The sequence below is a fragment of the Canis aureus genome, chromosome 31 (assembly GCF_053574225.1).
Source record: "Canis aureus isolate CA01 chromosome 31, VMU_Caureus_v.1.0, whole genome shotgun sequence".
Classification (NCBI taxonomy): domain Eukaryota; kingdom Metazoa; phylum Chordata; class Mammalia; order Carnivora; family Canidae; genus Canis; species Canis aureus.
This window is the reverse complement of record NC_135641.1, coordinates 23710673-23994976: the sequence shown is the minus strand read 5'-3', so window position 1 is coordinate 23994976 and position 284304 is coordinate 23710673. Positions and strand designations below refer to the sequence as shown.

Genomic DNA, 284304 nt, shown 5'->3' with positions numbered 1-284304 from the left:
GCCAGGAATGCCTCGAGGCTACTCTTTTTCCCAGGACGGAACTGTTACTACCTAGAGTGAAATAATCAAATAAATGTGATCATTTCCTCTAGGGTATGATGTCTGCAGTTCAATTTCCCATCAGCTTGTGAATTGGGATATTGAAACAACAGGGCACATGATTAAGTTTCCCATAAGTATGGCTAAATATTGCCATACATTTTTTGCTTAATTGTGATTTCTAAAACATAATCTTAATTGAAATAATAAAGCATCATTACTGTGTTTTGAAAAAGAATCCAGAATATTGGAGCATGACAGCAGAGTAAGCACACCCTGGAAACTTCTGCTCCATCCCCAAATCCCTAGAAATGGCAAGAAAGGGAAAAAAAATCTTGGCTATAAAAGGAAAAAGATTTGGCTATAACTGCACTTCACCTAAGGCAACCTCAGATACTAATTTAAGTATATGTTTTGCCACTCAGGCTGTGGACTAATAGTAATGCACTTCCATTGGCAAGGAGGCCACTTCCAATAAGCAACCCTAGATTCGTATCTTTGAGAACCTGTGTCCTGGGACCACACCCAATATCAGTCAAAGAATTTCCCACAATAATTTTGGAAATGCTGGAGAAGCAAAGGAAAGGAGATGCCCAGAGATCCAGAAGTGCCTCTGTCCATAGGACATAGCCTATTAGCCTACACTTAGTCTGTAGTGCTAGAGCCTCCATGACTGTACTGAATGGCAGCCAGGGCCACTGACACTGCCAGGGATATGGCCAGAAACACAATAGCTTCTCCCTTTTACTCCCTGTCAATCTTACACAACAGTCTTGCCTTTGCAGAATCTAATTGGAGCTCATCCCGCAAGGGAGACTAGAATATGTTATTTCAGACACACAGCTTCAGGAATAAAGGGGATTATTTAAAAGTGGATATGGGGCTAAGTACCAACAGACATAATCTGACATAGGCCACAATTTCAACAAACAGAAGAATTTACACCAAGAAATCAAAGCTAATTGCCTAAAAAAGGGGGCAAAACTTAAGAATAATTGTTATATTTAGGAATATATCTATTCCTATGCCATGGCATAGATAAAAATAATTTAAATGAATATCCTCCCACAATAGGAGATGAAAATAATTTTCTCTTCCTCAAGTCATCAAGTTTGTGGTGATTTGTTATGGCAATGCTAGGAAAATAATACAGGGAATAGAGCTAGGGAAAGATTTCTTACATATGACACCAAAGCCATGATCCATTAAAGAAAACAATGGAAATTGAGATGCCTCCAAAATTAAAACTTTTGCTCTGTTAAAGACCCTGTTCAGAGGATTAAAAAAGCAAGCTGCAAACTGGGATGAAATATTTGCAAACCATATATCTGAAAAAGGATTTGTATCTAGATTGTATAAAGAACTCTCAAAATAAACCAAAAAACCCAGTTAGAGGGCAGCCTGGGTGGCTCAGGGGTTTAGTGCTGCCTTCAGCCCAGGGCGTGATCCTGGAGACGTCGGATCGAGTCCTACGTCAGGCTCCCCGCATGGAGCCTGCTTCTCCCTCTGCCTGTGTCTCTGCCTCTCTCTCTCTCTCTCTCTCTCTGTGTCTCTCATGAATAAATAAATAAAATCTTTTTTTAAAAAATCCAATTAGAAAATGGACCCAACATATATGAAAAATATTTCATAAAATAAGATATATGGATGGCAAATAAGCACATGCAAAGACGTTCAACCTTATTAACCATTAAGAAAAAGCAAATTGAAACCACCAATGAGATACCACTACACACCAACTAGGATGGCTAAAATTAAAAATATTAAATATTATAATGGTGGATAGATATTATGCATTTATCAAAAACCATGAAAAAGTGGTTTCTCTTTGATCAAAAAACACAAGGAGTGAATTCTAATATAAGCTATGGACTTTGGATGATTTTTTAAAAAATATTTTATTTATTTATCTTACAGAGAGAGCACAAACAGGGAGAGTGTCAGGCAGAGGGAGAGGGAGAAGCTAAGCACGGAGCCTGATGCAGGCCTTGATCCCAGGACCCTGGGATCATGACCTGAGCCAAAGGCAGATGCTTAACCAACTGAGCCACCTAAGTATCACTGAATGATTTTTTTTTAAAGGTCGGAAAAATAAAGAGCACAAATTTTTTTAACATAAAAAAATAGTGAAATACTAAATTTGGAAAAGAACATGATAAAAATAGATCACTCATAATCTGCCAGTAGAAATGGAAAATGGTACAGCCACTCTGGAAAATAGTTAAGCAGTTTCTTAAGAAATTAAACAGCAGCCACACTCCCATGCATTCATCCCCCCAAAATACCTACACATAAAAACTTGAATATACTTGTACATATATATCTTTGCTCATTAGTGTAAGTAAATACTTATGATAAACACGTAGATGTGGAATTGCAGGATCAAGATGTACGCACATCTTAACTCTCTCTTTCTCTCTCCCTCCTTAAAAAAATAAAAAATAAATAAATATTTGACATTCTATTAGATTTTTAAGTATCTTATTTTAATTTGTATCTCTTGATTATGCATGAGGTTATATTTTTATATATTTATTAGTTATATGTATTTCCTTTACTGCGTATTGTGCTGTTCATTTTGTCCATTTTTTTTCTATTGAGTTATTTTTATTAACTTTTAAAAGTTTTTTGTATATCAAGGAGATTAGTCCTTCATTATATGTTTTGAAAATGTATCTTTTGCCTTTTAAAAAGTATGTTATACAAAAATTTTTCGCTACCTGTTTAACCTAATTTTTAACATGTTCCTTTTGTTTTCTGGACTTTGTGTTTTGCCTAAAGATTCCGCCCATTCCAAAATTATTCTTTAAAATATTTTTTTCTAGAATGTTTATGATTTCTTTTTCCTTTAATTCACTGACCAACTTATAATTATTTTGTCAAATGAACAAAGATCACTTACACAGTTAATCAGAGGCTGTTTAGCCAAAGCTTACTATTCTAAGGGAGTCATTACTGTCACCTTTTCATTCCAGTAGAGACTAGAAGAGGGTTGAAAGGACAGTGAACTTTTACATACTGAAAAGAAGAACTCTTAAGACAGTCCTTGGAAGAGTTTTTTTAGGTGGGATTTTCTGATTCTCATAGCGTGGGACTTTGGAAGTGAGAGAAGTGTTATGATTGACTTTCAGATACATTTGTCAGTCTTTGATTGGACCATTACCTACTGGTATGTAAGTGGAGGCTCTCCAGCCTGGGTAGGGTCATCTGGGCTTTCCTGCTTCAACTGGAAGAAAATATGCTCCTCAGCTTTAGAGTTTCACATAAGCAGTTCCTCATGTTTTAAAAAATGAAGTAAAATCCAGCTTCATTTTATATATATATATATATATATATATATATATATATATATATACACACACTTTTGGTGAACCCAACACACATCTTAATGCATATTTATTTTTTTCAATTCTAATTTTCATACATTCACTTTTCAAATGCTTTGGGGGGTATTTCAGGAATCTCTACTCTGCTGCTCACCGTATATGTTTATTCATCAGGAATATGTATCCTCTTGACAACCAAGTGCAGCATGATCCAAAGCTGTAAGACATGACTATTAAAGTCATACCTGAAAGTTTATTTATTTATAAAGCCTGATACTAAAGGAAATATGTAATTAGGAGACTGTGTTTCCTTTTTTTAAAGATTTTATTTATTTATTCATGAGACACACACACACACACACACACAGAGAAGCAGAGACCCAGACAGAGGGAGAAGCAGGCTCCTCGACATGGGACTCGATCCTGGGTCCCCAGGGTCACGCCCCAGGCCAAAGGCGGTGCTAAACCGCTGAGCCACCCAGGCTGCCCAAGACTGTGTTTTCTAAAACTTTCTATCCTTGTACTGTGACATGAAGCCTGACATACAAGAGGACTTCATATATGTGGGCTGAGTACAGAAATGCTGGTGTGGCAATGAGAACTGTGGATCAAGAGTTAGAAGACCTGGACTCTTGTCCCTGCTTCCCTGCAGGCTGGTTGGGGGACCATGGCACAAATTAACAGACTGTTAGCCAGGAAATGGCCTCCATTATCAGTAACTGTAATTCCTGCCCTTCCTTGAAGCAAGGAGTTACCACATGACAAAGTTTTCACCTATAGAATATGAGAGAAGGTGACGTGTGCTACCTCCAGGCTGTGTGTTAAAATATTGCACGTGTGATTCTCCAATTTCTTCTCTACCTAGGTACTGGAATGCAGATATGCCTGTGACTCAGTGTTTTGGGGGAAGGGTTTGGGGATTGGTTGTTTTTCATAGAACTACATATTTCTTTCTTATTCCAAGCTTATTGAGAAATGACTGACAAATATATATTTTTAAAGATTTATTTATTTATTGGGGGGAGAGAGAGAGAGAAAGAAAGAATAAGAGGGGTGAGGAGCAGAGGAAGAAGAGGACTCCCTGCTGAGCAGGGAGCCCAAAACTGGGTTTGACCCTAGGACCCTGAGATCATGACCTGACCCAAAGGCAGGTACTTAACCAACTGAGCCACCCAGGTGCTCCTATAATTGTGTATATTTAAAGTGCACAGTACTATGATTTGATATACATACACACTGTGAAATTATTACCAAGATGGAATTAATTAATACCTTCATTGCCTGACAAAATTTTTCTTTTGTGGGGGGGTGAGAATGCTTAAGATCTATTCTTAGCAACTTGCGAGTATACAATATGTATCATTAACTATGTGCCTGTGACCCAGTTTTGACCATACAGACAAAGATGATGTCGAGGGGGATGGTGTGAAACCCACATGGAAGAAGCCTGGGAATCCTGAATGTGCGGAGTAGGGCAGGCTTCCCAGCGATCCTGCACTATTCCGTGAGACAGAAATAAATGCATTGTTTGACTCACTGGACTGTTGCTCCGTGTTGCAGCAGCTTCTAACCCACAGGCCACGCGGTATTCCACAAAGACAAGAGTACTGCAGTCCAACAGTTGGGGACATGAAGGGGTTAATAAGAGTTTGCAGGTTTCCTTCCTGTAGGAATTCTGGCTACGTGCTTTCTTTTTTCCTATATTGCAAATTGAAGGAGAAAATTGCTGATTTCTTGCATTCTCTTCCTGGTTCTGAAAAACAAATCTGAAAAAAAAAATGCTGATCTCGACGATTTCTATTTTCTCTGAATATTGCATAATGCACAGCGAGGGTTTCATGTGCATTTGGGACACACCAAACTTTATAGAATCACGCAGCCTTCAGCCCAGTCACAGCAGTCACAGCAGGTTACCTCACGGGGACAACAGGCTGTATTATAAAACCATGGAGAATAATGGTCCCAAAAGGTTTAGGTCCTGTTTATCTCATTGTGCTGTATTCTTTCTCATCTAGACAAATGGAAAGATGACAAACGTTTGACCCAGAGAAGAGTCATTCTTTTTTTTTTTTTTTCTCCTTTTAAAAAGCTTTAAAAATGTTGGTCTATTTCTGTAGTGGGCACATGGCTAGTCAATGGTCAAAGTGTTTTTTTTTTCTTAAGATTTTATTTATTTATTCACGAGACAGAGAGAGAGGCAGAGACACAGGCAGAGGGAGAAGCAGGCTCCACGCAGGGAGCCCGATGCGGGACTCGATCCCAGGACCCCGGGATCACGCCCTGAGCCGAAGGCAGATGCTCCACCGCTGAGCCACCCAGGTGCCCCTAAAATTAATTTTAAAACTAAAAAACCTAAACGTAAATTTCTCATAGGTCAACACGGCCCCAACCCTCCCCGAAACGGAATAGCCTCGGCCCCACAGCGACGCCGCGGCGGGCTGCACCACAGCCAGCTCACCCGCCCGCGCCGTAGAGCCCGCCGGGGCGTGGCCTCCTCCGGCCTCCGTACGCAGGCCCGGCGCTCGCGCAGGCGCGTGAACAGTCCCGGGGTTCGCGGGCGTCCGCACTAGGTCCCGGCGCAGGCGCTGGTACTAGCGGAGCAGCCCCGGGGGTTTTCGGCGCTCGCGCAGGCGCGTGGGGAGCAGCCCGGGTCCCGGCGCTCGCGCAGGCGCGTGGGGAGCAGCCGCGGGTCCCGGAGCTCGCGCAGGCGCGCGAGGAGCAGCCCCCACCCCCCGCCCGGGTCCCGGCGCTCGCGCAGGCGCGTGGGGAGCAGCCCCGGAGCTGGCGGCCGTGTGTGCCCAGAGCCGGACGGGGAGCCGCTCCCCGCTCGTCCGCGGCGCGCAGGGGCGTGGGGGGCGGCGGCCCCGCGGGCAGGCCCCTGGGAGGCGGTCCCGGTGCTCCCCCCGGCCGGCCGGGGTGCAGGTCCGCAGGGCGCTCAGGGTGGGCCGGGCCGTCGGCGCCCCCGCGGCCTGCGCGGGGACGGAGGCGGCGCCGTGGTCCGGGGAGGGGCCCCGCGCGTCCTCAGGCGCCCGCACCGCGCCTGCGCGCGCACCTCGCGGCCGCCCCGGGACGCTGGCTCGGTCCGGGCGTCCAGAGGCTCCGGGGAGAGTCGGAGGAGCCGCGGCCGACGAGTCCTCTTACTGTTCTTTCCTCGTTCTTGTTTGTTTGTTTTGGGGGGTACAAAGAAGGTTATTTTATTATTATTTTTTAATTTAGTTTGCCAACGTCTCCCATCAAGTGGCACGCTCACATGCCCTCATCACGCCTGAACACAAGGGCTTCGTGGCCTCAGTGCCCCACGCAAGGCCGAGGGGTGGGCGTGGGGGTGGGCGTGGGCCGGGGACCCCAGGGCCACCCGCTGCAAAGCCAGGCGTGGGGCCGTCCCCCAGGCTGGGGGACGATGCTGCACCTGAGAGACCTGACAGCCGGTCCCAGCCACTCCACAGGTAAGTGGCACCTGGGGCAAAATGATGACCAGGCACTGGTGGCTGCTTTCCCCTCTCCTGTGGGCCCAGCGGGAGGGGACGGGGACCCTCAGCCAGGCACAGGGCTGGCGCAGAGGACCTCACACACTCGGCCACGGGTAGACTGCAGCATTTCGGGGTCATCTGGGCCATCCCCTGCCTTCAGGAAGGATCTGCCTAAGCCTGGAGAGAGATGATCCTCCCAGCGCTGACAGTCCCCGGATGCCACCTCCCTGCTGGCGACTGTCAAGTGCCTGTGGCCTTCCTGGCAATTCCACAGGTAAGAGAGGAGGCCTCCACTTTAGGGCAATGTTTTCCTAATGTCTTAAGATAGAAAGTTTACATCTTGACCCAGTGTATAGGCAAACACATATTAAAACAGGTTTTACACAGAACATTATCCTCAGAGATAGGAGTGAGCTTGTCTTGATTAGCGCTGAATAATGTCTACAGCTGTTGGATTACTGTATTGTACCCTTGAGACTAATAAAGCACTGTATGTTAACTACACTGGAATTAAAATTTTTTTAATTAAACTAAAAATGAAATTAAATTTAAAAAAGCATATTACCCTCCTTACGAGTGATGCCCTTAAGAGTTTGAATTGTGTAATTGCAATAAAAAAGTTTTCTTAAAGATTTTATTTCACAGAGAGAGAGAGCACAAGCAGGACATAGTGGCAGAGGGAGAAGGTGAAGCAGGCTCTCCACTGAGCAGGGAGCCTGATGCAGGGCTCCATCCCAGAACCCTGGGATCATGACCTGAGCCGAAGACCCACTTAACTGACTGAGCCACCCAAGTATCCCTAATTTCATTTTTTTCTAATGCTGTCCTATACATACTGAGTTGATTTTTTTGGCCTACTAATGGTTTAAAACCCATAGTTTAAAAAAAGCACCCTTCTAGGGTAGGGCAAAAGGAGAAAGAAAATAAAGAGAACCAGAAGGAAAATGGTAGGGACTCGGGAAAGGCAGAACAGAGAAAGAAGACAAGGACAGAGTGCAGAAGGTGTTTTGTGGGAGGTCCCATAGGTGCCTGCCACGATGTCCCTTCCAGGGCATGGGCTCTAGCATACAATACCATCCCACTCTGTGCCCTTGGGGTTATGTCTCCCATAAGACCCTGGGTCAGTCGGTGGCAAGACAAAATCTTTTTCACTCTGGAAGCCCCGCAGCTCCCAGGAAAGGAGCTCTTAAATCAGGCACAACCTTAGAGAATAGGCCTTAGTCAAAATTTTTCATTCTCTAGGGATGAAAATGCCTTGAAGGGGTCAACCAGTCAGTGATTATTTGGCACAGTCAGGATTTTGCCCAGTGGGTCACAAGCATCAGTTTTTCATCTATAGTGAAGATAACCATATCTATTTTAGAGAGTGAGAGGATTAACACTATGTGCATCAAGAACATTAACATGCCTGGCACATCATAGCAGTTCAATAAATAGCACCTGCTATTATTGTTAGTAGTAACAAGAATTTATTTATTTATTTTTTGAATTTAAAATATATATATTATATCTCAAAACAGCACTGGCCACTTCAGGTATTCTCCAGTCACTAACTTTTTGGGGAGATTTGGCTGCCAATGTCTTCACCCTAGACAAAACGGAAATCCTCATAGACACTTAAGGAAATGACCTTAGAAATAAAAAGAGAAAATATGTGCGTACATAAATCAGCAAAAAACGAATTCAAGCACTTAGACCTTAACAAATGTTCATATTGGCTACACCAGCATTTTAAGTTGGTGTACATTTTTGAAAAATTAATAGAATAATCTTACTTCCCCCAGTGATTTCGGTCAGTGTTTTGGGAAAGACATAATATGAACAAGCTCTAGCTACTCCTAGTCTATGTGCCAAAATAAATGCAGAGTACCAAATAAATAGAGATGGATAATATAAATGGGAATGGTGGACCAGAAAAACTCATGATGGTAAGAACTCAAGAGCATTCTCTCTTCAAACAATCTTCAAAACTCAAAATTTGTAAATATAAACATTTTAGGGAATTTAGTTTTAGTGCTTAATGTTTAGAATACTGGGTTGTTTTACTTTATAAAAGTTAAATGAATCTATTAGTAAGCAAATTCAGTAGGGAGTTTGAATTACATTGAACAGAAAATACTTTTCTGAAAACTACAGACATCCACGAAATCTTAAGATCAGTGATCTTGCTCTAAGTTTGTCCTTTCCCTTCTTGTCCACTAGATGGCGGATTGGAACCACTCTGGATCCTGCTAACATCTTGGCATCTCTTCCTGCACAGATTTTAAATGGTCAAACTTTTTTTTTTTTTGGTTCCTTCCAGATTTCGCTCTCATCTCAAGCAAAAGCAAGGTACATTTTGTGAAAATGTTAGGACACTATCTAGCATACAGACAGAGTTATTTTGACTGTGAGAGCTGGAGCTTCCTTAAAGAAGCTTCTTGTTCCTTGTCAGAGGGCCTGAGCTTTCTCTTGTCCCTTTGGGGGAACATTGGACGGTACGATTGTGCTAACATGAATGAAAGTACCTGAACTGCATCTCATTCAGTCTTCACAGAGAGACTATAAGGTGTCACCTCTATTTTGTGAAATACAAAATTAAGAACTTAAGTCACGTTGAAGGTAAATTATTTTGTCTAGAGGGACAGAACTGAGTTTGAGCCTGGAACTCTAGGACTTCAAGCACTTGTGCTCCTGTCACCTACGTTGTGCTGTTACCTGGTGGCTGTTAAACCACAGGGCTAATTTCTGTCTCCTCTGCCCCACTAGCAACCTAGATGTCAAAAGAAGAGGAGTCTCAGGATTAGTCTAGATTGTTAGGTTGAATCAGTGCCTTTTGCAAAGTTTTCCTCTGTGAACTAGAATTTAAATTTGTACAGATACACTTATATATCTCTGAAAATTTTTTTCCTTCTCAAACTAATCTAAGACCAAAAGGAATCACAGTTACTAATAAACATCAAGAGAGAACTGGTGTCTTTTTTATGTAAAAAAAAAAAAAAAAAAAGGTAAGAAAATCAATCAACATGAAGTCTCAAAATGTTTTCTGTTTCTTTTAAAGAAAATACAATATTTACCTGCACATGCAATTTTTGGATGCTTCACAAAAAAGCTTGTTGTGCTCAGTAGTTGAGTGTCTGCCTTCGGCTCAGGTCATGATCCTGGGATCTTGGGATCGAGCCCCACATTGGGCTCCCTGGTCAGCGAGGAGTCTGCTTCTTTCTCTCCCTTCTGCTCGTGCTGTCCCTCACAAATATATAAATGAAATCTAAACAAAAAACAAAAACAAAAAACAACTAATTTCAGGCTGAAAGGAAAAAAAAATCACTCAAAATGAAGCCAATTTTATTTTTTTTTTAAGATTTTATTTTTTCATTCATGAGAGACAGAGAAAGAGACATAGGCAGAGGGAGAAGCAGGCTCCAAGCAGGGAGCCCAATGTGGGACTTGACCCCGAGACCCCAGGATTGTGTCCTGAGCTGGAAGGCAGACACCCAACTGCTGAGCCACCCAGCCATCCCAAAATGAAGTGAATTTCAATTTATTTTACACACACACACACATTTAAGTAAATATTAAAGAAGTAAGGCCACCATACACATAAAACACTGTCTACTTAAATGTATGTTTTGATCTTTTTTTTCTCTCATATATTCAGAAGGTGTTTCTGTAGTCTTGGCTTATTTGGCCCTGGCATCCTCTCCCACTTACCCACCTACCATGCCTTGATTCTGAGTCTGTCCAAGTTGTGACAGCTAGTTCTGTTAATATGGACGGCAGCAGTATCAGTGAGCCTTCCATTCCCCATTCTTCCATGTGTGCACCAAGGAAATAGAAATGAGCCCAAACTCTATAAGTCAGTGGGGAAACACACATCTCCAGAACATTATTTGTTCAGGTGTTTTCCAGGCAATGAGAATAACACCAGGTCTCAAGCCCCAGTGGCTCTCTCCACTGCCTATACCAGCATAAAAACCAAACACTTCAGCCTGATATTTAAGGCTACCTTCCTCCTTCTCATTCTCATTTCCTTCCACTCCATCAATGAACCTCTCAGGCAAGGCTCCAAATCACCACTGAAAATGCTTAGAGGCAGGGAAGTAATTTTCAAAGGTTCCTGGGTCTACTCTTTTTTTCTTTTTTTTTTAAGATTTTATTTATTTATTCCTGAGAGACATAGAGAGAGAGAGAAGCAGAGACACAGGCAGAGGGTGAAGCAGGCTCCATGCAGGGAGCCTGATGTGGGACTCGATCCCGGGACTCCAGGATCACGCCCTGGGCCAAAGGCAGGCGCTAAACCACTGAGCCACGCAGGGATCCCCGTACTCTTAATTATCTGTGCAACTGGCACGAATTGTCTTGCTGCTACAATGGGCCTGCAGCCTTCATATCCCGGCCTCATGCTCTGATGTTTGCCCAAACTGGGTCTTTGCCTTGTATCCTGCACACCATGCAGCCCCTGCAAACCTGCCTGCTGCCAGAGCCCTTCCCTGGTGGGCCTGATCTTTCCCCCAGTCTCCGGAAACCTCCCAAATCATAGGTGGTCAGGCTGCAAACATAGTTGTCCCAAACCAGTGTCTGCCTCCCTCCTTGATTTATCATGCTGATGTGTTTCCCCCCATCAGGCTACACTCTTCCCTCCCCAAACCCATCTGCATCTGTAACTCCCTCTGGCACAAGACTCCTTCCACTTGGCTGTCTCCAGAAGCCCTGTCTCCACATCTCTTGGCGGCTGCCAGTATCCTTGTCACTGGGTTCCGTGTATACCTTGCCCAGAGTGTACAAGGTTATTAAACTCAGCAATCCCAAGGATTAAATGTGGAATAGGAATGAACTGGGGTGATAATCTGGTCCTTGTTAGAGCTTTGTAAAATGCTAGACATAAGGTCCTGATATTCCTGATCCTGAAACCTCCTTTCCCCATTGCTTGATGCTTTTGAGTCTACATTCTGTCCCAGAAGTCTCATCTCCTCTCAGGGACCAGCCCAAGGCCTTGCTACTACCCACTCACAGAGTGCACTGAGGGCCCCTGCGAATTCCTAGAGCCCTCGCTGTTGGCATTGGTCTTGGTGACTTTTCCAGATCCTCCTTGGTGAGCCAGACTCAGAGGAGACCTGGTTCTTATAAAAGAAGGGGCTGGACAGTGCTCTAGGCCTGTCTTTCAGGTCCAAAGTTTTATGTGTATTGACTTTTTCCTTCTTATTTAAACTTTATGTTTTGCTTTTATTTTTTTTTTAAAGGGAGGGAGAGGGAGAGAGACAATCTTAAGCAGGCACCATGCCCAGTGTGGAACCCGACACAGGGCTCTATCTCAACAACCCTGAGATCATGACCTGAGCCAAAATTAAGAGTCAGACATTTAACTGACTAAGCCACCTAGGTGCCCCCAGACTTTATGCTTTTAATTCCCATCACAACTTAGAGCATAGTGCCAGGCTCTCAGAGATCCTATAAATGTATTTCTGAATTGGTAACCGAATAACAGGTTTGTCTTACTGATAGGGTAAAGCGATTTTCCACTTTGTTGTTAAGTTTATTTTTGTTTTTTTTATTTTATTTTATTGTTTTCAGCATAAGTGTAGTCTTTAATTTCAGCTATTGTACCCATCTTGCCACCCACCTCCCCTCTGATAACCATAGGTTTGTACTCTATAGTTAAGAGTCAGTTCCTTGATTTGTCTTTTTTTCTTTGCTTGTTTTGTTTCCTAAGTTCCACATAAGAGTGCAATCATAGGGTATTTGTCTTCTGAGTTACTTCACTTGGCATTATACTCTAGTTCCATCCATGTTGTTGCAAATGGCAAGATTTCATTCTTTTTTATAGGTGAATAATATTGCATTGTATATACATATATCACATTTTCTTTATCCATTCATCTATTGATGGATACTTGGACTGCATCCAAATTTGGCTATTATAAATAATATTGCAGTAAACATAGAGATGCATGTATCCCTTTGAATTAGTGTTTTTGCATTTTTGGGGGTAAATACTGAGTAACAGTTACAGCGTAGTTCTATTTTTAACTTAAGGAACCTCCATCCTGTTTCCTACAGTGGCTGTACCAGTTTGCATTCCCACCAACAATGCACGAGGGCTCCTTTCTTTCCACATCCCTGCCAACACTTGTTTCTTGTGTTTTTTATTTTAGTCACTGTGACAGGTGTGAGGTGGTATTTTGTAGTTTTGATTTGCATTTCCCTAGCAATAAGTGATGTTAAGCATCTTTTCATGTGTCTGTTACCCATCTGTATGTCTTCTTTGGAGAAATGTCTGTTCATGTCTTCTGCCTATTTTCTTATTGGAGTATTTATTTTCGAGTGTTAAGTTGTATCAGTTCTTTATATATTTCACTTTGGAAACTCCTAGGTTGATATTTTCTTTCCCATCTCATAACAACTGTATTGTTTCCTGGAAGAAATTTAGTTAGAATATTAAAGTGTAGACAAAGGCCAGTAACCAAAACCTCTATGTTCTACAAATAAAGATTCCCAGGCACCAAACCTAGAGATTCTGAATCAGTAGGTTGGGTGGAAATCAGTGCTTGTGACAAGCCCCTCAAGTGATTCGGAAGCTATAGGTCTGAGTTACCCTTTTAAGAAACATCACTCTAAGAAGTAAGGATTTTTAGGACAATGCAGAGAGCAGAAATTTCTTTCTGGTGGCAGCAAGTGATGTTTTCTTTCATTGTGGGGAAGGTTGGGAATTCTCCTTGAGAGCTGGAGCCCTGAAGGCAGAGTGCCCAATGCTAGTTTCTGTGTGTTGGCAGGTTGAACTTTCAGCAGCACAGTAGCTAGAACAGCCCATGCTGTTGGACTCATATAGCCTCTGTAGCTACTCCATTCATGACCTTATTGTGCCAACACTAGGGTGACCAAAGGCAGAGACTGGCTGAGGATAACTGGAAGAGTCATTGGTTGATTAGTGCCTGTCCTACGGGTGATGCTTTCTTCTGAGTATTAACATAGGTTACAAAAATGTTCACATTCCACGCCCACTATCTTGGTCCACTAGCCACATGCCTCTTTCCCACAAACCTTCATCCTCAATCTTCCAGTGTTTTCTTTTTTCAAGTCCCTGACCAACTGGCCAACCTGTTCACCATTGCCCACAAGCCTCTGTGCATCCTTGCCTTGGCCCATTTCTCTTTCTTCAAGTAGATGACTTGATGTACTGCCGGATACCATCCTTAGGAGGATACTCTTCACAGTAATCCCTGAGGGACCCCTAACTGAGGCTGCACTACAGTAGCTATCCATTTTTGTCTCACACCCACATACCAACTGATCTAAGAACCACACAGCCTTTTTCCTCCTCTGTCAGCTAGTCATAGGAGCCCTCCATGTAGTCTATGAAGGGCTGTCTCTAGGGTGGCCCCATGATCCCTTCCTCCAGGTGTTCACTGTCATGGGTAATCCCCTTCCCTTCAGTGAGGCAAGTCCTGTGACTTGATTCTATGAGTGGAATATGGTGAAGATGAGGAGATGTACATGAGTAATAAGTGTACTTGATACACTATATAAGATTGTAACACCCGTCTTGCAAGGACACTCCCTTGTGCCTTAAACCGTTTGTTGTGAAGAACAAGTGGCCATGTTATGAGCTGCTACATGGAAAGGGACATGTGACAAGGAACTGAATCAGGGGTCTCTGGCTAAGAGCCAACAAGAAGATAAACCCCTCAGTGTGGCAGTCTGCAAGGAAGTTGATTCTGACAATAACCACACAAGGCTGGAAGTGAATCTCCCCAGCTGATGCTCAGATAATAATACCACAGTCCCAGTCAATGCCTTGATTACAGCTTTGTGAAAACACGAAGAAAAGGACCCAGTTAAGTTACATTCTAAGTGCTGACTCACAAAAACTGTGAAATAATAAATATGTGTTGTTTTAAGCTGCTAAGTTTATAGTAATACTTTTATGCAGCAATAGAAACCTACTACACAGCCAGAAATATGATCTGAGAGAGAGGCACTGGTACAGAATGATAGGGGACATGGGAGCCTGGGCCACTTGCTCGTGCAGGTTTCCTGTATTCTCTGTCCCTGTGCATTGCTGTCTCCAGAGTTACCACTTCTATCTTATGATGGAATGGTGCTAGTTCCTCCCAACCTTGGTAAATTTGACAGAACCCAGCTCCTGGTGAGTAAATTTCGACATGTCGTCACTTAAGGCCCCTTATTTAGGTGCTTAATCCATACCAGGGCTCTGTAGCACATGGGGATCTTTTCTCCAAATGATTCTCTGCTGCGGATCACATAGATTTGCATCAGAACCCCGGGGCTTTGTGTTGTACTTCCACTCTTCTCCATGTGACATCTTTTCTCACCACAGATAACTCTAATACCAAGGAGTACCTGGTTGTATAGCCCACTGATGGTACTGCCCAAGCAGCAGTGATACTTGCACGTCAGCCTGGATCTGCTGGCAATTCTCCTTGTCACCAAGTAAATAAGTAAGAGCAGTATTTCTAAATATGGAATGTGCTGCCTCCAGAAAACCAAAAGGATTTCCAGGCATTGTGTGAGAGTTCTTCTTCATTGTGTGAGACGTGAGTTAATAATCTGGCCTAATTTGGTAGTAATGGGAGCATATGTCCCAACTTGCACCAAACCACCGGATCCCAAATAACTTCCCTGATGTGGTGAGCCCCTGAAGTGTCATGTAGCCTTTTCTCTGTCCTCTCCCTTGCATGTCTTACCCAGTCCTCCAGTATATTTGCCACTTTTTGCTCATCTCATCATTAATATAATAGAGGAATGTGGTTTTTTTTTTGTTTTGTTTTTGTTTGTTTTTTTTTTTTGCATGATGTCCAGATGGTCCAGGTCCTTAAGACTATATTGTAGGAGAGGGCATATTTAACATAGCTCAAAGGCAACACTGTGAATGTATACTGTGCCCTAAGCCATGCAAATGTAAACTGCTCTGATCACCCTTCCTAATGAGATTTGATAAGAATATACTTATGAGATTGATATTGTATACTTTGTATCCAAGGCCATTTTAATGTGATCTAGCAAAGATACTTTATCTGGCTCATAACTGCAGTTGGGGGGCGACTACTTGGTTAGTGTATGGTAACCCACTGTTATCCTCCAGGATACACTTAGCATTTAACTTCATACTGATTAATGGAATGGGCCTATGATGAGGACCACCATTCCTGCCTACGTATTTAAGGGTAGCACTAGTATCTGCCCTATCTCTTCATATGATACTGTTGTTTATTTACTGTCTTCACTGAGAAGGGCAGAATGATTTCACAAGATCCTTCTTGGCATTCTCCACTATGACAGCCTGACTCCATAGGTCAAGGAACCAACGTGGCTTCTGCCAGTACCTAAGCTTGGCCATTCCATTATTCCTTTGGGAACCAGGGAAATTACCAGCAGAGGAGTGTGTGGAGGAGGGGGTCCTACCATAAACCACACCTGAGTCAGAACTCCATTTACTACCCTATCCCTTATGCACCCGCTCCTGAGAGAGAAGATATGAGGATGCTTTGGATCCCTGGATATCTCAACTCAGACCGTGTATCCAACAGTCCTTGAAAGGTTTTGTATTTCTCTTTCCTTCAGAGTACAGTTTTATGAGTAAAAGGCTTTGGAGAAGGACTAAGGAAATCACTACCTTATTTTTTTTTTTTTTTTTTTTTTGCCACGGTGTTTGCAGGGTTCTTTTTCATGAGCTTTTCTGTCAGTGGGATTTAGGTTGGAAAACTGGCACAGGTCTGAAAACTGAGAAAGTGACCAAGACTTTTTATTGTCAGGTCTGTGGTCAGTATCTTGGTCATCCATCTTGGATTTACTTTGGTTCTGTAGATTGAGCAATACTCTCATTTGCTGTTCATCTGTCATGTCTCTCAGGATGCCATGCTGTATTAACCACCTCCCTAGCTCTCTGTGAGTCCGACCTCTCTGACATTGCCACTCATGATAATAATTATACCTGCCTTGCTTTTGAGAGTTAAGTATTGCCATCTGGCTACTATTCTGGAATTCTGTTGTCCCCACAACTACTAGAAAACCCTTTTCCATCCTAACATCTCCTACCAGTGGCCTTGGCCTATAGATGACCACCCACCACTGAGTTTATTAAGAATATTGGAGCACCCCCATCAGCACATTCCTTGTCACTTTGGACAAGAACACTGTATCCTAAGAACAGAGGAGGTTAGTAGCTTTTTAGTCTTGCGCAGTATACTCTAATCGAGTGTCTTGCTTTCTTCCCTCAGTGCTTGTGACTGCGGGGCATTTCTACTTAGTGTGGGTCGTTGCTTTTCCCAAGTTTCTAAGGGACAACCAAATACTATCACCTGGACTCTGCCAAGATATTAAATCCCATGTCACAGGTTTTTCTCCCTTTTTCATCCAGTGCAGTCCCATATATGCTCCTGCTTGGTCAGTCAGGTTGTCACCCAGTCCTGTAGATCTCTCAGCAAGTAGTCCTTTTCTACGATTAGCCAGCCAGCCCAGCATTTCTTCATACTCGCTATAGCTCTGGTGGCCGGGAATGGAGAGAGGGGTAGACTGTTGTGGGGGTAAGGAGGGATATGTTAGAAGGCAGATCTACATCAAGTTCTAATTTAACAGGGAAGAAAAGCATCAGCCTAATTTAACAGGGAAGAATGGCCTACTTCTGTCATCAACAGCATTCAAGGAAACGTAGATTTAAGGTTTTCAAATGCATCAACCCAGATAACCCTATTTCAAGTCTCAATATCCCTTTTTTTTTTCTAATGAGGACCTTGACCTTGGTGTCACAAGCTTTAGTTAAAAGACAAAAAAGAAAAAAAAAGACAAATGAAAAAACATGTACAATTAACAAGAATATCATGTTGAGCTTGCACCAAACAAAATTTATAGTCAATCCTTTGGAGAAGACCCAGATCAACCTTATGGTTGGAAAAGCCCCACAGCAAAAGCAGCATTTCAAATGGGACAGATTTCAGTTAAGATGTAGGAAAATCTCAGAGCTTAAAAAAAAAAAAAAGGTAAACTTGAAAAGGGAGTCCTCAGACTTGCCTGGAGCCCCCGGGACGTGTATCATGGTGGGGTTAAACATTATTTCAATCTTTTATTTATCTTAAGATTTTTATTTTATTTATTGGAGACAGAGGGAGAAGCAGGCTCCATGCAGGACTCGATCCCGCGTCTCCAGGGTCACGCCCTGGGCTGAAGGCGGCCCTGAACCGCTGAGCCACCGGGGCTGCCCTTATTTCAATCTTTTAATTGTTATTGGGCGTGTGCTTCCCCGTATTTCTGGGCAGTGCTCTGGGATTAGATGACCGTTAGCTGCATGCCAAGGTGCTCCCTCTCACCAACGGGCAGAAGCAGTAATACAGGTCGTAAGCCATATGCGCGCTCAAAAGGGCGAAGGCCTCGTCTTCAGACGTGTCTCCCAGGAAAGCACCGAGCGGGCCGCGCGCCGACGAAGGGGGCGGAGAGGGCAGGACGGCAGAGCGCCCTCCGCAGCGAGGGGCCGACCGCAGCCTCCCCAAGCCTCATCCTCCTCCGGAGGCAGCAGGCGGCCGGCCGAGCGGTGTCGCCGCAGAGAAGTGTGCGAGAGGCCGCAGCACGCCCAGGGAGGCTCACGGCGCCGCACGGGGCGGGCAGACCCGCACGGCAGACACAGCGGGCTCCGAGGCCGGCCGCCAGCCGCGAACCGCGAACCGTGAACCGCGAACCGCGAACCGCGGGCCCCGCCCCCACCCCGCGGCGGCGCCGGCGAGACCCCTCCCCGCCCGCGTCCGCTAAGCTCGCCGGGCCCGCCGCCCTCAGCCTCCGCCGCGGCCTCCACTCGGAAGAACGCACGAGAACAGGTGGAGCTTTGTTTACGCCTCCTAAGCCATCCTCGCTCCACTCCGAGGCGGGGGGTCCCCTAAAAGCCGGCGTGGCACCTGCGCAAGCAGAACGGCGCACGACCCGGAGGCTCCGTGGAGGAGGAGCGCGCGTGCGCGCGGCGGGCCGGAAGTGACGCGCTGCGTGCCCGCGCAGTCCCGCCCCGCGTTCGGTGGCGGGAACCGGGGCCGCGGTGCTGAGGGCGGGGACGGCGAGTGCCGCTCCGTGTGGCGGCTCGGGGTTTCCCAGGCCTGATGCTCTCGCCCCGGCGGACGGAGCGAGGACTCTGCGACCGGAAGCCCCAGGGACGAGCCGGCCGCGTGCACCCTCCGGAGCCGAGCGGCTGAAGGGCCCAGGCCGTGCCGGGGACAACAGGTGACCGGCCCGGGGGGTTGTGAGGGTGGCCTTCCCCCGCCTTCCCCCGCCTTCCCCGCCTTCCCCCGCGCGCACCCGTTTGCGAAGCGGTGGCCGAGAGCCGCATCTTCCGGAGCCCTGCTTCGGGCTGTCGGAGCGTGCAGTAGTCACTGCCCCCGGGGGCCGGGACGGAGTGTCCGGTAGCGTCGAGAAGCTTGGCTGCTTACGGTGGTTAAACCGTCTGCCGACGGAGTACACCCAAGTGCCAGGAAAGGTGTGGATGCAGGAGGATGCTTTCCCTGGGGGCCCTTTCTTTTTTTTAAAAAAAAGTAAACTGAGGTCTAAGTCCAGTTGACATTCAGTGTTAGTTTCAGGGGCACAACAGTGATGAGACGTTTTGCACGCATTGCACACTTACCGACCGCATCTCCTACGCCGGGCGGTGCATCCCAGGACTCCCCGAGTAACTGTTAGTCTGTACGCCTTAATCGCCTCCCCTCTTTCGCCCCCTTCCCTTCTGATGCTCTGTGTATCTGAGTCTAGGTTTTCATTTGTTTTGTTTTCGTTTTTGTTTTTTTTTTTTTTTTTAGATTCCACACGTAAGTGAAATCATGCAGTATTTGTCTTTGTGACCGGCCTGTCTCAGTTAACATAATACTCGCAAGGTCCACCCACGTTGCCACAGTGGCAAGGTTTCATTCTTCCTTAGGGCTGAGTAACATTACATGTGCGTATCACATCTTTATCCATTCATCCACTGATGAACAAACTTAGATCTTTCCGTGTCTTGGCTGTTGTAAATAGTGCTGCATTGAGCATAGGGGTGCATATATCTTTTTGAGTTAGTGATCTTTTTCTTTTTCCGTATGGATACCCAGTAGTGGAATTGCTGGATCATATGGTAACTCTTGTTTCTAATATTTTGAGGAAATTCTTTCATAGTGTGTGCACCAATTTACATTCCCACCAACAGTACATGAGGGCTTTCAAAATTCTATTTCTTTTTTTTTTTTTTTTTTTTATTTATTTATTTTATTAACTACCTTATGGAATAGGCCTTAGCTCCTTTTACAGAAGGGGAAGCCAAGCCTCATAAATGGTAGTAATTCAGCCCCCAAATACTATGGAGCATCTGTCATGTACCCCCATGTACCCCTAGGCCCTGGGGAAAAGCAGTGAAGAAAGTAGTATTGCCAGTAATGCTGGGGAATTTCAGGCAAGCTACTGATGCTTTTCTTTTTTTTTCTTTTTTTTCTTTTTTTAAGATTTTATTTATTTATTCATGAGAGACACAGAGAGAGAGAGAGGCAGAGAGAGAAGCAGGCTCCATGCAGGGAGCCCCATGCAGGACTCGATCCCAGAACTCCAGGATCATGCCCCTGAGCCCAAGGCAGGCGCTAAACCGCTGAGCCACCCAGGGATACCCTGCTGATGGTTTTCTATCCCTAAAACAGCCTTCTACTGCCTGGAAGAAAGTTTGCCTGAATGTTAATAGTAGTTATTTTCTGGGTGAGATTTTTTAAAGGTTTTATTTATTTATTTATTCATTCATAAGAGACACAGAGAGAGAGAGAGAGAGAGGCAGAGACACAGGCAGAGGGAGAAGCAGGCTCCATGGGACTCGATCTGGGACTCGATCCTGGGACTCCAAGATCATGTCCTGGGCCAAAGGCAGGCGCTCAACCACTGAGCCACCCAGGCATCCCAAGCTGTTTCCATTTTAACAACATAGTCCTCACCCCAACCCTCCTACAAAACAGCTTCTGAAGGCAATCATTGGTTCTTCCAGCAAAAGCCCTTGAGTGGAGCTCTAGGCCCAAGAAAAGAAATAGAAGTTCTCATTGTGGTCCCAGCACTCCTCATCGCTAAGTGCATTTCAGGGCCTGAGCTAGAGCTAGGCCCATGACTGGACTGGATGAGACTGTAGAAGCCCATGCAGTTTGGCCATTAATGACAAATTCGTCAAAAACTCTTAAAAATGTTTCAGTCATTAGATTTAGCTTTGATCTGTAACTCTCACTATAGAGTCTAATAAGTTCCTTAAGCACTTTGGCCTCTTATATGGTCCCTCTAGTTCTCAGTAGAGTACATTTAGAGGATGCTAGGTTATGAGGTGATGTCCTTTATATGGTAGGTAATTGTTGGAATATTTTGCACGAGGTTAAATGTGCTTTCTTGCTGTTCTTTCTTGTAATGATTTCAGAAGAGCTTTTCCTTTTCTGTCTTACATCTGGTCAGGGTGCAGTAACCATGCAGGCTTTTCTAAAAGGCACATCTGTCAGTACTAAACCACCACTGAAGGATCGAGGAATAGCTGCCACAGCTGGAAGCAGTGGAGAGAACAAGAAAACCAAACCTGTTCCATGGGTGGAAAAATAGTAAGAATGCTTCTATTTTTCTTGACATAGTTAATAAATTACTTCTCTAACCAGTTTAGTCACTTTTTTGTTGTTGTTAACTGCTACTTAAGAAGGAGATGATTTGCTTGGTGTAGATGTGCTTGAAAATCATCCAAATATGTAAGTCCTAGAGCCTTGCAACTGAAAGTGCCATCAAATGATCTAGTTTAATTACTTTATAGATGAACTAAGGACTTTTTGTAACTCGGGACTGTGGTTTTAGAGATTGATACACAATAAGAGAAAACAATTGCTAGAAGGTAGTCATAAGCTCTTGGGTCAGGAGTTCTCCTTAAATCCAAATAATCTCTTCCCCCTTCCATTACGGACAGGGGGAAATAATTGAGTTTTTTGTTCATACATTTTGTCAAAAACAACACTTGAAGTGGCTCTTAAATTTCAATCAGCTAAGTCATATTATGACAATAGTTGTAACTCCTGGTGTAGCCTCAATTATTATTAAAAGCTTGCGGATTACTTATAGATCATGTAAGACCCTCATGTTTTGTTTGGCACAAACAGTGGTTTTTAAAGTGGGAAATTTCACATAAAAGCCTAGATTTTTAAATAAAAAATTATGCAGAGGGGGGAAAAAAGTCTAGAGATGTTCAGTTTTTCAAGAGATTAAGCAGAACTAGATAAAAATTATCATTTGACAGTGGTTAAATGGACCTGAGTGCTGCTTCTCATTCTGGAGAGGTCATATGTCCTTCTGTTTTCTCTTGCCTTACACTGTGCCTTATTTACTCTTGTTTTCTTCCTGGCCCCTACAGGTATTTGAACATGAAACCCTAGTTTATAATTTAATGTTGGTTTCCCTAGAAAACATTTTCTGTCATAAAATTCCTACTTGGCATTTACCTGATTAATTTGAAATGTATAAATCAAAGAAGAGCTTTCAGCTAGCTAATTAAGCACAATACCTAACCTTGGGGTTAGGAGTATAACTTTGTCCAGCTTCTTTTAAAATCATCAATTAATGATGCAGGATGAAAATTATATGTTGTTATACTTCATTTTGGTTAAATTTGTTATTTAGCCCTCAATCAAGTGACTAGCTAGGAATTTTTTGTGGAGTTAGGTGATGGAGGAAATTGGTATTAATTAGCTATATTAACCAAAATAATTTCCTCTCCTGAGGAAAGAGTTCTCTCTTTTCAGCTTAAGTGCATGATCTTATGATCTTGTCAAAATATATTACTTTCTAAGCAAGTGTTCACTTTAAATTTTTGAGTGGTGTAATAAAATCTTTTTGCTTAATTTTTCTAAGTATTATAGATACAAACAGTGCATCTATAAAGGGAAAAGTAACTTCACTCTTTCAGTTTGTATTTGCTTAAGGTAAATACAAATGGGGTTTCCACCTACTTCTAATAATGAAAGTTTCCTATTTTATTGCCAGGATATGAGAATTATCATTGGTATTTTAGCTAAAGGAACACTTAAGACATTTCTGTGGCTACTGTAATATACTAAATAATCTCTCTGGTTTGTTTTTTTTTTCCCCAGTCGCCCAAAATGTGTGGACGAAGTTGCTTTCCAGGAAGAAGTGGTTGCAGTGCTGAAAAAGTCTTTAGAGGGAGCTGATGTGAGTAGCAGATGATGTTTCATGTCATTGGGAGATTCAAGATTTCATTTATTCATCCTTTTCCTTCCTTTTATAATCACCTGCCCCCCTTAAATAGTAGCTGTATGTACAGTAGGCCCTTGATAATTATTTGTATAATGGATGATGAGTTCAACAAATATTTATTAAGCATCTCCTGTTCTATCTTGGCATTGTTACACGGTACGTACTTAAGTAGAGACCATTGAACAAGACATACTGGGTCCCTTTTCTCATGGCTTTTTTTTTTTTTTTTTTGTGGGGAGAGATGGAGAATAAATGTGTAAGCCAAATAAGCAAGATAATTATAGATAATATGTGCTGTAAAGAAGAGTCTGAGACTCTTTGAAAGTATAATTGCTTACCTAATGTTAGAATTTGGTTTGAACTACAATACAAAAAATGAGTATTTAATTCTGCCTATAGCATTGTGTCTCCTGCTGTCATATATGGGATAAAAGAAATTCTTGAATGACTTACACTTTAGATGATTCAGAGACAAGATAGCCCCATTAGAAGAATTAGCAGTTTAAAATTATATATGATGAAGTGTTGTAAGAGCTTAGTGAAAGAAGGAGAAAAGTTGCAGATAAAAGTGGGATGTGGTGTTTTCCTTTATTTCCAAGTAAGATTTGCCTCCTTCCTCTCAAACTGGTTACTTTGAATTAGAGGTTCTTTTGGCTTTTGCTGCCATTCTCTTCCCAGAATTACACTATAACAGTATATATTTTGAAAGAAGTTATATTTATCAAACTATTAAAAATCTTTGCCAGTTTTTGTTTTGATTTGATCCAAATACCTTTACCTTTTAATTTTACAGTATACAATTTTAATTGTATAGTAATAATTACACAGATTGTAGAACAAGATAAATTTTGATTGGTAGTATTCTCATTCCTTGAGGCAAATGTAGTGGGATTATGACCCAGTTCTTGACTTTCTGCCATTTATCTTAGAAGACTGAATTAAGAACTTACTTCTTTAAAACTCTTATTTAATATTTTGTTTCTTTTCAGACTAAGTTCTGTGAAACTTAAAGATGAAGTAATTTTAAATTCCACAGAGTAGAGAAAAAGAATTCATTCCTTCATTTACTTTAGTGTATGTGCTGCCAAAACTGAGCACTCACTCCATCATTTACATTAAAGTATTATAGATTTTACAATAGATGATCATCAGAAATCAATTTTAAGAACTAATATTTTACATGTAGTTGTTGAATACACTATATAGATATAGATATATAAAATTGTAAGGTATAGTAATTTTACCATGCTTTTAAAAATTCAAGTTACTTTATGTAATAGTTACATGGATTAATTGTTACAAATATTGAGGTATGTATGAATCAAAATAATAGTTAAAGATGAAGCCTAGGAATGTTTTTTATACTCAAACTGACAAGCCCATAGCTACTGGAGGGAAGGAAATAATAAAGATTAGAGTAGAAAAAGTGAAATAGAGACTAAGGGAAAAAAATATATATATATATAAAAGATCAGTGAAGCCAACACCTGGTTCTTTGAAAAGATAAAATTGATAGACCTTTACCCAGACTTCTCAAGAAAAAGAGAAGACTCAAAATTAGAAATGAAGGAGGAGAAATAGCAAATGACACTACAGAAAGACAAAGAATTGTAAGAGAATATTACAATGGAAAAATAAATACTAACAAATTGCACAACCTAGAAGAAATGGATAAATCCCTAGAAACATAGAATCTTCCAAAACTGAATTGGGAAGAAATAGAAAATTTGAATAGACTGATTACTAGTCATGAAATTGGTAATCAAAAATCTCCCAGCAGACAAAAGTCCAGGACCAGATGGCTTCATATGAATTTAACTAAACATTTAAAGACGTTAAACACCTATTCTTCTCAAACTATCCCAAAAATAGAAAGAGGAAGGAAAACTTCCAAATTCGTTCTGTGAGGCCAACATTACCTTGATACCAAAACCAGTCAAAAAGCTTAGGAGTTTTTTGGTGTTTGTTTTTAAGTAGTGAAACTCATAACTTGTATCTTAAGCTATGTGCTACCAATGTAATCATCTTCAATTAATATATTTCTACATTGTTTTATTTACTGGACATATGTTGAGCACTGTGCAGGATGCTGAGAATACAGATGTGAATAGAGCACCTAAGATTCTTGACCTTAAGCTTTCGGTATAGTGAAGTAGACAGGTATTTTACAATTAAACCAAATCACTAAATAAATAACAATAGTTGCAAATTACTGTATATATATAAATAAGTGCAAGTTGAAGTAAGTGCAACAAAGACTAACAGAGGAGTTCTGTTTTATTTATTATTTTTTTTAAGATTTTATTTATTTATTCATGAGAGACCTAGAGAGAGAGAGGCAGAGACACAGGCAGAGGGAGAAGCAGGCTCCATGTAGGGATCCTGACATGGGACTCGATCCCCGGACCCCAGGATCACGCCCTGGGCCAAAGGCAGGCGCTAAACTGCTGAGCCACCCAGGGATCCCCGAGGAGTTCTATTTTAGATTGGGTGGTTAGGGAAGGCTTCTGACTTGTGATGCAGTAGAAGTTGGCTAACCAGGAAAAAAGCAGTCAGACCCTAGCTCATGGGGGACAAGATAAGGTCATACAGTGCTTGGTTGTTAGGATTCATGGTAAATTGGAGCCTGGAAAGTGAGAGAGTTGGTGAGCAGATCATGGACATCCATGGACGTACAGGTTGGTTTTTGGTTTGGTTTTGTTTTTCTAGGTGGAGTATGAAGCCAGTGAATAGTTTCAAGTAGCAAGCAAGAGTGGCAGCTGATTTGGGTGAAGAATGGATAGGAAGGTCAAGGGTTAGGCGAGAATGGAAGCAAATAAACCGTGCTGCCTAGTTTCCTATGTACAGTGATTTCTGTACGTGAAAGGACATACTAAAGAGTGCAGTTTTATGACAGCTCATGGAATTTAGTACATTTATCAGTCTACCCCAGATTAGTTGTATGCTTGATAGGAGCCAAGCTAGTGAGATTTAAAATATAAAAGAAGAACTAGTGATTTAGCCTTACCCCTTCTTCTAATTAATTCTCCTGATGTATGTGGGCATCCCTACAGGGTATATAATCATGGCATATAGTATTGCCTGGCACCTAATAAATGCTCTTTTTTTCCCGCTGTTCTTGGAACATCAGCTCATCCAGAGTCTTGATAAGTATTTTTCTTTCTTTTTTTCCTCGGTATTAGCCAAATTAAAGTTCTTTGGTCTGTTTCCCCTTTGAAGCAATGGACATCTTTTTAAAATATCAAATCTTGCCTAATCTTGAGCAGAGAGGTGGGATAAGAATTCACAGAAGCCCGAGATTCCCTTCAAAAGAAAGGTTTTGAGGTGCCTAGCTGGCTTGGTCAATGGAGTGGTGCACTCTTGATCTCTGGGTTGTGATTTCAAGCCCCATGTTTGGTGTAGAGATTACATAAAAAATAAAATCTTTTAAAAGGAAGGTTTCTGATTCCTGCTTTGAAAACTTCACCTAAATATATTTTGTATAGAACAATCATAAATATTGATTCAACTTAGATATCAGAAAAGACATTTGGGGGGAGGGAGTATAGAATTATGTGAAAAAGCAGGATTTACAACTGCTAACAGTGTAATACTTGTTATATTAAGAAATATTGTATTCAGATATGTGCCCTGTTAGGGAAGCTGTTGCACTGTTCTATACACATTTTCCACCATCATTTCATATACCAGAATATAATTTTTAAAAAATAAACTTTAACTTCCACAGCTCCCTAATCTCTTGTTTTATGGGCCACCTGGAACTGGAAAAACATCTACTATTTTGGCAGCGGCTAGGGAACTCTTTGGGTAAGTTGAAACATCTCTCTTTTTTTTTTTTTTTTTTTTTTAAACTTGACACCAAAAATCTCTGCCTTTCTTTATCTAAAAATTTGTATTTGATCTCTGTAAGGTTATTGTTTCTGTATTTTTTATTTATTTAGTGGGCCCATTTCCAGTTCCTCCCCTCCAGTAAATAAGCTTGCTTACATCTTTTATAATCTTCATTCTGAACCTTATTCAAATGTTTGAATATACTACAACAATTAGGAAGCCTCAAGATTTTTTCATCACTTTAACTTTTCCATTTTGATTTTGGAGCCCAGAGGACCCATCCTATTTTTAGTCATGCCAATACTTTCATTGCTCTCTAAATGGTTGTGTTCCCATGTATGTCTTTGTGTGATAGGATCTGCTATGTCTCATGATACTGACCGATACCACCCCTTCTAAAGTTTTTTCTTGCTCTGGCCTTTCCAGACCCTGCCTCTGGAGTGGCTAGGCAAGCTGCTAGCCCTCAGGTATCTTGAGTGTGAGCAAAGTATGTAGTAGTTGCCCCAGTAGAACTCCAGGTACACCAGAAAATCTATGTGAGCCATTTTCTTAGTTTCTTCCCCCAGGATTGACTGTCTTGGCTTAGCCAACCATTGTAAAGGAGCCTTTTAACTAGAGTTAAAAGATACATATCAGCCTGGGTATGTATGATATCCCTAAAACATGCACTGACATAGAGAAGTCTGTCTAGTTCTTCTTGGCCTTTTTGCTAAGATCAAGTGTACCAAAGGCTATCTTGAATTTATCCAGAAATTTTATATCAGGCATATAGCAAAGGGTACATCTGAAATCCTACATTTGAAAATAGGTTCCTCTAAAACCATCAAATATGTACAGATAATTAGTTCTATTGAAATGTAAAGGAAGAAAAAGAGGGAAGGTGCTGTGAACCTAATATTTTATTTTATTTGACAGCAATTTTTATTTCTCAAAGAAATTATAAAAGAGGGTTTTTTTTAATTATTCCACAACTCAGATCCAATCTAAACCAGCCTTAGCAATGTAGTCATAATGAAACTTAGGTAGTTTGTTAGTTTTTTCAGAGTAGGTCAGTCCAAATTATATAATTTTTTAAATATCCTGTTAAAAATAACATTTGTTCTTATAGAACTAAAAGAACTTAATTATGAATTCCGCATTTCATAATATATGTCATTTTAAAATAGAAAATATATGCACAGAGCTTATGGATGTTTATGCCCATAAAAAATGCTTAGGATATCATGCTGTTTAGGAAAACTAAAGACAAAACTAAGTTCCAACTCTTGTTTTTTTAATCAAAAAATATATTTATGTATAGTAAAGTAGGAGGAAGTTTTCAAAACAGTGGCTTGGAAGGGCGTGCCAGTTGTTTTCATCTTCTTTTGATTTCTCAGTGACCCTATGGTGAGCTATTTTTAATAGTTTTTTTTTTTTAACTCAAAAAAAATTTTTTTGTTTGTTTATGTTTTGATCCGGTATTAGTCCCTAGCAAGCGACCTTATAGAAATAATTGAAAATATGCTGTATTGCAGCATTATTTAAAATTGTAATGTATTAAAACTATCTAAATACCTAACAATAGAAGAATATTAAATGAATGATGGTATGCTTATTGGATAGAATGTCATATAAGTTATTAAAATGTTATTTACAGTGGTTCTTATAACATGGCAAGATGTTTATGATATAATTCTAACTAAATTTAAAATTTTACGAATTATGTATCATTTGTTTTTTAAACTACATGAAAAAAACTGCATGTCTCTGCAATATAAAAAATATGAAAGTGATCGCATGCCTTCTATCTAGTGTTTACTAGGTGGATTTAGTACTACAGAATGTGTATGGTTAAAATGTGGTTTAGGGGATCCCTGGGTGCCGCAGTGGTTTAGCGCCTGCCTTTGGCCCAGGGCGCGATCCTGGAGACCCGGGATCGGATCCCACGTCAGGCTCCCGGTGCATGGAGCCTGCTTCTCCCTCTGCCTGTGTCTCTGCCTCTCTCTCTCTCACTCTGTGCCTATCATAAATAAATAAAATAAAATAAAAATTTTTTAAAAATGTGGTTTAAACTTAGTTATTACATGCTTTATGATGTTTCATATTTGTTTCATTTTGACATAGGCCTGAACTTTTTCGATTAAGAGTTCTTGAGTTAAATGCATCTGATGAACGTGGAATACAAGTAGTTAGAGAAAAAGTGAAGAATTTTGCTCAATTAACTGTGTCAGGAAGTCGCTCAGAGTAAGTAAAGCTCACTTTTCCTTCTTCATACCATGTCATTGCATTATTTAAAATACATGTTTCTGGGATCCCTGGGTGGCTCGGTGGTTTAGCGCCTGCCTTTGGCCCAGGGTGTAATCCTGGAGTCCCTGGATCGAGTCCCACGTCAGCCTCCCTGCATGGACCTGCTTCTCCCTCTGCCTATGTCTCTGCCTCTCTCTCTCTCTCTCTCTGTGTCTCTCATGAATAAATAAATAAAATCTTAAAAAACAAAAACAAAAACATATTTCTGCCAAATGTCCCAACTCCTTTTTCATGTTGGATCATATTTCTTTTTAAGATTTTATTTTTTTTGGGATCCCTGGGTGGCGCAGCGGTTTGGCGCCTGCCTTTGGCCCGGGGCACGATCTTGGAGACCCGGGATCGAATCCCACGTCGGGCTCCCGGTGCATGGAGCCTGCTTCTCCCTCTGCCTGTGTCTCTGCCTCTCTCTCTCTCTGTGACTATCATAAATAAATTAAAAAAAAAAAAAAAAAAAAAAGATTTTATTTTTTTTAATGTAATCTCACATAGGGCTCCCATTTACAACCTCAGGATTAAGAATTGCATGCTCTACTGACTGAGCCAGCCAGGTGCCCCTTTATCTAAATTATTTAAACCCAGAAATGACCTTCCCATTATAGTAACTAATTTTAAATTGTTGAGCTGTCAAGGGTTTTTAACTGATGTTATGTCTCAGGAGTATTTATTTAGTAATCAAATTTGGTAGTTTGGTTGGTATACTGCTAGTGAAAAATCCTGATATTTGTTAATTATGTTATTAAAAAAATCTTCTGTCAGCTTAAGCTTCAGTATATATTTCCTATATTTCCTAATACATATTTCCATTTAAGTTATTGTCTATACTGGGACACTTTTAGAATAAAAGATGAGGTATTATTAATAATTTAAATAGGACTGCCCTGAGTTAAACAGAGATGTTTAATCAGCTACTTATAATCTTTAGGTGACAGAGTTCTAACATTAAAGTTTTGGAACCTGGCATATATTTAATTCATATCAGAGCACACTTTTAAGAATTTATAGGAAGTGAATGATTTTTGATAATCTACCTCGGATTGACAATGCATATAAATCCTCTATTTGGGGACACCTGGGTGGCTCAGTGGTTGAGAGTCTCTGCCTTTGGCTCAGGTCATGATCCTGGGGTCCTGGGATCAAGTCCCACATCAGGCTCCCCGTAGGGAGCCTACTTCTCCCTCTGCCTATGTCTCTGCTTCTCTCTGTGTCTCTCATGAATAAATAAATAAAAAATCTAAAACAATAAAAAAATAAATCCTGTATTTGATAAGGGACTCAGATCAAGAATATATAAAAAACTCCTACTGGGACGCCTGGATGGCTCAGTGGTTGAGCATCTGCCTTTGGCTCAGGGTATGTTCCTGGAGTCTTGGGATCGAGTCCCACATCGGGCTCCCCACAGGGAGTCTGCTTCTCCCTCTGCCTATGTCTCTGCCTCTTCTTTGTGTCTCTCATAAATAAATAAATACAATCTTTTTTAAAAAATGAACTACATTTTAATAGTCAAGAGAAAACCCAATATAAAAGGAAAGGAACTGAGTAGACCTTACACCACAGAAGATAGTCACCCTTTATCCATGGTTTCAGTTTCCATAGTTTCAGTTGCCTGTACTCACCAGTTGCTCTGCTGAAGTCCAGAGCAAATGACCCACCTTCTGATGTTATCATCAGGAGGTCGTTAGTAGCCTAACGTCATAGTACCTATGTCATACCTCACTTCACCTCATCAAGCAGGCATCCTGGCATCTCACATCACAAGAAGAGGGAGTACAGTCCAATAAACTATTCTGAGACCACAGTCATGTAACTTGTATTACATATATCATTAAAATTGTTTATTACTGTTAATGATGCTATTGTTGTTAATCTCTTACTTACTGTGCTGGATTTATAAATTGAAATTTATAATAGGTATGTGTGTATAGGAGAAATATGTTATGTATATTTATATGCTGTTCGGTACTATCCAGGGTTTCAGACATCTCCTGGGGTCTTGGAATGCATTCCTTGTGGATAAGGGGGACTACTATACAAACGGCCTGCAAGGGCATGAAAACATGCTCATCAACATCATTAGCCATAGAGAAATGCAAATCAAAACCATGATGAGATACCACTTTACACATACTAGGATGGCTCTTAGCAAAAAGACAACATACTGGCAAGAATGTGGAGAAATTAGAACTCTTCTACTTTCTACAGACATTTTGAAAATAAATTGGCAGGACCTCTAAAAGTTAAACATAGAGAATTACTAGACAACCCAGCAATTCCAACCTTAAGTCCGAGGTATAACCACGAGAAATGAAAACATAGGTCTATTCAAAAGATGTTCAAAAAAATTTTTTTTCAAAAATGTTCTTAAGAATATTAGTCATAGGGGGATCCCTGGGTGGCGCAGCGGTTTGGCGCCTGCCTTTAGCCCAGGGCGCGATCCTGGAGACCCAGGATCGAATCCCACGTCAGGCTCCCGGTGCATGGAGCCTGCTTCTCCCTCTGCCTGTGTCTCTGCCTCTCTCTCTCTCTCTCTCTCTCTCTCTATCATAAATAAATAAAAAAAAAAAAAAAAAAGAATATTAGTCATAGTAGTCAAAACATGAAAACAACCCAAACAGCCATCAGCCTATGAATGAATGAATGAATGAATGAATGAATGAAAGAAATGTGGTATATCTCTTTGCCATATTTAGCAGTAAAAACAGAATGGAGTAGTGATGTCCTGCAACATGGATGAACCTTGAAAGGATGCTGAGTGAAAGAAGCCAATCACAAAAGACAGTGTATGACTGCATTTACATGAAATGTGCAGGGTAGGCAGCCCTGTGGAGACAGAAGGGAGAGATTCATGACTGCCTACAGCTGGGATACTCGGGAAGCGTTACTCCTAGAGGGCCTGGGATTTCTTTTTGGGACCATAAGAATGTTCTAAAATTAGACTTTGGTGGTGATACATGAATTATAAGTCCTGTTTCTCTGTATCAGTGGGAAGCCGTGTCCCCCTTTTAAGATTGTGATTTTGGATGAGGCAGATTCTATGACCTCAGCTGCTCAGGCAGCTTTGCGGCGTACCATGGAGAAGGAGTCTAAAACCACCCGTTTCTGTCTCATCTGCAACTACGTCAGCCGGTATGTACGTTACCCTGAAGGTGCATGTGGGGCAGCCTCATGTTGATGACCCCAGCTAGGGAGAGAAAAAAATGTCAATGTTTCAAGGCTATGGTAATTTCTTTTCCATCAGATCTTGATTTATTCTTGATAAAAAGGAGTTCTTTGGGGGAAAATCATCTTCAGACGCTGACTTTTTTCCCCAATATTTTACAGAATAATTGAACCTCTGACGTCTAGATGTTCTAAGTTCCGATTCAAACCACTGTCCGATAAAATTCAACAGCAGCGATTACTAGACATTGCCGATAAAGAACATGTCAAAGTTAGCAATGAGGTAATTACTAAGTATTACAAATATTGCAGTTACAAATGCCTTTGATGAACTCATAAGAAGTCCTAAAAACAAACATACTGCTTTAATTTCTTACACCTTCAGGCAAAGTTAAGCTAAAAGAGCAACAGTTGGAATATGTAGGATTTATAGGTTCAACCTTCTTGTTACTCTTAGAAGTTTATTATCAGTATTTCACAGAGCCAGAACTAGGACAGATTTCATACACGATACATACTCTGCAGTAACAAATCTCTGCATAATAAGATTTTTTAGTGTCCTAGCTAATATATCACTTGAACAAATTTGGTGGTGAAATTTTGGTATAGAAAGAGGATATATAGGCCTTATTCATTATAACAGAATTTAATCATAATTTAAATCTTTTTATATATTCAAGAAAATAGAACTATGGAACATTTTTCTCTGCAAATTTCTTCCAAAGGCAAGAGATCTCTAGCCTTCCCTTGTACTGATGCTGTGTGAATTTTTCCATTTTAGGACTAATAACATTTCCTTAAAACTGAAAATGAATTTTTTCTCCCACTAACTTTAGGCCAAAACATAGTGTTTTTTCACTTTTATTAAAATCAAGAAGTCTTCATTGGCCATCCATCACGGGTAAAAAAAAATTTTTTTTTCTTTTCAGGGAATAGCTTATCTTGTTAAAGTGTCAGAAGGAGATTTAAGAAAAGCCATTACATTTCTTCAAAGTGCTACTCGATTAACAGGTGGAAAGGAGATCACAGAGAAGGTGATCACAGACATTGCTGGGGTAAGGGCACTAAATATTCTAAAATTTTTAGTGGGCTTGTGGCTCTTAAAAAATTTTCATTGACAAGATGTATGCAGAATGTTTATTATGTGCTGGTTTAATCCATTCAGGCAGCTTTAACAAAGTACCATAGGCTTTAGTGGCTTATAAACAAATTTCAGAGTTCCAGAGGCTGGGCAGTCTAAGATCTGAATCTTGAGGGGCATATTTGGTCTATAGTATGTGCCAAGTAGTATGCTAGAAACAGTCTAATAAGGGAATAACCTGGAACCATCAAGAACACTTCAGGGATATGGGAGTTAAGAGAAATTTAATGTTGGGCTCTCTGCGTGGAACCTGCTTCTCCTTCTGCCTCTCTCTTTTGATAAATAAAATATTTTTTAAAAATTTAATATCCCTGTTCTTACAGATACATTCTGACAAAGGGTCATATATAGAGGGAGCAATATCCCACTTAGGGAAATAATGCCAGAGTTCATCTCTACTACTAGTAGGATCACTACTACTTTCAAAACCTTGTTTTTTAAGATTTTACTTATCCATGAGAGACACAGAGAGAGAGAGAGAGAGTCAGAGACACAGGCAGAGGGGAAAAAACAGGCTCCATGCAGGGGCCCGATGTGGGACTCTGATCTTGGGTCTTCAGGATCACGCCCTGGGCTGAAGGCAGGTGCTAAGACACTGAGCCACCCAGGCATCCCAATGAAATGGATGGGGGCACCTGACTGGCTACTAGTAGATCATGCGATTCCTTTTTTTTTTTTTTAAGATTTTATTTACTCATGAGAGACAGAGATGCAGGCAGAGGGAGAAGCAGGCTCCATGCAGGGAGCCCGACATGGGATTTGATCCTGGGGCTCCAGGATCACACCCTGGGCCAAAGGCAGGCGCTAAACCATGGAGCCACCCAGGGATTCCCAAAGATATTTTTCATACCATGATGAAATCTATAGCATTTGTCCCCTTTAATTTTGGGGGAATTATAGGCTTTCTAAAAGCAGTCTATTAGTGGTATGTTAGGAAAGGAGGCACCTTCCCTTAAATTCCCTCTTTAAACTTGACTGACTTTAGCTGCTGTAGAGGAATAGAACCACTTGGGTACCAGCCACCCAGAATTTTTAGCTGTTCTCCCACTGACCAGATCAGCTATTCTTGTTCCATCATGCACCCAAACCAGAAACTATTAGAAGCAAAGAAAAGACCACCCTGGTTACAGAATAGTGACTGATCTAATTTAAAGATGGTCCTAGGCAGGGATCCCTGGGTGGCGCAGCGGTTTAGCGCCTGCCTTTGGCCCAGGGCGTGATCCTGGAGACCCAGGATCGAATCCCACGTCGGGCTCCGGTGCATGGAGCCTGCTTCTCCCTCTGCCTATGTCTCTGCCTCTCTCTCTCTCTCTGTGTGACTATCATAAATACATAAAAATAAATTTAAAAAAAAAATAAAGATGGTCCTAGGCAGGGTAGAAGGTTAGCTTTCTTGAGCTCATGGTAGAGGAGTATAAGGCTCTTCCCCAAGTTCTCTTCCTTTGCCTTTCCAAGGGTGTCGATTTAGTGTTACAGAAACAGCTTTACACAGTGAACTCTACCCAGGCTGGAGATAAAGGCTTATCTTTAAACAACTTTCTAGGTAATACCAGCTGGGACTATTGATGGAATATTTGCTGCATGTCAGAGTGGCTCTTTTGACAAACTGGAAGCTGTGGTAAAGGTAAGTCCCTTTACTGCTCACTTCCAGGTAAGGGAAACTTAAATGATCATACCAAATGCAACTTTCTGTTACAGGACTTAATAGATGAGGGTCATGCAGCAACTCAGCTTGTAAGTCAATTTCATGATGTGGTTGTAGAGAACGATAATCTTTCTGATAAACAGAAATCCATCATCACAGAAAAACTTGCTGTAAGTAGGCATTTTTGCACATTTCAGCACAATGTTTAATAGAACTCCAAGGGCAAACTTTATTAACTTCTGGTTTTCTTGTAGGAAGCAGATAAATGCTTAGCAGATGGTGCCGATGAACATCTACAACTGATCAGCCTCTGTGCTACAGTGATGCAGCAATTAACACAGAATTGTTAAAATTTTGTAGGATACTTGGTTTTTTTTTTTTTAAATAAAAATCACCAAAGCACCTTTAAAGTGAATATACAATTTATTTAACATTCAAACTTCATTAAGACATGTGCAATATGGCAATTTTACTGGGGGTTTAACCCTATCTAAGATATGATTGCTTGCTGGGGCTTAGCAACAGGGTCCAGTTCACACTTAGCACTAATTAAATACTTTATTGAATAAATACAATACCAAACAAAATGCATTCAAATGCTTTCTAAAAAAAAAAAAAAATCAATTTTAAAGGCCTTTCTATTCAGGCTAATGACAAACACAATAAAGGCAGGTAAGCTAGTTTAACATAATTGGCTGATTTTATACAGCACTTATATCTTTTAGTCCACAAGTATATTATTAAATGATAGAGAACATCTAATACAACCATTTCTACAGAACTAGGAAATAAATTTCTAAGAAAGAAAGATTTTACAGACCCCATCTTTTACACCCAACCCCAACAGTCTAACTCTAAAGAGGATAAAGCCAATGCCTTTCCTCACAAGAGCTCACGACTAAAGTCGCTTTGCTATCAAAATCTGTATTTCTGATCCGTTATGAGCATTGAGACAAGATTCAAATATTCCCAAAGAAAGAAGCACAATGCACGTTGTGATCGCCTATTCAGCAACAGCGAGCACTGCATTCAAAACTATCTCATCCCAGGAATTAAATAAGGTCAGCCACATTCATTGGCATTTCCTCCACTGTAGTATTGTAGAAAGTCTCAATGTCACGAAGAATCCTCTTGTCTTCTTCAGTAACAAAGTTTATAGCCACACCTTTCCTCCCAAATCGACCCCCTCTGCCAATTCTGTGTAGAGAAAGAAACATAGCAATTAGAATGTTACTTCTCCAATGGGAACTACTGAACATGATGATCCACTTGTTAACCATCAGCTGCTGTTTACTTAATAAGGTTACAGTTCGTGCTTCTAACTGGAGCGCACTAGCTGCTAATCAATATCTAGAGAAAAAAATCTTCCTTTGCAGTTAGTGCCAAAAGGATTCAAGGCTTGTCTGGCTGCAAAATGAGATTTTATCCGGTGTCTTGAGCATTACTTTTAAAGCAGATGACAGTATTGTGTTTGGGGTAGTGAAATTAAAGCCCATACCAAAGTGGGCCAGCCAAGAGCAGAGGTCAGCCTGGGACAGATGTAAACACCAGGAATAAAACAAGAAGAACAGTTATGTAATACATTTCGACGCACATCTGGAACTGTAAACTGTAAATACAAATGCTGCAAGGTTAACTATTGTCTAAAACTTACAACTTTTTCCAGTGGGAAAACGAGTATTTGGTATGGTAACCCAAACTTATCACTGCTTTTTTGCTCAGTTTTACACGTTGTAACTCAAATTACTCAAACGTGTTTACCTCCAAAGCAGCTTTCTACCTTCCTCATGGAAACCAGACAACACAAACCACCTAATAAAACTAACATACAAAATGCCTTGGCTGGAGCAACTTAAAAATATCAAATAATCATGACAAAAGAAAAACAAATATAAATACCGACTCGCTCTTTATTCAAACAGTGTGCTGTTTCGCTTATGATTCCACGTCCTAAATTACGTCAACGCCGTTTCTGAGCGCCATCTCGTCATCAACTGCTGCTATCGACTCCTGTATTTTTTAAAAAGTCTTTTTTTACATCATATAACAAAGTACAGTTCAATTTACTTAGGGATAAAGCCACTATAACTAAACCAGGGACTGCTCAAATTGCTACCAGACAACACCAAGAAAATCCCAACTACAATCACCAAGAAAGCACATGGACACGAGATCACTAAAAACTCAAAAATAAGCTGAGACCAACAAATCTAAACAACCTGATCCACAGTTTGGGCAACATTTACGACTGTTTTCCCACTGCAGATGACCAATCTTCCCAAATACAAATTTAGTTGACATCTTAACCAAGTTACTACGTCTTTACTTCCCTGATAATGAAGTTGCCTTTCAAACAAATCAGTCTGTAGAAAAGTCACACATGAATTTATTTCACCGATATAGTAACAAGATGCCACCTACTCACCTGTGAATATAGTTTTCACGATTGGTAGGTAGATCATAGTTTATAACCAATGACACTTGTTGCACATCAATCCCACGAGCCTGCAATACAATGGTATATGTTCAAATTCTAATTTAAAACTGTACACAGATACATAATGTAGGCCACAAAATAGTAGTGAACTATACGTTAAGTGATATAGCCCACTGTGGAGTGTGGTCTTTTCTTTAATCTCCCAAACAGCCCAATCTGGTAAAGGTTATTAAAAAACCTTCCCCCCAAAACAAACTTTTGGTAGATTAAAAAGATCAGTAAGAGACTTACCAACAAGTCAGTAGTGATCAAAACACGGCTTGACCCTGATCGGAATTCCCTCATGATAACATCTCTTTCCTTCTGGTCCATGTCACCATGCTGCAAATCAACAAACCTTAATTCAAGAATCACCAGTCAAATCAATTATTTAATTTCACTGACATGTATGAGACCAAGCGTCCCTGGCTGCTACAGGGGTATAGCAGACAGGTATAGTTAAGAAACAGCTTTATTTTGAGCAGGGGGAACGACAACACAGCACTTAACAGCTATATTGTAGTCTAAATCCTGCTTTAATGGGGGGTCGGGGAGCATAATTATCACTACTAGGACACCTCTTACCAGGGCAGAAACTGTGAAGTCCCTGGCATGCATTTTCTCAGTGAGCCAGTCCACCTTGCGCCTTGTATTGAGAAAAATAACAGCCTGAGTAATCGTCAGTGTCTCGTACAAGTCACAAAGAGTATCCAACTTCCATTCCTACAATTTTTCAAAGTTAACAGTCATTAAAATCTAGTCTCCAATTCATGTTCATTATAATTCATTGTTAGGCCATTCTAAAACATATTGCACCAAATCTTAAGACAAAGGACACTGGACATTAAGAAAGAGGTCCACCCCAGTCTCTACAATCCAGTGCAGTTACTTTTCTTCTTGTGTGTACTCTGCTAGCATTATTACAAAAACTAAGGCAATCCTAGTTTCTGCAATTTTAGCACAGTGCTTATACAAGAAGGTTAAATAAAAAACCAAAATTTAATAGTAATTAGACAAATTACCTCTCTTTCAACATTAATATAAAACTGTTTGATTCCTTCAAGGGTCAATTCTTCCTTCTTCACCAGAATTCGAATTGGATCTCTCATGAATTTTTTGGTCACTTCCAACACATCAGTTGGCATTGTGGCAGAAAGCAACACAACCTTAAAAAGACAATGATTATCTTGTCACACAAATAGCCAACTTTCACAATAAAACTATAACCAAGTGTCATAGTTATGTGCCAATAGCTTTAAGAAGGGAGCGGGACAAAGACTTCAGTTGTACTTTAACTTCCATTAAACCTAAGCCCCCAGCTACTATATGAAAGAGTAAAAACGAAAGCTCACCTGAATACTTGTATTTAATTTTTGGAAAATCTCATAGATTTGATCCTTAAACCCTCGGCTCAACATTTCATCTGCTTCATCCAAAACAAACATTTTGATCCATTTTGGAGCTGACCAAGAAAGCCAAACATACTATCAGCTCTAAATCCACAGGGATACTATTCAAACTTTTAATTTAAAATAAACTATACTCCAGAGACAGCAATACTTACAAAGATATCTTCTGTTTAACATATCAAATACTCTCCCTGGTGTACCAACAACAATGTGTGGTGCTTCAGCCTGCAGTTTTTGCATTTCATTCCGAACATTGGTTCCACCAATGCAGGCATGACAAGTTGCTCCCATATAGTCTCCAAGTGCCAGAATTACCTTTTGGATCTAAAAGCCAAAACCCTTTATTATTACACAGCAGAATTACAGGCTGTGACTAAACTTCCAAAGCATAACAGCAAATAACTGGTCTGCAAATAGCTTCTATGCATGCACAGCACTTAACTACTTCCAAGCTTAAAATGCAGACTGATCTGTTTCATGACAAAAGTCCCTTAACGTGTCTTCCTTGTGCCTTGTCAAACTTGGGATCCTGTTACCCCAGATACCACCTAAGTTAATTAAATGATTTTAGTTACATCATTTCCTACATTGCTTTTCATTGTGTAGGAAGGTGTAAATAATGGAACAAACTCTGTAAGCACATCTAGGGACAACTTGTTGGTAACTTTAGTCTTTCCCAAAGTACTGGAGCTTACGTCCTTTCGACCTTAATAAAACCTAGTTTTATTAGCAAGGTCTTACTTCAAAGCCAATATAGCAGTGAGCTTTGAAAACATAGCATGCAACAGATGCATCACAAACTACTGAGACAGTCAAATAACATGTCACTGCAGTTTTCATGTTGCACAACTGCATTCAAACTTAAAAACGGGAACAGATGTAGTCCACCCTGAAAACACTTTGGTTTCTCAAATCTGTTACACAACCCTGCAAACCATACCTGCACACCCAGTTCCTATTTTTAACTCAACAAAAACTCCCTGCATGCATGGACAATTAGGAGGGCTCCTATCGATAGGACCAATTTATACTAAGTTTTAAATTCTTCACAGTTGTGAAACCTGAAACCTATGCAACACGCAAGCAGTTTTTTTGAACTACACTATCAATACCTGTTGAGCCAGTTCTCTGGTGGGGGCCAATACTAGTGCTTGGGTCTCCTTGAACTCAATCTCCAACTGTTGCAGGATGGAAATAGCAAATGTGGCTGTCTTGCCAGTACCTGACTGAGCTTGAGCAATCACATCATACCCTAAAAAAAGTAGGATACATATTTACCGATCCCACATCAAACCGCCACTTCTAGTTCACACCATGTATTCCGTTTGGAACATTAATTATGCCCAAATAATCAAGTGATCAGCAATGAGTATTCTCTTCATTTCAGGTCAGTCCCGAAAGATGATTGCCATCATTTCACTTTAAGGAATACAAACAGGTGCTATTCCCCCAGAAGTTACTTTCCCTTTTATGGTCCAGGTCAGTTATGTAGAACAGTTAATGCATGTTTCAAAAAGGGCTAGCTAGCTCGTTTACCTTTAATACAAGGAATAATAGCTCTCTGTTGAATAGCTGAAGGCTTCTCAAAACCGTAAGCATAGATGCCCCGAAGAAGAGACTCCTTTAAATTCATATCGTCAAAGTTATCAACAATCTCATTCCAGTTGCTCTGTAAATCACACACAAAAGGACGCCTGAGTCAGTCGGATGAACACCTCACCTTGCCCACGTTCCAGAATCCAACACAGAGGTCTTACCTCGATGACACCATCGGGGTCCATTCCCTCTGGGCCTCCATGTTCTCTGCCGACAAGAACACCGCAGTTAGAGAACGTCCCTCTCCCCAGCCCTCTTACCTGCACGGCCCGGGGACGGCCTAGGCTAGGCCGGCCACTCTCCCCACACGTGCGCACCACCCGCGCCTGCAGTCCCGGGAGCCGGCGGCGCAGCGCCCGTCACGTTCCGTGCGCGCCCGCCCCAAGGCCGACCACAGGGGACGCCCAGGAAAGGCCCACGGCCGCCGGCCCTTCCCCCAGCCCGAGCGCCAGGCGCTCCCGTCTCGGCGGCAGCCGGTCTCGCGAGAGCTCCACGCGCTGAGCTCCGCCCCTCACACTGCGCAAGCCGCGGTGATTGACGCGGGCCGCGGCCCGGCGAGAGCGGTGCCAACGGTTCGCGGGGACCCGGTTGCCGGCGCGGCCCCATCCGCCCGCAAGGCCGCGGCCGGCGAGCGGGCGGGCGCCGCCGTCCCCTCCCCCCGCCCAAAGCCGAGCCTGCAACTCGCGCCTTCCGCCGCCGGTAGAGCTCCCCCCCCGCTACACGGTGTCGACTGCGGACTGCGCCACCGCTCAACTAAAACGTGCGCCGGCGGGCGGGGGACGCGTCCGGGATGCCAGGGCGTCTTCGGGAGGGGACGGGGGAAAAAAAAGCCCCTCCAACCAGTCCGTTTTTGTACCCTCGTCTCCCCGCAGGCCAGGCCCTACCCATCATGGAAGCTTCTCGAAGGGCAGAGAGGCGCTGAGCCTCCAGGAAACGCCCGCGAACCCACAGCCCCCAGGCTGCTCGCCGACCGCCAGCACCTCCGCCGGCGTCGCACGACCCGCCACGACCCGCCGCGACCCCCGGCCCCGCGGCAGCGCCGTACCTGTTATAGTCCGCGGAGCCACCAGACATGATCCGAAGAGCCACTCAGCGCCCGACTGGAAAGACAGCGGCGCCGCGCCACCCGTTTTTTATAGGCTCGCGGCCGGAACCCGTTTTCTCGCGGAGGAATTTTCTCGTCGCTCTCCGGTCGCCCACCAAATTGTGATCCTGGGGTCCTTACCTCGGAGAATAGCCCAAGCAAGTGGGTGGGAAAATCCAAATTTGGTTATTTCTCGATATTACGGGGCCGCGGGACATGCCGGGGCCTTGGGGGCGGCTGGGACTCTTTGCCTCGCGGCGGAAGAATATTGCAGCAAGCGGTGGCCAAACCGCGCTCCCGGCCCGCCCCGCTCCTACGGGGTTTCCGCGGCCCCGAAGCAGAGGCGGCCGGGGGAGCGAGCGGCCGGGAGGCGGAAGCCCGGGGCGGCTGCGTGCGCGGCGGCCGGCCTCTCCCCGCGGGCGGCGGGGCGAGCTTGCGGTCCGGCGCCCGGGGGTGGGGGTGGGGGTGGGGGTGGGGGCGGCGGCGGCGGCGGGGACGGGGGCGCGGCCTCGCGCTGCACGGGGGCACCTGGGGCTGCCCCGCCGGCTCCCCCCGCGGCTTAATTCTCCGGGGAAGAGCCGCCTGGCCTTCGGCGGGGCGCTTAACACCCATCCAGAGCCTGAAAGTGTGAAAACTTCCTGCTCGGGAAAATGTCGGCCTCCGAGCAGGTCCCCGAAGCCCGGTGCCCCCGGCGCACCGCAGGGCACTGTGCCAAGCGAGGCAAAAGCGTGCAGTGCCCTTTGCAGGGGTCCCCGCGGCAGCCGACGCTGCTCTCAGGTTGCCCCCGGTCTCCTCTCGCTCGCTCGCTCTTAAAAAACAACGCTGACCGCCCTAACGCGTGGGGAATGAATGCGCGACAAAATCATCCTGAACTTTTGCAAATGGTTAACAGCTAAGGACTGGTTTTCCTTACAACGTAGGAATTTAAATGGACGCTTCCGGCAGATAGAGCTCCGTGCCCCCTTTGGGACTAGATAGATTTTTTTTTTTTTTTTTGATTCGGGTCTATGTTGCTCTTTTCTTTTTTCCCCCAAAAGGCTTTGAACTTTAATTGCTTCATACCGAATGCATGTTGATTTAGTGGAAATTGAGAGCAATACAACCCCTGCTGCTTAAATAAACTGCACGATTCTTGAAGCCGCGGAGGTTTCCGACTGTAGCCCTGACCCAGGCCTGGGGTAGGCCCAATGCATTTAGTCATTTCATTTTAAAAATACTACCCACACTGCGAGATATCATCAGGGAAACATTTTTCTCGTTAATTCAGAAGGCCACCGAAGATCTGCTACCTGGAAAAACTGACATAATTTTCTACGTCTGCGTATGATGGTTGATTCTAAATACATTTCTTTCAAAAAAAAAATTATTGTGCCAAGAACTCTGAGAAAAACTAATACCGAGATGACAAAGTAGGCGTAGGTCTCAGTTTAGGGATGCTGCTCCTAATTAATCCCCCTGTAATAATGTTCAAATTCAGATTTGAGATAATGCGGGATATGTTCTGCAAATGGAGGTCAAAGATCTTTATTGTCTCAATAAACCTACTAAAACTCTCCAGGGATCTGAGAAACCAAAGGAAATACTAAATCAGAAAAATGACCAACCATTTAGTCTCACTGGAGTCTTTAGGGTGAAACCAATCAATCACAAGGTGAAATCAGTCATCAATCAACACCTAAATTGTTGAGTTTTCTTTAGGTTTAGCACTACTGTTACATTTCCAGAATCTGTTAAAAGAAAATAAGGGCTAAATTCTGGTTTAGGTCACAGTTGAAGGGGTTTCCAGATAAAAAATCTTTCTAATCAAAAATCCAGGGACTCCTGGCTGGCTCAGCAGTTGAGCCTTTGGCCCAGGGTGTGATCCTGGAGTCCCAGGATCTAGTCCCACATCGGCCCCCTGCAGGGAGCCTGCTTCTCTCTCTGCCTGTGTCTCTGCCTCTCTCTCTCTCTCTGTCTTTCATGAAAAAAATAAATAAAATCTTTAAAAAAAATTCAGAGTCAAAATCCAGACTCACAGTGCCTGCAACCCTACAATGTATTTCTAATAAACGCTGTGTTTACCACATTTGCCTGTGCTTACTAAACACCATGAGGTAACAAAAGAATTGTAGATCCAAAATACACTTATTAACAAAGTGTGCATGTCAGAGAGCATATTCTTCTATGGTTAAAATAAACTTTCTACTTTCCTGAGATCTAAAGTTAGAGCTTTCTCAAAGTCAACTGCAAGTGCTTCTTTGCTAACCTGGATCACGTGAGGCCATTTATACTCTTGGAAAGCCTCAGCTGACAATCTAAACCCAGCTAGCAATTGTAAGCCATTGTTCACCAGAGGAACCAAGGAATTAGTACGAATATGTCAGTATGCAACAAAACCTTGAAAACAATATGCTTTATGTTGAAAGCGATGGCTTCTTAAAGAAAGTACATGTATTCTTTTGAGGTTCTTACATTATTTCAAGTCTATCAGATCTTAAGTGATAGTTACGCGTTTAAAGCAGGAGGCTATTGATATGCATGTTGGTTAAGGTTTGCGTTTTGGGGATGCCTGGGTGACTCAGTGATTGAGCATCTGCCTTTGGTTCAGGTCTTGATCCTGGGGTCCTGGGATCCGGCTCCCTGCAGGGAGCCTGCTTCTCCCTCTGCCTACATCTCTGCTGCTTTTTGTGTCTCTCGTGAATAAATAAATAATTTTTAAAAGGTATGTGTTTTGGATCTTCAACTCATTACTTATTAATGTCATTTATTCTTTAGTAAACACAATATAATACATGCTTGTCCCTACATCTGTTATTTAAGTGTTTAAGAATTACCTTGAGGGGGATCTCTGGGTGGTTCAGCGGTTTAGCACCTGCCTTTGGCCCAGGGCGCCGTCCTGGAGTCCCAGGATCGGCTCCTGGCATGGAGCCTGCTTCTGTCTCTGCCTCTCTCTCTTTCTCTTTCTCTCTATATCTATCCTGAATAAATAAAATCTTAAAAAAAAAAAAAAAGAATTGCCTTGAGCTGGATAGGGACAGTAGTGCTACTTAGCTCTTTATCATTCCTTTCCGTTGCTGGAGGAAATAAGAAGTTAGCTTCTGCCTAAACGTAGGCGGTATCCACTGAAGCAATTTGGAGGGCAGCCCTCACTGACACATTCTTCACAATAACTTTGAAAACTATGTGCATAAAGATAAGTAACGATTAAGAGAGTTGAAAAAAATGGAGAAAATTGAGGAGGACCACAGAAGGGACTGTGGAAACTGTAAGGACTGGGTTTAAACCTGTTAACCCAACGTTCTTACATTCTATTGTATAACCAAGATATGGAGGGTTGTTGGTTTTTTTTTTTTCCAGCTCTACCTTCGTAAAGACTAAAATAAAAATACATTATTGTACTTCAAATCAGTACATGCAAAACTGTACTATGCATAAAAATCAATGGGAAGATCTTGAAATGCAGATACAAGTATGCTCTGCCCTCCCACCAAGATTCAAGAGATCGGTTCTGAGGTGGGGCCCGCTTTTTATTTTGAAAAACTCAAAACCTAAGGAAGAGTTACAAGAATAAAATAATGAACATCAAATCTTTGTCACATTTATCAGTTGTTAACAGTTTATTACATTTGTTCTCTCTCATATTTCTGACTTTTTTTCTGACCTTTCTGAAATTCACAGACATGTAGTGACACTTAACTCCTAATACTTCAGCACTGCATCCTAAAATAAAGATATTCTCCTCCATGAAACCACAGAAATATCATTATATCCCCCCCAAGTTTACTATTAGAATAATATCTACAAAACTGTCGGTGTTCAGCATTTCTCAAATGTCCCAATAATGTACTTTATAGCCTTAAAAATAAAATCTAGGACCCAAACAAAGGTAACACATTATATTTAGTGAGCCTGTCTCTTTTAATTTAGGACAGTACCCCAATTAGGGAAGGGATTTTCTCATTAGAAATTCTTACACATATAAGTGTATAATGTAAATATGTGTGTGTGGTGTATGCTTGCATTTTCTGTGACCTCATTGATCTAGTTTGTTTTTCCTGTCTTCTAGGACATTCAAATTTTGAAAATTCCAGATCAGTTTGATTTTATTTCTTTGTTATAGAATGTTCCACGCTTTAAGTTTCTGTGATTGTTCCTGCATCATTAGATTCAATGCCAACATCTTTGGCAAGAATATTACATCTAGGTGGTGAAGCACCCTCTTTAAGCCATCATATTAGGAGGCACATAGTGTTAAATTTCCCATTACACCCAGTGATTCTGATTCCATTTAATTTACAGACATTTTGAAAAACACCTGCTTGTAAAACCTTTTGAACTTGCATGTTTTATTTGAAGTCATGAAACTTCGCCAGAATTCTGTATGACCAGCTCTAATCCTTTATTGGAAGTGCTAAAACTATCAGCGATAAACAGATAACTATTATGATATGTAGCATGGTGCTGGGGCCTTGCAGACATCAAAAAAAGAAAAAACAAAGAAAGAAAGAGGCACAATTCCCACTTTGGATCTAACAGAGAAAGGAAAATAAGTGCATAAAAACAAGAGAGTATTTCTCAATCAGGTGACCAAAGATCAGAAACTTTGATAATATTCAATGGAAAAACACATTCTTCTGTTGATGGAAGTTTAAATTCATGTCACATTTTTTGAGGATACTTTGACAATATGATGAATTAAAATGCACATGTCCTCTGACCCAACAATTCCAGCTGGGAATTTTATCCTATGCATATAAATAGCACCAGAACCCAGAACTCTGCCCAGCCCTGTCTTCCGCCTCTCTCCGCATTGCCTACTCCCACCCCCTCAAAGAAAAAGAACGCCCATTCCTTTTTTTTTTTTTTTTTTAAGATTTTATTTTTTTATTCAGGAGAGACATATAGAGAGGCAGAGACACAGAGGGAGAAGCAGGCTCCCTGCAGGGAGCCCGATGTGGGACTGGATCCCTGGACTCCAGGATCCTGCCCTAGGCTGAAGGCAGATGCTTAACCGCTGAGCCACCCAGGCGTCCCAGGTCCCAGAAGGCCCATTCCTTTTGTCATTATTCTAATAGCAAAAACAAAAAACAAAAAACAAAAAAAATAAAAACAAATAAAAAAACCCTTTTAGAAATGACCTAAATGTCTACCAAAAGGAGACTGGCGAAGAAATTCTATGTCTTGCCTATTAGCCATTAAGACCAATCGAGTCCACTTCCACTTGTAGGAAGATGGAGCAGACACACGCTTCGCCCTATTCGTCCTGCGAAGTACAGCTCGAGGCCTGGACACTGGGTACAAAGCGGACACAAGAGCCCGAGAGGAGGAGGCCTGGAGGCCGGGCCCGGCCGCCCTTCGTCGCGTGGGGGCTGGGCCGTCCCCGCAGCACCGCCCGGGCCTGGCCTCGCGGGTGCCCTGGGGTCCCTCCTGGGGCCCCCCACGTGCTCCCCCACGTGCTCCGGGGGTAGGCGAGCTCCGGGGGCCCGGCGCGCGGCGGGGGTGCCGCGGAGGTCGCAGCCCAGGTCGCAGCCCAGGTCGCAGCCCGCGTCAGAGGGCTCGGCGCGCCCTGCTCCTCTGGCCTCCGTGCTTCTGCCTCCGGGAGAAACCCCCTTGTCTGGGGCCGCGGGAGGAGCGGGCGCTTCCCCTCCGGGCCGGCCGCTTCTCTTGGCAAGTTTAGAAGCCCGGGGCGCTCAGCGGTTTAGCGCCGCCTGCGGCCCAGGGCGTGACCCTGGAGGCCCGGGATCGAGTCCCGCGTCGGGCTCCCTGCGTGGAGCCTGCTTCTGCCTCTGCCTGCGCCTCTGCCTCTCTCTCTCTCTCTCTCTCTCTCTAATAAATAAATAAGATCTTTTTTTTTTTTTAATAAGATCTTAAAAAAAAAAAGAATTCGTGCCTTGGTTTCCTCCAGTGACCTTCTCTCCTACAGCAACTTTTTCTTTTTTCTTATTTTATAGTTTTTTTTTTTTTTTTTTTTTTAAGATTTTATTTATTCATGAGACACAGAGAGGTCCCGCGGGGCTCGGGAGGGGGCTGCAGGGAGCCGGGCCGCCGCCCCGCCCCGACTCCACCTCCTGCGAGGACAAACCTTTGCTCTCTGGAGTTCTCTGTTCGAGGGATGAAAACACGAGCGACAGCATGGGAGGAAGGATTTGCGAAGCACACGTCTGACAAAGTACCGTTGTCCCCTGAACAACACGGGCTGGAGTTTTATGGGGCCACTTATACGCAGACTTTGTTTTTCAATAAATACAGTACAGTATTGTAAAATACAGTACAGTCCTTATGATTCTTTAAAAAAAAGATTTTATTTATTTAAGAAAGAGCGCGCACTTGCACACAGGTGCACAGGAGCAGGGGGAGGGGCAGAGGGAGAGGGAGGGAGAAGCAGACTCCCTGTGAGTACAGAGCCTGCCACGGGGCCTTGCCACCGGGCTCCATCCCAGGACCCTGAGACCATGACCTGAGCGGAAGTCAGACACTTAACTGAATGAGCCACCCAGGGGCTCCTCCTCATAACTTTCTTAATAACATTTTCTTCTCTCTAGCTCACATTATAAGAATACCGTATATAATAACATATAATGTACAAAATATGTATTAATTGACTATTTTTTAAATGTTATTATTATTTAATTTTTACTGATCTCTACACCCAATGCAGGGCTCAAACTCATGGCCCTGAGATCAAGAATCACACGCTCTTCCCACTGAACCAGCCAGGCACCCTATTAATTGACCATTTATGTCATGGGTAAGGCTTGTGGTCAACATTAGGCTATTAGTAAAGTTTTGGGGGGAGTCAAAAATTATGTATGGGTTTTTGACTTCATAGGGAATCAGTGCCCCTAACTCCTGTGTTGTTCAAGGATCACATGTACTAGTATCTAACCAGTATCTAGATATAGTAGAACTCAAAAACTTGATAGAAAAAAAACAAGCAATCCTATTAAAACATGAGAAAGATATGAAAAGACATTTCACTGAAGAGGATGAATAGATGGCAAATACACATGTGCAAAGACATTTAACATCATTAGCCATTTCAGAAATGTGAATAGAAACCACCATGAGGGGCGCCTGGGTGGCTCAGTCAGTTAAGAATCCGACTCTTGGGGCAGCCCCAGTGGCGCAGCGGTTTAGTGCCACCTGCAGCCCAGGGTGTGATCCTGGGGACCTAGGATCAAGTCCCACGTTGGGCTCCCTACATGGAGCCTGCTTCTCCCTCTGCCTATGTCTCTGCCTTTCTCTCTTTCTATGTCGCTCATGAATAAATAAAGAAAATCTTTAAAAAAAAAAAAAAAAAAAAGAATCTGATTCTTGATCTCAGCTCAGGTCATGATCTCACGGTTGAGATACCAAACCCCATGTTGGACTCTGTGCTGGGCATGGAGCCTGCTTAAAATTCTTTCTCTCTCCCTCTCCCTCTGCCCCTTCCCACCAAAAAAAAAAAAAAAAATAGAGTTGGCTAAAATAAAAAACCAATAACACCAAATTCTGGCAAGGATGCAGGAACACTGCATCTCTCCTACATTGCTGATGGGAATGTAGAATAGTACAGCTCCTCTGGAAAAGTTTGGCAGTTTCTTACAAAACTAAATGTGCAACTATCATATGATGCAGCAACGGTTACTCCTAGACATTTACCAGAGAGAAATACTTATGTCACACAAAGACTTGTGCATGAATGATCATAGCAGCTTTATTTACAATAGTCATAGCTGGAAACAATTCACACTTCTTTCAATTGGGGAACAGTTAAATGGCACTACATCTAGCCACGGAATACTACTCACTACTAAAGAGGAAAGATGTATTCATTGATGCACATACAACCTGAAAGAGTCTCTAGACAGACTGAGCGAAAATACCCAATGTCAAAAGGCTACACACTGTGTGATTCCATCTATATCACATTCTTGAAAAGAGAAAATTATAGGAATGGAGAGCAGGTTAGTCATTGGGGGATAAAGAGCGGACAGGGGCAGCCCCGGTGGCGCAGCGGTTTAGCGCCACCTGCAGCCCAGGATGTGATCCTGGAGACTCAGGATCGAGTCCCACATCGGGCTCCCTGCATAGAGCCTGCTTCTCTCTCTGCCTGTGTCTCTGCCTCTGTGTGTATGTGTGTGTTTCTCATGAATAAATAAATAAATCTTAAAAAAAAAAAAAGAGCGGGCAGGAGAGAAGTGGGTATGGCTATAAAAGGGCCACAGGAGAGATCCTTGTGGTGATAGAAGTGTTCATATCTTGACTGCCTCACTGTCAGCATCCTGGTTGTGATACTGTTCTATACTTTTCCAAGATATTCCTTACCATCGGAGGAAGCTGGGCAAAGAGTACATGTGTTATTTCTTACACCTGCTTGTGAATCTACATTATCTCAAGATAAAAAGGAGAGTTTAATTAAAAAATAAAGCGAACAATTGCCAAATGTATCCTGGTCTTCCAGGTTGGTTACTGATATAATAAAGTGACAGTGGAAAAGAACAAAACGAGGTCACTAGATCTGTGTGTGCCAGTATGGGAAGATGTTCAAGATGTACTGTAAATGGAAAAAGCTCATTGAAGAACATTATATTTAGCAAGATCCTATTTGTGTTCAAAATGGATAGATATATATCATAGTTTTATGCAGAGAACCGTGCTATCTTAGTCTGTTTGGGCTGCCACAACAAAGTCCCAGAGCCTGGGGAGCTTAGAAACAGAAATTTATTATCTCACAGTTCTGGAGACTAGAAGTTCAAGATCAAGATGCTGGCAGGTTCCGCATCGAGTGAGAGCTCTCTCTTTGGGTGGCAGATGGCAGCCTCTTCACTGGGTCCTCACACGGCCTTCCCTAGATGCATTTGTTTCTCTAAAGAGGGAGGAAACAAACTCTCTGGCGTCTTACCTATAATTGTTTCAATCAAACTTTTCCAGAAGGAAACTGATTCCTTCCAGGGGAAGTTTATAAATGAGAGAGAAGAAAATGTTTTGCTTTTTACTTGACATGCTGTTGTTCAGTTTGTGTCTTTTGTACCTTTGGCATATATTACTATAATCTTTAAAACAATAATTACAATATGATACGGATGGACCTGTGCTCCCCCAAGTTCATATGTTGAAGCCCAGGGGATCCCTGGGTGGCTCAGTGGTTGAGCGTCTGCCTTCAGCATATGTCGAAGCCCTAAGCCCTACAGGGACTAGATCAGGAGATGGGGCCAGAGGTAGTTAAGGTTAAATGAGGTCACAAAGGTGGGGCTCTCATCTGAAAGAGCTAGTATCTTTGTAAGAAGAGGAAGACACTGAGGCCAAGCACACACAGAGAGACCGCATCAATCTGCAAGCCAAAGAGAGAGGCCTCAGGAGAAATCAAACCTGTAGACAACTTGATCTTGTAGGTCCAGTCTCTTGAAATGTGAGAAAATAAACTTGTGTTGTTTAAGCTACCCGGTCTGTAGCATCTGACCATGTCAGCTCTAGCAGACTCATGGATGTCATTCTTCACATTCAAGCAGATCTAATCATGTCCTGCTTAATAGCAAAGATGTGTTAGGGCACGATTTTATAAAAAATATAGGCATGCATTTTCTTTATCAAAGGACTAACAATAGGTATATATAGAAATAATTTATTATGTGATTTAATTTGTAAGAGTTATGCCACTTTCTCCATCACTTTTATCTCTTGAAATTTACTTACCCTCTTAGGGCCAGCTCAAAAGCCTCCTCTTAATCATCTTCAAAATGAAGTCACTTCCTTAGCCATGAATTTCAATAGCTGTTATGCAGTACCTCCCTTAGGACAGTCATCATGGTCTAGCTCATAGTTTAGTACATGTGTCTCATCTCTTCTAAACAGTAAGTAGTGTCCTGAGAGGAAGGATTGTATCTTATTCATCTTTGCATCTCCCACAACAGGAAGCCCAATGCTTTGATGCTTGCATTAGTTTCTACTGCTGTTGTAGCTCATTACTACAAACTTAATGGCTTAAACCAACAAAACATTTATTTTATTTTTTTTTCAGTTCAGGAAACTGAAATGGGCCTTACAAGGCTAAAATCAGGGGGTCAGCAGAGCTGTGACCCTTGGGAGGCTCTGGGAAGAATCTGTTCCTTGTGTTTCCAGCCTCTCGAGGCCACCCACACTCCTTGGCTCCTGGCCACATCATTCTGGTTTGGGAGTTAGGATGTGGACATCTTTGGAGCGGGCAATTATTTTGTCTGCTACAACAGCCAACCAACTGGTGGAATAGTGTATAAAATATGTACTGAGAGGAGACAGCAAATGAATTATTAGAATAGAATGGAATTGATCCAAAAAAACTTCTGAGAAGTTATGAATTTTGATTCAAAAATGGCAAAATGATTTTTTTGCTTCTTGATTCATAGGTCAAGCAAACTGATTAGAAGAATTTTTCATTGCTGGCAGCAATTCCTTACACACATAAGCACTCAACTATTTTTTGGATGAATGAGTGAATAACTAGAAAATTGAATAGTAGGACTCACAGATGGAGGAATATTATCTATTTCCTACGGTGATTTCTAATGTTGATATTCTAATTGATTTCTTTTAGACAGTATATGTTACTCCTCATATGGAGTACTATTCACATTCAAAAAGAGCATATCTGATGTTCTCTCCAGCTTTTTTTTTTAAGATTTTATTTATTTATTTATGAGAGACAGAGAGAGAGAGAGAGGCAGAGACGCAGGCAGAGGGAGAAGCAGGCTCCATACAGGGAGCCAACGTGGGACTTGATCCCCCATCTCCGGGATCCGCCCCTGGGCCAAATGTGGTGCTAAACCACTGAGCCACTGGGGCTGCCCTCTCTCCAGCTTCTTTTTTTTTTTTTTTTTTTTTAATTTATGATAGTCACAGAGAGAGAGAGAGAGAGAGGCAGAGACGCAGGCAGAGGGAGAAGCAGGCTCCATGCACCGGGAGCCCGACGTGGGATTCGATCCCGGGTCTCCAGGATCGCGCCCTGGGCCAAAGGCAGGCGCCAAACCGCTGCGCCACCCAGGGATCCCCTCTCTCCAGCTTCTATGCCAATTTTTATCCCCTAGACTTCATTTACTTATTGAAATGGTGATAATTTACATAAAGGCAAACTTATGTAAATAAATTTACGTAAAGCCTTTTTTACTTTTAAGATTTAATTTAGTTATTTGACAGAGAGAGAACAAGCACAAGCAGGAGGGGCTGTAGAGGGAGAAGGAAAAGCAGGCTCCCTACCAAGCAGGGAGCCCAACATGGGGCTCAATCCCAGGATCCCGGGATCATGACCTGAGCTGAAGGATGATGCTTAACCAACTGAGCCACCCAGGCGCTCCTACATAAAAGTTTTCAACAAGGAGCTGTTTTAAACTATCTAGACTGTAAAACAAATTGCAGTTCTACTTGCCATTTCTTAATCTTACTTTTTTATGGTACAAATGATACTTTAAAAATAATAAACGACATTTAAAAACTAAAATTTCGGGCAGCCCAGGTGGTTCAGCAGTTTAGCACCGCCGTCAGCCCAGGACCTGATCCTGGAGACCGGGGATCGAGTCCCACGTCAGGCTCCCTGCATGGAGCCTGCTTCTCCCTCTGCCTGTGTCTCTGCCTCTCTCTCTCTCTCTCATGAATAAATAAATAAAATATTTAATAAATAAATAAATAGTAAAATTTCTCCTCACGCTACTTCATCAGGGAACAAAGGAACAAAGGCCTAGTGCAGCAGAACATTTCCTCCTATTCCCTGCCACATTAGCCGCTCCAGTACTGTCACTTCTGTCAATGTTATTTGTATGGGGAATCTGCCCAAAGCGGAGGCTGGGCCTGGAGCACAGGCTGGGTGGTGGTGACCCTTAGATCTAGTCCTTACATCTGAATCTAGGGTGCAGTAGATGTAGAAGGGAAGCAGTTTACAGACCTCATTGCTTTGGTATAAATCTAGCCATTCAATTATCCAGGCTTCAGGATTTTTGCTATACTTGAGTGCCATCTAAGTATCACTATTTACTGATATTTTTACAAGTTGACTCACATTTACTTCACTTGAGTGAAATCATAGGTTTAACTTGTTGCATTTTCCTAATATTGATTAAAATAATTTCATAACTATCAAAATAAATGTATGTCAATATAGTCCATCTGAAGCTTTCTGACTGTTTGGGGGTACACTGGTACAGAAAGACTTTAGGCCTACAAAAATCTGTAGTCATTAGGCAGAGGTCAATTAGATCTTGGTTTCCAGTGTTGAATTCTGAATGAGAAGCCTGCTGAAATCTGTGACTAGCTAGCTAAATATTTAGCTAAATATTTGTCCGTTGTTCTTGGTGAAAATTACTTTTGATTATATCAATGGAACTTTGGCAAAAAAAAAGCAAAACAAAACAAAAACCTTCTAGAATTGCATTCTGCTGTCTTTTTTACTCCTATTTAAAGGCTGAGGCAAAACATAACTGGTGCTCTCTGACACTGTCTCTGTTTGGGAAGGTCTTTTTTTTTTTTTTTTTAAGATTTTATTTATTTATTCATGAGAGACACACAGATAGAGGCAGAGACACAGGCAGAAGGAGAAGCAGGCTCCATGCAGGGAGCCCGATGCAGGACACGATCCCGGGACTCCAGGATCATGCCCTGGGCCGAAGGCAAGCACTAAACCACTGAGCCACCCAGGGATCCAGGAAGGTCTCCTTTTTTAAAGTACTCTCTACATCCAACATGGGGGTCAAACCCACAACCCCAAGATCAAGAGTTGCAGACTCTACCGCGTGAGCCAGCCAGGTGCCCCCCAGAAGGTCTTCTAGTCTCTTTTGAAGAGAGAAGACAGTCAAGGAGTAGTGTCCTCTTGGTGGAGGCTTATTTTTATTTTCCTTTAACATTCTTTGGAAAAGTAACTTTAAAATTTTATACTTACACTTGATCTCAATTTCTAAAAATTATATAGGTTATAATGTCATTTAATAAGCTTTGGAGTGGGGCGCCTGGCTGGCTTAGGTAGAAGAACATGTGACTCTTGATCGTGGGGTTGTGAGCTCCAGCCCAAGATAGGGTGTGGAGATTACTTACATAAATTTTTTAAAAACTAAAAAAATAATAATAAGCTTTGAGGGAAGCGATCCATTATGATCTATTATGACCATGACCTATTATGTCAAGAACTTGAAATTTTCAAAGTACTAGGCTGGTCATTATCCTCCACAGTAAGTTAAGAAATCAAGGATCAAGAATATGTACAATCCAGGGGCACCTAGGTGGCTCAGTTGGTTAAGTATCCGACTCTTGATTTTGGCTCAGGTCATGATCTCCAGGGTTGTGAGATCAAGCCCCATGTTGGATTTCAAGCTAGACACACACACACACACACACACACACACACACACACGTACAACTTGGCAATCTGGTTATCTCAGAAATAACGGGAGTAGATAGGTGGAGAAAAGGACTTATTTAATTGTAATTTATAAGGCTCTATCTCTTATGGTCAGTAAGAAATACCAACACTTTTCCTGAATATCTAATACTACTCACGTGTTTCCTTCACTCATCCATCAGTCATCATTTGATCCCCTGTCTATTGCAAAGCAACTACAACTTTGCAGTGTTTCTTTAATCAAGAATATGTTTGCAGTAGAAAATGGAATTTATTCACTTAAATTGGAGTTGAACTTTGATAGCCTTGATTTAACAAGACTGATCTTTTTACATAACCTGATGTCCCTTCTGTTAGTCAATTAGGAAACCTCAGACCTTGTGTCTACTGTCTTCTTATTGACTGTGCAAGTAAAATAAAATAGTAATTCCAATAAATGTACATCTAAATATTTCCCAAAACCTGGACCCTGGACAAGGTGAGGCGGTAGTGCACTCAGCTGGCAAAACTGCCTTCAGAGGCAAAGGGGCTGCTCTGGATGGACTCCTCGACAACCCAAAAGAAGTGAAAGGCAGCCAGCTGATCCTTTGGGACCTCCAGCAGGAATCTTCCTGTCTTCCCTGTCTATCTCTAAATTGGGGTTAATTGCTGAATCTGTTGGACTCACTGAAGCAGAAAATGAGTGGAAAATCTACCAAATTAACTACATGAGATTCTCAGGTTAAAAAGTAGAGTCAGGGAATGCATTTCCATATGAATTTAGCTTAATCAGATCAGAGGCTATCTGATAAGAGAGAAGTATGCTTGTGGTACAGCAGGAAATCACTGAGGGATCAGCTCTCACGGGGGTACAGATTGAAGCATAATTACTAAATTTTCTTCTGGGGAGCCTTTGTTCCAACTTTGGTGGCCTTCCTTCTTTGCAGGGACCCTGCTTCCTAGAGGTAAAAACTGTGGAGGGGGTTGGATGGTACAGAGAATAAATGATTTATCTCAGAATGTTTGCATATGAATGCTTTGCTTGAGTGGAGGGAGAGTTCCCTGGGCAATCTCTTAGGTCAACAAGTATGAACTGAGGTCTCAAAGCTTCCCAGGGAACTCCAAATAATTCAGTTTGTAGGTAGATTCCTTTGGCCCCTAGAGGCATTAACATCCTCACCTTTGCTCCATCCTGACCTCTGCCTTCAAGAGGGGCTTTTTATCTCTCTGTATTAAATCTCCAGATTTGGGGCTCAAGTTGGAAGATGATACAAGCTAACTAAAATAATGGTAAAAAGTCTGGTTAAAAAGACTTAGACACTCAAGAAAATTGGAAAAGAGACAACAGCCCACAACGCTTCTTAAATTGGAAAGCAAAAGGGGAAATGATGACAAAATTGACAGATGGGAGAAAGCTTAGTCCTAAATGGGGAGTGGGGAAAGCCGATGAGCAACCCAGTTACGCTGCAGAACAAGCGGAAGCCTCAGGAATTGGAAGCATCAGGTTCCTTTGGACACGGGATGGGAGACATGAACCCATGAACATGGGTTGAAAATCCTTTGCAAAAGCAGTTAGAAATCTCCAGAGCAGAGAGGAGCAGGCACATTTCTGCACTGGGGCACCTCCAGCTTGCTGAATTGTAGCATCGGCCAGTAAGGGCCAGCCCTCTCCCCACCCTGGATTATAACCTTGTGGCTGCAGAGAAAACACAGGAGTATGGGCAGCCCAAGTGGCTCAGCGGTTTAGCGCCGCCTTCAGCCCAGGGCATGATCCTGGGGTCCTGGGATCAAGTCCCATGTAGGGCTTCCTGCATGGAGCCTGCTTCTCCCTCTGCCTGTGTCTCTGCCTCTCTGTGTCTCTCATAAATAAATAAATAAAGTCTTTAAAAAAAATAAAAGAAAACACAGGAGTAAAAACAGACCAAGTGACACATCAGGCTGAAATTGCTAGAAACCTCCAGGAAGTAAAGGAGGAAAAAGAAACCCAGGGATCAGAAAAAGCCCATAGGCCTCTTAATTAGACTTAGAGTGACTAGGAAATCCAGAGTGTCCCACAAGAATGAGAACTCCTTGAATGTGAAGAAGTGAGGAAGAATCATATATGGTCAAAAGCAACTGGCCAGGGTCTCAGGCACAGGGGCGTGAAGAAAAATGGCAGCCACGTCCCCAGATGCTCATACATTTGCAGGATTTACTCTCTACTATTTATGAGGCCAACCAGAGGCCGAGGAGCAAACCTGATCCTGTCCTTATCAAGAAGCCCTTCTCAGGATCCTGGGGTACAGGTGAGGGGACAGTGGCTTCTCAGGTCCTTCCTCTGCACATGCGGCTGACTTCGCACCTCCTGAGACCAGCCTCAGGCCTGCACCATCCGTATTCCATGTGTGATCTACCCGGAGGGTCCTCAGGTACCTGAATGGGAGCCCTGGGACATGCAACCTCCAAAATCAAGTACATTCATTTCCTGTTTCCTACCTTTCTCTTAGCAGCCCCCAGGTCCCAACAAGGATCAGCCTCCTCTGACTCTGATTCAGATCCTGAAATTAAAGAAAATCGGAACCTGGATTCCATTTCTGTCTGGAAGATAATGGTTCATGATTCTTTCCTTTCCCGGCCCAATGCGATGAGAAAAAAATATGACATTAAATGAAGACAAAAGAAAGAAAGAAAAAGATGTCAGGAATTCTTCCCCTGATCCAAGGTAGGTAGGCAACTTTCCCTCCTTCATGCTGGCTCCTCTAGAGGTTTATTCTCCAAACATAGTGAAGTAGTAGGTTTCTGGATTGAGGGTCTTCGTGAGGTATGCCAGAAATTTCGTGGTTAATGCAGAGAACTCTGGTTTTACTGTCTCATCTGTTAGACTTGGGAAAGGGCCAAGCTCACACTGAAAGGTCTACCTGCTACCCCACAGAGAAGGCTTTGCATTGCCCTAGGGATTTATTTTTCTGTTCTCTTTGCTGCCACATCACCAGGCCTGGCCCAGGCCTACCACAGGCATATGGTGGACAACCTATTCTGTTACTTTTAGAACCAAATCCAGAGTTCAGTTTGGGTCATATTAAGTTTAATATTCAGGTAGGGATGTTGACTACATGAGTCTGGGGAGCCAGGGGTGGGCACAGAAGAAATCAGGTCTTAAGACCTCAATTTGAGAGTCATTAGTATACATATGACATTTCAATCATTGGACTGAACAGAATCAGTTAGGGAGGGATGTAAAATTATATGAGACCGGGTGGCAGATTGAGTCCTGAGGCACTCAACATTGAAAGGTCGGATGGGACGCCTGGGTGGCTCAGTGGTTTAGTGCCTGCCTTTGGCCCAGGGTGTGATTCCGGAGTCCTGGGATTGAGTCCCACATCAGGCTCCCTGCATGGAGCCTGCTTTTCCCTCTGCCTGTGTCTCTCTCTCTCTCTCTCTCTCTGTGTGTGTGTGTCTCTCATGAATAAATAAATAAAAATCTTTAGAAAAATAAACCAAACATTGAAAGTTCAGCAAAGGACCCAGAGTCCACCAAGAAGTCTGAGGAGAGGCCAGTGAAATAAGTGACAAACCAAGGTAATACAGGATTTCAAGGAAGCCATGTGCAACTGTTCAAACGCTAATGAAAGATCAAGTCCACGATTAAGCATCAACCACTGGTTTGCAGGATGAGTGCTACTGGTGAGGTTGACCAGAGCAGTTTCAGCCGTGAGGATAGAAGCTTGATTTGTGTGGATTAAAGAGAAAGTGAGGAGTTAAGATTCCATAAGTAGTGAGGTTGGTGGGATCTCAAAATCTGTCTACAATAACTCCCAGAAATGCTACATAAATTATAACATAGAATGTTATAATTCTTTAAATTCAAAATAGCTATTTTAAATTCATAGCTGAGGGGATCCCTGGGTGGCTCAGCAGTTTAGTGCCTGCGCACCTGCCTTCAGCCCACAGCGTAATCCTGAAGTCCTGGGATCGAGTCCCACATCAGGCTCCCTGCATGGAGCCTGCTTCCCTCTCTGCCTCTCTCTCTCTCTCTCTGTATCTCTCATGAATAAATAAGTAAAATTAAAAAAAAAATAAATTCATAGCTGAACTTGCAAGGAAGAAGGGGTATTGCAGATGGCCATGAGGAAGAAGGAGGTGAAAATGAGACCAGTAAACATACAAGCTGACTCCACAGCTACCTATGGGTTTAACTAGTTCAGTAACCCAGGGGCTTCATTTTTAAAACATTACCTTTTTATTTTGGAATAATTTGGGGTTTGCTGAGAAGTTGCAAAAATAGTACACAGGGTTCCTGTACGTACCCCTCACCCAGTTTCCCTCATGGTTAACATCTTGGGAGTCCAGCTCCCCAGAGAGGTTTGGAGTTTGAATTTCTTTTACTAATAAAGTCCTCCAAACCCCAAAGTGAGAACTTAACATAAGAATGTGTCTGAGGGATCCCTGGGTGGCGCAGCGGTTTGGTGCCTGCCTTTGGCCCAGAGCGCGATCCTGGAGACCCGGGATCGAATCTCACGTCGGGCTCCTGGTGCATGGAGCCTGCTTCTCCCTCTGCCTATGTCTATGCCTCTCTCTCTGTGTGTGTGTGTGACTATCATAAATAAATTTTTAAAAATTAAAAAAAATTAAAAAAAAAAAAAAGAATGTGTCTGAGTGGGCAGCCCAGGTGGCTCATCAGTTTAGCACCGCCTTCAGCCCAGGGCATCATCCTGGGGTCCCGGGATCGATTCCTGCATTGAGCTCCCTGCATGGAGCCTGCTTCTCCCTCTGCCTGTGTCTCTGCATCTGTCATGAATGAATAAATAAAATCTTAGAAGAAAATATGGACACATGGAAGCAAGGAACCATGCAAGAGATTCAGTACTTACAACAAACAGTAGGATTCAGTGGCTGTGAACTTCAGATGATAGAAAGGTTATCTGAAAGACAACCTGAAATAAGAACAATTTAAAATGACTAAGACCTACAGGACTTGAATCCCTGAGAAAAGAATGAGACAGCGGAGGAGGGAGAACAATTTCAGAAGGGGCTGGGTGGGTGGAGAACAGAGCTCCTCCTCCTTTCTCCAGCCATTGCTCTTGTCTCCCTTTCTTGCCTCCTCCCCTCTTTCCTTCTTGTAACCACCATAAAGGAGGGACTGGAGCCAAAAATCCTACTGGAGCTTAACAAGGAATATTCACAAGTATGGGTATCTTTCAGAAAAAGAGAGACAATATTTAAATATTATCAGACCAGTACCTTGCTAAGAATGACAGCCAGCGAGAAACCAAAGGTTAGAGGCTAAAAGGAACTTAAACGAGACACAGCAATAGTCTCTGAGCTGCTGTGTTTCCAATTCGTTATACAGTTTTCCAGCCTTTAATTCCCCAAGCGGCCAGTGCAATTTTACAAGCCCCAGCTCTCAGGGTGTATGGGATTTGACAACTTCCTTTTGCTTACAAGATCCAAGCCTTCGTGCTTTCCATGTTATGAAACACCTTGAAGGGTGCTCTGCTGCAAAGGGCTTGCAAGGCTCACTTCCCCTGGGACATCTTCATTCCTGTGTCACATTGAGCTCTGTGTTTATATCAGTGAGCTCACCTTCACGAAATTCCTCTGGCTGTACACCTGGAGTCTAGAGATTGGTAGCTTTATCAACGTTCCCGGTTAGGAGCTTCTCATCACATCCCATTTCTCTTCCAGCGGTATCACTTTTCCTTTCTTTGGGGCACTTTCATCTTTGCTGGACAATTCTCTTTCCATCATACATTTTTGGAAGATGTCATGTGGGTTTATTACGGGGAGACAGAGTGTCAACTGTGGTGTCTCCAGACTAGATGGGGGCCACCAAATGTGGGGACCCTCATGGGGTAGAAGCTAGCAGTGTGGGCAGTGAACTGATTCACCCAAGGCAGAACAAAGGAGATAGGAGTGCATTGAATCCACTGCAGAGGAGCCCAGGGCAGGACAGAAAAGGAAAGACTGTCTGCGGCAAGGTGGGGGTGGGGGAGTGAGGTAGTTCAGTGAGGAAGGTGAGACGGTATGGGAACATATGGAATTTTGGTCTGAGTGTAAGCAACCCATTGGTCAGCTAGGGCTTATGGATATTTTGAGGTGGGTCACCTAATGGGCCTGTTTGTACTCCGTTGGGGTTTGGGGGGATTGGGAGTCACTCGGGGACCTTCTTCCTTACTCAGGTTTCCATTGCTCAAGGTGGTTGGCTAAAGCAGACTCTGTAGCAACTACATACCTGGCAGGTTGGGGGATCTGAATAACAGATGCACAGCGCTGACTCATCAACAGACTTCGAAGGAATCAACGTGATTGGCCCCTAATCCGGATGTAAATCTGTTATTTCCCTAGTGTTTCCAGGACTGTGAGATTTGTACTATACTTACTCACAAGTAATATACTGTGGTAACTGAAATTGGCGCTGCATTGTTGGGGGACTGGTCTTCATTTAACTAGACTGCTGTCACTGAGATTTGAGATTTGTATGTATCAGAACCATGCCAAATAAGCATTGCTGGGACTCATTTTGTGTCCAGAAAATGATCAAATTAGTTTCTGATAGAAGAGGTTATCAATATAGAAGTTTTTTTTTTTTTTTTAAAGAGTTTATTTATTTATTCATGAGAGACACACAGAGAGAGGCAGAGACATAGGCAAGGGGAGAAGCAGGCTCCCTGTAGGAGCCCCATACCGGACTCAATCCCAGGACCCCAGGATCACACCCTGAGCCGAAGGCAAACACTCAACCACTGAGCCACCCATGTGCCCCAGAACCACTCCTTTTGATGGTAGACTCAGGAATGGAATTGAAATTGTTTTAACTGGATAATTAAAGTTCTTGACTAGTAAAACATTGTGATCAAGTGATGAAACAGATAAACAGCTCCCTCAGGCCAGAATTAAGCAGTCCCTTAAGGCAGATCCACAATTCTATATATAACATCCCACTTTTTCCATTACAAATATAAATGTGTGCTCCTGTACATACATATAAAATTTTTTAAAATCTTCAGAATACTATGCAAAAAAGATATGTGACAAAAAGTTAAGACCTGAAGACAAAATAAAAAAAAAGAAAGGGACCAAATTTTTGCTGTGAACAGAAAGAAACAATATGTTCATGTTCCTACTAATGGCTTGCTTTCACAATCAAGTAGGTTTTGAAACATCATTTAAAAGCCTACAGGAAGTCAGAATAATGTTATAGTGTAGTTAATAGTGAGTGAGGTACAGGGGAAGCTAGGTGGGGAGAGACGGTATGGGGCCACAAGAGGAGAAGAGAGTGAGGCAGGGGCCTATGTAACCAGGTTTCTAGAAATTCCAGATGTGGAGAAATAAATATGATATTTCCAAGAACACCTTGTTTGCTCTCATGATAGTTACAAGTCCATCATGTTTGTTCTAAATATAGACATATATATATATATATATATAGATATAGATATAGATATAGATATAGATATAGATATAGATATTCACAAATCTTCCATGGTACTGACAAGAAATTTATCAAGTTTCTGGATCAGTTTCCTATAAAAATCAACCATAAAAGCCCTCATTGGCAACCAATTTTGGACCCTCTTGTTCTGGAGTGCTTTCCTTTTCTGTTCTTACCTTCACTTCATAAACTTTCACTTCACTTCACTCTTTTTTGTCCATCAGATTAATTCATTCTTCCACTCTGAGATAAGAACCCTGGAATCCTGCAACAATAGTATTACACTATGTGTTATATTGCATTATAGCATACTATGTCTACTATTGTGTTTTACTGTACAGTGTTAACTTCTTTGTTTTGATAATTGTAGTGTTATTATGTAAGATGTTGACATTAGGAAAGCCAAGTGAAAGGTGGTATAAAAGAACTATCACTATTTTTACGACTCTTGTCAGTCTAAAATCATGTCACAATTTTAAAAGTTTGGAAATCTCATTGGAAGAAGAGCACTCTGATGAATGGGTACTTATACATTAAAAAAAGTTTGTATCTATGAAAAGCTACATGAGTTTCCTCATTTGTCTTTTTTTTCCTCATTTGTCTTTAAAGAGTAGTTAGTTGCCTTTCTCTTTCTTTCTTTCTTTCTTTCTTTCTTTCTTTCTTTCTTTCTTCCTTTCTTTCTTTCTTCTTTCTTTCTTTCTTTCTTTCTTTCTTTCTTTCTTTCTTTCTTTCTTTCTTTTTTCTTTCTTTCTTTCTCTCTCTTTCTTTCTTCTTTCTTTCTTTCTTTCTTTCTTTCTTTCTTTCTTTCTTTCTTCTTTCTTTCTTTCTTGATTTTATTTATTTATTCATGAGAGACACACAGAGAGAGGCAGAGACATAGAGGGAGAAGCCAGCTCCTAACAGGGAGCCCCATGTGGGACTCGATCCCCGGACCTGTACCAGGCCTTGAGCCGAAGGCAGACACTCAACTGCTGAGCCAGCCAGGCATCCCTGCCATGTTTTTTCTACTTCACCTAATCTCAGGATGCTTTCTGGGACAGTCTGAATGGACTTCATTGGGATGCCAACTGAACTTCGGTGGAGGTGTAGACAATGCATACTGATGAGGTTTTTTGAAATCTGTTACATTTCAATATTATCTTCCTCTTCTAAAAATTTTTGTTTTTATTTTGTGAATAGATAACATATTTATAAGATTTAAAGTTTACGGGCGCCTGGGTGGCCGAGTGGGTTAAGCATCTAACTCTTGATTTCAGCTTGGGTCATGATCTCAGGATTGTGAGATCAAATCCTGCCTCGGGTTCCACACACAGAGTGGAATCTGCTTGGAATTCTCTCTCTCTCTCTCTCTCTCTCTCTCTGCTCCTCTTCTCACTCTCATGCTCTCTCTCTCTCTGAATAAATAAATAAAAGCGTTAAAGAAAAGATTAAAGTTTAAAAAGTACAAAAGTATATGCAGTGAAGAGTCACTCTATCTTGTCTTCACTGCCAGCCTAATTATTCTCTTCAGATCAGCCAATGATATTAGTTCATTCCGTATCCTTCAAATATATATATATATATACACACACACATATATATATGTTAATGCACAAGCAAGGAAATCATATCCAATTTACAGAAAATGAAAGATACTTAACTTTTCTGCACCTCTCTCTGTCCTTCCCTCTCTCTCTCTTTTGCTTAATATATTTGGAGATTTCATTTCCATGTGAGTACATAATCTGGATCCTTCCTGAGGTCTGCATTGCATTCTACTGAATGGTGACACAGTTCATTTCACTGATCCCCTTCAATGAATATTTTGACAGTTCTCCCCTTTTGCTATTACACAACACTGCCCCGAACAGCTTTGCACCATCATCATTTGCACATGTGCAGATATCCATATGACGTGCAATTCAAGGGTCAGGAAGTGAAATTGTAATTTAGAAGGGGGTTATTTTATTATATGTACTTTCGGATACGGAGTAATACACACTGTACAAAATGTAAAAGAAAAGGGTAAGTGGTTAAAAAGAAGTCTTTCTCATACCCCTTTCCCTTCCAGCTCCTCTCCTCAGAGGTAAGGTAATCACTGCTACTTGCTTCTTTGCTATGGGCCGTATTTTTGGCCATTTTAATCCATTTTTCCCCAAGATTCTTGGCTATTGGGATGTCCTGTCAGTGCCCAAAGCTTCTGGATTTGGGGTCAAATTGTAGAAATGGATAATATGTGAAAAAGTAGCCCTAAGAGACTGCACAATTGATAAAAATAATAGAAACAGTGACTGAAAATTTTAAATGGATATAACAGCCACACAGAGGTTAACAGTGGAAAAAAGTTATTTTAGCAATAAGGACTTGTGCTGTTTTTACACTTGTGTACAATCATGAACTTCTCAAAACCATCACAGGATCAAGATGAATGTTGGCGCACTCGTGAAAAGTGAGAGTGTACATCCAGAGCTGTGACAATCATTGCTACCATGTCAGAACATAATTTAGGCAAATAACTTTTACCTGCTTCATGTTGGCAACAGATGACATATGCAGAGACCAATTTCTCTTTTCCCAAATTGCAAGTCATCTATCCTCTGTTATATATACATATTAAAAAATTCATTGACCTTGATATAGCTCTGAAATGTACATGTGCGAATATACACTTATATAGTCATATAAAATTAAATGATGGGATTCTCATCATTATACTTAAAGCTTTAAAACTCTAAATTTTATTTTATTATTTTTTAAGATTTTATTTGTTTATTCATGAGAGACAGAGAGAGAGAGAGAGAGAGAAAGGCAGAGACACAGGCAGAGGGAGAAGCAGGCTCCATGCAGGGAGCCTGATGTGGGACTTGATCCTAGACCCTGGGATCATGCCCTGAGCTGAAGGCAGATGCTCAGCCGCTGAGCCACTGAGGCGTCCCTAAAACTCTAAGTTTTAAAACAGCTTTATCAAGTATATCATAATTTTATGTTTATATTTATTTTGTCTTAATTGAGTATTCTGAAGGAAAAAAGTATTCATGCATAAATAAGAGTATGAAATATATGAAAACGTGCTTAGGTGTTGTGCAGGAGCTATATATTTTATTTTTTATTTCTCTTTCTGTGTTGGGAGATAAGCCTCCATGAGTTTCTCATAATTCTGCACATCTTAAGAGCAGAGGCAATAGCTAACTTTATTCTGGATTTTCTTTTCTTTCTTTCTTTTCTTTTCTTTTCTTTTTTCTTTCTTTCTTTCTTTCTTTCTTTCTTTCTTTCTTTCTTTCTTCTTTCTTTCTTTCTTTCTTTCTTTCTTTCTTTCCTTTCTTTCCCTTCTTTCCCTCTCTCTCTTTCTTTCTAGAGATTTTATTTATTTATTCATGAGAGAGAGAGAGAGAGAGAGAGAGGCAAAGACACAGGCAGAGAAAGAAGCAGGCTCCCTGTGGGGAGCCCAATGAAGGACTTGATCCCAGGGACCTGAGATCACGACTTGAGCCAAACGCAGAAGTTCAACCACTGAGCCACCCAGGTGCCCTATTCTGGACTATCTTTCAAGGATATTTGTACAATGAACAGCCCTGGGACTAGAATTGTGTCTGCTTCCTGACCAAAGGGCAATTTTATTTACTGTCCATTATAATAAAGATAATGTCTCCTTATAGCACAAAGGTCAGGCAGGCTTACTGCTTATTATAAAATATTTGTTTTCTTAAAACTTGGGGTTCCTCTCCTGCTATGCAACCCACTCTGTGTGTGATGCAGGTATCAGCTGACCCCTCCTGTGTCACCCTGTGAAACGCCGGGATTGCCATGTGGAATGTCTCAGACTCAGGTGTCTTGTATCGTCTGCCAGGATCATGAAACTGGGGCGGGGGGGCGGGGGGCTAACTTGTTAGCTTAAAACTAGAGTAAAATGTGAGATTATTCACAGTTCCTGCCACTCTAAACTTTAACATTTTTAAAAGTCCCCAAGCAAATGTTGATTATTAACTAAGTTTCTCAATAATCTATTAGTTCAAAGTTCCAATGACAATCGTGGATTAAAAAAATATTGCATTTAAATTCAGTATCATACTGTTTTTCACTGTTTTTTTTCGCAGGGATCTTACCTCTTCTAAGTTTACACACCTGATAAATGGAAGGACTCTGGAGGTTCTCGTAAGTTGCGTTGTTGTCTGAGGTTTATGAGACTGGTTCCAATGACACCTGTTATTCAAGTAAATCTAAATCCAGTCATATGCCCACATTCATGTTTATATACTTTAAAATATTAGTATAAGTAATAATGCTTTATAAGCCAAGGATGTAGAATCTTGAAGCTTGCATCTAATTTCTGTAAAATGCTAAATTTCTCACATGAAATTGAGAAATTATATCTTATGTCTTTGAATTTTTATTTCTTAAATGGCAAAAGGAACAAAACATATAGTGATCTTTCACAGCCAGAATATATAAAATGATTTATCAAAGTATTTGAGCAGTATTACGTAAACTTGGCTTAAATTTACTTTTTATTCATATATTTTAAAAGCAATATGAAAACCCTAGAAATCGTGATTAAAAGATTTCTTTTTTAAAAAATATTTATTTATTTATTTTAGTGGGGAGGAGGGGCATAGAGAGAGGGGGACGGAATCTTAAGCAGATTCCTCACTGAGCTCAGAGACCAACAGGGGCTCAGTCTCAGGACCCTGGGATCCAATCTGAGTCAAAACCAAGAGTTGGATGCTCAACCTACCCAGATGCCCCTAAAAGGGTTTCTCAGAGTCTCTTCAATAGGAAGCTGTGTCATTTTACAAATGAAACAGCTCTCCTTCATTAATTTGTCGTCAGGTTTAATGTCTCACTTTTCTTGAGAAACTTTATGGTCCCTTCTCTTAGATTCATATAAAGCCTTAGTGGTCTTTTGAAACCAGCTGTAGGAGCCCCATTAAATTTAAGATAGTTTACTGGACTTTATTTTTTAATTCCCTCTATGGCAAAGTTATCCTATATAATTCAAAGGCTTCTGCCAAGGGAGGCTCTTGTTCTCTGGTGCTTGTGGCAGATCCACACTAATCCTCCAGGAACAGAAAGCTTTTCCTGCCAAAGGCTTTCAGAAAGTGTTCCTTTGTGAGTCCCATATCCTCCTGGATACTTAAGGACTTTCACATGGAGGAAAAAAACCCACAGCCAGATAACAAAGGGAATTAGTAAACCCTCAGGCAAATAGAAATTGTATAGTGACTCCATAAGAACAAGGGGGAAAAAAAAGGATGGAAATGTATTTATTAAGGAGAGAAAGTGATGTCCCTGGGTGGTTCGGTTGGTTGGTCAGTGGGTTCCTGGTTTAGGCTCAGGTTGTGATCTCCTAAGTGGTGATCTTATGGGTGGTGAGATGGAGCCCTGCTTTGGGGTTCTGCGCTCAGTGGGGAGTCTGCTTGAAGATTCTCTGCCTCTGCCCCCTCCCCTCGCCACCCCCAGTGTGCATGTGCGCACACGCTCTCTCTCTCATAAATAAATAAATCTTAAAAAAAAAAAAGAAAGAAAGAAATCATTTTCTCCTAGTCGCCTTGAGTTTCCTTAGGCCTTCACCTATGCATTTATCCTCAGGGGGGCAGCAGTTGCCTGTAAAGGAGCAGAGATAACCTTGGAAAAGGAGCTTGGCCTCTTGCCCTCATTCATTCCATTTCTCATTTTAGTGAGGGAAAGCTTGCTTCCTATGGGGTTGGAATCTCACAAAGAATCCTCACTCACTGGAATAAGATTTAAGCTGAATCACCTCTCAAGTGTAGAAACATGTATTCAAAAATTAAAGACTGTTGATTCTGCTTCTGAGTCAGCTACTAGTAGATGGATCTCCACCCATTTTATGAATTCACCTTTTGTGTTATCAGCCACAGGACAGTACAGTAACAGCAACAACAAATACCATACTTACTGAATTTTCTTACCAACTGCAATTTTTTTTAGCAGTGTATCACAATTAAAATGTATTTTTAATACATTGCCCCATGGGGGCAAGTGGGTTGCTGAATGGGTTAAGCCTCTGACTCTTGATTTCAGCTCAGATCTTAGGATCCTGCATTTGAGCCCCACATTAGGCTCCATGCTGGGTGTGGAGACTTCTTCAAAAACAAAAAACAAACAAAAAAGGTATTCATATATTTGGGATGTCTGGCTGGCTCAGTGGGTGGGGCATGTGACTCTTGATCTTGGGATTGTGCATTCGAACCCCACGTTGGGTGTAGAGATTACTTAAAAGTAAAAAAATCTTGAAAAGGTATTCATGTATTTATTATAATTATGGGAATCAAATCTAAGGACATAAAAATGGTCATGATTTTTGTTGAGGAAAAAATAGAGATTATATACTACATATACAGCATGATTCCCTTTTTGGCATACACACACCTACAGACATTTGAAGAAAACATTTCTAGAAAGTTATAGCCAAAATTTCCACAGTAGTTTCATTTGGCTAGTGAGATTACAATAGCTTTTAGTTTCTGCTTTACATTATTCTGTAATTTCTAAATTTCCCAAACAAAACATTAAAGTATTTTGTATTATAAATACATATAAAAAGAAAGAGCACAGGGATGCCTGGATGTCTCAGTTGGTTGAGCGTCTCAGTTGGTTGAGTGTCTGACTCTTAATTTCAGCTCAGGTCATGGCCTCAAGGTTGTGGGATAGAAATGTCTGTCTCTGCGCTCAGCAGGGAGTCTGCTTGAGATTCTCTCTCTCCCTCTCCTTCTGCCCCTGCCCCCTCAGATAAGTAGATAAATCTTGGGGTGCCTAGATGGCTCAGTTGGTTGAGCATCTGACTCTTGATTTCAGCTTAAGTCATGATCTCAGGGTGGTGAGATTGAGCCCCATGTCAGGCTCTGTGCTGGATGCAGAGCCTGCATGAAATTCTCTCTTTCCCTCTCTATAAAAATAAAATAAAATGTGGGACACTTGGGTGCCTTGGCTGGTTGAGCATCTGCCTTGGGCTCAGGGCATGACCCTGGGATCTGGGATGAAGTCCTGCATCGGGCTCCCCACAGGGAGCCTGCTTCTCCCTCTGTCTATGTCTCTGCCTCTCTCTGTGTCTCTCATGAATAAATAAATAAATCTTAAAAAATAAATCTTTTTTTAAAAAGTGCTTCTTAAAAAAAAAAAAAGAAAATGCACATATTAAGAAACTGAGAGAAACATTAATATGGAATTTCAACATTTAAGTAAATATTTAAATATAAATAGTCTCAATCTTAGCCCTATATTTTCCTGTCATATATCTTGGCTTTTACTTATTAAATATTTATCTTGCACGTATATGGAACATAAAGTTGTTTTGGGGTGGATAAATTTTCAGAACTGAGCAGCAGTAGATGTTCAAAATAGATTAAATAGACTAAAGAGGCATCTGCTAAATATTTTTTTAGGGCAGCTCTGAGCAAATTATTGCCCATATCTTTCTCCTCCTCTTGGTCCACAAGGTTCTAGATTTGCCTTATCACATAATTCTAGACTCTTGGAGGAGGATGTGTCACAGCTGTCGTCTTTTCCCTGAATACCTCTGACCTCCAGTCTCTACGTCATTTCTTCTGCCTGAAATGCTCTTCCCCTTTGTCTGCCCCAGAACTTCTACTCATCATTGAATATTCAAGTCAGGTGCTCTGTTTCTTTCACAGTCATTGGTGGCTATGAGCGTGGACTCTGTGGTCAGAGAGACCTGGGTTCAATCCTGCCTCTCCTTCTGACACTTGGTTTGTGGTCTCAGCCAGCTTATCTCACCTCTAAACCTGTTTTCTTACCTGTAAAATAGGCTCATAGATGTGAGAATGTATATGGGATCTTCAAATGTTAGCACACAGCAAACAGGTTATAAATGGCAGCTACTACTATTTGTCACATCAGTGGTTTCAATCCTGACCTACATGTTAAAATCACCTGCAGAACTCTCAGAACATGATTTAATAGGTCTGAGATGATATTCTTAGCACGGTATTTTTAACACTTGTCCAAGTGATTCTGATGTGGAGCCAGGTTGAGAATAGCAGTTCTGAATATTACCTAGGAACCTGTTAGAAACTCCAGGTCCCCATCACAGACCATGGAACAAGAAACTGGAAATGAACCCCAGAAATCTGAGTTTTAACAAGCTCTCCAGGAGATTCAGGTGCACGCTAACATTTGGGAATCACTACATTAGACTGTAAGTTAAAGGCATGGGCTGTGTTTGTCTTGTTCAGTGCTACACACCAGTTCAGTTCAGTTTAGTTCAATTCAATTCAGGAACTGTTCATTGAGCACCAATTTTCTGTTCATTGAGTGTTGCACCGTGGCTCTGGGAATATGATGCTGTACGAGACAGGGCCTTGCCCTACAGCTTGCTTACTAAAGTCTCAGACTTGACTCTTCTCTCTGGTTCTCACTGTCCCTTAAGCAGAACTCTTACCATTGTAATCTTTATACTGATTGATATATATTTTTATACATCTGTGTCCCCCACTAAACTGATCTCCTTAGGGCAGGAGCAGCCTTTACTCATTGTCTTAGGAGATGCTCAAAAGCAGTTGCATTGCTGGGCCTGGGTCACCATTCAAAAGCAACGGAATGTGTTCCCCTAATGCAAAATGATAGGAGAATAAAGGTCGGTTTGTCTTGCAAGGTTTGATCAGGGAAGCAGAACCATCGTGAGTATTATGGTATATTGGTTTTATCTTAAGGATTAGATTTACACTGTTGAGGGAGGGGCTAGGGAAGTAAGATTTAGGGAAAAGAAGTTGGAGGATCAGAAAAAAGTTCCAGGCTTCCTCAAGTATTGTGCTGTTGGACAAATCAGAGCTCTTAGAGATATCTAGAAGAGCATATCCGGCCTCGGAGGGCCTGTGAAGGGGAGTTAGTGAAAAATCCACAGAAGGCTTTTGTTCTGGTGGCCTCATAAGGCTGTAGGTCAACCTGTCAGCAGTGGGAAGGGATCTGCGTGCAATCAGGGGAGGAGGAGGACAAGCTGGAGCCCCTCAGCACCCGTGTGTACTCACTCATGCATCTTACCTGATGGCATCAGAGAGCAGTGGCTCTGCCTCCTCCATCTTCTTCATCACACATGAATTTCTCTTTTGAGCAACTCTAACCTAGAACCATATAAGGAAGAGGCTTTTTTTTTTTAAAGATTTTATTTATTTATTCATGAGACACACACCACACACACACACAGAGGCAGAGACACAGGCAGAGGGAGAAGCAGGGTCCCTGTGGGGAGCCCAATGTGGGACTTGATCCCAGGACCCGGAATCACCACCTGAGCCAAAGGTAGATGCTCAGCCATTGAGCCACCCGGGTACCCAGAAAGGGGCTTCTTGAAACAAAATTCAAGACAAACAACTGCTTAGCCAAGTTGACATGGTACTAAGGTACTAAATCACCCAGGTGGTAAATAGTACTTACCCAAAAAGCTGCAACTTACATTCCCCCCCCCCATGAACTAATATTTCATCCATTTCCCCCCTCAACACTCGATTTTAATAATATCATTCACCTCCATCTCCCCACCACCTTAGCTATAAAATATCAGCTAATAGTTGTCACCTACTTAGAATAATAACGGTTTTCAAGACTGTTCATATACGTGCCTTCCAAGGTGGCCCATGTTAAATGCCTGGCAAGTTTCTTAAGGAAAAACCATGGGATTGGCATAAAGCAGAGCACAATCGGAGGTTGTGGGTCTTACAAATGTAAGAATGAAAGCAAGAAGATGATCATTCTGGAAGGAAAACAAAGCGATAAATACTTGAATAACAATTTCTTGATATCTATCCTTGGCAGTTTTGGTAATGAACTGTAGGGTTCCATTTAGTGAGAACCATAAGAGCCAGAGACTTGAAGTCAAAACACAAAAGAAGTTATTGATTAATACAAAAAGTACTCGCCAGTTGCTCTCTAACCTTTCTGCAATACACAAACAAGAAAACCTTATCTACATCTCTCCCTGAAAATCCTACGTCATACTAGAGCATTATCTTTGGGCAAGTTACACTCAGCTTCTGTGACTATGCTGCTTCTGTACTCAAAGACCTACCACTCCTCTCTATCTCCTAGTAGGCATGACGTGTACACTCAACTACCTATTCATGTTTCCACTCGGCATATAAATATAAATAAATATATTTATATGGCATAAATAAATTAAATAGGCATAAATATGCCTATTTATAGGCATATTATACATACAGGACCCAAACTCTTAATCTGTGGCATGGGGTTCTTTTCCTTCATAGCTCGCAAATTTTTTCTTTATGTCATTCAAGTCTAAGTTTAAGTATCTCTTCTTCAGAAAATCCCATCCTAGTCGCCCAAACCTTCTCCCAACTGTACATTCTTTTACTCTGCTGTATTTCCCATCTTTCCTGCTAGAAAATAAGATTCATGAGGCCATGTGTTGCTATCCTCTTAGAACCTAGAACAAAATAACGTGGTAGGCATTCAAATTTTTTGAAAAATGAAATCAATCAATCAATCAATCAAATACTAACAGTTATACGGAATAAAGAAGCAAAATAATAAATAATTTTTTAAAATTTATTTATGATAGTCAGAGAGAGAGAGAGAGAGAGAGAGAGAGAGAGGCAGAGACATAGGCAGAGGGAGAAGCAGGCTCCATGCACCGGGAGCCCGAAGTGGGATTCAATCCCGGGTCTCCAGGATCGTGCTCTGGGCCAAAGGCAGGCGCCAAACCACTGCGCCACCCAGGGATCCCCAAAATAATAAATAGTTGTAAGTGCTCTGAAGGAAAAAATAGTGTGGGGTGTTGTGTTTAAAAACAAAATAACTGTGGGGGGTCGTGAATAGGATGGTCAGAGAAAAATCTCTCTGATATTATAACTAAGACTTCAAGAATGGGAGGGAAGGCGCCTTGCTTAAAGCCAGGGGACACACATTCAGTGAGAAGGGACAGGAAGTATAAAGGACCTACAGTGTGAAAGAGCTTGTCATACTTGAGAATTGTCGAAAGATCTTTGTGACTAGAGCGCTGTGAATAAAGAAAGGAGTGGCTGGGGCCAAGGATGGAGACATGGGTAAAAGGTTGTTACAGGGGTTTTTGTAGGCAACTATACAGGGTTTTAGTATCATTTTCAGTGAACTAAAACTGCCACAAAGCTGTAAGTGTGGGAGTGGCAGGATCTTGGTTTTTAATTTTATTTTTTTATTAAGTTTTTAAATTTTAACTCCAGTATAGTTAACATATAATGTTTTATTAGTTTCATGTGTGCAATGGAATGACTCAACAATTCTGTACATTACTCAGTGCTTATCATGATAGGCGCACTTATTTCATTTATTTTTTAAATTAATTCACTTATTTGAGAGAGGGATTGAACAGGGGGAGGGACAGAAAGAGAGGGAGAGAGAGGAGGGGGGAGAGATGATAGATAGATGATAGATAGATAGATAGATAGATAGATGATAGAATTCTCAAGCCGACTCTCTGTTGAGCACAGAGCCCAATGCAGGGCTGGATCTCAAGACCATGAGATAAAAAATAAATAAATAAATAAAAATTAAAAAAAAAAAAAAAGACCCTGAGATCATGACCTGAGCCAAAACCAAAAGTCAGACATTTAACTGACTGAGCCACCCAGCTGCCCCTATTTCATTATTTTTAATACCCATGATAAGATAGTGTGATTTCCACACACTCAATATGATGCCACATGCCAGATAAAGGAGACAAAAGACAGGAAAGCTTTTGTAACAAAGATCTCTTGCTAGATTTGGGCTTCTGGTTCACTAGTAGAAATAGAAGTTCAGATTACTTGCAGAGAAAAGTTTCTTTCCTTTCTGTTCTTTTTGCTAGGAGTCCTGTGATGACAGTTTCCTCAAGTTTATTCCAGGAGTAGCTAATGATACTCCCCTGTGTACATGGCAGGGGCCACAGATATCAGAATAAACAAAATAATCTGAGGTGGGACGTAGGAAGGTTCTATACTCCACTTGCACATTGATTTAATATGTTCATTTAGCTATTGAAACATCTTGAATTATGTGCAGTTTGGGTCAGTTTGTCTCTTTGTGAGTCACTGTAAATCACAGACTAGGTCCCCATTTCCTTGCTTGTGTCAACCCATCCCTTTAGGCACTCTAGACTGGAAAACTTTTTGTCATTTTTGACCTGTTCCTGTCCTTCATCCTTCAAATGTAGTAATTTGTTTATAAGTCTTTGAAATGCCATTTATACCCATCTTGTACTCTCCGTTCTTACTGTGACAATCCTAGCACATAAAAAACTTAGTCACCTGTCCATCCATCTATCCATCCCTTGTGAGATTCGTAACCATCCTGTTGGCAAAAAGATTTAAGAGTTAATAGGGCAGCCTGGGTGGCTCAGCGGTTTAGCACCGCATTCAGCCCAGGGCCTGATCCTGGAGACCCGGGATCGAGTCCCACGTCGGGCTCCCTGCATGGAACCTGCTTCTCCCTCTGCCGTGTTCTGCTAATAAAGCAGAACAATGCAAAACTGGATAATTAAGATTAAAAAGAAACAGAGAGGGCCTAAATCAATTGTTATTACTGTTGGATGTGTTACAAATAATGGAGGACTTAGGATAAATAGTGATACTTGGGGGACTCGGATTCATATTGTTTAGAGCTCCCTAGGTGATTCTAATGTGTGGCCAAGGTTCAGAACCTGTGGAATTGGACATGTAGGAGTAGATATTACCAGCCACTTGCTATGAGCTGATTACAACTTTTTAATCCTGAGTATGGCTGTGTTCAACAGGGATGCATGCTGTGTTCAACACCTCTCATGGGCCCCCAAAACATTTTTCCCCAGAGCTAAACTCTAAAACTAATATATTGTGTATGTTGTAATAATGCAATAATAGCTACCATTTATTTTTTATAGTAATGTCTATACCCAATGTGGGGCTTGAACTCATAACCCTGAGATGAAGAGTCATAGGCTCTATCGACTGCGACAGCCAGGTGATCCTGATGGCTACCTATTACTGACTGTTTGCCAAGTGCTAAGCATTATGCCATTTGAAGGAATTAGCTGTTTTAAGTCTCACAACGCATCTATGATGTGAGTGTATTACTATCCTAATATTTCAGATGAGGAAACTGAGGTCCTGAGAAAATAAATTGCAGCTTTTGGACTAACTGTAGAACCCGATCCTTGACCACTTCCTGTACTGTCTCTGATGTGAATACACTAGGCAATACCTCCAGTTAAAGTTGTGCAAAAGACAGAATGGTGGGATCCCTGGGTGGCGCAGCGGTTTGGCACCTGCCTTTGGCCCAGGGCGCGATCCTGGAGACCCGGGATCGAATCCCACGTCGGGCTCCCGGTGCATGGAGCCTGCTTCTCCCTCTGCCTGTGTCTCTGCCTCTCTCTCTCTCTCTCTCTCTCTCTCTCTGTGACTATCATAAATAAATAAAAATTAAAAAAAAAAGACAGAATGGTGTTCAAGTGGAGGTTCTTGTAAAAGGCTGAAGGAAAGTAATTTAACAGAAGCATTTGTGCACCGTGTTGATAGAATATTTTGCTTTCTGATGGACTCATTATAGGAAAGACATTGAGACTTCCCAAAAGGTGGGTTGGTATCAAGTCCGCTGGATACTCTGGTGTTTTCTCACAGGGGATTTGGGGAGGTCTGGCCTCTCCCACAAGGCCAGTGCACAGGCAGCAGCAGAGAGCAGCACTGGGTGCAAGATGTACCCAGATGAGACCAGCAAGCCTCAAGTCTTTTGGAACCAGGCTGAGAGGCAGGAAATGGAAGATGGGATAAAAAGTCGAGAAGGGCATCCTGCTTGAGGTGCCTGGCCTAGACAACGAGAGGAATGTCAGTTGGAGTGGGCAAGAGGAAATTCTCAGGCTGAAGAGAAGCATGAAGGGATGAAGTGTGTGGTTCTAGAACCAAATAAAAAACATGGATGTGCCTTTGGCTCAGAGGTGGGGGTAGGGTGCACATATTTTAAAAAGAGGGGACACCTGGGTGGCTCAGCAGTTTGGCACCTGCCTTCAGCCCAGGGCGTGATCCTGGAGACCCCGGATCGAGTCCCATGTCAGGCTCCCTGCATGGAGCCTGCTTCTCCCTCTGCCTGTGTCTCTGCCTCTTTCTCTGCCTCTTTCTCTCTGTATCTCTCATAAATAAATAAAGTCTTAAAAAAAAAAAAGTAAAAGGTGGGTGCTGGATCACAGGAAACTTGTCATTATTTTACCCTAAAAAGGTCTGAAGTGGAAATGCTTCAAGTTATTGAGTAAAGTGAGAACTGGAGGCTCTACATGCCAGCCCCAAGTGGTCATTCTTCTGTTAGGATGCGCCGGATGAGAGATGCCTGGGATACTGCCTCGAGTCTAGTTGGTCTCACTCTGACCTGTGCTCCCCAGAATCTTTTGAATAATGGACCTTAAACACTCTTTCAGTACATCTTAGCTCAAGAAATGTAAAAGGCACTCCATGGTTTACTCTGATCTGAATTCCCAATTGGGCTTCATTTTCTCTCTCCACATTGGTCCCTCCACCTCTTCACATCTTCCTATCGAGTCAGGCTTGCTCACTGCTCCACAAGTGACCATGGCTTGGATTAAATGTCTGTTCTATGTGCTTTAGTCACATTGCCTGATGTGGTTGCGAGTTTTTTGAGGGAAAGGATTTACGTCTTTAAAAATTCCTCTTCTTCTCAAGACCTTGTGTTAACTAAATGGAAAAGAGTCAATCCTGTTAACCTGACTCAATTATAGGATATCCTGAGTAGTACCCAGGACAGCACCAGCCTCAATGAGCTATTTAATAAGGGTTTTTGGATTGAGATAATGATCATCTTGGAATCAGAAATTATCCTGATGTGTTTTCTGTGATGACAATGTTGATAAGAAAGCCTCATTATAACATGGCATAGTGTAGTTCAAGAGGTCTGGGTTTGAATGCCAGCTCTGTCACATATTAACTGTGTGACCCCGGGCAGGGTACTGAGATCTACAGTTTCCTCATTGTAAAAAAAAGTGATGATGGGGACCTCTGAGTGGTTGTGAGGATTAAGTTACACCCCAAAAGGAAATTGTCTAGCATAGTAAATGGCTATCATAGGCATTCAATACATGTGTTTTACTACAGAAAATTTAAAATCTTTATACTTTTTCTTCTACTGGATTTCTATTTTCTTCTTTACCCAGTTCAGAAAGATAATTTAAAAGATTTTTAAAAATGTTTTTTTTTTTTTTTTGTGGTTAGATGTTTTCTAATAACGAGAAGTTGGTAGACATCACATTAACAAAAGCTTTTTTTTTCTTGTTGGTAATCATCTGGATCATAAAAAACTATAATAAGACAAATTAGTCTTAAGTTTAGTGGGACAATTGAGAGGAGGAAGAAGGGAAGGTAGAGAGTCCTTAGGTTTCTAGTAGAAACATGACTCACTAACCCTAAACTTAGCACCCATGATGAGGTCTTGGTGGTAAGGTAGCCTCACCTAAGGGACTCCTGCCTTGGCTAGCGAGAGCACTCTAGAGTTGGGCTAGGAGTTTTCATGATAGAGCCATGATACTGGCTCTCTTATCTATTGGGCTTTGCTGTAGGATGGGTGTGGCCAAAAGAAGACCATCATAAATTCACCAGGAATGCACCAAGACTGAACTTTATTTCACCCAGCAACAGAATAGTAGGTGGCATTTTTCTCTTTAAATTTTATCCAATCTTCTTGTCCTTCCATGCGGGGCTGATGATAGAGGTTGTTGGAGCTACTGTGTCAGGCGTGACGATTCTGCCCACTGGTCAAGAGACCTCACTCTCAGGTGCTGGCTCTGGCTCTGCCCCTGCCTCCTGAGGTCGGCCCTTGTACTCGCAGAGCCTTAGGCGCCTCTGTAAGTATAGCAAAACTCTGTTAATCTGTTGTGATCATTCAATAAAAGAAGAGTGAAGCAACCATTTGACAAGATGAGACTTTTTTCCTACATCATTTGTTCTTTATTTAAAAGTACAGATAATATTTGAAATTAAATAAAAACTCAGAGGTTCAAATACATCCCAGAAATTGAAGTAGCAGTGATGCATTCATCCACAGGTAAATGTAGCTGTTTAAAGCTCTATCTTGTTTCCCTAGGCAAAACGACAGCAAGGGTTGTAAAATATATCCTTCCCTCATTTTATAAGGCAATTAAAGACAATCGTATTATTTTCTTCTGCAAAAAAAAAAAATCAGTGCTGTTCAACGTTATTGCAAAAAGATGATATGATCATAAAGTGAGGCTAGAGAGGAATTTCCTCATAAAATTTTTGAATGAAATTTGCATCACGTCTCATGATATTCCCTTGTCAATTATTTAAAGAATGTTTTCCTTGGCAAGACTGTCTCTACATTACTTTCTTGGCTTTCCATCCTTATCACTAAAGTCAGTGATAAGCTAAGGATCACTCAATGCAGCCTGGGCAAGAATGAGCAAGCAGAAAACTCCTATTTGGAAGTCTTGCTGCAAAGGGCACTCACTGAGTAAATGTAAATTATTGATGCATAAGAAACCCTCTCACCCAGAAAGAGAATTATCAGGACAGCTTTGTCCAGTGGGAGTAACTATTTGGTATACTAGTCATTCTGGAAACCGAAAGTCAATTAATTTACTTCCTCCTGTCCTCTCTTAGGCTGCTCTGTCTTGCTTCCTTGTTGTCCCTCCTTAACCTCTGGAGGTTCCATTATTATTTTTTTCCCAGCAAGAGATTCATCATTCAGTCTCTTGACTTCCCTTATTTTTACATGTGTTCAGGGACCACATGCCATAGTTTATTCAGAATGTCAAGAATCTTTGTATGAAAAAAAAAAAAGAATCTTTGTATGAAAGTTGATGACATACATCTTGAGGTACATATTTGTTATCAGAAAAGCAAATTGCAGTAGGCCATAAGGCACATGAGTTTGTCCATTTTCTGTGCTAGTTAAGAAAACTTGTGAGGAAGACCCAGAGGGGATTTAGAATACTGCGCACAGTTTTATGTCCTCCATTGAGATTGACAGTGTCCCCATTGGGGGTCTCACCCCTTCTCTCTAGGCTGTTTTGAAGCTTGATGGCTTTTGGTGTGTTATATTAGGACATTTAGACAATGGGGAGAAGGAACAATGAAGTGTTAAAGAAAGAATCGTGGCTGCATAAATTAATACAAAGCATCAGAGAGATCGAAATCATGAAATTCTTTCACTTCCACAGTTGGATTCATTCCATGAACTGGCTTCCAGGGGCGTCCAGGACATTTGGGGGAGGTTTGTTCTGGGAAGTCAGATATCAGGTTAAATGAAAGGCTGTTTGGCTTTATCTGGATGTCAGGGATCCAATCATCATCACTCTCTGTGGCAGTTGGTGGTATGTTAGGCATCACAGCTGCAAAGAGATCTGAGTCCTGAAAGTCAGGCATGGTAACTGCAATACCTGGCTGGGCTAGGGAAGGGAGGGTTGTTGGCCCTTGTGTCTTCTCTTGTGTCTGTGCAGAAGAGGTAGTACTATCTTCAGGAGAACCTGCCAAATTCTCTGTTTTCCGACCATTGTTCTTTCCATTGTCTTTTCTTTTATTTTTATATTTTTCATGGCCATGACCATGCTCATATTTATGTCCATGGGCTAAGCCATGTCCCCTTTGATGTCCATGGCCAAGGTCATGTCTCCTTTGGTGTTCAAGATCAAAGTCAAGTTCCCGTTGACCTCCATGACCAAGGCCATGTTGCTTTTGATGTCCATGGCCAAGGCCATGTCCCCTGTTGTGGCCATAGCCTTGGTCATGCTTATATTTATGGCCATGTCTTATTTGCTTTTCATGGCCCCTGCCATGCCCATGAGTGGGTCCTTGTTCTTTTCCTGAATCCCACTCTTCATCTTGTACAGGTACCATGGAATTGTGGGGTGAACTTACAGTTGTTCCTTTTTCTGTTTTCTCCATGAATGAGGATCGGAAAGGTGAAAAACCTGGAGGCCTTCTCATCAATATGACCTAAATAGGGAATATTAAGATGAATGCATTCATCTGTGAAAACCATACTATCAAAGAAGAAAGGAGGGACTGAGTCCTGGCAATGCTACCTTGGTTTATAATAGGGCAAATCTATCAGATTTTAAATACTATATTAGGGGATCCCTGGGTGGCTCAGCAGTTTAGCGCCAGCCTTTGACCCAGGATGTGATCCTGGAGTCCCAGGATCAAGTCCCATGTTGGGCTCCCTACAAGGAGCCTGCTTCTCCCTCTACCTGTGTCTCTGCCTCTCTCTCTGTGTTTCTCATGAATAAAAAAATAAAATCTTAAAAAATATTATATTTATATTCCAGAGGAGATGAAAGTGTTTTTTATTGATTTTATAATTTGTAGGTATTGGGTTTTTTTTTAGTTTTATTTATTTTTTTATTTAAATTCAATTTGCCATCATATCGTATAACACCCAGTGCTCATCCCATCAGTGCCCTCCTTAGTGCCCGTCACCAAGTTACCAAGTTACACCAAGTTACCCCTCCTTAGTGCCCGTCACCAAGTTACCCACACCCACCTCCCCTTCCACAGCCCTTTGATTATTGTTCTTAATACTCTAAGCTGGGGAGTTTTTCCTTCGTTTGGAAAAATTGGGTGGTGGTACTACATAATCTCTAGGGTACCTTCCACATCTATGATTATATAAAAATCACAACATATTATTTATTCATTGATACTATTTCTATTAGCATAATTAACTGTTTTTGTCTTAAAAGGCCCTAAGTGGCTTTATGAGCTGAATATCTAGGGAGCATATATCCACAACTACTTTGTTGGATTGAAACACATTAGGACATGTTCACCAGCTTGAAACGCAGTCTTTATTTAATGTTTGTTAGACAATATACACATCAACACATGGCAAAAAAGTAAGAAAAAATAAGAAAAAAGTAAGAAGAGGCAAATTGCACTGAAGATATGGACTTGTGGGTTATTTCCACCTACGCTTTCACTACCTGTGAGAATGTGATGTTCAGAGGCAGTATTTGGTGGTACAAAGAGCTTGGCTTGGGGAGTCAAACCAGTCAGACCCTACTAATAATCAGCATCATAGCAAATAGGATGGGCTCTGATTTGAATCTGAGCATCATGGCTTCACTTTTCTCATCTGTAAAGAGGATAATAACAGCACCTGCCTCATAGAAGTGTCAGGAATGAAATACGTATGAAGCTCTCAGTACAGTGCCTGGGACAGAGAATGCACTTGGTAATGTTATTATTCACCCTAGACCTCAGCATCTTTGTAATATTTACTATGTCATCCTTGACAATGGGGTAAGTTTTACCTCCCAGGGACCTTTTAAAAATTAAAAAAAAATGATGCAAACTAATGCTTCCCAGACTTGAACATGGGTATGAGTTCCTAGCGATCATCTTAAAATGCAGATTTTGAGTCAATAAATGCGGAGTTGGGGGCTGAGATAGGCATTTCTCCAGAGGTCCTTGGCCCTGAGCGGTGGGCATGGGAGAGCTGTCCCCTACCGCAGGCATCCTTGTGGGTACAGTTAGCATCAGCCCTCCACGGCAGGGCCTGCACTTCACCAGGAGAGGGCCCCCTGACCATGGCACGCTGACAAGATGTGACAAAAATTATGAGGACCGCTGCTCCCATGTCTAGCCATAAAGAGGTCAGCACAGAAATGTGGAAGTTCTCCCTCATTTTAAAAAGATAGTTTCTGGGATCCCTGGGTGGCGCAGCGGTTTGGCGCCTGCCTTTGGCCCAGGGCGCGATCCTGGAGACCCGGGATCGAATCCCACATTGGGCTCCTGGTGCATGGAGCCTGCTTCTCCCTCTGCCTGTGTCTCTGCCTCTCTCTCTCTCTCTCTCTGTGACTATCATAAATAAATAAAAAAATTAAAAAAAAGATAGTTTCCTAATTCATTTAAATAATGGTTCATTTTCAATCCCAAACATGACTTTTCAGAATGAACAAAATTGTCCTGGGCTGACAGTAATTAGAATCATACCTTTGCCAGTGGCTGACAGTTGACAGTAGGGTAAATTTTTTTCTCCCAAGGGATCACATACACTTCGGCTTCACATTTTAGCTGTTCCTATCCAGGAAAACAGAAGCCAAAAGAGAGAACAGTGTTATTCATGAGATGCTTAAACAAGTATAAAACATCAAAAAGTTTTCCAGAGAACAAGTACACAGTTGTGTTACTACTCACTCCGTATTTATTGATCTGGCAACTTTCCGCCAATTCTTCATTACTTTCCTTGGAACACATGGTTTCCCTGGCTACAAACTGGATAAAAAATTTCTCTCCAGCCACCACCTGGATAATTAATTAGCACAAAGTAGGAGCTTAATTAATACTTGAACTTTGGGGGGAGAATATTGACATTTTAATTGTATACTGAACAAATGAGAGTTACACAGAAAAGTACAAATGTTTGACAACAAAACCTTCAACTTGTATGCACGTGAAAAATATTTGGCTAATGGCTGGTCTCATTTCCTTTTCTAAATGGGGGAGGAAGCAAGCTATAATTTTTTTTAATGTTTTCTTGAGTTTTATTGTTTAACAGCTGCAAAATTCACGAATAATTCAAGGACTCACATTGTAATAGAATCTAAGAAAAGTAGGAAGGAAAACTTAAATATTTTCTTTGAAATGCCTTATCATCCTGCCAAATCTTAAATCAGAGAAATGCTGAGTTAGTACCACTATAGAAATTACGTGATTAGACAAATTATTTGGATTTTCGAATTTGCTTTTCTTTCTTTTTTATATTAAGAATGTTTTAGGGACACCTGGGTGGCTCAGTTGGTTCAGTGTCTGCCTTCTGCTGAGGTTAAGGTCCTGGGATCCTGGGATCAAGCCCCAAATCCAGCTCCCTGCTCAGCTGATTCTGCTTCAGCTCAGGAGTCTGCTTCTCCTTCTCCTTCTGCCCCTCCTCCTGCTCATGCTCACTCTCTTGTTCTCTCAAGTAAATAAATAATAAAAATTCTTAAAAAATAATATGTTTTAATATCCAGCTTTAATCATTATACAGTGCTGTTTTCCATTAAGCAATTTATAGCCCCCCCTTTTTTTTGTCTAGAAGAGGCACATCCTATTTATTTATTTAAAAAATGAAATTCGTGTTTTTAAACTACTCTGACTTCAACAAAATCCCAAGTATGACTTTTTAAGTCATTTTAAAATGCCATATCTTGGGGGACCCCTGGGTGGCTCAGCGGTTTAGCGCCGCCTTTGGCTGAGGGCTTGATCATGGAGTCCCAGGATCGGGTCCCACATCAGGTGCCCTGCATGGAGCCTGCTTCTCCCTCTGCCTGTATCTCTGCCTCTCTCTCTCTCTCTCTCTCTCTCTCTGTGTCTCTCATGAATAAATAAGTAAAATGTTTTTTAAAAATAAAATAAAATGCCATATCTTATATTCCTTATACCCTGAGAAAGACACTTGACAAAAATATTTTAAAATTAATTGTTAAAAACTTGATGTGGTTTCTAGACCAAGTTATTTGGTATTTAATTCTAGGATATGTGTGTGTATATGTGTGTGTGTGTATGTCATGGACTGTGTCTCCCACCAAATTCATATATTGAAGCCCTAACCTCCAGTGTGATGGTATTGGAAGATGGAGCCTTTGGGAGACAATTAGATTTAGATGAGGTCATGTGGGTAGGGCCCTCATAATGGAGTTAGTATCCTTATAAGAAGTTTCTTTAGAAGGGTCTTATAAGACCAGAGTGTGCGCGCTCTCTCTCTCTCTCTCTCTCTCTCAAGTTGAAGACACAGCAAGAAGGTGGCCATCTGCAAGCCAGGAAGAGAGCCCTCACCAGGGGCCCTAATTGGCTGGCTTTTAGACTTCTAAGCCTCTTGCACTGTGAGAAATAAACTCCTTTTGTTTAAATCACCCAATCTTTGATATTTTGCTATCGTAGTCTAAACAAACTCTGTGTGTGTGTGGTGTGTGTGTGTAAGGAGAGAGAGAGAGAGAGAGAGAGAGAGAGAGATTATGTAGTTGTCAAGAAAATACATCAAGTATATCTGTTGACCTAGAAGGATGACCATTATTGAAAAAAATGAAGTTACAGGGTGATACTACAATCCCATTTTTAGAAAAACAAACCTTAGCAGTCTTCCTTATATCTTTATACTTTGGAAAAACATGGGGAAAGCATGATGGAAGGCCAGCGAGGAAAGCAGAGTTATAGGAAGAACTAAGCTCCTCTTCTCTCATTCTTGGTATTGTCTTGCTGGGTAAGCATGGTTAAAATTTTAAGAGAAATATGATAATTAACTTTTAAAACTCCAAGTGTACATGTAAGTAGGAAGGAAGTTTCTAAGAGGGTTTTAGAGTCTATACTTTGGTCATCAAAGTTTTCTTGCTCATTTCAGGATATACTTTCATCAAATTTTTTGGCCTTAGAGTTAACTGATCAATATGATATTGCCTAAGAAAGCTGACAACATATAATGCGAACCACAGCTGTAGACTCCGTTGTATTCAGGGTCCGGAGGAGAGGAATGAAAGAGACCTAATACCATCTTCCATTTGAGGGCCTCGAAGGTCACATCCACATCACTATCATCATCAGGTGTTATTCTTATCAGAAGTCTTCCCTGCTTAAATCCATCCTGTTCAAGTTTTGTTTTTATTTTTAAAGATTTTATTTATTTATTCATGAGAGACACAGAGAGAGTCAGAGACACAGGCAGAGGGAGAAGCAGGCTCCCTGTAGGGAGCCTGACACAAGACTTGATCCAGGGACTCCAGGATGACACCCTGGGCCGAAGGCAGGCGCCAAACCATGGAGCCACCCAGGAATCTCCCTCAAGTTTTGTTTTTAAAATGGAGAACGCTATATAGCAATATAAGTTCCAAAGGCATTTACAAATTTAAATTAATGAGCCAGACAGATATAAATAACTATTCATCGGATCTTAGGATGAGGAAGGCTTTTCTTAGGTGAAGAGCAGAGGATGGAAACCTAAAGGAAGGGGAAAATATCTAAATTTGACTAGACAAAAATGAAAACTGATTCTCAAAAATCACACCAGGCAAAGTAGCAAGGCAATTTGGGAAAAATATGATGTAGGATCAATAAAAAGCCCAAATGCCAAAGCAAATGTGCAAAGGGCATGAAAAGGCATTTCAGAAAAGAAGTTAAAATGATCATCTATCCTGGAAAAAAAAAATGTTTACTTCATTAATAACCAAGGATATGCACGTTCAAAAGGCAATGCAACATTGTGTTTAATCTTCCATGTTGGCAAAGATGGAAGCTAGTGATGATGCCTGCTGTTGGCCAGGTATGGGGAGCGTGCAGCCTCCATCACTGCTGGTAGGAATATAATTCATGATCCTCAGTCAGTGTCTTATACCCAGTTGGTGTGAATGTATTTCGGCATAATTGCAAAGAACTTTGTAATTTGGCCATTTGTATCAAGTCTTAGACACAGACATACTCCTGGACATTTCTAGGGCTTTGTCAAAGGAGAAGCTCCTCAGCCTGCACACACAGATCCTTGAAGCATATTCATCCGAGCAGAGGCAGGGAGGAACACTGACAGATGGAGGTGGGGTGGGGGGACAGCAGCAGTGGGGGAGGGGCAAGCAAGACAAGCACCGTGCGATAGAAATCAGAACCATTCATGTGTGTGAGACAAGGAGGATTTAAGAAGTTCTTGGTTTCTGAAATACAAAACTAGCTTGAAATAGATATGCATTCACACAGGACTAAACATGCAAGGCCAAGGCAAAACTAAAACTGTAAAACAAATCTTTTTTTTTTTGTTATTATAAAGAATGTTATTGGCTTTTATTAGGTAGTGTCAGGAATGCTATATACCGACAGTAAGTCCTCAACAACAACAAAATTGTCCCACTCCAGAGAGGGAAAGCCACTTATATTTATTTATCTGAGCCTCGAATTTAACATCATTTTACATGTAAAAACAAAATATGTTTGCACTGTTTTACTGTGCAATAAATTTTCCAGGAAGGAAACTATGGCATTTCATGTAATTTAAGACCCTGTCAGTTCTAAAACATAGCATTATTTAAAAATCACCAAGAAAAGAGAGCAAAAAAGAAAAAGACTTTGAACTATGACACAATGTGTTTTTTTTAATCTTTCAAAAGCTCTTTTATACTTATTTAGATGTAAATCAAATATCATACTTGGATATATATATAAAAGGAAAAACAAAAGCAAAACAAATTGTTAAGGTATTTCTAAAACTTCTTCATATTCAGAAAATTTTCTGCAACAGTTTCCAAACAATATTATCCTCTCTGCCCTCAATTATTTTGATGATGCCATATTTCTTAAAATGGTGCTCAACTATGTGTATCTATGATTGTAAAACAAATCTTTAGCCACCATTTGGCAGATTGGTCACTCAGAGCTTGGCTTTTAGCAAATCATCTCCTGATGCATTGAGTTTTTAGTAAATGGGCTGCTTCTACCCAGGCTGCCTTGAATATCTAAGTCCGAGCAGTCAAGTTGCTCTCTTTAAATGCAAACATAGTGAAGACCGATCCACCTCTTGAGAGTAAGTTTGAAATTTTCACAAGATTTCAGGATGATCTGGCAACAGAAGGGATGTCAGTTCCCTTCAATTCACAGCATTACCTACTGCTGTTCCCTGGCATCCTTCACGCACACTAACGTGTACACACACACACAGACACACACACACGAGAGTGTTGATTAGCTAATTCACAGAGCTCGAACCAGCAAGATGACTAGATATTCGTGCTTGGGCATGAGAGGTTCTCTTCCTGATGGCAGATCTCTGACCTGCACTAAATGGCAGAGGACCACATACTCCTGCATCATAAAGAATAAGGCACAGGAAAGCAGAGAGGTAAAGTGAGGAGAAGAGTGGACAGACAGGAGGAGCATGGATTAGTAGCCTCCTTGAGGGAACCCGATGTGGGTCACATGCCAGGAGACCAGGGAGAGGGTGCTGGCATCGGGAACAGGAGTAAGGGCCCGAGTAGGAGACACAGTGTCAGGTTTGATTTCCTTGGATACTGTTTGTTTAGAGGGCTTCTTCCAGTTATAAAACTAAAACAGGAAACTAGAAAGAGGAACATAAAGAGCCCATTGTGCCATCACCTAAAAACCAGCACTGTGAATAGTCTAAGGCATTTGTTTCTTTTCAGTATTGTCCTCTGTGCTTTTTAATGACACAATTGAGGACAGAAGACATGCTCAGCTTTATGGCCTCTTGTTTTTCACTGCATATTTTAACACAAGTCACTGACCGCACCAAGAGCCTCACAAAGATGCTTTCAAATTGCTGCTTAATACTCCTTTGTAAGGATATGTCAGATAGAGCTCATCATTTCTAGATTATTGATCACTTTGATAGTTTATCTTTTTTTTGGGGGGGGGGTTATAGTTAAAGCTGCAATGAATATCACTGTATATAAGGACTCCTAGTTTATTTATTTAAAGATTTTATTTATTTATTCATGAGAGACCGTGAGAGAGGCAGAGACATAGGCAGAGGGAGAAGCAGGCTCCTTGCTGTGAGCCTGATGTGGGACCTGATCCCAGGACCCCGAGATCACAACCTGAGCCAAAGGCAGAGATTCTCAAGCACTGAGCCACCCAGACAGCCCAGGACTCCTTCTAGTTTATATTTCTACAAATTCAATATTGAGCCAAAAGCATGATTTTTTTTTTTTAGTGATACTTCTTTCACCAGTTTATAAAGATTATGTTATTTTGGTGTAAAAGTGTGGTTCTATTTTGATTACTTTTCTTTAGCTGGTATTTAGGGAAGCCAGTTGTGAGATCTATCATGGGACTTTGTCCATAAAAACATTGGTTATAGGCTGCTGGAGTGGAATGAATTTGGGTCTAGTAATCCAGCCACTCATTTTTCAGATGGGACCACAAGAGTTGAGTGAGTCTGAGTGCCTCCAAGATCACTCAGGATGGTGGTGGTATTTTGGTAGAGCTGGGTCTCCTGACCCCCGGAATAGGACACTCTTTAGCCTCTATTGACAGGACATGGAGAGAGAGAGATGAATTCCCAGAGGGTACATCTGTAGGAGGGAAGGGCACTCAAGGCAGGGTAGAAATGACATGCAGGTGAGAATGTGAAGAGTCTGGACAATGACAGACCAATGAGGCCAAGCCCAAGGCACTAAGCAATACTACTATGAGAATGAGTCTAGAAAGGTAGAGAGTAAGTCTTGCTTCTCCTAGCACTGAATTTTGTTAATTATATAATAGTGGCTAGTAATTACAGAGCACTTTGGAGTTTGAAAAATGATTGACATTATATGTTCTTTTTTTTTTGACATTATATGTTCTTATTTGATCCTCACCCCTATTGTTTACAGATAGAAAATGGAATAACATGTTTGAAGTGACTTTCCCGAGATCACACACAAAGAATGCTGCGAGGCTGGCACTTGAAATTCAAATCTCCCAAAACCTATTCCCCAGGTATGCTGGTTCTCTGTGCAGAGCCAAGGACAACGGCAAAACGAGTCAGCAATTTGCACATAGGCTATAACATCACTACTTTTGTAGCATAATTTACAGACCTGTACTGTTGCATTTTGCACACTGTCAATCTTGAAATAGAAAGTTCCATTATTCTCTGCGTTAAGCTTTGCAATGGAATGAGTCAGAGGCACCTCCAGCTCTGGGCTGTCAACAGGTATTTTTTTGGGGCAGCCAAGGCAAATCCTGGAAGGTGGTTGTACAAAATCTTCCCCTGAAAGAAACAGGTTTTAAGTTAGCATGTGCAGGGGAAGGAAAAGTCTAGCCCAGTAGCTCCCCTGCACGTGATCTGACATTCATTTAAGGGGGTCATGGGACAGCCCAAGGCTCAGTAGTGAGTGTGTAGAGGTTGTCTGTCTGACTTTTACCTTATGGCCTCTCCTCTTTCCCTCTTCTCAGAGCCAAGTGTGTTCAGGGAAACATTTAATCAGTAGATGTTAGTGGCTCAATCAATACACTGTACTTTTCCTAAGTTTTTGTATTTTTGATAGAACTTGTAAAGAGCAAATCTTACTTAAAGGAATGACTCTCTAGTGGGAAAATTTTAAGTCCTATGATTCTGGTGAGGAGGCAGCTTCAGTAGTGCTTCTCATCATGGAATGCATCCAACTATCTCTCAGGAATGAGAAAAGCCAACTCTTGGTATAAGAAATGAGGACTTGACCTTATATAATCTTGCAGTATTTCCCTTCCCCTCCATTAAAACATGTAGGTTAAAAAAAAATCTTTCATTGAAAAGATTTTACTCTAAGTGGTTAAAAATGAGATGCAGCTTTCCCAATTTACAGCACCTGACATAGGGACATGTTGCACACAAGGAAGATCAGCTGGTGTTGTACCCAGCAGCCGGCCATTTCGCCTTGTGGTCACCATAATCCCTCCTGGCTACTTGCAGAGCAGTGTCAGCTGCATCCTGCTGCAGCACAGGTGGGCAGAGATGGGGTCAGGTGTTCTTGGAAAGGTCTGCCAATCAGCTAGACTTTGTGGCATGACATGGAAACCAAAGCACAACTCCTGGGGAAAGACTTTGCCAGCTGTCAGTGACCAACAGGCAGTAGTAGAGCATTAATATGTATCACCTCATACCTGGAAAGAGTTCACACTTCTGCGAGAAAGAAGCAATTCTTAGCTGAAGATCCATGTGTGCATGATCTGTACATTCACCGATATCCTGGTTTTAAAAATATATATAAATACAAAAAGTAAAAAAACATTTTTAAGAACCTTTAACATAAACAACTTGTATAACTCAAAATAGGATGTTGGCCTTACAAATCATCACATAGAAAATGAAAACAAAATATAGTCTGATTGCAAAGTGAAAATAAAAAAACTATTAGTTAACAGTATCAACAACAAACACATAGTGGCAAGCCCATAGGAACGTGAATCAAGATGACAAGAATACCTAGTAGAGAAACAATAACCATATAAGTGAACAGATATGCCTTTTAAAAAGGCAAGACTTTTAGATTAAGCTAAAAACAAAATTAATGTATTATATCTTCAAGTATAATATCTTATAATAAAAAAGATCAAATTTAAATATATTGGATGAGCAAAGCTATAGGAGGCAAATATGACAAAATAAGAGCTAAAGCATCATTAATACTGGAAAAAGTAAAATTCAAGATAATGAAAAACTCACAAAGATAGCAAGAAAGATTATTTTATTTTATTTCTTTTAAAGATTTTATTTATTTATGAGAAACACAGAGAGGCAGGCTCCATGCAGAGAGCCCGATGCGGGACTCGATCCCAGGACTCTGGGATCATGCCCTGAGTAAAAGGCAGACACTCAACCGCTGAGCCACCCAGGCGTCCTGATTATTTTATGTTTATAAAACACGTAGTATAGAAGCCCAGAATCAGGATAAATAAAGCAGAAAACATATAGGAATAGAAATGGATAAAAATCGTTTTGGTGGGAAAAATTAATGTACACCATAAATCTAAGACAGGCTAGATGGATTAAAAAAATAAATAAGGTCATAGAAGGCTTGAATAACATAATAAAGATATATTTCAATCATACTTTCATATGATGCACAGGATTTAAAATGACTCTTTCATAAGTGTGGTACAAAATTTTTAATCACTTCCACACTAGTTCACAAAAAAGGCTCAATAAGTTTAGCAAATCAGAAATAACATGGCCATGTTCTTTGGCTTCAGCACCAAAAAGAAAAAGAAAACTCCCTGAAAATTAATAATGTAAGTTTAAACAAATAAACAAATAAAGACTAGCTGCTTGGAAATATAGACACATTTACTTAAATAGTTAGGATTCCTTGGATAAGGAAAAAATAAAAGACAAAACAAATTCCACATCATGTTGCCAGAGCACCATTTAGCATTAACTCGTGGTTTTATATTCTTTCATAATTTAAGGGGAGAGGCAAGAACAAAACAAAACAATCCAAAGTCTAGGTGTTTATATCAAAAGTTAAAGAAAAAGAATAATGAACAGGCTTTGGGAAAATGAGAAAACAATGAAGGTAAAGGAAAGACTGAGAAGTTTGAAAACACAAAGCACTAGCATTAAATAATAAATTCAAATGATCACTCGAGGTAGGGAAAAATCAAGCACATAAAAAAGGCAACATAGCAAAGTATACAGGGAAGTATAAAAATACTAGAGAATATCATGAACAAGTGTATGATAATTTAAATTCCAAAGAAATAGATAATTTTCTGGAACCCTATAAATAACCAACTGACTTAAAAACAAGAAGAAAACCTCAATGGACCAATGATTAGAAAAGAAAAGAATGCTACTCCTACTCTAAACTTACATTCCACTTCTCACCTCCAAACAATGTAGATGTTTTATGGATGAATACTTTTAAAAATTAAAGAAGTATATATATTTCCCTGTTGTATAAACTGTTTCTGAATATAGAAAAGAGTGGTGGAGGTGCATGGTTGGCTTACTAGATAGAGCATGTGACTTGATCTCAGGGTTGTTGGTTTGAGCCACGTTGAGTGTAGAGATGACTAAAAAAATTAACTTAGGAAATTAAAATAATGGCAAACTATTTTCATTCTGTAAAATTATAACCCCGACATCGAAACTTGAAAAAATAGAATGAATATACAAACACACACCCAGAAAACTGCTAAACTCCTTTCACTTCTAAATATAGATGTAGAATTCCTAAGCTAGAAATAGAATCCAAATGCATATCTAAAGAATAATTAACACCAAACAAACAGAATTTAATTTAGGGACCTAAAGATTACTTTAGGAAAGTTGTTAAAACAACCTAACAGATTAAATTAGGAAAACATAGTATGATATTTTAAAGTCTATTCTAAACCATTTGCTGAATTCAATATCAATTCCTTATTTAAGAAGGAAACAAATAAAACAAAATTCTTTAAAGAACAGGAATGTTAGGAAGCTTCCTTAACATGATAAAGAACGTCTACTGGAACCCACAGCAAGTATTATACATAATGACAAAATTCTAGAGGCTTTCCCAATAAAATCAGGAATAAAACATGATGGTGTGTGATCACTGGTATTTAAGAAATTATGTCTGTCTATTTGGGTCAATTCATTAAGACATGGAACAAAAAAATGAGTTTCAGAAAAGAAAAAACATTTTTTGCATAAGATATTATTGTATACATACAACAATCAAAGAATCAATGAAAAGCTGTTAGAGCTAATAAGAATTCAGTGAAGTTGCTGGATGTAAGAAAAATGCATAAAAATGTATACATTTGTTTCCAATAATAGAAGAAAATAAAAACAAAAGGGTTTAATTTCTGATGACAATAACCAAAAACAAACAAAAGAAAACAAAACCTAGAAATATCATTAGTGAGCAATATTCTAGGTATATATATTTTAAATATCCCACCACTTTAGAATTATAAAATGAATCTTGTCTAAACAGAGATGTATACCAAATTCTTGACTAAAAAGATTAAAGAGCATATATGCCAGTTCTCCTCAAATTAATTTAGGCATGTAATCCAATTCCAATCTATGTGGCAATGTAAGTTTTTCTCACAAACTTATTCTAAGGTTGCTTTTGAAGATATAAACACTAGATAATAAATCACATATTTAAACTTTCTGTGAAGCTATGGGTGGTGGTATTGGTACAGAAACAGAGAAGAAATTTTTTGGAAGAGACAATTATGGAATGAAGATTGTCACGAATTTATGTAGAAGGGAAGATTGTTGAGATATCTGGTTATTCTCTTTAAAAAATTGAAAAAATTACAAGATACATTAAAATTAATTCCAGATAGGATCAAAAGTTGCATGATAAAATACTGACTGTAGACAAACTAGGAGAAACAAAAATGAGGTGACTGCTGAGCAAATGGTAGAAAAATTCAAAATGAAAATATTGGTAAATTTTGCAACCTATAAACAAAAACTATTTGTAAGTCCAGAAATACCATAATGAAAACTAAAAAGTAAACAACAGAAACTATGACAAAGCACTGATACCTTTACTATAGAAATACTGTTTTCCAAATCTTTAAGATTTATTCCAAAAAAGAAATGGTTAAGGAATACAGAAGACAATTTATAAATTCAACTCATAAATTTCTAACAAATGTATGAAAATATAGTGGTTAAATAAGTGCATATTAACCACACTGTTGACTGATAAAATGAAAACTAGAAAGGTTTTTGTCTATGAAATTAGCTAAGTTTTTTTTTTTAATCTTCATGACTTTCTAATTCATTTTTTAAAAAGTAAACTCTATCCTTAAGGTGGGGCTTGAACTCATGACCCCAAGATCAAGAGTTGCATGCTCTGACAACTGAGCCAGCCAGGTGCCCCTAAGAGTTTTTTTTTTTTTTTTTTTGATACTGAATTCTATCTGGGGTATGCATTGCTGATAGAATAGAAACTGATACATTCAGCATACAGTTAACCTATATAAAGAGTTTTAAGAGCTTTTTGAAAAAAACTGAAGTATAATTGATATTAGTTTCAGGTGTACATCACAGTGATTAAATATTTTTAAAAAGATTTATTTATTTATTTGAGAGAGAGAGAGAGAGAGAGAGAGCTCAAGCAGGGGGAAGGGGCAGAAGAGGGAGAGGGAAAGCCCACTCTCCACAGAGGGCTTGATCTCAGGATCCTGAGGTCACAACCTGAGCTGAAACCAAGAGCCAGATGCTTAACTGAGCCGCCCGGGTGCCCCCGATTCAACAATTTTATACTTTACAAAACGATCCCCATAAGTCTAGTTACCATCTGTTGCCATACAAAGTTATTACAATATTATTGACTATCTTCTCTATTCTGTACACTACATACAGCCCCATGACTTAATTGTTTTATAACTGGAGGTTTGTACTTTTTACCCCCCTTCTTCATCTATTTCACCTGCTGCCCAAACCCTCTCCCTTCTGGCAATCAATAGTTTGTTTCCTGTATCTGTATGTCTGTTTCTGTTATTTGCTTTGTTTTTAATTTTTTTAATTTTTAAGATTTTATTTATTTATTCATGAGAGACATAGGGAGAGAGGCGGAGACACAGGCAGAGGGAGAAGCAGGCTCCATGCGGGGAGCCCGACGTGGGACTCGATCCGAGGACCCTGGGATCACGCCCTGAGCCAAAGGCAGATGCTCAACCACTGAGCCACCCAGGCACCCTTCTTTTGTTTTTTAGAATCCACATAAGTAAAATCATACAGTAGTGTCTTTCTCTGACTTATTTCACTTAGCATAATATCCTCTAGTTCCATCCATGTTGTGACAAATGGCAAGATTTCATTTTTCATGGCTGAGTAATATTCACCAAGATTTATTTATACACTTATCTATCGATGGACACTTTCGTCTCTTCAAAATCTTGGCTATTGTGAATAGCCAGATGCTTCAATGACCAGACTTGAATCAAACTGACAAAGTGAAATAGTAGTGAGAGCATACGTTTCTGGAGAATTCCTCTCTCTCTCTTTTTTTTTTTAATTTTTATTTATTTATGATAGTCACACACAGAGAGAGAGAGGCAGAGACACAGGCAGAGGGAGAAGCAGGCTCCATGCACCGGGAGCCCGATGTGGGATTCGATCCCGGGTCTCCAGGATCACGCCCTGGGCCAAAGGCAGGCGCTAAACCGCTGCGCCACTCAGGGATCCCAATTCCTCTCTCTTTTTACTATTTTTTATTATGGTAAAATACATACAATGTAAAATTTGCTATTTTAACCATTAAAAAATGCATAATTCAGTGGCATTAGTTACATTCCCAGTGGTGTGCTGCCATCACCACTATCCATTTCCAAGTGTTCATCACCCCAAATGCAAATTCTGTACTCATTAAACAATAAATTCCCATTCTCACTCCTCCAGCCCCTGATAAACTCTAATCTACTTTTTGTCTCTATGAATTTGCATATTTTCGATATTTCATATAACTGGAATCATGCAACATTCATCCTTTCGTGTCTGGTTTCTTTCATTTAGTGTAATGTTTTCAAGTTTTAGTCATGTTGTAGCATGTGTCAGTATTTCTTTCTTTGGCTAAAGAATTTTCCATTGTTTTATACATATATCCCATTTTGTGTACTCATTCATCTGTTGACGAGACTTTGGGTTGTTTCCACTTTTGGACTATTGTGAATAATACTGCAATGAATGTTGGCATACAAGTATCTGTTTTCAATTTGTTTGGGTATATACACCTAGGCATGCATTTGTTGGGTTGTATGGTAATTCTCTGTTTATCTTTTAGGGGAGCTGCCAAACTGTTTTCCACAGCGGCTGCATCATTTTTACATTCCCACCAGCAATATACAAAAGTTCCAGTTTCTCCACGTCCTCCCCAACACCTATTATTTTCCAATTATAAAACTTAAAACCATCCTGTGGCTTGAATTATTTATTTATTTATTTATTTATTTATTTATTTATTTATCTATCTATCTATCTATTTATTTATTTTTCCATTGCCCATTTTAAAATTGGGTTGTCTTTTTGTTGTTGCAGTATAGGGGTTTTTAAATATGTTCTTCATACTAAACTCGTACCAAAGAAGGGATTTGCAAATATTGTCTCCCACTCTGCGGGTTGTCTTTTTACTCTTTTAACCCTTTTAACTTTCCCCCCAATTATGAAATAAATGTATACTTCACCAGAGACACTGAAAAGTATTGAAGAGTTCCAAAAAGTATGAAGAATTAGAAAAAGCACCTGTATTTCCAACTGAAAGTTAACTATATTTTATGTTTTGGCATATTAGTTTCTCACCACTTATAGTTACATTTACTTTATATATTTGAATGATTGTGTATGTATACTTTTGTACCCTACTTTTTTGTTTTTTACTTAACAGATTATGACCATTTTACCGTCACTAAAAACTAGAAATGTAATTTTAATGGCTGCATATATCCTACTCTACAGATATACTGCAATTTACTTAACCATTCATTCCCTACCGTTGAAGATATAAGCCACTTCCAATGTTTCTCTATTAATAATAATGCTGAAATTATTGCTGTCTGGATTTCTCATTTTCTTTATTTTTTTTAAAGATTTGTATTTATTTGAGAGAGAGAGAGAGAGCATGAGCAGGGGGAGGGGCAGAGGGAAAGAAGCAGACTTCCCACTGAGCAGGGAGCCTGATGTGGGGCTCGATCCCAGGACCCTGAGATCATGACCCGAGCTGAAGGCAGGTATTTAACTGATTGAGCCACCCAGGTGCCCCAGAATTTCTCATTTTCTTCACGCATAATTCTAGAATTCAAATTTCTAAGTTAAAGGGCTTGCACCAATCCATTGCTTAAACAGTGTCTTCTGCTAATAGACCAATATTTCTATTATTTCCGGGGAAGTCATCAGGCCTTAGCCATCTTAATATGCACTAATGACCATTACCTTGAGATCCTCTCTTTGAACATAATTTTGGTTCAGACAACAGGATAGCATCCCAGAAAGAGTCACTGAGGGATAGAGACTTGGGCTGTGTTTATTAGAGATAAAGGCAGGGGAGGAAAGGTAAGAAAGCAAGCAGAGACAAGTTGGAGGTGAGGGACTGTTCTGAGTAGAGCTTGGGAGTAAGGACATCAGGCACATGGAGAAGAAAAGGAGACAGGAAAGGGAAGGCATGAAAAGACAACTTGATCATGGCATCTTTTTGTTTCAGGCTCTCCTAGTCCCTGCTGACATCTGTAAGTGCTCTGCTAGGGTGTGCAGACTCTTTGACTAGGTGGGTAAAGCAGCTTGATCAGTACGAGAGCTTCGGAGTTCCCAAGGGAATGTGAATCGGTAAATACCATCTAACATTTTAGCGACCGAGACTTTCTGCATAGCTGAGGGTTCCCACACCTGGAAAGACCAGACACAAAATGCTAAGAACTTTATAATTAGATTGTTGCCTACTTACACCATTCAGAAGGGACTTGCAGTCTGGAGTTAAGAATAGATAATTCTCCTTGGAACAATTCGTTTGCTCAATTGAGTAAGTAATTTCATAGTTCCATCCGGTCACCACCTGAAACAATTTTGGATCAAATATTTAAAAGGCAGCTTAAACACCATTGACAGCATCATGAGGAACAGAGAATGCTGCATGGCCTATCATACGTACTCAAGAATATGAACGATGATCCTTCTAGGCAGAAGTCATTTCTCAGGAACTAGCAAACACTTTATGAGTCTCACTCCCTCCACACAGCCCCCCCCCCCACACACACACTCCTACACATCTAACAATGGAACACAATATACACGTGGAGTCATTCCGTTTCCCTAAGGAAGACCTAGCAGTGTTTCTTCTCTAGGCAGCAGGAAGGAAAGCTTCCATTGAATCTGTGAAATATTAATAGTGCTATTCTAGATGGCTAAAGAAAACTTTGGAGCTTGGGTGGCCTTTACTGGTAGGACCTCAGGTTCCCAGACTGCTAGGCAATAAGATTTCTCCTGGTTCATCCTGGGCTAGTTGCGCCCTGACACGGCTGGATAGGGACATAACTGGGCAGAGCCCAGGTGTCGCATGAAAACGAGCTGGAAGGTCTATTAAAAGCAGGGTATGTAAAAAAAGAAAAAGAAAAAGAAAAAAGAAAAAAAAAAAAGCAGGGTATGTTACCGACCCAAGTGAGTCCTTTGTAATTGGAGGCTGAAATACAAGGGGCCCAGTCAACTATCAGTAAAGGCTCAGTGAACTGAGGCAATGAAAAGACCAGATTTACAAGTATTTACTTTTTTATCCCCCCCGTGAACCTAGAATTTAGAGGATATCCAGAAAGCTGTGCCAACTTTTTAGGTAAAATTTAATTTTTAGAGCCGTGTTTGACTTATGACAGCTGGGTGATGATACAGTTTTCTTGAAACCCGAAGGACAGAGTAACTTTTTCCATTTCGCTGTTTCTACAAAGAACATGTAATACTGACTCCTGTGCAAAATGAAGTTAAAGAACAAACCTGTCTGTGGGCCTTTTTCACTTCTCTAAGAGCAAAGAGGTGGGAGCGATCCGTGTTGTTGTTAAAATGTTCGATGGCGTGTCTTAGGACGGGTTCCAGCTCAGGGCTTGCAATTGAGATGGGGTGCACACAGCCAAGGCAGTCATACTGGGCTGTCACCACAGGACCCTCGGCTTGACAAAGAGCAGGCAAAAGGGCAGCATTAATGAGTGAAACCTGCATTTAGATACATTGCCCTAAATACGTAAGATAACTTAGAAGGCCCTCATAAACTTTCCAGTAAATCCTACTATGTGAAAAAAAAAAAAAAAAAAAAAAAAGAGGATGCAAGATTGCTTTCTAGTCAGCACAATAAACCTCTCATTTGCTTAGGAACACCTTATGTGCATAATTTTGTGCACAGTTATTTTAAAATTATTTAAAAGTGGGATGCCTGGGTGGCTCAGGGGTTGAGCCTCTGCCTTCTGCCCAGGTCGTGATCCTGGGGTCCTGGAATCGAGGCGCACGTCAGGCTCCCCACAGGGAGTCTGCTTCTCCCTCTGCCTATGTCTCTGTGTCTCTCATGAATAAATAAAATGTTTTAAAATCTTACTTAAAAGTAATTTTAAATTATAGAAGCAACATGGGTTTATCCTCTTATAAAAAGCAAAACACTGGGGCACCTGGCTGGCTCTTGATATCCGCTCAGGTCATGATTTCAGGATCCATCGTAAGACGGTGCCCCCTGTCATGTGGGGCTTCATGCTCAGTGGGGAGTCTGAGAATCTGTCTCCTTCTGTCCCTCCACGCCCCACCCCTCCACCCCTGCACTCTCGCACCCTCTCTAAAATAAATGTTTTTCTTTAGAAAAATAAAACATAACAGATACATTATTATTTATTATTTTTAGCATTAATTAAAGCTCCTTGAAGCCCAGTTCAGGGTATAGCATTCTGTATCACTTCGACCCAACAAACATGTTTTGCAACTGCTGTAATGAGCCAGGTGCTGAGCTAGGCTGTGGGTACATTAATTCGCTAGTGATGGTCACTGGTGTGAAGCAGCTGAGTAAAGTCAAGTGAGAGAGACAGAACTGCAGACGGATCATCTCGGTATAATTCGGCAGGAGCTTGGAAAATCAGGAGCCCAGAGCGAGCTCAGGGAAAACTTTCCTGAGGAGAACAGACCTGAGCTAAGAAGGGTGAACAGTAGTCAAGGTCAACCAGGCGACAAGAGCTATGAGGTGTGAGGAGGAGCTAGGATGCTGGAGGAGGAGCCGGGAGGTGTGAGGAGGAGCCAGGAGGAGGGAGGAGGAGCCAGGAGGTGGGAGGAGGAGCTAGGAGATGTGAGGAGGAGCTAGGAGATGTGAGGAGGAGCCAGGAGGTGGGAGGAGGAGCCAGGAGGTGGGAGGAGGAGCCAGGAGGTGGGAGGAAGAGCCAGGAGGAGGGAGGAGGAGGTAGGAGGTGGGAGGAGGAGCCAGGAGGTGGGAGGAGGAGCCAGGAGGAGGGAGGAGGAGATAGGAGGTGGGAGGAGGAGCCAGGAGGTGGGAGGAGGAGCTAGGAGATGTGAGGAGGAGCCAGGCAGGAGGTGGGAGGAGGAGCTAGGAGGCCGGAGGAGGAGCCAGGAGATGTGAGGAGGAGCTAGGAGGCCTGAGGAGGAGCCAGGAGGTGTGAGGAGGAGCCAGGAGGCGGGAGGAGGAGCCAGGAGGTGGGAGGAGGAGCCAGGAGATGTGAGGAGGAGCTAGGAGGCCTGAGGAGGAGCCAGGTGGTGTGAGGAGGAGCCAGGAGGCGGGAGGAGGAGCCAGGAGGTGGGAGGAGGAGCCAGGAGATGTGAGGAGGAGCTAGGAGGCCGGAGGAGGAGCCAGGAGATGTGAGGAGGAGCTAGGAGGCCGGAGGAGGAGCCAGGAGATGTGAAGAGGAGCTAGGAGGCCTGAGGAGGAGCCAGGAGGTGTGAGGAGGAGCCAGGAGGCGGGAGGAGGAGCCAGGAGATGTGAGGAGGAGCTAGGAGGCCTGAGGAGGAGCCAGGAGGTGTGAGGAGGAGCCAGGAGGCGGGAGGAGGAGCCAGGAGATGTGAGGAGGAGCCAGGAGGCGGGAGGAGGAGCCAGGAGATGTGAGGAGGAGCCAGGAGGCCTGAGGAGGAGTCAGGAGGTGTGAGGAGGAGCCAGGAGGCATGAAGGGGAGCTAGGAGGTGGGAGGAGGAGTCAGGGGTCGTGAGGAGGAGCCAGGAGGCGGGAGGAGGAGCCAGGGGGCGGGAGGAGAAGGAGGGCTCCGAGAAAGCAGGCTGAGCCCGGGCCAGTGGTGTGGAACACGGTATATGTCCGTTTCGGCCGAGCCTAGAGCAGGAGGCAGAGAGGGGTGGCCCGGTGCGTGTGGTCGCAGAGTCCTCTGCTGCGGGTCTCTAGCCGGCGTGGAGGCCGGGGCCCGGGCTCCCTCGGGAAGACGCGTCTGAGGCGCTCTCCCGGTTATTTCGGGGCCGTCCGAGGCCGGAGGAGGCGGGCTGTAAGAACGGGGCGGGGGGCGCTGACGGGCGAGAAGCCGACGTCACGTGCTTGACGAGGAACGTCCGTCTGCAGTTACCAAGGAAGGTTCCCAGCCCAGAGCCCGAACCCACGGGTCGGAAGCTCAGGCCGCAGGGAGGGGGAGCCCTGGGGAGTCCGGGCGCCTCCTGGGGGCTCTCCCCGAGTGTGCGGCCCCAACACCGGCAGGAGCCCGGCGCTGCTCTGCCACCGGAAAGACCCACCGGGAGTGATTTGGCAGGTCTGCGTAGCCACGGAGAACTTCGTTTTCCCTCTCTTCCCCACGGTCGCGGAGCATTCTCCCGTGGCCTGCAAAGAACAAAAAGAGAGAGAGGCCATTTATCTCCACCTTTCAGGCGGGAAATCCACCTCGTACTGTGGCTCAATATAGCTTTGCCTTTCTTTTAAACTTGCCAAGATTTTTTTTAAAAAACAGTTTTGAGGCCCAAGAATGAGTTTTTGTAGCGTAAGGATTATTCTTACAAGCCACTGACCTCCACGAGCCGTTGGAGGGGAAACAGTACAAAAGGCGAGGTTTTCCTTATCTTAAAGATTTTATTCACTTATGCATGAGAGACGTAGAGGCAGAGACACAGGCAGAGGGAGAAGCAGGCTCCACGCAGGGAGCCCGACGTGGGACTCGATCCCGGGTCTCCAAGGTCATCGCCATGGGCTGAAGGCGGCCCTAAACCGCTGAGCCATCCGGGCTGCCCAAAAGGTGAGGTTTTAAAGCAAGTTTCCTTTTCACTAAAATGATGCAGCGCCTTAGAGCCGGCCCGTTAAACTCTCCTCTTGATTGACCTCCCATTTCGGTGTTGAAACCGCGTGCAGGAGGCCAGCGCTGTGACATGCTGGGGGCGGACCCCGGACTGTGGAAAGAGCCGCCTGCTTCTGGGCAGACACTGTCCCCACGCCCCCCTCAATCAGGCAAAACAACCAGCTGCGCTGTGCCAGGCACGTCGATAGCCATTGTTATCAAAAGAAGCTTCTTGGCATACTGTGTCTCATTTCATCCTCCAACAATCCGATGAGGCCGTTGTTAGCTCCCCTTTAGGAGGCAGCACACAGGCTCTCCGGGGTCTGCTAGTTGGAGGCAGAGCCCATGCAAATAAAGCACCCATGCTGTCCCTTCACCAGCTCTGGATCTTGGCCCAAATGTTGATCTGTTGTCTCTTTGGGGCCTGGTCTACTGCCCCAGTTGGTCGATAGAGTCCCCTTCTCATGGGAGGACTTTCTCTGTATTTAACTGCTGGGCTTTGTGCTCTGACACAGAGCCGGAGAACACAAACACTTGCCTTTTCTACACATTTGAGGGTTTATATGCATCCCTTACAAAGAGCCTAACTATACTAACCATCTTCAGCTCTAGTAAAAAAAAAAAAAAAAAAAAAAATTCTGCCAGTCTCAACAGAGAACATCGGGGGCTCAGGAACCGTCAACCCACTTACAGCTTGTGTAGATTCTTTGTAGTCACAATCCTGCCAGGTTTTGCCACTTTGAACAGAACAATTTCCTTCCCTGATCTGGTACTTGAAGGAATAAAATGTGTCAGGGTCGTCCTGAAAAAAAGCAACCAAAGACACATCACTGACCCAACAGCAAATAATTTGAGTGGGCTCCAATGCAGGTATGAATGTTTGATCTTGACTTAATTCAAAGAGAGCAAAACATTTATTAAAAATACTGAAAGTTATAAATATTAACTTGGAAGAATGTTCATAATATATTTACACCTAGATATTTGTAAGTTACAAAGTGGTATCCATAGTATTAGCCCAATTTTATAGAAACCAATTTTTGGTACATATGTGACTTTTAAAAGTCTGGAAAGTTATGAAGCAAAGCTATTAAAATGTCTTTCGGTGGTGGGAGTATGGCTGTCTCACTTCTTCAAACAAATGTTTGTGAGTTGTCTTTTTAAAAAATAAAATATATTTCTTTTACAGTAAGAAAACACAGGAGGCCGCTTTTCATTAAAAAATGTTAGCATTTATCTCTAGATGGTGGATCAATTTTTGGTAACTTTAGTATTTTTATTTGCCTTAGTTTTTCTATTTTTTCTAGCATGAATGAGATAATAAATAAAACTTTTAAAGTGCAAAGGCACTTTAAAGACTTTGAGATCTGAAAATATAAAACTCCTAGGAGAAAACATAGTAATTTCTCTGACATTGACCTTGGCAACATCTTTCTAGATATGTATTCTCAGGCAAGGGGAACAAAAGCAAAAATAAATTATTAGGATCACACTAAAATAAAAAGCTTTTGCACAGCAAAGAAAACCATCAACAAAATGAAAAGGCAACCTACTGAATTGGAGAAGATACTTGCAAATTATATATCTGATAAACGGTTAGCATCCAAAATATATAAAGAACATATATAACTCAATGCCAAATAAAACAAACAATCCAATTAAAAAATAAGCAGAGGACCCGGATAGACATTTTTCTAAAGATGACATATAGATGGCCAACAGACACTTGAAAAGATGCTCAATATCACTAATAATCAGGGAAATGCAATTCAAGACTACAATGAGATATCACCTAACACCTGTCAGAATGACTAGAATCAAAAAGACAAGAAATAAGAAATGTTGATGAGGAAAAGGAACCCTCTTGCTCTGTGAGTGGGAATATAAATTGGTGCAGCCACCATAAAAAAACAGTATGAAGTTTCCTTAAAAAATTAAAAATAGGGGTGCCTGGGTGGCTTAGTAGTTTAAGTGTCTGCTTATGGCTTGGGTCATGGTCCAGGGATCCTGGGATTGAGCCCCATGTCGGGGCTCCTCGCTCAATGGAGAGCCTGCTTCTCCCTCTCCCTCTGGAGCTTCCCCTGCTTGTGCCCTCTCTCTCTTTTAAAATCTTTTAAAAATTAAAAATAGAAATACCATATGATCCAGCAATCTACTATTGGGTATTTGCCCAAAGAGAACAAAAACGTAATGTGAAAAGATATATGCATCCATATGTTTATTGCAGCATTATTTACAATAGCCAAGATATGGAAGCAACTCCAACATCCATCAATAGATGGATGGATAAAGAAGATATATATATATATATATATATATATATATGTACATTTATATATATGTATATATAACTTTCATCCTGTAGGTTCAAGATGAGGTTGTCAGCAGTGAGATAGATATGGTTCTGCGATGTAGCGATTGTCTTAGAGATGTTCTGGGATGCCCAGATCTTGTGCAGTTTGATATAGCCAGGGTTATACATATATATATATATATAAACACACACACACATATATATATCCACACACACACACATATATATCTACACACACATATATATATCCATACACACACACATATATATGTCCACACACATATATATATATCCATACACACACACACACACATATATATATCCACACACACACATATATATCTATCTATCTATACACACACACACACATATGGTATGTATAATGGGATATTACATAGCCATACAAAAGAATGAGATCTTGCCATTTATGACAACATGGATGGACTTAGAGGGTATTATGCTAAGGAAAATAAACCAGACAGGGAAAGACAAATACAATATCATTTCACTTATATGTGGAATCTAAAAAAATGAGATAAATAAACAAAAAGCAGAAACAGACTCCTAAATACAGAGAAAAAACTATAGTTGCCAGCGCAGAGGAGGGTGGGGGGATGAGTAAAATGGGTGAAGGGCCATGGGAGATACAGGCCTCCAGGTATGGAACGAGCAAGTCATGGGATTGAGAGGCATAGCACAGGGAATAGAGTCAATGATAACTGTAGTAGTGTTGTATGGTGACAGATGGTAGCTACACTTGTGAGCACAGCATAATATATAGACTTGTCAAATTTCTGTGTTGTATACCTGAACTATAACCTGTAATACTCTGTGTCAACTACAACTATACTTTTTTCCAAAAAAAAAAAAAAAGTGCAAAGGTGGTAAGTTAGGTGAGCCTTCCAGATATAAAATCCTGACATGTCAAACAGCAAGGGACCAGAGAGGTGAAGACGTCTAGCCCTTCCTTCACTTTGTAGTTGAGAGAAAGGAGGCCCCAAGTAGATGGGCAGGGCTGAGGCAGCCCCCCGCATTTTGGAAAGGCAGAGCTGGCCCCGTATCCCAAGTCTCCTGACTCTCAGAGCCTACTTGCATCACATTATTTGTATCTGGGATGATCATCAAGATAATCTCCCAAGTTTCTTCCAGGTCTCAGATTTTGTTCAAGAACTAGGCAGTGGAGGTATAGATGGTGCCCGTATGGCAAAGCAAAGGTAAAGCGTAATTCTATGGATGTTTTAGAACAAAAAACTACATTTGTCATGGATGTCAGCCAATAAAGAGACCATCAATCAACTGTTACTTGAAAGGACCAGGACCAAATGTCTACATCATTGCACTAGTTTGTGAAACAGAATGGCTCAATTTTACTTTCAGGAAAAAAAAAATTATATTCACTGGGCTTTTTCCTTTACCCTGATCATATCAAATGACTGGACATTTCTCCTCTGCCAAAGTAACAGCTACCAACTATCATAGGCACAGAATTTTAGAGTGAAATTCATTTAAACAAACTACTGTAAGATTTGTATTTTTTGAAATCACACACTGTCAGGATTTGTCTCCAACATGAGTGCATCAATTAGTTATAAAAAATATTAAAAGCCATCTAGAACATCGCTGTTACTCTTGATGCATTCAGCCACACAGACAGTATAATTAACTCTAGTCACCATGCCATATATTAGATCCCCAGGACCTACTCATCTTATAACTCGAAGTTTGTATACTTTGACCAGCGTCCTCCATTTCCCCCAGCCTGAGCCCCTGGCAATCCCATTCTACTTTCTGCTTGGGTGAGTTGGGCTTTTTTAGATTCCATATGTAAACATGATCATATAGTATTTCTTCGACGTGAGCAGCCCCTCCCCTCTGAAGTCTAGAGGTCTTCATATTGTGGTCTACCGCTGGTCACCCAGTAAGTCCTTTTGCTGCGGTCCAGTTGAGTTGTTGATTCTCCTACTCTGCATAGTTTCTTTCAAATGACCCCATCTACCTTTGTTTCACTGTACCTTGCTTTTCTGATCACCCAGGAAGCCGAGCTTGGTCGCCCAAGGTCTAATCATACCCTGCCCCGCACCCCTGGGGCAAAGAGTGGTGTTGATCTTTTCTATGCGCTATAAGCTTCTACCTTTGCTTCTCAGTTCTTTGGTGATTGCTGAGGGGGGCGAGGGGGACTGGGCTCTGCGTGACAGCACGTATCTCGAATGGTCTCAGGGTAAAACACAGCTCACTCACCGTCCTGGTGCCTTCTGTTACACGGTACAACACAAACTGGTTGCCACTTTGGTTTCTACTGTTATATTTCTTTAGCGCAGTGTCCACAGCCTTAAATAGATCCTCATCATTGCAGTCGATTTCTTCTGAGAGGGACTCCTGGGTTAAACTTGGTAGCAGCCTGGAGCAAAGAAAAAGCATAGCAAGTAGTTTCATGGTTTAGCGGTCTCCTTCCAGGAGCTGAGGAAGGGTTTCACCAAGAATCTGGTGCCAACTTGAATGCTGATTTTAGCAATTTCCAGCCCTTTATCTCCTCTGTACTCTTATCTCTCTGCCTCAGCGCTCCGGATCCTGGTGGGTTCCTGCTGCCATACACTATTTGCCCTATTTCCAAAGGCTCTTTTGGGTTATCCAAGCAGATTTCAGGTGGAGACATTACAACACCAGGGTTGTTGACCTGCTTGTTTGCATTCAAGAAGCGCGTGGGAGCACAGGGCACATTTCCAGGTGATTGCACAATGCTGTATAACAAATCAGAACAGAAACTAATAAAGGAGGAGGAAAAACCAGCAATCACCTGTTATTCCCTTTCCCAAGTGACTTTCCCAAAGCCCTTTATGAAGGTCACTACATGGGACAACAATGAGTACAACGTACAGATACCTTTCAATCTGTACCTTTCAAGGTACAGATACCTTGCAAGATATCTAGCTGCAGAAAAAACGGGCTGCTACCAATTGCATGGCATGCCTGCGGAGCCCACGCACAGGGACATAGTGCATGGTAGGAGTCCCACACCAGGACACTGGTGCAACTAAAGTTAAAATATGGGCATCCTATATGGTCTCTGGTCAAGTCAGCCTCTCTCCACTCAATTGTATTGATTTTAGAAAAGAAAATGCTCCCCAGGGAGAAGGAGACAGGAGAGAAGCATAAGAAGAGATGATTTGAGTGAAGCCCAGTGTCCCCCATCCTTGCTTCTTGTTTCTGATGTGATGGATTTGGATGTCTACTCACCAAGCCTAAGGAGCCTTTCTGATAAACCCCAAGTTCTGATTCTAGCTCCTCCTGTACTGCACACTGCTACACATTTCCTTCTCTCCCAGCTTTAGCTTCTGTCTCTTTGGGGGCCCCTCTTTTTCCCCAGCCTAACAATTTACCCATATCTTTCTTGGCCTTTGTTTTTTCCCCCTATCTACTGCCCCCATCCCCTGGCCCGGATACACACACACACACACACACACACACACACAAACACACACACAAACACAAACACACACTTCTACTTTCTGCCATCACTATGTACCTGCAACTGCTTCGGTAAGTCAGGTAGTGAGCCCAAAGTCTTATTAGCCCTTGTCTAAATGCTTGAGCCCTGATTTGGGAAAAAGGGAAAAGAAAGAGCATTTAATGGTGGAAAAAGACATTTGGCACAAAAACTGAATAAAGAGAAGTTACCCCTTAGCCTGGAGGGAAGATCTGAGAAGAGCAGAGGTCTCTGGGAGGCCTCAAGCAGAGAACACCTCTACCCTGCTTTCTGGCCACGTAGCCAGGAAGGCAGCAAGATCTCACGGAGAGAATAGCCAGGGCAGACATGTTCATTAGTGGCCTTGCAGAGGCTCTGATAGCTTCACTGTGACTCAGGAGTAGCTGATAAACTAGACCCAAAGAAGGATGTGCATGGGGTTGTAAGCATCTCCCAGCAGGAGAGAGCTAGTGGACCAGTGATGAAGAGTCAGACCTCCCCTTCATGCCCACCACCCAAACACTTGGCACGACATGAAATTCTAGAATGGTGGCACAACTTTTCACGGGGAGTAGCAGGTGAGGGAGCTCCAAGGACTGAGGTTAAGTCTCCTATTAACCTACTAGGATGGCAACCTGAAATGGAAACTAATTTTTTTTTTCTGAAAATAGAGTGATATTTCTTGTGCACCTGAAATTATCGTCACGATTCATACCTGCGGTATTCCTTGCAATTCATAGCCCAAGCCTTTATTGCCTCATAATGGAACTTATTTCTTTTTTCAAAAGGAAATTTAGAGATCTAGAAATAATAAGAGAGAATTTGAATATTTTTTTAAAAGATTTTATTTATTTATTTATTCATGAGAGACACACACAGAGAGAGAGAGAGAGAGAGAGAGACAGGCAGAGGGAGAAGCAGGCTCCATGCAGGGAGCCCAACCTGGGACTCGATCCGGGGACTCTAGGATCACACCCTGAGCCAAAGGCAGGCACTCAACCACTGAGCCACCCAGGGATCCCGAGAATTTGAATTTTGTGTTAGAAGAATAGTCCTTTGACTGCTAAAACATGCCTTCTTGGTATGCCCAGCTACAGTGAAAGTACTCAGTGAGGAAAGACTCTAGAATTAGAGTTAAATCCACGAAAGAAATAGGGTCAGAGATCTGCGGCAAGGATTTAGTGATCCGTCACTGACTTGCAGCACTGACATATTTCTTCTCCATTCGTCTCTCTCTTCTCATGCCATCTCCTCCCCCACCCACGTTTGCTTACTCTGAATATAAAAATAAGGTAAAAATACTTGAATTTTGCATTCATTATTGGTTGTATTTTATTTATGGCTCTAAGTCAGAACATTAATTTTTCCCCATCGAGAAAATCAATTTTTATTTTGGAAGTGAGTATGCAAAAAATTTTGAGATATTTGAAAAGTCATTCTTAAATACCCCTGGACATGATTCAGAAACTGATTCAGGGAAGGGCTGGATCTCTGGCTTTAGAGGATGGCTGTGGTCTGGCAATGAGAAGCTGGGGAAATTGGCTTCGGGAAGAGGAAGAACTTCATCTTTCTTTAGTGGAGGGAGTCGGTAAACATATCCGATTTGTCTCCGGTGGAAGGGAAAGTGCTTTTTACCTGGACCTCTTTCTTCTGAGTGCTGAGGTGGTGGGCCCTGGCCCTGGCGATGGTGATCTTGGGGACTCTGGCTATGGGGTGGTAGGTCACAAGGCCCATGGTCAAGGAAATCGTGGTCATGGGGATGATGCTTATGGGGATGGTGTCCATGGGGATGGTGTTCATGGGGAGGGGGTCCATGAGGAGGGTGTCCATGGGGATGGTGTTCATGGGGAGGGGGTCCATGGGGAGGGGGTCCATGAGGAGGGTGTCCATGGGGATGGTGTTCATGGGGAGGGGGTCCATGGGGAGGGGGTCCATGAGGAGGGTGTCCATGGGGATGGTGTTCATGGGGAGGGGGTCCATGGGGAGGGGGTCCATGAGGAGGGTGTCCATGGGGATGGTGTTCATGGGGAGGGGGTCCATGGGGAGGGGGTCCATGAGGAGGGGGTCCATGGGGATGGTGTTTATGGGGAGGGGGTCCATGGGGATGGTGCCCATGAGGAGGGTGTCCATGGGGATGGTGTCCATGGGGAGGGTGTCCATGGGGAGGGGGCCCAAAGGGAGGGCGTCCATGGGGACAGGGTCCATGGGGATGATGCCCATGAGGAGGAGGTCCATGAGGAGGAGGTCCATGAGGAGGAGGTCCATGGGGATGGCCAAAATGGTGGTGTTTACCACTGAAATTTCTATGTTCCTGGTAAAGGATACAGAAAAGTGATTATTCCATTACACAAAAGGAGAAGTTAGGTGTGCAACTCAATTTAGCTCAATGGCTCCCAGACTTTTGGATTTCACAAATCAATTTTAAAAATGGGATAGCAAAAAAGTGTTCTCAAACTCTTACCCAGCCAAATGGACATTTAAAATGCAAACAATGGGGCATCTGGGTGGCTCAGTCAGCTAAGTGTCTGAGTCTTGGTTTCAGGTCAGGTTGTAATCTCAGGATTGTGAGATCAAGCCCTGCGTCAGGTTCTGAATTCAGCATGGAATCTGTTTAGGATTCTTTCTCTCCCTCTGCCTCTCCCCCGACTTGAGCCCTCTCTCTTTAAAATAAATAAGTAAATCTTTAAAAAATATAAACAAAAACTAGCATCTACCACCATCATTATTTCATAATTGGAATAATATTTCGATAACACAAGAGTCAGAAAAATGCCTTAGAGTAAAGGGTGGTTCTTTATATGGAACAAATGTTGTATTATGAAATACATATTACTCTTCTTTTTCCCATTTCAACATAAAATGGTGAAATTATATTATAGAATGGTGCTTTTCTGTAGACCAACATTTGGAAAACTAGTGCCTTATAATGTACATCTTTAACAGAGTTCTGAGGCCTTATGGTATAAGCATCTCTTTAAAGGATAAGCATTTTACCTCTTCACCCTCCTTCTTGTTCGGATTTTAGTTAAAAAAAAATCTGTGGAGCCAGGTTCATGGTGACAAACCTGCCCTGCCCCTCCCCACTTTGTTTTATAGTTTGGCACATGGACATTTGGATTATTTTCAGTTTTTGCTGATGTGAAAAATACTGTGACGAATGTCTTGGTACAGAAAAGCTTTCTGATACAGATGTGAAATATTGCTTTGTGCCTTATTTTATGTACCTTTATATAATATGTTTGAGGTTAATTCATTCACCTTAGGTTCTATGCTTAATAATAAAAGCTAGGAACTGAGTCTCGGCACTGGAACCTTCACTACAAGGGCCATTTTCTTTTCCTTTTTTTTTTTTTTAAGATTTATTTATTTACTTATTTACTTATTTATGATAGACATAGAGAGAGAGAGAGAGGCAAAGACACAGGAGGAGGGAGAAGCAGGCTCCATGCCGGGAGCCCGACGTGGGACTCGATCCCGGGACCCCAGGGTTGCGCCCTGGGCCAAAAGCAGGTGCTAAACCGCTGAGCCACCCAGGGATTCCCACAAGGGCCATTTTCAAATTCATTAAAGGTTTGATTGAATCGGTTATGATTTTACTTTACAAATCTTACCCAATTTGGATATTTCCCCAATTGGAATTTTTTTATGCTTTTTGTGTCATATCAGCAATTGCACCCCTTTCTCCAGGGGCCTATTCTCTCTGTATTTCTTCTCAGCCCCCTCTCATCTCTCTGCCTCTGTCTCCCACCACCCCCCAGAGCCATAGGAACAAAACACACTATGTGTGTGAAAATATTTCTTAGTCTGGCACTGCTCATCACAAAGACTACTTAAGCAACCCACCGCAAAGTTGAAGACTTCACAGTTTATGGCAATGTCTTTTGGACTTTCTAAGTCAGAGACTTCTATATCATAGGACAAATCTGCTCTGCAGAATCCAAAGGCCTATAAAGAAAGAAAAGCCCATTAGTGTGTGTATGCATGTATTTGTGTGTGTGTGCAGGTGGTATGAAGGTGCACAGCTAGACTTGTAAACTTTTAGACATTTGGGAAAGAAGATGAGCTTTGGAAAAACCAGGGTGATATTATCAAATATCTCCGCTAGTTATTTAGCAATCTTTCCTAGTCAATACTTGGAGAAAGTGCAAGTTCCAAAGTGGTTCACCCTAAGTTGCTGTGCTTCCCTTCCATGAGTGCTCACTAGCACTGGGCTTCCCCACTGGAAGTCATGAGGAGCAGCACGTCATTGATGCCTTGTCTTTAGGCCAAGCCTTCTGCAATGAAGACCCAAGTTCCCTGTGCCTAGTGAGAATGAAGAGTGGTGTAGCAGTGGGATTTGTACAACTTTACCCAGCGCCCCCCCTTTTATTTTTTATAATTTTAAATGAAATTTTTTCTTTTTTTTTATTGGAGTTCAATTTGCCAGCATATAGCATAACACCCAGTGCTCAAGTGTTCCCCTTAGTGCCCGCCACCCAGTCACCCCCACCCCCCACCCACCTTGCTTTCCACCACCCCTTGTTCGTTTCCCAGAGTTAGGAGTCTCTCATGTGCTGTCTCCCTTTCTGATATTTCCCACTCATTTTCTCTCTTTTCCCCTTTATTCCCTTTCACTAATTTTCATATTCCCCAAATGAATGAGACCATACAATGCCTGTCCTCCAATTGACTTATTTCACTCAGTACAATACCCTCCAGTTCCATCCACGTTGAAGCAAATGGTGTTTCACTCAGTTTCTTGAAGGAAAGTGTTGGAAAGGAGGGAAGCGGTATGAAGATGGATTTGTTGGACCCTGGGAAAGTGACCATCTGCTGGCCCTACCCTAAGTACAGAGGCTACTACTGGCTGGCATTCCTATGTCCCAAAGGCTCCTAAACCCAGCAGTCAAAGTTAGACTAGGACAAGAAGAAAATGCTTTCCTAAAAGAGACAGTTAAGCACTGAGGTTCTGAGATCAGTTTTGGAGTCAGAGAGAAGTATGTGAATTCTGGCTTCACCATTTACTAGTTGTGTGAGTTTAGGCAAGTTACATAAAATTCCTAACTACCTTCAGGTCGCAGGAGGGCTTAATTAAATGAGATAATGCTACAAAAACACTTAACACTGAGGCCCCTGTTCTCCAGCTGCCATGTTTCTACACTGGGTTTGCATTACCCACACCAAGGTGGTGAAGGATTTGTTGAAGAAGGGAGTAGGAGAGGGAGATATCTCTTCTAGCAGCCACTAAGCAGGATTCTAGAATTGCTTCAGGTGGGAACACTGACCAGCCAGAAAAGGAACTAATGAATGCTTCCTCTCTTCTGGCCTTGGAGAATGTATTGTTAAACCTCACCATTATCCTGGACTTGAAATCAGAAGGCCACTGTGAAGATCCTATGCCTTAACACTTTCTAGCTAACTGTCCTTAGGCAACTGGTTAAACTTCCAGGCCCTTCTGTCTCAGGGAAATGGGGCAGACATTTGCTTCTCAGCACAGTTGTCAGAGGCATACAATGAGGCAATAATACACATGGAGGTGTTTTGTTACTGTAAGTCACCCTACAAATGTTGAATATTGTTAATACAATCTTTCTGCAGGTACATGAGTATCCACTCATAAATGATTAGGGGATAAATCCCACGGGACTGAGCATCAAGAGAATTGGATTCTAATCTCAGCTTGGTTATGAGCATTGGGCTAGGTCCTTACTTTACGGATCCTCTGTTATTGTCACACAGGGTCACTGTGAGGAGTAAAAGAGATGAAGTGAACGAAGGCTCTTAACACAAGCCAGTTAGTTTTAGCTAAGTCCTAGTGGGTTAGAAAAGACCTCAGGCTTAAGTTTAGGTAGTTACTGTGCTTATTCTAAAATCGTACTATTATGATTCATTTAACATCTCTGTGCCTCAGTTTCTCCATCCATAAGAGAGAGAATAATAATATCTACCTCGTAGGTGGTGGGGTTAATAACATATGTGTAAAGCACTTGGAAGGGTGCCTGACACATGGTGGGTGGTCTCTAAATGTTGCCTAGTTCTTCATAGATGTTTATTATACTCACATTATGGTGCCTGTGAAAATGGTGGCTGACGGAGCAGTTCCTTACAGAGAAGTCCACATAGTAATTGGTTCTTTCCCCTCCTCTCTAGAACAAATTGGATCAAAGCAGTTTCAGGAACATAAAGAGTAAAAAAAAATTGACAGTAGATACCTACTATCCAATATGCTGTAAAGCAACACAGGGATTCAAAATCACCAATATGTGCCCTTTTTCTTATGGCCACTGCCTTTTAAAAATTTATCACATAAGTGATAAGGTAAATACTATTTCACTGAAAATGTCAAATAATATAGACCTAAGTCAACACAGTGTGAAAAATCACCCTTCCTGCACCCAATCTCTTTGTCCCAGATGTATCACTACCACCTATTTGATTGTTTCTCCTAGCCTTTTCCTAAATATGTTGCCCATATACACGTATATCTAATTAAGATAAATGGGCTCAGAGTCTAAGTATTGTTCACCAACTTGCTTTTCCCCCTAGGAATCTCTCCCAAAACATTCTCTTTAGTGATTGCGCTGTGTTCATTCCATGAGTTGTACACACCATAATTTATTTAACTTGGCATTTGCAAAATGCAAGACAGACATCCAAGAGCTGCTTTGCAAGACTACTCTGGCAGGGGAGGCACTTGGGCCCCTGGATTGGAAGGCAGGGGCACTGTCTGGCTTCAGCCACACCGCTGGGTGTGCCAAGACGGTTTCTCTGGTGCCTCTGTTTTCTATCATAATACAAGGAGATTAGGACTAGATGATTTATAATGACTCACATAACCGTAATATGCTCTTCTGTCTTTCCCTCTTTTCTTTTTGGGTTTTCCCTCTTCTTCAGTGGATATTTATACTCCCCACAATTCCAAAAATTAGAAAACTGCAGTAAAGCAGCCTTATTCTATTGAGGCTGCAACAGGGCCCTCAGTTTGAAAGGAGCTGGACGTGTGAGGCCAGTGGAGAGGGCCAGTGCCATGGGTTCTGCACCTGCCAGGTTGGAGCTGGGCCCTCAGACACTAGCTGATGTGAGTAGTGACTCACCGCTCTGACAACTCTCTCCAACCGGTCCACTTTGAAAGAGGCAAAATCTCCATTCTCCTGTTTGTACTTCTCAAGGGCTTTGTCAGCTTGTGTTCTGTAAGGCTGAGTATCTTCGAAGAAGTCAAATAGGATGGAACTGTCTTTAGTATTGGCCAGTGCTGAAGAGACTGGAGAAAGAAGATGTCATCTTTGTAGTACCAGGTTGGAACCAGCATTGTCCGTGTCGGGACTTAATATACATAAGCATGGTGGCAAGAGTAATGATAGCTTCCGTTTTTCAAATTGAGGGATGGAGGAGTTAAATAATTTGTCTGAGATCAAATCAGCCAATCAGCAGCGGAGCTAAACTTGAACCCAGATCCTTCCAATGCTTATGTTTCTGCTATAAGACACCCCTCCTCCTGTCACTCACAAAGTGTTACTATTTCACTCTGTCTCTCCAAGGAGGGAGACAGTCCCTCCAAGGGACTCCTGTCTCTCCAAGGAGGGAGAGGCATCATTAATACAGTTTTGCCCGGAGAGAGAAGATACAGGTCAACCTTTTTTCAAGGTGACTTCTTGAAGGAGTTGCTTGGTTGCTGAATTTTTATATATTGAATCATGTTGAAATGGACATTTTTAAAAGGAATTTTGTGGTAATTCTTTTTGAAAAAAGAAATAAAAAGAGCATGGCATTTAGAGTCAACACTGGTGTGATAGGATCATGTCTTTATTACATTTTGGCTGTGTTCCCAAGGCCAAGTCATTGAACCTCTTTGAGCTTCAGTTATTTTATCTTTAAAATAGAAAGTATCATAATCTTTACCTCACGTAGTCTTGTAAGATGAAATGGGATAACATCTGTGTAACCGCTTTGTGAACTATACAGTTATAGCTAACAGATGTTGAAGTCAATAATTGAGGGCTGAGTAGTACACTTCTGCAAAGTGTACTACATAGAGCGCCTTACTTAATTCTAAGAAGGATCCAGAAGGCTAATACTATGATTATCCTTCTTTTACAAAGGAGGAAAGTTTAAAGAGGTTAAGTAAGTTGCCCTCAAGACTATACAACTAATAAGTGATGAAGTTGTAATTCATCGCTTATCTGACCTCCGAGCCTACATTCTCTACAATTATGCTGTACTGCCTCTCATAGATTTCTATTCTTGTACCTTGAATTTCTTTAAAGGAAGGTATATCTGTAACAGAAGGAAACTCTCCCCCTTTTCTTCTGAAGAGATCAAATAATTGAATCCATGAAGGCAGGGACCATTTCTGATATGTATATCTTAGCATCAAATGATGGATACCACAGTACAACTGAATTCTACATTAATCTAGAATTAATTAGCATTTTAACAGATGACCTTACCAGAACTTGTGGTACAGTTAAAGTCGTTCACTCTAAGATACTGAGATTCATTCAAACACTTTGTAGCTATTACCTTACACTGTCCGATCACCTGTAAGAGAAAAGGGTTCATGTCATTGCATACTGCTTTCCTCGGGTTGAATGTGGGGAGGGGACAAAAAGTGATGTCACATACTCTTACTATCCATTGAGAATTCATTTTTGTTTTTTCTCACCCAGTCATCTCTCAAAACCTGTATTTTCTTAGTCTGTTCCTGTGAGCTGGGTACTATAGGCATCCAAAAGCCTCATGAGAGCCGGGGAGAAATGGTTTAAACAGATCATGACCATATCCCAAACATTTTTGAGGGAAAAAAGTGCTAAGACTCCTAGGTATGTAAATGTCTTATTCTCTAGAACTGAAATCTTATATATGTGCTTATTGACCTTTGTGTTCTTTTCCTATGGTGGAGGGTCTGCCATCTGAGTGCCCACATGCAATGTAGAACAAGACCCTAGTTCTCAAGGTAACTGCATTAATCCCTTTGGCTATTCCTGCCAATGGGGCCAGGCTTCGTAGGACACAGTCACAAATTCATAGCTTCTTAGGCCCATAGACTGTCAGCCTGAGTGGATCTTAGAGTCCAGCTACCCTAAACCCCTTCTGTTATTTTACAGTTGAGGAGGAAAAGTCTAGCAACTTAGGTAATTTGCCACAGGTCTCACAGCTGGGCATGTTATCCCATGGGATCGCAATCCCCATGGACTCATCTTGAACTGGGATCCCAGGTATGGCTCTCAGGAGACTATTACTTAAGGTCCACATAGTCTTCATGAGTCAAGAGGCAAAATCTGCTCTTCCTTTTTCACTGCATGAGCACAGGCAGGCAGCCACCCTGAGTAAGCAGAGTAAACAGAGGTCAAGGCAGATAAAAGGAAGAGGATGGTACCCTGCTTACTTACTATATCGGATAAACGTGCAGAAAGAGCTGGCTTGCAGTCATTCCAGTGTTTCCTGGATAGGACTGAACAGTCCGATTCTTTCACATCCAAGACTAAATAATAGACAGCCACAGACTCCTGAGGAATGCCAAAAGAGCAACAGGTGAATAGCTTGTGGGAGCCTAGTGCTTTTTCAGTAAAAGCAGGCTCTTTATTTCTGAAACAGAATTCCTGCTCCTCTCCAAAGCATCACAGATGTCCTACCTTTGTGTCATTTGATCTACTTATTTTGAATAAATAGCTTCAAAGAGTTACTTCCAAATGTTCTTTTTAACCGGTCATGATGTTGCTTCCGCCCACAAGCTTTAAAAAGCAAGCATTGAATAGCAGCGCGGGTTTGGGCGGAGGTGTCGGAGGTGCAAGCCCAGAATTATGAGTGATGACAGCCTCCAATCTGTACGTGCAGTTGTGTCCTCTCATCCAGCTCTATTCCTGAACTTGGATTGCTTGCCTTGATTTCAACTGGCCCAAAGCTGAAACCGCTTTCTTCTCTTACAAACCAGCTCTCTCTCAACCTCCCTTGTCTTTTGTGGGAGGCATCATTAATTATTTGTCGTCTTAGTCTCCGGCTTAGAATCGGAAGGTCAACAGTGGTTTCTTTCCTTTGCTTTTACTATCCAGAAGCCAGGCTTTCCATGGCCTTCCTTTGAAATATCTCGTGTCTGTTCCTCATCCTCCCTGCTCTAATCCCCACTGCCTGGGGCTGGTCCTCATTTCCTTCCTCTTGAATGCAGGAAATAGCTTCCTAGTTCACCTCACCTGCCTCCATCTCCCCAGACACCCTGTGCCCCTGCCTCACCCACCCACATACCCTCTTGTCACCACTCAGAGGTAGCACTGTGCCCTACACATGTGGCCAACAGCCAGGAATGACACTAACGATCACTAAATTGCTGGCCGAATCCCAAATTCCTGCAATCCCTCTTGCTTTCTGCAACCTGCAGTGCCTCTGTCTCTAATACTTGTAACAAGTAGGAATTACTCTGCTTGTCTTCTGTGGTGCTCCATGGTCTGGCCTCCTTGATTTCAGTGGTTCCACCAAAGGGTAGGTTATTTGGGGAGTGGGGCGTGGAGGGAGGCTTCCTTCCATAATCTCTATCAAGCCCTCAAATCCACGCCAAACAAGCATATAATCTTATCATTAAATGAAAGCGGTAGGCTCTCCCTGCTTCAAGATAAGCCTACAGTCTCTCTTCCAACCTGATAGCTGCTCCAAAGCCCATATAAAACTTCTGGAACCCCCACCCCCACCCCTCTGCTTATGTTAAATTACTCCCTGATACCCTCCTTCCTGATTCCCTACTCACATCCTTCTCCCATCCAATTTTAATAGATTCCCTTTCCTGGGGTTGCTTCAGCGTCTATACCGCTCACTTGGCTCTGGGAATGTGTCCCAGCTTACACAGTGTGCCTGTGCCTGTATGTGAGCCAATGATTATTTCCTTGAGGTCCCTGCCTACGGCTGATTCTAATTCTTCTCTGACAGTGCTCACTATTGGACTTGGCTCAGCATACACGCTTATAAGTACTTAGAGATTGATTCATAATTAAGCGCTCTGAATAGCAAATGTTAGTCTGAAGGAAAAAAGAACAGTGTAGAGCAGCAGCAGAATCTAAACTGGAAGCCCTAGCCTAAGCCATTGCATCGTGCAAAGCAGTAAGCCTACAGGCCGGAGCCACAGTGCCCAGCTCAGCTCTAGCGCTGCTGATTCCTCACCGATTCGTCCACATGCGCATCAGCGACCCGCAGCAACTGGAAAAGGTAACCATGCCGCCGTCCCTTATTGATCAAGTCTAGGGCTTTCTCAGCAAAGGATTCAGTAGCATCGCAGTCTGTGGGAATCACAGCACAGGAGCTCGGCAGCGCGACTAAAGGGAGGAGAAGCAGTGCTGCAGGGAAGGCTCTCATTTTGTGAAAATGGGAAAACCAACCCTTGCTATAGTACATCACAGCAGGGAATTTTATAAAGACTTTCTAAAACACACACACACACACACACACACACACACATACACACATGCATAATTGATTAAACACAGTCTTTATACATTTCTGTTGTGTAACCGGGGAGAGTCACCTTGAACCCTGGTTAAAATATCTATCAACATGCTGTAAATGATTAGTGGGTCCTGGGGACAGAAAGTCAAGGCATGCCGCTGGTGAGTGGTAGACCCGTGATCTGCACAAAATCTGGATTTTTCTAGTAGTAGCAGATCCAGTGTATGTTTTTGACCACAAGCACTGCCCACATTGATGTGTGGGGTGGGGTTAGAAGGGGTGGGGGTGGGTTCACTTCTAAGAAGCAGTTTCCCTCCATCTGCCTCCCTGTTTCTGCCAGAAAGCTCCACCATCACTCCCTGCTCTGGATTATGGCATTCAACATCCTCAGCAGAAGGTAGCTGCATTACAGGGACGCCTGGGAGGCTCAGTGGTTGAGTGTCTGCCTTCGGCTCGGGGTGTGATCCCGGGGTCCTGGGACTGAGTCCCATATCTGATTCCCCATGGGGAGCCTGCTTCTCCCTCTGCCTGTGTCTCTGCCTCTCTCTGTGTGTCTCATGAATAAATAAATAAAATCTTAAAAAAAAAAGAACAAAAGAAACAAGAACAAAGAACAAAAAAGAAAAGTAATTGCATTATATAAGGGAGGTAACATGTTAAATGGTTAACACCATAAAAGGAACTGAGTTCTGAGTTAAAGAGAAGGGTTAAAAAGCTGTTACTTGGGAGTCAGATCCGAATTTCAAACCTGCCCTGTTCTCTTCCAGTGTGATGCCGGGTAAGCCATTAAACTTCTCTGATTCTTAATTTTCTGATTTATAAAATGGAGATTCATACCTCTTGGTAGGATTGTGTGATACTTAAATTGGAAACATATAAAGTAACTAGTATAATTCTTGGCACAGATTTGGGTATTGAGTAAATGATGCGATGTATTTTGTTATTATTATCACTAATGTTTCTGAGAAGTTGGCACCTCTTATCATCTGGTTCTCTGTGGCCCCTAAAGTGCACTAAAGAGAATTGCTTTATATGGATGAGAATGGTTGTGAGGGTAGGAATCAAGCAATTTGATGCCCATCCCAGAGAAGGAGTTGGGAACATTATACCTAGGAAGGGCTTGACCTGGGTGGCAGGCCTGGCATTAGGCTGATACCCCACCCCCACCCTTCTAGAGAAACAACCTACCTGCCTGTATTTTTCCTGAAGGAATCTGCCCAGGTTCCCTCCTGGGACCCTGACAGGTCCCTTAAATAGCAGCTCCCCACTTCCTGTTCTCTCTGCAGTGAGTGTCTGAGTGGTTCTTATTCTAGAATCACCTGAGGGACTTCTAAAAATCCTTGTCTAGGCCTCTTCCCAGAGCAATAAGGATCTCTGAGGGTGGACCTAGGTCTTGGTACTTTGAAAACCTACAGGTGATTCCAATGTACATTCATAGTTGAGAACCACTGGACTCTAAACAGACTCTGAAGGGAGGGATATTGTTGGAAGAGAGAGGGAAAGGGGAGGGTATATGAAAAGCAGGCCCCACTTTCCAGAGTCACAGGCTGGCTTAGCAAGTGCTAAACATGGAAGACACATGTTTTGAATTATGCTCGATATTGAACCTGTAGTGTTAACGACACTAGCTTTTGCTTAGCGAAACGGGACCTCTTTAATGAAATTTAGAATGACAGGAGTAGTATGTATGAATCTGGCCAAGATGTCACTAATGGGCTCTAACCTGAGGAGAGGCAGGGAGAAAACTATAGATGAACATGAAAACTTACTATGTTTTGATGAGCTGAGCTCCTTAATTACGCCTTCTATTCTTGCTCTACTGGCCACACCCAATACAGAGTGCCTTTGAGGGAGCTAAAGGCTGGTGGAGGGAAAGGCAGGGGATGGAAAGGCTCCCAGGATGAGGATAACCTTTTCCTACAGTTTGGCTGAGATTTGGATGTGCTCATGCATTCTCCTCCCCTTCCTTCACTGAACCCTCAAGGCCAATACAGTCCTAGTGATGCATTGTGTTTCTTGCTAGACCTGGATTGCGACAGGCCCCGAGACTCTGCATGATGCCCCTACTTCATCATTTTTCCTTCCTAAAGGAAGCAGCTAAGAGTTAACAGCACATGGCTATTGTTAACTGCTTTTAAACAAATGCTATCAAGGCCTATGTGCTTCTTTTAAGAGACAGCTACTAGGTTGGAGGACAATTGTTATACCTGTGATTTCCCTGTCGTATTAGCTTGTTAGGGCTGCCATAAAAAAGTACCATAAACTGAGTGGTTGAAATGGCAGAAAGTGATTGCCTACAATCCTGGTGGCTACAAGTCCAAGATTAAGGTGTTGGCAGGTGAGTTTCTTCTGAGGCCTCTTTCCTTGGCCACCTTTTCTCTGTGTCCCCACATGGCCTTGCTTCTGTGCTAATCTGTGTCCTGATCTCTTCCTATAAGGATGCCAGTCATGTTGGATTAGGGCCCATGCTAATGATCTCATTCTAACTTAATTACATTTTTAAAGACCTATATGCAAATACAACCAGATTCTGAGGTACTGGGGGTTAGGACTTCAGTATATGAATTTTGGGGAAACAATTCAACCCCTAACACCTGTCAGATTTCAAAAGATATGTGTGTATATGTATATGCAGCTATTACATATATTTGGATAAATATATACACACATAATATACTGTATTATATACATATATATTATTAAGTGAAAACATTGGGAATGAATGTCACCAGAACATTAATTTCTATTCTAAGCAAAACTATTATAGGTGTCAAAAAGCTCTCCAACTTGGAGCATTGTTTGGTTCTCCCCAGGCTCAATCGCAGGCCACAGGCACCTGTCGCTTCCAATTACTCCTATTGACAGATGAGTTTATCAAGTTCTGGGGCTCGGAGACTATTCATACAGGTCATAAAAAAACAAAATTCCACCTTTAGGTTGAAAGCTGTGCAAATAACATTTGACCAATACTTGCTGTTTAAATAATTATGGAATATAGGTAGAATGACACTCCAATGAATCCCAGTTTCTTTTTTTTTTTTTTTAAAGATTTTGTTTATTCATGAGAGACACAGAAAGAGAAGCAGAGACACAGAGAGAAGGAGAAGCAGGTTCCATGCAAGGAACCTGATGTGGGACTTGAACCCAGGAATCCAGGATAATGCCCTGAGCCAAAGGCAGATGCTCAATCGCTGAGCCACCCAGGCATCTCCCCAGTTTCTTGATATCCTTCCATTTTAATCTTATTTTGATCAAAAGACTCACAATGTGTTTTTGCCCAGAAAGAAGAGGACATTTCTGAATATGGCAGGCCCTATGTCAGAGACTTAGCTAACAGGCAGTAAGATTACAGAGGGAGAGGCTGAAGACAGGAGAGGCAGAGAGGCATCTGTCCATGGTGTGTGAGGCTTTGGATGGTTCAGAAGGGATGCAGCCCTGTGTATAAGTCAACGGTGTAGTCTCATTATTTACACTTCCAGATGACATGATGAGACCACAAAGAGTCAAATGATACACTTTATTAGTCACTTTCTACATTTGAGTTCTCTGTCTCCCTGTCCCCATTCTCCAGCACCTCCCTTCTCCCACAAGGCACTGTACCCCCATGGAATCCTCTATGTGGTTCTCATGGTGGGAGAATAAGAAGGTTGCCCTGCTGCGCTGGTCCTGGGCACTCAGCAGAGCGTTGTTCTTTGTTGGGGAAAGGCAGAACAACCAGCTTCCGCTCCATAGGTCCCAGGAAAAGGAAGGAAACATCCAGGCTTTCTCCCTGAGGATCTGTGGTGAGATCTAGCTTCACAGGGAAGGCCTCGACAGGGCTGTTTTCCTGAGCACCCTCAGGCTTCTTCTCATCATCCAAGTCAGGGAGATATTGGACAGATCCCTTAGGCACAGCTTTGGAGGGTGAGTTGGTAGGAGCTGTGTTTTTCTGCTGGAACTCTCCCACCCCAGGGAGGTCCACAGGTCCCTGGCTAGCAGAAGCATTTTCCTCTCCAGGTGCAGGAACCTGAAATATGAACATTTTCAAATTTTCAAATAAGGGAACATTCCCAGGAAAAACTTCTGCCTGTCATGGCTAGTACCAAGCTAAGCTGTTCTGGGACTTTCCGATGTAATGTTTCAAAGGGAGACCAATTAGAGGGATGAACCTCTGGTTAAAGGGTTATAAAGCAAAACCAGACAACAGAAGCTTGACTGCAAATCTTACAAATTCAGAGCTGAACAGTGGTTTGGAGAGGTTAAATGGCTTCTTTCAAGTCCCCCGGGGAACTGTCACCCTGTTTGCAGTAGTGCAGCCACAGCTACTTTTATTGATTGCTTATTCATTGCCAGGCCCAATACAGGGCTCTTCATCCAATTCCTCTCTTTGTTTCCCACAGGGATCTGAACCAGGTGGATGTTGCAATCCCATTCTATAGACAAGGCAACCAAGACTCAGAGAGGGAAGAATGTTCCCAGAGTCACACTGGGACAGGGTGGCCTGTCTCAATAACCCTCTCAACTATAGTTCTTTCCCTCATAGTAAACAAAATATGACTGACTGGTCTTTAACCTGCCATGCTGTGGGTATGACCTTGGGCCAGGCTGAATAAAGTGATGATCATGGATTTTAGGAAATAAAAAGGAGAGGGTGGGGTGGGGGCAGTTAGAATTTAGCTTATCTGTTCTCTTCTTCACAAGAAGACAAACAATTAGATTGAAAAATACCTGTGGTTCAAAGAAGTGACAAGTCACGGAGACGAACTTTTCTAATTCTCTTTGACCCAGAGAACCTTTGCAAATACCAACAGGCTAAAGAAAGAGAAAACACAATGTCCTGTGAGTATTAATGATTATCAATGATTATAAATAGAAATCAACTTGCTTTCTGCTTTTGTATACACACAACCAATCGACATTTTTACGTTCCTAATGTTATGGGCAGGCTCTGAGTCAATTCTCTCTAGATCATTTTTACCAAATAATCACCCAAACTAGGCTACATATCTTCCAATGATGTGAAACTCAGGAATTATTTTTTAAATTTATTTTATTTTTTTTAAGTAGGCTCCACTGATGACTATGAAATCAAGACCTGAGCTGAGATCAAGAGTTGGGTGCTTAACCAGCTGAGCCACTCAGGCACCCCCCCCTTTCCTTTTTGTAAAAAGTAGGCTCCATGCCAAGCATGAGAGGCTTCAACTCATGACCCTGAGATCAAGACCTGAGCTGAGATCAAGAGTCAGATGCTTAACTGACTGAGCCACCCAGGTGTTTCTAAACCCAGGATTTCTTGAGGACAAACCGTTAGAAAATTCTTTGTATTGAGTAGAAATCTGTCTCTACAGAATATCTACCTCTTGGTCTTACTTCTATCTTTGGGTCATTTTGAAAACCTGTTCTCATCTCTCACATAGTAGTGCCTTTTATATATATTCCACCTGTGTTTCCTCAGACAAAATCCTTCTCAGCTCCTTCAACATCTCTTTATTTAGACATAAAGTAATTTTTTCTTAATACAAATATAATAAATACTTATTTAGAATATGAATAAACAAAAAGAAATAAAAAGACCTGTAACTGCATGAAAGGTACCTGTTTCCCACAATGATCTGATTTCTTTTCCTGTAACTCTTTTTCCTATGCATATATATTTTTCTTCTAGATAAATAGGATTGTTACATATATTATTTTATAACTCTCTCCTGTCACTTAATAATATATTGTGAAAATCCTCTAATGGCATTAAATAGTTTTCTGAGATCTTCTTTATAACCACTAGCTAATATTCCTCTGCATTATTTAATAAGTTCTTAGTTACTTTCTCAGGGTAAATTCCTAGAAGAGGAATTTTAGAGTCATAGAGTATACATATATCCAAGTACGAATAGAATGTTGTAATAAAATATTGCAAAAAAAATATTGCCTCAATTTCTAAAGAAGAACTCTTAAGAATATTCACATGGAATTTACTAAAATGTGTCTAAATGGATTGCCTGAATATTACTTGATCACCCATGTCCAGACTATAGAAAGAGAAGATTAGAAATTCCTTAGGATGGGAAAATTAATTAATGTAGAAAGTCCTTGGAGAATGGTGCTTTAGTCTCTTTCCTTCTCCAATTCATCACCAAATCATATAGGAGACACTCTTTAAGAGAACCTTCTGGAGACACTGCAGTTACCTGTACCAAGTAGAGCCTGTCTACTCCTATTCTGAGTAGGATTTGCTGAGCTACTCTACTTCCTGATGAATCTAGAGTGAACCACAAAGAGCGAGTTTGTGGTCATGCTTAACATGTGAAGTGTGAGGACATATGGGCTATGAAGATTGGTATTAGCTTTTCTTTCAGAGCATTCTGAAAGCAGGATCTTGGCTAAAGCAGCCTGCTATGGTAGGGTAAGGAGAAAGGGCAGGAAAGGGAAGACTGTTTAAATTGTTTGGAAGAGTAAAAATGTGTGATTTCCATGGGACATGCAAATGCCATTGGTAGGTCTTTTTTGAAAGTATCTACTGAAGGGACAATCTTCCAGACAAGGGGCATATGATAGTAAAAATCTGTGAGGGCTGAATCTGAGGAGGAGTGGCTCCAAGGAGTCAACTAGAGAATACATCATACTGCCAGGAAAGGATCTCTGGATGAATCCACACCGGTATTACTCTAGAGAACCAGTACTGGGAACCTGTCTTATGGAGGGCTAGTGTAGAGCAAGAGAAAACTACAACTGCAGTTATATAAAAAAAGACTTTGTACTGTTCACTCTTCCCCTCTCTCATTCTTCTTGGAACTTGGAAGAGCCAGAATTAAACAAAAAATTACAGAAAGGGGAGAAAAAAAATGAAAGAATAGACCTTGACTTCCTTTCTCACAGCAGGTCCTAAGCTCTGAGTCAGGCTGAAGCTACAGAGAGAAAGAAAAGCTTTGCATTGGATATAAGATAGAAGTGTTGTTTCAGAATTGATTGAGTATAATTTTTTCAGACCTGCAAGTGAATCTTAATTACCTAAGTGAAATTGAGCTTATTATTGAAAATGACCAGAAAGCTATGGATCTGCCCAAGATGTTATTGAGAAGTGAGGAGTGATCCTACAGAATAGGATGAAAATGTATTCCCAATTATTCCCTGAGAAAATTCACTTGACTAATTATACAAGGTTTTTGAGACACACACTTTAGATCCAAAGACACACAGAGGCTAAAAGTAAAAATATTATATATTTATATATACATAACCAAAAGAGAGCTGCAATGAAACAGATATGAAACAAAGTTGACTTCAAGACAAAAATTGTTAGTAGAGACAAGGAAAACACTTTATAATGATAAAAAGTTCAATTTATTAGGAAGACACAACAACTATAAATATATATGTACTTAACAACAGAGCCCCAAAGAACATAAGCAAAACTGACAGAATTTGAGGAAAATAAAGACAAGTCAACAATAATAGATGGAAACCTCACTTTCAGTAATGGTTAGAACAACTATGCAAAACATCAAGGAAATACAAGACTTAAACAACACTATAAACGAATCATTACAGAACACTCCACCTAAAGACAGTAGAATACACAATCTTCTCAAGTGTGCATAGAACATTATGTTAAATTATAAAACAAACTTCAATAAATTTAAAAGAATTGAGATAATATGGAACATATCGTCCAATCACAATAGAATGAAATTAGAAATGGATAAGAGAAAAAATTGGGGAATTCTGCAAATATTAGATGACATATGCCTATATAACCAATTGGTCAAAGAAAAAAATCACAAAGAAAATTAGAAAATATTTCGAGATGAATGGAAACCAAAACAAAACACACACAACTTATGAGATGCAGCTAAAACATTGCTTAGAAGGAAATCTGTAGATGTAAACACTATTGTTAAAGGAGAAAAAGAGGTGGGGCATCTAGGTGACTCAGTCAGTTAAGCATCTGCTTTTGGCTCAGGTAGTGATCCCAGGATTCTGGGATCGAGCTCCAAATTGGGGCTCCCTGCAGTGAGGAGTCTGCTTCTCCTTCTCCTCCTTCCCCTCCCCCTGCTTGTGCTCTCTCTCACTCACACACACTCTCTCTCAAATAAATAAAACCTTTAAAAGAAAAAAAAAGGATAGCAAATTGTTTACATAACCTAGGGAAAAAAAAGAACTCATCCCAAAGCAATCAAAAAGAAGGCCATAATAAAGAACAGAGAGAAAATAAATGAACTAGATGATTTTAAAAACCCAGAAAAATAAAACTGAAGGTTGATTATTTGAAAAGATCAACAAAATTGATAAAACTTCAGGTAGACTAACCAAGAAAAAATAACTCAAATTACTAACTCTGGAATTAAAGAGGGAACATTACTTCCAATCTTTCAGAAATAAGGGAATACTATGAACATTTTCCTATGTGCTGAGAAATTAGGTTAACTTGGATGAAATACACAGATTCCTAGGAAGACACAAACTACCAAAAGTTACCCAAGAAGAAATAGAAAATCTGAATAGACCTCTAACAAGTAAAGAGGTTGAATTATTAATAATAGTAAAAAAAAAAAAGCCCCAAACTTCTCACAAAGAAATGCTCAGGCCTACTGGTGAATTCTACCAAACATTTAAAGAAGACTGAACACCAATCCTTAACAAACTCTTTCAAAATAAGATAGAAGAAGAGGGAATTTTTCCCAACTCATTCTGTGAGGCTAATGTTAAACCCATGAAAATCAGGCAGAGACAATCCAAGGAAACTAGAGATTAATACTCTTATGCTTATAAGTGGAAAATCTTGTAAAAAAATTACTGACAAACTGTATTTAGCAAAACATAAAAAGGATTAAATATCATGATCAATTGGAATTCATCCCTTAAGTGTAAAATTGTTTTAACATACAATAGTCATTGTTACATACAATAATGATAGATTAAAGGAGAAAAAACCCCCATGATTACCTCATTAACTCAGAGAAAACATTTAATAAACTCTAATACTGCTTTTCTTTATTAAGAAAAAATATTTAGAAGTTAGGAATAGAACTTTTTCAATTTAATAGGGGACATGCATGAAAAAACTAGAGTTAACATCATATTCAATGATAAAATACTGAATACTTTCCACAGGAATAAGATAAGAATGTCTACTCTTCCCATTTCTGTCTGACTTGTACTGGAAGTTCTAGCCAGAGAAATTAGGTAGAAAAGGAACTAAAAAGCACACACATTGGAAAGAAAGAAGTAAAGCTATCTCTAAGTGCAAATGACATGATCTTGCATGTAGAAAATCCTAACGAATCTACTAGATCACTATTAAACTACCAAATGAATCCAGCAAGGTTACAGAATACAAGGTGAGTATACCCAAATCAATTGTATTTCTATTTACTTGCAGTAAACAATTCAAAAACAAAATTAAAGAAACAAATACATTATGTTAGCATCAACGAGAATAAAATATTTAGATATACAAATAAGTAAGTATCAAACATTGAAAACTATAAAACACTGTTGAAGGAAATCAAATGAGTCCTAAACAAAAGGAAGGACAATCCATAATCACGGCTTGAAAGACTTAATATTGTTAAGATGACAGTATGTCCTATATTGGTCTACAGATTCAGGGCAATTCTAATCACAATTCTAATTGCCTTTTTAAAATAGAAAATGACAAGCTGATCCTAAAATTATTATGAAAATGCAAGGGATCTGGAATACCCAAGTAATCTTGAATAAGAAGAACAAAATAGGAGGACTCACACTTCTCAATTTCAAAATTTGCTACAAAGCTATCGTATTCAAGATAGTGAGGCACTGGTATAAGGATTGCTATATAGATCCATAGAATAAAATTGAGAGTGCAGAAATAAACCTTGACATTGATGGCCAAGTGATTTTCAAGAAGTATGCCAAGACACTTAAATGGGAGGAAATGATTGTCTATTCAACAAAAATTCTAGGACAAATGGACATTGGCATGCAAAAGAATGAAGTTGAATCACCTACCTTACGCAATATACAAAAATTAACTTAATATGGGTCACAAACCTATACATCAGAACTAAGACTACAAGAATTTTTGAAAAATGCAAAGGAGTAAATTTTAGTGATCTTGGATCAGGCAATGATTTCTTAAAGATGACTCCAAAAGAACGTTCAATGACAATAAAAATAAATAAATAGGACTTCATGGAAATTAAAAACTTTTGCACTTCAAAGAATATCATCAAGAAAACCAGGACACCTGGGTGTCTCAGTGGTTGAGTGTCTGCCTTTGGCTCAGGCATGATCCCGGGGCCCTGGGATCAAGTCCCACATTGGGCTCCCCGCAGGGAGCCTGCTTCTCCCTCTGCCTATGTCTCTGCCTCTCTCTGTGTCTCTTGTGAATAAATAAATGAAATCTTTAAAAAAATGAATAGACAACCCAGAGAATGAGTGAAAATATTTGAAATCATGTATGTGATAAAGGGATTGTATCTAGAATATGTAAAAAACTATTACAATTCATCAATAAGAAAATAAAGAATCCAATTTTAAATTGGAGAGATGTCCAAAGAACATATATATAATAATGGCCAATAAGTACATTAAAAGATGCTTAATATCATTAGCCATGAGGAAAATGCAAGTAACAACCAAAATGAGATATCACTTCATACTCAATAAGATAGCTACAATTAAAAAGACAGGTAATGATTAGTATGAGCAAATATATGGAGAAATTGTATCCCTCATACATTGCAGATGGGATTGTGAAACTGGTGCAGTCACCTTGGAAAACAGTTCAGCAGTTAGTCAAAAGGTGAAACATAAAGTGTGACCCAGCAATCCCACTTCAAACTACATACTCAGGAGAAACAAAACATAGTATGCGTGAAAACTGGTATACAAATGCTCATAGCACCATTACTTATAATAGCTCAAATGGGGAAGCAACCCAAATATCCAGACTAATGAATGAATAAACAGTACATGGTGCATCCATGCAATGAAATGTTATTTGGTCATAAAAAGGGATGAAGTGCTGATACATGCTACAACACAGATAAACCTTGAAAACATTATGTTAAGCGAAAAAAAGCAGACACCAAAGGTCATACGCAACATGATTCCATTATACAAAATGTTCAGAAAAAGACTAAGTCATAGAGATAACAAGTAGCCAAGCAATCTCCAGGGGCTGGGGTGAGGAAAGAGTTGCTAATGGGTATGGGGTTTCTTTATGGGATGATGAAAATATTTTAATATTAGATAGTAGTGATAGTGGCACAACTCTGTGAATATACCTTAAAGGGTGAATTTTATGATGTGTAAATTATATCGTAATAAAGTTGTTAGTATAAGTAAATAAGGAGGAAAAAGCCTTTTGACTCATTTTACCCAATTGTGCTATAACACATTGTGTCAATCAACATTTCCCACCAGGTATGTTTCAGATGGTTTCAAGGTGCCCTGCCTATCTTGGCCACATTCTTTGAAAGAAACCCTATTTGACTTCTTTTCCTTCTTACGGAGTGGTCCAAGGAAAGGAACACCATGCTGTATTCCAAATATAACTGGATTTATTTAGATAGAAGCAGGACTATCACAAACCACTGAGAAAATCTGTCTGTGTTTTATAGTGCCCTATGATCAATTTTTTTGTGTATGTGAAGGCATCATATTGCTGATGAAAATTGCAATTACAATAAAATAAAATCCTTTATTATTGCATCTGAGCCAACACAATCTCTACTTAGTTGTTCCTTGAGGGGAAGAAAAGCATCTCATGCATTATAACACCTCATGTAATAATTTATGATCATAAGTATGTATAGATGACTCGTGAACACAAATCTTAAATTATGAAGACATTCAGGAATACTTACCTCAGAGTCAGGGGGCTGAAGTGCACAGCTGCTGACCTGGGATTTGGTACATGGTGACTCTTTGATTAAGTATTCCACGAAGTACGCAGGGCCATACACCCACTGGTATGAGAGGGAAGTTGAGAAATAAAAATTAAATCTTACCATGTGGAGAAATGATTCAGGTTTGACAGCATTTTATTTTCGAGAACCAAATGTCCTCAGAGTCATTGTCAACACAGGTCTCCTGCTGTCCCTGTACTCCCCCAAGATCAAAGCATATATTGTGATTCTGTTATTTAAAAATATAATCATCATACTTTTCTTCCCCTCTTAAGGATTTGAAAGAGCTCTAAAAACCTTCCCTTGGGTGAGCTGCTTTTTTCTCCTGCAGATTTGTTTTTAGCTTAGTCTTTCTCTATATAAATAGATTCAACATAATCCAAATAAAAGTGAGCCTCCATTTTCCCTAATCTGTAAACCTCTGTAATCTACTCCACACCTTAAGATGAAGCAGAAATTGGCTTGCTAAATGATCCATGGTCAATCAAATATGAGACTGTAGCAACAAATAGTGAACCTAAGTAGAATAACCAAGGAGACTATGAGTCAATTTCCCTTCTCACCTTAAGGCCAATGAAGTAAAATGGAGTCCCACAACTCTGATGGAAATCCCATGGCATAACTCAGAAACTGAAACATGATTGAATGTACTTGAGGTCTACCCGAGTAGGGAACAAAGAAAAGGCTTTTCAGCTGGAATCAAAACTCCTCTCAGCTTAGGAATTGACAGTAACAGTTATGAGACACATTGTTGGTGTAACGACACTTCAGCCTCACCTGACTAGAAGCCCTGGTGACTTGGACGAGAGAATACTGCTTTGAGGTGCTCTCACTGTTGTATTTTGCGAGAGATTCCAGGGCAGCTTCTAGAACCCTGGGATCTGACAAGTCAGTGGCTCTGGGGCTGGGGCAATCAGGGCACCTATTGTGAATCCTTCTTCGAGAAACTGTTGACACCAAAGAGAGAAGTTTAAAAATAAAACTCCTTAATGATTTTTAATCCCATAAATCATATGACCACAGCAGAGGCAGAAATTTTTAAAAAATCATTTCAGCAAGGATGGAGTGAAAAAGGCATTATCTGGAAAGAAAACTGTCAGCAGCAAGCTTTCTGCAGTGAGTGTGTACTATTTTCATAATCCAAAAAAGCAAGATTTTTGTTATACCTCACACAAAGTTATTTACCAGAGGAATTTTGCTCAAAAATACATAATATGTGTGTTTATATTGATATAAAAAACTTTTTCCCAGTTAGCTCAATACTTTTCACCATCATTGCCTCTGTCAGGCAGACTGAATGTCTTAAAATGTTGGGATTTCATTAGTGTCGTGTCTTATTCACCTTTTAGCCCCCAACACCTAATATAATGTCTAATGCATTATAAGTGCTTAGCAAATGCTTGTTGAGTGAACAGATGTGTGAATGACCTATGGAAGGTCATTGCACACCATATAAGTGAGCCAGAAAACAAATATTGGTCAAATCACTGTGTTACTGGATAGAATAATTATGCCAAATATATAGTGAGAATTTCTGATTGGGAGGAGCTGGGGGTGGCAAAACTTGTGTGAACGTCAGGCCAGGGAGCATTTCCAGAGGTTCTTTTTATTTTTATTTTTATTATTATTATTTTTTTGAATATTTTTTTTTAATTTTTATTTATTTATGATAGTCACACAGAGAGAGAGAGAGAGAGAGAGGCAGAGACACAGGCAGAGGGAGAAGCAGGCTCCATGCACTGGGAGCCTGATGTGGGATTCGATCCCGCGTCTCCAGGATCGCGCCCTGGGCCAAAGGCAGGCGCCAAACCGCTGCGCCACCCAGGGATCCCCAGAGGTTCTTTTTATAGAGCAAATGCATTGTTTTGATCAACTGCATGTCTATTTGCACAAATTTGGGCATATCATGAGGCAGTTTCCATAGGTTGTCACTCCTGCACCGTTGCCCCCAAGGGTCACTTCCTGGCCTTCTATAACTCTGGTACCACTAACAACAATCCCAGTCTGTCTTGTTGGTTGTTCTCTGATTTTTTAAGTAAGACTCATCTTCACAACCAGGAAGCTTAAACTGTGGCTAATAAAATACTTGCTCTGTTGCTTTATCTCCCAAAGCATTGTTATCTCCTGAAGCTTATTAGATATGCAGACTTTTAGGCCAAACCCCACACCTCTAGATTCAGAATCTGCACTTGAACAAGTTCCACTAGGGGAGTCACATGCACATAATAGTTTGACAAGTAGCCATATCCTGTTTCCCCATGCCTTGGATGCTTGCTTTCCAAAGAAGGATCCAGAACAAATACATGCGCATATTTGAAGTGTCATTAGTTTCAGCGCATTCTTAGTTCACTTATTCAACAATACTATGGCCTCCTTACACTTAATAGGAACGGAAGGAGGGCTTTTGACAGGGAGGAAGGAATATATGTTCTACATGATATAAGATAGGAGACCCAAATCAAGGCAGCATATTGTCTCTGTTGTTCCATGAGTGGTTAGGCTTAAGCTTTATAGGGATGAGCACAGGAGAGCACCTTTCCTTTCTGGAATAGAGAACATGGTAGAAACAGCAGCATTGGGGGGTCCTCAAGGAATGTAAGTTCTAAGGGCAGAGGGTGTCAGGTGAGGGCATTCTCAGTGGAGAAGGAGGCACACAAGTAGATGTGGAGATTGGAAAGTGCAATGTGTGTCTGGAAAATAGTGAAATATCCATCCAGTTGTAGGAAGTGGAGTGTTAGTATAGTCAGGAAAATAATGTTAGAGAGAGCTAGAAAGGGAGCTTAGGGACCAGAGATTAAGCAATTTCTATCAGACTGAAAATTTAGGATTTAATGCAACCCTCTATCATAAATGATTTAAGAAGTGATTTAAGAAGATTCCTTGTGGGGAAAAGGAATGGTGCAAGTTAAACTTCACAGGAGAGGCAAATACTAGATATAAGAACATGGCCTTGGTATGAATAGGATGGGAGAACACTGCATACTCTAGGCATAGCCCTATTTAATGCTCTTTTTCCATCTTTTATTTTTTATTTTTTTTCCATCTTTTATTAAAAGGAACAAAATCAGAGTGCCTTCTTACCTGGGCGAAGAGTACAATTATAAGCAGGTAGATAGAGAACTCTTCCTGGCTTATTAACATAAAATAGTGCTTTGCATTGACCATAAACCTGGAAGAAACACACATTTTATGAAAGGATGGAACCAACTCTGGCTTTTAAAAATACCCCCGAAGTTAGACTAGACATTTTATTTTTAAATAATGAAAAGCTAAGGCCAATTTTGGCAGTTTGGGGTGTGAGAAATTGCAAGCAAATTAAACAGTTCAACTTTCTTCTGAGACCCAGCTAGTCTACATTTCCCAGCCTCCTTCCAGATCAGATGTGACTGTGTATAATTGAATTGCAACCACAGGAATGTGAGAAGTGATTGGAACCATTTCCATGTGGCCCATGAAGTTCTCCCACATGTCACCTGTCTACCATGCTTTTTCTCTTTCCATAGCCTGATGCAGATGAGCACGGTGGTCATAGACACCATGGCTTGAAGGGGACAGAGTCTAAAACCACAGCATGGAAGGAATTGGGTCTCTAAGTCACTCCTGGAAGAAACCCCCCTCTTGATTGGAATTTCTCTTTTGAACTTTAAATAAACTTCTACCACGTTGGAATTAGTAAACACTTTTTAGGGTATGTATTATCGCAGCTAGTATCACCTTAACAAATATAATTCACAACAGGGTAAGAACATTCTTTGCTCTTCAAAACTAGATAGGTGCAATTTGACAAATTCAGTTAAATGATTAGAAAAGATATCTTAATCAAATACTTTACTTCTAAACATAGTCCTGCACTCAGAATATAAAGTTGCATATCAATTAATGGAAATAACCTCAGGATAATTGAGATGCAAAAGAAAGCTAGGTTATTTTCAAGCTTCTTTATTTTTTTTTTCATTTTTTTTTTCAAGCTTCTTTAATAGTTGCCTTTAAAATGTTGAATGCTGAGGCCCCTTAGGTTCTACGATTCCAGGAAATCCTTCCATGGCACCTCTGGGAGCTCCCATACTGTAAGCCTACCTTCTCCCCAACCTCGCATCTCATATCAGTGTTCACTGAAACAAAATAAGGCAAAATAAAACCAATAAAGCAGCTCTCCCTCCATTGCTTCTACAGTCTTCCTTAGATACACAACAAGAGCATTACATCTCAAATCTTTTTTTCTCATAATTCAAACACTAGCTCAGAGCCTACAAGAGGGTCTTAAAGGTAGGAAATAATTTGGGAGCAACTTTTCACTTCTGGGGTTATGACTCCCAGTGGGACTCTCAGAAACTCCTTGGATTAAACTCTGACCTACAGCATTGGAATAACCACCTGGGCCGAGATTATAATGAAGGACATTAAAGAAATGACACATATTGAGCAATCCTCACCCAACCCAGAACACACCTAGCTTTTCTGGAGCACCTAGACATAAGCACTTACCGATTCATGTAGGTGCCTCACCCCACAGTCCTTCCACGGCTTCCTGCTGAGTACATGGCAGTCAGTCTCTAACACATCCAGTGTGAGATAGAACAGAGATCCCATAGCAACCTGTGGAAGGGGGTTGAGAAATGCATCGCATCCCACATGAAGCAGAAACCCTTAAAGACTGGCCAAAATGTCTCTCTTTTATGACAAAGCCAAACTCTGTGATGTTTGTGAAGATTTCTGATAACCTGTGGGATACTAGACAAGTGTCAGAGTAGGAGAACTATTAGCACAAAAAACAGTAAAAACACATAGAACACACTGGCAGAGAATAGAGGAACGTTCTTAGCAGGGTTTCAGATTTGGAAAGCACCTGCCAACATGTGTCTTTGGGTTCCCATCCCCTGGTTGGCCTCCTCAACTTCAGCAAGCACCTGTCCTGGATAGGGGACCATTACTTGCCTGTCTGTGTTCACGGACATCGCTCACTCGGTTGAGGCTCAGTACATAGCCATCCTTTCGGTCTCTGTTAATGTCCTGCAGGGCAAAGCCTGCGACTTCCAGAATACCCGAGTTATTGCAGTCACGGGAGAGGACAGGTAAGGGGAGGACTGGCATGGGTACAGATGTAGCCCAGCAGCATGCCGCCAGCGTGCAGAGCACGAGGGATAGGAGCAGATCCATTCTGTGAGGAACAAGGCCCAGGATGGGTCAGGATGTAGAGCTACAAGGATGGGGCTGCTTAAAGCATTCTCTCTGTAAAGCCAGTTTGAGCAGTTTTGCAATCACAATCTAAACAGTAACCAGGATTTGAAATACAATGTCCCATTTTAGCTCCTTGAATTCTAAGTGTGGATTTCCCAAGGTCAGTACTTTGGATGGGATTTGCAAACGTTTCTAACCTTGGACCCCTGAGCGATCTTATATTCATGTGTCATGCAAACAAATTTGTTTCCTAACCTTTTCCTAAGAAACCATAATAAACACTGGGTCAAGGTTCCTAGCAGGTCATGACTGGATTCTGGTTCATGTCCAGGGCTCCACTTGAATCAGAATATGTGGGCTGTCACTTTCTCCCTTCTCCCCTGGCACCCGACCTCCAGTCGATGTCCTGGTCCACACAAATAGTTATTCCAGGCATGGAACCCCGGGTTCAGTCCCAATGGTGCTCAGTGAGTTCAGATTTCCTGCCTGACCTCCTGTGTTTACCATTCTTGTTAGATCAGGAAAACGGCTCTATCCCCACCCATATTACCTACATAAAGCACCAGTATCATGCCTAACACACTTTGGGATGTGGCTAGAAAGTGTTTATTTAGCCTTATTTAAGTTTCTTAAAACTAAGACATCATTTAAATAAAGAAAAAAAGAAAAAAAAAGAAGTGAATGGTACATCAATAGTTCTTGCATCATATTTCAAGTCTATCTCTCTTTCTTTGGATCTATATGGAAGCAAACTCATTAAACACTATGGTTAAGAAAGCTAATCACGCAGAATAGGAGAGAAAAAGGGTTTCTCAGACAAAAAAAAAAAAAGAAAAAACAAAACTGAAGGAGTTCGTGACCACTAAACCAGCCCTGAAAGAAATATTTTTTTAAATATTTTATTTTATTTTTTAAAGATTTTATTTATTCATGAGAGACACAGGCAGAGGGAGAAGCAGGCTCCATGCAGGGAGCCTGACGCGGGACTCGATCCCAGGACTCCAGGATCACACCCTGGGCCGAAAGCAGGCGCTAAACCACTGAGCCACCCAGGGATCCCCTGGAAGAAATATTAAAGGGGACCCTTTGAGTGGAAAGGAGAGCTTAAAAATGACAGTATTAAAGTAGGAAACACAAAAGCAATAAAATGAGTATTTCTGTAAAAAAAATCAAAGAACTCACACTACAAAAAGGATATAAAATATAATAATGTATGTCTAAAATTGAGGGGGAGAAAAGAATGGGTTTAAACTTGAACAACCATCAACTTAATATATACTACTATTTGCAGAAGAGATTATATACAAACGTAATGGTAACCACATATTAAAAACTACCAATAAACACGCAAAAATAGAGAGAATGAAATCCAAATACATCACTAAATAAAATCAGCAAGATGTGAGAGAAAGACAAGAAGGGATCAGTAAAAATCTTCAGAAACAACCACAAAACAAGGAATAAAATGGCAATAAATACATATCTATCAATAATAGTTTTAATGTAAATGTGTTAAATGCTCTAATCAAAAGAAATTGGATGACAGAATGGATTAAAAAAACAAGACCCATCTATATGCTGCCTAACAGACTCATTTTAGAACTAAAGACATGCAGGATGAAAGCGAGGGGATGAAGAAACATTTATCATGCAAATAGATGTCTGTCAAAAGAAAGCTGGGGTAGCAATACTGACATTAGATAAAATGGACCTTATTTCTTATTTTAAAAATTTTTATTTAAATTCAGTTAACATGTAATATATTATTGATTTCAGAGGTAGAGCTCAGTGATTCATCAGTCTTATATAATACCCAGTGCTCATTACATCAGGTGCCCTCCATAATGTCCATCACCCAGTTACCCCATCTGCCCCCAACCCCTCCCCTCCAACGACCCTCAGTTTGTTTCCTATGATTAAGAGTCTCTTATGGTTTGTCTCCCTCTCTGATTTTGTCTTGTTTTATTTTTTCCTCTCTTTCCCTATGATCCTCTGTTTTGTTTCTTAAATTCCACATATGAGTGAGATCATATGATAATTGTCTTTCTCTGACTTATTTCACTTAGCATAATATCCTCTGGTTCCATCTACTTTGTTGCAAATGGCAAGATTTCATTTTTTTGATAGCTGAATAGTAGTTCATTGTATATATATATATGTTACATCTTCCTTATCCATTCATCTGTTGATGGACATCTGGGCTCTTTCCATAGCTTGGCTATTGTGGACATTGCTGGTATCATATTGTCTTGATGATTACAGCTTTGTAATAGAGCTTGAAGTCTGGAATTATGATGTCACCAGTTTTGGTTTCCTTTTTCAATGATCCTTTAGCTATTTGGGGGTCTTTTCTGGTTCCATACAAACTTTAGGATTATTTGTTCCAACTCTGAAATAAGTTGATGGTATTTTGATAGGGATTGCATTGAATGTATAGATTGCTCTAGGTAGCATAGACGTTTTAACAATGTTTGTTCTTCCAATCCATGAGCATGGAATATTTTTCCATTTCTTTGTGTTTCCTCAATTTCTTTCATGAGTGTTCTTTAGCTTTCTGACTACAGATCCTTTACGTCTTTGGTTAGGCTTATTCCTAGGTATCTTATGGTTTTGGGTGGAATTATAAATGGGATCGAGTCCCTAATTTTTCTTTCTTCTGTCTCATTGTTAGTGTATAGAACTGCAACTGATTTCTGTGTATGGATTTTATATCCTGCCACTTTGCTGAATTCCTGTATGAGGTCTAGCAATTGTGGGGTCGAGTCTTTTGGGTTTTCCATATAGAGGATCATGTCATCTGCAAAGAGTGAGAGTTTGACTTCTTTGCCGACTGAATGCCTTTTGTTTCTTTTTGTTTTCTGATTGCTGAGGCTAGGACTTCTGGTACTAAGTTGAAAGCAGTGGTGATAGTGGACATCCCTGTGTTCCTGACCTGAGGGGAAAAGCTCTCAGTTTTTCCCCATTGAGAATGATATTTGCTATGGGCTTTTTCTAGAATGCTTCTATGATATCAGGATATGGTCCCTCTATCCTATACTGCGAAGAGTTTTAATCAAGAAAGTGTTAAATGCCTTTTCTGCATCTATTGAGAGGATCATATGGTTCTTGTCCTTTCTTTTATTAATGTAGTGTATCATGTTGATTGATTTGTAGATGTTGAACTACCCTTACAGCCCAGGAATAAATCCCACGTGGTCATGGTGAATAATGTTTTAGTGTACTGTTTGATCCTAATGGCTAGTCGTTAGGTGAGAATTTTGGCATCCATGTTCATCAGGGATATTGGTCCGTAATTTTCCTTTTTGGTGGTGTCTTTGTCTGGTTTTGGGATCAAGGTAATACTGGCCTCTTGGAGGGGTTTGGGAGTTTTCCTTCCATTCTATTTTTTGAAACAGCTTCAGAAGAATAAGTATTAATTCTTTAAATGTTCGATAGAATTCCCCTGTGAAGCTATCAGGCCTCAGACTCTTGTTTGTTGGGAGATTTTTAATTACTGCTTCAGTTTCCTTGCTGATTATGGGTCTGTTCAGATTTTCTATTTCTTCCTGCTTCAGTATTGGTAGTTTATACATCTTTAGGGATTTTTTCCAGATTGCCTAATTTGTTGGCATATAGTTGCTCATAATACGTTTTTATAATTGTATTTCTTTGGTGTTGGTTGTGATCTCTCCTCTTTCATTCATGATTTTATTTATTTGGGTCCTTTCTCTTTTCTTTTTGGTAAGTCCGGCTAGGGCTTTATCACTCTTAATTCTTTCAAAAAACCAGCTCTTAGTTTTGTTGATCTGTTCTTTTTTTAAAAAGTTTTATTTATTCATGAGAGACACAGAGACAAAGGCAGAGACACAGGCAGAGAGAGAAGCAGGTTCCCTGTGGGGAATCTGATGTGGGACTCAATCCCAGATGCCGGGATCAAGCCCTGAGCTGAAGGTAGATGCTCAACCACTGAGCCACCCAGGCATCACTTGCTGATCTGTTCTACTGTTCTTTTGGTTTCTATTTCACTGGTTTCTGGATTGGAAGAGAAAAATATTGTTAAAATTTCCATACCACTCACACCAATCTACACATTTAATGCAATCTCTGTTAAAATACCAACAACATTTTTCACAGAGCTAGAACAATCCTGAAATTTGTATGGAACCACAAAAGACTGAACAGTCAAAGCAATCTTGAAAAAGAAAAGTGAGGCTGGAGGCATCACAATTCTGGACTTCAAGTTCTATTACAAAGCTAAAACTGTAGCAATCAAAACAGTAGGATACTGGCACAAAAATAGACACAGATCAATGGAGCAGAATAGAAAACCTAGAAACAAACCCACAATTATATGGTCAATTAATCTTCAAAAAATCAGGAAAGAATATTTAATGAGAAAAGGACAACCTCTTCAACAAATGGTGTTGGGAAAACTGGACAACAATGTGCAAAAGAATGAAACTAGACAACTTTATTACATTACATGCAAACATAAATTCAAAATGGATGGAAGACCTAAATGTGACACCTGAAACCATAAAAATCCTAGAAGAGAGCAGAGGCAGTAACTTCTTTGACACCGGCCATAGCAACTTCTTTCTACATTTGTCTCCTGAGGCAAGGGAAACAAAAGCATAACTAAGCTATTGAACCTTCATCAAAATACAAAGCTTCTGCAGGGCAAAGGAAATAATCAACAAAACTAAAAGGCAACCTACAGTGTGGGGGGAGATATTTGCAATGACATAACAGTATCATTGGATAATGAAGGCTAAGTATCCAAAATAAAGAGCTTAAAAAACTCAACACCCAAAAAATAATCCAATTAAAAAGCAGGCAGAAGACACGAACAGACATTTCTCCAAAGAAGACACATGGAGGGCCAGCAGACTCATGAAAAGATGCTCAATATCACTTATCACCAGGGAAATGCAAATCAAAACTACAATGACACATCATCTCACATCTGTCAGAATGGCTAAAATCAATAACACAAGAAACAACAGGTGTTGGCGAGGCTGTGGAGCAAAAGGAACCCTCTTGCACTGTTGCTGGGAATGCAAACTTGTGCAGCCACTGTGGAAAGCAGTGTGGAGCTTCCTCAAAAAGTTAATAGTAGGGACGCCTGGGTGGCTCAGCGGTTGAGCATCTGCCTTTGGCCCATGGTGTGATCCTGGAGTTCCGGGATCAAGTCCCACAACAGGCTCCTGCGGGGAGTCTGCTTCTCCCTCTGCCTATGTCTCCTGCTTTCACTCTCTGTCTCTCATGAATAAATAAATAAAATATTAAAAAAAAAGTTAATAGTAGAAGTACCTTGTGACCCAGCAATCACACTACTGAAATACAAGAACACTAATTCAAAGAAATACATGCTCCACTGTGTTTATAGCAGCATTATTTACAGCCAGCCAAGATATAGAAGCAGCCTAAGTGTCCATGGACTACTGAATGGAAAAATATTATATGTGTGTGTGTGTGTATGTATATATATATATATATATATATATATATATATATATATATATATATAAAAGGAGGGGATCCCTGGGTGGCTCAGCGGTTTGGCGCCTGCCTTTGGCCCAGGGCACGATCCTGGAGTCCTGGGATCGAGTCCTGTGTCGGGCTCCCTGCATGGAGCTTGCTTCTCCCTCTGCCTGTGTCTCTGCCTCTCTCTCTGTCTATCATAAATAAATAAATAAATCTTAAAAAAAGGAAAAAGATTATATATATATATGCACACACAGTGGAATATTATTCAACCATAAAAAAGAATGAAATCTTGCCATTTGCAACATGGATGGAGGTATATAATATAATGCTAAGTGAAATAAGTCAGTCAGAGAAAGACAAATACCATATGATTTCATTCACATGTGGAACTTAAGAAACAAAGCAAACAAGCAATGGGGGAAAAAATAAGAGAAAGAGATCAACCAAGAAACAGACTCTTAATTACAGAGAACAAACTGGTGGTTCCCAGAGGGGATGTGGATCAGGGGATGGGTGAAATAGGTGACAAGGATTAAGGAGTGCACTTGTCCAGATGAGCACTAGGTGATGTATGGAATTATTGAATCACTATACTGTACACCTAAAACTAATATAACACTGTATGTCAACTAACTGGAATTAAAATAAAAACCAAATAAATGAAAAAAATAAACTTATGTGTACAAGCATAAAACAATAAAAAAGAGAAAGCTAGTGATTGATAGATGGGCTAGAAAGCCAGTAATACTCTGTTTCTTATTTTGTTTCTTGCAGCTTCTGCTTGGGGTTCAGGAAGTTCAGGAAGGTTCTACTGATTGAAACTGTACAAAACACAAATATCATTTTAAACTTTCCATTAGAAAAACCTACCATGCACATCAGAGGTAGTTTGCTCTAGGAGAAAATAGGAAAGACTGGAAGGAAGCTTCTAGATTAGGATTTCACAAGAAGCTATTCCGTAGTTCGCTAGTCCCCGTGAAATGTGTCCCCACCCCTGACCCTTGTCCTCAGTGTTCTGTGCTCAGACATCTTTAGGAACCGCTACATCCACAGCAGCTCAATCTTGTAGGGTCTCAACACACATTGAACTGTGAAAACCTCTCCAAAGTAGAAACGTATTTATACCACAATTTCCTATACTTACATGACTAGAAGAGAGGTATTTGTAGTCCTTAGTATTAAGTCACAAAAAAATACTTTTGGAATTGCTGTACGAGTGGTAAGGATAGCTATCTCTGAGGTTTTCTGATAAGAAACTGGTGAGAGGTGTGAAGATTTTGAGTGGAAGGGGAGATATATCAAATGGATTGATAGAATGTCCCTCTGACCTGAACCAAAATTCAGGATATGGTCAGTCATGGCTGATAACAGCAAACTAAATGTGAGCAAGGCATTTAACATGATCTAGGTTTAATTTCACACAAATCTTAAATATAATGATTTGTGTTGCTGGTTAAGAATATAAGGGAAGGGAGAAGAAATGTGTGGGAAATATCAGAAAGGGAGACAGAACGTAAAGACTGCTAACTCTGGGAAACGAACTAGGGGTGGTAGAAGGGGAGGAGGGCGGGGGGTGGGAGTGAATGGGTGACGGGCACTGGGGGTTATTCTGTATGTTAGTAAATTGAACACCAATAAAAAATAAATTAAAAAAAGATTATTGTAAAAATTAGCTATTGTGATAAAAATCTAAATGTTTATTTAAAAGTTGAGTAGAAAATAGTTTTTTTTTCTTATTTGATAACCATGCTCTTAGCTAAATCATGGCACTGTAGGTCACCTGGTGGTAGTGTACAGCCTCATTGAAAAGTGCCCCTAACAGAAATTGAGTGAATCTAACCAGCATGTTTCTCAGGTGAGACAACTGAGGATTAGGAAGGCGGAGTGCCGAAAGAAAAATCATAAACGAATTGGTGGTAGAACCAGTAAGAAACCTTCTAGTTTAGAATCCTTTTCATCATACCAAATATAGCAATAGTCTAATGTAACTCTTTTGATTATCAACTAAATAAATTTTTTAATTGGAGTTCAATTTGCCAACATATTGCATAACAATAACACCCAGTGCTCATCCCATCAAGTGCCCCCCTCAGTGCCCATCACCCAGTCACCCCAACCTCCTGCCCACCTCCCTTTCCACTACCCTTTGTTCATTTCCCAGAGTTATGGGAAACTCTCACTGTTTTGTCACCCTCACTGATATTTTCACTCATTTTCTCTCCTTTCCCCTTTTATCCCTTTCACTATTTTTTATATTCCCCAAGTGAATGAGACCAGATAAAGTCTGTCCTTCTCCAATTGCATAATACCCTCCAGTTCCATCCACGTTGAAGCAAATGGTGGATATTTGTCGTTTCTAATGGTTGAGGAATATTCCACTGTATACATAGACCACAGCTTCTTTATCCATTCATCTGTCGATGGACACCGAGGCTCCTTCCACAGTTTGGCTATTGTGGCCATTGCTGCTAGAAACATCGGGGTGCAGGTGTCCCGGCGTTTCACTGCATCTGTATCTTTGGGGTAAATCCCCAGCAATGCAATTGCTGGGTCGTAGGGCAGGTCTATTTTTAACTCTTTGAGGAACCTCCACACAGTTTTCCAGAGTGGCTGCACCAGTTCACATTCCCACCAACAGTGCAAGAGGGTTTCCCTTTCTCCACATCCTCTCCAACATTTGTGGTTTCCTGCCTTGTTAATTTTCCCCATTCTCACTGGTGTGAGGTGGTATCTCATTGTGGTGTTGATTTATATTTCCCTGATGGCAAGTGACGCGGAGCATTTTCTCATGTGCATGTTGGCCATGTCTATGTCATCCTCTGTGAGATTTCTGTTCATGTCTTTTGCCCATTTCATGATTGGATTGTTTGTTTCTTTGCTGTTGAGTTTAATAAGTTCTTGAAAAGCCAATTAACCACTATTAGCCTCAGTAGCCAAATCTATGAAATGGGCTAGACCCAGACTTGGCACACAGTGGTAGCTATTGCTGTCACTATAATCATGATAATTACTTGAAATTCCACAAACCCTTACTGAGCACCTCTATAATGCCAGGGACTGTGGTAGGCTTTCTGGAATCAAGGGTTAATCAGACTAATTAGATTAATAAAATACAGTCCCTAGCTGATTTCTGCAAGCAAGTAAAGTTTCTGAGGCTTGATTTACAAACCCAAATCTAAGGATCCCAGCTCCTTAGAGATGGGCATTGGGCATTGTTTTCAAATATGAGCAACACTAGGAAAATGGGCACGGAAGCCAGAAAATGGGCATGGAAACTAGATACTCAAGTTCTGGGGTCCAACAATGGTTTATGGTCAGCAAGTGAATATTCACAGGGCTTGAGCAATGTGTGGAAAGAGGTTGGGAAGGACTGAGGACGTAGGACAGGAGGAGGCAGTGTGTGGCCTGAGGAAGTGCAGCCCTGTGCACAGCTGAAGGCCGTTACTGCACCCGGAATGAAAGGCAGGGCTCTGCAAACCAGATTAAAATCTAATGACATACTGCCAGAGAGTAAAGCAGACTCTGACCCAGATGTCCTGGTTCGGACTTCAGCTGTGTGACCAAGACGGAGGGCACAGCTTCCTGAAGCCCGGTCTCCTCATCTGTGACATTGGGTTTGGAGCCACACGATCTCCTAGAGCCCTTCCAGCTGCGTGAAGGCCTCTCTGCCTTTCTCTTTACCCGACATCGTTCCATTTCCTCGGCATCTGGGTTTCAACCCTGTATCAAACAACCTGGGCCTGGCCTCCTTCTAGGTTGTGGAGTAGAGGAGGCCTGGGAGAGGCTGCAGGGAGGAGGCCAGTTTCTAGAAGCAGACAGACCTGGAAGTAGACAGATTCTGCTTCTGCTGTTTGCACGGCTGAGGGCCTGAGAGGCCGTGGGTGTGCCCCAGCATTTCCCTGCTTTCTCCATGAAAGAGCAGTGCACGCACACGCACACACACGTACACCAGCTTGGGGGAAGAGAGGAATGAATGTATTTCATCTCCTCAGGAGCCACACCCTTCTGTTTGGTCCCCATCACATGTGGGGACGATGTGTGTGTTACGTAGAAGTTTGGCTTCAGCATCAGAGTGAAGAGCGAGGCTGTGGAAACATTCAACCTGGGTTGGCATCTTGGCCTTGGCTTAGGGTAATCACCTAACCCGGTGCTTCCTCGAAGACACAACGCCACTCACATGCCTCCATTTTCTAGTAGCCACATTTAAAAAGTAAAAAGGAACAGATGCAATTTATCATAATATTTTGGTCAGCCCAATGTACTCAAAACACTATCATTTCAATCTGTGATTCATCTAGAAGCTGGGAATGGGCACATTTCCACTCTGTTTCACATTGCAGCAGACTTCGGTTAAGGTGCTCAACGGTCAGATGTGGCCGCTTGACTAGGCCGTTTGGGCTTCTCCCTGGCAAAGGAAGGTGGCAGGAGCACCCACCTCCTGAGGCCGTGGTCAGGACCGGATGCAGGGGCAGTGCTCGCAGGGTGCTTGGCACAGCCCTGGTGCATCGGAAGCACAGAGACAGTGTCTGCTGTTAGTGCTGTGCTGTTCCTTGTGGTTCTCACCTTGTCACAAATACTGCAGATCTTGTGCCACTCTGCTGGTCACCTTTTCCAGGTCCACTTGAATGCAGTCACCACCAAGTAGGTGGAGTTAGAAGAAACAGGTGAGCCAGGTTAGGAGAAACAAGGCTGGTTTTCCCTGAGCCAGAGGGGCTGGTCCCAGGCCTTCCCGTCTGCCCACCCCAACACAGGTGTGATTGGTGATTGTTCTAGAGTAGGAACTGGTCAGACAGGTGAGGCACTGTTGCTGCAAAGCTGGGAGAGGCGCAGTGCATGGGATTAGGTCTCTGGGGAGTTAGAGATGCAGGTACCAAATTTTGACCTGCGAGGGTAGGGTGCATACAGAGAGGAATTAGGTGGCACTTGCAGCTCCAAATGCCAGGCTGGCACAGCCCTGGTTGAAGAGAGCCTCTGTGGCTGCTTGGTCTCTTCTCTCTCTTCTCTTTCCTTCCTTGTATATTTTCTTCCTTCCACAAATACTGAATGAGCATTTATTTCATATGCTGCCAACGCCCAGCATTATAAATAATAAACAACTCTAAGGAGTTCCTAGTATGTGTCCAGCCCTGTGCTAAAGGCTGCGTGTTCCTTTTCTCATTTAAAGTCCACAACCAACCCAGGGCTGTAGGTGCTACTATTATCTTCATTGTCCAGACAAGGGAAACTGAGGAACAGAGAGGTGAAGTATGTTGCCTGAAGTCTTACAGCTGGGGTTTGCATCTAGCCTATATGGTGTCAGAAAGGAAGGCCCTCTTCAGTGGGTACTAGGAAAGCCACCAGAGGAGAAACTAGCTCTGCTGGGGAAGTCAACAAAGGCTCCTCGGAGGAGGTGACATTATGCCTGGAGCTTGAAGGATGAGTAAAAGTATTCCTGATAGGCAAGCCCAAGGAAGTGGGAGCAGGAATCAGTAAACATTTAAAAATGTGAATTACATAGTTTGTCTTCCATGTCCTTCAAGCTGTCTTCTCTATAAACTGAATGGTGTTTGTCCTACCCACTGGGTTCGGGTTACCTTTGACAGTCTATCTCCTAAAGTACCCTACATCTGGAGCCCTTTTCTCTCCCTTACTTTTATCAATCATATTTAGGCAATGTTTGAGAAAATTCAGAAGGTTTAGGGCATATTTTTCAGTGTCAAAAATTCTTAGGGCAAAACTCCCTGACAGTGTCACGAGTGGGATTTCTTCTAAGAACCCCTATGGTGTCGTAGCCAAGAGAACAGACTCTGGGCTCGAACAAGCCTGGGTCGGAATTCCAGCTCTACCATTCATCAGTTGTGTGACCAAAGATGGGTCCTCACCCTCTCTGAATCTTAGCTTCCTCATTGATAAACTGAGGCTGCAATTAATCCACGGTTGGATGTGAGGGTCAGGTGGGTTCCCACACACAAATAAAGGGCCTGGCACACAGCTTTCCCTCAATACCTCACCAAAGAGATTCTAAAGGGTAAGAAGCCACCCTAAGGAAGAGGGATTAGAATCTCCAAACCCACATCTCCTACTCACCGTTGTGAATGAGGTTGGAGGGAGAAGTGCTGGTCTATGGAGAGATGTCAAGCCTGTGTCAGCTGTGCAGGTCACACATTCAGGCTTTCCTAAGGACACAGAGTCACTGAGCCCTGGGGGGCTGACTCACGGTGACCCTATACACAAGCAAATGATGTATAACCTGGAATCCTGCTGGTTAATTTACACTGGAGCGGGATGCCAGCATCTCCCCAGCAGGCTGGACAAATACAAATACAAGTTCTTCCCCTCTGAGCACCCTTTTATATCCTGCAAACAGACTGTATTGTCACTTTAGAATGCCAGGCAACAATGCACTTGGCTGAGCTGCAGCCTTCACTAGCTAGTTTCCACTGGTTTCCAAATTAGAGCTGGTGGCAGAAGGCTAATCTTTCATTAGGTGCAGTTTCTTTCTGAGGATCCGCCCAGCACCTTGCTCAGACCCGGGACTTCCCAAGTTACCTCACTCACACCTGTACAAGCCAACTTGGAGGGTGCTGCTCTGCAAATAGCTCCATTGGCCCAGAAGCGCTGGTGCTTGTGGCCATCACTCCCAGGGGATGGCTCTATTGCAGTATTCCACGCTCACCCAGGCTGCCCACACACTGACCAAAGAAGGGAAGGGTAAGTACACTACTGAGTGCCTACTGCATGCCAGCACTGCCAAGTGGAAGGTCTTACACTCAGGCCTCAGACTTTGTTGGAAGGTGTTTTCACCCCTATCTGATGACTATGTCATCCCAAAGCATGTGCCCTTTCCAATACCCCATGTGTGCTAACTTCTGGCAGATTCACAGAACTTGACTGCAGGACACATTCTCATGGAGGGCTGGCATCTCTGGCACATTTTCTTTTAGTGGAAGCCCAGCTATGATTCAGTTACTCCTCTTCTGGATTTGGCTTGATTGTTGGAGGTTAAGGAGATACTGATGAAGAAATAAAAGGAGATGGCCTTGAGGGTGGGCCAGATGGGTGATGGTGGTCAAAGGGTACAAACTTGCAGCTGTAAGATGAGTAAAGTCTGAGGATCTAATGTACAGCATGGTGACTACAGCCAACAATACTGAATTGTATACTTCCAAATAAAGAGGGTAGATCTAGAATGTTCTCACCAACACAATGCCTGCCTCCCCAAAAGGAAATAAATGGTAAGTATGTGAGGTGATGAGTGTGTTAACTAACCTTATTGTGGTAATTATTTCTAAATATATATGAGTATCAAGTCATCACACTGTACACCTTAAACTTACATAATGTTACATGTATATTTCCATAAAGCTGGAAAGAAAAGAGATATGGGACAGCCAAGGCTGAATGGAGCAAGGAGGAGGCATGTTCAAAGGGGAATCTCTCACTAAATCCTATTGAAAGGAGACATAATATATATATATATATATATAAGAAAGGAGACATAATTGGTAATAATTAAAAGAGAATTTTAAATATAAATAAGAGGCAAATAAATTACTCAAAATTGCCAGTACTATTTTCTAAATCATCCTTCTTATAGAATTTTGACTTTTGGAATCATGTTAATGTTATAATTATTCAGAACAATAAAATTAATTCAATAAAGCTGGGGAAAGAAAATGAAAATTGATTACAGAAACAAATGAGCCTGTGTTTCTAAATGAATATCAGACACAGTGAAAGGGGGAAAAGTGGGCTAATCCAAGTAATTTTTGAATACAATTTTTTGATTGTATAGCCTCAGTCTAAAGAAAAAAGAAACACAAACAAATGTTGAACTCTACCTACTAGGTTTGTTTTTTTGTAGTGGAATGGATGCAGCAGTCCTGAAACTATTTTTGTGTTGCAATATTGAACAAATGATACTGTTGTATTGTCCTTTGGGAACCAGGGTTCTCACCAAGGAGGAGAATGGGAACAGGGAAAGACAAGGAAAATTCTGACTTTGGATTGGTGTTTGAGGGAGCAATATGAATTTGTAATTTTACATAGATGGCAGGAATGAGAGTGGGGCCACGTGAAATGACTATTCTTTCCAACTTCGTCCACTGTGGAGGCTTAGAGGCCAGAGAACTCTTAGCTCATCTAGCACCCAGGTCTCACTTTCTAGGTAGTATTCCCTCCTACAAGCAGCCAGAGCTCCTGGAAGAAATGGTTGATCCCAAGGATAGGGAAGTACAACATGACCTTGTGCCACTCAAAGAATGATGAGCGGCTGCCAAAAAAAGCCATTTGGAAATCTGGCACAACCTGGGCATTACAACAAATAATGAGAGTAGTGAATTACCATCTGTTGAATAAAATAGAGATCCCATACTAGTACTAACTAAAGAAGGAAAAAGGCAAAACTTTTCACACAATAAAATGCCAATGACTAAGAATATAGATGAAACAATAGAAAACCAACCTTGTAACCATTGTTGTAATAATGAACTGAGGCAAGAATCATCAATGTATATTAACTAGTGAGTGAAAATTTTATATGGAATAAGTTATCTGTATACTCTTAAAGTATCTCTCTACAGACTACTTAATAATTAACTGTAACTAATTAACATAAGCCACTTATTAATTATAAGGGGGAAATTATATAGCAGAGAAACCTGGAAGACATCACCTTAACTAAGGGATTAGAATTGACATCCCCAATAATGGGACAAACAGATACCAAGTGTTTCCATGATGTGATACACTTAGGACACAATGTCCCTTCTGTGGTATTCCTGGGGGAAGGCGGAAAACATGAACTAAATCTATCATGAGCAAAGATTAGACAAACCCAAATTAGAAGGGCATTCTATAGAACAACTAACTTAATACTCTTCCAAAATGGAGATTTGTGAAAGACAAAGAAAGCCTCAAGAACTGTTCTAAAGAACATTAAAAAGAACTTATAACTGGAGTGCCTGTCTGGCTCAGTTGGTGGAGCATGAAACTCTTGATCTTAGGGTCATGAGTTCAAGCCCCATGTTAGGCATAGAGGTTACTTAATAAAAAATTTTAAAAATAGTAATAAAAAGAATTTATAATGAAATGCAATGTGTGATTCCAATGTGACTCTGGACTGGATCATGGAATAAGGAGGAAAGATTGCTTTATAGAACTCCATTGAGACAGCAAATTTTTCATATGAAATGTAAATTATATCATAACACATGAGTTAAGTTTTCTGAATTTGAGAACTACAATGTGCTTATGTGAGAAACTGTGTTTGTTCTTATGAAACAGACATGAGGTTTTAAAATTGTGTGTGTGTGTGTGTGTGTGTGTAGGCAAGGAGGGAGAAAGAGAAATCAGAAAATATCAAAGTAACAAAATATCGATAGTTGGTGAATCTGGACAAAGGGCATATGGTTCTTTGTAACTCTTCTGCAGTTTTGAAGATAACCAAAATAAAAAATTAGGAATACTTTAAAGATTAAAATGTGCTAGTTACATAAATACCAAGTATTGATTAAGAAGCAGGAAGTTAAAAAAAAAGAAGCAGGAAATTATTAATGTCATTATTTACCATAAATCCCCAAATGCTATGGACTGAAGGTGTATGTCCTTCAAAATCCATATCCTGAGACCATAATCCTTGATGTGTTGATATTTGGAGACAGGAACTGTGGAGGTGATTGGGTTTGGATGACATCATTGGGTAGAGCCCTCAAGATGGGATTGGTGCCCTTCTAAAGGATTAAGAGACTAGAGCTCTCTCACTCTCTCAGTTATGGGAGGATGCAACATAGAGGTGACTGTCTACAAGCCAAGGAGAGTCCTCATCAAGAATCCAACTATGCATTAAGGAGGACAGCGATGTGATTAGCACTGGGTGTTATACGCAACTGATGAATTATTGAACACTACATATGAAACCAATGATGGAATATGTTGGCTAATTGAATTTAAATAAAAAAAAAGAATCCAACCATATTGGCACACTGATCTTGGACCTGTAGCATGTAGGACTGTAAGAAATGAATTCCCACTGTTTAAGACAGTGAGTCTATGATATTTGTTCTAGCAACCCTAGTTGACTAAGCACTAAATAGCAGGAAACCCAAGTGGTCTTCCAAAGGGAAGATATAGTCTTATCCCTTGAGACAAAATTTCCAACAGCATTACACATGGCTTCCCAAAGTGCCCAATTCCCACTCCCACCAGCACTGCATGTGTTCATGCATCTACGTTTCTACAAAGAGACTCACTGAACAGAGGATCCCACACCATCCCTGGAGCCCTGGATCAGGAAGCCCTGAGCCTCCTTCCTTACCACTACATCTGATCTTCTCTGCCTAATGCTCTTTAGATACTGATACCATCAAGGAGGAAACGTTTCAACAGTTTGCACCCAGGACTGAGTCACTGATCTCATTAGTTTGTGCATTCATTCAGCACTCGGGCCCTGGGAAGGGCCTCGGCAAGCAGCCGATGGGGAACAAGAGAGAAGGGCCAGAAAAGGCTGCAGAGTTGAGATCTGGAGAGAACATGGGGAAGGAGTACCATGGAAGAGATGTACCAGAGCGGGAATAGCTCAGTGGGAAAGACAGGAAAGCAATGAGGAGCTGAATTTTGGAATAAGTATTGGGTTAAATATTGCAGCAGGATATCCAGGTGATGTTTACCAGACAGCAGCTGCTCGGTGTTTGCAGATCGAGTGGGAGGGCTGAAAGATAACCCCTTGGAGTTAATAGTAGAAGCCACAAGGATCGATAAGGCTACCAGGGCAGAGTTTAGGGCAAGAGTCAAGGACAAAATTTTTGTACTACCCTTGTCTGGATTTTCCAGACTGGATGTCAGAGTTCTATACATTTCTGTAATTTTCTAAGGAAAAAGACTCATTCTTTTGTAAGATGTACGTGTCCTTTACAATATGCTATTCCATCATATCTATATCTATCACCATCATCATCATCATTATTATTATTATTATTATCTATCTATCAATCATCTATCATCTATCTCCCAGGACCAGTAAGCCCAAGAGACCCAGGGCTTTGTCATATTATAACTAGTATGTTTTATGGCAGTGCACAGGGAATAACATTAAAGCAATGAAGCTGCCTTTGGTTTTATTCAGTCCATGTCATTACAAATGACTTTCTCTAGACACCTCCCACACTAATCACCTTGAGGAAACTATCCACATGGGGAGTCAGGCCTGTGGGAAGTGTTCAGGGAACTGGGGATTTTCCGGTGTGGTTTGAAGGGCCTTAGAAGATGGTCATTCATGCTTCACTCCTCAAACTCCTCCTGCAGACCTCTAAGTACCACTACTAAGTTGCAGGGGTGGTTGAGATGTGAATAAGACAGAGGCCTGACTCTCTTAAACAGAAAGGTATTTGTAGGGAGAAAAGATGGTACCTTGTTATATGTGTGTGTGAGTGTGTGTGTGTGTGACCAATCTGGTCACATTTTCATCAACTGATCAATAATACATAACCTCGTTTTATGTTTCTATTCAAAGATATATTTAATCTACACCATTAGTTCTTTAACACTGTACTCACTGACACTGTAACTCACGTCCGAATGGCACGTCTCTAAACACACACATTTTCAGCCTTCTTGTTCTTAGAAACACTACACAGCACTTTGGCACAGTGCTTGGCAGGGGGGCATTTCAAGCAGCAAAATCAACAACAAGCACAAAACCGTGAAAAATGTGGCACTAAACAGATGGTGAAAAGTACACTTGCTTATAGCATGAGAGTTGAACCAAGGAGCAGGTCACCTGGTTTGACTTCAGCTAGGAACTCAGGCTGCCTCAGGGGACTCAACACGTTGGCCATGTGCACACGTCTAGGAATGACTGCAAAAATAATAAGGATATGGATTTGGGGGTTACAAAGGAGTATGAGCAAGTAGGTGAACTCACAAATACAAAATCCTCAGCTAATGAAGACTCCCTCTCTCACTCTCACTCTGTCTCTGTCTCTCTCTCTCTCTCTCACACACACACACACACACACACACTGACACAATGTTATGGGAGCACAGAGGAGAGAAGGCAGTAAACCCTGTCTGCACTGCTTTGGAGGCAGGAGGAGGGTTATGTCCTCCAGGATGGAACACGTCAGTTATGCCTGTTGCTGGTAATTAGCCTGTACTTGCTGAACTGAGCAGTTCCTGTTGGTGCTGGAAGAGTAAGGGGGTGGAGGGAGAGAGTGGAGAAGTGTGAAGAGAGATGAGAATACAAGGGTGGGCTAGCAGAGGAGGGAAGACTGAAAACTCCGACCCTGGATCTGGAGACAGTGGGTGAACTTTCTGCATTTCCTGCCCCTTTCCCACTGCCCCAGTATCTTCCAGTTAGGAAGTGAACAGAGGGGGCACCTGGGTGGCTCAGTGGTTGAGTGTCTGCCTTTGGCTCAAGTTGTGATCCCAGGGTCCTGGGATAGAGTCACGTATGGGGCTCCCCGCAGGGACCCTGCTTCTCCCTCTGCCTGTGTCTCTGCCTCTCTCTGTGTGTCTCTCATGAATAAATAAATAAAATCTTGTTTTTTAAAAAAGGAAGTGAACAGACAAAAGTTCTGAAATCATTTTCTTTTCTCTGAGTTATGAGCGTTACCTTGCCACTGTTTAGTGTTCAAAAACTTTGTTAAATTTCCTTCACCTTCAAAATGCAGTCATGAAGTCTTGGGAGATTCTGAGCAGTGCCATTGGTGGTACTGGATGTGAGTTCCTGGGATCCAGGTCCTCAAAGCATTCAGAGAAAATGAGGCTGTTAGATATTCCTGGGTAGAGACAATAGTCTGCAGCACTCAGAGTTTATTTCTGGGAAATAAATAAATAAATGATAAATCAGCTTTGAGGAGTGTCTCTTTGAAGATTTGGTCTTGCATGCCCTGAGCCAGGCCAAAGGATGTGTTGCTGGGCTCGGCAGAGACTTCATGGGACCATTAGAGGAAAAAGATGTGTCGGCCCTTCGCTACTTGTTGGCAAAAGTGTTAACTTGTCCTTCACATTTTCTAGAACACTTGGAAGTTGTCACAATCAGAGATTCTTAAAAAGAAAAAGGAAGGGTGGAGGGAGGAAGAAAGAGTATGAGGTTCTATAGGGGAAGATGCTCAAAAGCTTGAGAAATTGTCCCTGTAACTTTTTAAAGAACCAGTTTTCTCATCTTGAAAATAAGAATAGGAGGAGCATTTGGGTGGCTCAGTTGATTAAATGTCGAACTCTGGGCTTCAGCTCAGGCCATGATATCAGGGTCATGAGATGGAGCCCTGAGTTGGGCTCTATGCTTAGAGGGGAGTCTACTTTCTCTCTCTCTCTCTCTCTCTCTCTCTCTCTCTCTCTCTTTCTTTCTCTCCCCGCCAGCCCCTGCTCCTTCTGCCCTTTCCCCACTTGGGGAGCATGCGCACGCTCTCTCTAATAAATTAATAAATCTTAGGAAAAAGAAGAAAATAAGAATTGGAAAATCTCCCTCTGAGATTTGGTGAAACTAGGGTCTTTGAGACCCTGGAAATGTTTGCTCCTGTTCTCCTTCCTGCAAGAAGATGCCTTTCCTACATGTTGTGTGATACACATTTTATCACAGTATAGAAGTGTCCTTAGAGATCAAGCAAGCCATCCTTCACTTTCTTCAAATGATCTACCACAATCCTGAGAACTTAGGTGACTTTCCCAAGACCATGCATCCAGCCAGCGATTGAACCCCAAACCCTCCACACCAGTGCTTTCCTCAGTGAGTGGGTAGTGTTTGTTGTTCTCCTTTATCACGGATCTGGCTGGGTAAATACTCAGATAGATAGACAAATAATAATACATTAACTACAGGGAAAAACCAATATACACCCCCATAGCTTTGAACCAACTTCTACTACTGCAAGGGTCCCTGGCCTCTGTAGGCTTACATCAGAGGACAATGACCTCAGGAGCTAATTTGTTTCTACCCTTCTCAGTGCGGGCACTGGCCTCAGGGCCTCTGCTGTGCTGGCGAGTAAGTAGAAAGGCCCAAGACTTCTAGTTGGATAGGCCTGTTGAATGCAATCTGTCACTAGCTGTGTGATTTCAGGCACAGGAGAATTTATTTTCTCCAACACTCAGTTCTCTTCAATAAAAATGGGGACAATATGTATGTTTTCTAGGACTAAATGAGATCATGCATGTGATGCATGTTCTGTCGATTTTAAGTCTTAGTACTTGGTAATATTTTCCTCCACCTCCTTCTTTTTCTTTTTGACTCAAAAGCATTTATGCCTATTAACAGTGTTGGGTGAAGGGCTTAGAGAACTCACTGCGGGTTAAACTTTTTTCTCATTTAAAGAATATGATGAAAGCAATTCATGTGCATTATAGAAAAATAAAAAAGACAGAAAGTGAAAAAGATGACAATATGCCACTGCATGTTAATAGTTGATAGATATCTTTCTAGACTTTCTTCTATGCACATATACATGTTATATACAGATAACATAATGCTGAGTTGCTATATTGTAACTTGTTTTTAAAGTCCAATAATAAAAAGAAATAAAGTCCAATAATAGATTTTGAACATCTTAACATATAAATAAACCTGCTTGCATGTCTTAATTTTTAGATGCTACACAGTAGTCCATTGACAGGGGATTCAGTTATCCAAACCAATTCTCTGTGACAGACATGCAGGGTGTTTCCAATTATATGTTATGAACATGCTACAATTAACATTCTTGTGGGTAATTCCCGTTCACACCTTTAATTATTTTCTTGGTACAAATGCCTAGAAATGGAATTACTGGATTAAGGCATTTCCTAATGTGAAAGGGTTTTAAGAACTTGGTTCTCATAAAACTCATCCAAGGTAGCAGTGATGAAAGACCCTAGCTTCTTCAGATACCTAGGTCACCAAAGTCAGAGGCAAAAGAATGGACTTGTGTGTCATCCATCCTAATGGGATCCAGCTCAAGCTTGTGGGTTCCACCTGCTTCCCATCCCCTTACTTCACAATTGAACTTCTATTCTTAAACACCTGCCCCATGGACTTGAGGCTCCAGTAGTGGATATGAACACTGTTTTAGAGGGACTGTTTATTCAGCTCCCACAATAAGGAGGGGGGCATAAGCCAGTTACCTGTAATACCTCGTACTTGTTCTGCTTTTCTGGTTGAGCCCTGACTGATACAGTCATGAACAAAAGAGACCTATTGGAAGTGATGCTGCTGCAGAGACAGAAGTGACGGTGCATACAGAGAAAGGGATGGATCTGAGATATATTAAAGATGTAGCAAGTCAAAACTTGGTGACCCATCAAATATAGCCGTGAGGAGGAGGGAGGGGTCAAGAATGAGCTCAGAGGTTTCAGGTAAGCTGACTGGGTGGAGAGATTTTGGAAGCAGGGGCAGGGGTGGTAGGGAGAGCTGGAAACATATGTTTGAGACTGTTAATCAGAAAATCTTGACAAATCTCTTAAGTGATTTGTAATAAGTGTTGGATACATGGACCTGCAGCTTGTGGGGGATGAGCAGGACCATCATCAGTACCACACAGAGCTAAAACCATAGGAGTGAATGAGCTCCCTCTGGGAAGGCAGGTAAGGTAATAAGAATTTAGGTGGAACTCTGGAAAGAATTTAGATTAAGGGAGAAGCAGCGCTAAAAAAAAATATCTGAGATTCAGAGGCTGCAGAGGAAAAAGCCAGACTCCATGGACAAAGGAGGATTGAATTCAGTAAAGAAAGGGGGTCAGGGGTCAGATGCCATTAAGAGCTTAAACCAAAAAAAGGGGGGCTAAATATGGGTCCACTGGATTAATCACCTGGGGAGGGCCCTGGTTACTATCGTTGTTAGCAGCTTCAGTGAGGCCCTGGGTGGGGTGGAAGCCAAATTACAGTAAAAAAAAAAGTAGATGGGAGCTCACGAAGTTGAGTCAGGACCACTGTCTTTAAAGGATTGGCTGTAAGTAGGAAGAAAGCAACACATGAGTAAGAGGAATACCAGATTGAGGAAGGACCTTTTTAGGAACAGAAAAGATTTGAGTATGTTTGCTGAGAATATAGGCCCAATTGATGGGGGGAGATTAGAAAGAGAACAGAAGGGGAAAATGATGGAAGAAGACCACTCAGTCAATTGACGTCATGGGTCAACTTGTCAGGAGGAACATTCAAAATGAGAAGAGTCGAGAGGAAAAGCCCAGGGACGCTTTGGAGATGGCTGGAGGAGAAAGAGAACGAGCTCCAAAGGGCAGGTGGACCACAGCCTCACAGAAAGAGTAAATCATGTAAGAAGGAAAAACAAACCAGAGCATCAGTGGTTTTGGCAAATAGGGAGGTTACTGGCAACCTTTTCCCAGAGTAATTTCATCATATTGGTGTGAACCTCAGCCAAAGTATAGTGGATTGAGATGTGATAGAAATATAATAAATTGCCTTCTATTTTTTAAGGCAGACATAAATTAGCACTTTGTGGGCATGATGGCCAAAGTTCAGTAAGTGGGCATTCTCGTGTCATGGCAGTGCAGTCTGGTAAAATGTTTGGAAAACAATTGGACACTAAATGTCCATAACCATAAAGTATTAATATTTTGGAGTATTCTATTTCTAAGACTCTACCCTTAGAAGGTATTTGTAAATATTGAAAAATCTTATGCCTAATAATATTTACTGTCAGGCCACTTACAATTGCAAAAAGGTAGGAACCACCTAAATGTCTGATAAGAGAGAAGAGTTAAGTAAACTATGGTGTGTTCATTGGCTGAAGTCCTGACTAGCTATTACAAAATACATTTGTGAGCTCTATAACATAGAAAGATGTTTATGTTATAATGTTAAATTACAAAGCTGGATAGACTACTGAAACTACAGGGTAGTTGCATGGTATTTGTAAAGCATCTCTATGGCAGGAGTACAAGAAAATGTTACTAATGCCCATATCAAAGATACAGAACTATACATAGGAGATCTCTATTTTTATTCTTTCAGTTTTCAGTATGTTCCAAATTTTCCTTAGTGAACATTAAAAAAATTTTAAGTATGCATTTTTTTTAAAGGAGGTTTGGTGGTAAAGGGAAGGGGAGGATAGGGGAGTGGCTTGAGGGAGGGAAGTGGGTTTTAGGATGGGGATTAGCTGAAAGCAGTTGTGGTCTGGGGAAAGGATGAGGCTGATTTAGGAGAGAAAAGATGCCAGGAAGGACACACTAAGCAGGGACAGTATGGGGGAGGTGGTGGTCGGGTTGGGAGAGTAGCTTGAGAGAAGGCGAAAAGGCTTTTGTCTTATGCAAGAGAGGAGGTAAGAATGGGCAACTCTGGAGAAGTACTGGAGGGAAGTGGCAGGATTTTTCACTGGGGAACATTTATTTTATTTGGAAACTAGGAATCTCAATCTGTTCAGGGTCACGCTGTGGGAGGGAAGTAGTGTCATTTACCATGTACCATCTCAACAAAGATTTTATTTGAGCCTTTCTAAGGACAAGGCAATGTTCTATGCAGGCTGACGAATAAGTGAATTAAAATGAACTAGACAATTGGAGACATGCAAAGAAATAGCCACAAAATAGACTAGAAAGGGCTCTGTGCCAGAAAATAGTCCAGAAAAGGGTGGGGTTTTTCAGCTGGGGCTTAGGGAAGGCTTTGTGAAGAAGAAGGTATTTGAGATAGGTCTTGGAATAGCACTTAGACATATGGTTTGGGGGCGTTGGGAGGAGACAGGGAGTAGCATGAGGTGATACAGGAACGAGAAATTCCAGGGTCTGTTCAGATGAGATCTAGTAGATGAATTTGGTTAGAACGTAATATATACAGGGAATAGGATATAGAAGGGGAGGGAGCTGATTTTGTAAGGACTTGAATGCCCAGGTAAGGAATCTAGACTTTAGTCCATGCATTAGCGGTTTCTAAATTTTTTAATCATGCATCCTATTAGTAATAAAATGTTAGAATACGCATCCCTGATATATGTATGACTATTTGTTATATGTTTTTATGTCAATAATTAATATATTAAATATTAGCAAAGCTTAATTTCTTTCTTTGTAAGTAAAAAACAAAAAGAGATTCCTTTAAGAGAATAAGGAAGCAATCACATACTGGGAGAAAATATTTGCAAAAGATAAATCTAATAAAGGACTTTATCCAAAACATTCAAAGAACCCTTAAAACTCAACAGTAGGGATGCCTGGGTGGCTCAGTGGTTGAGCATCTGCCTTCGGCTCAGGGTGTGGCCCCGGGGTCCTGCGATCGAGTCCCCACATCAGGTTCCTCACGGGGAGCCTGCATCTCCCTTTGCCTATGTCTCTGCCTCTCTCTGTGTGTCTCTCATGAATAAATAAATAAAATCTTAAAAAAAAACCTCAACAGTAAAATAAACAACCTGATTTAAAAATGGCAGGGGCGACTGGGTGGCTCAGTCAGTTGAGAGTCAGACTCTTGATTTTGGCCCAGTTCATGATCTCAGGGTTGTGAGATTGAGCCCCTCAGTGAGCCCTGTCAAGTTCCATCCCAGCAGGGAGTCTGCTTCTCTCCCTTTTGCTCTCCCACTCCTGCTGGGTGTGTCCACACACACACACACTGTCTCTCTCAAGTAAACAAATAAATCATTTAAAAAATATAAACAAAAAAATAAAAATAAAAAAAGGCAAAAGGCCTGAGCCTCAACAAAGAAGATATACAGATGGCAAATAAGCATATAAAACGATGCTTTCCATCATATGTCATCAGGGAATGCAAACTAAAACAATGGTGAGATACCAGGAAAAAAAAAAGATGAGATACCACTATACACCTTCTAGAATGCCAAAATCCAAAGTACTGGCAACACCAAATACTGGTGAGGGTTTGCAGCAACAGGAATGCTCATCATTGCTGGTGGGAATGCAAAATGGTACAGCCACTTTGGAAGACACTTTGGTGGTTTCTTACAAAACTAAACATACTCTTACCATAAAAACTATCCAGCAGCTAGGTTCTTTGCTATTTACCCAAATGAAACAAAAACTTATGTCCACATGAGACCCTGCACATGGATGTTTACAGCAGCTTTATTCATAATTTCCAACACTTGGAAGCAACCAAGATGTCCTTCCAAAGGGGAATGGACAGATAAACTGGTCCATCCAGACAATAGAATATTACTCAGAGCTAAAAGGAAATGAGCTATCAAGCCGTGGAAACACATGAAGAAATTGTCCATGCACGTTGTTTTGTTTTGTTTTTAATTTTTTATTTATTTATGATAGTCACACAGAGAGAGAGAGAGAGGCAGAGACACAGGCAGAGGGAGAAGCAGGCTCCATGCACCGGGAGCCCGACGTGGGATTCGATCCCGGGTCTCCAGGATCGCGCCCTGGGCCAAAGGCAGGCACCAAACCGCTGCGCCACCCAGGGATCCCATCCATGCACGTTGTTAAGTGAAAAAAGCCAATGTGAAAGGGCTACATACTGTATGCTTCCAACTATATGACATTCCAGAAAAAGGGAAACTGTGGAGACAGTAAAAAGATCAGTGGTTGTGGAGGGATGGAGGGGAGAGAGGACTTTCAGGGCAGTGAAATGTATGTACGATACTCTAATGGTAGATACATGTCATTATGCACATGCCCTAACCTATGGAATGTGTGACGCCAAGAGTAAATCCTAATAGGAACTGTGGACTTGGGGTGAAAATCATGTGTCGACGTAGGTTCATCGATTACAGCAAATGTAACACTGTAGTCAGGGATGCTGATAGTGGGGAAGGCTGTGCCCATGTGGGGACAGAGGCATATGGGTATTCTCTGTACCTTTTACTTAGGTTTTCTTGTGTCCCTAAAACTACTCTAAAAATTAAATCTGTTTAAAAGGAAAAGTCACTGTCATATGACCTAATGTATACAGCCAATAAATACGGTAAAAAAAAAAATTAGAGAAATAGATTTCTGATACTAACTCCCCCACACAACCCAGCAACTTATCTTGTGCATTCTCAGGGGATTTGCACCTTCTGTTCTGGAGCCTGTGTGACGTATGAATCCTCCTTTTGCAGGAGCTGGGCTGTAATCTTGTCTTTGTGCATGTGTCCCTGTCAGCCCACTATGAGACCGCTGGAAGGAGGCGGGCTGGAGCTGGCAAGATCCCTTAGGAGGTCAATCTTTTTTTACTTCCTCATTGAGTTCTTCTAGGCAATGGCTCAAGAGGAGGTGAAGTCGATGAAAAGGAATATAATGGAGGAAACAATAGAGGTGATGAACACATTGTTGCCCATTCCAGTTATAGCAGAGCTTGTCTCAGTGAGGACCAAAGGCCACAGAGTCCTGTATGGACTTTGGGTAAGGTGAGACTGGGGGAAAGGATGGCAGTGACCTAGTGAGGGAGAGGCCTCGTTTCCTCCAGAGATTGCTGCTGTTTCTTGTATCATCCCGTTGCCTGCCCTTGAATCACCAAACTACTGCTTGCTCATTCCCGGCACTAATCCTCGCAGGCCCCGCGTGCCCCCAACAGAACCCCTTTGGCTGTCTGTCCTCTCTCAGCAGTGTCATCGTCTCTGTGCTCTCGTGTCCTCTCTTGCAAACATACATACCATCAAGTATCCCTGTTTTGCCCAAATCTTTCTTTCCACTGTGCCTTCTGAAAGACCCTTCCCTTAGTAAATAAACCTCCATATGTTACCAGCCTCGTCATTTCCCAGGTTCAACCCAAGGAACAGCTGCTCCATAAAAACTGTGGAATAGCTGCTTACATCTGGTTAACATTGGCACCGTCTCCATTTCCCAGTGCTATTCCTGGGAGGGTTAGGCCGCGGTGCTTGCATAAAACCTGTTTCTTTGAGAGTCATGCCACATGGTTTTCGTGCCTGAGTGCGTGCACATATGAATGAATATGCCTACATACAAAATTAGAATCATATGATTGTAAAACCCGCCTTGTCATTTCAAAATATATGATGAATATTTTCCTACGTGAATTGTTACATTTTTGTAATATGATTTTAAATTTCTGTGTAGTAGTCCATCCATGAAATGGATGTAACAAAATTTAGTCAGTCATCGTTACAGAAAATCTATGTTGTTTACAATTTTTGCTCTTTCAGATAATGCTGTGATAAACATTTTATGTGTTTTATGTGAACATTTTAAGCTCTGGAAGGCCACGAGAAAAGGGTTAGAGTCACTACCTACTGAATGGAGATTTTGTGTTCTCTCTCTATATATATACATATATTTATATATCATATAAATATATAAATATTTTGTATATATATTTATTATACATACATATACAAATTCTAGTAAGTCAGCATTGTATTTCACATATTCCTGGTGGTGCATGGGGGTTTGGGTTTGGGGACCCGGGTAGGGGGTAGGGAAAGAGCCAGAAGCAGGAGGAGCAGTATACTCTAGTACCAGCAATATTTTATGAAAGGAATTAACTGGGAAACAGTGCTAAGAGTGCTATATTATATAGGTTACATAATCTTGCTTTAAATCTTAAAGACTAAAAAAATAGAATTTACCTTGTGATGAATGAAATTTTAATTTTTGGGTGACTGGGCATTATGGACCAAAATGGGGAAGATGCCAGGGATGGGAGTCAGTTTGCAAGAGAAGCAGCTGAGGATTGCACATAGAAAATAGTTATATTTTACAATAGTTAAATTGCATGATTTTGAATCATGCAAATTTTAAATAGTGGGTTAGTAAAATAGCAAAAAAGTCTCACCTTACATACAAAATTGAAAACAACTTGAATTCTCCAAATTTTAAAAATTAGCCAAAGATGGAATATGTTTTAAGTAAGTACATGGTAAGCCTTGCTTATGGCATTGCCATATGACTGTTCCATGAAAGAGAAATACCCAGCACCCTTTGTCAGTAGCATGGAACCACATTTTTTTCATAAGCAGCAAAATTTTCATGAGTGAAAATTGATGACTACTATTCAGTTAGTCTGTTTGATGTTATTATAGTTTGCAAATATTAGTATCATCCTAACGTTCACCAAATATTGTTAATTGGTGACGGTGGTACAAGTACTGGAAAATACATCTGAAATGAAATAACCTTGGAACATGAGATAGATGTGATTAAAAAGCCACTAAGAAGGCAAGTAAATGAGATACATGCAATGCTATTAATTTAGGAGAGAACAGTCTGAAAAATGTTAAAGAGGATGCTGAGAAAATATAGAGTATTCATACAAAAATACATGCTGTAAGTGCAGGAGATATAACAGCTCCATAACTCATCCTCTCTAATTTATGTTTATTTCTATGAAGAAAATTTTCTCAAATACGCACATTTTGAATAATGCTGAGTCTTTAGGTATGCATCTCTTAGAGAAAATAAATCACATAGGAAATTGTTCTGGGTGAATATAAGTGAGGAAATCCTGGTGACATTTGGAAATGCAATGCTGAAATTAAAAAATAAGACCCAAACTGGAACTGTAAAGTTATATGCGAGACTGAGAGTTTAAATCATGAGACTTGCTCAGGAGAGAGTACACATTTAAGAGAAGGTCAAGACATAATCTTCTGAACTCACCAAGTTCAGAGGACAGGAAGAAAAGTAGGGAGGAAGGACCCTTAAGAACCTGGCATGTGTCAAGAAGGTTCCAAGCATATACTTCTAGCATCTTATTGAATCCTCGCTGTTGCCCTGCCAGGCTACTGTGTACACCTGCTTGTAGAATGAGGGCAATGAGAAGTGAGAGGTGAAGCAGCTTAGCCCAGGTCACTCAGGTCTGTCAGATTCACTGCTTTCTTGAGAGGCATGAGATCAAGGCATGGGTTAGCCTGACATCGAAAAATCAACTGCAGTGGCGCCTGGTGGCTCAGTCAGTTAAGTGGCCAACTTTTGATTTTGGCTCAGGTCATGATCTCAGAGTCGTGGGATGGAGCCCCATGTCAGGCTCCAAACTCAGTGGGGAGTCTGCTAGAGATTCCCTCTCTCCTTCTCCCTCTGCCCCTCCCCTGCTCATGAGCACACACACTCTGTCTCTCTAAAATAAAAAAAAATAAATCTTAAAAAAACAAAATGAAAAAGAAAAGAAAAATCAACTTCACATTTTCAAGACAGAGAGGAGAGGCGTTGAGGTAACTCAAGTGAAATGAACCAGTGTCCTCTGCCTCGGTGAATGGCATCACCATCTACCCAGTTTGCAAAGCTACAAATCCAGGAGTCGTCTTTCACTTCCCTCTTTCTCACCCCCACATCAAATTCATCAGGAACTCCTAGGATTTCTACCTGAAAACTACATCATAGCTTCACCACATCTCCTGCCCACCACCTTACCCTAAGTTATACATTATCTCTCCCCTAGAAAGCTCCAGTCTCTTTCTATCCTGTGGCTGTTTTTACCCAGCTACAACCTCTTTTCCCTACAGCAAACAACAAATGAATGCTATTGATATTCGGGGCATTAGCTAATCACTATTCGTTGTTGGAGCTTCATTACTGGGGCTGACCTGTCCATTTCAGAGTGTGTATCCTTGGCCTCTGGCCAGTAGCACCCCAAGTGCCTCCACTGACTTCCAAACATCCCTCTGGCGGAAAGGTGATACTGCTCAGCCCCACCTCACCCATCCCCAGGTTGAGATCCATGGTGGCTGGGTAATCTTTTAACATAAATCAGATTATGTCACTGACCTGGTTAAAAACTTTTGTGGTTTCCCACGGCACTGAGACTAACACCCCAATTCCTTCTGGGGACAGCAGAGCTGTTCGTGACTGCCCCTCATCTACTTCTTCAACCTCATCTCCTAGAGCCCATCTCCTTCTCCTCTTACCTGCACGGTCCAGCTGCTTCTCTCATCCTTGGCCACATCAACCTATCTCCTGCCTCTAGACCTTTGCGCCTACTAGTCCCCTGGAATAGCTAGCTCATCCTTGGGCTCTCCTTGATTGGCTCTTCTCTCTTCAGACTTAGGCATTAGTGCTGCTGTAGGTGTGAGGCTGCCAGTGACCATCCTAGCTAAGATTGAAGGGAGGCTTTGCTGAGAGATGGAGGCAGGGAACAGACAATATCTTTTGAACCCCCAGATCCAGCTGTGTCTTAGGTGGGACTCATCCATTTGAATTGCCAATACACAAAGCAGTAACATTTCCCTTTTATTTCTGTTGGGTTGGGTATCTACCACCTGCCCTCCACGTGCTCCCTCACAGCAACACCTGTGTGTAGCCATGGTGGAAAGCGCCTGAGTCTTTTTTAGTGCTGGGTACAAGTTGCTTTTTCAGGGTGCTCTTGCGAGCTCCCTTAAGCAAGGACCAGACGTGCTCAAACCCTCCTGTTCCCAGCTTTCTTCTAAATTCTCTCTCCCAGCATCCTGCCCCACCATCTCTTCTCTTCTTCTTCTCTCTCTTCCCATCTTTTGCCCTAAATATGCTTTAAAATCCTCTTTCCGGAAAAGGAAATCTTCCCTCAACCTAGTTACCCTTTTGAATTACATCCTATCTCTCCCACTCTTAACCAACAAACTGCTTAAAAGAGAACGCATGAGCCCCTCCCTCCATTTCCTCATCATATACCACCAGTCAACCCTCTGCAAGTAGGCCTTTACTCTCATCCTTTTGGTGAAACGGCATCTGCCAGTGGTCACTATGACCTCCAGTCAACTAACCCGTGGATTTTTCTCAGCCCTCAATCTCATTGCTCTTTCTGTAGCATTTAGTCCAGCTGATCGTACCTTCCTCATCTTCCCTGGGCTTCTGAGATACCCAGTGGTTTTCCTACCTTCCTGGCCATTCCTTCTGGTTACTGGAGTATTGGCAAAACCTCTAAGCAACAGTAATAAGATATCAAGGCTTGATCTGGTTTCCTTGATTCAACTGAACTCACTCAAGAGATTGTTGGCCTCACCTCCTTAAAATTCCATCTGAAAGGACTTATCATTAAGGTTACTCAGAATAACCTAATGGTAGTAGACAGTGAAATTGTCTAGACACCATTCTGTAATAGGAACTGTTTATTTCTTTATGCTGAGTACTTGGATAGTACCTACAAATGTCCACTGGATTTACCTGCCCAAGTATCCCTCCTCTATTCATACTATAAATCAGAGCTTTAACTTGAGGTCTTAAAATGGATTGGTTAAAAAGACCAATCTTCTATCATGACATGAAGTGTATACAGTACAATCAACATAAATAATGAAGAGATATAATTAAAATGAGGCTTCTGTGTTAATTACCAATCTCCCCTTACCTGGATATTGGGGAAAACCAACGGTTGGCTTGTACAAAGTTCAGGCACTGTGTCCTCCTTTAGCAATATTTTCTGACCCTCATGAAATGAAAAGGATTATTTTGTCATAAGGAAATGGGCACGTCCAATGGCTTATGAGCAGGTCTTGGTCTAATTTTTTCCTGGGCATAGTAATACAGTGGAGTTTTGTTTCATTTTATTTTTATTTTCACTTAGATTTTGCTTAGGGACTTCTGTGATATGGTTATTTTGAAGACAGATCACATGTGAGCTTGGAGGGAAGAAGCAACAATCACGACCACATTTCAGCTTAGAACCTTCTTTATTAAGGAAGGTCTTCAGTCACTTTCATTAACAAGAAAATATGAAGTTGGCAAGAGCACCTCTCAAAGTCACAGTTCCAATTGTTTTTGTGAGGTCAAAGAAGGGAGAGAACACAATGGTGGTGGCTTAGCATCAAAACAATAACAATCAAGTTGCCAGCCTTATTATACCTTCCATGAAACATAACATTGCCCCTCTGCTTCCATTCTCTGAAGAATGAAGAGAAGTTGGGATTGAAGACTTGATATTAATCTAGACCTGCATAGCACCTGCTTCGATAGCAAACAAGGCCCCCACCCATACCCAGACTTGGACAAAATGGCGGCTATGTTCCTGGGCCAAATCTCTTCATCTCTGACCTACATCTAGATCTTGAAATGTCTGATTCTCCCTGGGCAAGGATGGACCACTGGACCAGCAGCAACAGCAACGTCAGGCTGCACCACCTTGGGTACTTTCCCCACATGGAATGCTTCTCCTGAGGCTGACTCCACTGAGGCCACACCCATGAAGGCATGACGCAGGTCATAGTGTGCCCGGTGCTCTGGTAGGGGTGCCTCGGGAATTGCTACCACCACGGGTCCTACCACCAGGGCAGCTGCAGGCAGGTCAGGTGAAGCTTCAGGCACAGTCACACCTGGGTCTGCCACAACGGTAGGGCCCACTGCTTCGGTGCCGTCTGGTTGGGGCTGCGGGATCAAAGGCTGGAGAGAGAATCATTTCTAGGTTAGCTACCTTTCTCCTCATAAGCAAGGCCACTCACACTTCTGGAGGGCCCCTACCCAATTCTCTCACAGTAATAATTTTTATTTGTAAGGAATCTAGCAAAAAAGAACTACCAAGGTACAAAGGATTGCCTGCAGAGCCATGAGGGAGAGGTAACTGGCCTATAATAGCCCCTTTCTTACCAACTGTCTTGGTATCAGTGGACTTACATGTATATCCCACAAGACGATCACCCTGCCTTATAGCTTTGACCAGCAGCATCACCCTGCTTGTCATCTACGATTGCAGGCACTGGGAGCTGTTGGGCACCAGTAGCTACCTGTGTAACTCAGAATACCACGCCCAACCCCCCCCCCCCCCCCCCCCCGCAAATAGAAATATGGACTTGTCAACCTCACACTAGCATTGGCTCTGTCCTGAAGCCACTAGCTCGTAGGAGGGGAAGGCATGGCTGAAATATCCTTTCATTTGTGGCTGATTCCATATATCCAGGGCAATTTATATTGTGGGACTCAGAAGGACAGGGCAGCAAATGCCCCATAATTACTAACACTTCATAAATGTTAAGGGATCATTGTATTCTGAAGTTGAGGGCAGGTATATCCATGATGTCCTTACCTGTGTTTGGAACACGGTGCAGGTCACTGCAACATCTTCCCCACCAACCTTCTCTGTGAGTGTTGCCTTACAGAAGCCATATTGCTGCCCACAGAAAGAGAAGAGTTATCTGAACTGGTTTCAAAAGTGGATTCTCTCCCCCAGTTTCACTGACACTCCAAGTCAAAGGAAAAAAACTTAAATTCTAATTCCCTAAAATTTTTCCCCTAAAGTTTCTAGTTTCTGCTTGTAGAAGATATGCAATATATATAATTCTAAATAGAAGGTAGAAAAATACAGATATGCTTTGAGATTCTAAGAGATCACCCATAAGAGGCTCCTGGGTGGCACAGTTGGTTAAGTGGCAGACTCTGGGTTTTGGCTCAGGTTGTGATCTCAGGGTCATGAGGTTGAGCCCCTCATTAGACTCCAAGCTCAGTAAGGGGTCTGCTCGAGATTCAGATTCTCTCCCTCTCCTTTTGCTCTTTCTGCTTGTGTTCTCTCTCAGAGAGAGAGACAGAGAGAGAGAGAGAGAGAGATATCACCCATCATCACAGAAATTGTGGTGACCCAGAACTTCTGTTAACATACATGTATTCTTTTTTAAAAAAATATATTAAAAATCATTTAGAAATCGGGATTATTGTGACTATTCCATTTTGTATCCTGTGTTTTTCACTCACTGTAATATAACATTTTCTTATAACACTCATTTTTCTTTCAAAACTTAATTTTTAGGGTCTGTATAATTTTCTATTTTATCCAATGACCCCCTCCTGTTGGACATTCGGGTCTCTTTTGGGTCATTTTGAATCAATAATAAATCATCTTATTAGATACATTTCTGTCAAACATCTCTGATGATCTCTTTAGGCTAAATCCCTAGAAGTGGACATTACAGCATCAAGGGACTTAAAAGATTTCATATTGGAGGTGTACCTAGAAAATCTACAACACGCTTCTGGCAGCCAGATATGACTTGGCCTAGTGAGGAAACAGCCTCTATCTCTCTCCTGACTCCAAGGACGCCCAGTGGGGGAGATGACTTGGTGACAGTTCTTAAGCGAGGAGATGACACCACAGAGGAAGGCCCAGCATAACCCAGCCCCACGGGGAGGGATATTTTTCACTGTCATCTGTTTTCCACGGCCCCAAGACACTAGCTCTAAGAACGCCCTGTTCTACGGCCAGTTTTGCCATCGCCATGGCTTGGCCTGCTCACCTTTTCTGCCAGCAGGTTGCACTTGGCTGGATCTGTGACCTCTGCAGCAACACAGTCTGTGGCAGCCACTGCAAACTCCACATACGTGGAAGGTGGAAGAGGCTGAGGAGAATACATGAAAATGTTTATGAGGCAACATGACTTGACCTGAAAAGGCGGGGAAGCCGAGGCTGGAAGGCAGCAGCGAGGGCACCGATGCTGCACGCTCCAGGGAGTGCCACTCGTGTGGACCACTCTGAGCAGCCAGGAAACACAGCCCCAGTGGCTGCCACAGGTCAGTCATTGTGGCACTGTGTTCCGAAGCCCCTGTATACAGAGGTGAAGGAGGTACAGGTATCCACTGCCCATCATTCAGGGCAGAGCTGAGCTTTCAGAGAGGAAGCAGGAACCCAGAGGGCCCACCTTAATATTAATTTCAGATTCAATATATTAGTTTTAGTACAATACAGCGATTCACAGCCTTCCCTCTAGGGGGGAACTTTAGGACTTGGAGTCCTAAAGTTTTGGTTACTCCACGATGGGGCAGGAAAGTGGAGATGAACACCTCTCCCACCTATCCTATCATATAGAGCATGATCCAATGGAAAATCTAAAGAAAAGGAGAGAAGACACCTGTGCTTTTCTCTCTTGTACTATATGGGTGCTTACAACGATAATGTGTTTGGTATAAAACCTATTACAAATGTTGTGTTTGGTATAATAACATAACCAATGTTATTTGGCATAGTCTGGGGTGAGGGTTTCTGAGAATCATGTATTCTGGTTAATTAGAATCACCTTTCATGTTGATGCTTACAACAGTAATGTTGCCTTTGGCATAATACATATTACAAATGTTGTATTTGGTATAATAACATAACCAGTGCCATTTGGCGTAGTCTGGGGTGGGGGTTTCTGAGAATCATGTATTCCGGTTAATTAGAATCACCACCTACACCTAGAATGCATTTCCAAGGATGCCATGCCTGGGATCCAGAAGACCAATTTTCTTAAATATTAGAATTCTGTTGCAGTCAAATGTGCTAAATAATCCACTGTACAATGAGATTTTTTTTTTCCAACGGTTCAGGAGGCCCTTTAGGACCTTGCCGCTACATGCCCACCTGTGTAAGCAGGCTCCTACCTCTGTGAGTATCAGTTACTGAGGATCCATCCGCATCAGTGCTGCAGGGTAAGGACGTGGAACCCCGTGGATGTATAGCAAGTGCTTCTGGATAACGCGGGGACGGTCCCCCACTGCACCGCAAGCCAACTAGGCCTGAGGCAGCCAGGCCAGGCAGAGGCTGGCTGTTTCATGTTAGGGTGACACCACGGAGGCCCAGCATAACCCAGCCCCACGGGGGTGACCAATGCTGTAGGGTGGCTCCGCACGGGTGACAGGCTGACAGTTCCTGGGACCCTGGTGACCCCCGGTGTCCTCACACCCTCATACCCCTACAGATCCTATCTTTCCCCGGTCTCCCATCACCCGCTGCCCCTGCACCTGCTGTGTCCCTCCCAGCTGTTTTAGCGCCCACATTCCCCAGGTGCCACCAAGCTGCCCAGAGGTCTGTCCCGAGGTCTCAGCCCTACCGTCAGTTGAGCCCTGGAGACTTCCACAAGCCGAAAATAGGAGCCGTTGCTCTGAGCGTTGAAGGCGGTCAGCGCAGCATCCACGGCGTGCACCACCCTGGTGTCGTTCAGCGGCGCCAGCAGGGGACACTGTGGGCACACCTTGCGCACGTCCTCGGCTGAGTCTACGCACACAGGAGAACCGAATCTGGGTTGTCCTTCTGTTCTCCGGGGGCATTCTCCCCACGCCCTGCTTATTTTGAAAGGCCTGGCACAGGCTCCAAAAGGCTCCAGGTGCTTTCTCTGCTGCTCACTAAATCTTCAGGTGGCTCCCGCCCTGCCGACTTTTCTGCAGGAGCCCCACTCAACAAGGGCAATTTTCACCTCCAATGACAACCGTTCCTTAAAAAGAACAGGTTCACAATGCCAGCTCCCAGGAAATCGGACTCCTTCTTTTCCCCACCAACAAAGTGGCTAAAACTTGCTTACGTTGAAAACAATTCAGGCCCCTTCCCCACTCTCTCCGCAAGGTACAAATAAGAAAAACTCATCATCATCTCTACCTGGGCTGGAATCGCATTTTGCAAATAACACGGTAAACTGGCCATCCTGTTTCAGCAGCCGGAAATCACAGTCCCCTTCCACAGCCTGGAGAAATAAACCCACGGTGAGGGCTCAGGAGGAGGGCTGGCCTTTCCTTTCTGGCTGGGAGCCCTGGGGGTGGTGGGTGGGGGGTTCCTCAGACGTGGTTGTCCAACAAGCCTCATGAAGTCACCTTGACTGAGTGGTATTGAAACATGATGCTCTCTGGTTTCGGGAAGGGCCTCAACAAGAAGGTTGAACTGCTGTAAAAACCAGCCCCAGGGAAGGCAGCCTCAAACAGTAATTCTAGCAGCCTCACACTGGCTAGCCATGAAGACGGGCTGGGAAGCTGGGTGAGACGGGTCTGCACTTTGCAGAACCACCGGGGACCCTGGATGGCTGGGGCACCATCCACAGTCACCCTAAGAGGGACACTCACATGCTGCATCTGCGGCCTCACGGAGCAGTTGGCCAGGGGCGTGGGGTCCAGTACATGGCAGGTGGTTTCCAGGGTGTCTATTTCGAGCTCAAACACCTCTCCCATTGGCCGCTGTGGAGACACAGAATGAAGCCGTGAGCAGCCTATTCCTCTGATCCCATGGAGTGAGCCAAAGTACGAGCCCCCATTGGGCTTGAAGTCAGCTCTGTTGGACAGGTGGGGGGAAGTCCCTCCTGTTAGTCGGCACCTCCACCCAGTGCTGCCCTGGCCTGTGGACAGGACGACAGCCAGGGCTTCTCTGGTCCTCCCCTGTTGGCTGGGCAGGCTCTAGATGGTGTTTGCAAGGAGGAAGGGACCATGGGCTTGGGCAGGTTGCTGGAACCACAGTCATCATTCTGAGCTCTCTTTGGAAGCTAAAACTGAGCATTGATACTTTTTTAATTTTTAAAATTTCACCCTTCAAGCGATGCTTTGCAAAAATCAGCTTTGGAATTTTTTTTCAATCAAGTGGCAAAGTAAGGTGGCGTAGGCTAATACCTACTGTCTCCTCTTTCTCTTCTCCATCCCTCTCTCCTCCCTCTACTTCTTTCTGCCTTCCCTCTCACCTTCAACTTCCCCTCTGCCCCATTTTCCTTTCCTTCCTAAAGGAAAATTGTCCTTGGCTTTTTGTTCTGGGGCTTGTTGAGGCCTGGATGCCAAGGTGCTGCTCTCTACTGTCCCCTGCTGGGGGTGAGGGGGCACAGCGAGCCGCCCTCTGACCCCGAGGAAACTCAGAAGGAGTAGCAGGGAAGGCAGACAGAGCTGGGGCAGCTTGGTAAGTCCTTGTAGCTGTTCCTGGCGTTTCGTCTGTTTCCGTATCCTTTCTCCAAACCCTGGAAAATCCAGAAAGTACAAGTATGCTTTTTAAAAAATTTTAGTTCGGCTCTGCTTGCCTCTCACATGGGTTCTGGCTGAGTCACTAGTATCCAAACCTCCTCTCCGGGAAGAAGCTGTGTTTTATGATGTGCAGACATGCCCAAGTTGAACTGCCTGACAACATGCAGGGCTGCAGTGAACAGGAGCCTGGTGCTCCCTGGTTGCTCTAGCGAGGCCCCTCTCAAGCTCTGCCGTTAGTGAAAATTGCAATGTCCGTTCATTACTTTCCCTCGAATATACACGTCGTGTGTTTGTTTTTCCCCCTGAAGTCATTGGTGTTTCCTCCAAACCCCCACTGTGCTACAGTATGGTTGCAGCAATCCTAAAATCCATCCTGATTTCAAATATTTTGTCCCATTGTGAGATCAGGTGTTAGGGCAGACATTCTGACATTTACCATATCCTCCCCTCTGGACTGTAAATTTCTTGTGGGCACTGTGTCTTTCTCACTTTTGTGTTAGGTTGAACCACTAAAATGCCAATATTTGACTGCTTTTAATATACAAAAAGAGCAATTTTTTAGGGTTCAACTTGATATCTCATGGCACCTGCCATGGTTCTTACTCATGGAAGGCTTAAAATCAATGTTTGCTGAAAGAATTAGCCCTCCTCAGATATAAAAACTAATTTCAAAATAGACAGTAGACATACACCTTTTCCCCACTGCTCCAAATCTCTCAGCTGACCCCAAGGCATATTTCCCAGCTTAATCTTTATTATCACTGGCTTCAGACTATACTGGTTACTTGTCTAGTATGTGAAGAGGTAAACCCCATTCGTTCGACATTTCCTTCTGGGAGGTGGGTACCTGTCTTTGGGAGGTAACTTGTGTAGAGGAAAGAGCATGGGTCTAGAATCAAATCCCAGCTGGACGCTTCCAGATTATATGATCCTGAACAACAACAAAACGCCCTAATATGTCAGAGGCTTGGTTTCCCCTCATGTAAGGCAAGGTCCATACACAGCCCATGGGACTGGGGGACAGGAGAGGTAAGGAGATGGTGTATGTGGAAGGGCCTGGCCACCTAGTAGATGATTGTCAAATGCTAGTTTCATTCATTCTCAGTCTCCATCCAGAGAAAGCAAAGAGAGAGAAGTGATTTCCAGTCAACTAGAATCCTGTATTTTGTGCATATAGTTTTTCTAGCAAACCCCACTTTCTCCCTGTGATGTTCAGAATATCATTTGAAGACTTTTCTTGTCTCACACACCTCCCCGCCCCCATCCAGCACCCTCTGGAGACCCAGGACTACAGCCCAGAATGCCTCTTTGTTTCCCCACTTGCCCCCTCCCTCACTCCTGGGAAGAAACCAGAGAATTTGGCTCCCCCTGCAGTTTCATTGTGCTCAGAGATGTGATCTTTGAGACATGCAGTTGAGCTCCACACACAGGTTTTCTCAGCTCATACCCAGCAGGTTCACTTACCCGAGGCCACACCTTCACTTTGTCAATCTGGTTCAAGGTGTGCTTGTAGCCTCGAAGAACGTGGTTATTGATGTAGTCCACAGCCACCAGGGCTGCTTGCTCTGTTTCTGGGTCATCACAGTCCAGTTCCCTATAAACCAGAGCTGGCCCCACTGGGACAGAATGGCAGCCCCAGAGCTGAGCAAGGCAAAGGAACAGGGCGAGGGACTTCATGGCTGCTCCAGAGAGGCCCTAGCAGATAGGCAGATGGCTGAAAGCTTCAGGACAAACCCAGGTGCTCTTGCTCCAAAAAGTAGGCCGATGGAGGGCCGAGGGCTTTATTTATCTGCCGGAGCCTGCTGGAGGAATTGCATAAGGACGTGGGATGATTTCTGTTCTGGTTCCAAGTAAACCCCTGCAAACATCAGCTCTGGAAAAGCAAACAGGTTAGGACATCACTGGTCCCCAAGAAATCTGCCAAAGTCAATGCTGCTGGGGGTGGGCGGAAGGGGGTGGAGATGCTCCAAAGTCGGCTTGGAACGTGGAGGAGATGAGGTTTGCACCATGGCGAGGAGGGGCCCGCACCACCAGCCCCATTGTGCTCTGAGTTCAGCAGCAGAGGGAGCACTCCCTACTAGAGCAGAGCATGTGGAAGGGGGGAGGGTGGGGGTGGTGGGTGGCTGTGAGGGGAAAGTGGGGATAGGCAGCAATGTGGTAAAATCCTCTAATGTCAGCAAGAATGATCTCCTCCTGGAGGGAAAACAAGGCTTAGAGCTGTAGCAAAGATGGAGATGATCTAGAGTGACCAGGAAGAGTTATGGGAGCTGCTAAGGTCTTGGGTAAGAGCCTTGAGGAAAAGAGGGAAGGAAGGGAGAGATTGCTGCCCGCAGTGTGGAACAGGGGTGAGAGAAGGGGCTTCCTGCGGCAGGGCTGGGTGGGGCTCTCTACCCCCTCAGACCACATTGCCAAGGCCTTGCACAGATGGGCACTGACCTGGGTCTCCTGGGTGGCTGGGTGTAACTGGGGCCCCCAGCCAGTGCACAAGTGCCACAGAGGGGAACCCCAGTCCAACAGCCACTTCTCTGGCAAAGCTCTGGGTTTGAGTCCTTCACTGCAGGCTGAGATGCTTTGGGGGCAGCTAAGAACATAAATGCCTCTATAATGCCCTTCACAGCCTTAGCAGAATTAGAGTGAGTCTTGATGACCAGAGCACAGGGCCATGGTGTTGGTTCCAGGCAGTGCTTGTAAGTGGCTCTTGACAAACCCTGGAGTGACCTACAGGAGGGTGGGCAGGACAGTGAGAGGCTTGGAAAAAATCATAGAAAGACATGGCTTGGTTTAGCCCAGAGCAAAGAAGCCCTAACATGAAGATCCCACATGTTCTTCAAATATTTAGAGTTCACCACTGTGTGTGGATGGATCTGTTATGTTCTCTGATATTGAGAATGACATTTCATCTTTAAAAAGGAGACACTTTCTACAAGGAAACTTAATCATATGGATCTGCTGGGAGTTGAAAGGTAAGCAAGGGTGAAGTGAGATATAGGGCCAAGAAGGTAGATGTAAGGGTGTTTTCTTAGTTATGCCCAGGTGCTCATATGGTCCTATGGAATCTTTTTTTTTTTTTAAGATTTTATTTATTCACAAGAGACACACAGAGAGGCAGAGACATAGCAGAGGGAGATGCAGGCTCCCCACGAGGATTTTGATGCGGGGCTCCATCCCAGGACCCCTGGATCACGACCTGAACCAAAGGCAGATGCTCAACCCCTGACCCACCCAGGTGCCCTGATCCCATGGAATCTTAATGACAGAGGCTCAGAAGCTGTGGTTGGGACTCCAGGTTCTCTCTGAGAGTGAAGTCCTTGCTCTTAGGGACCCACAACAAGCTCTGGTCATCTAGCAATATGATCCTCAGGACCAAGGGTGACTTCCCACTCCTCTTATGCAACTTTGTGTGGATGCAATGCTTTTCTTTTAAATAATGTTTTAAGATATAAAATATGGTCATTACTAAAAATTTGAAAAGTCACAAAAATGTGTGCATTGAGTACACACTTCATATGTCATAAGCTCAGGTGTACAAAATACTACTTTATTGGCCACACACACATGAGTCTGAGCCCTCTTTTGTGAAATTTAATCTAGTCACTTATAGGTAACCTGATTTCCCAGGTGCTTGGTTGCAATCCAGTCCCATTTAGGTTTGCCCCTTATGCTTCTTCTGCGCCCCTGGGGTTAGAAGGAAGCCTGAGTGGGGAGGGGAAGACTTCTGCAAATACCACTTTCCTTTATAGTGGGGCAGAGACTGATGTCTGCCTTTGCAGCTAGGGTGTGCACTGGCCCCTTCTGCCGGGTAACCCATCTCCTCTGGCGCCCAGGTGCACCCACCTGCATGTCCACCCACAAGCTAAGATCCTGCCTGCCCCCATTTGGTCCATAGCAAGACATCCCTCCTGCATCCTCTGATCAGGGGTCCCTTTGTCTCAGCTCTGGGACCCTTTCTAGACCAAGGGCCTTTTTCTTAGCTAAGCACTGCCCTCTTGGTTAACCTTGGGGAAACTTGGCTATTTTGTCCACCCCGGGTATGGGGGCTTCATGAAGCTGCATCTAAGCCCGTCTGCCCAGGCACTGCAGTCGTGATGGCTCTGCCACTGCTCTGGTGCCATCTCGCTATGCAGGAGACTTTTCCCTATGATGTGATGTCTCCCCATGCTGCCCATGAGCCCCCTCCTGCCCCCCACGCCTGAAGCGAGGTTCGGGTTTCCTATGCCTTGGGATTCTCAAACTCTTCTGGAGGTGGTTCTGCAGCCATCCCCGCCTCACGGTGGAGAGGGGGGTGGGTAGGAAAAAAATCCTGTTGGATCATTCATTTTGATCATGTTTTCTTGCACTTGGAGCACTTCTTTTGGGATCTTCGTTCTTAGATCTTCCATCGGTGACAATTTCTAAAGCACGAGGTATTGTTTTGTTTCACTGATACTAGAAAAACAAAGCCTGTGGTAAAAGAGCAATTGATACCTCACCTATCATCCTCTCAAAACTCATCCACAATCTCATTACCCAGAGGTCAACAGTGCCAATGTCTCTTTTTCTTTCCTTCTTTTTGAACAGTGCCAATGGTTTGTCATACAGGTGTTATCCCCATCTTGTGTGTTTTTTTCTATACAAAGAATTATTTTATGTATAATATAATTTAGACCATACTGCATACACAACTTTGTCTTCTTTTTTCATTTAACATTGTAACATGAGTATATTCCCACATCATTAAACGGACCTAGAGAACATAATGACTGCCTGTGATTCTCTCGCGTGTGTCATAATGTATGTAACCACTTGCTTACTATTGGGCATTTAGCTTGTTCTCAGCTGATCATTATCGTGTATGAGCAGCAATGAACTTTTGTATTTAAAAATATTTGGCTTTCTAGTTCTTTTCGCAAGAATGATTCTTTCTAGTGAAATCAGTGATTCACTAATAGTTTGGAAATGTTTAAAGCTCTCAGTTTTTCTGGCCAAATTGTCTATGGGGAAGACTATGCTGATTTATGTCTCTACCATTCAACCGGTGTAGGTCAGCTTCAGTATTGTCTCTTTTCTTCTGCTACTGTTTCCATTCTGACTTTTGTGAGAATTCAGATACGGGAAAATCCTCAGAACTCTTTTTAAATGTATTTTATGACTATCTGTGGTTACATCTCAACTATTCCATATGTCTAATACTTACAAACTGAAATACCTTTAGAGCCAAGCTGAATAAAATTGTCCCTTGAATTTTTTTTTTTCAGTTTCCTTAGATATAAATGTCATCATTTACCTACTGACAATGAAGAAGAAAAGAGACGATGTTTTGGTATGTTTTCCAAAAGACTTATAGCAAAGGGTGTCAAAGGGAAGGCTACAGGTACTTACTGTGCCTGTTGGCACCAATTTCAACCTTGGGAAGATTTTCATATGCTAAATGCATGCACTTATCAGTGACCTTGGGTTAGTCTCACTCACCTGGCTCCCATTTCTTTGCATGCCAGTAGGGGATGGGCGTTTACTCCATTTTCTGGTCATCAGTCTCACTATTTTAATTACTCATCTGTGCATTTATCTGTGAGGCCCACATCACTGTACTAAAACAATATTCTTAACATTTACACTGCATCTCAGAGTATTGAGGTTATCGGAGGTTTGTTAAAGCAAGAAGAACAGGCCCAAGGGCCTAAGGGCCAGAAGAGGGTCAACAACCTGCAGGACGTGGCAGCAGAGCGCTGGGCAGAGCTTGCTGGGTGGAGTCCCCATGCGGCTGGTGGCGGGGTTCTCAAGATGGCAGCTAGGATGGCTCCAGGTCCTCTGAAGTGGTCAATAGGGCTCTCCACTAGGGCAGCGATGCATCTGAGATATTCCAAGGCAGATTCCGCATTTATAATTACCAACCAGAAGCCAAGACAAGAAGGATCACGGCAAGCTGAGGTCAGTTGCTGGGGGTTGGTTGTGTCTGGGCCCTGCAGGCAGACACGAGTCTTAGAGGGGAAGGGTAGAGCTAGAAAGGGGTGCAATACCAAGTCAAGCTTTGAGATCTGAGGTGAGAGGCAGAAACTCAGCCTCTCACAAAGCAGAGCATGACAAGTGTACGTCAGCAGAAGCCAGAGGGACAATTGGTTTTCGAGGGGAGGAGGTGACAGTGGTTGGTGCTTTAATCGCTGGGCTGGATTTCTGGCTCTGCCCTTTTTGATACTTAAAGAGCCTAGGCCCTGAGAGGCCGAGCATTAGTTTCTGATAAGCCTGGTGTTTCTTCATTCATATGGGCAATTGAACAAATGTTTATCGAACACCCACTATCTGTGATATCAGGTGCCTGGATGCAGAGTGACGAGAAGACACAATCTGCCCTAAAGGAGCTCACCTTGACTCATGTGGCCCGGTAACGTCTGATCATCCAAGAAGTATAGATTATTATATAAAAGTATCATAACGTTTGTCTTGTGGAGACAGACTGGAATTTATTTCTGCAACGTAAAACATCGGTGGAATGCAAATTACCCCTGTCCAAGGACCCATCAGGGTTTTTGTGAAGGTAACTTAGCCCAGTTGCCCTGGGAGTGATTTGGAAAAGCCCTTTGTACTTGGTGCCAGCCCATCAAAATTGGAAGATGTGGGCCTAAGTACAGCATGGCATAATTTATTAAATCGTAGTGACCAGCAGTGATTACCTACTCCCTTTCTTTGGGTGGAGAAAGGATTCTAAAAGCTTTCCCCCAATCCTGCCTACAAAACTACGACCTGGCTCTGTAGATCTAAACCCTGAAAAGAAAGGGCATCTGAGGGGATCAATGGGGAAAGAGTAGGGCCTGGATTAGGGTGAGGCAAAGGAGAGGGTGAAGGTGCACAATTTAAGGAGGTGCTCATCCTCAGGGTTGCATCTCTTTGCATTTTATACCCTAGGCCTCTCCTGTTTACACTTTAGATCCAGCACTGGGGAAGGGGCATGATCTCAACCCAGCACAGAAAGAAAAGTTTGCACTTCATCACATCTTCCTACTGTTTCAGGGAAAGTTCTTTTATCACTCAGGGTGGTGATGCTATGCGTGAAGTCATGAAGTCCGCCTAAGAACACAGTAATCCTCGGGGTAAGCTTTTCATTATCACAAAAGAAACTCCTGGGAACCTTCCATTCTCTTTTGTTTGAAGGAAAACTTCCTATATTCTTACTGTTACTGTGGCCTTGACACCCATGCAAACTCCCTGTCTCACAAAAGACAGAGTTAACCACTGTAGGGTCAAAGAAAAGTTGGGGAGATTGGGCTTTCTGAGGCTGGAATAACTTCTCCTCAGGAAAATATCATCTTCACTAAAAATAATGTTAGGGACTCCTTTTTCTGTGGAAAGCATTGTGCTTTTATTGTCATAACTTCATGGGACCTATTCTATTCTCATCTTTTCCTCCTTTACAGGAAGACACAAGGGCTCAGAGAGGTTTTAGCAACTTGACCACATCAGACACTGACGAAGCCTGGGTTTAGCTCAATCATTTTTTTTCCTATTAACCCCAAACCAAAGAAAGCCAAGAAGGTTGACTGGTGTGTGTTGGAAAACACGGCTATGTGTTGTAGTTGAAGAAAGGTGGAAAAAAAAAGAAAAATGTATTGGTTTTGGTTAACAATGAAAAGAATAAATTAGTTTATTCTCATAATTTCAGTCAGTGGAAAATATCTGGAAATCAGTTTTGCAGAAGAGACTTTGACCTATTGACTTTAGTGATGACTCAGCTGGTGTTGAAATTATCTTGACTTCAGGCTTAGAAGGTAAATAAAAGGTAAGTTATTACATTATTTCTGGTTAAATGTTTTCCAGGGGGATGCAAGTCAATGCAGAAAATCACATCCATCTCTTCTACTGGTTTCTGTCATCACCTTTTGAGATCTTCAAAACAAGGTGAGTAGTACTTTCAGACAAGAAGCAAGATGAGAGGCGAAACGATCATCTTCTAATGAGGCCTCTGCTGTGCCTTCTGGGGCTCTTGAACATGGAGATGTTCAGAAGAGCTGTGCTTTACCATTGGAGGGTCAAATGATTCTAGGGAGGCCACTGGAGTCAAGTAACTCATTGCACCTTAGAAAATGGGGGCACTTCTTTATCTATCATGTAGATCCCTGGGGTTGGAATGGCTCCTCTCAACAGCGAATGAATATCTTAGATTCTGTAGATCCATTTATTGCCTTGAATAGAGTATTCTCTGGACACACATTCATTAAATTCAAAGCTATTTCTTGGACACCTATGTTGTGCTAGGTGCTAAGGATGCACAGATGGGAGGTACAGTTCTTGTCCTCAGATGGTCACCACTGGGTCAGGCTCTACAGCACTATGTTGGTTATTATGAACACATGAGAGAAGTGTAAGCTATTCCTGCCCTTGGCCTGTGTTAAATCCTGAGGAATGCAATCCCTGAGTTGGAAGGGTTCTTACACTACAGCAAAGTCTTTGTCACTTTTAATCTCATATTCCTGGCACCTGCCTCCTGCCCAGCACAGATTGCACCCCTTATCCATGACCACTGACCAAGAGGTTCTAGGGCAGGTTCCCACTCAGCTCAGAGGCACCCTTCAGTGTGTGGTGTCTGCTTGAGGACATTTAGATACAAGAATCTCTCCACCACACTGGCAGTCCATCCTATTGTGGAATCACTCTAGTTACTAGGAGGCTTTTCCTTTATATTGAGTCAACACTTGCCTACCTTATAACCTCACCAATGGACCCAGATTCTCCCCCAGGATCTACATAGACTAAGTCAATTCTCTGGTCTGTATGTTGGGTTTTAGGTATTTAGATACATCCACGTTGTATCCTGCTACCCTTTTCTGATCTTCATCATCTCTTTATCATGTACTTCTCAGGTGACTTAGTTTTGAGACTACCTCATCACCTTATTGAATAGGGAAGTCTGGCACCAGCGGTTAAAAATAGGATGAATCATCCTATGATTGGGGGTCAAGTGAATTTCATAGGGATCTGAGTGGAGGTGGACTTGTGCATGCACCTGTGTGCACAGGTGAAGGATAATTCAGCAACTCCTAGGTGAGGAGATAGGCCACTTGCCACTCATAGGATAGTAGGAGGATTTATCCTGGTTTCTAGGGGCTTATCTGGACTTTCAACCAGAGTTACAATGAGACCAAGAAGCAGAGAGGCCATTCTTTTCCATAGATTGCTTTGATTAGACTTCTTGAAAGTTGAGAGGGAAAATGTATGAGGCTAGTTAGCAGGAGACCTGTCAGAGTGGAAAAAGTTTCCATTCATCTTGAATCTGACAAAGCTCTCCGTTGATAGCATGTCTTCACTACTTGATATCTGATCTGTAGAAGTCATGTAGTGATATGGAACATCATTGCTTCTGGTGCTCTTGTTAGAGCATTAGAAGGCCACAATTTGAAACATAGAAAGTGCCAATCATAGGGCCAGGGAAGGTAATGTGGGCAACTTTCTCTTTCTATGTTGGGTTGTGCAACACGCAGCCAAATCATTCAGCAGGTTAAGCAACAATTGAGCCTCCGGGACTCAGATTCTAATAGAGTCTAAGGCAGTGTGAGGATGGATACTAGCAAGAAGGTAAAACTGAGTAAGATGGAGAGGGGCCAGATTGTCTGGGGTGGGGCAGGGACAGGGAAGACATGGGAGCAGTGTAGCTTGATTAGGAAATCTATATTTATTTTTATTTTTTGTTGGAGTTCAATTTGCCAACATATAGCATATCAACCAGTGCTCATCCCATCAAGTGCCCCCCTCAGCGCCCGCCACCCAGTCACCCCAATCCCCCGCCCTCCTCCCCTTCCACTAGCCCTAGTTTCCCAGAGTTAGGAGTCTCTCATGTTCTGCCTCCCTCTCTTATATTTCCGATTCATTTTCTCTCCTTTTCCCTTATTCCGTTTCACTGTTTTTTATATTCCCCAAATGAATGAGACCATATAATGTTTGTCTTTCTCCGATGGACTTATTTCACTCAGCATAATACCCTCCAGTTCCATCCACGTCGAAGTAAATGGTGGGTATTTGTTGTTTTTAATGGCTGAGTAATATTACATTGCATACATAGACCACATCTTCTTTATCCATTCATCTGTCGATGGGCACCAAGGCTCCTTCCACAGTTTGGAAGCCTACATTTAAAGAAAGGACTGACCCTGGTGCCATGATTTACTAGCTGTGTGACATAACTAGAGATTTGATCTTGCTAAGCCTTAGCTTCTTTATCTGTGAAACATAGGCAGTAAAGCCTGACTAGTAGGGATGTGGGAAGGATTTAATGAGAATGTTTGCAAATTCTCAGCCTTGGGCGGTACACAGTGAACTATCAATAGATGGGGGCTCTTAATAAACCCAATGGCACAGTGGCACTGAATGCAAAAAATGGTCCCGTGGGGGAATACAATGAGACCAAGATATGGTATCTGCCTTCAATTAGCCTATACAGAGGCAGCATAGCCCAGTTACTAAGAGTAAGCACTCCTTAATTTTATCATCTTTGGCAAATTCCTTAACCTCTCTGAGTTAGTTCACTCATCTGTAAAAAAGCACAATAATAGCAACACATACTTCAAATGATTTGATCTTGCTAAGATTTGATCTTGCATTAAGTGAGATAGTACACTTAATATTCCTGCATCAGTTAAGTATCTATATTACCACTTAGTCACAAGAAAGAAATAGAACAGGTGGAGAGTGTGACTGCATTTTTTGCACCAGCATGCTGGCAGAGAGAATCATGTGTTGGCAACATCTGGCAACAGGAAGGAACAGAAAGACAAAGGGAGATGTAGTGGTGTTGTGGAAAACAACCAATGGATTCTTCTCTGTTCCTGGTGCTAGTGGCCAATCCAGAAAATCAACAAGGCAGGACCTAAGGACAAGGGGCAATAAGCCTAGGGCTGAGTGGCTGGGGGCTCAGGGAGCAGTGCCCTCAACTAAGTGCTAGAGAGGTGGAGTGCCAGACATGTAGATGCTGGGGAGCCAAACTCCGCTCAGGCAGGGCGGGCAGCTCAGGAGGTTCCCTAGGAGGGGACTTGAATAGCCATTTAACCAATCACATTTGTCAAGTGGGCATCACAGTTTCCCCAGAGTGTCCCAGTGTAGTCATCTGGCCAGCTAGCTGGGTGAGTATCCCGTGCAGTGGTGTGGGGCTTCGCACTTTGAAGGGCCCTGCACTTGATGTAACGCTCTGCAGTAGCCATCCTGAAAATTCTTAGTCAGTTTTGAACAGGGAGCCCTGTGCCTTCACCTTGCATTGAGCCAGGAAATCATGTAGCCGGCCCTATTAACTGTAAGTGGTACATAAGAGGAATCCAGTGCTATCAGCATTCACAGGAGAAGGGGAGACTCATTCCCAGCTGAGCGTGGGCAGGGGAGAGGAAAGAGGGAGTCATGGTTGAGGACACATTTTGAGTTTGACCCTGAAGGAAGGACAGGTTTCAGACAGGTAGAAATGAGGGTATGGCTATCTGGTTGGAAGAAGTGTATTGGCCAAGTCAAGAGGTAGAGATGGGTTGGCTGTGTTTAGGGAATGGTTAGAACTCTTGTAAACGTGGAGTGCCTGTTCCCGAGGGGCTCACATGGACTCCTTTAAGGGCAGTGCCATGCTCAGCTGACCTTCCAGAGGGCAGCCTTTTTCCAAGGCCTTTCTTAGACTTTCTTAGACTTTCCTCCAAATTCTGCTAGCTGCCTGTCCAACTAGTAAGTGAATTCTAGTCATGTTACTCATTAAAACCAGAAAGAAAAAAAAAAAAAAAGAAAAAGAAAGCAAGGGATGGGGTAGGGATGGGAAGAGGCAAATATAACAAATAATCAAATAGAAATTCTTAACTAAAAAGAATGGCTATTGAAATAAAAAAATAAAAATACTTAAATAAGTATTTAAATACTTATTTATCTTATCAAATACAGACCAAGAGAAAAATTCAATCTGGAATCCCCATGGTCTAACTTGTCTTCTCTCTGTCTTTTATGTCTATCTTTCAATGCAAATTCTGTGTAGGGATTTGCATAGAAGACAAACAGTGGAGGTGGAATTCTGATCAGGGTCCATGTCTTGTCCTCTGCCCACTACCCCACATGGCCATGGCCCCCATTTTATTCCATGGCACTGGGTTGCCCCAACCAGAGGCCTGGGGTGCCCCAGAAAACAGTGCAGGTGTTGGCATTTATAAGATTACCTAGAGTCATACCCTGGCAGCACAGATAAGGGACAACATGAAAGAAAAAACATAGTTTCTCTTTTAAACATCTGTTTCTTCCTCGACCTTATCCTAAAATTGGCATTTAAAATTTTCTTTCTGTGAACACATGGATCGTGAATGTATTGATTTTGTTGTATGCCAGTGTGATTTGCATAAGTACTAAGGTTGGCCACTTGATCAACATGCTTTGATTTTTCTTTGATTGATTTTTCGATTTTTCTTTTCCAATATAAATGCCCCATGGTTTCTAAAAGTTGGAGCTTCCTCTCTTAAATTAAATGGGACAGAGTTACATAGATAGCTAGTAGGTTTTGTGTGGCTCCAGAGCCTCAGCTTCCTCCTAGGCTGTGTTGCCGTGTGTCTGAAGATGGGTGGGATAGACACCAGGACACCATGTGGAGGAGGGGTGGGGGCCCTTCTGGGGCAGAACCCACCTCCCCGGAGCAGAGCCAGGACTGAAAGGCCTGCCTGGTACTGAAGCGTCCTCCCTGGTCAAAGGGAACAACAAAATATTGTCTGTCACTGAGCTCTGTCTCCCGCCTGGCCCTGCTTTGAACTCATTATCTGAGCCCTATTATGAGAAAGAACCAAAGAGGGGCTGTCCCCAGAAGACCTCAGGAAGTTTAGGCATTTCTGTTCCGATGCCTGTTGACAGCCTATAACATAGAAAAGCAAAGAGACCTTCCTGAACTGTCCACATGGAACTCACTTCGGCCCTGGGTGCTGCTCCATGACCACCCCCAGGCCAGGGAGGGCGGTGCCGGCCAAGGGGACAAGGGTGGGGGTGCCTGGGACAGGAGCCCTGAGTGACAGCAGTGCTCTCCTGCAGCCCATGATTTGATCACCGTGAGAGCAAATGATGCCCTCTCACTCCAAGTCGCTAATACACGGTATTATTTTGAGAAGTGAACAGAGAAGATGACATTTAACAAAAGACATCTGGGCGTATCACATTTAAAAAGGAATAGGAGCTGGTTACCCAGGAAGGTTGAAACCAGCAGAGACCACGCGTGATCAGGAGCTGGGGGTGGGGGGGTGGGAGTGGATGGCAGCATTATCTCTTTGTATAAAATCCAAAACTAACAGTTCAAGGTTGATTTACTTTCTGATGTAATAAAATGTAGGTCTAAAGTCAGTTTGTTGTTCTTGTGGCTTCTGTCCATGAGCTCAAAGACAAGTCTGGGGAAACATTACTGACGGGGGAGCCTGGGACAGGGTGGGCTGCAGGGTGGGGGGCCCAGCCCCGAGCTCCATCTGCGCTCCCTTTGCTTCCATTTGACCTATTGCTGTCGGATCGGCGGGACGGCAGGACAGCAGGAGGGCAGGACAGGACGGTGAAGGCTAGGCCATGTCCCCACCTTTCCCTGCGCTGCAGTCAGGCCACCCTGAGCCCCCCCACCCCAGCCCAGCCCCCAGTAGCACCAGTAGCAGTGGAAGCCCCGGTGCCTGCCAGCCTGCACTCTGCCTCCGCTCTGCTCCTGCAGGGTGTCACCAACGCCCTTGGGGCCACTTCCCCACCGCAGCCCCCACGGCCCAGTTTGTGCTGTGAAAGGCAGGGGCAGGGCCTAGCGATGAGCCGCACGTGGAGAGGCGCTTGGACCCGCTCAGAGGAGGTGTGTGCAGGGGAGGGATGATGGCCCCAGGTGCTTCCCGTGTGCCCGTGCTCCAGGGGACTGGCAGGCGGCCCGCGCCCCGGGAAGCTCTGCGTTGGCAGGGGTCTGAGCTGAAGGGCTGGCTGGTGGGGAGCCTGCGGCGGGAACAAGCCTGCACCCCCACCCGCCCTGGCTGGGCTCCTCCTCCAGGGGCTGGCGCCTGGGCATCCCTGGTTCCCAGGGCCACCAAAGGTCATGCGCATTGCGGCTGCTTAATAAGGGTGTGATGAACCAATACTGTTTTCCTCTGACAAAGTCTGCAATTAGTCCTAATCGGGTGGTTTTGTTTTTTTTTCTTTTTAAAGATTTTATTTATGTATTCATGAGAGACACAGGCAGAGGGAGAAGCAGGCTCCCTGCAGGGAGCCCGATGCAGGACTCGACCCGGGACCTCGGGATCACGCCCTGAGCCAAAGGGAGATGCTCGACCACGGAGCCACCCAGGCGCCCCCGTCCTGCCTGTTTACATCAAATTAAGTCTGTGAAGTTTTCCACAGTCCAGCTCCCTCCTTCCCTTGGATGTGATGCTGCCCACCCCTTCCCTACCCCGGACACCAGTGGGCTTGTCTCAGGCTTGACCAGGGCACGCCGCGCCCCTGCCTGGGCCGGACGGGACGGTCGGGGAGCTGAAATGACCCTGGAACAAACTGGAAACCCGGCAGCCATGGGTCCGAATTTCCAGGCAGGACTCCTTAGTGCTCAGGGGGCGCCACAGCCCCGTCCCCGCCACGGTAGACAGCGCCCTCCCGTGGAAAGAAGGAGACCGTGCGGGGCGGGGCTTCCCCCTCGGGAGGGGGCCCCAGGGACCAGCCGGCAGGTGCTTGCTGTCCTCAGAGCCGGCTGTGTTCTTTTTATTTTTTAAGATTTTATTTATTTATTCATGAGACACAGAGAGAGAGAGAGAGAGAGAGAGGCAGAGACACAGGCAGAGGAAGAAGCAGGCTCCACGCAGGGAGCCCGACGTGGGACTCGATCCGGGGTCTCCAAGGTCACGCCCTGGGCTGAAGGCGGCGCTAAACTGCAGAGCCATCCAGGCTGCTGTTCTAAACGCAGTACTACTGTTCACGGAAACGGCTAGTGCAATTATGATGTAAAATTAAAACCCTTAGTATGTGTCTTAAGACGATGCCTGGCTCAAGACTCACAAAACAAATAACCACACAAGCAAAAACAAAACAAAACAAAACAAAACAAAACAAAACAAAGCAAAACAGACAAAAAGAGAATAGAACAAGCAAACATTGGAGAACTGCACCAACATACAATCAGAAAAAAATAATGTAATTTCCACCACATGAACGTCGTCGGAAAATATGCTTCCACATTTATATGGTGGGATAGAATTTTCAGAACAGACTCTCAGTTTACTGCCTAAATGAAAAGATGAAGAAGATTGAGAAAAAGATGCAATAAATATCTCCTCTCCACCATCCTGCAAGCACACGCCTTTCCTGAATCGAAGCGAATGGCTAACATTGCTTCTGCAGAGCAGAAATAAACATGTGTCTTGGCTGCTAAGTGATACAAAGAACATTAACAGCCTTTAATTATCTTCCTAGTGGGAACTTTTTCTACTTTACGTAAAAGTTCTATATGTGTGGAAATAAGTAAATATATAACGAAGCATGATTTTCATGAGGAGGTTGTAAAGGCCACGTTGCTAACCTAACCTTACGGAAAGGTTCGAAGTAATGGAAGAAGTATCAGTCTGTCTTTCCCCCGGTAACACCAGAGGCCTGAAGCTAAGACTGGTCTTTAAAATCTTGTAAATATATAGTGGCCATTTCAGTATCTCTTATCAGGGTGTTGACCTCATATTGAACTTTAAACATTTTTTAGAATTTGCCTAAACATCCAAGTATCATGGGTCGAACCATATCAATTGACAGTGAGAGTGAGGCTGCCGAATCAGGAATAGCCCGCCCCAAGAACTTCCACTGTGGTCCTGAGCTGACAGGTTTGGGGTGATTCTCCTTCTTTGAGAAGAAGCCCTTTCGGATGGCAATGTGCTACTGGTATCTATAAATTAAGGCATTTCCGAATTGTCGTAAATGGAGTATTTTAGTCTTAAGGTTTTTGGGTTACTTGAATTTTTTTTTTAATTGAGCTTTCCTTTTTTTTTTTTTTTGAGATTTTATTTATTTATTTATTCATTCATGAGAGACACACACACAGAGGCAGAGACACAGGCAGAGAGCCCATGCAGGGAGCCCGACGTGGGACTCGATCCTGGGTCTCCAGGATCACGCCGTGGGCTGAAGGCGGCGCTAAACCGCTGAGCCACCCGAGGATCCCTGAGCTTTATTTCTGCTGTTTGCCCTTTCATTTTTGTATATCAAGTTTTCATTATACTTAAAACTGTATCTTGAAACGTTGTGAACTGACTTGCTGTATTTGCACTTTGAACTATTGAAATAAATGTGATTTTTTGGTCTGATTAAAAAAAAATAAAAAAGAATTTAAAAGATACTTTTAGAGGACTTTAAGTCCAGCACCATGTAAAGGGCCTATATATTCTTAGCATAAATGGATACAGTTATTCATTAAAAAATGGATGACTGGGAAATGAAAGGCAATGAAGTGTTTAATTTAGTCAGATAGTCAGCACAGGCAATAATTCCTTCAATGTCATAAGCCAGGTGAATATAGAACTTTTACCAAAGAAAAGAACTTTCTCCCTCTGCCCCTATAGAATCGTGCAAAGTGGAATGTTGTTTCCAAGACATGCCAATCTTTGAACAGGCCCGGGAGTGGCACGCCAGCGCTGGGCCCACTTCTGCACACACCTGCCCTGTACTAGTTGACCTTGGCCCTGCTTCCCTGGGCCTCCGTGCTCATTTCTCAGGGACTCCTCCTCCAGGGAACATTCTCAGGACTCAGCCTAGCGCTAGCGCCTCCAGTCCCTTCTGCTGCCCCTCTGCACTGGCCCACATCAATGACATAAGCTGCAGGGGCTTGTGTGCAAGCGGCCCCTCCAGTGCTGGGACCTTAGGCTGATCGACCATCCCGGTTTGCCCAAGACTAAGGGGTTTCTGCGATGTGGGACTTCCAGTGCCAAAACGGGAAACGCGTCCCAGGCACAGAGGGAGGAGTCGGTCATCCTCGTGCTGGTGGGAGTCACACCGAGTACTGTGAGTCTTGCCTTTCACAGCTGCGGGAGCAAAGACCCGAGAAATCTGAGGCTTCCTGCTGTGTAAATGCCAGTTGGCTCATCACAGATGGGCGCTGGAGACACCTGCCTTTATTTCTCGTGAGGCCCTGCGGGTGCCTTGCCCCCCCCCCCTTTACTATTTAGTACACATCCCTCCTAGTACGTTCGGCAGAAATCCTTCAGCAGATACTCCTGTTTGGTTTCTAGTGAGTGTGGCGGATGGGGGGTGGGGGAGGGTTGTCACAGGTCAGAAATCCACACCTGTGGCAGGTCAATGAATGTTTTCCCCTGTTTGACATTGGGGAAAGACAACCTGTCAGTGTTTCAAAAAATATGATGTTTTACCAGAAATGCAAATCACTTCAAAAACAGTTCAGTCATATTTATTATGTAATAGCAATAATAACTCTTAGTCCAGGCTGTTATAACAAATCACCATGACTGACGCTTTAAACAACAAACATTTATTTCTCACAGTTCTAGAGGCTGGGAAGACCAAGGTCAAGGCGTTGGCAGGTCCAGTGAGGGCTCGTTTCCTGGCTCACGGATGGCCATCTTCTCGTGTCCTCATGTCGTGGAGGGAACATCTCTCTCAGGTGTCTTCTTAGAAGGGCACTCATCGCATTCAGGAGAGTTCCACCTTCATGACCTAATTACCTCCCAAGAGCCCTCTGAATCACCACTGAACACCATCATACTAGGGATCAGGTCTATGACGTTTTGGAGCGGGGGCACATTCACTCCATAGCAATAACTCATATTTAAAGAGTGTTTGTGGGGCACGCTTGGGTGGCTGAGTCGGTTAAATGTCTGACTCTTGATTTCAGCTCAGGTCACGATCTCAGGGACATGAGGTTGACCCCGAGCAGGGCTCTGCTCTGAGCATGGAGCCTGCTTAAGATTCTCTCTCTCGCTCTCTAAAAAAAATAATGAATGCTTGCTACACACCAGGTACTGTGGTAAGTTTCAAATACATCATGTTGTTTGTCAGAATCAGGTAGGGGAGGAGACTGAAGCTCAGAGAGGTTACGATATTTATCTGGGGTCACAGAGTTGATAATTGGCAGAGCCAGGGTTTGAATCCAGTCTCACTGCACACAGTCCACACTTGGACTCAGAACTGCAGACTTGGGGCTAAGCATGCACGATCATGCTTTGCTCAAGCTGAGCAAACACCTGAGAACACCACAGGTTCACAGACTGCAACTGGGGCACATCAGGCAGGCTGTCTTCTTCCTGGACCTGCATCTAGATCACTGAGGAGACTCTCAGTTTCTACAGCAAGCGTTAAATAAAAGATATCTGTGGACTCTAGGCATTGCCCCAAGTTTGGCCAGAGAATCTGAAATGCCATGATCCATCTGGATTCATATGCTGCCACCGAAATTCCAGGGACATGCCCATGGGGAATAGCCTGTAGCTACTTCTCAGCTCAGCCAGTTCCTCTTGAAAGTGAGTCACAGTGATAAAGTCTTGGCTTGAAACTTCAGACTTACCCTAAGGTTTGTGCTTCAAAGGCCACCGAAGAAATAAAAAACCCAGTGTGGTATTTTGAGTTTGGGTTTGCATCCCCTTTGATCAAATCCTCTGCGTGCTGGAGCAGACTGCTTGGGTTCAAATGCTGGCCCTACCACTTGGGAGCTGGGAGATGGAACTGAATTTGCTTATCTGTACACAGAGATTAACAGCCTCTCTTCCATATAACTGAGTTCATCCGTATGAAGTACTTGAACAGAACCTGGTCCATAGAAGCACTCCATAAATATTTTTTACTCAGTAAGAAGGCACGTTTTCACTGTTCCTCACTTGATAACTGTGATAGATAGAACCTTCTGGCTTAAAGAGAACATCCATATGACTGCTATACCCTCCCAAGCTAAAGAACCCTCTCTGCAAGGTTCCTGGACAGATGCTCTCTTTAGCTTACTTGGTAGGGACTAGCTGTCTCAGGGACCAGCACTTCAACTGTGGGTGGTGCTAACTTCTGGCATTAGTTACACCATAGTGCAAAAAAGCTTGGGCTTTGGAACCTGGTTTTAAGATCTCCCCATCATGTCTACCACCACTATTCTGCCCTAATAGTTTAGGGTGAGAAAAAATCTATAGAACTATGATACAAATCTTTCTACATTATGGTGTGCTTCAGATAAAGCAGTTAAAGTGAACTGAAGCTCAGTCAAATGAGAAAAGAATATTCTTAACTTCTCAAATCATGGCCATCTGGATCATGGATTAACAGGAGTAACAAAGCCCCATTAACATTCTTACTTGTAGCAAGAACATTATCTCCATAGGGTCTTTCTAGCCAAGACTAGTAGCTCTAGCTCTCAGTATGAGATGGACTCTTGCAAAAATCTAAGAAAGAGGGGAATGAGCAAGTCCAGGTAACGATCAAGAGTTCTCTTGGGCTAAGAAATATAAGGGAAATGATGATTAGTTCTAAAAAATGTTCGACTAGGTAACTCAGTACATAATGAACATCAAATGTACAAAAAGTCCACTAAGATATGAATTTACATGATTTCATTTGAATTCTAAGATTTCCAGCATTTCAAATAAGCCTTTTAATTTTGTTCTTTTCCTTCACAAGAGAACACAGTTCAGTTGTACTCAAGTCTGATTGCTGTTAAAAGTGTGCCACTGCTTTTTGTCTTGTTCTTAACTGCTCTAAATTGATGAAATTTTCATTTTTTTCTCCTTTTTCCACTCATTTTTGTATACCAGGGGCAAAATGCAACAAAAAGGCAAAGAGTAGTACTGGCTGCTTGAACAAAGGTAGGAATGCTGCTGGAATTACAGATGGCAGGAAGGTAGTTCTACACATACTGCAACAGAAGTTATTCCACACTACTGAACTGCTCACTAGCTGAGGCAAGAAGCCCAAGAGTATGTGAAAAGTAGTGTGATGGGCTGGGAGAAGAGTGAAGGAGGTTCAAAAGTCAAACAAAACATACTTAAGTCATGCGCCATCTGAATCAGGGGCCCCTCAGGGAGGCAAAAGTAATCTGCAGGTCTACTTCACATTCACATTTTCTAGGGCCAGTGGTAATCCTAGTTCCTAACACAAACCAAAGGCTTTTTAATCAGGAGGTCAACTGGGATTGTATATATGAGAAGTGCTTTATAAACAGTAAAGTATCCGTATCAGATTATTCCCAAATTAAATGAGAGGAGATATACTTTCTCAGGGACAGTTAGATCTTTGTGTAACCTGGACTCATGTAATCCAATCTCTAATCTACTCAGTTCCTTCAAGCTACTTTCTAGAAGATACTATTTGTGTTTAATTGGGTGTGTGTGGGGGGGTGACGGGCCTGGTTCATTACCAAAGTTGGGGAGCCCTTCTCCTTTCCTCCATAGCTTGGCTCCTGGTCTTGTGATCTTATCCCAGGAAATATGTACCTAGAAGCAAAGGGCAATGGACTGGACTAGGACTGGTACTCCTGAAATAGAACACACCGCTGCTAGCATGCACTGGTGTCCAGAGCACGTGTCACACCTCAGCCCTTTTGCAGGTTTGAGTGTCCATCTTGCCTGATGGGAGGACAACCCAACTAGCCCATAGGAAGCCAGGGGGGCACTAGGAGGATCAAGAGAAAGTTACCCGATGGAGATGGAAGGACAACAACGTAGCTAAACCAACAAGAAACAGGAGTCAAGAAAAAAATGACAACAAAATGTATTTAAAAACAGACTTCTCCAGTTGGTATTTTGAATGAAATGGCTAACAATTAACTCCGACCCCTTATATTGTGTTTCTTTTGCTCCTGGAGTCCTCTTGCAGCTTTAATTCTTGAAACTCAGGCAGCAGCACCAGACTTTAAATCCCCAAAGGGAGAGGTATTATTAAACCTTTTGCTGGTCATTCTTTTCTCAACACAAATGGACAAATTCTTAAGCCCTCTTATTCATCTCATGACGATCATTAGGAGAAACAAATTAAGCCAAACTTGCATATTGAAAGTAAGAACAAAAACACAAAAAAACCCTTGTAGATAATAAATATCGCTGATTCACTTATTTTAAACAAAGTCCAATTTTATTCACTCTTAATATCCTTGCAGTCCATTGTATACCTTCTGCACTGATCCTTGGTTCAGAAGCTGTTTGATACCTGAAGAAAGAATAAGTGATTCCATCAACAAAAAAAAGGGATTTCGCTTAGAGTTTAAAGAGATTTCATGAGGAGGCTCACAAAAGGCCCTATGACAACCACAGATCCGAGTTAAACAGATAAATAACCATGTTCAAGTTCATTGAGTGTGGATCCCCCCCCCCCATGGGCACACGTATGTCCAAGATGGCACGGCCCCTTATCTCCTTCTGTCTCTGAGGCACACATCCCACAAAACCCTATCAATGAGAAATGAGAAAATGGCAACCAAGCTCTTCAGTTGTCTTCCGTTCCTTCTTCTTTGTCCTCTTTTTAGTTCTGACCTCTTTCACCATTCTCCTTCCTCCTACTATTCAGGATGCACCAACTGGGCCCTTGCCTCAAGTAGCCATTGCTGATGCCACCCATTGTCCTCTAGCCCTTCTAATGTATATCCTTCCCTTTAACGTTTGGTCCAGCTGATTTGTTTTTATGTGATCCCACTTCACGCTCACAGCCACATACCCTTGTTGCCAAAGCCTCTTCACCCAGCCTTTTGTAACATGGTGATGAGATTTTCAATATCTCTTTTATAGAAAGGCAAGTTCATTTCCTGGTCCTGTGTTTGATGCCCAAGGTCACCAGAGTTTGTTTTTGTTGCCTGTCATCTCTAACCACTGTTTTCATACTCACAAACTGCAGACACGACACACACACCCACACACACACACACTCACACACACACACTCTTTCTCATTAGACCTCTCACCTTCTCTTGCTTCCTCTGTTAACTGTTCTTTTGGAAAATCCACATCAAAAGTGATTATCAAAGAGCCCTTGATGTTGTTGTTGTCAAAGTTGGGGAGCCCTTCTCCTTTCTTCCATAGCTTGGCTCCTGGTCTTGTGATCTTATCCCGGGAAATATGTACCTAGAAAGCAAAGGGCAATGCACCGGACTAGGACTGGTACTCCTGAAACACCACACACTGCTGCTAGCATGCACTGGTGTCCAGAGCTCGTATCACAGCTCAGTACAGCAGCAAGGGTGAAAAAGGGACAAGGGAAACACCATTAGGACGTTGTGAGCCAAAGAAATAGGTTTCCAAAGGAAAAGAAAAAACACGTAATCTTAAAACCACCCACACAAAGGTTTAAAAAGACAGGTTTTAAAAAGACAGGTTTTAAAAGGATGGGAAGCAGGAAAATTGGTCTGTTTACCTTGTGGCCATCCAAGTGAGTAATATCCATATCAAAGCCCACCAGAGACTCGACTAGTGAGATTGTCACGTTTGTATACAAATCATCTCCTCTCCTTTCAAATATTGGGTGCCTAAAAATAGAACAAGGCAAAAATAAAAAACTCCCATCTTTCTTTGGAAAGTGTTCCAAAAATTTTAAGAAAAATCTTGGTAAAAGATGAATACCACTCTTTTAAACAATGAGCATTTATTAGACACTCCTTTGTGTGTAGCGTTAATTGAAACCAAAAAGTTGTGTTAGGTTTATTAAATTCTATGCTTAAGGAGTTTATAAATCAGCAGAAGGCAACGCACATAAGTAAAACTAAAACTACAAGTAATCATATTATAGAAAAGAGAAAGACAACTTCTGGCAGTGGGGGCTGGGCAATGGGCATTGGAACAGATTTGGGAAGGTCTCTAAGGCTAGGCTCGAGGCCAGGTCAGCTGTAGATGCAGATAAGGTGGGAATGGGGGAGGGTGAGGTTGGAGTAAGAGGGAATTCTGGCAAAGACCAGGACTTGAGAAGGTACCAGGTTTACTCAGGGAACATCACATGTTCCAGGTTTTCTGGGAAGATATGAGAGAGATAAAGTAGGTAAGGAAACTTGGGGAAAAGATCTCTGAGATTAAGAGTGGTAGGAGGGGAAAGTCCTAGGCAGTGGGGGAATGTTTCTCCATATTTACATAGGAAAATTGTTCCAATGAATCCTTAGAAGCAGAAGTATCACTGCTTTCCAAAGTGGTAACAAGAGAGAAATAATAAACAGGAAAGCTTAAGTCCTGGGCAAAATTCTTGTATAATCAGCATTTCATGCTAAAAAGAAGCTGCATATTATGTAACAGAAGGTTCTTTCTATGTAAAGCCTCCCATTCCTTTGTGGTGCCATGCTTGCTCAGTCAAAATCTCAGGTCTCTCCTTGAGTCCCATTCCTGTTTGTCTCTCTTTTACAACTCCTTACTTGTCTTATCAATTCTTTCCTTCCAACATCTTTTAGATTTGTAGGTCCCAAGTAAATATATAACAGTTCAATCCTGGGCCCCAACCCCAAATTTTCAGTATTGCTGTAGTTACAAATGACCAATTAGGTAATGAAGGGCATGAAACACAGGGAAAAGCCTAGCAGTGTCCTGGTGGCTATCTATCTCTTTCTAATCCAACTCATCTGAAAAGCGGGGCCTAAAGAGAAGGCCTCCGAAATCAGATCACTTACTTGACAACTTTGATTCGGAACCGCAGGTCTCCTGGCTCTCCATCCACATGAGGCTCACCTAGTCAGAAGAGATGATGGTATATCGTAAGTCACACAAGACGAACACTGCAAATCTACCTGTAGTTTAGGAGAATTTTTAAAAGCTACTACCTTAGGTGTGGCCTATCAAGTCTACCTGTGAGAGCAATGTCTCTAACTGGTTATACCAAGTTTCAAATTATTAGTGAAGATCATCTGTGTCTCAGACACAGCGATAAATAACTTGAGCTGTTTCCTAACCAAAGAAAGATTGATTTCTTGAACCTAAGTCTTAAATTTTCTTTTTTTTTTTTTTTTTCAGAAACCTCAAAAGTGAGGTCTGAGAGCATCTCATTAATGCCAACCAGAGCTACATATCTTCTTTCATTACTGAGTTCAAATTAATCCATTAGGGTCTGAACACTCTAAATTTTGATATAACTTAGGCTACTAGATATCCAGTAAGTTACTGGATAGTAACTTTTGACTGTGATGTTCAAAAGGTAAACTGTAATGCTATGGCTTAATGTGAAAATCCATGAAGGTCATATAAGGCTTTCTGTGCCCTAAAACTGACCAAAGAGTATTGGAAATGATATATATGTTTACTAATGGCCATTAGGATATGGTGTGAGGTGGGGGTGGCTGGAATTCTCACGCACCTGGAGAACAGAAAATTATGACAATAAAACATCAATATCAGTATTTCACCTTCTCCAATAAAGGGGTACTCCATTCCATCTCTCACTCCAGGTTCTATTTCTACCTCTAGTGTTCGTTCTTCATTCACTAGTCTGAGACAAAGAGAATTTAGAAAGAAAAAAATGAAAATACAGACCAAATCCCAGATACAGATAATTAATTTTTTCTGTTCTATTTTTTTTTTTTTTTTTTCAGAGTTGTTTCTTGAAAGACTATTCCATACCTCTGGTTGGCAAAGCCATCGGAGATCCATTTACATCTCGTACATGCCAACAGCCAGGGCAAAGTTACTATATATTCTATAATCTTGTAACTGTGGCTTCTAAAGAAGCCTGTAGTAGACTGAGTACTTTGAGCTGAGTGATCAATAACAGAGAAAACTACTCAACACCTATGTAAATTTGCACCTGGAAGGACAGGAATCAGAAGCAAAGTATCCTACCTGATACTTCTCCTGATCCCACAAATAACTGATCTAGTTTATATATATATAAAACATACGGCTCAATTAAATAGTAGTGTTTATAATATAATCAGCAAATAGTACCTCTCTAATCTGAAATGTTAGCTGGACATATATAACTGCTCTAATATTCCAAGTGGGAAAAATGAAACACTGACATTTGAGAAATATATTCAGAATTAATGGGCACTGCTTATTAGTTCAGAAACACAGAAGGAGATATTTAGAAGAAATACTTCTGGAAAAATAAAAAGGTACATGTCTTCGCTCTGTCCTCTAGAGGTGGAGCATGAGAGAGAGTGAGAGAAAGGTGTTGGGAGATTGGGGAAGTAAATCTCGGTATGGACCATTAGCATTTATCAGACAAGTGAGATGATGAAAGTGTCTCTTGGTAGAACAAAGAAGGTGCTCCACTTACTTGACATTAGGGCACTCGTCACAGACCACCTCCTGGGTCATCTGGAAGCGCCCTGGGCCCAGCTGGGTAGTCCGCATCTCCTGCCGGCAGTTGCATTTTCGTTTGCCTGGAGCCTGTCTTGCCACGGGTTTGTTTCTAACTACCTGAGAAGTACATAAACAACATCAGCTTCTCTCTCAGTAAAAGAGCCTTTAGTCTCCTCAATTGATCAGGGCTGCCCACATGCCGGAGCTGGAACTTCCCTCCTCTGGCAAGCTACCCCCCAGAAAACCTAAAGCTGACAGAAGCCTTTGTGGAGTCACAAATCAGCCTCTATAAGAATAAAGCAGATACTTCAATGGCTCAAATTCTGGAGCTGGAGAAGAGAGTGGGTAAGAAGAGAACTGTAAAATAATACATATGATATCGGCATCTCTAAGGCACAACTAACCATGCCTGAGTTAAAGCAGTTCACAGAATTGCTATTTTTTAAGAAATCTGAGCTGTACGAAGCACAACCCCTGAAGAACCACTATGGCATTTGAAAGCTGGTCTTAGCTGTCACCATACAATTAGCTATGATAAATCTAATGAAAACACTTCCTTGTTTCGGGCAACTTGATCCAGGACTGTTTCCCACTGCTATCTCAATTCAGACACCTAACACGTAAGGGATACAATGATCACCTCTTTGTAATTGCTTGCAACCAAACATGCTGATCCCTCAAGGTTTGTGTGAACCAATCTGCATGAAGAAATGTGTTCCTGGTTTTTGCCTGCTTCATTAGTTAAACACCTGATCACAACGCATGAGTTCATGCAATAGGATGATGCAAATGCTTGCCAGAGAAACCCCTTAAAGCCTACCAATATATGGAAGACCAGGTCAATGGAATAAATGACGACAGTAAGAGTAGAAGAGACCCTCGATAGGACTTACTCTGAGCACCAAGCAAGGCTCTGATCACTTTTACATATACGAACTTGTCTGATCTCATAACAACCTCATGAAGTAGATCTGTTACGGTCTCCATTTTGCAGGGGAAGTAATTAAGAAACAGAAGGTTCAAGAACATGACCAAGGTCTGGAGGGAATGTGGGAATTAATTAGGCTCACCTCTTTTCTCCCACCTTAACAACCTATCTTGCTTTTGAAAGAGAGATAGAACGAATACTTTCAGTGCCCTTTCCCCATCCTTCAGACCAAACCACAGTATTAGAAGCCAGTGCATCTTCTGTAACTGTCCAGTCTTCTTTGTTCAACTATTCAGAGCAAAAACACAACTAAAGAAAATGCTTCTTGTCTAGTTGGTAGCTATGCATGGGCTACTGGCTTTCTCCTCCAAAATCCTGGAAAAACTAAAAGAAAACATGGATTCCAAGAAGCAATAATTATAACACACAATTTGTGGGAAAACTCCAGAGCCAGAAGGCTGTTTTGAACCAGCATGTGTATAATGTGGAGGCTACAACATGGGGCGGCTGCAGCTAGTGGGGGCCACTGAAGAGATGCTAGAGAAAAGCAGTTGAAGTTCTGCTCTCATCTCTCTCATGAATCGCCTTGGGACAAGCACTATCTGGCCTCTCTCCTCCAAAACAACAGACTGCATTCACCAAACAAGACCAAAAAAACCTCCAAGAACACAAATAAAACCACTATGCAAGGGCTTGCCCCCAAACGCTCTCCTCTGGAAAGAGAGTTGCTGATATCCATGGGGGAAATATGAGCTCAAAGTCCAAAGAAACATCTAGACACCTGCGGAGTCCAACTACATATATGTCCCCCACTTTCCAGAAAAGGCAACAAATAGATAAAATATATATATTTTAAGCAAATGTATTAGAGGAGAAAGACCAATAAGCATAGTTATATTTAAGGAGATAAGGGAGGACATTAGCAATAATATAAGAAATAATGTAAAGATCCAGTAGAGATATTATATACAAAGATATGAGTTGAAATAAAAACACAGCCAATGGGAGACTATTGGGATGGACATAATTGAAAACTGTTGTGAGCCAGAAGTCCAAAATAAGGCACTCTCCTAGAAGGAAGCAGGGAAGGCTAAACAACTAGAATGGTTTTGTATTGTGTTTTTAATATTTAAAAGAAAGTTATGAGCAGATAGATGGAGAAATGTCAATGAAGAGGACTATATATTTGCAAAAATAATGGGATATAAATTTTCCAGAACTAAAAAAAGAGAAATAACCTCAAATGAAAAGATCCCAAAGTTTTAGTAGAAAATATAGGTGACTTGTTTTCTGATTTTAGGGCAGAAACAAATTTCTTAGACAAGACACAGGGGCGCCTGGGTGGCTCAGCAGTTAAGCTTCTGCCTTCAACTCAAGCGTGATCCTGGGATCCAGGATTCAGTCCCATATCAGGCTCCCTGTGGGGAGCCTGCTTCTCCCTCTGCCTAGGTCTCTGCCACATTCTCTCTCTGTGTCTCTCATGAATAAATAAATGAATCTTTAAAAAAAAAAAAAAAAAAAGACACAAAAACTAAGCATAAAAGAAAAGACTGATATATTTGGCCATGCTAAAATTAATGACTTCTGTTCATTTTAAATAAATCTTCAATATAATGAAAACACAAGTTATAAACTGGCTACATTTGTATCACTTATTGCCAATAAAAGTTAATAAAAATAAACTATTCTTAGAAATCGATAAGGACAAAAAAATATGCGCAAAATATGGACATTTCACAAGAGAGGAAATAAATACGGCCACCAAACATATGAAGGTGTTTATCCTAATTATGAACTGAGAAAATGCAAATCAAGGCCACAATGAAATGATATTTCTGCCCACTTGATAGGCAAAAGTTGAGAAGTTTCACATTTCAGTTTTAGAGAGGTAGCCAATCTATAAGATCTCTAGTAGAAGTGCTAGTACTAATCAATTGAGAAAACAATATAGAATTATCTTGTACAAATGAACACTGGTTTCCATTACCCATGAATTCCACTCTTTTGTATATGCACCCAAGAGAAACTCTTGCTCACATGTACCTAGTTATATGTACAAGAATGTTCAAAAAGCACTATTAGGAAGTGAAAAACAAACAAACAAACCTGGAAATAACCTACATGCCTACTGATACAATGTGCTCAGAGTAAAATTCTATTTAGCAGAATTTTAGCTACAGCAACACCTACCGATCTTGGTAACATAATAGTGAGTGAAAAAAACCAGTCCCAGAAGATAATGTATGGTATGATAGTATTTTTACAAAGCCAAAAACAATAAAAATACAACAATATATTATTCAGGTATTTGTACACATGTAATAGAACAAACAAAGAACAGTGGCAAGGGAACAGTAAAGACAAAACTTAGGACAGTAGCTAGCTCTGAAGTGAGACAGGAATGGAACAGAGAAGTAGCATGTGGGTAGATGTAAGTGGTAGTTTTATTGTAGTTCCTGGACTGGGTGGTGAGTTCATGAAACAGTTAACTCTGTATCATAAACCAAGGACTAGGATTAACTCAAACTGACACATCTGATCACTCTCCCGACTCCCAAAAGACAGAGAAGGCACTCAGAAATTTCTTGTTTTTAGTCAAAGGAACAAGTTCTGGAAGTTATTATGAATAGCTGTATTGTTTGAACTTACTTCCACAAAATTTCCTGCATATACTTCTTCCAAAGTGACTTCTAGATCTACAATAATATCACTGCCTCTTGGAATATTTCTGTCTTGCTGACGAGGGGTTCCTCCAAACATGAAACCAAAATCTCCAAAGAAGCTGTGAATAAGTGTAAAATCATCAAGAAAAGAAAGCAGAGTTCACGTCTTCAATTATTTAGTTTTCTTCACATGGATACAATATTATGTCCTACCAATATACTGGATAAAAACTGACATTTTTAATACATTGGAGTCATACATAATATGCAATTTAAATTTATACAATATTAATTATATTGCCCTCTGCCACAAAAAATTTTTAATAAATATTATCCGGATACATATTACAGTGCACATATACAGTGTGCCAATGAATTCAAAGTTGGGCTTAATCAATGAAATAATAATCTGTTTTAATATCAAGGAATATCAGGATATAATGGCCTTACTGAGAAAGGGCACATATAAACTCATGTAATGCTGACTTTCATGATAATTTTGAACATTTGTATTATTCACTTTGTATATTCAGAAACTAGCTTTAGTTAAAGAAGCTATGTTCTGTAAAAAAACTCTTGGTTATATAATTAAGTAAGCTAAAAAAGCATCAGCCTTAGTAGAATTTTGGACCTTAAGATAAAGGAAGTTCTGTTCTCTACAAAATCAAAATCAATTTTTGTAAGTTATAAAAGCATCACTTCGAATTAATACAAACAATGCCCTTCAAATGTTCAAGTGTTCTAATCTTGACGTTAATTTTCGATGTTAAGAAACCTCAGATGTGGGCAGCCCGGGTGGCTCAGCGGTTTAGCGCTGCCTTCAGCCCAGGGTGTGATCCTGAAGACCCAGGATCCAGTCCCATGTCAGGCTCCCCGCATGGAGCCTGCTTCTCCCTCTGCCTGTGTCTCTGCCTCTCTCTCTCTCTCTCTCTGTCTCTCATGAATAAATAAATAATATCTTAAAAAAAAAAAAAAAGAAACCTCAGATGTTAGCATAATGATGACAACTAAGTAACTCCTTCTCACCCACCAACCAATCTTGGTGAATGGATTTCCTGAATCTTAAAAACAGAGAGGGAGGATTTTCAGGAGGTGGGGGTAGAGTACAGATGGAGCTTTCTTTCTGTCTGGTATCCCTACATATTGCTTCTCATAGCCAAGGGGAAGAGGACACTTCCTTAGTAGGCTAAAACAACCAAATTGATCCTAGGGAAAAGAAGGATTTCCTAATCATATTATTCACAAATCTTTACAAGTCCTGAAAAAATCTACTGTCTCCCCCAAATACTAAATGAGGGAAACTACTGTATGCAACAGTGATTCTTACTTCCTTTGGGAAAGGATTCACAAAACCCTTTAAGAATCTGAAGAAAGCAATAAACCCTCTACCCATACAAAAGCATACTCACATTTTTTGTTTATAACTTGATTTGGAACCCCAGATTAAGATCTTATGGCATCATCAGTGCATACAGATATTCAAATGCTCAACAAAGAGGGGTTCAAAGGGTGTGAGGGAAAGGTGTGTATTATTATTCCAGTCATTTAGCACTCCCAGAAAGCCATGCACAACTGGAGCAAAAGAGCCTCTACCCTAATTCCTTCTACCAATGCTGATTACCATATTTGCCACACTCTTGTTGATATAATGAAAAAGAGGCAGTTCTGGGTATGGGAATAGGAATTTCTCTCTCTCTCTGCTTATAAGAATAATTTTATGCATTAACAGTTTGCAGATTTTAAGACAGTGAAGAGACAATATATAGTAGTTTCCAACACATAGGGCCCCCAACATTGTCAGGGTCAATTTGATTGATACAATTGGCTGGATGGAAGCATTTTCAGTGCTACCTGTCTATTTTGGAGCTTTATGAAAATAGAAGAGTGTATTCCTGCAGGGAAGAGGATGATTAACCTTTTGGTCAAGAATCAGTTGAGCTGTACTCTTCATCAAAAGCTTCTCAACAAGGGAGCAAGGATAAATCTCTAATAAGCATCCGATGACCTATTCTCAGACACTAACACTTTACAGATGGGCAAATTACTCACTGTGAAAAAATGTCTCCATGGGAGCTCTGATGACCATCTTTTAATCCCTCTTCACCGTAAGTATCATACTGTTTTCGTTTCTCACTATCTGACAGAACCTGGGGACAAAAGCCAGTGGAAGAAAAGATCACGAGTTAGTAATAATGCAATTAAGATACATTCACATTTAAGGGTTTTTAAAACTCTGATAAGACTTTTGTGAAATGTAGTTTTCATTCTGTGTGGTATTAAGGCTGTATATATTTGCTTTAGCAGACTAAATTCTTCAATGCACTGTTCATTTTGGAACTTCCAGTTGCTCAATTCATGTCTTTAATTTAAATTTATCAAAATTCACCTAGTCAGATAAAAATCATATCTGAGATTAGCAATGTGGCTATGAAGGGGAGGGCAACAACAGGGAAGAGGTGAGATGAATTCATCAGGTTTATTTCCCATGCAGTTTAATTCTTGTGCTTGTGCTGTTCACCTCTATGACACAGTATCTCTCTGAACCATAGATTATGATATGATAGGACAGATTGTAATTAATGATGCAGTAAAATCTTCTGCTTAGGCCTACTTGTCCCTACCATATGGACCCCTATCCCCTATACACATTAGGAGACTGACAGGTCAAGGGAATCAAATGATAGGCCCTTCAGAAAGGTCTATACTATACTTTCATATTCCCTTCTCTATTTTGGGGGTATGTAGAAATTCACCTGTAGAAGAATGCTATCTACTATATATATGTTTAAGTTTGTAATTTTGAGTCTGAATTGCAGAGAGTGGGGAAAAAAAATTCACTGCTCTATGAAGACTGCTCAAGGTCAATTTCACAGCTTGAAAAAATTGGGCCCATTCCATATAAAATACTGAAGAATATAGAAACAAAATAAGCTTCCATACTCTTTAAAGTCTTTCAACATGCCAAAAAAAAGTAAAGGCTTCCCATCTATTTAGAGAAATCTGAAGTATATACACACATATAATTTTGACAACTAAATAACTTTATTCCTAATTTGTTATTTTAAAACTCTATTTAGACAACAGATTGAAGGCAAGTTATTTCAAACCCATACTTGCACTGGCTCAGGAAAAGAGAGGTTATAAGTACGATGGGGCTTGTTGCTCAGCAAAAGAAAGGGAAGACTTGCCTGGCATATATAAACAGGATACGCTTTTGGCTCGGGGCTGAATAATGTGTAAAGAGCCCCGAAAAAATTTTATTTTTCTAAATTTATCTTAAATGTTACAAGAAAGTGAGTGTATGAAAGAGAACATTCTTAAAAGCAAAGACAAATGGGTTACTTGACTAAAGGCATAATTGTTCATGTGAAAGGAGTGTTTGGGTAAATATCCTAAAAAAAAAAAAAAAAAAAAAATTAGCTACTTGAGGGAAGTAGAAATGGGCAGAGTTAACTTTAAAAACAAAAGCCTCAAACTCATTATTATGTGATCTGGATTTCCAATATTTTTACTTTCAAGTCTCTTGGGCTCTTGTCTTGCAAAGAAATGAACCCCACATTTGGGTCTATAAGAAACACCACTTCAAAACCCCTAAACCAAGACTATTTTAAAGTCAGCCTCTTTATGGGCAGCAGAGGCTTCTCTCATAACCCTCTCAAAACTACCCTTAAAGTTATCTATTATAATTCACTTCCTTTTCAGTTTTCTTCTGTCCAAGGAATGCAATTTTATTCCATGGTCTTAGAAACTATTTTATTTTCAAAAGAAAATAAAGGTTCTTAGTTGATTGGTCAATCAACCCAAAGTCTCAACTAATTAAAATGCCAGCAGTAATCCCAGCTCAGTAGAAAAGACAGATTTGTATTCACAAAAGACTCAACTGGGATTTTGATTCGTGAACACTAATTTATCTAAGGACCAAGGCAATGAAGTGAGTAATACAAAGAAAAAAGAAAATTTGAACCAGTGACTAGAAAGGTTCTTCGAGTTAAATAAACTGCAATCTCATGAATGATTTATGTATAGCCTGCTTAGGTCATAGCTAAACAGCATGGGAGACACTTATTTCTTTAGAGACAGAGAGAGTGAGTGAATTTGTAAGTGGTGGGTGAGGGGCAGAGGGAGAGAATCTCAAGCAGGCTCCACACTCAGCCTGAAGCCCAATACAGGGCTCCATCCAATGACCCTGAGGTTATGACCTGAGCCGAAATCCATAGTTAGATACTCAACCAACTAAGCCACCAAGGCGCCCCAACATGGTAGACTCTTTAAAGAAGATGGCAAATTCTAAGCAACAGCTTCCCTAAAAAATATTTTCAGTTCCTAGCAAACAATGGGAATATTTATGGGAAAAATAGTGCAAAATATGGTTTCCATATTATCAGTAAGAACCAAAATGTTACATATAATTTAAGAGTCCACCAACACTCTCAAATTTATTTGTGGGCTCCAGGTTAGAAATTTCCATCCTATGGGATCTTTGAAGGCATCAATAGAAGGGGGACTCCATTAGCTCTAGATCGCTCTCTATAAATCATTGTTTTAGTTTGGTGGATTCTTTAGGCTTTGGGACCCCTTCCTTTCAGCTTTTTCCCACTAAAAATATTTTTCAGATTTGTTTCCAGCCTTCTCACTAACCAGGGATTTAACTTGAATTCAGAAGTTTTAGCTCCAAAACTTTCAGAGTTAAATTATTTTACCTGTGCCCTTTCAGAAAATGGAATGTTATCACTACAGTGGTAACACTGTAATGTATACCTGAAATGTGCTAAGAAAGCAGAACTTAAATGTTCACATCATAAAGAGACAAGAAAAGTGCTAGATGTGTTAATTACATGGGCAGTGTCCTTTCACAATGTCTATATATATCACATCATGATGTACACTTTAAACATTCTATAATTTTGTCAATTACATCTCACTAAGGCTGGAACCCCTCCCCCACCCCAATCTCTTATTCTGTTTCTAGAGGAAAAGTGAATTGCAACACATGAAAAAAGCTAACTCCTAACAAATGCAAGATTATCAGAACATATTTGTAAAATTTTTTCCCATAGTGTTGAAGGAGTCTGTGTGTAACAGTTTTCAAAATAGTAAGTAATTTATTAAGCATTCAATAAATATTCCTCGGTGTTAGTAAAAATGAAAAAAAAAGAAATTGAGAATATGTCCAGCTCTACTATATTTCATGGTATCCTAGTGCAGATTAAATGAGATGATATTAATGAAAGCGTCTTCATCTCCTGATTAGAGGCTGCAAATTGTAAACTGTTGCTGTGTTTTGTTTGATCTGCACAAAAAAGAAAATTTTAAATTGAATTAGTTACCAACATTTTCCAATCAAAAGAATTACATAAAAATCTGCATTTCCACTTCTCTTGAAAAATTACACGATCTGGCAATACTGTGTTTCCATTTCTACATGTCAAAGACTAGCTGGGGTTGAGTAACAGCTGTCCCCTTGAGAAAGGGCAAGAAGACTTCAGTTTGCCACAGTCCTCATCAATCCCTGTTGATTCCCAACATGGAGGTAGAAGATCCACTGTCATGTTTTATCTCATAACTGCCCTGCATGTTCTGTGTCCCATTGCAGGCATGTGGATTTGCAATCCTCATTTAGATTTTGTTTCTATTTCCGGCTCTAGCTCCCAAACTGACTGATGATCAACCTACTCATTAATCTTTCAATCTTTCTTTTTTTCATCTTTTTCAACCTTACTCTCCTTAAAAAAACAAAAATACGAAAAAATTAGGAAATGGCATATGCTAATGTTAATATGCAATGTAGCAGCAAGCACTACTCTTATTTTTATCTGTAGCCTATTTTTTTTAAAAAGTGACCTGAAAGAAAGGAGTGTTACTCTGTGTTACATGGCCTTTGCTCTATCTGTAGATTTTGTTCGTACTTCATCCTTTTTCCTGACTCACCTCATAAGCAGCACCTAGGTCCTGGAATTTCTCCTGAGCTCGTGGGTCATCCGGGTTCCGGTCAGGATGAAGCTGCAGGGCTAGTTTCCTGTAGGCCTTTTTAATGTCTTTTATAGAGGCGCTGCGAGGCACCCCCAAGATCTTATAGAAATCTCGCCTAGGGAATAGGGAGGGGGAGAGGGTACTTCATTAAAGAGTTCTACAGTATGTTTTTAAAAGTGAAATTTTTTTCCTTTGCTTTTAGGTTTGTATATGAGCAAAGAGGTAGGAAAATGAAGGCATACATGTGACACACAAAAAAGAATGACTAAAAAGAGCCCGTCAGAATTAGTAAGGAATCTTACATATTGAAGTAATCACAATGAGAGGCCATGAACTTTTTGAACTTTGCTACAATTATTCAAAACATCTGTGGCATACTTCTCTTAGACCCTTTCAGACAAGAGAACTATTTCCTTATTTATGGTCACATGTTATTTTCAACCAGTAACTGTACAATCGAATTAACTCTCTCTTTTTTCCTTCCCTCTATTAGTGACTTCAAATGACTTCTGGCTATGTCCAAAGGTCAAATAATAACCAAAGGATGATTTTCTTTATTCAAAAAGATCACATCATGTAAAAGTTCTAACCGTAGCTTTGTTTAGAATGTTAAACATGAAGCAACTGAAATTAACTTCAGAGGTTAACATAGAAGTTAAGCCAAAATCCAGTTAAGAACTCTGAGAAAGAATAACCTCTACCTGGATGTAGGAGTTGTGGTGTTTTTTGCTAAAAGTGAGAGAAAATATCAATCTTGCAGTCATTTTTAGTGGCTATACTGGTTTGTCTTGGTCAAGTCGTAATTATAGACAGCTGCTGAAGCCCATATGCAGAAGCCGGTAAGTCTCAGCAGCTACAAATATGCATACAGCATGAGCAGGGAGATAAGGTACAGATTCACTGACCTCCTTGCAAGGGACTCTGCTAAAGTAATTATAAAAGGAGTATTTGCAAGAAGGGCCAATGCATAAAACAGACCATAATAAACTTCAAGGGTAGGGACTGTAGCCCATAGAAGACACCAATAAATATTTACTGAATGAAATGAATAAATAAGCATGCTCACAAAAACCTACTCCTTTTGCCAGAGTCATTTTAGCCATCAAAAATTTTTCTGAAAAAAAAATTATTCTGAAAATGCATTTCTCAACACAGGGAATGGGAAAGTTGTCCACAATGGACACACTACTACAGTAGTGATGGTGACTTTAAAATGCAATGGGGATAAAATGCATTGAGGTGCCAAGTGATATATGACAGAACATGGAAAAAATGATTTCATAAGTTCTTTGTTGCACTTTGGAAAGTCATATAATCATTTCAGGTCTAAGTCTGTAAAATTATCATCCCCAATGAGAATTAATTAGACGTTTTATCCTCCCCATCCCCCCCCCCCAAATCTGCAAACACCCCTAAGATCTAGAGACAAGGGACTAAATAAATCAAAAGGTTCACCAAAATTAATAACAAAAGAGCTGTTTAAAGAATGAGGCTTACTTAGAATATGCTTAATATAAAAATGGGTCAGTAACAGTCCAGAATAATCAGGGAAAAGAGAGCTGGCATAGTTCAGCATCAATGTTACAGTTCCCCAAAGACTTCTCTATAAAAAGGCTGGCGTTTAAAGCTACAGAATTAACAATACTCAGACTGACCCGTATCTTAGGGTATGTATGTGTTGCTTTAAGTGAAGTACTAACAAAAACATACTAAAAAAAAAAACAATAAAGCATTACCTAGAAGAAATCATTATTATTATTATTTAGCAATTTAAAATGTTTCACCAGAAAAAAAAAATGACAACAAAGTTTAAGCATATAAGCACGGGGGGAAAAGAACACTTTTAAGAAATAACAAGCGCTTTGAAGTTTAAAGCTTTGCTAAGTAGTATCCCCTACAGTGAGGGAAACTTAGGAATTGTTAGAAGCTAAGACTTCACTGTTTCCCCCATATACTCAAATGTGAGCCCGGCACGTCATATCCTGCGGTCACCGAGCTTTAGGATCGTAGATCTAAAAGGCTGCACGCATCCCTGAGGGTTCAGGTGGTCCTTCCTACTCCCTTCGTACGCGGGAGGGGGGCACCTTATTATCTTCATGATACAGATGAGAACTCAGAGTCACGAAACTCGCAGGTGGGGTGGGGATGCGGGGTCTCGAATGCCAGCTCGCTGTCTGTCGGTGAAATGCCCTTCCTGTTCCTGAGATTAGGAGGCTTCTCAGGAACGTGCCATGGAGAGGCCGTGAAGCAGGAGGGCAGCTAAGGCTCCGTTATCGCCAGGAGCCAGGAAGGACAAGCACTCTCCAGGGCCCGCCTCGCTGCCTCCATCCCATTTCCTTCGGCCCCGGCATGGCTCCCCTACCTGTTCTCCCTTGCTCGCTCAGCCTCGCAGCACCGCCGCCTCCCCCCCCCCGCCCAGGGGCTTGTTGCGGGCTGTCCACGTACCCGGTCCTCCTCTTCGGCTCAGCAGCACCCCGCGCCCCCCCCCCCCCCCACGGGCCGTCCCGCACCGCATCCACATCCCGCTGGAAGGGCCTCCGGCCCTGCGCCCCTCTCCGCCGCCCCGCACACCCCCTCCTCCCGCAGCCCAGACGCACCGACCCACCGGCCCCGTGCCCGCGGGCGCCCGGTCCTCACCCGGCGATCGCGGCCCCGAGGAGGTACAGCAGCAACAGGCAGAGGGTGCCCAGGTTCTGCGGGGCCATGGTCTCTCGGCGCCCGCCTCCGTGCCGGCCCCTCGCCCACGCGCTCCGCCCCGCCGCCGCGTCGGCTCACCGGCCCCCCACCCCCCGCCCGGTGCCCAGAGGCCGCCTCTCCCCGGGGTCACCCCTCGGTCCCGAGCGACGGCGAGCTCGCCCCCTCCTCGGCCAGTCCACTTCCCGGGAGTCCCGAGTCCCCGGGAGAGAAGCCCCGCAGCCGGCGAGAGCCAATCGCTGCTCGGGACATCACACGCGGCCGGCGCCGCGCAGCCAATCAGCGCGGTACACTTCACCTCCGAGGCGGCGCGGCCGGCCAGTTAGGCCTCCGAATTGCAGCCGCAGCTCCGGGCCAATTAGAGGAGGAAACGTCAGAGAGACGCGCCGCCGCGGGCTTCCGCTCGGCCCCGGTAGCCACGGGTCGCGGAAAACTGCGTAAAAAGGCGGTGGGGTCCAGGAGTCCCGCCCCTCCCCGCCCACCTCGGGCTCTCCACCAATCACGAGGCTCCTCCTCCAGCACTGACCAATTACGGGAGGGAGGACTTACCTGGTGACGAGTCTGGGAATTTCATTCATCCGGAGCTTTACGCTGGGTGCAGGAGCAAAGGGTCACCGGAGAAATGGGCGGGGACAACTACTCTGCGCCAACGGTGGGGCGGACGCACGGCTTAAGAGATCTTACTTTACCCTCTTGGAACAAGCCCCGAAGAAAATTGCCTCGGTTTGCACGGAGAAGAGGCCGTGGGGGCAGACAGACTTAGATTCGGATTCAGCTTCCATCACTTCTTAGCGGTGAGAACATCCTCCTTCCCTTGCCCCCGTCAAGCCTAAGCTTCATTTACAAACCCGAGGGCAAAACATTTTACTGGCAGTGTTGTGAAATTTAATGGGAGAAAAGCTGTAAACTGTCTAGCACAGCAGGCACGCAGTGTAGAACTCTTTGATTCCCCCCACCTACTTGTTCATGACAAAATTCTAGGTATCTTCCTTGATTCCGCCCCTATATCCTCTATCCACATCTTTGCTTTTAAACTAAAGCCTCAATCTGTCCACGGCTGTACATCTCCACTACCTCTCTAGGCCAGGTCACGTCATCTCTCCCCTGGCAAGCCTTCCTACGTGGTCTCCCTGCCTCCACTCTTAATATATTACACTCTCTTGTTCACTCCTGACCCCCAACCGCATGATTTTTTGCAAACGTGTCAGACCATGTCATTCTCCTACTCAAAAGCCTCGAATAGCTTGTCATTGCACTTAAAATAAAACCCCAGCTCTTTATGATAGCTTATAAAACTCTGTGTGCTTTCATAAAGCTGGGGGAAAAAATAGTTAAAGCCTGATAGGATCTGTGCCCTCACCTAGTATATACTCCTTGGAATGTTCCAGCAAACCTGTTTTTTTCTTTTTATGAATACACAAAATTCATTCCTCCCTAAGGCCTCTATTCTTGCTATTCTCTTTGCCTGAAGCACTCTTCCCTTAGTTTCTAACTTGGGTGACTGCTTTTTACACTCAGATCAGTTGAAATGTCACTACTTCAGAGAAGACCTCCCTGACTGGCCAGTCGAAAATAGCTCCTGCTGAGTCCCTTATTCTTACACCCCACACTCACAGGACTGTACAGTTTCAAGAGAGCAGGGGTCTAGACTGTCTGGTCATACCTGAATAGAACAGCATCTTAGAACGGAGCCTACCACAGAATAAAAGTTGTTTCGACCGTGATCTAACTATGCTGGCTTTTTATTCTTGAGTCCTCAGATCAAATTCAGCATTGGTCCTCCCTCCTCCCCCCAAATTTATAGCACTTATTAATATGAAATTGTCCCTTTCCCTCTTAATATGTATTATCTATTCTCCCTATTAAAATATACACTTACGAAAGCAAGGATCTTACCTATTTTGTTCACTGCTGTGATCCTGGTGCCTAGCACTGTGCCAGACACCCAGCTGTGCTCTGTGATAATTGCTCTTGCGAAAAACAAAGGCATAGAGAGGTAACAGAATCTGTTCAAGGTCACTGAACTATTTAGTGGCGCAGCTTGAATTCTCCCCAGGATCTGTTTAATCCAAAGCCCTATCTACTCTCGGCTCTTACAGAGGGGTAAGCGGAAGACAAGGGTACTGCTTTCAGGAAGATGCCTACTAGACGAGAGAGGGCACCTAGAAGAGAAACTAAATTGCATTTTACGGTCTTATTTATTTTTGTAACTCCCACACCTGTGGAGGCGATAAACGAAGTAAGAAATCAGGAAATGGCCAAAAATCATTAAATGGAGGCTTCGAGGAACGCGTGGTGTTTTCTGCGGGGCGGGGGGCGGGGGGGCATCCCAAGAAGCTCCTGAAAGCGGTAACGTGGCGGGAAAGCTAACAATTTACCTGCAGGTTCTTTTGTTAAGGAGCTAATAACCCTGGGGGCTCTGGCTTTAGGCTACCTGGCTTTCTACGGCGGCTGCTGTGACCTGAGGGCTGTGTTCCTTTCACCTCTCTATGCCTTAGGTTACTTGTCGGTACAGCAAATGCACTTCACTTGGAGAGACTGCGATGATACACGTAAATGTGCTTTACCCAGGGCCGGCCCGTGGTAAACACTGTCAACCGTCATTGTCATTACACTACGGATCAAAGCGTGCTGACCTTACCAGCAGCTGTGGGCTGACCGTAGCTGCATAGAGCAATAGAAAACTGCCTACTTTCCTGAGGTGGAAGGCGCCGACCAGATTGCAGCCGGGTCGGGCTCCAGATCCCAGCACCTCGGCCCGGAATTTCCCAAGCCCGCGGGAGAAGCGGCCGGCCGCTCTAGCACCGTGGGCCTCCGGTTCTCGGTGGTGCGGGGCCTGGCGCCTGCGCAGTGGGTGCGGCGCCGGCGAGGGGCGAGGGGCGGGGCGAGCGGGGCGCGGCGGCGCGCGCAGGGTGCGGCGGAGGGGCCCGGCCTTCGCAGGTAACCGCGCGCCGGCCGGCGCCAGGTAGGGAGGGCGGGCCGGGGAGGCTGCCCTTTGGGTCGCCCGGTGTCGGGTCCGCCACGGAGCCTGCCGGCTGGGCCCTCCCAGGTGTCAGTCCGGCCGGGGGGCTCGTGCGGCCCGGACTCGGACACGGACAGCGGCGGAGGCGGCGGAGCCGGAGGACCGCCTGGGTCTCACGCCCACCTCCCCGCCCCAAAAACCCCGCCGCGAGCGCTCCCAGCGGCTGCTTCAGAGAGGGAGAGAGCCCTGGTTCGGTTACGGAATTGCACCCCGAGCCTCGGAGTTCCTCCCCCAGGGTCAGGGTTTCGGTTGCACACTCCAGGGCAGGAATTCAGGATCTCACAGAGCAGCCTCTTTGCATCTTGGGGCAAGCTAAGATCTTCCCACGTCACTCATCTCCCTTCCCTCCCTTCCTAGAGCAACCTGAGCCCTTCCCGTGCACCCAGGCAGCCGCCCTTTACCCTCTGACACCCTTCTTTGGGTTCATGCTCACACGTTCCTCTACCTGCCTCTTCTGTGGCCTCACATCTAAGGCCACCCGTTCTGGTGATCCTCTTATGGATCCACTCCCATTTTTCAGAGATTCTCCCGAAACTTGGGTTCCTAAGGTACCCTGGTAACAGTTGTCCAGGCTGGACAGACTTGAATTCTATCTAATCCAGGGCGATGCCAATTTAAGTCTGTGACTTCAACTTCTCCAGGCCTCAGTGTGCTCATCTGAAAATGGGGACAGTCATTATTTCCAGGTGTTTGAGAGGACAAAAGGAAGTGAAGAACAAAAAATGTTTAGCACGCTTCCTGGAACATAGTAAGCATTCAGTTGGTGCCAGTTATTTATTTACTTATTTATTTATTTATTTATTTTTTGAGCAGATAATCCCCCAAAGAAGTATGACTTTTTGGAATCAAATGCAAAACATAGTAATAGCAATAAAATATTTTCCACCAGTCACATAAGAAAGATTTTAAAGTGATGTTACTTAATGCTGAGGAGTGCTCAGCGGTCAAGTGGTACTCAATGGTACCTTGGTCAAATGATGGTACAGTTTGACACAGTCCTCTTGGAAAGCAATGGAAATATATGTCAGGAGCTTTAGAATTGTCATTTACTTCATTTCACCAATGCACATCTGAAAATTTTCTTGGAAATAATCATAGCACAGAGAATATGCAGAAAGATGGTGATTATTGCATTATTTGTAATTATGAGACATTTAAGCTTTGAATTTTATTTTAATTGAAGTATAGTTGATATACATTATATTAGTTTCAGTCGTACAACATAGTGATTCGACAGTTAAATAAACACCACTGGGGCGCCTGGATAGCTCAGTAGGTTAAACCTCCAACTCAGTCTCAGCTCAGGTCTTGATCTCAGTTGAGAGTGCAAGCCCCGTGTTGGGCTCCACACTGGGTGTGGAGCCTAGTAAAACAAAACAAAGAAAATACACAATAAATGTAGCTGCCATCTGTTAGCATACAAAGTTATTACAGTATTACTGACTATATTCCCTATGCTATACTTTTCTTCCCTGTGACTTACTTATTTTATAACTGGAATGTTATACTTCTAAATCCCCTTTCTCCTTCACCTACCTTTAAATTTTCCACAGTGGAAAATTTTAACCTATACAAAAGTAGAATAGGTAAATAAACCGCCATGTGCTCATCACCCTACTTCAACAATGAGCAGTATTTTGCCTATCTTGTTTTTGTAAAAAGTATTAAACCTACTTACTGTCCAAAAATAGGAGAACAGATGAGTAAACTGGGGTACCTTTATTTAGAGTGCTATGAAGCTTTTAAAATAACAGAATTATATATATGCTATTATCACAAGTTTGAAAATTCAAAAACTAACATCCAATCTGTAGAAAAAGATATGAAGTACAATACGATATTGACTAGTTTCCCTCTTTGATGGTGGGACAGTAGATGATTTCTTCCCCCTCTATTTTTAGATATGTTATGTACATTCCATAAAAATTATGTATTGTTATAACAAAGAAACAACAAACAAAATCTGAAAGCATTGCACCTGAACTAAGCACAAAGAATATGCCAGAGCAGGTTCACAGTTACTGAGAATAAAGGTGATGGATTTTTGCAGCCCATGCTTATGTGAGCATTCGTCTGCCACATATGTTAATGCTTCATACTGAACTGTATGTCAGCTAACACATCCAGATCTTTAGCCCACCATCCACTATGTGTAAGTGATTTGACCCTGAAATTGTATTCCCTTTATTTTGACTAGCGTTGTCCCTCAGGGTAGGCAAAGATTTCTGGTGAAGAGATGACTCTCCCATTTCTTCTTTATTTCCTAAGCAGGATTCCAACTCATACTTCATGCACTTATACACTCTTCCTAAAACAACCACTTCAAACAATTCATGTAAGATAATTTTGTTTTATCACAAAATAAATTATTTTCAAAATTTCTTGTTCAAATCAATTATAGTGAGATCTGACCAAAAATTTATTCTGCTCTTGATTAATAAACTAGATCTGCTTTTAAAAACTGACATAGTACATCTTGAAACAGTTAAGGGAGGGGGTCACCTTAAAGAAAATGTATAAGTGGAAACAACAACAGCAAAAAGAAAATGTATAAGTGAGTTTCGTTTCAAATCAGTTTGTGAAAAAACCTTTGTTTCCTAGGTATGCCAAGAAGCCTTTTCACACAGATGTCCTTCGAGATAATATGGATCAGTCCGGAGTTCTCCTCTGGGTGAAAGCAGAACCCTTTATAGTGGGTGCCTTGCAGGTCCCCCCTCCATCCAAGTTCAGTCTTCACTATCTCAGGAAGATATCCACCTATGTGCGAACCCGGGCCATGGAAAGGGCTTACCCACGCCTGTACTGGTCTACGTGGAGGCACATTGCATGTGGGAAGCTGCAGTTGGCTAAGGATCTGGCGTGGCTTTACTTTGAAATATTTGATAGTCTTGCAGTGAAGACACCAGAGGAGCGCCTGGAATGGTCTGAGATCCTATCCAACTGCATGTCAGAGGATGAAGTTGAAAAGCAAAGAAATCAGGTATGTATTTAGATGTATGTGTATGTGTGTATAATTGTTTTGAGAAATACACTATCTTTCATTTTTGTACTAGCTCTGCAGTGTGTGGTTTTAGGTTAAGGACTGTTGTGATCCCGACGTGCCATTTTTTTTTTTTTTTAACTGTTCCAGGTGGGCAGTTTTTAATGAGTTAGCCCTCCTTTTAGCAATCCCTATTCATCCCTTCCAAAGCCACGATGTTACAAGAACCCTATAACTGAAAGAGAAAATACTTTCGTTGACTTTAAAAATATTTTAAGGTAAGTCAGTAGTTATGAACCATTGATATGTTACAGTCTGGGAATGTGACTATTTTTAAGTGAGCATGTGCTATGTGCTGGGATTCAAAGATGATTGCAACAGCATCCCTACCTTCATGGAGTTCATAGACTAGTAGGGAAAGTTAGTGTGTAAAAGAGTGCTATTTGATAATGTGGAATGTATAATAGTAAAAGTATGCATAAAGTACAGAAATAGAATAGGGAAGAGAATGGTTAGTTCTCACCAGAAAGGTGAGACATCAGGAAAGACTTCACAGAGAAAGTATATTAATCAGAGCAGGCTCATTACAGTAAGTAACAGGCAATCTTGGCATTTCAGTGGCTTAACACAGTAACAGTTTATTTCACATTCATGCAGCAGTATAACACAAGGCATCTGGTAGGATGATTCTCTAGGCTGCTGTTGTCCAAGCAACGACTCAGGGATCTAGTCATCTTCTGTCTTCTGGAACCATAATTTTATTATTAGCTTTGCTGCAGTTAAAAGCAAACAAAAATGAAATTGCAGTGGCTCACAGTAACAAAGGTATATTTCTTGCTTATTTTACGTGCAGGCTACACTTTAGCTAGGGCTAAAGGTTATGGCTTGGCTCTATGTGTCTACTCATTTTGGGAGCCAGGCTGAAGAAACGTATTCTGTATAGGTCATGCCTATTCTATGACAGAAGAGAAGAGCAGCAGAGCAGGAGAAAACTCATGATGCTCCTTAAAACTTTTGTTCTGATGGGACATAAACTATAATTAGTTTCATTCCATCGGCTAAAGCTTTGTTCTATGTCCTTGTCTAAAATCAGGTAGGTGGGGAAGTAAACTACCTCAGGATGTGGGGAAATCCCATGACCATGGGTCAGCTGTATAAGCCTCCTAGAGGATGTGGAAGTGAATGATTACAGGTATCATACCATTTGTCCCAGCCATACCCACTAGGGCCTCAGAGTCCTTCACTTCCGGGTTTTTTTTTTTTTATTTTTATTTTTTATTTTATTTTTTTTTTTTTTGTGGACTGTTTTTGGGAGACTCAAAAGTGGCATATGTTAATCCACCCACATTCCATTGACTGTAACCCAGTTATATACCATGTCTAACTTCAAGGGAGGCCGACGAATGCCATCTAAATGTGTGCCCAGGAAAAAAGAAAAGGTATTTAGTTAGTATCTAGCCATTCTCTGCCACACGGGGTAATATCTAAACAAGGTTTGGAAATTGAAAAGTTTGACAAGAAAGGAAAGACATTATAATTATTCATTAATTAAATACTCAGTGCCTACTATGTGTGAGGTACGGTAATGTATACTGGATACAGAGATTAATAAAACCTTCAAGAAGCTCCAGATTTTTTGACTGCTTGTTATGTGCTAGATTCTATGCTAGTTACTAGGACTAAAAAAATGAAAAAGATGAGAATCTTACAGTCTCATGAAGAAGGTGGTATATGAATAACGATAATATACCACATAATTGTTAAATGGAAGTATGTATAAAATCAAGGAATTTTGCTGAGTTAAAAAAGCCAATTCCCGAAGGTTATTATACTGTATGATTCCATTTATATAACATCCTTGAAATGACAAAATTATAGAGATAGAGAACAGATGAGTGATTGTCAGAGGTTTAAGGAAGGGGTGACGGTGGGAGGGAAGTAGGAAGTAGGTGTGGCTATCAAAGGACAACATGAGAGATTCTTGTGTTGATGGAAATGTTCTGTAACTTGACTGCATCAGTGTCAGCACCCTGGTTGTGCTACTGTATTAATAACTTTGTAAGATGGGAAACTGGATACAGTGGACAGGGGATCTCTCTATTAGTTCTTATAACTGCATGTGAATCTACAGCTATCTCAAATTTAATGAAAAAAGCAAGCATTTAAAAAAATATGTAGAATCACAGGGTTCTTATTAATTAAGTAGTTCTAGATGGTCCTGAAAATCTGTACTTTTAAGTTCCTTAGATATAGCCATTTTTAGCCAGGTTGGCTAAAATACAGCTGTAGGAGATGTTATTACATTTTTGTGTCTCCTATATGTGTATGGGAATGAATATGTGAGGATAATCCTGAGCTTCAAATCCTGAGCTTCAAACCATATCCTCCTTCAAATAAGAAATGACTTCTAACCATCTATCAGAACGATAGTATTTTTTTTAAATCAAACACTCTTTTAAGAACTTGATAAAAATCTGAATCCTCTTCCCCCCACAAGATGCACATACACCAAAAAATTACATTCAATTCCTGATTTATATTGATACCCTAAACTTTGTTGATAAGTCACTTAGGTTAGAGTAACCTCCGTATTTTGGTGAGATCTCCTTCCTGTCTTTGATCTATTTATTTATTCAAGTGACTAAAGTTTGTCTTTTTTTTTAACTGCAATTTTAAACTTCTGAAATAATATGCTTTTAAAAAGTATGTACTTCATCCTCTCCTCTTCATAGATTTTGGGGAGAGAATATCTATGGCCATAGATGCTACCTAGCTTTCCGAGAAGGTAAGTGACTCCAGTTTCATTAGTTCTAGAAACTCCCATATCTGGACATCAGAGACATACATATCAAAGGCTAGCAAGTTTCTACATTTTTCTTTTTAGGATTGGCAAACTGTTGTGAATTTATTTTACTGTATCTAATTAGTTATAGACTAGAGACTTGTGTGGTTAAGGACATGTGTTCATCATCTCTTTTCTTTTTGGACAGCTTTCAGTGGACACCCTACAATTTCTGCTCTTCTTATACATACAGCAGTTAAATAAGGTCTCCCTGAGGACATCTTTGATTGGAGAAGAGTGGCCTAGTCCCAGAAATAGACCTCAGTCTCCTGACCTGACTGAAAAATCCAGTTGTCATCCTAAGGTACTATTAAAATTTTGGTCTCCTCCTTTGAAAGGAACAATTTATGAGGGAGATGATTTGCCTTCATTAAAAATTGTGTTGGGATTACTTATATAAGCCAGTCATTTGCTGGTGTGTTTTGTTTTGCTTTTTTATTTCTTTTCCTTATTATAAAACAAAATAAATATTTGCAGTCTTAGTCTAAATAGAGAAGTAATTTCCATTCCTTCATTGACACAAAAATCACATGATTTGGGGGCAGATTATTCACTGTTCTCATTAGCATTCTTATTATTGCAAATGTTAATGAATTTGAATCTACTCATTTGACTAAGTTAGAGTAAATGAGAAGATGTAGTGTTTGCAAAGTCAGTTGAAATCTGAAAAAATTTCTATGAAAATATCTTCTCATGTTTAAGTGATGTGCTTTGGTATACTTAAGTTCAGCACGCTTATGTTATGTGACAAGAAGTTCAACTTAACTGCCTCACGTGAGTTTTAGAGATTGTGTTATTTCTTCTTTCTGGTTTTGTAAAGAAGGCTGAAATGTTTTTACCTGTTTATGTAAAAATATTCTAAAAAATCTTTAAGTAAAACATGGATCTCAGTATTACTGCCATGTGCAGGTTCTTTAAAAATGTTGTGAGGCAAACAAAAACCACCACAAAAGCGTCTCTGATAGTTGGTACTTTTATAATCTCCTTTTTCAAGTAAATCTGTCCACCCTTATATTCCATGATACAATTCCTTCCTGGTCATACTGCTTATTCTTCATTTTTACTCTTCTTCATGAGCCTCCCCACTGGCCCCTACAGGCCACTCTTCCCCCAGGATTATATTTGGGGCAATTTTGTCTTTTCACTAGACATAGTCTTTAAACATAATTCTTCTCTTCCCGTGATTTTATATATCTCAGTGACTCCTGAGTGTGTCTCCATCCTGGATTTCCCTCCTCATGTAGATGCCCTAACTATACCTTAGATTCAGAATGTCCAAGTCCAGATGTATTAAAAAGGCCAATCATTGTCTGTTCTTTCCACACATTGTTTCCTGTTGAATGGGCACTGTATAGAGATGGTGTTTTGAACTAAGGTAGTCAGCATTCACATTAGCTCTGCCACTTAATGTCACATAATTTTAGGCACGTTGGTTAATTTTTCTCAGCCTTGGCTTCTCTTTTGTAAATGGGAATGATAATGCCTATTTCTGCATGGCTGTGAGAATTCAGTAGTTCATTAGCATAAGGCTTGTCGCATAGTAAACATCAGTTAATGGTGACTCTTCGTTTGTGCTATATATAGCATGACCTCTCCCAACAACTGATTAGACCAGAGATGGACACTTGACTAGAGTAACCCATTCATAGGTATGTATTTGAAATTGTCTGATTCAAATTGATGACCTGGCTCAATCAGTGTCCCTAGGACCTGAAGAAATTACCAGTTTGTGATGGGTGCTTGAGCTGGCAGCTTAGGTGGCAGTGGTACCAGAATAGCCACCATGTTCATGAGTGATCTGGACTTATAAGGATTAGAAACTCTGAGGTAATCAGAGAAAAAGAATAGAATGGAACAGACGGGTAGAGACACTGGCCTCTGAGAGAGAACCAGGCTCAAGATGGCCTTCCAGTTCCAGTTCTGATGAGGCCTACGTGTACTTCATCAAAGTCTTACTTACTCTGCCTCCAAAACAATTTTTGTTTTTAAGATTTTATTTATTTATTCATGAAAGAGATAGAGAGGCAGAGACATAGGCAGAGGGAGAAGCAGGCTCGCTGTGGGGAGCCCCATATAGGACTCGATCCCAGGACCTGAGTCAAAGGCAGATGCTCAACCACTGAGCCACCCAGGTGCCCCCTTCCAAAAGAATTCTAACTTAAAAGTCTGTCCCTTTTTGGGTAGCTGGCCCAGTTAGTGAAACATGCAGCTCTTGATCTCAGGATTGTGAGTTCAAGCTCCACATTGGGGGTAGAGATTAATTAAAAAAAAAAAATCTTTAAAAATAAATAAAAGCCTACCTCTTTTTTTACTTTCATAGGAATATTTTATAGGACATAATGACATGTTAGGGGGGCCTTTATTTCTATAATTAGATCTATCTGGTCACTCAGCTTTAAGTCTACACTCCACCTACTATGCTGAACTTTCTAAATACAGAAGGATTATGTCTGTTTCCTGTCAAAACTCCCATCATTGATTATCATTGTCACTGTTTTCATCTTCTGTTCCATGGAGCCACCTCAGGCCGACTGTGGGTGAGGGGGATGCAGTAAGTGAGATGAAGAGCGACAGCTCTGCTTTGACATATTCTCTGGTATCCAAATGAGAGTTTATTAAAAAGAAAAATGGTATTGCTATCCAGAAAATAGTTTTGAAGTCCCTGGCACACAAAATAAAGCCCATATGCTTTAGTGTTTCATATAGGCCTTTCATGATTGGTCCCTGCCTACCATTTTTACTTTACTTGACACTTCCCAGCATTCTTCCTAAAACTCACCCAGAACTTCCATTTTTCTGGACACAGCAGGTAATTTTACTGCTATTAATTTTTGCATATGCTATTCTGCAGGCTGAGAATGCCTTTTTTCCTTGTCTGTTTGCATAACTATCAACATTAATCAAGAATCTGTACAAATAGCACTTTTTTTCCCCCAAGAGGGGTTCCTTACTCCTCTGAGGCTCATAGCGTGTCTTTACAGATCTCTGCTATAGTTCTTATCCCACTGTGTAATAGTTGCTTATATTGTCTTTTCACTACATAGGCCCTGAGTTCTTTGAGGACAAGAACTATGTCCTATTCAGTTTGCATATTTTGTCACTTAACACTGCTCATACCACATAAGAGATATTCAAGAAGTCTCTGTTAAATGAATGAGCCAAATCATTGAAACATCTGCCAACTCAAAGCTTATTCCAAAAGTGATAACTTCTCTTAAATCTAGCTACTGTAAGATCAGTTGCATTGTTACATCTGGTGGAATTTGAAACTCCTCCTGTAACATGAGAAGGTAAATAAAGAAACCCAATGCTTCATCAAATGAATGTCCCAAGGTAGCTATTTTTTTTCAAGGTAGCTATTTTTATGTTAGATCAAGACTTAGAGTATTTACTAGCTGTGTGACCTTGGGTAAGTTTCTTAACCTTTCTGTATAACCATTTCCTCATTTGTAAAATTGGCATGTTAATGGCATCCATTACAAGATGGTTGCTAGGATTAAATATGTTAAGGTTTGTGTAACACTTCGTGTTGGCACACACGAAGGGTTAGCTATAGTATTACTTCTGAATTAGTTAAGAAAGGAGAGAATCTGTTTATACCTATCACATGTATTAAAAAATCTTTATAAGGTTTATATTGTTGCCTTAAATGCTTTTTTAGGAGAGGAGACAAACTGGAAATACAAAGTAATTAAAATACAAAACGTTCAGGTCTTGTAAAATCTATTCTGTTAAGAGTGCTTTATTTTGATATTTTTTAGAACTGGAATGATTACAGTCACCAAGCATTTGTCTGTGATCATCTATCAGATCTCCTTGAGCTACTTTTAGATCCAGAACAACTCACTGCATCATTTCATTCGACACACAGCAGCCTAGTCTCTCGAGAAGCTGTCATGGCTCTCAGCTTTCTTATTGAAGGTACAGTGAGTAGAGCCAGGAAGATATATCCACTTCATGAACTCGCACTGTGGCAACCACTACATGCAGAAAGTGGCTTCTCAAGGATCTCGAAGACCTTTTCTTTCTACAAGCTGGAAGCCTGGTTGAGAGCCTGTTTGACTGGGAATCCATTTGGTACATCTGCTTGCCTTAAGTCTGGAAAGAAATTGGCTTGGGCTCACCAAGGTATTTTTTTCAGTATTTTAACCTGTATTAAATTGCATGACAAGTTAAGGAACCTAGTGTTTTCTGGTGTGTTAATAATCACACAGCTTCTGTAGAAGACCTAAAAAATATTGCTACTTAAAGAGAAAAAGGCAACAGCTCTCTTTTGTCTATGACTATTTCCCTCAAGGCAGCAATAGTCTGAGAGAGTTGATTTAAGAGTCTGGGTCATTTTGGTCAGTTAATGGAACTCCAGCTTCAGCCAGTTCTCTCTTTGCTCTGTTTTCCTCCTTTCTTTCTCCCTCGCCCTCTCACATGCTCATTTGTTTGAGGCTTTCCTGTTTTCTCTGTACCACAGCCGAATTTGGCCTTTCCCCAGTTACAACCTCAGAGAATTGATGTAAAAATGGGGTCCTTTTTAGGTACACAGATACAAGCAGATTAGATTTTTCTAAATTGGAAATTTCAAGTTACAGGAGAGAAAATTTGTCTTTGATTGCATCAGATACTTATTACTGACAGTCCAGCAATGGCTAACAGGATAGGTTCGGGTGCTGAATGACTTCTGGGGCCCAGGTATAAGTTTAAAGAGAAGTAGGTGAGGCAAATGCCAGGCAAAATTAATGGGGGGAAAAAAAAAGAGAGAGAGAGACCTAGAATATACTTCCACAATCTCTGAATTTCAAGGTAAAAGAAAAAACAGTTTCCATGTAATTAAATCAGTTTTGTATCCCATTTTCGAATCAGTTTTGAATCAGATGATTGAGCAATGTCTATAGAATCTCAAGCAAAAAGATTGTGATCCAAGAATTCTATATTCAGCCAAGCTATTGCTCTAGTATGAGGTCACAGGCTTCCAGATATCTAAGGGTCCCATAAATATGTAGGACATACTACATAATTCTTGATGGTGATAAAAGAATATAGGTTCCAGTAAGTTTTTAAGTGTTGTTACAATAGTCACTAGTTGGAAAAAGAGGCTATCTAATCTCTTAGGATTATACTGAAATATTAGCACAAGTGGATAATAGGATCACAAATAATTTGTACCTTCTTTTAGCACTAGTATTTAAACATTTTCTACAATAGCCATATATTACTTATTTTATAAAAGGAAGCAATAAGAATTGTTTTTTCAAAAAAAATGTAATAGCATACTTATGTGACCTCATATTTGGCTAGTATTTTTTACAAGGGTGTCCTGATAGCTTTCAGAGAAGTATACTCTAACTAAGAAGCCAATCATAATGGTGAGACTGTACTAGGAGGGCAACCCCTTCACAGATTTTTTGAGTATCAGTTTGTGCAAGGTACTGTGTGTGAAAGGAAGATGTGCTCTCATTTACTAATGATGTAGGGATTAAAGACATGAATCCAAATAGAATTCATGGAATGATGTGGTAAGTAGCTTAAGAGGGTTATGAAATTGGTATTATGGCAATTTCAAAAGATTAAGGACTGGGATGATAAATTAAGGAAACTTGCAGAAGATATTTGAGTTATTTGAATTGGGCCAGCTCTGTCACTAGCTAGCCATATGACCTTAGCCACAATCTTGAATGAACTTTAGACCTTAAAAAACTTTTATGACAGACAATTATGAAATATTACAAATATACAGAAAAATACAGAGAACGGTATAGCAAACACCTCTTCACCCCATGCCTAGATCTAAAGTTTTTCCAAATCTTACATGTATCTAATTGTAGATATGTAGACATGTAGACATATGTAACCTCATATGGTTGATTGTGTGTCTTTGATTTGAAACAATCTCATTTATTTATATTTTTCTCAAATAGTTGAAGGGACGACCAAAAGAGCTAAGATTGCTTGTAATACTCATGTGGCCCCTAGGATGCACCGCATGGTGGTAATGAGCCAGGTTTACAAGCAGACCTTGGCCAAGAGCTCAGATACTCTGGTGGGGGCACATGTAAAGATTCATCGTTGCAACGAATCTTTTATATATTTGCTGTCTCCTTTACGGTAAGCACAGTCTTTACAGTGTTCTGATATTTTGATATTTTCTTTGGACTAGATTGATCCTTTTTTGCCATCAGAGAATAATTTTGTAGTCAAATATTCTTTTATCTAATTCTCATTCAGTAGAATTTACCTCATTTTTTTTTTTTCATTTTTCAGATCTGTGACAATTGAGAAATGTAGGAATAGCACCTTTGTCTTGGGCCCTGTACAGACTGCTCTTCACCTCCACAGCTGTGACAACATTAAAGTCATCGCTGTTTGCCATCGTTTGTCCGTCTCTTCCACAGCAGGTTGCATCTTTCACATTCTGACGCCTACACGCCCACTTATTCTCTCTGGAAACCAGACAGTAACTTTTGCCCCTTTTCATACCCATTACCCAATGCTGGAGGATCATATGGCCAGGACTGGCCTTGCTACGGTGCCTAACTATTGGGATAATCCGATGATTGTGTGCAGAGAGAATAGCGACACAAGTGTCTTCCGACTCTTACCACCTTGTGAATTCTATGTATTTATTATCCCCTTTGAAATGGAAGGGGACACAACAGAGATACCTGGGGGTCTTCCAGCTGCCTATCAGAAAGCACTGGCTCAAAGAGAACAGAAGATACAAATCTGGCAGAAAACTGTGAAGGAGGCTCGTTTGACAAAGTGAGTGTTTTCTAGAATTGGTTTCACATAAAACTCCGTGGGAAAACAAATTAATCTGTCCATGTTTACAGCTGAACTAAAGTAATAAAAAAGATACAACGTGTCTTTTGTTGAGGTCAGTATTCCAGGCTGTTTGGTTGGGGTTGGGAACAAGTAGATACTCCAGAATTAGACTCCCTTCTTTTCAGAAACTTTAGTTGATAAACAACTTATATTTATGAAAGGTCATATATAGAATATACCACATGATCCAATACTTGATGAATTGGTTTTCATTTTTAATTTACTTCTCTAAACTATATTGGTGGTTCTCAACCTTAGTTTTGCATTAGCCATCCAAGGGGCTTGTTAGAAATACAGATTCCTGGCTCCAACACACCACAGACAGACTCCCAAGAGTGGCTTCCTAATACTGCTCCATGGACTAATGCTAGTTTTTGTCAAAGTTTTTCCTAATCCATGGTAAAATGTGAAAAATAAGTGTGGTGTTTTAAAACAAAGCTAAATTTAGTCCACTGAAAATACTGTATTTTATTCTGAAATTATATCCTTCCTAAACTTGGGTGCTAAAATATGTTGTTTTTAAATTCCGTGCTTGTGATAGTAGATGATCATGGTTTATTATGTTCACTGCAAAATTTTATTTCAAGGGTACTAGTCTGAACTCTAGAAGCCAGGGACATGCTGTATGGTTACTAGAGATTCAGAAAACATCAGTGTGGGTAGGCAGGGAAGGTCTGTGGAGGAAGCAGAATTGATGTTGGGCCTGGAAGAATTAGCAGCGTTTGGATAGGAGTTGAAGACTGAGCAGAGTACTTCTATTGTATCTGACCAATCGTTCTGTTGTTGCTGTTTTGGTGGCGGTGCTCTGATGTACAGAACTCAACAGAGCAGTTATTTGGAGGGAACAAATGGAGAACTAGAAATAATGTCTATCCCATGAAAGTGTTCATGGGATAATCACCTGGAGTAAAATGAACATGAATTAGCGTTCTTACATTTTTTTTATTCTTAATGGCATTTTTAGGGATCAAAGGAAGCAGTTCCAGGTACTTGTGGAGAACAAGTTTTATGAGTGGTTGATTAATACAGGACATCGCCAACAGCTGGACAGTCTTGTGCCCCCTGCAGCAGGCTCCAAACAAGCAGCAGGATAAGACTCCTACGTGGAAACGTTGGTGGGTATTTATAACATATGCCTCTTAGAACATATTTCTTGGGAAAAGCTGACAAGCATACAAACAAGCTGTGCAGGATATTATGTTACTGGCCACTGCCACTTTTTCTCCACCAGACCTACCAGCATGTACAGACTTTACATACCCACTTCTACTGCATTTTATAGTGAGAAGACCAACCATAGGCTCCACCTTTGGAATAATGGGCAAATATAAAGGCCAAGTTTTGCCTTATTTGCTTCTTGCCTAGTACAGGTTATACTGTCTAAATACACTACTTTCCCCATACATAGCTTTCAGTTTTATTTCCACCTTTCTAATACATCTTTCATCTTTCCCTTCACCCACACACAAATCCATTAAGTTAACTGATCTTTGTAAATTGCACATATAAACATTAATAAATTACTAGAATTAATCCAAATGAAGATTTGAATACTAAACTCTGGAAGGTCACAGATCCAATACAAGAGAATCTTGATACAGACAAATTTACTAGAAGTTATTTAATCCAAATGTAAAATACTCTCTTAAAAAATAGAAATTAGTTTACTTTTCTATTTTGAAGTCTTTTTAAAAGACTAATAGACAATAGACAATAGAAAAACAGACAAAGGACATCAATAGTTATTGATAGCAGAAAGATACTTATAACGATACTTTTACTTAAAGAAATGTAAGATATCATTTTTCTTCCATCAGATTGGCAAGAATCAAAAGCTGGTATACAACACTGGTAAGACGTATAATTTTCTGCTGGAAGAAGTGTACATTTGTGCAAAATCTTTGGAGGATAGTTTGACAAAACGAAAATTGTAAATGCACACATTCTTTGACTTAGCAATTTTACTTCTTGGGATTTATCTTCTAGATACACTCATTTATGTAAAGATCTGTTTAAAAAATGTGTTCATTGCAGCATTGTTTGAAATAGTTGTAGCCCAGAAACAACCCAAGTGCTTCCCAGGAGAGTGCCTAAAGCTGGTGCCTAAAGCATTGGTTCATCCAAGGTAAAGGATGCATTTTTAAAAAGAATGAGGTATATCTGTAGGTGTTGATATGAATCATCTTTAAGCTGGGGGTTTGGAGGGGTTAAGGCAGAAGAGGAGGGGTAAATTATTGCCTTGTATGTTTGAAAAAAGAGAGGGATTATTACATATACTTATATGCTAATTATATGCCTTAAAAACTTCTGAAAGGATACAATATGTCTAGGGTTAAAGAAAACTTTTAATTTTTTTTTGATACAGAATTCACATAACATGAAATTCATCTTTTTAAAGTGAAGGATTCAGTGACTTTTATTAATGTAGTCAATAAAAGTGTGTGCAACCTTCACCATTGACAAATCCAGAACATTTTCGTCACCCTAAAAACAAACCCCATACACATAGTCATTCCTCATTCCTCCACTCTCAGTATCTTCTCTTTTCTCCAGTTTTTGACAACCACCAATCTACTCTTTGTCCCCTGATTTGTCAACTCTGGACATTTCTTATAAATGAAATCATATAACATGTGGCCTTTGTGCCTGGCTTCCTTCACTTCACATCATGATCTTAGGGTCATGAGTGTAGCGTGTGTCAGTATGTCATTCCTTTTTATGGCTGGTTGATACTCCATTGTATGGATATTCCACAATTTATCTGTTCATCAGTGGATCTGAGATTGGAGTTGTTTCCCCTTTTCAGTTGTTTTCACTTTTATTGTGAATAATGTTGTGTAACTTTAGTGTAAAAGTTTCGGTGTAGACCTACATTTTCAATTCTCTGGGTATGTACCTAGGAGTAGAATTGCAAGGTTATAGGTTTAACTTGTTGAGGAAATGTTGAACTGTTTTCCAAAACTGTAAAAAACTATTCTTTATCATTATAGATTGTTCGCATTTTAAAGTGTATATTACTTCTTACAAAAAAAAAAGAATTTTATAATATTTAATAAATGCGGAGATTAAGAATCAGAAATCTGATGAAGATTATCCAAAACAAATGGGAACTATAAGAATGTGAAATTTTAGTTGAGACTAATATTGATAGCCTATAGCCTTTTCATGTCTATATATGAATGTCTTTTTTTCTATTTTGAACTGATATGACCCTCAGAAAAAAGGAATACAATTAATCTTAAATGTTATGTATTTTGTCAGTCTAAACTTTCATCTGACCTTGATTTATGTGATTTTATAAATATAAGTTTTCTCCTCATTACTTGCATGAAGACAATAGAAAATTCAGTTATTAATATTTTTCTTTGGTTATTTTCAGGGCCCTGGTAACAGGAGGATGGATAGAAGATGGTACACATCTTGAACATACATTGGGAAGATGCTCTTGCTGCTTAAGAGACATTGGGGCTCTTTCCTTCCTTTTTAAGACCGTTCTTTGATTTTCATTCCACACTGATATATTACTACTTAGGTCGGATTTTAGATGAGCTTCTGTCATATAAACATATTGTTTATAGCACATCAGAAAACCAAAATGAAGTTGATGAAGGCAGTTTCATTGTATGTTACTATTAAAGTGATTGAGTATAGATTTGCAAGTAAACTTCACATTTCAGTTTGTATGATGAAAGGGTATCATCCTTTCTAGAGTTAAATAAGAGTTTTCTAGTTCTTTGTAACTATTTAAAAGGAAATTGCTGTTCCTTTTAAAAAATGATTGGAATGAAAGCATAGTTTGTTGGTGTATAAATATAGCAGAAATAGTTTTATACAAAGATATTTTAGTCCTTAAAAGTATGAAACAATGAAATTGTGTAAAATCTCTATTTTTCATTTTCTGCTCCAATTTTTCAATAAGCAAACTCTGAAAAGTAATTTTCTTCTTTTGATAAAAAGATAAAGTTTTACTTTTAATTTTAGAAAAGGTTTTATGAGGGAGGAAAGAATTTTTCCTCTATCCTTCTAGGTTCTTTTGGCTTTGATCTACTAATTAAATGGGCATAAGACAGATTAACAGGAGGAAACAATTTTAATTACATATCTTTGGGTGCCTCATAAGAACATGAGTCCCAGGAACAAGTCAGGCAGTTGGCATATATGCCACCCTGAACTAAGGAATGGAATATCGTCCTAGGGCTTCAAAGAGGAAGAGGGTAATTCACAGGATGTTAAGAAGAACAGATGGGAGGCAGGTAGATGTTTGCCATGTCATACAGTTAGTTGAGTCATTCAGATTAAAAATTCCCTCTGGTAATGGCGCCCCTTCTGAGCCAGGCCCCATATCTGAATTATTTTAGGTGGTTAAGGGAGGGAAAATGTTTTTCTTGAACCTGAGAGGTCTTGATCATTTTCAGCTCAAAATCCCCACATGCTACAGTAGCACATTTTGGGGGTCATGTATTCTGCTCCCTCTTAGTTACCAGTGTCATCCTGTGATGTTATATGAAAATAAAGTTTACATTTGATTGGAAAAGCTGTATTCTTTAAGATAAATGAAAAAATTGGGATCTCTGGGTGGCGCAGCGGTTTGGCGCCTACCTTTGGCCCAGGGCGCGATCCTGGAGACCCGGGATCGAATCCCACGTCAGGCTCCCGGTGCATGGAGCCTGCTTCTCCCTCTGCCTATGTCTCTGCCTCTCTCTCTCTCTCTCTCTCTCTCTCTCTGTATGACTATCATAAAAAAATAAAAAAATAAAAAATAAAAAATAAATGAAAAAATTATTAAATTATTAAATAATTATTAAATTATTAAATGAATCTGCTGATGAACATTGTTTCTTATGCTAACTGGTCATTGAATTAGTAATTATTATCAAAAAGGGGCTTGATCTTTTATTTCTAAAGTGAAAAATTAACTCTTAGAATGTGTATTCTAATTGAGGTTTTCATCATTTTTATCTTAAGATGAAATTCAAGAGAGAATTCAATAAAGAAACACTGGAGTAACAAGTGTTTTGGAAATTGCTATTGGTTACTGAAATTAATGATATTACTTAGATATATTCCAGTTTATCAAATTCAAAGCTAAGCATAGCTTAATAATTTCTCAATAATCTTCTTATCAAGGCACGTTTCCCATTTTCTGAATCAACCGTAATATATCTTGGGGCATCCAAGATATTGTTGCATAGCTTTATTAGTGAACATGAGGAAGATGGACTTTTAAGACGAGTATGTTTGACCAGGAAAATGAAAATTGAGAAGGATTGCTATTTCTTTGAATTTACCTAAAATAGGGCACCTGGGTGGCTCAGTCAGTTAAGCATGTGCTTGGGATGAAGCCCTGCATCAGGCTCCCTGCTTAGCAGAGAGCCTGCTTCTCCCCTAGCCCCTGCTTATGCTCTCTTTCCTCTCTATCTCAAATAAATAAATAAAAATAAAATCTTAAAAAAAAAAAGAATTTACCTAAAATGTAATCTCATTCTAAAAGTCAGAGGTGTAGTAGGTACCAAGAAGTGTCCTCTAAACAGGTCCTCATATGATATCATGGCAGAAAAATGCCACCAAGCAGGCAGCAAGTTGGGCTTAGCTCAACCTTTGCAGGATAATTCCCATGGTAGCTTTCTGTCTCTCAGGCTGCATACTGAAGAGCCCTTTCTTATGGATTAGAACTTGCATGTATGTCCTGAAAAAATTTCAAACCTAACAGTAGCAAGAATCTGAATCCCCACACAACCCTTGTCTAGATTTACTACTTGCTAATGTGTTGCCACATTGACCACTCTGGACAGTAGTAGTATTTTTGCTCAGCAATCTCAGAATAGGTTGCTGACATCTTAAACCTTTACTCCTAAAGATGGTAGCATGTATTTCCTAAAAATAAAGACATTCTCCTGTGTAATCATAGTACAAATTATTAAATTGATTAAATACAGGAAATTACACAATTTCATGATACACAGCCTGTAAACAATTTTTGCTAATCATTCTCAAAAATATCCTTTGTAGTGACATTATCCAAACAAAAGACCACGCATTGTGTTTAGTAGTCAGTAAGTTTTGTTCCTTTGGAATGTGTCACTTCTATTCAGAATTAGAGGGTAGTCTTTTGACTCTCCTATAAGCTCTGTTGAAAAAAGAAGACATTGGGGATTTCAAGGTGGCTGCTTGCTAGAAAATCAAATTGCCCAGGTAAGAGGGACGTTTTTGTTTTTAATTTTGAAAACTTTGGCTGGGTTTTGGTGCCTTGACTCAGCAAAGTCTATAATGCAGCAAGGCTTGGTAAGCATTAGAAGGGGTACTGAAGCTTTCCTTTATTTCATAATCCCAATTGTTTTTCTAGAAACCATCAATAGCCTCTAAATGACTGACTCAATTTTTGGATCCTATTCTCATGACTAAGCAAATGTTTGATTTCAAACCAGCCCAGTATAAATGTCTCTGTGCCTCTAACTCTCTGTAGCTATTCCGGATTCCAGCACCGGGGAAACCAATCTATGCAACAAAATGTCTAAATCTGGAACCAAGGTAAGTAAGCGGTCATGCTGATTTTTACCCTACCACTTTCTTTTCCTTTGTGCCTCTTTTACAGTGTTTCCTTTCGTTTGGAACGTTTCCTCTTTTCCAATGTACCTAAAGATACATTGAAAGAAATGTGGAGAAAAGCTTTTGCTTCCTTGCCTGCAGGTAAGTATGATAGTGATTTGAAGGCTGGGATTGGGAGAGGAGATTAGGAAATGCTGCTTATGTTTTTTACTGTAACAGAATTACCCAACAGTTGTATTAAGGGTTTATCTTTGTGTAGGTGGGGGGGCGACGTTCAATACTGTACAGGTATATAGCGTGCAAATGTCGTCATGATTTCTACCTCTCACCAACCAATACATTATGAATTTCCACAGGAATAGTACATACTGATAAAAGGAGTACATGGAGTAGAAAACATTTAGTATTTGGTTAAAACTCTGTTCTGTGAGGGAGGGGCGCCTGGCTTGTTCAGTTGGTAGAACATGTGATTCTTGATCTTGGGGTTTTAAGTTCAAGCCCCACATTGGGTGTAGGATATTACTTAAAAATAAAATCTTTATTAAAAAAATCTGCTCTGTAAAAGTTAGCATCAGTCAGTAATGTTCTAGACCAATGAAGTGAATTAAGTCCCACATATCCCCTTCATTCAAGCGGTTACTCTTATCCATTTCCTAAAATAAAGTGCTTACTTACCTTAGGAAAATTGCCTCTAAAATACTTAATTCACAGTTGGTGGACTGGAAATTGATCTCTTAGGCAGGGCTTTAGGAAGGAGGGAATCTATCTTCATTCTTTATTTTAGCTCTTCCATTGGCCAGTGAGTATAAGGCAAACCCATTGGTGCCTGATTTCCACCCAACTTTTTACTTTGAAAAGTTTCAAACCCATTGAATCTTAATAAGAAAGACATGTTGAATAGATACTTGAATATCCCTCACTTATATTCTCCAATTGTTAACATTTTGCTATATTAGGTCTCTCCCTTTGTACTAAACCACTTGACAAATAGCAGACTTAATTCTTTTGCCATAAGTATTTAGGCATGTATCTTCAAAAATAAGCACACTATCATTATCTTGTCCCCTAAATTTCTCATAAATACAATACCTAATATTCAGGCCATATTCAAATTCCTTCCTGTTGCTCCCCCAAATGTGCTTCATGGCTGGCTTTTCCCCTGATACAGGGTCCAGTCAAGTCTCATGCATTGCATTTGGTTGCCAGGTTTAAGCTTTTCTTCCTTTAGCTTCTTTTATATGGAAAAATCAGCCCTACCTTTTTGTTGTTTTTGAGACATTGACATTTTTCAAAGTCCAGATCAGATGTCCTGTAGCAAATCCTGAAATCTGCGTTTGTCTGATTGTTTCTCTATGTTTAGATTCAGAGGAAACGGTCTTTGGCCAGAAAGTTACATAGGCAATGTGAAGTATTCCCCATCGCATCATGTCAGGAGGCACCTGTTAACTTGTTCCAGAATTAGGTAGTGCCTGATTTTTTTTTCACTTGGAAAATAGAACTAATCATCATACTCATTATCTAAAAGATTGTGGGAGAAGAATGAGACAGTGTCTTTAGTGCTCCAAGGTTCTTGAAAGGACGCCATGCAAATCCTGTAGGAAAGAATTGTAAGCCCTTAGAGGAATATCCATGTGCCTTGAAGGAAGACTGTTACAGAACCTTCTTCGGGGCAGCCCGGGTGGCTTAGTGGTTTAGCGCCACCTTCAGCCCGGGCCTGATCCTGGAGTCCTGGAAGCGAGTCCCATGTCGGGCTCCCTGCATGGAGCCTGCTTTTCCCTCTGCCTGTGTCTCTGCCTGCCTCTCTCTCTCTCTCTCTGTCTCCCATGAATAAATAAATAAAATCGTAAAAAAAAAAAAAAAAAAAAAAAACCCTCTTAGATGAAAAAAAAAATCCCGCTTTCAAAGATTTCCAAGGTAGTAAGAGTGTGCCTTCTTATTTCTTGTAGCTGCACTGTTTACGTGGTTAACTCACCTGCTTGCTGAGCCAAGAGAGCAAGTTAATCTCTTACTCTTTGTCCATTGCTTCTCCCTTTCCCTCCAGTTCACTAGCAATTTAATCAGAGTTGTGTGGGCTTGGCAGAAACAATGCATTTTACTAAATTTGGTTTTGTTACCTCTGGAATACTCAACATTTTTCTTTCTGCTGTATTGGTTTAGTAGGCTATTTTTCAAAAACCAAATGAGGATGAGAGAAATTTTGTCATAATTTATAGGGAAATCTCCAGCACTATTTCTTAGCCTACTCTACAAATGTTTTTGCCCAAGAATCTCAGCTGACCATAGAGTAGATTTCATGGTCCTTTTGCAAATGGAAATTGAGTAGAGGTACAACATTCTCTGGGCTCTGAGATTTGGAATGTCTCCACTGACAGGAGAGCTTGGTTCAGTAATGGCTCCATGGCAACAATGTACTTTGTTTTAGCCCTGGGATGTTGGCTAGTCTGCTGGAAGGGTAGACAGCAAGGTGACTTTATAAAACATCCTGTATATTTCTACTTCTCAGATATAGATTTTAGCCAGGCAAATGTGCAGAGGGCACTAAGTGTGAGAAACATTGAAGTAAAAAAGATAATAACTTTATTTCCTATAGCATATCTCTTGCAAAGCCTCTTTTTTGGTGAATAGTTAACCAAAACCAAAGCTAAATTAAATTAAAGTTGAATTAAGGAGTTTAGAATCAATTAATTCTTAGTGAAGTTACCTTGGTTTTCCTAAAGATCTTTCCACAGGCTTTGGGAAAAGCGTCTAAGACTTAGTCGTGTTCCATTACTAAGAGAGTGAATGGGGTGTGTAGGCAGGAAAACAGCAAAAGGGAGGTAAGACTCACTTGCCTGCAACTAACTCATAACTAGCTATTTAGGGAAGTCATTTAATTTCTTTATCTGTAACAATACTAACAAAAGTTTATTGGCAATTATGAACCAGAATAAGTGTTTAATTGGCATTATCCCTCCTCAGAACAACCCTCTGCAGTGGATATTGTTACTCAGTTTTACAAATGTAGAGCCTGAGCTCTAGAGAGAGGTCCGGTGGCCTCTCCATGGTCACAGAGCTGGTAACTAGCAGTGCTGCAATTTTGTTTTCATCTGTAAACTGGGACACCATATATCTCTAAATCTGTGCTATGCTAAAATGGGAAATGGAGTTGGAAGAGAGATTTGGGAGGGGAAGGGAGGAAATGAAGTAGATGATTTAGGGGTAACAGTTAGGTGTAAGGGAGCTCGTAGAGAACAGGAAACAGAAGAGTGGAGAGAGAAACAGGAAGGGTAGATTAAGGTGGAAGGAAATAACCATTAGTCAGTAGGCTATAATCTAGAAGGGCTCCCCTGCGGTAGAAAACATTGAGGTTTTATGCCCTTTTACAAGTCATTTTTGGTTTCTGCCTGTCCATCAACACTTACATCCAATCAGTCACCAAATCCTCCATTCCTTTGACTGTTTCCTCAGTGTCATTCATCTAATAGTTGCCATTTGGCTGGCCCGCATCATCTCTCACCACACCCATAGCAACCACCTGCTTCTACGCAGGGGCCACTCCATTGCGTCTCGCAAATCATCACCAACGGATTCTAGCAGGGCATCTGTGACTTTATTTCCTTTTTTTTTTTTTTAATTTTATTTATTTATGATAGTCACACAGAGAGAGAGAGAGAGAGGCAGAGACACAGGCAGAGGGAGAAGCAGGCTCCATGCACCGGGAGCCCGACATGGGATTCGATCCCGGGTCTCCAGGATCGCGCCCTGGGCCAAAGGCAGGCGCCAAACCGCTGCGCCACCCAGGGATCCCTGTGACTTTATTTCCAAATACTTCACCACATACTCTATATGCACCAAGCTTGGTGAACTACTTGTCCCTATAGTGGGTCATGTTTTTTTTTATTCCTTTGAACAGGCAATCCATTTTCCTTTGCTTCTGAAAACCCCCGCCTTATCCTTCAATCTTCACCTCAAAGATCCTTTCTAGACTACCTCCCTTCGCATGAAAACACCAGACATGATTTTCTTCTTTTAAACCGATAAAGCAAATTGGCACAAGGTGGCAGCATAACGCTAGGAGATCAACTGCTTGAATCCATTACCCCTGGTGATTTCAGTTTAAATTATAAACCAACATTGACATTGGGTTGTGGAATTGCAGAACAAGAAGGGACAACCTCTGCAGTCCATTTGGTCTAGTGGTTTTCAGAAACTGCACTATGAAGCCCCAGGAGTGCCTAGGAACTTTTATCTCCTGTTGCAAACCAAAAAATTTTATTTTATAGCTAGCTGGGGCTTCCAATCCAGTCTAGTCCTTTGATTTGAAATATGGGAAGCTGGAGCCCAGAAAGGTAGCTTGCCTAAAGTAGTAAGGCTGAGTGTAGAGATGCAGCTTGAGAGCCCAGGTTTATTATTTCCTGTTTCTCCGGGCTGCATGCTACAGTGCCATCACAGGCCTCAGGTTTACCCCAAAGGTTGTGGTAGAAACTTGGTAAGAGTTTGAGGCAAAGAACATTCTTGACTTGTCATCTTGTTACTTTGTAACTACTCTGTGGCAATAAAATAATACAGAACATAAAATATTGTCAGGTGTATGCTCTATATATCCATCTAAAATAAGCTCTTTACAGCAAAGGTCTACATTTTATTTTTCTCTATGTATCTTCCATATCACCTAGAATGAATTTATGCATTTAGAACTTACTCATCTTCATCTCACAGTTATTGAAGGTTTGTCCATAGCTTAAATAAGGCTGCGCCTTTGCCCATGGAAGAAGTCTAATAGGAGTCTGATGGGAAAGAGATTTGTAAGCAGATAATTTACTTTCTAATGTGATAAGTACAGTGAGTTATGGGAACAAAAAGGAAGAAGCAATGAACTTGGGTCTGGCTTATCTTTTGTTTTGCTTCATTTTAAGCCTTTAGGAAGTTCTCATTCCTGTTGCTGACAACCAACGTTGTCTGCCAGAGGATAGGTGTTGTGAGGTGAAGTAGAACTCTCTTATTTCCTCCTCAAAACTGAAGAGAAAGGAATGTCCAAAGTGAGGAATGTGTTCTTGGTTTTAATTTTGTTTATGAAGAAAGCCACCCAACTCCCCAGTTCCTCTCTTTGTTGGCCTTGCACCTCAGATCACTTTCTATGAAGACAAGCATTTCCAAGGCCGCCACTATGACTGTGACTGCGACTGTGCAGATTTCCACATGTACCTGAGTCGCTGTAACTCCATTCGAGTGGAAGGAGGTACCTGGGCGGTGTACGAAAGGCCCAACTTTGCTGGCTACATGTACATCCTACCTCGGGGCGAGTACCCCGAGTACCAGCACTGGATGGGCCTCAACGACCGCCTCAGCTCCTGCCGAGCTGTTCACCTGGTGAGTCTGGAACCCAACCCTCCCAGCTCGTTTGCTTGCCTACCAAGCTATGGTTCTCTCTGTCTCTCTTTTCCCTACTCCCTCCTCCATTTTTTTTTTTTTTTTTTTTTTTTACTTTTATGTGAAAGCCTTTTCTTAACATTTCTCTACTCTTAATGGGGTGTTTTCTTTTGTTGGCTGCTGAGGCTTACATAAAACTTTATGTCAGCTCATCCCAAGACTGAATGACGAATTACATCCGGAGCACTCTCTCTACCTCCTGAGGACTTTAAGGCACTAAGTTTCTCTTACTGAAAGTCACCTGTTTCAGTCAGTACACCGTAGGGGATGGGAGATCAGATCATCTAGCTTTCAAGATGGTGGGTTCTGAACCATGCTGTTCTCGGAGTTGTTGAACCGTTGGTGATTTTCATGATGGTCGCTGTTTATTTCCTCCTGTGTTTTTCCAGTCTAGTGGAGGCCAATATAAGATTCAGATCTTTGAGAAGGGAGATTTTAATGGTCAAATGTACGAAACCACCGAAGATTGCCCTTCCATCATGGAGCAGTTTCACATGCGAGAGGTCCACTCCAGTAAGGTGCTGGATGGTGTCTGGATTTTCTACGAGCTACCCAACTACCGTGGCAGGCAGTACCTCCTGGACAAGAAGGAGTACCGGAAGCCCATTGATTGGGGTGCAGCTTCCCCAGCTGTGCAGTCTTTCCGCCGCATTGTGGAGTAATGATTTGGATGGGGCCATGGGCTTCTCCCTGGGGGCCACATGCTGGCTGGCCTTGTCATACAAATAGGCATCATAAATAAAACAATTGGCATGCATTCCAGTGTTGACTGTAATGCCTCTCCTTAAACACTCTTAGGGACCAGTAAAATCATGCCCACCCGTGGTGGGGCAGTTACACAAAGCAACTTGTCCTTCAGATTACCAATCTATAACTTTGTGCCAAACTGAATGGGACTGCATTAGAAGGCTAAAAAATCATACTGCCATGTGGTGGTTCTCATTGCTTGAGTTTGGTATTGATTCAACAGGTACGATAATAACAACAGCCTGTTGAGAGCCTTCATTAATCCATTTTCTCTCTACAACAACCCTGTAAGAGAGGTGGTTTATTTGCATTTTACAAATAAGAAAACAGAGGCTTAGAGAAACTAAAAACTTGCCCAAATTCACCAGCTGGTGATTGGAGGAACCAGGGTTTGATCCAGGATATTTACATTTCCACAGCCCCTGTTCTTTTCCTTCATTTCCAACTTGTTCATTCAACACCTGCCAGGTGGGGGTCCATGTGCATAATGACAGTACAAGACCCTGAGGAATTTAAGAGGAGAAAAGGTCAGGGTCCCCTGAAGGTCTCATGGAAGAGACAGACTAGCTATCAAGAATGGACAGTGAGGGATCCCTGGGTGGCGCAGCGGTTTGGCGCCTGCCTTTGGCCCAGGGTGCGATCCTGGAGACCCGGGATCGAATCCCACGTCGGGCTCCCGGTGCGTGGAGCCTGCTTCTCCCTCTGCCTGTGTCTCTGCCTCTCTCTCTCTCTCTCTGTGTGACTATCATAAATTAAAAAAAAAAAAAAAAATGAATGGACAGTGAAAACAGAGCCATTGCTTGAAAATGGTGGAGCCATGAGGACTTCAGGCCAAACCTGAAGGCTTTTAAGATTTCAGAGGTTCCTGGGTCAGTTACTTCTCAACCTTAAGTTCAGTTAAAAAACAAAGCAGGGATCCCTGGGTGGCGCAGCGGTTTGGCGCCTGCCTTTGGCCCAGGGCTCGATCCTGGAGACCCGGGATCGAATCCCACGTCGGGCTCCCAGTGCATGGAGCCTGCTTCTCCCTCTGCCTGTGTCTCTGCGCCCCTCTCTCTCTCTCTCTCTGTGACTATCATAAATAAATAAAAATTTAAAAAAAAAAAAAAACAAAGCAAAACAAAACAAAAAAACCATATTTAATTTGTCCTGACTATACAATAGTTGAAATGGAGTTTATTTTTATTTTTTTTAAAAGGACACTTGTTTGTTTTTTTAAGATTTTATTTATTTATTCATAGAGACAGAGAGAGAGGCAGAAACACAGGCAGAAGGAGTAGCAGGCATCATACAGAGAGCCTGACGTGGGACTCGATCCCGGGTCTCCAGGATCACTCCCTGGGCTGCAGGCGGCGCTAAACCGCTGCACCACCAGGGCTGCCCCATACAATAGTTGAAATGGAGTTTATTTTTACTTTGAGTAACTCCTGAGATTTTCTTTGTTTAATTTTGATGAAGAGGAGAATGGTGAAGGAAACCCAGTGTCATTAGGGATACTTGGTGAGCACCTGAGTGAACCTGGGGATGTTCTGGAGGTACTTGTCTTTAAAAGAGAGGGCAGAGTCAAGGTCTCGTAGGAGCTTTTCCAGAAAAGGACAAATTAGAACTGCTAAGGATATTCCCTCCGTGTGCACTTCCATCTATACACTAGTGCAAAATGTATTCTCTCCCCTAAATATTTTTTATTTGACTTGTTACCATCCCCTGCCTTTTGTCATTTTCTCTGTTTTGAGTGAGGGACTTTGAGAAATTTGAGTAAAAGTAAGGGAGGGAGACAAGATGAACCATAGACAAAGAATGGGAGGCCACCCACTGAGCCACAGTGAGCTCTGGACCTCATCTCTCTACCATGAGGCGAACTTGCATTATCTCTAAAATGAGGGAGTTGAACCAAATGCTCACTCAAGTCCCACTGAATATAAACATCTTAATTCCTTGGAGGTCAGGAGGAGGATGCAGAAAGGCCAGCTGATGACCAAAGACTGATACTTTCAGCAGCACAGTTTCTGGAAATGACCTCAGATCTAGCCCCTCCTTTTCTGCAGAAGAAACTGAGGCTGGGGTAGCAGTGCTTTAGGGCCAGACTCTGCTCTCCTATCAACTGCCGCCATGTTCCAGTCCCTGGTGAGTCGGACATGGTCTGTTCAAAACAACCAGAAACACAGTCCTGGCAGCAGGATAGGAAAGTAAGCGTCAGGATGGCTTACCCCAGTCTCAGAAAAGTAGAAGATGGTTTTTGACAGATAAAACAGAATCATTGTTTGGGGATGTTATAGGCCTCTCAGTTCATGCCCTGATCTAGAAAGGGATTGCCACCATTCTCCCCAGCTGTAGACACATCAGTCAACTTGCACTTAACAAGAGTTTTCCTAGCAATTGATATTAGAGGTCAAAAACACTTTGTGTCCTTATCTGTCCATCAATCCCTGTTTTGGTAGAACATTCTGCTGTTCCAGCACAAGCCAGCATCCCACCTGTCAAGCACACCAGAATAGCACCTGGGCTGTTATTTAGAATTATCTCCCTCTAGCTTTTATTGTTTTGTCTCTCTGAAATGGAGGATCTCTAGAAGATAAGACAAGGGCATATTTATACATTTGAGCCCTGTTTTCATCTCTAGCATTCCTCTGAGACAACTCTTTGAATATTTCCCAAATATAGAACCCACTTCCTCAAAATGCAGCATCAGGGCTCCTATTTCAGGCCTCTGGGGTAGGGCTGCCAGATTGAATATGGGACAGTGTTAGTAAATCACAAGAACTGGCATATAACTAACTATAGACACAGTATAAGTACATCCCAGGTATTGCATTGGACAGAGTTACACTAAAAAAAGTATTTGTCGTTTGTCTGAAATTCAAAATTTAACTGTGCATCCTGTATTTTATTTGCTAAACCAGTCCACCCTATACCTGAAGGGCAAGTCAAATTACACATGAATGACGTGGGACTAAAACACAGGGACTGGCATAGGCTCTGGAAACAAGACACATGTCCCACAGCAGAGCATTTAAATACAATTTTTCAGAAAGCACTGTGAACCAACAAAATGTGTCTGCAGCCAGATTTAGCCTATGGACCACCAGTCCCTGTTCTGGGCCTGTTGGAGAGCTCTGAGTATCAGAAAATACTGCTTACATTGAGTCAAGAGTAATTCTGAACCTGAAAGCCTAGTTCTGTTTTCCTTCTAGTTCTCGTTCCCAAGATAGCCCGTTAGGTATTTGAAGATTCCCTCCTGTTGGTCTCCACACCCTCATCTCTAGGCTGAACAATTCCTGTTCCTTTCATCGCTTCTTTCTTGGTGTCGTTGGCACCCAAACTCCTCATTCTGTGCTTCTCCTCTGTGCTGGTTGCAGGTGGTCTTTTCCCCTCTGCTCAGCCATAGCCTGACCAGACTACATCTGGAGGATCGTGTCCAGTTCTTTCACCTTCCTTTCTCAGATATGCCCTGTTCTTGACTATGCTCAGCTTTCCTGGTGCCCTCCCACCAGCCCCGATGTGGGCCTGGGCACCCTTTTCTAAGAACTCACATTTCGGCTCCAGGGCTTCCTCTTTGGAGAGTGAGAGAGAGATGGAATCCTACCACTTCCATACGTGCACTCTAAGTCACGTTAGTATACACAACCTCAACTTCCTTATCTGTAGCACAAAGATGACATCTACTTTGTGGGTGTTAAAATGATGTCATGCATTAAAAACACATAGCATGTATGGCCAATGCTCATGTATGCCACAGTTGTGGTCTATAAAGACTTGACCACTAGGGGTACCTGGGTGGCTTAGTGGTTGAGCGTCTGTCTGCCTTTGGCTCAGGTTGTGATCCCAGGGTCCTGGGATTGAGTCCCGTATGGGATCCCCGCAGGGAGCCTGCTTCCCCCTCTGCCTATTTCTCTGTGTCCCTCATGAATAAATAAATAAAATCTTAAAAAAAAAAAAAAAAAGATTTGACCACTAGATAGCAGCCAACAGTTCCCGAAGGAAATACAGAGTTAGGTGCCTGTGAATTTCTGGTCACAGAGATTTTGTCAACTGATCAATACTTAACTATTTTTTTATGTGTGTTTCACACCTTATTTAATGTATATTGTTGATTTGTTAACATTGAATTCACTGACAGCCCATGCCTGAATGAGATGAACAGGTTCTCTCTGCAGGGCACATCGCAGCTTTCTTAGGAAAGCTTGCTTAGGAACACCAGACAGCACTCCAGCACTACATCTGGGGGTTGTTTTCTCTAGCAAAATCACCAACCAAAAGGGAAACAAGGCATAAAACACAGCACTAAATAGACAGCAACAAAACAAAACAAAATACTTGTTTATAGTACGAGAGCTGCAACCAGAAGGCAAAGCCTTCATTTGACCTCAGCTGGGAACACGAGCACTGGGGGACTCAAATTTTTTTGCTGCTCCACTCATGCCCTTGAATGCCCTCAAAAGCACCAGAAGGAGAGATTGTGGAATTACCAGTAAATTTTAGCCAGTGGGCAAATTCACAAATACAGAACGTGTACTTTACCACTATGGCTGGTGCGTTAGTACCATTTTCCTGGTTATTTAAGTACCTCTGTTACCAAACTGTTGGTTTTTTGCTTTATTTTTTCCTTGCTTAGCTTTTTTTATATCTCTTTCTATCCTCTAGTTGTTTTCAGAAAAGCATCTCTGCATTTTTGGCAGATGCTTCACTGCTGGGAAGGCATACATCAGAGTCATCCAGCCCATCCCATTGCCTTGAAGAAAGAGCTACATTCCTATAGGAGCTGGCCTCCCCTTCGCTCTCTCATTTGCCTCATTCCTGGTTCTACTTCCCACCAGTTTCCAAGGGCAGCAGGGCTGTCCCTAGGGTTCACACAAATCCCCCTCTTTTCTTAACTTTGACCTCATCTCTCTTATTTGGGGGCTCTCATCTGCCCAGGAGCTGTGAGTCCCCAAACTCCCCTAACCCCCTGGCTGACCAGCCTGTGGTCCCCACAGGAGAGAAGGCCCTGTGGCAGCAAGGCGAACCTCTCTGTCTGCAGACAGACACCACCCACCTCTCCCACTTCCCTCAAGCCTCACACTTCAAAATTGGGAAACTTTAGAACTGGAGGGGCTGGGGGCTTTCATATATACTGCAATAGCTTGATAAGGTGGGAACCAGGGCCCAGACAGGCTAGAGGAGTTGTCCGAGGTCACTGGTTCCAAAGCTCTTGCTCCTTCCATAGCCCCACACAGCTTCTGCTTCTCAGTCTTCATGAGACAGAACCACCATATGACATTGACATATGAGAAGGCTCAGCCTAGGGGCACCTGGGTGCCTCAGTGGTTGAGTGTCTGAGTTTGGCTCAGGTCGTGATCCCAGGGTCCTGGGATCAAGTCTTGAATCAGGGTCCCTGCAGGGAGCCCGCTTCTCCCTCTGCCTGTGTCTCTGCCTCTCTCTGTGTGTCTCTCATGAATAAATAAATAAAATCTTAAAAAAAAGAGAGAGAAGGCCCAGCCAAAGAGAGTCATGCTATGCCCCTCAAAGCATGGGTGATTTTCTCTTGAATAGCTCTACTCTGAGATATAATCCACATGCTGCACCTGTTCAAAGTGTAGGACTCACCAGACTTTAGTATATTCACAGATCTGTGCCAGCATCACCACAGTCAATTAGAGAACATTTTCATTACCTTAAAAAGAAACCCTATGCCCTTTAGGAATTACCATCTTATCTCCGCCTTCCCCCCACCCCACCCCCAGTCCTGAGCAATCACAAATCTACTTTCTGCATCTGTGGACTTACTTCTACTAATTCACGTATTGTATATATTCATATATAATTACTTATATATCAGTATTTACATATATATACTTATTCTAGACATTTCATGTAGCTGAAATCATATATTATGTGGTCTTTTGTGGCTGGCTTCTTTTATTTAGCAAAATGTTTTCAAGGATCATCCATGGTGTAGCATATATCATGCTTCATTTCTTTTTGTGGCCAAATCCTACTCCATGGTATGGATGCTTCACATTTGGCTTGCCCATTCGTCAGTCAATGGACATTTGAGTTGTTTCTACCTTTTGACTACGGCTATAAACATTTGCACAAGTTTGCATGTAGACCTAATGCTCCTTTTTTTCTTGAGTATACAGCTAGGAGTACAGCTGCTGGGGGCATGGGCTCTTTCTTCTTAAATGCTGGCAGCCTGTGGGGCCTTGAAGCCACACAGACCTAGTTTTGATTTGGATTCTCCTGTTTTCTAGTTGTAGTATTTCAGCCAAACACACCTCTCCTAGGTTGAGCCTTCTCCTACATCAAATAGAGATGTAATTGTACCTCCCTTCCCAGTAGTTTTGTTGGCGTTGGATGAAATATTAAGGAAGAATTCTCGGCCCAGCAAACAACCCAAAGGAGCAGGTGCTCAGTAAAGGCAGCTATTTTAAAGTTTCCCAAAGGTGGGATCCCTGTAGAAGTGGCTGGAGAAGACTTGGTTGGTAAAAAGCTTGGGAATCAGTGGGACAGTGGTGTCTCCAGCCTCTCCCTGCTTAAATGATCTATGACTTAGGTGCCCCTGGCTAACAGTGAGGCCTGTTTGGCCAGCAGGTGGAGGGGAGGAGGGGAGAGGGTGGAGGGCAGCAGTGGTGGGAGCTACAGGCAGGCAGAGAGCTCCACGCAGCTGGGCGGAGTAGCTACTTGCACAGGAAGGGGAACTTAGTCTCCCTGTCTCATTTCTGCCAGGGCTTGGGCCTTCCCCTTGATCTTCTCTTATCTCTGCTAAGCGATCTTATTTCCTTTCTCTTCGGTGAAATGGTTTCTCATTTCCCCCCACCCCGCACCAGTGCGGCCCTTTGTGAGTCAGCAACCATCGGGGCTCAGCACCCTGGTTGAGTGGTTCTGGAATTGATTAGCTCTGGGGGAAATCCTGCCAGCACTCTGCCTCCCTGGAGCATAGCCGGCAGAGATTTGTTCCCATTGTCCGCGCCCCACCTCCCTGAACAGGCCTCATTAGCCTGTTCACTGACCCGCGGGGCCAGACAATGGTGGGCCTGGCTGTAGTGCTGACCCCCACGTTTCTCAGGCCGCACTGCTGGTGGCCCCGAGCTCACGGCACACTGGGTGACTCTGATGCGGGAACCCCAGGATGTGGACAGAAGGAGGAATCTCTAGACTGTTCCTGTAAGCAAGAGGAGGGGGAAGGGGGCAGCCTGCAGGTTGCTTATAAACCAGAAATAAAAATATCCCAACTGCAAACAAGCTTTTGGGGCCTCCTCTAAAGGCCAGGGGGTCCTTGCCATTGGGCGGGATCACATTTTCATGCCAGGCTGCCTGTGGCTTACAGCCACTCAGCAGCAGCTCCCACTGGCACATCTTGTTTCAGAGTTTTTAAAGCCCTTTCCCATGTTGATCTGACCCTCACCATAGAGGTACGAGAAAAGGAAGTTATTGGGGACACCTGGGTGGCTCAGTGGTGGAGCATCTGCCTTTGGCTCAGGAAGTGATCCCAGGGTCCTAGGATCGAGTCCCGCATTGGGCTCCCTGCATGGAGCCTGCTTCTCCCTCTGCCTGTGTCTCTGCCTCTCTCTCTCTCTCTCTGCGTCTCTCATGATAAATAAATAAAGTCTTTTTGAAAAAATAAAATTTCAACAAAACTGAACATTCACAGGAGGTTTACTATTCAAGAGTTGTATGTGTATGCCTGGCTGGCTCAGTGGGAAGAGCATGTGCCTCTTGATCTTGGGGTCATGAGTTTGAGCACCATGTTGGGTGTAGAGATTACTAAAAATAAATAAGTACATAAACTTGAAGAGTTGTGTGGTAATCGAGAAAAAATCTATTGGGTGTCAGAAGTTGAGGCATACCCAGACTCATCAAAGAAGATGTTCTCAGTCTGTGACACTCTCACACTGTTCCTAGGCCCTGGAAAGATGACCCTTTTTCTGCCTTGGGCCTCCACTTAGGAGGATCCTACATCTCAGAGACTCTAAAATACACAAGTGTTTTCTATCTAAATCTCTGTCCATCTGTCACTCTGGTAAATAACTGAGTGAAGGGTAAATACAGGAGAGGGTCACTTGAGTTGCAACGGACCATAGACCACGGAGGAGGGAGAAAATCGCAGCCTCTGTCCTGGGAAACCAGAGAAAGATGGTCTGAATGACATACGTATTTGGGGGGTTAGCTTTATTAAGGTATAATTTATTAACTATAAAATTCACCCTTTTTAAAGTGTTTGGTTTGGTGAGTTTTGACAAACTGCCAACACGATTGGCACATAGAACATTTTTATACCTCAAATTCCCTTCTGTCCCTTTGCAGTTAATCCCCTCCCATGTCCCACTCTGGCAACCGCTAGTCTACCTTCCCTCCCTGTAGCTTGCCTTTTCCAGAATGTCATACAGGTGGCATCATGCTGTATGCAGCCTTCTGCGGGTCTGGCTTCTCTCACTTAACATATTGCTTTTGAGTGCCTTAGGAGTTGCTCTTTACCCATTGTTGCGTATATTCGTAGTTTATTCTCATTACTGGGTAGTATTCAATTGTCTGGATGTAGCACATTTTGTTTTACCGTTTACCAGCGGAAAGAGACTGGGTTGTTTCCAGAAGGCCTGCTTTGTTTATAATTGCTTCAAATTATGCAAGGTGGGATCCAGCCAGAGAAATTTCCACAGGATAACTCTGTTCTTTCCCTTCTGTCTACTCGGGTGATGTAGCACTGGGAGGTGCTTAGAACTGCCTGGAAATCCTGAGTTGGCAAAATGACACACAGGGAGGGGTACATGCCTGCCTAGGCTTCCTGGGGACTTTGATTGTGTCAGTCCCTGTCCCGAGTTCAGAGGGTCTGGTGAGAGCTGTCATGAACCAGCAGATCTGAGTCATGCATCAGGCCTGGCCCAGGGGTGGGCTCAGCATCTTGGGCCTCTGGGATGCAAGGGTGATGCTTGGGAAGAGGCTTCAAGGCTCTGGCTGGGAATGCAGGCCCGCAACAGCTTAATCTATAGTCTCTAGGAGCGCCTGGGTGGCTCAGTGGCTGAGCGTCTGCCTTTGGCTCAGGTCGTGATCCCAGGGTCCTGGGATCAGGTCCTGCATCAGGCTCCCCTTAGGGAGCCTGCTTCTCCCTCTGCCTATGTCTCTACCTCTGTGTATCTCTCATGAATAAATAAAATCTTTTTTAAAAATTATAGTTTCTAAATATTCAGACATCTGGCATATGCGCCTCCTTTTGCACCAGGCCTTCGAAGGTTGTGGAGGGCAGGCTCCTGGTTGTGAGTGGGGAGGGCATATGGGAGCAAAGGACAGTGTTAGCGCCAGTGGCCCTCTAGTGGTTCACGGAATAAATTCTGTGTCTGCAAGCACCTGCTTGGCTCCCGGAGGGTAGCTTCTGTGCCCGGAGAATCTTACCTCATTATTCCATCTGGTTCCCTAACTGATGGCAGCTGTCAGGCCAGGAGAAAACAATTGGTGCCTGGCAGTTCTTCACAGTATCCTCCGTCTACAACCTCACACGGCCGCCCCCAAGGCAGCTGTTTGCTTCTCTCGGGCCCCAACACCCCCCCCCCTCCCGGGGCCCTGGTGTCTACAAGACACCTCCACCTCCGGGGGAGCAGGACCACAGGGCCAGCGTGCACCCAGCCCCAGCCCTGCTCCCAGTACACTTCTTTCTGGCCCAGAAATATATCTGGGCTCCCTGACGTCTTGTCCCGGCTCCTCTTCATTCCTGATTCTTGGATGGGTTGATTTCTTCTCTCTCTCTCTGTAGGATCCTCACATCTGTGTCCCCTGAGCCTGAGAAGCAAGCCGCCGTCCTGTCCTCACCCACTCTCTCTTCTCTCGTGTCCACTCAGATTTTGGAACCAGTCTACCCTCCAAGCATTTCTCGAGGTCTTCCTTCTGTTCCTCCTCCCTGCCTGTGCCTCTGCCTGAGTCCTCGATGTAGTCCCCCTGGCCCAGGTAGGTCCCTCTGCCTTCTCCTCAACTCATCATTGGGTCAGCTTCCCTGCCTCCAGAGTATTCTCTCCAAAGCACAGTTGTGGTTTGTGTCACTTCCTTGATTTAAACCTTTCTAATGGGACACCTGGGTGGCTCGGTCAGGTAAGTGTCTGACTTCGGCTCAGGTCCTGATCTCAGGGTCCTGGGATCAAGCCCCACATTGGGCTCCCTGCTCCATGCGGAGTCTGCTTCTCCCTCTGCCCCTCCCCCAATTCATGTGGGTGCTCTCTTTCTCTAGCAAATAAATAAAATCTTATATATATATTAAAAAAAAACCTTCTCATTAATCATTTGGGTTCTGGGTGTTCTGAACAAAATCCAAACATCTAGAACCATGACACGTGTTCCTGGTGATAGAGTACACTGTGCCAAAATGGCCGCAGCGTACAGTTGTGCGGTGTGTGCATGAGGCCATCCAGCCAAGGGGAGGTACTCAAGTGCAGCTGGAGAAAGGGGCACCTTCTTTCTAACTAGGACAAAGTCTTATCTCTTTCTACCCCCTCAGATCCTCACACACACTGTCCACCACCATTAACAACCCCCCCCCCCCCACCACCAATATACTGCACTCCTGGTGAATTGCTGGTAATTCTTCAAAGGTGCCATGATGTAGCCTGTCTGGAATAACCCTCCCTGCCTTTTTGCCTGTGAGTCTTCTCCTCGTCCTTTTTAACAGATGTCCCACTTGGGGAGTCTTCTGTGGCATCTCCCCTCCCAGTACAGTGACACTGCTCTTCCTTGCTCCTGTAACACTCCGCCCTCTTGCCTCTGTCTCAGTTCTAGCATCCTGGGTCAGAGTTATCTATCCATGTTTGTCTCCCTCTTTAGACTGTGAAATTGCCCCAGGTCAAGGACTGTGTCTGGGTAGGTGTTTATCGTTACATGGGTATTTATCATACCCCTACTATGTGTGGGGGCCTTCTGTTCTATTGCCAATACTGGTGGGTTAGAAATTATGAGAAAGATTTCTCTTGAAGGCTTAAATTTAAGCATAACTTCCTAAGAATCACCGCGGAGGGGGATGGGGCAACTGGGTGATGGACATTAAGGAGAGCATGTGATGTCATGAGCACTGGCTGTTATATAAGACTGATGAATCATTGACCTCTACCTCCAAAACTGATAATACATTATGTTAGTTAATTGAGCTTAAATAAAAATATAAAGAATCACAGCAGAGATCTTCAAAGTCATCTCAGAAAGACAAAAAGGCTCCCCATCCTCCAAACTTTACCGTACCTTGACAGAAAGCAAAAAGACTTTACGTGAAGAGATCAGTTAACAGATAGGAGTGGAATGGTCAGCCCTGGAATCTAAGAAACGTCAAGTCCTAGGGACAAATGTTGCGCAAGAAGGTGGGTCCGTCCAAATGCTGTCCCCAGAGGAGGAAGCCTTGGAGGGCCTTCAGATGTCACCATCCCGAGGGCAGAAGCAGGAAAGAGGCACACCTGTGGAGCCTGGGGGTCACCAGCCCGCAGCTGCCAGCCACTGAAATTCTTAACGCCCCTCATTCCGAGCCCAGGCTTTTCAGGTAAACGTCTATCTGATTTTGACTTGGCTTCCAAGGATAACGTGACCACCATTGGTCATAACGGCTCAAGGGGTCTGGATCTGGTGGTCGGTACTCACCGTAAATTACTGACACAGATGGGCCCGTCTACACTGTGTGCACAGATGCTAGCCTCTGGGCTTGCAGGGCTGGAGGCCAGATCTTTCCTTACGGAAGCAAGGAAAGATGCTCTGTGAATATCTGGGGACACAATGTAGCTGCGGAGCTACTCATGAGAACCTTGTTTTGTTTACGCAGGCAGCAGTGTCCTGGTCAAGCGGACAGGCTCTTTGGGCTGGATGGCACAGCTTCACATTCTGGCAAGTTACTTCATCTCTCTGGGCCTCAGTTTCCTCATTTATTCGATGCAACCAGTAAGACTAGCTATGCAGCTAGCATCATTTTCTCTACATCTGAAGCCCATTCCATCCTCAAAGCAATCCTCAGCCAGAAATGCTGGGAAGTTACGGGCCAGGATAGTCAAGCTGAGAGAGGCGCACAAGCACAGGACTGCAAGTGACAGAGCCTGGAGTCAAAGCTGGCCTGCCCGGTGTAGACCCCCATGCTCCCCTGTCCAGTTTCGTGCAGTAGACCAGGGCCCTGGCCTCCACCTCTACTGTTCCTGCTGCTGTCACCACTCCAGCAATGCACCCTACCCAAGGGAGCCTCAGCCCCACGGGCAGCCTGCTGGGCCAGGGGTGCGGCTCATATGGGCTGGCTTATTTCAGTGCATGCAGTATTTCCCCCCTGTAGAAACTCTGGCATAGGCCTGTCCACTTATTGAAAAAAAAAGGTTGATATTTTAATAAACTTAAATATGATAAAAAAAATCATCGAAGGTGATGGTAGCAGGAGGAGCAAAGCCCCCAGGGTGCTATTAGCAATTTGGCATTTCCATTTCCCATGGGAATGTTGATGGCACTCTAGAAGCAGTGTCATTATGATTAAGACACTGTAACTGTAGAAACTTGAAGGTGTGAACTTCAGCATAGGAACAAATGCAAATATCTCACCAGAGCCGGTCATCCGCGGTAAAGCCAGGGGTAGAAGCCAGGTCTGTTTGCTCCCAGACTGGTGCTCTCTCTCTCTTACACCACACTGCCTCCATGTGTCCATCTCTGAGCCTCAATTTCCCCCTTACAATGGTGTCTTAACCACTCAGCCTGCCCCAACAAGTTATTTTAGACTGGGTGGCTTTATTTCTCAGTTCTGGAGGCTGCCAAGTCCAAGATCCAGTTTCTGGTGAGAGCCCACCTCTGGCCTGCAGCTGGCCATCTACTTGTTACCTTCCTGCTGCAGAGAACACAGGAGAGGAGGTCTCCAATCCCGGGCAGGAGGGCTCCACCCTCACGATCCAGACACTTTTCAAAGCTCTCCCTTCCACATGCCCTCACATTGAGGATTATTTTCAACATATGAATGGAGGGGGGTGGACACAGGCATTCAGTCCACCCCAAACGGGAATGAAAAAGAACTCCTGGATTTCAGGGCTGGGAGGACGAAAGGGGGAAGGTCATGTGAGTTGCTTTGTAAGCTGCAGAAATCACACAGAGCAGCAGAGTCGGGTGGAAAGGGCATGTGTTTCAGAGGTAGGCCTGGGGGGCAGCCTTGCTGCCCACCTGCTTATCTGGGCCCTGATCTCTACAAAATGCAACGACCCCATCTCCTGCCTAAAGTTGTTATGGCACTTGAGTGAGATATTTTATGTAAAATTCTTAATTCTCTGTCAAAGTTAGAAACTACCAATTCTCTACCTTTCCTCTGCTCCCCACCTTTTGAAAGGAGCACTGAAATGGGACACCTGGAAATATTGCGAGAACCCAAAGAATGGGTGTCGTTACAGGACTTGGCTCAAATGAAACACATCGCCCCCCCCCTTCCATCTAAGGGCACCTGCCTGTTCCAGGGGTGACAGTGAAATCGGCTACGTGGAGAAGAGGCAGAAACGACTTCCCAAGAGGTTGACAGAGTGTCAAGCGCTGGCTGTCAAAATGAGAGCCTGTTGCATCAGTATTCGGAGCAAGTAGGCTGTGCTATTTATGGGAGCTTATTTGCCTGTGTCAGGAAACACTCAGAGTTTGCCATATTTTCAACCAGGGGCGGATGAGCCCCACAGAGGTGCTGAGCAAAGGGGGAGCGGGGGCTGCTCAGCCTCCACATCACCCTTTCCTCCCCCAGGGCAATGGAGCATGGGGTCACTGAAGAGACTCTTGATCGGATCTTCTGTTCTTTCCACCTGTTTTTAGAGCCAAGGTGTCCTGCTTTCCTATGCTTACTCCATTTTGTTTTTAGAGGGAGTACACATGTGCAAAAGTCGCACACGCTACACAGAGGTGTTCGGTCCCCCGTCCCTCCTCCAGGCTGACACCCTCCCCTCTCCCACCAACAGGCTACGGCCGATACCACGTTCCCATGTAACTCTTCAGGGATATTCTTTTCATTCTGTTCTCCTACTACTGAAATGCTTATTGGGTACCTATTCTAGGCTCTGGGAGTGGAACAGTAGAAAGACAAGTAGAAATAAGTAGTGATAAAACAGTAGAAAATTCTTGCCCTCAAAGAGCTGCCATCCAGCTGGTACTTCCATGCTTACCTTTCATACACGTGTTCTATGCTTTCTCCATCTGGTCTGCTTCTGCTTCAGTACATCAGTCACTATTCCTTGTACACACTTCTCTGTGCCTTGCTTTTTTCATTTAATACTGTACTTATGAGGTTAAGAAAGGCCACGTTTTGGGGATACCTGGGTGACTCAGAGGTTTAGCACTTGCCTTCGGCCCAGGGCATGATCCCGGAGTCCTGGGATCGAGTCCACATCAGGCTCCCTGCACGGAGCCTGCTTCTCCCTCTGCCTGTGTCTCTGCCTCTCTCTCTCAATCTGTGTCTCTCATGAATAAATCAATAAATAAAATACTTAAAAAAAAAAGAAAGGCCACATTTAAACCCAGCCCAAAGGGCTTTTCTGTTGCAATTGCCTGAGCCCCGACATTAGCCTACCTACCATGAGAAGGAAGGTAAAGTCCACAAATAACTCCTGACCCAACAAAGGCGAGAAGGAAGTACGAGCATTACAGGTCTGTTTTGGAGGGATAGGCCTGTCATCAGGTTCAGATTCCTGTAGGAGGTTTACTGTTGAATTAATCAGGTTTTTTTGTTTTTGTTTTTGTTTTTTTAGGATTTTATTTATTTATTCACAAGAGACACAAAGATACAGAAACACAGGCAGAAGGAGAAACAGGCTCAATGCAGGTCTTGGTCCCAGGACCCCGGGATCACAACCTGAGCCAAAGGCAGACACTCAACCACTAAGCCACCTAGGCGCCCCTTAATCAGGGTTCTTGATGTTCTCAGTTTCAGAAGTTGAACCCAAAATGGCTTAAATCAGAAAGAGGATCCACTGTCTCTTAAAGCCAATAAGGATGCTGGGGACAGTTCCAAGAGTAGAAAGGGAATTAAAGAAAAAAAGAAAAAACAAGCTGGAGGATCCAAAGTTACCTCTGACTCTCCCTCAGCCTCTCCTTTGCACGTCTGGTTCATGAGCATGTTGGTCTCCTTCTGCTCTCTTAGCAAGCAGAACCTTTACATTTAGGGGAATGAGATGCTATAGGTGAGGCCAAGACTCCTATTGGCCGGGACAGGGTCCCATGCTCACCCTCTGGTCCAGGGGGATGGCACGCATGCCCAGGAAAGGGGGAGGGGAAAGTTCTCCCAGCAAACAGCAATGGGGCCCATCAAACAGTTCCATGGACCCCTGCAATCACTCTTCAGGTGGATGTCCCTGTCGGTCCAATGTTTCTTGGGCCAAAAATCTCGCTTAAAACTTAAGTTAGAATGAAACTTTTCAGAGGCATTTTAGAAAGCTTGATATACTTATTTTTGTGTTTGGCTGCACTGACAATTTATCCTTTCATTGATTCATTGTCCAGCACTACGAAGCACCATGCCTGGCGGCACTGTTCTGGGCTTCTGAAGATACCTTGCTGAGTAAATGATACCTGGTCTCTGGCCTGGAAAGGGACTCAGTCCCTGCCCCAGAGGGAGGAAATGGGCAAATGGCACCTTAGATCATCACCACACGTGGATTGTGGACAGAACTGTGTGGAAAATGCTGTAGGAGGAGAGGAAAGGACAGGTGATTCCACCAGGGAGGACTTCAGAGAGGAGGGGTCACACAGCAGAGTCCTAGAGAGGTGGGGTGGGGTGGCATGAGATATTTGATTAGGACTCTTTGGGGGATAATACATAGAGCACAAACTGAGATAACTCAAGTAAAAAAAAAAAATCACAGAATTAAACCTGCATTTTGCAAATGCCAGAATCAGGACTTAGAGGGCCAAAGACAACACATGCGGCAGACTTCTCTCCATTTCTCATCTCTTGGGACCGCTCTTTCTGATTCCATCTATCTGTCTGTCTCTCTTCAACCACCTCCTCCTCCCCAAACCAGCTGTCTCTAGTCTTATGGAAGACTATGTGGGAACATGGCAGGGTAGAGGGAGGAAGGGGGAGGCGATACTGAATGAGAGAACAGAATGGAGAGCCAGACTAAGACTAATGGAAGAGCCCAGAATTCCAAGCTAAGAACACCTGCATGAAGACTGGACTTTGTGGAAGGCTGGCCATATAAGCCTTCCCAGGGGGCAGAAGTAGGCCAACTGGCCACATAGAACAATCTGTCACAGCCAAGGGAGGGCCAGTTGTTTCTGAGGGAGCAGGAAGGGAAACATGCCTGATCTCAAAGGAGGAAGAGGATTCTTCCCTGGAGGGGCCACCTGGGAGAAGAAGGGTCCCAGTGAGCTATGGGAGGGAGGACGGCCTTGCATCAGAACAACAAAAGGAGCACAAGGTGTGTGTCCCTCCCCAGAGCATCCACTTGTCACCAGCCAGCGAGTCTTGCTCAGAGTGAAGTGCAGCAAAGAAAAGAAAGTCTTTCCAGTAGAAGCCGTACACCCGCAGAGCCTGTGTTCCCCGAAGCCTAGGCCCCAGGGCCTCTGGGGTCCAAGATTAATGGGAAGAGTTTCCTCAGCGGTCCCAAGAGCTGCCCCTGTGGGAGTGAGCTCACCAATTCCAGTCCCAGCTCCCAAGGGCCAGGAAGCGGTGTGCACGGCAGCGCTTAGTGACAAATAAATGAGCTTGACTTTGATTCACTAAGCCGATGGCCTGGAGAAAGAGATGATGGGAGGTCCCTTCCGTGGGGATTTCACCCACACCTCAATTTATTTGTGGCCTGGATCCTGAGATCACTAAGACCACTTCCATCTCTTACACACACACACACACACACACACACACACGTGCACGTGTGAAGAAACACCACATGCATGCACACCCACGCCCATGACAAGGTACTGTCTTTTCTCCCTACGAATACCTCTTCTCCTCCAGGCTATGTGTGCTTTATGAGTCAGGCCTCTGTCTTATTCACATCTCAACCACCCCTGCAACTTAGTAGCTGGTACTTAAAGGTCTGCAGGAGGAGTTTGAGGATGAAGCATGAATGACCATCTTCTAAGGCCCTTCAAACCGCACCGGAAAATCCCCAGTTCCCTGGACACTTCCCACAGGCCTGACTCCCCATGTGGGTAGTTTCCTCAAGGTGATTAGTGTGGGAGGTGTCTAGAGAAAGTCATTTGTAGTAGCACCAGCTGAATAAAGCAAATGCCTTTACTGGATGATTCTCCATACTTGGGCAGAGCAAATCCACGTGTTCCTGAAGGGAGGAATGCTCCCAGTGGCCACTGCTGCTACTTGGTGCTACCTGAATATTGGAGAAGGAAAAATGCTCATCCTCTTTCTAGATTTTTCCAGCCTCGAAGGCAGAGGGATTGACTGGGTTTTCACATTTTATCTTATCCACACACCAAGCATTTTTGTATTTTCTCTACAAAAATTCTTCCCACCTCTGTTTGACTGCAGCAAGGATTGGGTGGTGTGGGGCAGAAGGAGGTGGGATGTAAGACCACCTGTTTTGAGAGGCTCTGAAACTATCCTACTCTTCTTCTTTGGGGTGTGTCCTTGGGTGGGTGGTCTCTTATTTCATTTCTTTTAAACATACCACTCACTTCCCTCACCCCACCTCATCCCCCTGCATGTGACAACCATGTTTCTGAGAATAGAGAGGAGGTGATACATCCAGAAGTGGTGGGCTTTAAAGTGAAATGTGTGTTTGGTTATTACTTTCTTCAAGCTGGGACTTTTTAAAAAAAAATTTTATTTATTTGAGAGAGAGGGAGAGCATGAGCAAGGGGGAGAAGGGGAGGGAGAGGGAGAAGCAGACTCCTCACTGAGCAAGGAGCCTAAAGCAGGATTTGATCCCAGGGCCCTGTGATCATGACCTGAGCTAAAGGCAGACACTTAAACGGCTGAGTCACCCAGAGGCCTAAGCTGGGGCTTTTCAGAGCATTGCTGGCACATGGAACCCAGTGCCCCAGAGCCCCATGTTAAGGGGCGAAGCAGATAAAATCAACACTTATAGAAAGCCATTTTTGAGTACCTGGAAGAAGGATCTGGGTTCAGATCCAGCTAAGAATGATAATGTGCATTTATAGAGCACAGACTCTGTGCTAAGCATTTGCATGGATGATGTCCTTGAATCCTCATATATCAACCCTGACAAATAAATATTATTACCCCCTTTAAGAGTAAGCAGATATTCAGAGAGATAATTCACCCAAAGTCACATACTTTGTAAGTGGCAGAGCCAGAATTCAAATTCAAGCAGTTGGAATCTAAAGCCAACACTTCACACTGTTTTACTACTTAGCAGTACATTTGGGAGAAATTATTCAACTTGCCTAAGCTTCAATTTCCTTACCTACAAACATGGTCATAATAACAGTACCTACCTCCAGGTTGTTGAGAACATTACATGGGATAAGGAGTCTGGAGCAGTCAGCACACGGGAAGCAATGGGTGGCAGCAGTTATGATTATTGTAAAGGACAAGCATTCCAGATCCACATCAGATGACATTTCTTCCCACTGTGTGCTGACATGGAGGGTTGTGTGGTCTTCAGCCCTCAGATGTCTCCAGGGTGGCTCGGGCTGGACCTGGATCCCTAAAGTCTTCAGGAGTGAGAAGGAGGTCCTTATTAGGTGGTACGTGGGGCCCTTGGACCAGCTCTGACCAATGCTCCTGCCTCTTACTCCCTTGAACCAAGTCTGCTGGGTGCAGAGGAGACCCCGTGCCCAGCACTAGGGGGACAGCGGTGGGTGGTGGGTGGTCCTTCTAGTTGGCCCGCTCCTGCCAAACAGATGGGGAGCTGTTTGAAAGTGGCAGCTTGATGTATATTAGCTGGCAAACTGCTCATCCTGTTGGGCGGCCTAGAAGGGACTCTGCCGTTGTGAGTGGGTGACGGGGCCTGCGGAGGGAGGTTGGCAAGTGGGGTGGCGTGGTGTGGTAGAGGCGAGGCCAGTGCTGGGAGGCGCACTCAGAGGTGGGGAGGTGAAACAGCTTGGCTGCAAGTCTGCTTGGCCCTGCTTCTCACCAACGAAGCATACTGGGTAGCATTTGCTTCACTGGTCTCCTAGAAACAGCGTCACGGGAGCCTGAACCAGAGTGTGGTGCTGTCAAGAGGCCTCGCAGCCCCTTTGGTGAGATCTGCAGACAGGAATCCGTGGCCTAAGATGGAGAGAGACTTGTCCAGGTTGCCCACTTACCTCTCTTTATCCTGGTCAACGGTGAGAGCTGTCTCTATAAATAAATCCAAGTGTTCAGACTTTATATTGCTTTTTAAAGAACTTTTAAAAGTATGGTGATCAACACAAAGGAAGTTTTGAAAGAAAAGGATGAAATCACTCTAATTATGATCATTTTGTGCTTTCATGTTCAGGCTTTCAAGAATATATGTTTTTTTATGAAGCTGCAATCACAGAGGACAGACAATTCTGCTTTCTCATTTAATGGAGTGATTTTTCCTCACGCTGCAGTCTTCAGTGTTGTCACACACACACACACACACACACACACAAAAACACACCCTGTAGCTGGACAATAAATCAAATTTCCAGGACCCAGAATTGAACTATGCAATATGACTGGTCTGCATTTAATTATGATTTCCGTGGTGACATGTTAGGGTCTGTCTGGTATCCCTCCTATCCTATAGGGACAGGCTAATTTTACAAAAAGATCATCGGTAGCCAAGAAGAGAAATAGGACTGAGCAGGAAACTGCCTGAGTTTGCCTGGAGACCCTAGGCTAGAATGGGATGGGATGGAGGCAGAGGTACTTTTTTTAAAGCCTTCCAGGATCTTAACACGCAACAAGGACAGGGAACCCCTGGTGTAACAGGCAAATCCTTAGAAAAGTCCTTACTACGTGTGACATAGAGGATAAGGCTAGATTAATTAGAATCCTGTCCTGTAACAGAGTTGAGACTTTGCCATCTGCATAGTGTGACAGCTGCAATTTGAATAAAACATACTTAAAATTGTTTTGCAGAATATGGCCAAGATTAATGAAAGGGTCATTTGATGGGAAGGGAATTAAGATGATGGAGGGAGGTCGGCGAGTATGATTTCAAAGGGGTGAGTGGTTACCTACAAGATTTCTTCCCAGCCCACAAGAGGGCTCCGATGGATTTCTGGTTCTAGGCTCCACAATAGTTAAAAGGCCTGGGTTGGGATTGCCTAATGAACAAAGTGTGTGCAGCAGCTGTCTCAGCTGGGTCCATGGTAGACACCTAGGGCCACCCACCTGAACCAGAATGGATGGGAGACTCACAGGCTGTTGGGAAAGTGGGCACTTGGCACAGAAGGCTCCAGTCCTCAACTGTTTGTCACCTGTCAGTGAGCGAGAATGACAGCTACCTCTAGCCTCTTCCATCTCTCTTCCATTCAGTTTTTGAAATCGTCTCCAAAGTTTTCCTTCCTTATGGTTTGGAAAGCTTTGCCAAGACTGATTTGTTATATTCAACTTCTCTCATCAATACCATGTACTCTGGGGTTTCCTTGATGCTCTGTGTCTAGGCCATCTTGAAGCTGCCTGCCTTGAGGCACTGGAACGGGGGAAACAAATCAGTTTAAGACAGCAAACACTGTCTGAGCACCTACTCCAGACCATGAATGGTGATTGGCACCAGTGCCAGGGAAATGAGTGAGCAAAATCCTTGCCCTTCCTCAGTTGTGTGTCAGACTATGATACGTCCTTGATAGTCACAAAATGTTGTGAGCACATGGGAGAGGGCAATTCATTCTGTCCCAGGGCTCTGCAGTCTCTACACCGAGGAGGGAATATTTGAAAGAAATTATTCCATAAATCTATTATTGTGTAACAACCACCCCAATCCTTCATGGCTTAAAACAATTCATCATACTTTCTCATAGTTTTGTGAGTCAGCTGGGCTCCCTGGGAGGCTCTCTCTTGGGGGTCTCATGTGGGGTAACAGGTTGCAGCTGGGGCTGGAGCCATTCAAAGGCTCAACTGGTCTAGGCACCCCAAATGGCTCCATCACACACATGCCTATCACCTTGTCTGAGATGGCTGCAACACCCTGGGCTGACAGGGTATCTCTCTCTCTACGTGGTTTTCCAACTTGGCTAACTGAGCTTCCTGACAGCATGGCAAACAGAGTACTTGAACTTCTCACATGGCACATAGCTGCTCTCAGAGCATCACTTCAAGAGATCAAAGGAGATCAAAGGAGAAAATACAAGTTCTTTTTTGAGCTAACCTTGGGCATTATGCAATGGCACTTCTACTGCATTCTATTGACCAGACCAGATCCAAATGGGAGGAGATTACATGAGGGCATGATGACCAGGAGACAAGACTCACCGAGGAGGCTCTTAAATCTAGCTGCCACAGAGGATAGGATTTCAACATTCACGATGAGAGGAGGGATATATCCTTGGCAAAAGGGACCACATAAGCAAAGCATGGGGAACAAAAGCATGTACAGAACAAAAAGTGGCTTTAGTTTTGATCATGTTATATGTAAAGTGAAGATAAGACCTTAGAAAGGTAGGCAGAAGTCAGACCACAGAGGAATGTGGACTTTATTGTATAGGCAATAGGGAAACTGCATATTGCAGGGCTGGGAAATCCATATTATTAGATCAGTGCTTTGTTTTGAGCACTCTTACAGCAGTCTGGAGGGTGATTTGAAAGATGGGAGAGTTTCTGAAGGTAAAGGGACCAGTCAGAAAACAAATGCAACAGGCGAGGTGAGAAAAGAGAGTTTGTTCCTGGGGCAAGGCGGTGGGGCTCAGTGGGACAGGGCGAGGGGATGGATGAAAGAAATGGTTCAGAAACAGAACTAACACAATGGGGCCATTAAAAAAGAGGAACATGAGACTGGGGACTCTAGACTAGGTGACAGGTAGGAACGAAGGCTGAAAGCTGTAACAAAGCTGTAGTATTCAGCATCATCAGCCCGTATGTGGCAGGTGGAAGCTTTGGAAAGGAAGGGGCACTGGGAAAGCATTTTTACTCTAGGGATATAAGAATCTCCTGGGGAACTTATTAAAATGAAGATACTAAACTTTCAGAATCTAGTTCAGGAGTTATGGGTGGGTCCTGGGATCTGCATTTTTTAAAAAAGATTTATTTATTTATTTATTTATTTGAAAGAAAGGGGAAGGGCAGAGGAAGAAGAAGAGAATCCCCACTGAGCAGGGAGCCAGATGCAGGGCTCAATCCCAGGACCCTGAGAACATGATCTGAGCCAAAATCAAGAGTCGGATGGTTAACCGAGCCACCAGGCGCCCTGGGATCTGCATTTTTACCATGTACCCCAGATGATTGTGATGTTGGTCACAGGGCCCCACTCTGATAAATACTTAGGTTGATAATAAAGATCACACTGCTAAGTACATGGGAAAGGTGACATTAAGTTTGTAGAAGGAGGATGAAGATTCAGAGAAGGAGAGAAGGCAGTTTTCAGGTGAAACCATGTTTCCCCAGTCAATGGTAGAGAAGGCTCCAAGAACAGGGGAGCAGGCAGTGGGTCACGTGCTGCAGGGAGATTACATGATTTAATAATTCCTAAACTTTTGTCACATTTGCTTCAATGACTGTTTTTTGTCATTGCTGAAATATTTTAAAACAAACCCTGGATCTCCTATTGTTTCACCATTTTTACACCTGGATGTAAAACATTTCTTGCATCTTCACAGTGTAATTACACACCTAAATAAATAGGTGTTTCCTCTTTGGTAGTCTCTAATGTCCAATCCGCAGTCAGGTTTCCCCAGTCGTGTAAAAAATGATTTAAGTCAAGATCTAAAGCGCCTCCATTCACTGAAGGTGGTTCTTAGGTCTTTAAATTCTCAATGTCAAACAGTCCTTCCATCCCCTTCTTAAAGTCCCTGAATTACTGAAAACATGAAATGAGTCAGTTGCTCAGTGGAATGAGTGGATTTGTCTGGTTGCTTCCTCACAGTGCCACTTAACTTGTTTCTCTATCCCTTGAAATTTCTTTAACTGGAGATTAGATTGAAAGGATCACCTCTTGCAAGGCAAACACAATTAATGGGTAACACTTTGTGCTTCATGCCTTGGCCACTCGTTAGAATCAGCTGGGGCACTTTGTAAACATTTCCATGCATAGGCTGCACCCACACCTTTCAGATCATACTTAGTGGGATGGAGCTACGCACCAGTACTTGTTAAAGCTCCCCCAGGTGATTCCAGTGTGCAGGTGAGGCCCAGCGCCTGTGTTTCATCTCATCAGGAGGTGCACCTGTTGTTGGCCCAGTCCCAGGGATCTCGCTAAGATGGAACAGTGGCAGTCAGGTGCCGGCGGCCTTCTCTTTCCATGTACAGGGTCCCATTAATATACCATCTGATTGTTTCATCCATTGATAATTTTCACCTGAACCAATGGCATTGCAGAAAGATGATTTTTTAATTCTATATTTTATTCACTTTTTTTTATTTGGCTGGAATTCTTCTATCAAAATGAATACTCCCTTATCCACCTGGGCTATCCGTTACTCCAAAATATAATCTATCCAGGCAAGGGAAGATAAATGGTTAATCTTAATCAAGAAGAATGGTCACATCATGTCTGAGACCATCTGAAGGAGATGGGGGTTGAAGATTCAAGCATCCTTTGCGTGGAGATCGGGGGAACGGAGGTAGAGTTCACATTGTAACATGAGGTCGGGTCACCTCAGTGGTGAAGGAGGCAGGGAGAGAAGAGAAGCCTGGAGTTTAGGCTGTTGGGAATGTGGGAGGCAGTTAATTTCCAGGGCAGGGAGTGCTGGGTGGCCATGGGTCTCGCTGGGATTAGAGTGTGAATTTGTGTTGCGTTGGAACCAGTAGTGGCAGATTTGTACAGTTAAGTTCAGAGGCAGAAAGGGATTCAGTTGGGGCGGCCAGGCTGGGGTTGGCAAGGTGGGGAGGGAGGTGATGGTGGTGGCGAAGAACAAGGGGGTGAAGGAATCAGGGTATAGTCAAGACCTTCGCTATGGTAGCACTGTGATTTCTCTGTCCATGCATATGGTTCCCCATGGCTGGACCTCTGCTTATTCAGGTCTCATGTCACACGCTACCTCCTGCTGAAGCCATCCCAGACTTTGTACCCGGTCTTCCTGGTAGCCCCTTTTCTGTGCTCGCACAGCCCCTGGATCACCCCATCTCTGCCTGTGCCAGCAGCCATGGTTTATTTTATTAGGGCCCTGAGTTCCAGTCAAAGTCTGTGGAGACATAACATGGCTGCAAAGGGAGGTAGTTGTTGAGAGCAGCAGTGGGAACAAAGAGCACTTCTCAAGAACCCTAAGCATCATTATCCATTTGCGTAACTGGATAACACACACAACCTGAGTTTTCGTTTTTTTTTTTTAAGTATTTTTCTTTATTCATGAGAGACACACAGAGAGAGGCAGAGACACAGGCAGGGGGAGAAGCAGGCTCCATGGGGGGAGCCTGACATGGGACTCGATCCCAGGTTTCCAGAATCGCGCCCTGGGCTGAAGGCAGGTGCTAAACCGCTGAGCCACCCAGGCTGCCCCACAACCTGAGCTTTTGCATTTTTAAAACCAGATTGTACCAGTCTCTTCAGGAGTTTCCAACACACTTGGAATAAAACCAGCTATGGACTGAATGTCTGTGTCCCCCAAATTCATATATTGAGATCCTAATGCCCAATGTGAGGGTGCTGGGGGTGGGGTCTTTGGAAGCTGCTTAAGCAAATGGGATTCATGTTCTCATAAAAGAGGCCCCGAAGAGCTCTCCCCACCCCTCCCACCATGTGAGGACACAGTGAGAAATCTGGATCCAGAAGAGGACACTCACCCAACCATGTCAGCACCCTGATCTCAGATTTCCAGCCTCCGGAACTGCAAGGGATACATTTCTGATGTTTATAAGCCACTCAGTCCGAGGCATTTTGTTAAAGCAGCCCTAAGACAAACCTCCAACCCTCCTTGATGTGGGAAACAAAAGCAGAAGAAAAATTATTAAATTTCCTTGCTACTGGGATGCCTGGGTGGCTCAATGGTTGAGTGTCTGCCTTCGGCCCAGGTCATGATCCTAGGGTGTTGGGATCGAGTCTTCTACTGGGCTCCCCGCGGACATCCTGCTTCTCTCTCTGCCTATGTCTCTGCCTCTGTGCGTTTCTCATGTCTAAATAAATAAAATCTTTTTTTTTTAATTTTTTTTAATTTTTATTTATTTATGATAGTCACACAGAGAGAAAGAGAGAGAGGCAGAGACACAGGCGGAGGGAGAAGCAGGCTCCATGCACCGGGAGCCCGATGTGGGATTCGATCCCGGGTCTCCAGGATCGCACCCTGGGCCAAAGGCAGGCGCCAAACCGCTGCGCCACCCAGGGATCCCTAAATAAATAAAATCTTAAAAAATTTTTGTCCTTGCTACCTATAGTCCATTGACAAGTCCTTGAAACAAGCAGAGTGACCTTCCTCTAGGGACTCAACTGCCTCGATGTTGATAGCCCGACCCCTAGCATCCTGTAAGTCTCCTTTGACTTACAGAAATTCCTTTAGAAATTTCCTTTATTTCTAAACCCCAAAAGATACGTGTTGGCAATCATCCCCCAAGTATATGACCCCCGATATACATCTGAAAGGTCTCATGACTCAGGCTTTATTAGACGGTAATAAATGACCTTTTCCCAGCAATAGCAGGTCCCTCGAGGTCCTGGAGACCTTGTTTCCAAATCCTTTAGAGACTTACACTATCCCTAACCCCCCTTCCAACTTGAAGGTATATAATGGGCCACCCCTCATGACTCTGGTGCAGCTCTTCCTGCCCACAGACCTTGTCCCTGTGCTTTACTAAAACCACCCTTTTGCACCAAAGATGTCCCAGGAATTCTTTCTTGGCTGTTGGCTTTGAAGTCTAATGTCTCTCCTACATCACTCCTCATGGCCCACGACGATCTGTATGCTCTGCTGCCACCGGCACCCTCGTTCACTCTGCTCCTCACGCACCAGCCACCGCAGCATGTGGCACCTACAGCCCCTCTGTCTGGAGCTTTACCCCACAGGTACCAGCCTGTGTCCCTCACTTCATCAGGTCTTTGTTCCAATATCCTATGTGCAGAGAATCCCTCCATAACCATTGCGTCTCTCTGTGTCTGTGCTTCCCTACTTTCTTTCCCTTCCCAGCACCTGCCATCCCTTGGCACATGACCACACATCCCACTGTCCTTTGTTTGCTGCCTGTCTCCCTGCCCAGAACCTAACCACCATGACAGTAGTGCCTGGTTCTGGTTTGTCAGGATGCTCTTAGTGCCTATAACAGTGCCTGATTTGAGGTAGATGTCCAAAATATATTGTTGGATGCATGTATATATAGAGTGCTTTTGAAAGAGGCAAAGAAAAATTGAAGTAGGAATGGGGTGCATGCTTGTCTGTGTTCCCCTGCATCCCCTGGCCCCCACAGGATGAAGCACAAGCCTCAAATGGAGAGGCAGGGTGTGGGCTAGAAGCAGTGCCAATATCCTTGACACAGAGAACAAGGCCAGGGACTTGTCCTGGGGTGCTAGTGGTGGGGATTAAAGAAATAAGAGGCAGGAAGAGGCATGGAGCCCTGGGAAGGGGCTGGTATGTCAGACTCGATGCATTCTTTCAGTAAGCATGTGAAGCATGTGGAGCCCTGCTGTGGTCTAGATGCTGAGCCCAGCACGGGGATGGGGGGGGGGGTGGAAGAAGATGCAAGCCCTCCCCTTAAGCAGACAACAGAATGGGGGGGGTGAGGTGGGAATTCAGCAAATAAAACTGGGTGTGACTGGTGCTGGAAGCCATAGGGTACAGGTTAGGAGGAAGGATCTGGAGCCTGATTGAAGGGACCCAGATTTTGGCTCTGCTGCTTAACTAGCTGAGTGATGGCCAACCAACCATGTGGCCTCGCTCTGTCTCGGTTTCTCCAACTGTAAAATGGTGATAAAACTGCCTATCTCATAGCATTGTGAAGATTAAATGAGCATCTGTGTATCTATACACACACAGAGATACATACTGTGTACGTATATTATACGCGTGTGTATACACACATATGTATCTTAGAACGGTGACGGTATACAGTTAGTACTATATAAATGTTGGCCGTTATTTATTATTATCGGAAGAGACCTGCATATGGAGATATTGAGGTACAAAGTGAGGAAGGGGCAATGCTACTTTGGTGCAGAAGCAGGCAGAGAAGGCTCATGGAGTTGGGGGGGGCCTGGAGCTGAACCCTGAGAGGTGAGTAAATTGGCCCAACCGGGGGAGGGCACCGTGTGAGGGGAGTTGGGGTGGGGGCTTCCAGAGCCCTTGGGCTTACACGGAACATCAGTTCAGAAGAGACACGGGTATGAGGGAATGTCACTGACTGGAGCAGAAGGTCTGGCCGGGAGCGGAGTGCAGGACTTAGAGACAGCCTCAGGGAGGTCCCCCATTCCAGGGGGGGGGGGGGGTGGTGGTCCCTGACTGCAGCTGCCGGCCTGTCCAGGGAAGTGGCCACAGGATGGCTCTATGTCTCCAGAATAAGCCAGGACCATTTGCTTGTGATTTTTTCAAGGAAGAAATACAATTTGCTGGTGCTGGAGAAGACATTAATTTTGTTATGTGGGCTGCATGAGTCATCCAGGAACAAAGCAAGAGATGTAAGTACACTTTCCACAGCTCTGCGTGTGTCATTTTGTGCCTGCCCAGGGCTGGTCATTCTTCGGGCAGCTCAGATCTCTCCGGTGGGAAGGTCCAGTGCTAGGAGAAACAGGTCCTAGACCTCCTGAGTCTACACCACACCTTAGCCCATCTTGTAAGCCCAAAAAGGGATGGAGGAAAAACACCCGCCTCCTGCTCTGTGGTAGGATTTGGGAGACAGTCAGGTGTGTGTCCCTACCTTGGCTTCTTCTCGTATGACCTTGGGCATGTCTCATAATTCCTCAGGTCTTTGGATTTCTCATCTGAAAATGGGGTGCAGGACCCCTAATCAGGGCTGTGATGGGGATGAAATGCGACAGTACAATTCCTGGGACAAATCCCTGCCGGAGATGTACTTGGTGAATCTCCATCCTGCCCCTCCCAGTATGTGAGGAGCATGAAGACAGTGATTCATTCTTTCTTTCTTTCTTTCTTTCTTTCTTTCTTTCTTTCTTTCTTTCTTTCTTTCTTTCTTCTTTCTTTCTTTTCTTTCTTTCTTTCTTTCTTTCTTTCTTTCTTTCTTTCTTTCTTTCTTTCTTTCTTTCTTTCTTTCTTTCTTTCTTTCTTTCCTTTCTTTCTTTTTCTTTCTTTTTTTATCACTATTCATTTTATTTATTTATTTATCCATTTATTCATTCATTCATTTTAAAGTTTTCATTTATTCATTCAAAAGAGACCCACAGAGAGAGGCAAGGACACAGGCAGAGGGAGAAACAGACTCCATACAGGGAGCCTGACATGGGAATCCATCCCAGGACTCCAGGATCAAGCCCAGGGTGGAAGGCAGGAGTTCAACTGCCAAGCAAAGCTGACGTCCTTTTTTTTTTTTTTTTCTCAAAAGATTATCTTTACTATTTTTATTTATTTTTTTTGGAGTTCAATTTGACAACATAGAGCGTAACACCCAGGGCTCATCCCATCAAGTGTGCCCCTCAGTGCCCATCACCACCACCCCCTGCCCACCTTCCCTTCCACCACCCCTAGTTCGTTTCCCAGAGTTAGGAGTCTCTCATGTTCTGTCTCCCTCTCTGATATTTCCCACTCATTTTCTCTACTTTCCCCTTTATTCCCTTTCACTATTTTTTATATTACCCAAGTGAATGAGACCAGATAATGTTTGTCCTTCTCCGATTGACTTACTTCACTCAGCATAATACCCTCCAGTTCCATCCACGCTGAAGCAAAAGGTGGGTATTTGTTGTTTCTAATGGCTGAGGAATATTCTATGTATACATAGACCTCAGCTTCTTTATCCATTCATCTCTTTCATCTTTCTTTCTTCCTTCCTTGATTTATTTGAGAGAAAGAGAGAGCACAGGGGGAGGGGCAGAGGGAGAAGCCTGATGCGATGCAGGTCTCAATCGCAGGACCTTGAGATCATGACCTGAGCCGAAGGCAGACGCTTAACCGACTGAGCCACCCAGGCACCCCTCAGCTGTCCTTTCTTGAAGCCCTAGACCAGCTCCTTCCACTCTCTGAACATCAGCATGGGATCTTTTGGAAGAAGTACTTGAACTCAGTTCTTACCTTCCAGCACTGATCGTCTAAAGTTCTATAACTGGGTCAAGAACGAACATGCCTGGAGGGAACATAAAGAATGTGTTTGTGCTCAGCTACTTACAGAGTTGAAGAGGTTATTAATGGTGCATCACCGAGTAATAGCTCCCAGCAGGTGTGACATAAATCTGGGTTGCTGGTTCCAGTGTACAGGCAGTGCTACTCGGATGGCCAGTGTGGTCGTTTAAGGTTGATTCACGGGTGGAGGCTGGAGACAAGAACCAGAAGGGCCCTTCACCAAGCCCACTGTGGAGCTTCAACAGCCTCTTGCGGAAAGAAGAGGGAGGACGTTAGCTGTGTCTCTGGGCAGGCAGGCTGTACTCATCTAGGAGGAATGCCCGACCCCCAGGAAGGCAGTATCAGCCGTCCTTCAGGCCCAGGTCAAATTCAACCTTCTCTAAGAAGCAGGCAGCATGGCCTTCAGAAAGAAAAAATCATGTGTTTGGAACTCAGATTATTGTCCTGATTCTCCTTCTCACTGGCTATGCAACTTGGGTAAGTCATTTCACTTTCCAGAGCCTCAGTTTCTTTGTTTGTAAAATGGGCATGAAGATAATCCCATTCCTCACAGACTCATGTGGATTGAAGCAGGTAAGGGAAGCACCTCACACACACAGTAGGTGCTCAACAAATACAACTGTAATAAGGCTGTTGAGGGCCCCTGTGGTTGGAAAGTCTCTTTCTTCCCCAGTTGCTCCATGCCACCCGAGGTTCAGGACTATTCACGGATCGGCCTTCACCTCCTGGTGTATCATAAGCTTCTAGGGAGTGAGAACCACTTCAGATCCACATCTGATCCCCTAGAGTGCCTGGCACAGAGTAGGTGTTCAATTAAGGCATCTTGGATTAAATGGGAGACAAACTCCAAGAAAAGAAATAGCATTTCTCTCTTTGCCAGCCTCCCTCCTGCCAGCCAGCCAGGTGCCTGTGAGCATGTGTGACTGGGCAGGCCTGGCCCTTGGAACAGGATGTGCCGGGAACCCAGGTCAAGGGACAACACTAAGCAGTGAGGGAGAGGCGGGCCGGCTGTGACATGCCCAGGGGCCCATCTTCTGTCTCTTTGGCAGTAAATCATGAGGTGAGACAATCCCACCCGCCAGACTCTGTTTAGGCCAAATCGGCTGTTCTCCTCGTCATTTGTAACGGAAGCCTCCAGCAGAACATCACAGTTAATTGCAAAGAAGGGTGAGTCACACCCAGCCAACTGGAAGAAGAGGGTACTCGTTGTGAAAGGACAAAAAGACCAGCAAGAAGCCTGCAGAAGACCAGCTCTGGTGTCTGGGGAACCACAGGCCTTTGGGGGGGGAAGGGAGTCACACGGTCCTCCGAACTCTGCCCCAGTTATGTGTCAGGGGCGGTACCTCAATAAACACCTTTCATTATTATTTTTTGAGACTTTTTTTTTATTTTTTTGAGACTTTTAAAAAAGATTTTTATTTATTTATTCATGAGAGACAGATTGAGGCAGAGACACAGGCAGAGGGAGAAGCAGGCGTCTTGTGGGGAACCCGATGCGGGACTCGATTCCAGGACTCCGGGATCACGACCTGAGCCAAAGGCAGACGCTCAACCACTGAACCACCCAGGTGCCCTATATTTTGAGATTTTAAAAATACAAGAAAAGGTGCAAACAATAAGATGTCCGTACGCTTGATTATTTAATCCTCAGGGCAGCGTGTGGAGAGACAGTAGCCTCATTTACAGATGTGAAAACTGAGACCAGGAGATTCTGTGGCTCACGCAAAGTCACCTGAGCCCAAGGCTCTCTTTTCTGTAATGTGGTCTGGTTCAGTCTCCAGGGACCTCTAGCTTCCCGGAAACTCATCTTCCGCCCAGGTGCCACCGCTCCCAGCAGTGCGGTGTCGCCACCTGCAGCACAATCCTAGTGAATGCGCAGCACTTTCGGGAGTGTTCGCGCGCCACGCACCACGCGGAGGCTCCATGCCCTTGACAAACAGACCGGGCCCTCGGGACAGCCCGGGAGGTAGGTACCGTTATTTCCTTCACGTTGCAGATGAGGACAGAGGCTCAGAAACTTGCTAAGGTCACGCAGTTGTTGCTAAGAGCTGGGACTTGAGCCAGGTGGCTGACCCTGAGGGCACGCTCTGGTTCACTTTCCCCAAGAGCCTTCCACAGGCACCCACTACGCTGCTGCGTTGCTCCGTTTAGAAGATTTTCCTTGTTCTGAGCCAAGTCTGCTGTGCTGGAAGGTCTAACCGCAGTATTAGTTTTGCCTCCTTTTACTAGCCACCCCCTTTGCTCTGACACCCCATCTGAATCCAATCTTGCACCGGGTTCTGATTTCTCTGCATCTGCTGCCGGTAGGCCTCAGTGGATCCTGAGCACAGAACTTCTAGACTACCGTCGGGGCCTCGCCCTTTCTGGGCTTCTGGTCGTCCTGGGGGCCCTGTCCCCGGTGTCCTTTTGGCCGAGAGCAGAACAGTGGTCCACAGCAAGGACCAGGTGTCACCCAAGGGCCCAGACGCAGAGAGGCAGTACTGTCAGCCTCCTGCCCCTCCTGGGCCCACCCCACTCGAGTGGGAGTCCCCCTTGCGTGGGAAGCCGGGACGGGCCCCGTGCAGCTCCCGAAAGGCAGGGCTGGGGGTGCCGTCCCTCTGGAAGTCGCCGGACAGGGTGCGGGGATGCGCGCAGGTGTTGAGCAGGCCGGGCCTGGGGCCACCGAGCTGCAAAGCTGACAGGGCTAAGTCAAGGGCTCTGTGTGGCCCCGGGCCTGGCATCCCCCCACCCTAGGAAACAGCCCAGAGACAGAGGAGGCCCCACGGGTCGGATGCAGAGGGACAAGCTTCAAGGACAAGCTTCAACGTGCAGCTGGAGACCCAGTTGCACCCATTGTTCTGGGTCCCTGGGACCCAAGGGGGACCCAGTTATCAGAAGCTCCTGTAGGAGCTGCAATTTGCATTTCATTGTAGGGATTTATATTTGGTTTTGTTCCTTTGTTTTCCCAAAGTTGTTTTCGTGTAAATGTTTCTTTTGAACATTTTTCAATAACACTAAGGAGAGAAGGCGGCCTCCCGCGGCCCTGTTCCTCCCCTAGGAGCCCGAAGCTGCAGAGCCTCCGCAGCCGCGTGCGCCCCCACGTAGAAGGTGGGCAAGGGAGCCGGGCAGGCAGGCTTACTGAGCCCCTTTGAAGTGCTAGGCGCTCCCTGTGTGTAATCACATTTTAGTCTCCCCACGCCCTGTAGGTAAACCTGAGTTTTCTCATTTCGTTTTTCCTGATGAGAAACCCTGGAGCTCAGAGGAGTCCAAGCTGTTAAGCCACTGAGCAGGTGGGGCTGCTCTGGCCCAGGGGTCACCCCCTTAGGACCCCTTCTTTTCTCATCCCTTGGAGGATCCTGTGTTTTGTGTCTAAGGGCTCATCCCCTCTCAGGCAGGTGTAGGAGAGTTCATCCTCAGAAGTAAGACATGTCAGTGGGAGGAAGACAGGGAAACTGGAGTCTGGAGGGCCCAGCCCACCTTGGCAGAGAGGCCCGTGGGCCAGGCTCTGTCATCGGGGCCCGTGGGAAGGGCACCCGTGATGGGAGGTTGTCAGTGGGCATGGGGAGTTCCGACTGAGCCAGGCACACAGCTCTAGGTTCATCTGCAGGGGGGAGTGTCATCCGGGGAGCCTCATGTCCCTATGCCCCCAGTCACTCCAAGTCTGCTCAGCCAAGCCCAGGGGTCAGAATGTGTGGGACTTGTGCACGACACCATCCTGGGATGTCAGGATTGGAGGGTGCACTGGGATTATCCCATCCAACCCCCTTACATAATAACACATGGGGAAGTGAAGTCCCACAGCTGGGCCACCCAGCCTGCGCCAGCCTCCAAGGCTCTGGGAGAGCAGCCCTGCTCCTCTCTCAGGGGCTCACCAGCTTGAGTATCAGTCATATCACTTGGTTCACCTGGTTCTGGCTTAAACTCTTTGAGAAGGGTCCAAGAATTCACATTTTAACCCCTCTTCTCCAGGTGATTCTTTTAAGATTTTGTTGAGAGACAGCACAAGCAAGGGGAGAGGGAGAAGCAGGCTCCCTACTGAGCGGGGAGCCCAATGCGAGGCTTCATCCCCAGGATTCTGGGGTCACGACTTGAGCCAGAGGCAGACACTTCACTGACTAAGCCACTCAGGTTCCCCTCCAGGTGAGGTTTTTTTTTTTTAATATTTTACTTATTCATGAGAGACACAGAGAGAGAGGCACACACAGGCAGAGGGAGAAGCAGGCCCATGCAGGCAGCCTGATGCGGGACTCGATCCTGGGTCTCCAGGATCACGCCCTGGGCCAAAGGTGGCCCTAAACCATTGAGCCACCCAGGCTGCCCCCCCCCCCTCCGCCTCCAGGTGATTCTTATGCACAGTAGAATTGAGCCTGGTGGCTGGGCCATGCAAATAGGATTAGACAAACTTCAGTGCTTCGAGTGTTCCGCTAAGCCCCGCTGAGGAATTGGACTTCACCTGACTTTCTCCACTCTCCTCTGTCCCCACCTGCAGGGTGTGGAGTGTGGAGAGGGTGGTCCTGCTGGTGGGTGAGCAGGCTGGATGAGCCACAAACAGTTGAGAAGTAGGGGTCACCTTTAGAGGGGTCTGTACCCTCCAGCTCAACAGTCCCTGCTCAGCTGCATCACTCTTTTAGGTCACCTGCCTGGAAACCTAAAGTTTGCCACTCGGAATGGAATGGCAAGGACCTGGCCAAAGACTTTAAAGAAGCGGGCTCTAGGTGCGGCTCTGATGCTCACCGTGGAACTCTGAAGAACTAAGGCCCATTCCTGCACAGGCCTCGTTTCCCCGGGTGTAATGACAGTTCCTACTGACGGTCTCCTGCCCTTCTTGCTCTCACATTCCGGAGTCCTGTGACTCACCGGCAGTAGCCCCATCTCCATCAGCTGGTGTCCTCCACTGCAGCCATACAGGACCTGCCGCTCCAAAGATGCTTAATAGAGGCTTATTATCAGATGAAATTAATTTGGAGGTTTAAGCAGGGCCGGTGGGAGTTTGTTTTGGGTGGAGACTGACTCGGGCCATAGGCGTGCAGGAAAGATGTTCTGGGGGACGTGTTACACGAACAGCTTATTTAAAAGCGTCGCAGAACCTTGTTTTATCACAGACACGTGGCCCTGTATAAGCAGGTGCTGAAGCAAGCTGTCAGAGCTGCTAGGGGGAGGAGGGCCTGGTGGCTCGGCCGGTTAAGTGCCTGCCTTTGGCACAGGTCATGATCCCAGGTTCTGGGATAGAGCCCCATGTTGGGTTCTCTGCTTGGTGGGAAGCCTGTTTTTCTCTCTCCCTACTCCATGCTCTGTCTCTAATAAGTAAAATCCTTTTTTAAAAAAGCTGGTAGTGGGAGACTGCAAGGCCCCCCGATCAAGTGTGGGGACACCAGGCAGAGGTGTGAGCTGGGAGAGAGGCAAATGACCTTCTAGACACACACCTGGGTGTGATGGGCTGGCTTCAGAGACACACACTGGGGCTGTCCTGATTTAGAAAGAGCCACAGGCTTTGGCCATATATTATGAGACAAGATGAAAGGAATTCATTACAGCTGCTTGTGGCGAAGGTGGAGAGGGCTTTGTGGAAGGCTGGGCTCGATTTAAGGCCATGCCAGAAGGGATCCAGAAACAAACCAGTGCTGCAGTTTTCCCAGAGAAGGTGATTATTGCCTTCGGGAATATGGACCATTATTCTAGAGCTAAGAGCAGACCCTGGTGCATGTGGAGGTCACTGGGTGCTCATGGGCTACTTGAGGTCCATGGAGTCTGTAGCTGGTGGCCCAGGTGAAGGAACTGCAGGTGGGGTTCATCTAAGACTGAACCACCCCGAGCTCTGCCTCCCTAGCACTGGGACCCACCTGAGGGGAATCACTGAATTGACTCAACACTGCAATATGCTTCACAACCAGGCAGTGACATTGGTATTTACTTTCTTCCGTATTCTTTTTGTATCTTCTCCAAATTCTCGACCTTGAAAGTAAAGTTACTTTGGATTCAGAAAATAATCTGTGTTTTTAAAAACTTGTTTTCAAATGAGAAAGACCCATTCAGGTAAAGAAGGTGGCTAAATATATCCACCCAAACACGGAAAAGGTCAAGAAAACAAACGTCTTCCTCCTTTCTCAGAGAGCCATGCTCCTTCCTCCAGCTATTGATTGAGAACCTGACACTGTCAAAATGTGCGGAGGGTTCAGGATAAGAGATCCCGCTCTCAGCCCTCGGCCCAGCCTGTGGCTCAGGCCTGTATGCATCTGTTGCACCGGCTGTATCTAGAAGGCAAAGACCTCACTGTGCACGGAGTTTGGTGGCTCACATCCAGCGTACCTGGGAGTCAGTGATAGCAAATTGCAATCCCCTGGAGCTCACACACATCTGTGAAGCAAAATCCTTGCCAAAGCAGAGCTGCTAGGGACACGTGTATATAGCAAAGGAAGATTCTCAGGGGTGTGCCTTAACCCACTAAGGCACCAATGTTGTGCTCTTGGCAAACTAGTTACAAGGCCCCAATATCCATGACTGTTTAGTGAGTTAAAGCCCTTATGGTCATTGGTCATGGTCAGTCATACCAATTGTTAGCACAATGTATGCTTCCATACTGGTTGATCAATAGCCTCCTGGCCCAGCAGCCTTGGAACCCTGTCCACAGTCGGGCTGGGGTCTTGCATAACCCAGTTCTTGTGCTAGGGCTAAGGTCTGTTGTCATCACTGGTATGGATCAGCTTCCTCACAGTCCGCTGGACATCACGTTGGCTTCCCCAGGTATCCAGAAGACCAATCTATGCTTGGCTTATTCCTGACCCCAGGAAGCCCTAGGTAGCTGCCTCATGGGAGTTACGCTGGGATTCAGCAAACTGTTGGCCCATGAACCAGCCTGCCACAGCCCTCATTTCTGCATCTTTCCTGGAAGAAATGAGCCCAACCCAGCAGATCCCTGGGGCTGCCGCTGGACATCATCAGCCAGTGTTCTCTGGAGTGCTCCTTAGATGGCAGCCCATTGCACAAAAACTCAGCATCTGAGAGACTCAGGTTCTGGGAGAACTGGGGAGAGAATTTCCGTTATTACCCTGGTATCCATGGGATTTTGCTAGTGCAAGGAATAGAGAAGTATTCACACTAGCTCAAGGAAAGCAGATTTATATAGAAGATTAAGGGGAGCTTCAAGGAGATGTAGGCACAGGAGTCACATTAGGGTTTTTCCTCCATAATTCTCAAGCTCTAGGTGGCTCTGTATTCAAGGCAACTCTGGTTTCTGAGAAGCAGTCATCCAACAACCTTCCCTCTGACCCAGGGGTTGCCAGCATCCATACGTACATTTGCCAGGCAGGTAGCATAAGCACGAGGCTGGCCAGTTGGTGCCTAGTAGGGCTGGTGGAGCCTGGTAGATGGGAGAACACGTGGCCCCGTAAATAGGCCACTGCACCCCAGCGCCAGCTTACTGCAGCTGTACAGATCTGTGTTACAGACTTTCTGGCTGTATTTTTATGTGAAATCTCCCTGGTTTTATTTTTATTTTTTATTTTTTTATTTTTTATTTTTTTTATCTCCCTGGTTTTAAAGACTGGTAACAGATTCACAAAAATGTGGGTCATTATGTGGCTAGATGCCACCATAGTCTTACCCTATGACTGCCAGTTATGCACCTTTTTAACTGCTCCACCTTTGCCCCGACTCGTCCTTTCCCAACTAGTGAGGTCTTTATTTAATTGCCATTGAGCCTCCTAAGAGAAGAAAGCTAATTGGCCTGGCTCAGCCTTTTGAATCAGGTCAGGCCAGGCTGTGATCGGTTGCCTTTAGGTCAAGCTCCTATTCCTGCCTAGTCCAATCAGCTGTGGCCAGCCAGCAAGAGGGGACATAGGGATGCAATGTGGCCTCTCAGGAGGGTTTATGGATAGACCAGTTCCCCTTTCTACAGGCTGCAGGTGGTAGGGCTGCCTAGCAAACATGTGAGGTACACACGTGTTATTTCAATCCCCCAACGGCCTGGGGGATGTCAGGATTCTCCAGAGAAGCAGACACACACAGGGATGGATTTATTTTAAGGAATGGTTCATGCAGTTGTGGGGACTAGCAAGTTCAGTATGGGGTTGGCCAGCAGGCTGGAAACTCAGGCTGAAGTTTCTGCTGCCCATCTTAGGGCAAATTTGCTCCTCCCCGTCTAGGTAAGGTCAGTTTTCACACTAAGGCCTTGAACTGATTGGATGAATAACATCCTTCACTTAAAGGCAACTGATCACAGATGTCAACCACATCCGCAGATTACCTTTATGGCAACACCTGGATTAGTGTTTGATTCCGCGCATGGGCACCAGAAGCTAGCCAAGATGATGCTACAAACTAATCGCCACACAGCCCCATTAGGTAGATATTGCTTCTCCCATTTTACAGATGGAAAAACAGAGGCTGAGGGAGGTCAAGGAATTTGCCCGTGGTCAGAAGAGTGGTATATGCCAGGGCCAAGTTCTGCGCCTGGTGCCGTGTGTCTCCAAAGCTGACCCTTGACTCCTGCACTCTCTGTCTCTCTGGTCAGAAATCTGAGTAAATCTGAGCTATGTATAGACTTTCTACTTTCCGAGAAGGGCTTTGGGGAAGAGGTATTTCAGCTTCCTTCCGAGATAGCATTTGCTTCTCCCTTGTTTTCTTTTTTTCCCATGACTCCTCACATTTCTCTTAGTCTCCATACCAAACTGGCAAAGTGGTTTCCTTGTGTACTAGTAAAATGATAAAAAGGATTTAAACAGCCCTCTGCCTCTCTTGAAAAAGCTTTCTCCCCATCAGTCAGAAGTGGGAAGAAGAATGAAAGAAAACAGGTCAGCATTTCTAGCTTTCCAAGCTGTGTTTCAATAATAAGGAAAGAGGCAAAGAAACCCCCAGAGGTGGGCAGGAATCGTGCTCAGGATATTTCCTCCTGGAGAAAAGCCTCCGCTGCCCAGAGGGGTCTCAGTTATTTATTTAAGCAGCTTGCTGGGGTACCTTCTCCAGTACGATTTTGAGTTGGAGTGGCCCTGAAGTCGGGGTCCACCATTTGGTGCATGCTGTGCTAAAACGGGGTTGATAACGATGACACTTCTACACGTGCACGTTGCATTCATGGCTTGAAACGTGTTGACTCATGCAATGTAGGCGTGCTCCATTTCACTGCTGGATTTCTCTCGTCCCAAGGCCCTGAGCTCCCAGCAGGCATGCCAAGAGAAATCTCTGGTGTCTTTGGGAGATGGGAGATGGTGCATTCTTGATTCATAAAAATTTCTAGAATGTAGGAACCAGAAGGCCCCTCCACTCAACTCTTTTTTGTTGTTTTGTTTTACAGATGAGGAAGCTGCGGCCCAAAGAGGTGACTTGCCAACGTGTCCTGACTGGGAGCTGTACTTCAGGATAGACCGGTCTTTCTTTCTGGTAAAGCTCTCCTGTCAGACCTGCTCCGGACTGACCAAGGAGGAGAAGAACGTGCACCCAGTCTCCAGGGGCAGGCAGCAAGCTCTATAAAAAGGAGGATCTGTGTGTTTATGCTGCCTCCTGTTATCTTTGGCGTGGCCTTGCATGCCAGTCCTTAACCCTTCACAGAGCCCTGGGCAGTGTCACCACAGTGGGTTAGGGAGAGGGCAAGGCAAGCCCTTGGAAGAGTGGGAGCTGTGGGAAGCGCTTAAGAGAGTGTATGAAAGGAGGTGAGCCAGTGGAGACTGAGCGGGTGTCAGAGGGAAAACTCGGGGGTGGGGGAGCCGTTTCTCGGGGCTCCCTTCAGCAGAACAGTCTTCCTGACAGATTTTCCTTATTTGTCTCTAAAGGGGATTTCAGATCATTCAAGATGGACTCAAGTGGTTGCCAAGGCAACAGTGTTACAGTCGTCACTGCCATGGAAACCCTTTGTGGCATAATATAAATATTTTCCTTTAAGAACGAGACAGGGAGCTGAGTGGGTGACAAGTCATTTTCTAATGCTCACGGGCTGGGGCCAGAGCTCGCAGTGGATGGGAGGAGGGAGAGGACCAAATTAGCTCAGATTCTGTATAATTCACAGAATAGCCTGATTTTATTTGTTTGTTTTTAGACATAAGAGCCAAAAAAAAAAAAAAGGGGGGGGGGTGGCAAAAATGTTGACAAAAATTTTAGTCCATAGTTCTGAAGTGGACGGAGGTAAGAATTTCCCACCCGGATCTCTTGTTTTTCTCAGCACTGTCTATAAGACTAGATCCTCCAGAAAAGTGGTGAAGGCATTTTAAAGAGTTTCCAAAGCCTCCTCTTCCTCCTCAGGAAAGATGGAAGCTTTGGGGGAGAGGACAGGAGTACCAGAGACTCCTAGCCAGCAGGAGCTCAGGTAGTGACCAAAGAGAAGGGATGAGTTTTTTGCCCTCATGGGCTATTTTGGAGGTTAGAGCCACAGAAATGCTGCTTGCGCTTGCTCCCTGGGCCCTGTCCCCACAGTCACCCGGTATTGTGGCCACGCCACCACCGTACTCTGCTTCCTCAGGAGACTACCTGTCCCCCAGGTGGGAAGACAGAACCAGAGGATCTCCAAGGTACCTTCCAGCGACAAATTCCAGGATTCCCTGGTCCTGCCCTCAAGAGTTTATGGTTGGAGACGTCATTGGCTCTGTACTCAGAGATGCTCTGATTTTACTATTCTGATTGCCTGTGACTTTAATTGAGTGACAGAATGAGCCCCGAGGGCAGCAGCTGTGGGCCGGCTGGACCAACGGGTCACTGCCCCGCTGCTGTGCTGGTCTCCATAACCTCCTCCCTCCTAGAGCACTAATGTCAAGGCCTCTGGCTGGCTCTCCTCCAGGTGGTTTCTGTTGTGGGAGATTTGCTGGCTTCAGTGACTGGTCGGGGAGCTTGTGGTGAACAGGCTCCCGAGGCCCGGCCAGGCTGCAGGGAGGCTGGGGCCTGAGGGCAGCCAGCACCGTGGCTCCTGAAGGCTTGCCCCCTGGGCTGCCTTTCTTTGCTGTGGGCTCCTAGGAGGAGGATAGGAGTGGTTCTCTAGTCAGGGAGCCTTTGAGGAGGGCCTGGGCCTGCAGCTGATCTTGCAGCTCCCCTCCAAAGAAGAGCGAAAGAGGAGGGTGGCTTTGCATGGGCCCTAGCGCTGTAACATGAAGAAACTGGCCTGAGAATGTTCAGAATGGTCATTCCAGTTATCTTCACTCCTGGGGTTGGGCCTGGGAGTGCTCCCCATTGTGTGGTTTTAGGGAAGGGGTTTTCATCTCCTCAGGCCTGGGTTGCGGTCTGTAGTGGGGGAGTAGCACAGTTGATGGAGCAGACTGTAACTAAATCTACGAAATGATTTCAAGTTTAGAAATGGGCCGTGTAGGGACGCCTAGGTGGCTTCTCTTCTACTTTCTGCCATTCTGATGGCGCTAAGGTGACATGATTTTTAAATGTCTCATTTCTCTGATTTTTAGGGGTGCCGGGCACAGGTTCATAGGTTTATTGGCCACTTTGTGTTTCTATAAGTTGTCTTTTCACAGATTTTGCTTTTTCTTCTCTATACTTTTTTGTTTGTTTTTTCTCTAACCTTTTTCTTTTTTTTTTCCTTTTTTTTCCTCTATACTTTTTAAAAACACTTTTTAATTGGAAATAACTTTAAACTTAGAGGAGCCAGTCACATGATATGGGCGGGGATATCAGCCTTGATCATGTGGCAAAGGTGGTGTCCGCCAGTAGTCTCCCCCACAAAGTCACTATTTTGCCCCAAGTCAAGGGTTTCTTTTGACCTCAGCTGAGCCACCGTGCCCAGCCCTCAAGTCAACTCTAGTATTGTAACCGACACGTGAGAAGTCCCTGTCAGTGGCAGACCAGGGCCTGTCACAGACAGGTAACCATCTTGTAAAGTTGGCCGGCTCGCTACTCGCTATTGTAACAAGAAAAATTGTTGACACCTTTTGAGTGCTTACTGCATGCCGTAAGGAGCCTATGGTGTCTTTTTGTTGCTGCTGTTCATCGCTGTCAAGCAAGTCTCTCTCATCCTGAGCAGCATTCCTTTTATCCATAATCAATTTTTTAAATCAAAGTAACACATGTTCATAACTTGAAAGTCAAATGACACTATAAGGCCCATACTGCAAACACTAGTCCCTTTCCTGTTCCTCGTAACTCTCCCATTGTCCAGTCTCTCTCCCTAGAGGCAACTACCCACAGTTTTTAGCTAGTTCTTCTAGAATTTACCTCCAATTCTTCCTTAATTTTTTACTGAATTTTAGCCACTTCCTATATGTTCTTCCTTGGTAGGTAGGGACTTAGTTCTCATATACCAATACTCTTTCATGTTTCCTCCACTGTCTCCCAAACATGATTACAGTACAATCTTTGGGTAATCTGACGCTCCATATTTCACTATTTTGACTATGCAAATAATTTTCACTGCTGAGCCAGGTAGTGGTTTGGATTAAGATTCCATCCTTGTATGGCCCTGGGTTTTTCTTAGACTTTGCAATTAGTTTGTTTTGTATTTGCCTGTTGTACTACAATCTACTTTCCCCATCGAATGTTCCACCATCCTGAATTATTCTAGTTCATCAAAGTTCTTCTACAGTTCTTATGCTCTTATTTTGAGATGTAATGTCATTTCTTATGTGCCCTGTATGGTCTGTTTCTTCTAGTTTCCTCTTGTTTCCTGAAGATTTCCTCTCCTCTATGTTAGGAGCATTCCTCACAAGTCATATCTGGGTTATCTATTCCTTAAGAGCAAATCACTAGGGGGGCCTGGGTGGCTCAGCGATTGAGCATCTGCCTTTGGCTCAGGCTGTGATTCTGGGGTCCTGGGTTGGAGTCCCACATTGGTCTCCCCACAGGGAGTCTGCTTCTCCCTCTGCCTCTGTCTCTGCCTCTCTGTGTCTCTCATGAATAAATAAATAAAATCTAAAAAAAAAAAAAAAAAAAAAAAAAAGAACAAAGCACTGAAAAGCCACTATGAAACTCCACGGTATATGGATAGAGCCTGCCAAAGGATTCACTTTTCTTTAGGATTTTCATACACCAGGCCAGATTGTTCACTGGGACGATGCACATCTCAGTTTTGTGTCCATGTGCATGTGGAAGGAACATGAGGTCCCAAGACAGTATATGTAGACTTTCAAACAATGGCTCTTGTTTTCAGACCAGAGTCCCAAACCTTTTTCTCAGCAGAGCATTCAAATCCTGAACCTCTCGGGAGTCTGTAGGTCCTATCAAATGCCAGAATTTTCTATGACAGAGTCTGAAGTTATAATTTACTCCTTTCTGATAAGTCAGTGATCACTTCATCTGCTTCCCATTCTCCAAAATTTCATTTAAATGTCACGTCTGCTGTTGCTCTTCTGTCCTGTACGTCCTTGTATCCATTTTTATTCCTTTACTATCATGTTGGCAACGTTGTGGTAGGACAAAGAAATGAACACCTGTGGCCAATCAGCTTTTTAAAACTGAAATTCATCACTTGAGTTCTAAGAACATGGAGCCTCAAAAAAGAAAGCAATCAGGTTTTGATTCCTTTCTCCCAGAAAGCTCCTTGCCACTTGCACAAACGTGTCTATTTCCTTCTCAGGGAGATAATTTCCCTAGACCAAAAGCTAGGAGTGGGAAGATTTTAGCAACTCAAAGACATATCCTGTTATATTGACAAATGGAGGGGGTGAGGAGGGCAAGATGGGGAAAAAAAACAAGATATTGGAAGGCACTGCAAGAAAGGAAGCTAAGGAAGCAATGAGAGATTACATAGACTACAGGAGATGAGAGGGACGGAGAGGTCAGTGCCACATTTACTCTTTAAATCTCTCCTACTTTCCATGCTTAATATTACTGTCTTAATTTATTCTTATATTGTCTTCTACCTGGACTGTCACAATGGTCTCCCAACGGGTATCTCCCTTCACCCTTGGCTCTCAAATCCATCCTCCATATGGTTGTGTCACTCCCTTGTTTAAAATCCTTAGTCAGCTTCCAATGCCCTTGGGATGAGATCCAGGTCACTCCTATGACATAGAAGGCCTTCTGTTACCTGGCCCCTGTTTACCTCTCTAGCCTTATCTTTCTCTACTTTTTGCTATGACCTCCTTATAATTTTTTTTTTTACCCAAATCTGCTCATATTTTCCCTTCAACTTGGGATGCTCCTTGACTGGTTAATGCCTGCTCATTCTCTAATATGCTCAAACATTGCTCACTATCCTCAGGACATCTACTCCAGAGCTGCGTGCTCCCCACTGGGTTCTCATATCAACCATTGCCTCCATGCCCAACTCATGAGCATGTGTGTGTGCTCATGCATGTATTTAAATGGTCAGTTGTTTACTATGTGCTTCCTAGTCTGTGAGATTCTCAAGGGGAAAAATTACATCTTGGTCTTTGAGTCTCTATCACTTAATAAAGTACCTTGAACATAATAGGCACAGTATTGAATAAATTAATGACTGAATGAGTGAATGAATGAATTCTGGAAGGAGTTATCTAAATGGGATGCCTAAAAAAAAATCTTCCAATCAGCAGGCTTATCTATAGATGAGGGTTCAGCCCTAACCTATAGAGCCAAACATGAAGAAACTTGCTGAAGAAAATAAAAAAAGATATTGCCATATCTTATTCCAAAATAAATTTCTGATGGGTCAAAGACTTTAAAAGGGAGAAAGAGCCATGAAAGCACAAGAAGAAACCATGTGAGAATTTTGTACATTTGAGTGGATCATGAAATAAAATCTAGAAAACTTAATTCTAATGGTTCTTCTATATATACTATTTTTTAACTGAATGGGGGAAAATGCCATAAAAAAAGGGAACAGACTAACTGGGAAAACTATCTTCAATGTGCATAACGGAGGGCTAATTTCCATATTATAGAAAGAGTCACTACAATGATAAGACTCATAATCCAATAGAAAAATGGGCAAAGGTCATGTACAGATAGTTTGCAGAAAGAAAACAAAAAGGACATCGAAAGATGCTCAACTTTGTTTAAAATAAGAAAAATATAGATAAAATATTTGGAGATTCCATTTTCAACTAGGTTGGCAAAGCTCAAATTGGTTTGGCAAAGGTGTGGAGAAACAAGCGTTCCTACACATTGTTGGTAGGGATGTAAATTTATATAACTTTTTTAGAGGACAATTTACCGATATCTATTAGAATTGAAAATGTCCATACTTTTGATGTGAAATTTGTACCACGAAGTGCACCTTAGATCTAGGTGTATAAATTTAGGTACACCAGGATATCTAATTGAGAGAGAATGATTAATGAACAGATATTGAGTGCATGGTATATAGAGAGCACTGTGTTAAGTGCTAGAGACTTAACAATGAGCAAAAAAGACAAAGCTCCTGCTCTCGGGAAATTTGCAATCTATTGGGGCACAGAGATGTCGTATTACCTAGATGAGTGCTATTCTGGTCAACGAGAATGTACCTAAAAAAAAAAAAAAAAAAAAAAAACTGACAATAAGGCTTCCTGCAGAAGATGTAGTGCCATGGAGAGCTACGTTCAGAGGTTCAAGTTGGGTGAGAGACAAAGCAAATAACCACAACACACATTTTCAATTGTGGTTTGACATAGCATAAGGGGCTTAGGTAACACACATTCTTATCCCTACCCTTTTCTACCTTTTGTTCCTTGTCAAAAACTAATGCAATTTAAAGAAGGACAGAGGATAGGAAGGAAGGGCACTTAGCTTCTTTGAGCTTCAATTTCATTATCTGTAAAGTAAGAATAATAGCACCCTGTAGGGTTATTGTAAAGGTTAAATAAAATAATGAGTGGGCCTCTACCAAGCAGGAGCAGTGCAAAAAAGACTGACTTGTTTATCCGAATCATTTGAGGCAGGATAATTAATTAAGAGCTAAGAACTCATCCTGTCCTTAGACAAAACCACATTTAAAACATCCCACGCAGGGGAGAAATTTTTTTTAAGATCTTTAGAAGAAAACACACAGCATTTTTTGATAAACCAATCCAGGGTTTAAAAGTAAACCAATTCTCTGTGTGTTAGAATAATAGGATCTTAGAAGACTAGGAAATAATAGAACACAGGGATCAAATCCAAGGACTTGCCTGAGGTATACCCCTTGGTGAACGGAAGCATTCTTTCTCTATTAGTGTGTGTTTTCCCTCATAGTTGGCCTAAATCCTTCTGCCTGACATTTTTTTCTTTGGTTAAGAATATCTAGTCGCCATTCCTGAAACCCTCCATATATGCCTAGGCATTGGAGGAGGCTGGGGGCTGGAATAAGATGAATATCCTACATGCATCCTGCCCCCAGAGGCTTTAAAATCGCAGGTGCAAGATGTGGGCATGGTGACAGCTAGAAATAAAGCGCTTTCTTATGTGGCAGGGGAGAAATCTGTGAACGCATTTCTTTGTGGAATAAAAAATGATTTTTATATGTTTAAATATGCTAACCGGATTTAAGTTAATTTTTTAAATCTTGCTTAATTTAGTATTTACATAATTTGCCTGACCCTGACAGACATTTACATTTGTGCTCACTGGCTAATAGCTTCTTACTGACAGGGCACAGGAAGATCTGCAATTTCCCTCTTCCTATCTGCGAGGAAGGGGGGGAGCAGGAATGACTAATAACTACCATTTCACAAAGCTCTGCTGGAGCCGGAGGGAGAGAAAGTGGGGGCGTTCCGTGCACGATGCCCTGGGAATAGCCCAGGGTTTGAACCTGTCCTCCTTGGCTCCCATCCTGGTTCTACTACTTACTCTGGGATTTGAAGCGATTCTGTGTCTGAGCCTTGGTTTGCACTTAGGCAAATTGTGGGTGATACCACCTATTTTGCTGGGCTGCTGCAGATTAGACACACACCTTGGAAGAGGGTAGGGGAGGCATTCGGTGGGGAAATGCAGCTGTTCCCCAGTTCCAAGCTGGACTG

The 284304-nt window shown here is 42.7% G+C and overlaps 10 protein-coding genes, 3 long non-coding RNA genes and 4 other non-coding genes across 32 annotated transcripts; 6 read left to right on the top strand and 11 right to left on the bottom strand.

Moving 5' to 3' along the window:
- The first annotated feature begins 6135 nt into the window (after nucleotides 1–6135).
- Nucleotides 6136–9784, top strand: LOC144302554 (uncharacterized). The gene is made up of 4 exons (XM_077880014.1): nucleotides 6136–6287; nucleotides 6582–6811; nucleotides 6996–7109; nucleotides 9038–9784. The coding sequence occupies exons 2-4, from the start codon at nucleotides 6616–6618 to the stop codon at nucleotides 9100–9102; spliced, it is 375 nt and encodes a 124-aa protein (XP_077736140.1). The 5' UTR covers nucleotides 6136–6287; nucleotides 6582–6615; the 3' UTR covers nucleotides 9103–9784.
- Nucleotides 9785–18813: 9029 nt separating this feature from the next.
- On the top strand, nucleotides 18814–35767 carry RFC4 (replication factor C subunit 4). Of its 3 annotated transcripts, none has more exons than XM_077880010.1 (11): nucleotides 18815–19030; nucleotides 21248–21387; nucleotides 22918–22996; nucleotides 26769–26848; nucleotides 28976–29095; nucleotides 32138–32281; nucleotides 32477–32597; nucleotides 33244–33369; nucleotides 34999–35079; nucleotides 35154–35270; nucleotides 35355–35767. In XM_077880010.1, exons 2-11 carry the CDS (start codon nucleotides 21260–21262, stop codon nucleotides 35448–35450), a joined length of 1092 nt encoding a protein of 363 aa, XP_077736136.1. In that variant the 5' UTR covers nucleotides 18815–19030; nucleotides 21248–21259; the 3' UTR covers nucleotides 35451–35767. The 3 variants fall into 3 exon arrangements, with proteins under 3 accessions (XP_077736139.1, XP_077736136.1, XP_077736137.1); XM_077880011.1 differs by lacking the exon at nucleotides 18815–19030 and adding an exon at nucleotides 19158–19283; XM_077880013.1 differs by lacking the exon at nucleotides 32138–32281 and having other exon boundaries at nucleotides 18814–19030.
- EIF4A2 (eukaryotic translation initiation factor 4A2) lies at nucleotides 35505–41751 on the bottom strand. 3 transcript variants are annotated; one of them, XR_013369459.1, is made up of 12 exons: nucleotides 41627–41751; nucleotides 40743–40788; nucleotides 40522–40654; nucleotides 40098–40237; nucleotides 39141–39309; nucleotides 38929–39038; nucleotides 38599–38742; nucleotides 38162–38299; nucleotides 37829–37918; nucleotides 37526–37605; nucleotides 37004–37110; nucleotides 36156–36297 (listed from the first exon to the last, which is right to left on the bottom strand). XR_013369459.1 is itself a non-coding variant. In XM_077880009.1 (11 exons), the coding sequence occupies exons 1-11, from the start codon at nucleotides 41653–41655 to the stop codon at nucleotides 36153–36155; spliced, it is 1224 nt and encodes a 407-aa protein (XP_077736135.1). In that variant the 5' UTR covers nucleotides 41656–41747; the 3' UTR covers nucleotides 35505–36152. The 3 variants fall into 3 exon arrangements, 1 of the variants encoding a protein (XP_077736135.1); XR_013369458.1 differs by having other exon boundaries at nucleotides 36157–36297; nucleotides 37000–37110; XM_077880009.1 differs by lacking the exon at nucleotides 37004–37110 and having other exon boundaries at nucleotides 35505–36297; nucleotides 41627–41747.
- LOC144302796 (small nucleolar RNA SNORA4) lies at nucleotides 37661–37802 on the bottom strand. Its single transcript, XR_013369853.1, has one exon. It is a non-coding gene; the product is annotated as a small nucleolar RNA SNORA4 (small nucleolar RNA).
- On the bottom strand, nucleotides 37982–38113 carry LOC144302790 (small nucleolar RNA SNORA63). Its single transcript, XR_013369847.1, has one exon. It is a non-coding gene; the product is annotated as a small nucleolar RNA SNORA63 (small nucleolar RNA).
- Nucleotides 38382–38557, bottom strand: LOC144302804 (small nucleolar RNA SNORA81). The gene has a single exon (XR_013369860.1). It is a non-coding gene; the product is annotated as a small nucleolar RNA SNORA81 (small nucleolar RNA).
- LOC144302808 (small nucleolar RNA SNORD2) lies at nucleotides 40339–40407 on the bottom strand. The gene has a single exon (XR_013369865.1). It is a non-coding gene; the product is annotated as a small nucleolar RNA SNORD2 (small nucleolar RNA).
- Nucleotides 41752–77936: 36185 nt separating the features above from the next.
- On the bottom strand, nucleotides 77937–106435 carry KNG1 (kininogen 1). The gene is made up of 11 exons (XM_077880004.1): nucleotides 106012–106435; nucleotides 102151–102261; nucleotides 100927–101011; nucleotides 98209–98381; nucleotides 97172–97279; nucleotides 89889–89973; nucleotides 88844–89016; nucleotides 82491–82598; nucleotides 82287–82373; nucleotides 80211–80288; nucleotides 77937–78176 (listed from the first exon to the last, which is right to left on the bottom strand). Exons 1-11 carry the CDS (start codon nucleotides 106204–106206, stop codon nucleotides 78090–78092), a joined length of 1290 nt encoding a protein of 429 aa, XP_077736130.1. The 5' UTR covers nucleotides 106207–106435; the 3' UTR covers nucleotides 77937–78089.
- A 2100-nt stretch (nucleotides 106436–108535) lies between these two features.
- HRG (histidine rich glycoprotein) lies at nucleotides 108536–118620 on the bottom strand. Its single transcript, XM_077880003.1, has 7 exons — nucleotides 118361–118620; nucleotides 116605–116721; nucleotides 115663–115753; nucleotides 114310–114476; nucleotides 113278–113361; nucleotides 111080–111181; nucleotides 108536–109547 (listed from the first exon to the last, which is right to left on the bottom strand). The coding sequence occupies exons 1-7, from the start codon at nucleotides 118589–118591 to the stop codon at nucleotides 108624–108626; spliced, it is 1716 nt and encodes a 571-aa protein (XP_077736129.1). The 5' UTR covers nucleotides 118592–118620; the 3' UTR covers nucleotides 108536–108623.
- On the top strand, nucleotides 118155–123249 carry LOC144302551 (uncharacterized). The gene is made up of 2 exons (XR_013369457.1): nucleotides 118155–118405; nucleotides 123022–123249. It is a non-coding gene; the product is annotated as an uncharacterized LOC144302551 (long non-coding RNA).
- Nucleotides 122141–152992, bottom strand: FETUB (fetuin B). Of its 2 annotated transcripts, none has more exons than XM_077880006.1 (7): nucleotides 152915–152992; nucleotides 134998–135108; nucleotides 133594–133681; nucleotides 131290–131459; nucleotides 130471–130572; nucleotides 123350–123433; nucleotides 122141–122648 (listed from the first exon to the last, which is right to left on the bottom strand). In XM_077880006.1, exons 2-7 carry the CDS (start codon nucleotides 135100–135102, stop codon nucleotides 122268–122270), a joined length of 930 nt encoding a protein of 309 aa, XP_077736132.1. In that variant the 5' UTR covers nucleotides 135103–135108; nucleotides 152915–152992; the 3' UTR covers nucleotides 122141–122267. The 2 variants fall into 2 exon arrangements, with proteins under 2 accessions (XP_077736132.1, XP_077736131.1); XM_077880005.1 differs by lacking the exon at nucleotides 152915–152992 and adding an exon at nucleotides 135448–135770.
- Nucleotides 152993–166572: 13580 nt separating this feature from the next.
- Nucleotides 166573–174367, bottom strand: AHSG (alpha 2-HS glycoprotein). Its single transcript, XM_077880007.1, has 7 exons — nucleotides 174051–174367; nucleotides 171711–171821; nucleotides 171253–171337; nucleotides 170711–170874; nucleotides 169139–169240; nucleotides 167938–168021; nucleotides 166573–167297 (listed from the first exon to the last, which is right to left on the bottom strand). The coding sequence occupies exons 1-7, from the start codon at nucleotides 174261–174263 to the stop codon at nucleotides 166959–166961; spliced, it is 1098 nt and encodes a 365-aa protein (XP_077736133.1). The 5' UTR covers nucleotides 174264–174367; the 3' UTR covers nucleotides 166573–166958.
- A 4328-nt stretch (nucleotides 174368–178695) lies between these two features.
- On the top strand, nucleotides 178696–188891 carry LOC144302550 (uncharacterized). Of its 2 annotated transcripts, none has more exons than XR_013369456.1 (4): nucleotides 178696–179097; nucleotides 179571–179650; nucleotides 180375–180455; nucleotides 186708–188891. It is a non-coding gene; the product is annotated as an uncharacterized LOC144302550 (long non-coding RNA). The 2 variants fall into 2 exon arrangements; XR_013369455.1 differs by lacking the exon at nucleotides 186708–188891 and adding an exon at nucleotides 185580–185767.
- Nucleotides 188892–193216: 4325 nt separating this feature from the next.
- Nucleotides 193217–212665, bottom strand: DNAJB11 (DnaJ heat shock protein family (Hsp40) member B11). 3 transcript variants are annotated; one of them, XM_077879999.1, is made up of 10 exons: nucleotides 212622–212665; nucleotides 207245–207401; nucleotides 203366–203463; nucleotides 201303–201435; nucleotides 197700–197842; nucleotides 196828–196910; nucleotides 196099–196156; nucleotides 194865–194976; nucleotides 194416–194575; nucleotides 193217–193667 (listed from the first exon to the last, which is right to left on the bottom strand). In XM_077879999.1, the coding sequence occupies exons 1-10, from the start codon at nucleotides 212648–212650 to the stop codon at nucleotides 193603–193605; spliced, it is 1038 nt and encodes a 345-aa protein (XP_077736125.1). In that variant the 5' UTR covers nucleotides 212651–212665; the 3' UTR covers nucleotides 193217–193602. The 3 variants fall into 3 exon arrangements, with proteins under 3 accessions (XP_077736125.1, XP_077736126.1, XP_077736124.1); XM_077880000.1 differs by lacking the exon at nucleotides 212622–212665 and adding an exon at nucleotides 210530–210573; XM_077879998.1 differs by lacking the exon at nucleotides 212622–212665 and adding an exon at nucleotides 209924–210084.
- Nucleotides 210561–230171, top strand: TBCCD1 (TBCC domain containing 1). Of its 7 annotated transcripts, XR_013369450.1 has the most exons (9): nucleotides 215604–215982; nucleotides 218973–219128; nucleotides 222586–222952; nucleotides 224734–224920; nucleotides 225077–225574; nucleotides 226602–226752; nucleotides 227455–227488; nucleotides 227672–227762; nucleotides 229017–230171. XR_013369450.1 is itself a non-coding variant. In XM_077879994.1 (8 exons), exons 2-7 carry the CDS (start codon nucleotides 215647–215649, stop codon nucleotides 226729–226731), a joined length of 1674 nt encoding a protein of 557 aa, XP_077736120.1. In that variant the 5' UTR covers nucleotides 210561–210774; nucleotides 215604–215646; the 3' UTR covers nucleotides 226732–226752; nucleotides 229017–230171. The 7 variants fall into 7 exon arrangements, 4 of the variants coding, with proteins under 4 accessions (XP_077736120.1, XP_077736121.1, XP_077736122.1 ...); XM_077879994.1 differs by lacking the exons at nucleotides 227455–227488; nucleotides 227672–227762 and adding an exon at nucleotides 210561–210774; XM_077879995.1 differs by lacking the exons at nucleotides 227455–227488; nucleotides 227672–227762 and adding an exon at nucleotides 212856–212920.
- On the bottom strand, nucleotides 215633–234533 carry LOC144302544 (uncharacterized). Its single transcript, XR_013369454.1, has 3 exons — nucleotides 234156–234533; nucleotides 233441–233775; nucleotides 215633–216755 (listed from the first exon to the last, which is right to left on the bottom strand). It is a non-coding gene; the product is annotated as an uncharacterized LOC144302544 (long non-coding RNA).
- On the top strand, nucleotides 230310–250625 carry CRYGS (crystallin gamma S). 2 transcript variants are annotated; one of them, XM_077880001.1, is made up of 4 exons: nucleotides 232338–234647; nucleotides 237290–237532; nucleotides 248146–248251; nucleotides 250098–250625. In XM_077880001.1, exons 2-4 carry the CDS (start codon nucleotides 237362–237364, stop codon nucleotides 250604–250606), a joined length of 786 nt encoding a protein of 261 aa, XP_077736127.1. In that variant the 5' UTR covers nucleotides 232338–234647; nucleotides 237290–237361; the 3' UTR covers nucleotides 250607–250625. The 2 variants fall into 2 exon arrangements, with proteins under 2 accessions (XP_077736128.1, XP_077736127.1); XM_077880002.1 differs by lacking the exons at nucleotides 232338–234647; nucleotides 248146–248251; nucleotides 250098–250625 and adding exons at nucleotides 230310–232165; nucleotides 237982–238349.
- The last annotated feature ends 33679 nt before the right edge of the window (nucleotides 250626–284304 follow it).

What these genes read in the sequence shown, in the direction of transcription:
- LOC144302554 (XM_077880014.1), top strand. Translation starts at nt 6,616, where the DNA reads ATGCCCTCATCACGCCTGAACACAAGGGCTTCGTGGCCTCAGTGCCCC. An exon ending in CGGTCCCAGCCACTCCACAG is followed by an intron (nt 6,812 to 6,995) that starts GTAAGTGGCACC and finishes CCCTGCCTTCAG; the next exon opens with GAAGGATCTGCCTAAGCCTG. An exon ending in CCTTCCTGGCAATTCCACAG is followed by an intron (nt 7,110 to 9,037) that starts GTAAGAGAGGAG and finishes CTTGTCCACTAG; the next exon opens with ATGGCGGATTGGAACCACTC.
- RFC4 (XM_077880010.1), top strand. Translation starts at nt 21,260, where the DNA reads ATGCAGGCTTTTCTAAAAGGCACATCTGTCAGTACTAAACCACCACTG. An exon ending in ATGTCAAAGTTAGCAATGAG is followed by an intron (nt 32,598 to 33,243) that starts GTAATTACTAAG and finishes TTTTCTTTTCAG; the next exon opens with GGAATAGCTTATCTTGTTAA. An exon ending in TGATCACAGACATTGCTGGG is followed by an intron (nt 33,370 to 34,998) that starts GTAAGGGCACTA and finishes ACAACTTTCTAG; the next exon opens with GTAATACCAGCTGGGACTAT.
- EIF4A2 (XM_077880009.1), bottom strand. Translation starts at nt 41,655, where the DNA reads ATGTCTGGTGGCTCCGCGGACTATAACAG. An exon ending in TATTATTCCTTGTATTAAAG is followed by an intron (nt 40,238 to 40,521) that starts GTAAACGAGCTA and finishes TACTTTTTTTAG; the next exon opens with GGTATGATGTGATTGCTCAA. An exon ending in TGATCACTACTGACTTGTTG is followed by an intron (nt 37,606 to 37,828) that starts GTAAGTCTCTTA and finishes ATTGTATTGCAG; the next exon opens with GCTCGTGGGATTGATGTGCA.
- KNG1 (XM_077880004.1), bottom strand. Translation starts at nt 106,206, where the DNA reads ATGAAACTACTTGCTATGCTTTTTCTTTGCTCCAGGCTGCTACCAAGT. An exon ending in GACCTGCCAAATCACTCCCG is followed by an intron (nt 98,382 to 100,926) that starts GTGGGTCTTTCC and finishes CTCTTTGTCAAG; the next exon opens with CCGAGGGTCCTGTGGTGACA. An exon ending in GCAAGTCCCTTCTGAATGGT is followed by an intron (nt 89,974 to 97,171) that starts GTAAGTAGGCAA and finishes TTTTAAAACCAG; the next exon opens with GATATCGGTGAATGTACAGA.
- HRG (XM_077880003.1), bottom strand. Translation starts at nt 118,591, where the DNA reads ATGTACTATAGCAAGGGTTGGTTTTCCCATTTTCACAAAATGAGAGCC. An exon ending in TAACTGTACCACAAGTTCTG is followed by an intron (nt 114,477 to 115,662) that starts GTAAGGTCATCT and finishes TTCTTTCTCCAG; the next exon opens with TCTCTTCAGCACTGGCCAAT. An exon ending in TGGAGAGAGTTGTCAGAGCG is followed by an intron (nt 113,362 to 114,309) that starts GTGAGTCACTAC and finishes AATTTGTTCTAG; the next exon opens with AGAGGAGGGGAAAGAACCAA.
- FETUB (XM_077880005.1), bottom strand. Translation starts at nt 135,669, where the DNA reads ATGGATCTGCTCCTATCCCTCGTGCTCTGCACGCTGGCGGCATGCTGC. An exon ending in TGAGGCACCTACATGAATCG is followed by an intron (nt 133,682 to 134,997) that starts GTAAGTGCTTAT and finishes TGTTTCTTCCAG; the next exon opens with GTTTATGGTCAATGCAAAGC. An exon ending in TCACCAGGGCTTCTAGTCAG is followed by an intron (nt 130,573 to 131,289) that starts GTGAGGCTGAAG and finishes CTCTCATACCAG; the next exon opens with TGGGTGTATGGCCCTGCGTA.
- AHSG (XM_077880007.1), bottom strand. Translation starts at nt 174,263, where the DNA reads ATGAAGTCCCTCGCCCTGTTCCTTTGCCTTGCTCAGCTCTGGGGCTGC. An exon ending in TGAGGCCGCAGATGCAGCAT is followed by an intron (nt 171,338 to 171,710) that starts GTGAGTGTCCCT and finishes TTATTTCTCCAG; the next exon opens with GCTGTGGAAGGGGACTGTGA. An exon ending in TCTCCAGGGCTCAACTGACG is followed by an intron (nt 169,241 to 170,710) that starts GTAGGGCTGAGA and finishes TATTCTCCTCAG; the next exon opens with CCTCTTCCACCTTCCACGTA.
- DNAJB11 (XM_077879998.1), bottom strand. Translation starts at nt 209,991, where the DNA reads ATGGCCCCGCAGAACCTGGGCACCCTCTGCCTGTTGCTGCTGTACCTC. An exon ending in GACGAGTGCCCTAATGTCAA is followed by an intron (nt 196,911 to 197,699) that starts GTAAGTGGAGCA and finishes TCTTTGTCTCAG; the next exon opens with ACTAGTGAATGAAGAACGAA. An exon ending in GTACCCCTTTATTGGAGAAG is followed by an intron (nt 196,157 to 196,827) that starts GTGAAATACTGA and finishes TCTTCTGACTAG; the next exon opens with GTGAGCCTCATGTGGATGGA.
- TBCCD1 (XM_077879994.1), top strand. Translation starts at nt 215,647, where the DNA reads ATGGATCAGTCCGGAGTTCTCCTCTGGGTGAAAGCAGAACCCTTTATA. An exon ending in AATCCAGTTGTCATCCTAAG is followed by an intron (nt 219,129 to 222,585) that starts GTACTATTAAAA and finishes GATATTTTTTAG; the next exon opens with AACTGGAATGATTACAGTCA. An exon ending in AAGGAGGCTCGTTTGACAAA is followed by an intron (nt 225,575 to 226,601) that starts GTGAGTGTTTTC and finishes TGGCATTTTTAG; the next exon opens with GGATCAAAGGAAGCAGTTCC.
- CRYGS (XM_077880001.1), top strand. Translation starts at nt 237,362, where the DNA reads ATGTACCTGAGTCGCTGTAACTCCATTCGAGTGGAAGGAGGTACCTGG. An exon ending in CCTGCCGAGCTGTTCACCTG is followed by an intron (nt 237,533 to 248,145) that starts GTGAGTCTGGAA and finishes GTGTCCACTCAG; the next exon opens with ATTTTGGAACCAGTCTACCC. An exon ending in ATGTAGTCCCCCTGGCCCAG is followed by an intron (nt 248,252 to 250,097) that starts GTAGGTCCCTCT and finishes TTGTTTACGCAG; the next exon opens with GCAGCAGTGTCCTGGTCAAG.